This window comes from Amaranthus tricolor, chromosome 2 (assembly GCF_026212465.1).
Source record: "Amaranthus tricolor cultivar Red isolate AtriRed21 chromosome 2, ASM2621246v1, whole genome shotgun sequence".
In the NCBI taxonomy this organism is placed as follows: domain Eukaryota; kingdom Viridiplantae; phylum Streptophyta; class Magnoliopsida; order Caryophyllales; family Amaranthaceae; genus Amaranthus; species Amaranthus tricolor.
Window position 1 is genome coordinate 38,896,444 of NC_080048.1, and position 270,864 is coordinate 39,167,307.

The 270,864-nt window shown below is 31.9% G+C and overlaps 29 protein-coding genes, 1 long non-coding RNA gene and 1 other non-coding gene across 51 annotated transcripts; 16 read left to right on the plus strand and 15 right to left on the minus strand.

Annotated features, from left to right (window-relative positions):
• Nucleotides 1-534: 534 nt before the first annotated feature.
• Nucleotides 535-13,330, minus strand: LOC130806327 (CBL-interacting protein kinase 32-like). 5 transcript variants are annotated; one of them, XM_057671347.1, is made up of 16 exons: nt 13,092-13,330; nt 11,421-11,518; nt 11,017-11,224; nt 8,052-8,114; nt 6,743-6,814; nt 6,450-6,557; nt 5,702-5,782; nt 5,364-5,417; nt 5,148-5,273; nt 4,976-5,065; nt 3,368-3,490; nt 3,190-3,297; nt 1,828-1,941; nt 1,684-1,740; nt 1,504-1,578; nt 535-949 (listed from the first exon to the last, which is right to left on the minus strand). In XM_057671347.1, the coding sequence occupies exons 3-16, from the start codon at nt 11,185-11,187 to the stop codon at nt 872-874; spliced, it is 1,320 nt and encodes a 439-aa protein (XP_057527330.1). In that variant the 5' UTR covers nt 11,188-11,224; nt 11,421-11,518; nt 13,092-13,330; the 3' UTR covers nt 535-871. The 5 variants fall into 5 exon arrangements, 4 of the variants coding, with proteins under 4 accessions (XP_057527330.1, XP_057527329.1, XP_057527331.1 ...); XM_057671346.1 differs by lacking the exon at nt 11,421-11,518; XM_057671348.1 differs by lacking the exons at nt 8,052-8,114; nt 11,421-11,518.
• Nucleotides 13,331-17,108: 3,778 nt separating this feature from the next.
• Nucleotides 17,109-20,304, plus strand: LOC130806329 (uncharacterized). 4 transcript variants are annotated; one of them, XM_057671355.1, is made up of 2 exons: nt 17,109-17,874; nt 19,760-20,304. In XM_057671355.1, exon 2 carries the CDS (start codon nt 19,797-19,799, stop codon nt 20,121-20,123), a length of 327 nt encoding a protein of 108 aa, XP_057527338.1. In that variant the 5' UTR covers nt 17,109-17,874; nt 19,760-19,796; the 3' UTR covers nt 20,124-20,304. The 4 variants fall into 4 exon arrangements, with proteins under 4 accessions (XP_057527338.1, XP_057527335.1, XP_057527336.1 ...); XM_057671352.1 differs by having other exon boundaries at nt 19,774-20,304; XM_057671353.1 differs by having other exon boundaries at nt 17,109-17,870.
• A 1,071-nt stretch (nt 20,305-21,375) lies between these two features.
• LOC130806330 (uncharacterized) lies at nt 21,376-24,903 on the plus strand. Its single transcript, XM_057671356.1, has 3 exons — nt 21,376-21,719; nt 21,910-21,933; nt 24,198-24,903. The coding sequence occupies exons 1-3, from the start codon at nt 21,494-21,496 to the stop codon at nt 24,542-24,544; spliced, it is 597 nt and encodes a 198-aa protein (XP_057527339.1). The 5' UTR covers nt 21,376-21,493; the 3' UTR covers nt 24,545-24,903.
• Nucleotides 24,904-25,483: 580 nt separating this feature from the next.
• On the plus strand, nt 25,484-35,730 carry LOC130806536 (arogenate dehydratase/prephenate dehydratase 1, chloroplastic-like). 2 transcript variants are annotated; one of them, XM_057671662.1, is made up of 12 exons: nt 25,484-25,925; nt 27,755-27,822; nt 27,934-28,026; nt 28,995-29,195; nt 29,902-29,982; nt 30,070-30,165; nt 31,090-31,167; nt 31,256-31,345; nt 32,004-32,071; nt 33,357-33,438; nt 35,172-35,294; nt 35,405-35,730. In XM_057671662.1, the coding sequence occupies exons 1-11, from the start codon at nt 25,718-25,720 to the stop codon at nt 35,244-35,246; spliced, it is 1,140 nt and encodes a 379-aa protein (XP_057527645.1). In that variant the 5' UTR covers nt 25,484-25,717; the 3' UTR covers nt 35,247-35,294; nt 35,405-35,730. The 2 variants fall into 2 exon arrangements, with proteins under 2 accessions (XP_057527645.1, XP_057527644.1); XM_057671661.1 differs by having other exon boundaries at nt 35,172-35,730.
• An 11,094-nt stretch (nt 35,731-46,824) lies between these two features.
• On the plus strand, nt 46,825-53,032 carry LOC130806550 (L-ascorbate oxidase homolog). Its single transcript, XM_057671679.1, has 8 exons — nt 46,825-47,247; nt 48,672-48,781; nt 49,442-49,712; nt 49,808-49,910; nt 50,608-50,953; nt 51,197-51,562; nt 51,666-51,744; nt 52,318-53,032. Exons 1-8 carry the CDS (start codon nt 47,101-47,103, stop codon nt 52,546-52,548), a joined length of 1,653 nt encoding a protein of 550 aa, XP_057527662.1. The 5' UTR covers nt 46,825-47,100; the 3' UTR covers nt 52,549-53,032.
• Nucleotides 53,033-55,691: 2,659 nt separating this feature from the next.
• LOC130806247 (glucose-1-phosphate adenylyltransferase small subunit, chloroplastic/amyloplastic) lies at nt 55,692-60,743 on the minus strand. The gene is made up of 9 exons (XM_057671255.1): nt 60,346-60,743; nt 58,291-58,587; nt 57,929-58,198; nt 57,666-57,845; nt 57,231-57,334; nt 57,030-57,141; nt 56,806-56,904; nt 56,400-56,519; nt 55,692-56,053 (listed from the first exon to the last, which is right to left on the minus strand). Exons 1-9 carry the CDS (start codon nt 60,577-60,579, stop codon nt 55,937-55,939), a joined length of 1,533 nt encoding a protein of 510 aa, XP_057527238.1. The 5' UTR covers nt 60,580-60,743; the 3' UTR covers nt 55,692-55,936.
• A 4,630-nt stretch (nt 60,744-65,373) lies between these two features.
• LOC130806750 (uncharacterized) lies at nt 65,374-77,135 on the plus strand. Its single transcript, XM_057671949.1, has 21 exons — nt 65,374-65,642; nt 67,188-67,742; nt 67,841-68,103; nt 68,213-68,347; nt 68,432-68,553; nt 68,736-68,900; nt 69,561-69,666; nt 69,931-70,036; nt 70,134-70,244; nt 71,757-71,920; nt 72,193-72,310; nt 72,609-72,833; nt 73,426-73,616; nt 73,703-73,870; nt 73,996-74,101; nt 74,543-74,680; nt 74,804-74,962; nt 75,328-75,534; nt 76,389-76,583; nt 76,658-76,729; nt 76,809-77,135. The coding sequence occupies exons 1-21, from the start codon at nt 65,595-65,597 to the stop codon at nt 76,965-76,967; spliced, it is 3,513 nt and encodes a 1,170-aa protein (XP_057527932.1). The 5' UTR covers nt 65,374-65,594; the 3' UTR covers nt 76,968-77,135.
• A 3,224-nt stretch (nt 77,136-80,359) lies between these two features.
• Nucleotides 80,360-83,024, plus strand: LOC130806878 (uncharacterized). The gene is made up of 3 exons (XR_009040383.1): nt 80,360-80,480; nt 82,420-82,774; nt 82,862-83,024. It is a non-coding gene; the product is annotated as an uncharacterized LOC130806878 (long non-coding RNA).
• A 6,117-nt stretch (nt 83,025-89,141) lies between these two features.
• Nucleotides 89,142-97,579, plus strand: LOC130806874 (L-ascorbate oxidase-like). The gene is made up of 5 exons (XM_057672100.1): nt 89,142-89,495; nt 93,552-93,644; nt 94,361-94,573; nt 95,205-95,399; nt 96,136-97,579. Exons 1-5 carry the CDS (start codon nt 89,199-89,201, stop codon nt 97,096-97,098), a joined length of 1,761 nt encoding a protein of 586 aa, XP_057528083.1. The 5' UTR covers nt 89,142-89,198; the 3' UTR covers nt 97,099-97,579.
• A 1,713-nt stretch (nt 97,580-99,292) lies between these two features.
• LOC130806877 (calmodulin-7) lies at nt 99,293-101,699 on the minus strand. Its single transcript, XM_057672102.1, has 2 exons — nt 101,435-101,699; nt 99,293-99,988 (listed from the first exon to the last, which is right to left on the minus strand). The coding sequence occupies exons 1-2, from the start codon at nt 101,508-101,510 to the stop codon at nt 99,615-99,617; spliced, it is 450 nt and encodes a 149-aa protein (XP_057528085.1). The 5' UTR covers nt 101,511-101,699; the 3' UTR covers nt 99,293-99,614.
• An 803-nt stretch (nt 101,700-102,502) lies between these two features.
• On the minus strand, nt 102,503-106,176 carry LOC130806875 (uncharacterized). Its single transcript, XM_057672101.1, has 6 exons — nt 105,863-106,176; nt 105,742-105,782; nt 105,499-105,662; nt 103,880-103,979; nt 103,617-103,786; nt 102,503-103,335 (listed from the first exon to the last, which is right to left on the minus strand). Exons 1-6 carry the CDS (start codon nt 105,910-105,912, stop codon nt 102,826-102,828), a joined length of 1,035 nt encoding a protein of 344 aa, XP_057528084.1. The 5' UTR covers nt 105,913-106,176; the 3' UTR covers nt 102,503-102,825.
• Nucleotides 106,177-106,764: 588 nt separating this feature from the next.
• LOC130806873 (origin of replication complex subunit 1A-like) lies at nt 106,765-117,941 on the minus strand. 2 transcript variants are annotated; one of them, XM_057672099.1, is made up of 16 exons: nt 116,787-117,941; nt 116,148-116,283; nt 112,984-113,136; nt 112,613-112,759; nt 112,381-112,532; nt 111,854-111,953; nt 111,639-111,761; nt 111,401-111,562; nt 111,270-111,327; nt 110,971-111,149; nt 110,771-110,885; nt 110,587-110,657; nt 109,663-109,758; nt 108,348-108,424; nt 107,385-107,468; nt 106,765-107,030 (listed from the first exon to the last, which is right to left on the minus strand). In XM_057672099.1, exons 1-16 carry the CDS (start codon nt 117,578-117,580, stop codon nt 106,967-106,969), a joined length of 2,511 nt encoding a protein of 836 aa, XP_057528082.1. In that variant the 5' UTR covers nt 117,581-117,941; the 3' UTR covers nt 106,765-106,966. The 2 variants fall into 2 exon arrangements, 1 of the variants encoding a protein (XP_057528082.1); XR_009040382.1 differs by lacking the exons at nt 106,765-107,030; nt 107,385-107,468 and having other exon boundaries at nt 108,380-108,424; nt 110,771-110,881; nt 116,787-117,933.
• On the minus strand, nt 112,999-113,076 carry LOC130807117 (small nucleolar RNA snoR28). The gene has a single exon (XR_009040488.1). It is a non-coding gene; the product is annotated as a small nucleolar RNA snoR28 (small nucleolar RNA).
• Nucleotides 117,942-120,829: 2,888 nt separating the features above from the next.
• On the plus strand, nt 120,830-122,200 carry LOC130806233 (HVA22-like protein f). Of its 2 annotated transcripts, XM_057671236.1 has the most exons (5): nt 120,830-120,975; nt 121,082-121,108; nt 121,325-121,447; nt 121,554-121,800; nt 121,891-122,198. In XM_057671236.1, the coding sequence occupies exons 1-5, from the start codon at nt 120,929-120,931 to the stop codon at nt 121,918-121,920; spliced, it is 474 nt and encodes a 157-aa protein (XP_057527219.1). In that variant the 5' UTR covers nt 120,830-120,928; the 3' UTR covers nt 121,921-122,198. The 2 variants fall into 2 exon arrangements, with proteins under 2 accessions (XP_057527219.1, XP_057527220.1); XM_057671237.1 differs by lacking the exon at nt 121,082-121,108 and having other exon boundaries at nt 120,870-120,975; nt 121,891-122,200.
• Nucleotides 121,328-124,828, minus strand: LOC130806231 (uncharacterized). Of its 2 annotated transcripts, none has more exons than XM_057671234.1 (3): nt 124,688-124,828; nt 122,999-123,662; nt 121,328-121,771 (listed from the first exon to the last, which is right to left on the minus strand). In XM_057671234.1, coding segments are annotated over exons 1-3 (717 nt in total). In that variant the 5' UTR covers nt 124,740-124,828; the 3' UTR covers nt 121,328-121,770. The 2 variants fall into 2 exon arrangements, with proteins under 2 accessions (XP_057527217.1, XP_057527218.1); XM_057671235.1 differs by lacking the exon at nt 124,688-124,828 and adding an exon at nt 123,785-124,648.
• Nucleotides 124,829-124,865: 37 nt separating this feature from the next.
• LOC130806230 (pentatricopeptide repeat-containing protein At4g20770) lies at nt 124,866-127,829 on the minus strand. 3 transcript variants are annotated; one of them, XM_057671232.1, is made up of 2 exons: nt 127,589-127,829; nt 124,866-127,219 (listed from the first exon to the last, which is right to left on the minus strand). In XM_057671232.1, exon 2 carries the CDS (start codon nt 127,191-127,193, stop codon nt 124,866-124,868), a length of 2,328 nt encoding a protein of 775 aa, XP_057527215.1. In that variant the 5' UTR covers nt 127,194-127,219; nt 127,589-127,829. The 3 variants fall into 3 exon arrangements, with proteins under 3 accessions (XP_057527215.1, XP_057527216.1, XP_057527214.1); XM_057671233.1 differs by having other exon boundaries at nt 124,866-127,236; XM_057671231.1 differs by having other exon boundaries at nt 124,866-127,303.
• Nucleotides 127,830-128,583: 754 nt separating this feature from the next.
• On the plus strand, nt 128,584-140,640 carry LOC130805330 (uncharacterized). Of its 2 annotated transcripts, XM_057670071.1 has the most exons (5): nt 128,584-129,085; nt 131,263-134,187; nt 136,294-136,347; nt 137,648-138,002; nt 140,018-140,640. In XM_057670071.1, exons 1-4 carry the CDS (start codon nt 128,597-128,599, stop codon nt 137,888-137,890), a joined length of 3,711 nt encoding a protein of 1,236 aa, XP_057526054.1. In that variant the 5' UTR covers nt 128,584-128,596; the 3' UTR covers nt 137,891-138,002; nt 140,018-140,640. The 2 variants fall into 2 exon arrangements, with proteins under 2 accessions (XP_057526054.1, XP_057526055.1); XM_057670072.1 differs by lacking the exon at nt 136,294-136,347.
• Nucleotides 140,641-143,884: 3,244 nt separating this feature from the next.
• Nucleotides 143,885-147,757, minus strand: LOC130806187 (transcription factor FER-LIKE IRON DEFICIENCY-INDUCED TRANSCRIPTION FACTOR). The gene is made up of 4 exons (XM_057671167.1): nt 147,167-147,757; nt 145,606-145,800; nt 144,263-144,436; nt 143,885-144,169 (listed from the first exon to the last, which is right to left on the minus strand). The coding sequence occupies exons 1-4, from the start codon at nt 147,719-147,721 to the stop codon at nt 144,074-144,076; spliced, it is 1,020 nt and encodes a 339-aa protein (XP_057527150.1). The 5' UTR covers nt 147,722-147,757; the 3' UTR covers nt 143,885-144,073.
• A 5,556-nt stretch (nt 147,758-153,313) lies between these two features.
• Nucleotides 153,314-160,351, minus strand: LOC130805947 (succinate dehydrogenase subunit 6, mitochondrial-like). Its single transcript, XM_057670802.1, has 3 exons — nt 160,006-160,351; nt 158,391-158,493; nt 153,314-153,691 (listed from the first exon to the last, which is right to left on the minus strand). The coding sequence occupies exons 1-3, from the start codon at nt 160,153-160,155 to the stop codon at nt 153,537-153,539; spliced, it is 408 nt and encodes a 135-aa protein (XP_057526785.1). The 5' UTR covers nt 160,156-160,351; the 3' UTR covers nt 153,314-153,536.
• Nucleotides 160,352-161,256: 905 nt separating this feature from the next.
• LOC130805785 (uncharacterized) lies at nt 161,257-164,592 on the plus strand. Of its 2 annotated transcripts, none has more exons than XM_057670570.1 (4): nt 161,257-162,222; nt 162,315-162,497; nt 162,600-162,728; nt 164,256-164,592. In XM_057670570.1, the coding sequence occupies exons 1-4, from the start codon at nt 161,862-161,864 to the stop codon at nt 164,492-164,494; spliced, it is 912 nt and encodes a 303-aa protein (XP_057526553.1). In that variant the 5' UTR covers nt 161,257-161,861; the 3' UTR covers nt 164,495-164,592. The 2 variants fall into 2 exon arrangements, with proteins under 2 accessions (XP_057526553.1, XP_057526554.1); XM_057670571.1 differs by having other exon boundaries at nt 164,251-164,515.
• A 1,309-nt stretch (nt 164,593-165,901) lies between these two features.
• On the plus strand, nt 165,902-171,786 carry LOC130805786 (E3 ubiquitin-protein ligase RZFP34-like). Its single transcript, XM_057670572.1, has 12 exons — nt 165,902-166,200; nt 166,316-166,403; nt 167,106-167,165; nt 168,134-168,166; nt 168,264-168,341; nt 169,112-169,155; nt 169,443-169,483; nt 169,577-169,659; nt 170,036-170,127; nt 170,815-170,884; nt 171,104-171,142; nt 171,234-171,786. The coding sequence occupies exons 1-12, from the start codon at nt 166,103-166,105 to the stop codon at nt 171,336-171,338; spliced, it is 831 nt and encodes a 276-aa protein (XP_057526555.1). The 5' UTR covers nt 165,902-166,102; the 3' UTR covers nt 171,339-171,786.
• Nucleotides 171,787-174,868: 3,082 nt separating this feature from the next.
• LOC130805187 (benzyl alcohol O-benzoyltransferase-like) lies at nt 174,869-179,434 on the plus strand. Its single transcript, XM_057669852.1, has 2 exons — nt 174,869-175,481; nt 178,180-179,434. Exons 1-2 carry the CDS (start codon nt 175,032-175,034, stop codon nt 179,056-179,058), a joined length of 1,329 nt encoding a protein of 442 aa, XP_057525835.1. The 5' UTR covers nt 174,869-175,031; the 3' UTR covers nt 179,059-179,434.
• A 686-nt stretch (nt 179,435-180,120) lies between these two features.
• On the minus strand, nt 180,121-186,191 carry LOC130805186 (protein SOSEKI 3). The gene is made up of 6 exons (XM_057669851.1): nt 185,141-186,191; nt 184,963-185,032; nt 183,556-183,671; nt 181,921-182,800; nt 180,941-181,236; nt 180,121-180,850 (listed from the first exon to the last, which is right to left on the minus strand). Exons 1-6 carry the CDS (start codon nt 185,328-185,330, stop codon nt 180,846-180,848), a joined length of 1,557 nt encoding a protein of 518 aa, XP_057525834.1. The 5' UTR covers nt 185,331-186,191; the 3' UTR covers nt 180,121-180,845.
• Nucleotides 186,192-187,623: 1,432 nt separating this feature from the next.
• LOC130805803 (protein ALP1-like) lies at nt 187,624-188,501 on the plus strand. The gene is made up of 2 exons (XM_057670589.1): nt 187,624-187,945; nt 188,026-188,501. Exons 1-2 carry the CDS (start codon nt 187,624-187,626, stop codon nt 188,499-188,501), a joined length of 798 nt encoding a protein of 265 aa, XP_057526572.1.
• A 4,763-nt stretch (nt 188,502-193,264) lies between these two features.
• LOC130805877 (DNA ligase 1) lies at nt 193,265-207,040 on the plus strand. Of its 2 annotated transcripts, XM_057670695.1 has the most exons (18): nt 193,274-194,156; nt 194,827-194,943; nt 195,100-195,201; nt 195,285-195,401; nt 196,215-196,445; nt 196,579-196,673; nt 198,575-198,662; nt 199,686-199,817; nt 201,021-201,133; nt 201,671-201,772; nt 202,910-202,971; nt 203,299-203,370; nt 203,473-203,546; nt 203,637-203,693; nt 203,770-203,847; nt 204,150-204,227; nt 204,358-204,438; nt 206,541-207,040. In XM_057670695.1, the coding sequence occupies exons 1-17, from the start codon at nt 193,380-193,382 to the stop codon at nt 204,430-204,432; spliced, it is 2,370 nt and encodes a 789-aa protein (XP_057526678.1). In that variant the 5' UTR covers nt 193,274-193,379; the 3' UTR covers nt 204,433-204,438; nt 206,541-207,040. The 2 variants fall into 2 exon arrangements, with proteins under 2 accessions (XP_057526679.1, XP_057526678.1); XM_057670696.1 differs by lacking the exon at nt 206,541-207,040 and having other exon boundaries at nt 193,265-194,156; nt 204,358-204,820.
• A 3,856-nt stretch (nt 207,041-210,896) lies between these two features.
• LOC130806848 (uncharacterized) lies at nt 210,897-212,451 on the minus strand. Of its 2 annotated transcripts, none has more exons than XM_057672069.1 (2): nt 212,309-212,451; nt 210,897-211,912 (listed from the first exon to the last, which is right to left on the minus strand). In XM_057672069.1, exon 2 carries the CDS (start codon nt 211,907-211,909, stop codon nt 211,217-211,219), a length of 693 nt encoding a protein of 230 aa, XP_057528052.1. In that variant the 5' UTR covers nt 211,910-211,912; nt 212,309-212,451; the 3' UTR covers nt 210,897-211,216. The 2 variants fall into 2 exon arrangements, with proteins under 2 accessions (XP_057528052.1, XP_057528051.1); XM_057672068.1 differs by having other exon boundaries at nt 210,898-211,912; nt 212,304-212,451.
• Nucleotides 212,452-213,777: 1,326 nt separating this feature from the next.
• Nucleotides 213,778-219,112, minus strand: LOC130806860 (shugoshin-1-like). Of its 4 annotated transcripts, none has more exons than XM_057672084.1 (11): nt 218,753-219,015; nt 218,455-218,590; nt 218,321-218,358; nt 217,991-218,099; nt 217,868-217,891; nt 216,864-216,932; nt 215,791-215,829; nt 215,561-215,599; nt 215,353-215,467; nt 215,204-215,261; nt 213,778-214,680 (listed from the first exon to the last, which is right to left on the minus strand). In XM_057672084.1, the coding sequence occupies exons 2-11, from the start codon at nt 218,584-218,586 to the stop codon at nt 214,413-214,415; spliced, it is 891 nt and encodes a 296-aa protein (XP_057528067.1). In that variant the 5' UTR covers nt 218,587-218,590; nt 218,753-219,015; the 3' UTR covers nt 213,778-214,412. The 4 variants fall into 4 exon arrangements, with proteins under 4 accessions (XP_057528067.1, XP_057528064.1, XP_057528065.1 ...); XM_057672081.1 differs by having other exon boundaries at nt 218,455-218,625; XM_057672082.1 differs by having other exon boundaries at nt 213,796-214,680; nt 218,979-219,112.
• A 3,651-nt stretch (nt 219,113-222,763) lies between these two features.
• Nucleotides 222,764-225,188, minus strand: LOC130806712 (uncharacterized). Its single transcript, XM_057671900.1, has one exon. The coding sequence runs from the start codon at nt 225,023-225,025 to the stop codon at nt 223,256-223,258; it is 1,770 nt and encodes a 589-aa protein (XP_057527883.1). The 5' UTR covers nt 225,026-225,188; the 3' UTR covers nt 222,764-223,255.
• Nucleotides 225,189-231,786: 6,598 nt separating this feature from the next.
• LOC130805962 (40S ribosomal protein S14-2) lies at nt 231,787-234,234 on the plus strand. Its single transcript, XM_057670825.1, has 6 exons — nt 231,787-231,945; nt 232,032-232,151; nt 232,240-232,285; nt 233,165-233,250; nt 233,336-233,465; nt 233,982-234,234. The coding sequence occupies exons 1-6, from the start codon at nt 231,943-231,945 to the stop codon at nt 234,047-234,049; spliced, it is 453 nt and encodes a 150-aa protein (XP_057526808.1). The 5' UTR covers nt 231,787-231,942; the 3' UTR covers nt 234,050-234,234.
• An 8,676-nt stretch (nt 234,235-242,910) lies between these two features.
• LOC130806349 (probable glucuronoxylan glucuronosyltransferase F8H) lies at nt 242,911-247,418 on the plus strand. Its single transcript, XM_057671380.1, has 3 exons — nt 242,911-244,084; nt 244,182-244,432; nt 246,505-247,418. The coding sequence occupies exons 1-3, from the start codon at nt 243,449-243,451 to the stop codon at nt 246,968-246,970; spliced, it is 1,353 nt and encodes a 450-aa protein (XP_057527363.1). The 5' UTR covers nt 242,911-243,448; the 3' UTR covers nt 246,971-247,418.
• Nucleotides 247,419-253,034: 5,616 nt separating this feature from the next.
• LOC130806800 (probable xyloglucan endotransglucosylase/hydrolase protein 32) lies at nt 253,035-261,147 on the minus strand. Its single transcript, XM_057671997.1, has 4 exons — nt 260,813-261,147; nt 258,627-258,727; nt 257,383-257,600; nt 253,035-253,744 (listed from the first exon to the last, which is right to left on the minus strand). Exons 1-4 carry the CDS (start codon nt 261,015-261,017, stop codon nt 253,393-253,395), a joined length of 876 nt encoding a protein of 291 aa, XP_057527980.1. The 5' UTR covers nt 261,018-261,147; the 3' UTR covers nt 253,035-253,392.
• Nucleotides 261,148-270,864: the final 9,717 nt, after the last annotated feature.

Consider the following 270,864-nt stretch of genomic DNA (forward strand, 5'->3'; position numbering starts at 1 on the left):
TAGCTAACTTTTCTATATCATGCATTTTAAAATGTCAATTACTCAATTTATTAATGAATAAAATGATAATTAATTTCTAAGTTAAATCTAATTAAATTTTTTTGAGGTTTGTTTCGAATAGAAATATCTTGTATAATTTTTTTATTTTATCTCATTATTTAATTTCTTGTGGCCATTATAAAGAACACATATAATACGTGTATGAGATAAAGTCATACATATAATGTATGATCAATATTCCCCGAAAACCCCAATATCATTCTCAATAATTCTATTTTAAGAAGTAAAAACGTCAGTGATTTAAATTGATATATATAAACAAATGTCCGGCATATTGATGGCGTAGCAAACGTTTTAGCGATTAGTTTGAAAATGGAAGCGATAACCATTTTAACTAACAATTTTAATATGTCAAGCATATAAAACCCGACCTGATCTGACCCGATTCAAACAAAGCACAGTGTATAGTATAAAAAACAGCAGCCGAAACTCGTTCACTTCTTTTCCTTGGTTTCGAAGAGAAAAGAAAAGGGCTCCAACAAAGATCTAAGGTTAAAAAGAACTTCTCCGGTGTTTCACATTGTCACTACTCACTAATATGTTCATTGTTCTTATCTTTACAAGGGTAGCGTATATAGCTTCAAATCACTGTACACCTCAAATGCTTTCCGATACAATAAACAAATCCTCGCTAAACTCAACTCTGGTAAACTGCACGAACTCATAGACACAAAAGAAACATCGGGAAAACTTGAACATGAGGGGGTTTATTAATAACACAATAGGAACACCACGTGAAACAAGCCATGAGAACCGCCACCAGAGGCGACTGATTGCGACGTTGGACAAACTTAAGCGTGACAACGCTTCATTATTTGTCTGCTTTTTGCATGTCTTCCTCCGTTTTCCAAACAACATCCTCCAATGAACTCGAAAGCTTTTTATAGAACTAAAACAAAGTAACAATGAATAAGGAAACCAATACAAACACAATTTATGATATTTCCTATCAATGAATTAATACTCCCTATTATCAAAACTAACGGCCCGTTTAGTTACTGATATTAAATAGTAGAAATGGTACTGAAAATTAATGCAATTTAGCTAGAAAACCATTTAACAAAGTTTATAATCAAACTTGTCCCTACTCTTCATTTTTTTCTTCACAAAATTCATTTTCATCTAATTACCGCTTGAAAAAGACAAAAGGTGATATCAGATGGTAATGAAAAATTACGAAGAAAAACACTACCTTGGAAATGACATAACACATTTCATGAAAATTTAAACTAACTTTCTTTCTATTACTACCATTTAAAACTAATAACCGAACGCCCAATAAGTGTCACTTTAGCTACTCTTTTCGATTCAAAATATTAAGTTCCAAGTTACCAATTTTAATGCAAATTTGACAGAATCTGAAAATCTTGTTGAGGTAGTATAAAATGGTGTCATGCCGCTAGGACGCTAAAGGAAATAAAAGTACGCGTTTAAAGATCGTACCTTGTGGAATTCTAAAGTATCACCCTTGGCTTTCCTAACCTCGACCAGATGAAGCGATGGGGCGACTTGCAGTACCTAAAAGAGTGAATGATCATAATTCAGAAATACGGAAAATGATTCATGCAGAATTGCAGATAAGATTATGTTATGTCAATAGTACTCAAATTCCATTTTCACTACCTCCGTAGCCACATTGAGGTTTCCCTTCCGACCAGCTTTTGAATTTTCAAGCCTCATCTAAAACAAATTGCAAATTTTTTTATCAAATCCGCACATTCGTCTCCATGCTGCTAGAATCAAGAAATTCATATGCACATTTTTTACCTTGTAATTTTTCTTGTGCACATCAAATCCCAGCGGTTTTGCAGCTTCTTCGATCTTTTTTATGATTTCATTGGGAGGGCACTTAGACGTGAATCTTGTTTCCCTTTTAAAAGTCTGATTGAAAACGGTGAAATTAGAATAGTTCATTGAGAAAAACTTCAAAACGTGTGAACAAGCACCTCTAGGAGGACACAAAATGTGGAAGGCAGACGGATTCAAGCATACAAAACCAACAAAGCAACTTAACTGTCAAGGAACCAACTCAACCAAAAGCTTAAACAGATGATTGAGGCCCCAAGATATGTTTTATACTCTAACACGTTCCCTCACACGAGAGCTCTTTGGGCTAGAAGTGTGGATGCATCACAGACCCTCCTCATGCCTGGACACTTAATATTCCACTTTAAATGAGGGGTGATTGAGATTTGAACCTGTGACTTCATTTCATGTTAGCTTCTGATACCATGTAAAGGAACCAAGTCAACCAAAAGCTTAAGCTGATAGTTTGAGGCCCCAAGATATGTTATATACTCTAACATTGACGAGGGAAGTTTATTGGAAAAAATAAAAAGATACAAGAAATCAAAATGAAGTGTGATCGCTTCAAGCTCATGAAACCGACTTCTACAACAATATAATAGAAAGTCTTCAACGGACATCAGACTAGATTGTTTAACTCTCCTAAATACGACCATATACAAATTCATAGATTTGACTTGTAATATCTCCTTATCAGAAAAGCATTATTACAATTACCCGACTTCAAATGGTAAACATGGAAGGTTTGAGCATTTGCAACATATGCCTGGCCCTGAAATTAACAAGCCTCAAACGTTGAACGACACGTAACATACTCAAGTATTATAAGATGAGCAGATGGTAGAAGGTTATGATATGAAACAACTGGTCATTAAAAGGGCAAAAGGTCTTAAAATCATTTGTCAATATTTGATCCTCTTAGTGTCACATGATTCGCTAATTGCCTTGCAAATCGAAAAAAGTGAATTACGGTTCTTTTTGGCTATTTTGAGCGAATAGCGAATTTAAAAGGCGAACTAACTACCGAATTATGTTCATAGGCTTCGTTCATAAGTAAAAAACACTCAAAACATTATTCTCGTCTTATGTTTTACAGCAAGTTGTATCCGCAGGACCGCAATCAATGTGCAAAGATTTACATATGTTTCTTAAGTATTTAGGAGGTAAAAATGATTCGCCAATTTTCCCCCACAACCCCATCATACCTTAAGAAAATCGCTAAAAAAATTACTTCTAGAGGAATGAGACTCAGCATTTAAAAAGTACCATCGGCCACAGTAATGCGTATGAAGTAATAATAAAAGGCCAGATTAGGGGTTAAACCTGTTCTGTATCAAAAAGATTTCCTAGGTTTAGCCCTTTTGACATAGCAATCAAATCAAATGCATTCATGGCAGTCGGCTGTTCTCTCCTTTCAGTCACATGGTGTTCCTGTAGAGACGCCAGTAACATATCAAAACCCATCACGCCAACAACATGCACTACTAAATCAGGAACTTACTTCTGAGTCTTGGAAAACTGCATCTACATCATCCAAGCTAGTATCATCTTTATCATCGAATACAGAAGGTTTATAATCTACTTTGAACCACTCATCCTCTAGAATTTCAGGGATAGTTAAGCGCTGTAACAGAATATAAAAGATGAGGGTACTATTCGTTCAGTGAGCACATATAAACGAAAAGAAATAATATTATATATATATATATATATATATATATATATATATATTATATATATATATAGGTACAAGTTCCAGTGAGAACCAAGCTTATATGAGAACCAATCAACCTAATAAAAACGTGTTACTTTTTACGGAAAAATGTGTTACTTTTGGGCAAAAAAATGTTACTTTTTTTCTAAAAAAAAGTTGATACCTTTTAGCAAAATTGTGTTACTTTCAAAAAAAAATAATACAAAGTAACATGTTTTTTCCGAAAAGCAACACTTTTTTATGTAAAAAGTAATACCTTTTTGTAAGTTTTGTTCAAAAATTTTTTCTGAAAGTAACACTTTTTTGAGGAAAAATATCATCTGTTTTTTAAACAAAAGTAACACTTTTTTGCATAAAAATACATCTTTTGAACAGAAAAGTAACACTTTTTTGTCAGATAGATTGGTTCTTACGGTTCTTATGGATGGTTTTCACTTGAACTTCTTCCTATATATATATGTGTGTGTGCGCGCGCGAGCGCATGTGTGTATATATAGGATTTGGATCATACATAGTCCATCACCACTTGCAAGCAAGAAAATTAAAAATTTAGACCATAATAACTAGTAACAACAGAAAATTGAGCTCTACTATGGTTTTAAGTCCGGCCAATATAAATTTAACAAGTTTGCATTAAGGGATTATTCCCTCATTCCCTATAATTTGCGACATGGAATAATGGAATTAAGATCAAGAAATGGTAGGGACTATTAAATTGTATGGATAAGAATAGAGTGAGAGAAAATGAGAACAAATGTGTGGATAAGAATCAAAGAAAGTGGTGGGAACATTACCTAAACTAGAAATGATTCAAAGTAAAAGGGACAAACCAAAATAGAAATGTTGGCAAACTCACGGGGACAGAGGGAGTAATTTTGATCCTCAAGTAAACTTCAACTAGAGAGAGGAGAGAGCAAGTATCAAAAAGTTATCATTTTCTACACAAATGGCCCGTTAAAGCATATTAAGAAAAACTCAACTGCATAATATAAGTTAGGTATATAACTTATCTTAGGTTGTGACAATTCGTCACATAATCACCCCATTGGCCCACTCGTGTGGATACACCCACGGGGCATCCGTAGGCTTGGGCCCACAAACCCACGGGTAATGAGCGTTGACTTGGAATGGATACACACTTGATGAGGTTTACTCTTTCCCAAAACCATATGATTTAGGACATTCACCCATCAAATATTATATACAAGTCTACAACCCACTCTTTTAGCGATGTAGGATTTTCCTCACATGTGAAGTATTTTCAACAACTTAAAGAACTTCAAATACAGAAATAGAAAAACCTCAACAAACAATAAAATCTTAAGAAGATTGAATGATTCCATAAGACACACAGAGGATTAAGTTGATAGGAATAGCACACATTTAGAAGCTCACCGTCATAGGATTGGGATCTAAGATCCGAGTAATAAATTTCTTTGCGCTGAAGGACATCCAAGGTGGACAGGTAAACTCGGCCACTGAGATCTACAAATTTTAAGATATTATTAAGTTACAAGACTCTCACAAGTAGGAAACTGGGAAGATAAAAATAAATAAACTTGCTCACTTTTTTATATAGGTTCATAAGATTAGAGTCATCAAAAGGCAAGTAACCTGCGAGCAATACAAATAGGATGACGCCGCACGACCACAAGTCTGCTGTCGCCCCATCGTAGCCTCTGTCGTTCAGGACCTATAATTTATAGGAATGGAAAAAAGAAGTAAACAACTAGAAAAGAATAACGGTAAGCAGCACAAAAATTTGCCTAATTATGCTAGTTACCTCTGGAGCAACATAATTTGGCGTACCACAAGTTGTATGAAGAAGTCCGTCATCCTGCGAAAACAAAGAGAACATTTACTAAAAAAACTACGCCAATAACTCAACACCTTATGCGTATGACGTAGCCTTAAAGAAGTCTACATTATGGCAATAATTGTTTAGTCAATTGGAGTAAATCCCAGAGTTTTGCTAATATCAGTAATGTATATTTTTTCAAAAATAAATAAAAAAAAAGTGATGTATTTCTTTCAAACCTTCTCTTGGGATCCTGATAAGATGGTCACTTATAAGCCAATTCATAAAAATATAATTTAATGGGCTAAAATTAATTTGGGTACCTCGATTTGCTGAGAGATTGCACTCAAGCCAAAGTCAGAAACCTTGAGATTCCCACTGGCATCTAGCAACAAATTTTCTGGCTGTGAACAAAAATACGAAGATAACAAAATTTGACATATCAATAACCATCAAGGGAAGAGAATTGAAAAGAAAACTAGGAAAATGTCGTCAGTAAGTGAAGTTTGATCCAAAAAAGAAATTGCAACTTTAGACAGAAGTCAGAACTTCGGAATTACACTTAAGATGAATCTCAGGGGGCTACTATATTGACAGAACATCGCATAAATGAATTCTAAAACTTCAAAATAAAACACCAATTATTTTATAGATGGAAAGGGTGTGGAAAATAATAAATACCCCGGTCAGAGTTTCAGATGTAACCTTACCCTCCACCCTTCTTCCCTTCCCCTTCGGCCCCTTACTTTCTTAGCATAATTGCCCATTGTTCTACAATGCAAATAACTTATGTCTGAACCTATGTTACTTAGACTCTTCATTTTGCTTCACATACCCGTGTCCAATCCTTAAATGCTCGGGCATCGGTATGGCGCTTAGACACTTCATTTTAGGCGTAAAATTGATTATTTAGGTGTATCCGACACTTGGACACGTACCAGTATCCGACATCAGTAACCGAGTCCAAGTAACATAGGTCTGAACTAACAAGAGCAACATTTCGTTTCAATTGTCCAGATACTAGTTCACATTATCTCAAAGTTTCAAAAACTTTACATCATAGTATCACACCTTTAAGTCTCTATGGTACACACCCCTGCTGTGACAATAATCGACAGCATTTATTAGCTGCTGAAAATACTTCCTTGCTTCATCTTCCATCATTCGTCCATGGTGTACCTTCGGCAGTCAAAACAGAACTTAAATTTTAGTTATAATACAATACAAGCCTAATATGGTAAAATGTTCAAGACTTCGAGTAACTTCAAATGGTAATGTCAATATATGAAATCAACCAACTAGAAATTAACACAACACAGTTAGTTTCAGTCAAAAAACAGTCTTGAATATTCAGAAAGACTTACAATCTTGTCAAAAAGCTCCCCTCCTGTCACGTACTCCAGAACAATGTAGATTTTTGTCTTGCTTCCCATCACCTAGGGAATGAATATGTTAATGGAACAGAAATGTCTGAGAAATAAATACTAATGCCACATCATCTGTTGCTATTACAGGATAATAAAAGCAGAAACAAGACTGAAACTAGCATTCATCGTAGTACTTTTTTAGCTATTTATGTGACTATAATTCTTAAACTCCGCTTGTGAGAGCTTGTTGCTTATTTCCGGTCCCATGCTCGGTTTAAGGAGAAGAGTGAGTGGTAGGTTAGTGACAACCAGCTTAGTAAAACTTAGTCACATCCCATGATCATGAGCCAAAAATCAAATCCATGTGGACGACCATTGGAACTAATATATGGGATCATGTAGCCGACCCCAATCTTTTGGGATTAAGGCTCAAGCATTGGTGACGTTGATGTGATTATTTTTCTTTATTAGTACAAGGCTACAATTACACAAATACAATTCCCTCAAACCTGCTTGGGCAGAACTCGAGAGTCACTTATTGCATTGGAGAAATGAGATGTTGTGTGCAATAAATGTTCTTTATTTTGATTATGACAGAGTAGGACAAAATGGGTCATCAAAATTTCTACACTTGTAACTTAAGTGAGACTGGTGACGGTGTTTGGCAATTAAGGGTCAATGGAAGCAATCTCCTTGTTTTTACAAGGGTAAGGTTACACACATCTTATCCCACCTACATGGGAGCCACTTAAACAACTTTGAGGTATTGCATTGTTTTTGTCATTTATGTGATTAATGTTCACTTAAACGGTAAGTTTATGGACTAATTAATTATGGAATTGTTCCTATTTTCTTACTTTCATGGTTATTTGTTAAACCCCATCTAAAATTGAACTTCCAAATATTATTCATTCAAGATATGCAATATATCACGTACCACTCTACTCATGGCATCTTCAAAGACCACATTACCAAACCAATAGGAAATTTTAAGTATCCAAAACCATTAGAAAAGGGTACAACAAAAAAATTGACCTGCTCTTTCCCAAGGAACAAAAAGCTAATACTCACTACCGCTGAAAGTATTTTATTTTGTTAGACATACATTTTAAGTTCAAAGATGTTGTCCGACTGTAGTCTAGTAATTACCATTAGACATCTACCAAAGGCAAAGAGACTAATAAGATTTTTTAGGACTATAACAGAACAACGTTCCTTTATCAAAATTGAAATTCCTCTAAAACCATAGAAACATTACATGCATGAAGGAGTTTAACAATTTTAATAGAGAAAGACAGAGAAGGACCTCAAACAGACGAATTACATTTGGATGTTTTATTCGTTTCATTGTTGCTACTTCCCTCCTTATCTGCAATTTACAACACAATACTTGATCATGGGTTGGATGTAAAGCTCAAACATATGGATCTTTAAAAGCATCATTTCCTAGCCCGACTCCAACTACATTGTGAGATGTTCTACTTATCAAAGAAGACAGCATAAGCAACTTCCTCTATCTTGTGTGAAGAACAACTTTTAAGAGAAATTATACTTCCTATGATGTTGTCAACCAAATACATTCTGAATTTTCTACTCTCTTGTGTTTTTCTATCTCACTGAAAACATATTAAGACAATGAATGGAATTGAAAAGAGGCAAAAATATTCATGCCACAAGATGCCATTACCAATCATAATGTTATACTTCCTTTGTATCTTTTTACTTGTACCATGATACCATCTTACTTGTGAACATGCAAGCCTTTTGGGATAAATGATTTAAGTAAAAGGTGCGGAGGAAGTATTAAAACAAGTAGTCACCTTACATGAAAAATCCCAACAAAAGCAATTTAGATTAAAGAAACATGGAATGTGGAACGTTTCCACGTTTCGTGTCTCTAAAACACCCGTCCCAGATCACTAACGAAACCCACCCCTAATTATTCAAAGTGTCATCCCAATTTCCATTTATAGTTTCAAGGACGAAAAAGGAAGGAAATCAAATAGATAAATCTTAAAACCTGAAAAAATATGTTAAAAAACAAAATTTAAGCACAAAAATTAATTTCATTTTCTTTTGATACTAACTTCAAATTTATACATAACGTTCCCTTATATCTTGTCGTTCTTGAGTCACTCTAAGACGTTTTCGTTTCCATCCCACGTACCAAGACGAATTACATCACGGGTTATTTCAAAGGTGGAAGGAGGAGGTACATGTTGAAGATGAATTGGAATAGACATTTCATATGATTCAACGGCCCATTCAATTAAAAATAAAAGTAAAATAACAGAGAATAAAAGCCAAGTGGGCAAAACATTTTTGTGTCCATTCTTGAAGGTGTAATATTTCGAAATTTTAAAATAAAATTAATTTATTCATCTATTAAATAAAATGTAAAGGAAATCTGATTTTAAAACCACCCCATTTCACCAATCTTTACTTCGATAAATTGGTTTTAAATTCACCCTCTACACGATTCTTAACTTTAGTCAACTATAATATACCCTTCTTAACTTTCCTCAACTATTTCTTATTCAACTTTTGTTTTAACTTTCCTCGACTATTTCTTATTCAACTTTTGTTTTATTCATCTTATAAATAAATAAGTATTTTCACTATCATTCCTCATACCATTTTTATTTTCCTATCATTCTTATACTATCTGTTACTTTTTCTCCTTTTCTTCATCTAATTCTTTACAACCAAATTTAACCTACAAGATTACAAGAAATTCAAACTTTGAATTTATAGACCACATATTCTAAGAGCATACATTTAATATTTCTAGGTTCGCTTTCAAACGTAATTCTTAATGTCTATCTAATTAGGGTTATCTTGTTAGTATTACATGATTGTTATGTGCTAATATGCATAATTGTGATGTATGATTTTATTACTATAATATGATGTACTTAATTACCATTTAGGTTATGCTATATTTATTATCTAGTACTACTTGTTACTACAAATGATTTATAATTCCTATTTTTATTTATATCTAAAATGTGGTTTAATTTGGACGAGAAATATTTATATTCTTATTTACTATTGCGATTGAAAAATATGGATGTCAAGATGATAATTTGACAATTAAGACTAGAATTTAATATTTTGAGATATGTACTTAATGGAAAATTATAATTAAAAATATTAAATGAGCTTGATTACATGATTGTGTTTAACGGCTAAATATTAAAATATTAAAAACTTAAAGTGAAACACGAGGAAAAATAAAGCCAAAAGGTTTAGGTTAGTACAGCTAGTAATTTGTTGTGATCCAAGAAGGAGAGATGCGTACACTAGAGTTACCTGAGACTACTCTTTTGGCCATACTTTTATTTGAGAACAGGTAGGTATGCCCTAGCTTACTTGCGTTTTTGTTCCCTCAAATTAATAATTGAATAATGGTTAGTCAATATTAGATTTAAGACTAAATTAAGTTCTTTGTATGATATTACCTTGTGTGTACAAAATGATTTTCAACCCAATTATATAGTTTCCTTAAATTGTATTCGAACTTAAATATTTTACGAAATAGAGTTGAAATGACTCAATAATCTTATTTTGAGAGTTTTTCTCACTTGTTTTCTTGGATTCTTGTTTTACAAATTAATGATCGATTAGGACCACGAAATGAGGTTCACCTAGAAATCACTTACAATTACCATATTAAAATAATGGTCTAAACTATTTCAATTTAAGTTATTTTAAAGTTCATTTAATTTTATATTTATTTCAGATAACACTCCTATGATTGGGGCTTGATTCATGAGTTTTTTCTTCATAAATTGGTTTTGAAAAGTGGACAGAATTATGAGGGTGTCACCCAAGGAGTCAAAAATGTATAGTATTTTGGCTTCAAATTACAATGAACAACAATAAAATGACTTGTTAAGTCATATGCACTACTTATTCATGTGAAGTTGCACATATGTAGCCTATCAAAAGTTAACTGAAAATAATCTCCTTGTTTTAACAGGATAAGTTAGCGTGCATTCGACCCACAAAACATAGTTTTTTGGCTTCAAATTATAGAACTACAATAAAATGACTTGTTAAGTCATATGCACTACATATTTATTCAGGATATCAAGAGTTAGTTGAAATAAACTCCTTATTTTAACAAGATAAGGTAGCGTGCGTTCGGCCCCCAAAACCCACCTAGGTGGGATGGAAGTCACTTAATAGCATTGTAGGGTAGTGTGTTGCTGGATAGATTAAGAGATTGGGAAAAACTGAAAAGAGAAGATAAGCAAGCAAACTAAAACCTGTTCAGCCATCTTGTGCCTAAGAACTTTCTCTTTGTCAAGAATTTTGATAGCCACTGGATCCCCGGTTTGAGAATTTCGTGCAAATTTCACTTTGGCGAATGTTCCTTCACCAATTGTCCTCCCCAACTCATATTTCCCTACCACACGCTTAACCTTAGTAGCACTCATTATTTCGTGCAGCTGGACTTTGGTTGGTTTTGCTTTCCTGCAAAATAAAAAAACAGCCATAACTAAGAAAATACCACCAATATAACTAAAACTGTGCAGAATACAATTGACAGGAGACTTTTTCATATATTAAGAGAAACACAGTTTTGTATGTCACAAACTTCAATTTTTACACTACTCTTAAGTACTCTACTCTTGGGAACTACATAATGATTAAAATTTAGGTAACTCACTCTTTATGGAATGCTGTCAAGTATCAGAGCATTGAGCATGCAATAATACATCTGAATTTGTGTCTTCCTGCAATTTTGGAATGTCCGATCCAGATTCACTTCGTGTCGACAACAGACACAAAGGGTGAGTCAAGTGTCAGAGTAACAGTGTTTAGGATTACATACTATTCTGCCTATGTACATGTGAATGGGTGTGTTTCTCCCAGAATACCAATGCACCATAGAGTTCACGGTTGCGATTGCGGGAACGAAACGGTGATACAGTAAAGTGATGCATTTATCGTAATGTTTAAATATCGGCCGAAACTAAAAGATATCCCTTGATACAACCCAAAATGCGGTTTTTTATGCCTTTACAATGTAGAAATATTGATTCGTTGTTTTTAAAAACCTTTACAACACGGCCGACGCGATGTGATGCGGCCTTGTTTTTACAATGTGCAATGCACTTTGAGATCTCCCAAGAATATAACATGTGATTACCCTAATATGCAATGTTTGAAAAGTTGGATGTGTGCTACTTATCCTTATAATAACAAATGTTATTTTCGATAGGAAGGAAGGGTAGGAGAAGATAGGAGAAAGAAGAAAGGGAGGGAAGATTGGTGTATTTTCCTCGCATATCTTTCCGATGTTGGGATGCGTCGTTTTAAAATGTAAAGGAAATCCACCTTCCAATTCCCTTCCTTCCATTACCATCCCTTTCCCTATTGGTACCAAATGAGAAAAAATGCAATCCTAATTCCCAACATTTCCCTCCCCTTCCTTTCCTTTGATTTCCAAACATAGTGTTAAGGTGAAGTATGTGAGTCAATTCCTGGTCTATGTTACTCGGACTCTTCATTTTGCTTCACGTACCCGTGTCCAATTCTTGATGCTTGGACATTGTTGTGGCATTTAGACACTTCATTTTAGGCGTAAAATTGAATATTTAGACGTATCCGACACTTGGACCCATACCAGTATCCGACATTAGTACTCGAGTCCAAGTAACATAGCTCCTAGTATACAGTAGCAACGAAATCCTCCTCCGTTTATCCTAACGTTCCCAATCCATGTATACCATATATGGTTTAGCAATGTTGCCATCAAAAGAGAAAGGAACTCGGTACATGAATCTGGTTTAGCCTTGAAATGATAGTGTCTTCCCACTATATAAATCTGGTTTTAGACTTGAAATTAATTACAAAGAACTTCAAAAACAAGTACCATATTCCAATATCCCCAGAAGAACAAGTAAATTTGGGGAAAACAGCAGAGAAGACTGTATAAACAAACCAAAAGATGCAGCATAACCAACTACCAAATGAAAAACCTTGAACCATACAGATCCTGAAGACAATTTTAACCCAAAATCTGGATAATTCACCAAAAGAATGATAACCCATCAACAGTAAACAACAACCCAAAGAGGAAATCAGCTAAACAGTGGAAATTTACAAGTAAAATAAGTGTCAAACTACTAAAAATAGAAAAAATTCACCAAAAGATAGACAACCCATCAACAGTAACCAAAAACCCAATTAGAAAATCAGCTAAAGATTAAAACCCAACAAGTAAAACCCAGAAAACAAATAATACAAGATAAGATACTAAGTGCCAAACTGCCAAAAATAGAAATACCCAAATGAAAAATTGATCAAAAAACTGTAATTGAGGGTTTACACTTACAAGTAGGAGTAGCAGGTAAGAATTTGATGATGAGTGGGGACTGTGAGAGGAGGACAAGTATGAAGAATTGGCTTTTAGGAGAGTAATTGAGTCACTCTAAAACGCCACGACAGAAGGAAAGCTGTAAAACAAAGACAGACAAAGAGATGACACAAGGGAAGATGTAGATACTGAAAATATAGATAAAGATTACTCCTTTTTGGGGATTTCTTATCATTATTAAAGACAACCTTCAACGTTTCACATGTAAAGTTTTCTTGATTAGAATCAGTGATAATGATAATACTGGTATATTCCTACACACTTACACGAGGGTTTTGTCGTTTTATGTTTGTTTTTTTCCGTCTGCTGTAAATATTGATAAAGATAAGAAAATACTCCTTTTTCTAAAATTATAGTCTAATTTGTGTTTTGTTACGTTTTTTTAAGAATAGTGTTTTTTGGTTGTTTGTAATTATACAATAGTTTAGTTTATTAGAGAGAAAATAAGTAGAGTGAGTGGTTGAAGATGTGCTTTAATGGTAAATAGAAGGAGGAGTACATATTCAAAAAGAAAATAACTAAAATTTTGAGACATTCTAAATTAAAAAAAATTGTCTAGAATAATTTAATATTATTATGATTTTCCTACAATACTTTCACCTATTAATTAACCATAAATGATCCTAACTTAATAGTTATTTTCTTAGAATAAACTTGGATAACTCAATAAGCTACTATAGTAGGTAATTCTACCAGAAAAGAAAACTGAAAAATAATGTATAGTTAGAGAAAAAAGTTAAAAATTTACATAAAAAATTTTAAATAATTAAAAAAATTAGAAATTTTTTTTCAATATTTTTTTAACATTTCTTCGACATTTTATTTTTATTTATTTTTTTTAAAAAAATAAAACTTGCTATAACAAGTCATCAAGTTACCAGATTTACTCTAGGAAAATCAATGGGTGGGATTATTGTAGGAAAATCATGAAAAAATTGAATTATTCTAGGTAATTTTTCAATAAAAAATGTAGGTAAAAATATTGGATAGAGACTATTAGAATAGAAAATTAAAAGAATATTATTATTGTCAAAGTTAATAGAAATAGTTGTAAAGTAATGGAGATGGAGAATAAGAAATAGAAGAACTAGTCAAATGTGTTACCCTAGTGTGATGGAGGAAAAATATTTCCGCTATTCTCCCCAAATTAATGTTAATTATATCCCTTTTCCTTCATAAACCTCACACTATTATAATTTTTATCTTTCATTTTTCCTTTCAAATTCATCTTTACTTACTCTTATTCATATAATTTGATTTTTATTTTTCCTTGAATATTTATAGCTTCAATACAAACATGTACATTTTAAATTGCTCAAACAAATAATATTCTTCGATCTATGTTCCTTAAAATTTAATCGGTGATAAAAGAGAGTTAAAGGTCATTAACTCATTAAATAAAGTTAGCATGTTATTTTATTTGTTTATTTAGATATAAATAGAAAGTATGATTTGAATCAAAAGTGAACATAAATATAATATTATTTCTAAATAACTAGTTATACACAAATTTTTGTAAGAGACGGTCTCTTTAAGAGATTATCTATAATTGGCTTGGTTCATTAAGGAAAAAATATGGAGTAAGTTACTAGGTAGACATTAAGTATATTATAAGTAGACATTAAGATATTATAAGTATTACACGCTTACTTGGTGTGATTAAGAATATTGTAAGTAGGCATTAAGGATACGACAAATAAATATTATGGATGATGTAAGCAAGGATACTGTAAGTAGATATTTAAAAATGCTATAAGTAGACATTTAAGGATACTGTAAGTAGGTATTAAGGATATTATAAGTAGGTATTTAGAAAACAGTAAATATAAATTAAGGATTACGTAACTACGCATTAGACTTTAATGGGTTCAGCTTGAGAGATGTCTCTCAGGAGACCGACTATTAACTACTTCCTCTGTTCTATAATACTTGCTACTGATAGTGACATTTTGTCACACAACAAGTTACACTTAGTAGCAAGTACTCCTTCTGTTTCTTTGTTTTTCCCATTTACTTTCTACATGGTTTTCATTTCAAATTTTAAACCTCAATATCTCTAAATATATAAAAAATTTTAAGTTATTTATCATTTATTTATAAATTATAGCGGTATTAATTCTCCCGATTCTTATTTGTCGCCACTCTTTTCATTTTATCGCAACCCCCCTCTCCTAATGAAATTACGAATTTGCCCCTGAACTTTAAAAATTTACAAATATGCCATTGGAGTTAATAACTTTTCATTTTCATTTTTTTTAATTTTTTTTAATTATTTTTATTTATATTATTATTGTTATTATAATAATAATTATTTTTGTTATTATTATTATTATTATTATTATTATTAAACCACAATAATAATAATAACAATAATAATAAAAATTTTATAAAAAACAAAAATAAAATTAAAAAAAAAAAATTTTTTTTTATAATTTTGACTTATAAAATTTCTTTTGTTTAATTAATTCATTTTTTAAGTTATTATTATTATTATTATTATTATTATTATTATTATTATTATTTATTATTATTATTATTATTATTATTATTATTATTATTATTATTATTATTATTATTATTGTGGTTGTTATTATTATTATTATTAAATTATTATTTTTGTTTTAATTATTATATTTAATTTATATTTTTAAATGTTATTATTATTATTTTTGTTATTATTATTATTATTATTATTATTATTATTATTATTATTATTATTATTATTATTATTATTGTGGTTGTTATTATTATTATTATTATTAAATTATTATTTTTGTTTTAATTATTATATTTAATTTATATTTTTAAATGTTATTAACCCAAATGAATATGGCGGTAATATTGTTTACGGCCCCAGTAAGATTGATGACTTCAAGCCGACCACACCGTCCTACGTGGACAACTATTCCACCTCATTTAGAAATATACACCTCATTTAAATTTTTTTTTTTTAAATTTTTATTATTATTGTTATTATAATAATAATAATAATAATTATTATTATTATTATTAAACCACAATAATAATAATAATAATAATAATAATAATAATAATAATAATAATAATAATAATAACTTAAAAAATGAATTAATTAAACAAAAGAAATTTTATAAGTCGAAATTCAAAAAAAAAAAAAATTTTAAAAAAAGAAAAAAAAAACCAGTCGCACAAAACGTGCGACTCGACCTAGGTTGAGTCGCACGTTTTGTGCGACTGTTTTTTTTTTTTTAAATTTTGTTTTTGTTTTTTAAAATTTTTTTATTATTATTGTTATTATAATTATAATTATTTTTGTTATTATTATTATTATTATTATTGTGGTTTAATAATAATAATAATAACAAAAATAATAATAATTATAATAACAATAATAATATAAATAAAAATAATAAAAAAAATTAAAAAAAATGAAAATGAAAAGTTATTAACTCCAATGGCATATTTGTAAATTTTTAAAGTTCAGAGGCAAATTCGTAATTTCATTAGGAGGGGTGGCGATAAAATGAAAAGGGTGGCGACAAATAGTAATGCCCTTAATTCTACTAGAAGTGTACATTGGCATGATTGGACGTGTTTCATAAATAGATTTCAAATCAAGTCAACTTCAAATTTTATGCTTAGCAACTATTTATCAATATGATGATTTAGTTTTAAATTATTTATTATTTGTTATAAAATATAATAAATTTTAGGTTATTTATAAATTATTTATAAATTATAGCCGTAAAAATATAGTTATTATGCAGACTTGTGGAGTTAGCTTCGGCCTCACTCAATTCTATCAGTTGAAAAACTTTTCTTATTTCTTTCTCGAGTCGAGGACTCTTTTAGTTGGTAAAAATAATCATGTGAGTTTTAATTAAGTCACATGGCTAATTGTGTTTTTAAAAGCCATGTGCTAGACCTGTGCTCCTCTTGTTTTGTTCCTATATATAGAGGCATACACATATTGTAATTTTCAAATTTGATGATAAATAAACACATGTTTTAGAGAGAGACCTTCTTTGAAATGAAAGTGTGAGTGAAACACTTTTCCTACAATAAAATATTTTAGCAATTATTTTAGAAAGATTATTAGTATATAGTTTAGTAGAATGATTATCCTTGTCGTTGTTTATGTTTTGGGTTAGAACAAATTACTATAATTCGTCCCCGTCGGCGGATCAGTCGACATTTTTCACAAATTTAACGAACAGAAGCCCTTATTTTCATATTTGTTATTCTTTAGTTTTAATTTTGAATCTATTTTTTGGAAGAAAATAAGTTTCGAGATATTTTGAACCTTGAATTCTATTTTTTAGAAAGGAAAGTGTGAGTGAAGCAAATCGGGAAAGATAAGAACCTAAGCAAATCAAGGGAGTGAATCAAGATTTGATTAGGAGGATGTGAGTGAAGCCAACAATAATCTTGTTGGCTTCACTCACCAAAACAAGCTCCTATCCAAGATCAGAGAAATCTTATTATATCCATTGTTGTTTCTTGTAGTTTTTGAAAGGCCTTGTATATTCGGCAAACAATCAAGTTTGGCCTCCTCTTTGGGTCCATACTTAGGTGCAAGATCGCATGAAATGAGGAAGAGGACCTGTGATTATTACAACAATCTTTGGAACAATTTTAGTTTTACTGATTTCAAGTGTTACCAGTATTATTAGCATTCAGCAGCGTGAAATTGAGCCTGGTAACATGAATCCTACCGATCAGATTTTGTTTACTCGTGGTCTTCTCGATACTTCCCTTGTGGGTATTTTCCTCCTCTTCTTTATGCATTTCAATCCTTTTTCTGCTCATTTGTATGTTAAATGATCTTATGTTTGGGATAGTATTGCAGTTTAATTAACTAGTTTATTTTAAATGATCTATCAGCTTAATGCCATTTAGTTGATCTGGTTGTGGGTTGGGTGAGATTTGGGGTCGAATGTATGCAACTTGTTTTTGTTCAAACAGAGAGGTTATTTTCTCTTGTCCTATTGATCTTGTTTTTCGGAAAGTTAATTTCACTTAACTAAAAAAGCTTGAATCAATTGTTACTTGCACCAAGTTCCATTAGACTAATGCCATTAAGTGGTTCCTAGTTAGATGAGGTTTGGAGTTCGAATATACGCAACCTTATGTTTGTACCAACAAAGAGGCTATTTTTGATAGACACTTTTATATGTTTAGTGGAAAAAAAATGTGGATTTTATTTGCTATTTTGCTTCAAGCAATAGACTTTTGTTGTATTTAGCTGCTTTTTGGTTTTTCATGTTTACCTAGAGGGTGTTTGGCACAAGGAAATAATACTTGTAAGACTTTAATATGACTTTAACACGAGATTTTTAAGATAAAAAAGTTATATTTCATGTTTGTTATGTTAGGAACTTGGATGAAAGAGATAAAAATGAAAGTCTCAACTCAAATACCACCCTCTCCCAAGATATTTTTCTTGGGTTCTTAATTTTTAATCTCACTTCCTATTCCTGTTCCTTTTAAACAAACAAGGACTTGGACTTTTTTTAAGCCAAAGTCCCATTGCCTCCTTGAAATCCCATGTACCAAACATGATTTTATGTGGTACTATGTTTTTACTTTGGGTATATTGGTTTTTTGGAAATTCTAAATAGTTGCAATGAGATTTGGCGAAATGTTAGCGGTAGCACTTCTTTTTAAATTTTGCAGGCGGCAATAAGGTTTTGAATTTATAAAAATCGTGGTAAAAAACAGTAAAAAATGTTAAACATTAATGAAAGTGAACCAAGGTAGTACTTTTAGATTTGCGATCTCTTCGAGTTCTTTAAACCATCACTATGTTAAATTTGAAGGGAGGGCCAAGAAAATGAAGTGGCTTGCAAATGAAAGGATTCCTCAAATCATGCAAGTTGTATTAATTTGAGAGCTGCAGATTGGTAGTGATTGCACATATTGGTTAGGAGTCTCATTTTGTGAATCTTCTTTGAGCACATATTGGATACTCTCATTTAGTTGTTTCTAGGAAGGCTAATTGTCTCATAACCTTGACTTTTAGGCATAGTGCAAAAGTAAGGTCACATTTGTTGCCCGTGTTGCAAAGGTTTTAAAAAAATGCAAATCGATATTTTCCGCGTTCTAAACGTGTAAAAACCGTGCATTTTGAGCCCCTTTGAGGGGTGTCTCATGTTTTCGGCCAATATTTGGTTTTATGATAAGTCGATAACCGCATCACTCCCATTACTGCATCACTGTGATTGTTACCTTGATTGTGACCGTTATGGCATTTTGCACTACGTCGTCTAGGTTCATCTTTACAAGTTTCTTGTTGACTAGGCTTGCATTATTCCAAGTTCATCAAGGTTAGTGTCTGAGTACTTTATTGAATCTTTTAGGATATGAACAAGGAAAATGTCGAGAAGTATCTAGGGGTATAGGAATCAAACTATACTTCCTTTTATGCCAGTAGCGATTGTACGCCAAACAAACTCTAGGTGATAACTTTGAAATGGTCTCATGTTGAGACTATCTCTATTGGGCTGGCCCATATACATTCAGTGTGTTAAATGATCAGTTACAATTTTAGGGTGATCAATTACAAAAAAGAGTGACGGTCTCATACAAGACGAGCTGTTTTGTATTGTGCAAGGCTGTATTCAATCTCGTATTGACAGACTTGACAGAATATAATTTGCAGGATTTATCTTATTCCTTGGACTGATGAATGACAGATTGCATCACTACATAAGAGAACTCCGCTTACTCAGAAAAACAATGGAGGCTGTAAAGAAACAAAGCCGGAGTTTAGATGATGCCAAGAATGGAAGTTCTGAAGAGCTTGCTAGTCTGAAGGCTATGATCAAGACTCTTGAATCGGAATGTGCGGCAAAAACAGATGAGCTAAAGGTCGCTGAATCTAAATCCGAGGCTTTGGAAAAGCAATCGGAAGGCCTACTCCTTGAATATGATCGGTTACTCGAGGACAACCAGAGCCTTCGCAGCCAGTTGCAGGAAATCCGTCATTTCTATGGCAAGAAGAACATGTAATGTAAAACGTCTATGTAACCTCAAACATTTCACCCTCTTTTTCGGGCGTAAATTGTTGCCTCATCGGAAGATGCTTGTTGTGACTCGTGCCATATTCTTCGTTGCATAACTGGTGCTTTAGAGCTCTGTTCCTTCCGAACTATTTATAAATCAACCTTTATATTTAGTAGACCTGCCTGAATGCAATTGTAGATCTCTAGTCTTACCAAAGAAAATATGTTTGAAAGTTATATATTAGTGATAATTTTGAAGATTTAAATGTAAATGCTATCAATATTTTTGAACTAAGTTCTTTCGTTCGGATTATAATGGACTAAAATAAAATGACCCATTAAATCATATACATTTCTTATTTACGTGAGGTTGCATATGACGTTTGCTATTAAAGGGCAATTGAAAATAATTTATTTGTTAGTTTTATCATTAGCAGGGATAATCTTGTGTGCATTCAACCCTTCCAAATTCCACCTTACGTGAAACTCACTTATTGACATCGAGCTAATGGAGTGTTAATATAGAGCTATTTTGGTAATTAATGCATGTATAGAACTGAGAAACGTCGTTTGCTAATAATGGCGGGTGCCAAAGGTTGAGGTAACGACGGAGAGAATTAGGTGGTCGAGTGGTACAAAATCTTTGTTCAACAATATAGTATCTAATTACCCTAATGCTATTAATGACCTATGCAATTTTTAGAAGCTTAAATATACACAAACTTCTCCTTATTAATGATAACAAAAAGGTTATTTTGAATTCATTCATAGTATCACACAAAATCTATCATAATTGTGTAAATGCTACAAAGCGTTATGAGACACTTTCATCGTAATGAAATTTTTTTATATTACATTTCTTTGAAACTTATTTCAAAAATAAGTGCCATAAAGATTTTGATAAAAACATAGTTGATGGATTGAGTCGCACTTACTACAACAACTTGACCTCAAATAGTCACTTTGTTTGACTGATTAGGAACGGATCGCGCTTAGTAATGATGAGTCAACGACTCATTGCTCCTCAGTCAAACAAAGTTTGACCAACAACTAGTGGTTGTTACTAAGTGAGAACTATTTTAATAGTCTGATTTTATTGAACTTTATATAACTGTTTAAAATAATTTGTTATTAAGCAGAGCATTGCCTTTAGCACGATTATATTAAATTTTCATCATATTGATTTTTAAAATAAATTTCGAATGAAGTTTATTTAAAAAAAAATTATATAAAGGACTTAATAGAAATTAAAAGTTTGAAAATTAGATCGACGAATAGGGGATTTTATAATTACTATGAGATTGTAAATTAAATAGGTTTCTGAGTGGGCAGTGGCTACCGACAAACTCAAGCAAATCGAAAACAAGCTCTACATCAATGGCGGTAAGCCAGCACCAGCAGAGATTTTGTAATCCCAAAGTGGTGAAGATTTCTTTAGGGTTAATCGCTCTTTCTATTGCTGCTTACATTGTCGGACCTCCTCTTTATTGGCATTTCTTGGAGGGATCAGATTCTCTTTCTGATCAATCATCATCAACTTCCATTAATTGTCCACCTTGCTCTTGTAATTGCAATTCTTCGCCTCTTATCACTATTCCTGATGGTATGTTTTTCAGATCTTATTTTTTTTAACTGATCTGTACTTTAGGTTTTAATTGGATTCATTGTAATCTGTTTTAGATCATAATTATGGAAAATTTAAGATTTTCACTTTCATTTTTGTGTTGAAATTGGACACTATTTGTTGTGATACTTGCTTATTTAATTTGTTTTGTGTGCTTTCATTATTGCAGGTCTTAACAATATTTCCTTCACAGGTTAGTCTTTGTTCTTTGTTGTTACTTGAGATACTTCATTGTACTTCTATTAGGGTTTATAAATCATGAATGTTGGGCTCAACCATATTTAAGATCAATCTTGTAAGATGATGTTGTGATAGCAGCGTGATGCCATTTTCTCTCTTTATTTCTATTGTGCACATTAGAAATATATGTTGCTTGTGTCTAGACCTTACACTAAAATCATAATGATGATCCTAGCATATTGTGGGTGTTATAAGACTATTTTCATGATATATAGTTGCTTGAGTTGAATAAGTGAAATGATCTATGATCTACTTGTGAAATTTCAGTAGTTTCCTGATAAAAAAAAGTTCAGAAGTTTTGGCAAGAACAAATTGTTTTACATCGACCTTTGTTTATTTCATGTAAAAATGAGAAGTCCTGAACATTTAGGTTATATAAATCTTGAGGAATGTGGATAAGCTTTTATTTAAAATCCCTCTTATAGGTATTCTGTAAATGGTTTAAACTCCTAACAACACAAAATTACTGGCAATATGATCACAATGAAGGATGTTGAAAACATATCACATATGTCAATTGAATGTTGCAAAAAGTATAGTTATTTTTTACTTACCACTTGTTGGAACCTTCCACTATTATGATCTTGTGGTTGTGTGGTGCTAATTCTAATTTTGGCATATTTGTCTGTATTTTGAGGTTATAGTTGTGTGCTCTTGATGGTAGGAATCTTTCATTTTATTATGTCTTAAGTGGGTTACATAACTTATAGATTGGGCCTCCAACTCTGAATTTAAAGTGTGTTTGGTTAACATTAGAGGAAGGGGAAGGATGGGAGGTAAGTGTGATGACTTTTCATATCAAATCTTTCTGATATTGGATGGATTAGTCTCTTATAAAATTTGAAGAAATCCTTCTCTTCAATTCCCTCCCGTCCATTTCACTTGCCTCCATTTTCTATCCAAATGAAGGAATGCTCATCCTGCCATTTCCCTCATTTTTCTTCTATTCAAACAGCATCAAGAATCGTTGTGCTTGTATATACAAACTTTGAACTTCTGTATACCTGACACTTGTTGCAAGTGTTTTTACATCATAGTCATACTGAAGTTACTGGCTTGAAGATTTTTCCTTGTAAATATATTCTCCACAAGTCTACATATGCTTTATGCTTTAGCCACTTTGCTGGTACACAATCCTAAATATCTTGATCAACGATTGCATTGCAGACTATAGTGTAGTTAAAAACCTTTATTCATTTATTAATTCAAGAAAGAGAGCATGGCGCGAAAATACCTGTTTGTTGCTTTTGATGAAGTAATTGTTTTTAAACCTTCAAAGCTCTCTTTTTTTTTTTTTGAAGTTGTATACTTGTTGACGTCAATATAAAATCCACCCTGCACTCGCTAATCACTGAAGCTTTGTGGATTATGCTATTCTTGAATGTGTCAAGAACCAATTTGGTTTGTGAACACTCTAGTGCTTCGTGACATGCGTTCCCCATTCGACTTTGATGGTGCTAGGTATGCCTTTGGTTAGTCTCATGAGGTTCACAAAAAGTACTTTTCTTGTGCAAACCAAGGAAAGGGAAAGAAAGAAATAAAAATGTATATTTTATGGGGAAGTGGGAGAAGTTTGTGGATGAGAATTATAGAAAGCGTGTTGGTCATGGCCAAAAATAAAAATGTAGCATAACCCATGGGACAAACTAATAAGGAAAATGTTGTAAACCATATGGGACAGTGGGAGTACTAGTTTCTTGAAGTGGCTATTTGAGGAAGTCCTTAAGCGATGGTGGAGTGAAAGGGATTTGCCACGGAAAAAGTAGGAGAAAATGAGCGTGTGTATTCCCTATAGATTTTTGCTGTGGTAGGTCTGACATAATGAAAAGAGGGGATTTTAGATCCCTTTGTTTCCTCCCTCTCCTGTAGTCCTCCGTAATTATACACAAATTGTTGTGAGAGACGGTCTCTCTGAAAGACGCGTTAGATATATGGACCAAATAGCCCCATCAATACAAATTATAAATTACAGAAAAAATAATAATGTGGGCTTCTTATTTAGAGGTCGTCTCTTTAGAGACGGTCTTTCACAAGAGTAGCTGGTAAATATATTTGTCGCTCTTCCTCCCCTCTTTTCTTGGAAATCTTCTCATTGAAAAATGTTAATAGTCAATATCAATAAAAATGCTTTTGCTCAAACAAATATGTAAGCTTATCTCTTTGTTAGCTGCAACTTCCTTATATTGTCTCTGAAGCAGTTTATTTCACAATATATAGATTGTTCAAAGCACGACCCAGGACTCAGCGAAGACACTGAAAAGAATTTTGCAGATCTATTAGCTGAGGAACTGAAACTGCGGGAAGCTGAAGCTGCAGAAAACCAGAAACGCGCCGACATGGCTTTGCTTGAAGCTAAGAAGGTAACATCCCAATATCAAAAGGAGGCAGATAAGTGCAATTCAGGAATGGAAACTTGCGAGGAAGCCAGGGAGAAGGCTGAAGCGGCATTGGTGGCACAGAAGAAATTAACCGCAATGTGGGAACAACGGGCTCGCCAGAAAGGATGGAAGGATGGAGTTACCAAGACCAATGCTCAATTGCAGGGAAATGTTCAGTCTGTATAGGAGTCCTCATATACGTCTAATCCGAGAAATATACCGGAAGAATGACGTTTCTGTCGCAACTCGCAAATTTTGATGTTCAGCCAGAAATGTTCATTCGTGTCCTTGTTGCTTACAGTTCCCATCTATTCAGGAGTTGGCATGTTATGCTATTAGCCAAACCAAATGTCTATAGTATTAGTTGCCTCTTTAATTATTTTCTTGTTTAAGCATACTAGGAGCAGATTGACTTTAGTCTGGAAAAAAATGTTACTTTGTTATCGTTCAATGTTAAGCATTGAAGTGTAATGCTAATCAAGAAAACATAGTTATTATTTATTATTTTTGAATGAATAACTCATTAAGTTTATATTTTTAGAAAATATGGTTTTTTGGCTTGAATTATGTTTTGGTTTGATTAATGCTTGGTTTATCCTAGATTAGATTGACACTGCAATTTATGAGATAAAACTGACCAAAAGTGAACAATCATCAAACACCCATTTTTTATTGGGATTGTCTCACCGTAAAATAATCTAAATTGAATAAGCCTAAACTATTTTTTAAAAAATTATTTCCCGTATAAGTGTGATTTCAGACTTTATTTTTTTTATATTGTTTTTATTAATAGGCTGCTTATATGGACATATCTCACGGTGAAACGGTCTCATATGCTTGTAACTCAAAATTCTTATATGTGTCCGTTTCACTATGAGATGGACCCATACAATCGGCTCACTTTTCTAATCATCGCCTAAAGATTGTAATTAATCACTTTAAAAAATATAAGTAGTTATTTTATCGCTTTAAAATTATTCACTTTAAAAGTGATCACTAAAAACAATCCAATATAAATAGTCTCACTGAAAAACCGTTTTATTTGAAATTTTGCAAAAAAAATAAATAATAATTTCGTACTTATTTTTAAAAAACCTAAGTCTTGCCCGCCATTTGCAGGTGCAGTTTTTGTACTCTTTGCGTAAAAGTTGACTTAAAGTTATACCTGTGCCGGCTGTGTGTATGTATAACTCCATTGACGCCCATTTTTGACCCTACCAAAACCCGGAATCATAGACACTTTTTCACCAACTACCTTCAATTCACACCATCTTCATTCGTCAATCTTTCACAATCTTCATTGATCATAGAGTACTCCATATTGAATCTGTTCATGAATTTTATTTTCTGGGTTTGTCAATGGCTTCCAAAGTTGCTGCTACACAATCTGCTTTTGCAGTTTCTCATTTGATCAAAGATGATCTGCCCTCTAAATTCCGATTTCCATCTAATTGGAAAATTGATTTGAATAAAACCCACAAGTTGAATTTTGTGATTCGGTGTCAAGGTGATGATTCTGGGAATAATCTTCCTAAAGAACCTCTTAAAAATTCGAATTCTTTGCCCAGTAAGTTTCTGGACTTTTTTCCTTTTCTTTTTTACCTTTTGATTTTTGTTCTACATGTAGGTTTTGATTGGAATGCTTTTCAGCCCATAAATTTGCTTGAACTTCTGGTATCAATTTGATCTTGTTGACATTGTTTAGTATAATAGACAAACTATTACTATATGATCATTGGAATTGATTTTGCTAGTTGTAGATTAATGTTAAATAAGGCTTTAAACAGTAAGATCTTTGTTAGCGATGATCTATCATGTTGATTTGTTTTATTTTATGTAGTCGATCCTGGATTGTTGAGATCAAAGTTTTGGCATTGTAGTATTGCATACTTCCATTTTCTAATTTGATGTTTGATAGGTTAGATGGTCCTAAATTTGATCAAGCATTTATAAATTTAATCATCTAGAATCAACTTTTTTGGTGCATAACCTACCCCCAGATTATTTATAGCTAAAAATTATTGCTAACCAAAACTTTTTGATGTATGCAACAATGGTGATTAGGGATTCATTATTTTTTTTATAAAGAGGGATCTATTATTGTTATGAATGCAAATTGCTAGTTCTAATCATCTAAAGATTATTTTTTTTGTTTGGCAATTGGAGTTTTAAACACAGACGATAACGAAGCCAAAACACCAAACAAATCAACTGTTAAGATTATGGGTGACTTGGTTCACCAAATAATTAGGACAAGATTAAGACTTAAGAGTATCAGTTGAACGTGTTAGTGTAGGTAAGAAGAGTACCAAAGAACACCTTTGGGATTGGTTAAGGGAGAATCAAGCCAGTACGTGAGTACATTGTACTCAATGGTTGTGTAAAGGCTTGGCGCTCAAGGCAAAACCTTGGCAAACAAGGATCCTATCAGGCATAGGACAAGTGCAAAGAATGTGAGGGGAGCAAAGGGGGACCATAGGACACGTGGAAGAGTCAGAGAAGCAAACCAGCAGGGGCTGGCCTGCAACTGCTTGAACGAGCGGCATGTATGCTCAGTTGAGCGGGCCCTCCAGTGGCCATTCTGATCCCTGCTGCCCACTTGCAGTTTATGTAACATTGCTGCGCCCTTTTGTTCTAACCTCTCCTATATATACTCCTATCTTCTTATTGCTTAAGTTTACTCCCTTATTAGCTCCTATCTTCCTACACTAAACCTCTATTTGTAATTCCTTCAAGTTTTGTAATTATCCTTTAAACATATTAATATTATCTTAGGCTAGAATGGTGGATGTAGCCTAAAACTGGTGAACCACCTTAAATCTTGTCTCTTTATTTGATTGCACATTATTGTTATTCATCACTAGCTTGCACACTTAGTTCTTACGTTAACACACACCTTAAACACCCATCTAAACTCGAACTTTGTGATCTTTGGTGAGTGAGAGAGCCTCTCCTTTCACTAACTAAGCACCCAAAAGCCAAAAGAGCATTGGTGTCCACTTGCATTCAACTTCTAGGAAGGTTATTGCGAGTAACACTTTCTTTATAGGGCTAATCACAATAAAATCTGAGTTTGCTGAGCTGAATTAGCTCTACAAGCAAGTCTAAAAATGATTTCCTTCATCACATCAGACCAATTCTTCATCTTAGTATACTTTTTGCATTTCTTTGTAGCCAACCAAAGTGAACAAATTTTGTAAATATTAAGATCTATCATCCTTTATAGTTTCTTCTGTTTATTAAGATCTATCATCATCAAGAATGTCCCTCTAAAATTGTGTACAAGATGTATTGTCAAATCTTTTGAATTCTCCATTTTATCTTTTTTGGACATCTTTAGTGCATTCATTTTGTGTGTTTCTTGATTAGATCCAAAACTTTGTTGTCTTGATGCAGAACCATTGTCTGTGACTAAAATTTCTGGTAGCCCAATCAATTCATCAAAATTACGTGTAGCTTTTAAGGTAAGGTGCTATTTTGCTTATTTATTTCTGACTGAGGAAGAGCGTGCATTGCTAATGCAGCTGCCTCCCAAGAGCCAAAGGTATTATAGCATACCACTGAATATCCTATAGGGGCTACCTGGGGCATACAGTGAGGATGCTGCATTCAAGGCCTATCCTCAGTGTGAAACTGTTCCATGTGAAGAGTTTGAAGATGCATTCAAGGTATTCATTTTTCTTTTTTGTGTTATAAGTGTTGATTGTCTCTTATGTACTCTTATGTGTGTGCGTAGATGGATGTCACTAGAGTTTTCATTGCCATTTGATTTTTTTTTTTTTCATGTTTCCTTAACAGCCCATTTGGCTAACGGTACTATATAGTCGTAATGGGAATGAATTGCAGTGTACATTTTCATGATTTGTATCTTGTCATTCCCGTAGTAATAAAAATTTGATCATAAATTTTTTTGGGAAATTCCATGTGGTAACCCTGAGTTTTCGATTTTTCCATGTGGTAGACAAATATTTTTTTTATCCACGTGGTAACCTTGAGCTTTCAACTTTTCCATGTGGTAGACAAAAGGGAAGTTCTTTTGTTAACTTTACGCTTCTTTTAACCAACAAAATGACATTTTTTTCAATAAAACAAATATCGTGATCATCCTAATTGATCACATATTTTAAAATTCAGTCGAAATAAGTACTTAATTTAACCAAAAGCTTAACATTTTGTCTAGCACATGAAAAAGTTGGAAACTCAAGGTCACCATGCAGATTACAAAAAACATTTGTTGAAAAGCCAAAAACTCAGGGTCACCACGTGGAATTTTCCAATTTTTTTTGTTCACAAATTTCCATTAGCACCTAATACCACATGCTCAAATGGTAATGCATTGGAATGACTTTTGTGAAGAAAATGGGATTGTTAAAGGAGAATAAACATGACCATTAAATTTGTTAAGAGATATTTCTATAAAAGTTACACTAACTTTCCATTACTATTCCCAATATTTAGTAACGATTACCAAACGGGCTGTTAATGATTTGTCAACCTTTTTATAGGCTGGTTCCTCGATCACAACTAATAACATCTGCTGCTGAAATTTTAAGCATGTATGGAATGTGATTGTCTAAAAGTTACTCATATCCTTCATGTCTTTTTTTCCTGATTATGTTCCTGCTTTTCTCTTCAGGCTGTTGAGCTATGCTCTGCTGATAAAGCAGTTCTTCCTATTGAGAACTCTTTAGGCGGAAGTATCCATCGCAACTATGATTTACTTCTGCGACATAGGCTGCATATAGTGGGTGAAGTGCAGTTGCCCGTGAGCTTCTGTCTTCTTGCTATACCTGGTACAAGTGAAGAACAGTTGAATCGTGTCCTCAGCCATTCTCAGGTCATTACCATGATCACTGTTTCTCCTGGAATTGTGTATTTCAATCTTAATGATATGATGTCTCATGACAGGAATGGTCATGGGTCTAGGGTCCATAATGGGTCCCTAACGGGTCTTAATTTTAATTGTTTACACTTTACCTTTTTTTTTAAAAAACATTTTAAAAGTTTTGTGAAGCATGATCACACCTGCATCTTTTGGGCTAATTGAGCAACTTGTCTTGGGATTAGAGTATTATGTCTCTGATTTCATTGCCCAGGCATTGACGGCCCGTTTAGTATGTGGTAATAAACAGTGGTAATGGAAATGAAAAACTAGTGTATTTTTGGTTGAAAAATCTATTGGCTACCTTGATCGCCATGCTTGTCCAACTTCAATCATCTCATTTTCTTCATAACATTCATTCCAATGCATTACCATTGGGAGAGGTGGTATTAGGTGGTAATGGAAATTTGTAAACAAAAAGACTTTTTTGTGATCAAAGTGTCGTCACCATGGGAATGATATGGAACTTTTGATGAAATTTTACACTATAAATCATTCCTATTACTACCATTTAATACCACTAACCAAACAGGCCATAATTGATTTAATATTTTTTCTGCTGACCCTAGAAGAAACCCACCATTTGTTTCCTAGGTGGTTGGTATATTTCATAGGTCCTCATGAAAAGCTTTTAAAAACAGCTGTATATTTCTGTTAACAGGCTCTTTCACAGTGTGATACTTTCCTGACTAAACTAGGCATCATTAGAGAAAATGTTGATGATAGTGCTGCTGCAGCGCAGGTAACTCCTGAATCTGTACTCCTATTTCAATTGTGTCAATTATAGTAATTTCTGAATTGCTTTTGATCATGCGAACCTTGAAATTAGTTGGTAGCATCCCATCACCTCAGAGATGCTGGGGTTGTTGCAAGTGCTCGAGCAGCAGAAATTTATGGGCTTAATGTCCTTGCGCAGGGGATCCAGGTACTTTCTTTCTGGTTATATATGGTCAATGTGAGGTTTGAAAGGATGTTGTTAGAGTATACAACATATCATGGGGCCTCAATCATAAGCTTAAGCTTTTGGTTGAGTTGGTTCCTTGATATGGTATCAGAAGCCAGTGTGATAAGAGGTCACAGGTTCGAATCTCAACCTCCCCTCATTTAAAGTGGAATACTCAGTGTCTAATATGAGGAGGGCTTGTGTCGCATCCACACTTCTAGACTTCTAGTACAAAGGGCTTTCATGTGAGGGGACGTGTTAGAGTATATAAAATATCCATGGGCCTCAACCATAAGGTTGGTTGAGTAGGTTCCTTGATAGTTGTGAATAAAAATTACAGGGGTACATGTGTTTGTGCTGTCAGAAAAAAAGCAAAATTTTCAATATTTATGAAAATGCATCAATGAATATGGTATCCCCTATAACGTATATGTACCCTCGTTTTCAGTTTTCACCAGCAAACTTAAAAATGAGAAAATGGAGAAGGATCCCTTGTGCAATTTGCACTGAATTTGTATATATTATTGACAGAATGTGCATATATTATTGACTGAATGTGCAATTTTTTTTCAACAGATTCATGTGCAGATTTTTTGAATTCAATGTGCAACTTTTAAAATTTACCAAGAAAGCTGTTTCAAATAAAATTTTGTACTTCCCACTAAAATTTAGAAGTATATACATTTGAAAAATGCTGCAAATTTATCTTATACAAAAAGAATATGTATTTCTAGTAGAAGTATAGATCATATAATTAAGTAGAAAAAAAATGACTAAAAAAACAAGTGAATTATTTGTTTTCACCCTTATTGTTTTACATGACTACTCATGAGTTCGTATGAGTTAATTTCTCTACTTTCATTGTACTTGGCCTTGTTTAAACTGTCAAATTTTGAGTCTTTACAGGATGACCCTGATAGCATTACACGCTTTCTGATACTTGCTAGAGATCCTATCATCCCAAGAATTGATAGACCTTTTAAGGTGGGTTGTTATTAGATTTCTTTTTTTTTTTAGGCTGTTTCAAAGTTTTTGTCTCTCCTGTATTGAGAAATTTTCTCACTTTTGCAAGACAAGCATTGTTTTCACTTTGGAAGAGGGTCCTGGAGTTCTATTCAATGCTCTTGCCGTATTTGCTTTAAGGGACATTAACCTGACAAAGGTATTTGGTAAACCTTGTGTTAATATATTTCGTTATGATATGGCTGCTAGATGATCACATACAGTTGATTGAAGAGAATCAAATTTATGATTACTTGATGCTTTAGTTCGTTAAACAAAAACATTTCATTACCCTAATGCCATTAGTAGCTCTGACCTGAATGAGGTTTGGGAGTCGAATGTAGGCAGCCTTACCCTTGTAACTGATAACAAAAGGGTTGTTTTCGATTGATCATTGGCTGCAAACATCATGAGCAATTTCACATAAATAAAAAGCATGTATTTTGTTACTTGCTTTTAATTTGATAATATTCTATCTTGATCATGTTCAAGTGTAATTTGATCATTAATGGGCCATTTTCATAACTAATTTTGATTTCACATAATACTTTGCAGTTTCTTTTGCTCCTTTTGAGCAGTAAATGTTTTTGAAAAGAGTTTAATATGTACCATTTGTGTTTATATATTGTAAAGACTATAAGCTTAAGTCTGTATGACATATAATCAATTAGCTCAAGTGAAATTACATCAAACCTCAAATATAAGTCAAAAAATTTCCCTTCCTTGAATGTTTCTATAAATTTATGTGATCAATTGTACTTTCTGATATTGACTATTGGTGATGATAATGGATACAATTTTCTTTTATGTATGTCCAGATTGAAAGCCGACCACAAAGAAAGCAACCCCTGCGAATAGTCGATGACCTTAATATTGGGAGTGCCAAGTAAGTAATCAAGAGATATTGACCTTTTCTATAAGTTATGAGTGCAACAAAAATTTTATGCATTATATTGAGTTGGTTTAAGACCCCTGTTACATCCTTACATGCAATGCAGTGTGCTTGCTCTTCATTATGTAAAATAAGTTATTTAGGTTTCACAAAAATGATTGGCTAGGACTTGACAAGGGATAGTAAGTTCAAATCATAAGCTTCAACTAGGACTAAATTGGATTGAACGAGACTAATAAGCTACTAGAATTAAAAGAGCACTACAAGATCTCTTTTTCAATTGAAACATTTAACAAGTGTTTCAAATCGAATCTATTGCTCCAAATGATGGATGCAAACCAAGCCAAATTTGGTTTTGTTAAATGTAGTCAATCCCATTTTGTTGGGACTAAGGCTTTGGCATTGGCATTGCTGTATTGTGACCGTTTGCTCTTCACGGAAACTTGATATCGTGTATTCAGCATTCGGGAGGTATTAGATAATCTATTGGGGTTATTTGAAATGCCAAAAGTTGATAGTCTCCATTGCCTTATAATAATAACAGAAAACCGTCCTCTGAGGTCTAAAGTCTAAAGTCTGAAGTTCTAATAATAACAGAAAAGCTCCGTTCTCTATGACTTATTTCTCGGAAAATAAGCAAATGTAATGGCCAAATTCCGAGAAGCTCAAAGAATTTTAGAAAAGGTGCAGCAAATTTGGTTTAATAAGGTGAATCTGTTTCACATATTGAACTTGGGTTAATAAGTTTAGACAAAGGCTATAAGTACAAATAAAGTGTAATAAATTCAGAGGAGGGCTAATGAGTTCAAATACGTTGATGTATGTTGGGATAAGCCATACCTCATTCCTCTGGACTTCTCTTTGGAGGGGGTACGGGTATGGATTGTTTGTTACCTTCCCTCACCCGAACCCTGTTTTATAGCGGGAGATTGGGTTGTTGATGATGATGATGGGATACGCCATATAGAACGAAACCAAGTATTCTTAAATAATAAGTCCTTAACTCCTTGTACTGTGTCAAATACTCAAATTTACCAAACTCCTCGATACACTAACGTTGCCCTGACACATGGTATAATAGCCATCTGACCTTAAGGGCCTGAAAGTCCCAAAAATGAAAAGTGAGAAAACTTGAATCATGGCTTCAACATCTCATCCATCCACAATATTTTCCACGTTGTCACCAGTTACTTTCATAGAAGATATTATCTCTTTCTTTGCTTTGGTTCATGATCCTATGAGATGCTTTGCTGGTGATTAACAAAAATTATATATGCAGGTACTTTGACTATCTTTTCTATATTGATTTTGAAGCATCAATGGCAGATCCACGTGCACAAAATGCATTGGGTAATCTTCAGGTTAGTTCTGCATTTTTTCACATTAGATGCTTGTTTTAAACTAGAAATGATAGAATATATTCATATATGATTTTAGCTCATGGTGTAGAATATTTGGTATTGGCGCTTTACTTACTTTTTGATTGGTTCGTACATTTTTCATGTATTAGAACAGATGTATAATCATTGAGTAGTATGTGGTGAACTGATTGTTAATTGCATGAAGGCAACATGTTAGTTAAAAAGAGAAATCTTCTTGAAGTTGTTTTTCTCATTGATTTTTGTCTGTTTAAACTTTTTCTTGAGCATTGGTGTTTAGGCACATAAATAGCTAAGTAATAACTTATGTCTTTACTAAACATGCTTGTAAATAGAAAATACTAATATAATGCCTAAAATGAATGTTGATCAACTTGTTTCAAATCAGAACCTATACTTCTATATTTGGTGTATGGTATGTTTTTTTATAGTAAATGGAGCTTCAGTGTGCCTTTTTCATTTTTGTTCCTGCTAAATTTTATAAGAGGAGAGAGAAAGAGCATAAAGGAGGGAGGAAGGAGATAGTAGCATGGCGTAAAGAGGAAGATTGTAGCCGATTAGTGAATCACAAGATGTGAAGCAAAGTTGTCTGAAGCACGGTGTAAAATATCGATATCACCATGTCACAATCGTATTCTAAAAGTTTTGAGCTTACCCCGACCGAATAGAGGTCACAAGTTACCAGGGCGTATCTAGAACAAAAACATATGATGGTGATAATATATTAAAAAAAGTGTTTTAAGAGGTTTGAACTTATGTCAATGCTTTCGCATAGCAAAGCTTCTAATACCCGGTTACCAGCACATATTAGTATCTCTAGGTATATATAATTTTGCACATAAATTCTTTGGATTCCAAAAATGTATTTTTCCCAATTTTTGAATTTGCAAATCAAATCCAACTTTCACTGTGCAGAGATTTGTACCTAAGTGATACTACCTACATTATTAGGTGAAAAAATTGCACTTCAGGCAGATGAAGGGATATCCCATTTTCTAGTCTGATATTTGGCAGTGAGACAACCGCACCACCCTTGTTACCGCATCACTGCGTTTATAATGCAACCGCAACTGAAATCGCCTTTTGCACTATGACTCTTGGCCTCTTGGTATAGACTTGAAATGGCAGGCTCCTCCACAAAAGGTGGATGGTGCTCTCCCAGGACTCATCCTTCATTCTTGTAATATTATGGGAATATTATGGTTCCTCCATTGGAGGCTATGATGTGGACTTGCGCACGTATCTAAAGATTGTAAGCGCGTGGTTTTGGGTTGGCATGAAGAAGCAAATTAGCCAAATTGTGAGCTCTCTATGATTGACTACTTCTCTTGGTCTAATTCATCGATTTGGGATAAACATCCCAAAAAATACCCACCTAACTACCCTACCCATTTGTAGAAATTTAGGACATTCAACTATCGGTAAATACTCTATTTGTTTCACTGAGATTGCTACGCTACTCCTTATAAGCTCTCACCTTGAGACCTAATCTTTAATCAAGAAGAAGATAGTATGCTTGAGTCATAAGATGAATACCTTATAGCACAATTTGGTTTTGGTACCTCATCGCTATCCTAACTCCTAATTTAGTTGTCGTATTACGAGCTTAATATACATTTATCAGCATAACAATCAATTCAAGAAAGTACAGCATACATATCCATTTCTATGTTGTGTGGGAGTAATAAACATGAATTGAGTTTGCAACTTTGCAGGAATTCGCCACATTTCTACGCGTGCTCGGATGTTATCCCATTGATACTTCTCTACAGTGTATACAACAACAGTAACTTTGTTCTGCTAAATGCAACTCCTGTATATGATCCTCTTAACTCTAGGTTCACCCTACATTTACAGCTTTATACTTTGTTCTACATCTGCTCTGTTCCTGTATGATTTTGTAGGACAATAAATTATAAACTTAATCTCCTGATTTGTAATTCATCAGAAATTAAGTGCTGGTGAAAGCCTGTCTTTGCTATCTTGCTAAGTTATGCAGTACGATCGTTTGAGAAGATGGTTGTTTCTACAAAATGCAACTAGGGGTTAGTAGGGCTCAGAATGTTTCCAGGGACCCACTCTGACGCCCAAGTCAGTAACAGTCTGAGACAAATTGCCTAATAGGTCCTTCCAGGAGGCCTGTGGCTGCAAGGTGGATTACTACTTAGGACTTATTTTGACGTGAGGTCTTTTGTAATTATTATCTGGCAAAATGTACTTTTGAGGATTATTTATATCAATAGTAATTAATCTCAAAGATTTAAGATTGTGAAATTATTGTTCTTCTGAAAATCAACGTGGGTCCTTGAAGTTCAGATATAATAACTCCTTTGCAATAAATTACTTAGAATTCTTTATATATCTCTCAATAGTAAAATTCAATTGATTTCCATTACCTCATTTATGTGCTCCTTGATGTGTATTTGTAGCCTATCATTGTACATATAGAACATTCTTCTGTTATATCATCAATCCTCAAAATTTCCTTGCATGCCACTATGCTTGTCTTGGATATGTCAAGCTTCTCTTTATTTTGATGATTTTTCCTTTATTTCTTATGGCGCACTTCGCTTCTCCTATTAACACATATCCCACTAGCTTATAATGATCTTCTATAATTGACAAGTGTCTTCCAACCGCACGTGACCTTTCCATGCACTACTATTACTAATGTTCGTTCAATGTTTCTTCAATCCTCCCAGATGAATGTTGCTAGATTACCCTTTGAACTTAATAATTCCTCCCAGATTAGCATTAAATTATTCCTCCCAGATAATTTTCTGTTATAATTACCTCTGACTAATATTTTACATATACAATTTGCCCCCTTAGACCTATGAATTCGGTTTCTGAAATTCATGGGTCTGTCTTTAGAATCAGACATTGATTTTAACAGATGGCTTCTTCCTTGTGTTCATGTAAGAATTAAACAGATTTTTTCTCATTATTCCTTTGTCTTCAGTATCAGATATGGGTTTGAACAGGTGTCCAGCATCTCACCTATTTTTGTTGAGTTTAATTTTCTGGGACGTTCTTTAAATCTTCATTCTTCAAATTTGTGGCAATATGAAACATCTGGGTATTCTAGTCTTTTCCTTCTTCTGGGAACACCCGCGCAATTTCTTTCATCAATGTTTTTGATCATTTCCCATTTGGTGCAATTTTCTGGAAAATTGTTGAATACGCTACAACTGCTGCAGCATATTTCATCATTACTCCTATTTAATGTAACTAACATTAAATACACATCCAATCACTGTTCCCTACTCCTATAATTTTGAATTTTTGGAGGTTTCATCTTGACAGTTGATCTGTCTTTAGAATCAGACATTGATTTTAACATATGGCTTCTTCCTTGTGTTCATGTAAGAATTAAACAGATTTTTCCTCATTATTCCTTCGTCTTCAGTATCAGATATGGGTTTGAACAGGTGTCCAGCATCTCACCTATTTTTGTTGAGTTTAATTTTCTGGGACGTTTTTTAAATCTTCATTCTTCAAATTTCTGGCAATATGAAACATCTGGGTATTCTAGTCTTTTCCTTCTTCTGGGAACACCCGCGCAATTTCTTTCATCAATGTTTTTGATCATTTTCCATTTGGTGCAATTTTCTGGAAAATTGTTGAATACGCTACAACTGCTGCAGCATATTTCATCATTACTCCTATTTAATGTAACTAACATTAAATACACATCCAATCACTGTTCCCTACTCCTATAATTTTGAATTTTTGGAGGTTTCATCTTGACAGTTGATCTGTCTTTAGAATCAGACATTGATTTTAACAGATGGCTTCTTCCTTGTGTTCATGTAAGAATTAAACAGATTTTTCCTCATTATTCCTTCGTCTTCAGTATCAGATATGGGTTTGAACAGGTGTCCAGCATCTCACCTATTTTTGTTGAGTTTAATTTTCTGGGACGTTCTTTAAATCTTCATTCTTCAAATTTGTGGCAATATGAAACATCTGGGTATTCTAGTCTTTTCCTTCTTCTGGGAAACCCGCGCAATTTCTTTCATCAATGTTTTTGATCATTTCCCATTTGGTGCAATTTTCTGGGAAATTGTTGAACACGCTACAACTGCTGCAGCATATTTCATCATTACTCCTATTTAATGTAACTAACATTAAATGCACATCCAATCACTGTTCCCTACTCCTATAATTTTGAATTTTTGGAGGTTTCATCTTGACAGTTGATCTTCTTATTCAAATTACTATGTTTCTTAATGGTTGATCTTCTCTTTTTAAATTTTTCAATGATTATCTTGCCTATAAATATTCTTATACTTGCATTTATTCCGTTTTTTTTATGCTTTCTTTAAACCCTAATTACTTTCAAACATTCTCTAATTTACTTCTTTGCAAACTTGTTTCTGCAAACCTTTGTTTTCTTCGACTTATTCTCGCATTAATTTCAACCATGGTTTCTTCAAAGACCTCCCTTCGTGACTTGACTTTTGACTTCAACAAGAATTAACGGATGCACCAGTTTTTGAATTTTCTCTTTTTATGCAACCAGAGGCATTACCACACAAACCTCCAACTAATTGGAGCATAAAACCTAATGGTTGGCCTCATCTCCGATGGACTGACCCAATCATTCCTCCTTCCTTGGAGGGTCTTGAAGGTATTCATTTTTACACCCTTTGATCTAGAGGGTTCATCTGACACGATGAAGAGATTACTTACTACTGGGCTCACTTTTCAAACTCTCAACCAGTTGGTAAAGGGTAGGGCCTAGTTTGTGCTGGAAGACTACTGCCAGATCCCAAAAGAGAAGGGATATTGGTGCAAAATTGGTGAAGAAGGGATGATGGCCAATGAATACATCGTCTCTGAAACCAATGAGGAGGATACTTTCATTCCAGTTTGTATATACCATTTTGCTTTTGGTTTACGCTTTCCTCTTCACCCATTTTTCTCCCAGATTCTATGTCATTTTCATCTTTCTCTCAACCAACTTCTTCCTCAAGCTACCAGGAAGATTATGTCCTTTATATGGACTTGTGAATACATGAAGCTTTTCTTGACTCTTAACCTTTTTAAGAGTCTTTTTAAATTAGACGAAAATAAGAACAAGCCCTTCATTACTTTTTCTTCAATAAATGGAGCTATGGTCGTCTACCCAGAATTCAACGACCTCAAGGAATACAAGGACAAAATCATCTGGGTCAGAGTACGCAAGACCCCTGGCCACCCATTTAGATATATGCCTCCAGTCTTCTGGAGTAAATTCAAGGCCAGAGAAACTCTGGAACTGGACGAAATTCTCCACCTTTCTTGAAGAGAAAGACACACTTTTTTGTACTTTGTTAAACCAAAGGATAAGAATCTGTCTTCTGGGTGGATCCCACATGCTGCGATATTCCAGCAGGACATATGTTTGTCCCTGGTTAGAATATGTTCCTGTCTGACTTCTGGTATGATATCAATCTTTTCCTATTTGCCATATTTGATGATGATTTTTTTTACTCATGCTTCCTCTTGTTTATTCTTCTAGATCAGGCAGGTGACTTGTTTCCCTGGAAGACTCTGGGTATTTCTCCCCATGGGAAATATTACAGACCTCTTCCATGGTCCCCTTGGGCTAACAACACAGCTAACAAGCATCTTTACAGGATGTGCGTTAGTTACCTCCTGTCCCCAACAAAAATTACAAGCAGCGAAATTGTTTTATTTTACTATAACCCTCTGGGTCCGGTAGAGGCTCCCAGATGGAGGAGGAGTGACATCTGCCCAGATAACATTACTTATTATACCAGGGCAGGGCAGAGTCCTCTTCCTCCTGCTAAAAAAGAGTACAGGGATCCTGTGGCCTGGCTTGATCCTCATCCAAACGTCTTCCAGGTCTCAGAGTACTTTGTTGGAGGTGGTTTTAGAAAGGACAAATTGGGGCCCATACTGCTGCTGCCGATCAAACTGAGCCTTCAACTAAGGGTCCAGTTAAGAAGAAGAGAAGCGTGAAGAACAAGAAGAAAAAGGCTAATATTTCTTCTTTCCAGTCTTAGAATGGTGATGATCTCCCTCTTCTGGTTATTCCTTGTGCTTACCTGTCACTTGGGAGTTCACAAATTATTATGTTGCTCCCAGGTCAAGACTTAGGTGGTTGCTTTCTTGTTAAATGAAATTTCGTCAATTGCCTTATCATCTCCCAAATATCTAACTTGTCATTTGTTTTTACAGCAACTGCCACCACTGCTGCTGTTGAAGCTACTGAAGTTATTAAGGTTGCCCCACTTGAGCCCATCCAGGAGGAGATGGTAGAGGAATCTAAAACTACTCTCGAGTCTCCATCCGGGACTCAATCTGAGACTCGAGAGGTTGTTGAGGATGTGAACTCTCCATCTCCATCCGCTTCTCCAGGATACTAAAACTTATTTTCTTTCCCAGCTGATGATGATGTAGATAAGTTCCTTCAGGGAGCTGGTACAGGTTTTTTAATTGATCTTTATCTCTGGCTTTTATAGAATAATTTTTTATCTTCTAACATCTTTATTAACCAGATTTCATCATCATTATTTTTATTATATTTTTTTTAGCTATTGAGCAACCAGCTTCCCCTGCTGTATTCCCCACCGATGAAGTCACCCAGACGGAGGGTGAAGAAGCAACTGACACTGTTGTTGAAAGCCCTCATCCAGAGGAACCACCCTCTTCCAGACAACAACTGGATAAGGTGATTACTTCCCAACAATCTGGGTCAATGGACATTATGGCCGATGTTGGGAGGTTTCTGGAAGGCCCACACCATGTTTTTGATGAGGTAACCAGATCCATATTCAAACTTTACACCTCTGTTCCAGTGACTGAGGTAACCACAGTCCTAGCAGATGTTACTATGGATCCTTCTGACATCCCTGCCCCACAGGTTGAGGACGTAGTTGAGGAAACATCTGTCCCAGAAACTGATGTTGGAATTCAATCTGTACAATCCAATCTCACAGCCCCTGATGCTGTGGAAATTGTTGGTGTGAGCCCCTCTCATAAGTTATAGCAAGTCATGGAGGGTGAGACTGCAACTGGGGAAGTCCACCCTACTTCTCCTATCAGAAGTCTGGTAGGTAGGGACCCCAGTTCTGCTGAAGTTGTACCTGTTGAAGGTATTCTTCTTCTTTCCTTCTTTTCTATTCTTTTTTTTGTATATTATTATTTTTATTACAACATTCACTTACATTTTTACTGTCAAGAACACAAAACATAAATAAACAGGCTGCTGAAAGCCCTCATCCAGAGGAACCACCCTCTTCCAGACAACAACTGGATGAGGTGATTACTTCCCTGCAATTTGGGTCAATGGACATTATGGCCGGTGTTGGGAGGTTTCTAGAAGGCCCACACCATGATTTTGATGAGGTAACCAGATCCATATTCAAACTTTACACTTAACTATTTATGTCTTCAATCTGCTAACTGTTTCTGTCTTGTATGCAGCTAATTAACTCCAGATTCTCTGAGTTAGGCTCTGTGGTGAAGAAGACATATCATTTTGATCTTCAGAACCTTTGCCAGAAGAATCAAACTCAAGAAGCTGAGATTAATACTCTTCAGGCTGAGGTGGAGGGTCTCAAAGCTAGGAAGCTGGCACTGAAGTCTGACTATTCCTCTCTTGCAACTGAATTAGAGGGCTTAAATGAGAAAATTCAATTCTCACTAGAACGAAACAAATAACTGAAAAGGTAAAACTCAATTTTTGGAGACTTAACTCAGCACTCAACTTGAATTGATGACTGCCAAGGAAGCAAAGATCTTAACTCTAGACATTGGGCTTACAAAGGCTGAGAAAACCTAAGTGAACTTAATGCCAAACATAAGGAGCTGCAGGCTAAGCATATATCCCAGTCCAATTACATTTTAGAGCAACAAGCGACCATTGCCAAAGGTGTTGAAGAATCTAGCCGACTTTAGAGGGACTTGAAGAAGGTTCAAGATACTTTGGCTTCCGTTGAGCAAACATTTGCTAAAAAGGATGAGGAAATTTTGCATCTCAGATCTCAACTTTCAAAGTCCAAGTATCTGACAAGGACCCAAAGAGGCCTAATTGATGTTGCAGAGAGTGATAAGAATAAATTGAGGGAGCAGATATCAGCCTTGGAAGCAAATGTCGACAAACTGGAGATGGAGAAAAAACACCTTAAAGCCCAAAAGAGGAAGAAAGCAACTGAACACTTCCAATCCCATTTTGAAACTCATCTGACTGCTAATAGGGCAAGGACCAAGGAGGGTACCCTCTGGCACTCAATGAATGCAGTTTTTACTGCTTATCCTGACCTGGAATGGTCTAAGATTGCACCCTTCTTGGCTCCAGACACTCCAATAGCTAATTCCTTGAATGAGATATAGGAGTAGCTAATTCCTTGATTCGGGAATATCTGTTTAATATTTTGAAATTTAAGCACCCTCATAATTTGATTTTTGAGTGTTTCATTAATGGAATCAATTTAGTATTGGTAGTTTTGAAAATAACACTTTCTACTTCTAACAATAGATGTAATGTATTATCTTTTGGAGGATTTTATAGTTGTAATTATTTTCTCAATTGCTTAGAATTAGGTTATAAATGAGATTAGTTGATTCCAGTTTTGAGTTTTGACATGTTTGAGCTAAGCAATATATAAACTTTGGTGTTTGAGTTTGAATGAGCTTTCAATTTTGTTGTTTGAACTTGACATAGTGAAATTTGACATGTTTGTGCCTTGTTCATGAGCTTGCTCATTTGCTATTTGAGCTTCGAACGAACTTAAATCAAGCTTTATTACAGGGTCGTACATTTAACGGTTGAGTCACTTTTATAATGAAAAATTGGCATCGCATGTTATGCATGAGACATGACCCATATTTTATAAGCGAACAAAACATATGAGGTTGATTGCCATTATTTCCCAAATGCTATTTAGGATGGAACCATTGTCAAAAGTTGTGTGTCTAGTTGTTTGATATTTTCACCAATACTCTTAGTAAACAAACATTTTTTTTGTTAAGTCAGGCAAACGTTGTTTAAACTTTTGATTGAATTAGTTATTTAATATAGTATTAGAATACTCTTGATAAACTAACATTTTTATCTTTGAAGTTAAGCATTTATTATTTTCATGCTTCAATTGATATGATAGTCTAGAGCATATATTAAAGCTCCAATCATTAACTTAAGCTTTTAGTTGAGTTGATTTCTAAACAGTATTTTAGAGGCCACCGCAATAGAAAGGTCACGAGTCTAATCTCATGCACCCCTTATTTCAAGTGGAATACTAGCCTCATGTATGAGAAGAGCTTGTATTTTATCTATATTTCTGCCCAGTGACTCTAATGTGAAGAGGGGTGATAAAATTACAAGCATTAGCTCAAATGTTTGACTTAGTTCCTAGCAGATAGTTTATCTTTCACGTATATTATTTGTATTCGGATTGGAAGCTGTAATCAAACAATAAACATAGATATAATACAACTTGTTAATTCTGCAAATTTGTAGGATCGTCCGATCCTACGATCTGATCCCACCAGTTGATTTCGATCCTACGTAGAATCCTGATCCTGACAACCATATATATATATATATATATATATATATATATATATATATATATATATATATATATATATATATATATATATATATATATATATAATTTATACTATGGTTTATTATTATATCCTTATGTGTATGTGCTATAAATATATTATGTGTAATGTATATGTATATATATATATATATATATATATATATATATATATATATATATATATATATATATATATATATATATATATATATATATATATATATATATTATCATTTCATTAAGAATAGAGAAAAAACCGACATTAAAAAGGTAATATATGTATGTGTTTTAAAATTAAAGCAAAATCTTAAGAAAATGTATGAGTTCTTAATACTCTTTTAAATTGAAAATGATCAAACAATAAACATAGATATAATACAACTTGTTAATTCTGCAAATTTTTAGGATCGTCCGATCCTACAATCTGATCCCACCAGTTGATTTCGTTCCTACGTAGAATCCTGATCCTGACAACCATATATATATATATACATATATATATATATATATATATATATATATACATATATATATATATATATATACATATATATATATATATATATATATATATATATATATATATATATAATTTATTATGTTGGTTAATTTTCAAAGTTGATCACCATAGAATTATCCAAAATTTATGATTTTTTTAATAATTTTTGTTTATAACAAGGTTGCTCACAATATATATGTGGGTGGCAAGGTATGTCACAATGTTGCTATTTATCAACCTCTTTGGAAGAGACTTGAGATATATGATGTGTTATACTCATCATGTTTCGTTAGGCATATGTCATTTTCTTTCTTAAAGTAAAATAACATAAATATGTAAAAATGTATATATTGCTAATAATATATCCCCGTTTAATTGTCAGTATTAGGTGATGGTGTAAGAATACTTTGTATTTAAATTTTTATAAAGACATAATAAATGATGAAATTTTGATCATAAGACAATTTTTTACTCTAACTTTTTCGAGTCACTAGTACACATGGGTATGGCTTGGGTCGACATGCAGATGGCACAGGCACACCCCAACCACCGCAGTGAGCCACAAAAGGGGTATAGTTAGTTAGTTACACATGAACCTGTATGAATGACTCCTCAAACTTGTCATTTTATAAACATTTTTGTTAAAAAAATAAAAATTATATAAATTAGTGTCACAGACCATTGTTTGAGGCCGACGCGATTCATTACTATGCAAAGCCACTAATCTCTCTGTATGCGTTTCCTCTTATTCACATCAGCTTTTTGTTTGGAAATTTGATATTAAAAATTTATCCCATCAATGAGAAAAAAAGTTTTCTCGGCACTTCTTAAATACTACTGATATATGTAAATTAGAAATAAATTTTGAAGCGTGTTAAAATATAGCTAAATAAATGTCTAATTAGAGTATAAAATAAAATTTTATGACCATTAGTATATTTGTTTGGTGAACAAAGTTATTCCATTAATATTTTCAATTTATGAGTGTTAAAATTGTTTTTTTAAAATTTTCAATTTTTCCTACCAATAAAATCAATCAAAATTTAAGAAAAAAACTCAACATATGAAATATTTCCACCATTGCAATTTGCAAATGGTCTTATGACACGGATGGCAAAACACATAGCCGCTTCAACATGGCTCACCGCTCATGGGTTCAGACAGCTCATATCGAATGAGTTAGTACAGACAGCTCATAACATCTCCGCGTCTGCAAAAGCCCACTCTTTTCTCCACGCACATTGCAGATGAGAGAGACTGAGACAAACAACTCTCAAATGTCAATTATGTTTAGATCTATCACTTGACGAATAAAAATTAATAAATTCTTTAAATTTTATGTGCCATTTTAAAAATTATAATATTTTTTTAATAATTTTGTATCTTTTAACATTTAATATATCACGTAATTTAATATTGAGGCCTTTAATTTTTTGAGGCCCTATGCGGTTGAACATGTTGAACATATAAAAAGCTTATATACTCATAATATGTATGACTGAAACCTATATATGAGACGCGTCTCTCGATGAAACTGTCTCATACAATAATTTATGTTCTGTTTATTACTGCTTTCGGCTCCCTCTATCTTGTCAAAATTGTCTCACACACATTAATAAAAACACGATAAATTGTTTTGTAAAAAAATGAGTGAGTAAAATGAAAATATAAATTTAATATGCAAAAGAGAAGTAAAGAAAAAAATGAATTAAAGCAAAAAAAAATAAAATGAAGCAAATTTAATAGTAAAAATTAAAATTAAATTTTTAGAATAGAGGGAGAGAATAGTAAATTTAATGCCTCTATTCCCATTCAAATTGTTCTGAATCTATCTTTGAATATGATTATTTGATTCATTGAGCTGATTTCAAATGAGGTATTTTAGCTAGGTTTAGAAGTAAATTTTATATTTATATTAATTTTGTATAATTATATTTATAAATTTATTTTAATATCGTGTAAATATCTAATTGTTGGATCTTCTTAAACACTTATAACACCATTACTTTTATTTTTATATTTTCTCTAATATCTTTAAATATCATATTACTTTTAACCTATTATATACTTTCTCTATTCCACTGAAAACGAGACATTTACTTTTTGATACTATCCACCTATATTACTCATAATTTGTGTTTTATTTTTAATCTATAACTCAAAACATAGTCAAGTTAAATCTTGTTTGATTCATCTAAATATAAAGATTAATAATATACACTTTTATAATATTTCGTTACGTATAATAAAAAAATATTAAATAAATACATTAAAGAGCTTAAAAAAACATAAATATCCTCTTTTCAGTGGGAATGAAAGGGAAAGGAAATGAACAGACTCAATTCTTTTTATTGTTGTTTGTTTCCCACTTTTTATCATTCCATTTCTCTTTTTTAATTTTTGGGTATACCCAATTTTGGGCCACACTCATTTCCCACCCTCTCCAAGACTTTTCCATTCCCATTCCCCACTTCATTACCCATCACTTTCTCTTTCTCCTCTCAAACCCTAAAGAAAATAAAATAAATAAAAATAATAATAATAATAATAATAAATAATATAGTAATAATAATTATAAAAAAAAAATCAGAAATTTTAAAAAAAAAATAAAAATAAAAATAACTCCCCATTAACAAATAACTTCCCACTTCTCCCTCTAAATCTTATAACTAACCTCACTTACCTACTATAAATTAAACCAATTACCCTTAATTCATTCACATTAGTACTCACACTTTTTTTTTCTCCTACAAATTACTTCCTCCATCTTGCAATTGTTTAAAATTTAATCAAGAAAAGATAAGATTTTGATATTAAAGGTATGATTTTGAATTAGGTGTTGTTCACAAACTACTACTTTTGGCATGAATTTTATCTAGAAAGGACTATCGGCAAAGACTTGGGTTTTACTAGAACACTTTTGGTATGAATTTTGATCTAAAAGAAAGTGATTATTTGGATTTGTAATCAATGGAGCTAGAAAGATATTATTTAGAGTTATGTTTTTTTTCTTCATATAATAACTAGTTATTTTTGGAAAAAATATAAAAGAATTTAAATTTTTATAATTTGATTCCTTGACTTGAACCAAACAGTCACAGTTTGTTCTGTTTCCTGAACACAGTCAAACAATTAGGCTAAATTAGGGGAATCTATTCATTTCTCCTTCATTCCCTATCCTCATTTCATTCCGATTTCCTTGTGCGAACCAAATGGCGTGTGAAAAATTAATACGGTTAAACTCAATGAAAATGTTACTACCGACAATTACTTAAAACCCCAATTAATTTCATAATTCCGTATCCGCGCCTCTGCTTTCTTCATTGTTAAGCCATGATATACTCCATTAAATAACCAAACAAAATTCTAAAAAGCAAAAAAAAAAAAAAAAAAGAAAAAGAAAAGCAGAGCGTATAATTCATAATCATACCCATCTTTTCTTTAAACCATCATACAATAATGTAAGATCTGTATGTAATTTACTTAACATACAAGTTCTTTAATTCTTTTTCTACTTCCTTCTTCATTTTCCCACATTTTTGTATAATAATTTCAAGTTTGAATAGTGATTAATTGAACGAAATGAAGGATTTGAAGAAGAATAGTGTGTATTTTCTGGTATTTTTGTTGATTATAATGTTGGGTAGAAGTAATGGAGAAAGCCCATATAGATTTTTTAATTGGAATGTTACTTATGCTGATATTTATCCTCTGGGTGTCAAACAAAAGGTACTCTTTCTTCAACTTCTTCTTCCTATTCTGCCATTAAATTTATTCCCATGTTATTTACTGGAATAAAATGACAAATTACATTATTATATTTTGTGGGTTTTTTTTTCTTTTAATCCGTTTTTTTCTAATAGAGCCAAAATTCATTTTTATTGGTTTATGACGGTGAGTGTTTGGTAAAATAGTTTATTGAGTTATTTAGCCAACATATCTAATGCGTCTCTCGAAGTGAACGTCTCTCGCACCGATTTTTGTTAAACCATTTAGGTTATTTAGATACAAATAGATACTTTGATGGTCTTATTATTTAATATTAGTGTTTTAGTAAATTAGCTAATTACTTGTATTTGGTAAATTATTTGTTTGAAATAAATTTGTTTCATGAATTAACTAGTTTTGAATTTATTTTCACCGTTTTGTTTAAGAGGTGATTTTGGTAAATAACAGTGATTCGTAAAATTAATAAATTTCTTTATGTGTTAGAATTCAATACTTGAGTATTTTGTGATTTTAATTTACTATTTTATTTTATTTATTTATTTATTTATTATTATTATTATTATTATTATTATTATTATTATTGTCATTTATGGTGATTGATTAGAAATGTATGAGATGGTGAAATCTGTTGATGAAATCTACTAGTGTTATAAAATTGTAATAGTAAAATGACTTATGGATTGGCCTATTAGTCCAATGTGGGTTGGATTCTCACCGCCTCTAAAACTTACTTGTAGGGGATTATCTTTAAAAGAATACACCTTTCTATTTAATTTGTTTCTTATTCATTAGTTAAAATAGTATTTCTAAATTTAATATTAATAATCTTTGCATTGAAACGAATCATTGAGATTTCACTAGACTATGATTTAACTAATCACAGACTAAGAATAATGAATAAATAGTATAATATTCCTAACGTTGCGAGTAATTCGATATTCCTAACGTTGCGAGTAATTCGAAACGGTGGAAGTATAACAAAGTGAGATTTTGATACTTCTATATTTTATAATTTTATTGTTATTTGATCTATATATGATTAAATATATTCATTGACAAATTCAAAAAGTCGACAATAATAGCCTTATAGTGAGATGATCTCATACAAGACGCATTTTAATAGTAAATAAAAGAGAGTAAATTTTATATAATTACTTGTCATAACGACCATCTAACCCTCCAAACCATACCTTGAGAGAGCCGTAGCGGCCTAAATACACATTTAGACTTCATGCATTTGTGTGTGAGTAAAATGGTGGAATTTTATTCTTTAATCAGCTTGAAATAAGGAGGTGATGAAATCCCCTTTCTTTTAGGTTTTACTGTTTCTTAATATGAAGCATGGAGTCAAAGTTTTAATTAAATACTAATATTTTTGTTGGTAGTTATTGGGTATAATCTAATAAATGGGTATGTTGAAACAGGGGATTTTAATAAATGGGCAATTTCCAGGACCACCCATTGAAGCAGTCACTAACGACAATTTAATCATCAGTGTCTTTAATTCCTTGGATGAACCTTTTCTCCTCTCTTGGTACCTTTTTCTGCTTTCCATTCCTTTTTTTTCTTTTCTTTTGACTGAGATGAGACTTTTTCGTTACTATTTGAATTGGAAAACATTGTCTAAAATCAATCTGGATTCTTTAGACATTTTATGCATATATATTTTAAAAAATACTAATAAAATAACGATAAACAGTAAATATGTTTGTAATCCAAGAGTTGTTGTTTTGAACACAAAATGTTGTATGAGGCAGTCTTATTATGGGACGCACCCTATTTATGAGTTAAATATACAAATTAAAATAGTTTATGATGATACATGCTCCTTGTTAAGAGGTCGTCTCATCGATTTTAGGTGGGAGTCAATTAATGTCATTGGGGTGATAAATGAAAAATATATGAGTTGGTTACTTGGTTACGAGTTTGAATCTCATCCATTTGTTTATTCATTTCAAGTAAAATATATAGCGGTAGGTATGATGAGGGTGTGAGTTACATCTACACGAGAGCTCATGGTCCTATAACGTAAATAAACACTGATATTAAAACGAACCTTTGAACACAAAATCTCTTGTGCTAAAATGGTGCAATCTACATGAAGCGAATTTTATTTTTACATTTTTGCTATAGATTATAAGAGTAGATCAAAATCTAACATTTGTGGAGGATTTCTTCAATTATGAATAACTAGGAATGGCATACAACAAAGAAGAAATTCATGGCAGGATGGTGTATATGGAACCAACTGTCCCATTCCTCCTGGAAAGAACTTTACATATGTCCTCCAAGTTAAGGATCAAATTGGTAGCTACTTTTATTTCCCATCGCTTGCTTTCCACAAAGCTGCTGGAGGTTATGGTGGCATCAGGATCGATAGCAGACCTTTGATACCTGTTCCTTACGCTCCCCCGGCTGGTGACTTCACTGTTCTTGCCGGAGACTGGTATAAAATGAATCACACTGTAAGTGGGTTTGTTTGAGTTAATGGTTTACGGGTTTAAAGAACAGCCCTGACGTTTTCGTGTACTAAAATTGTTTATTCTGACCGAATGTGCAGGATTTACGAGCAACCTTGGACAGTGGACATGATTTGCCTTTCCCTGATGGACTTATCATCAATGGCCGCGGATCAAATGGATATACTTTCACTGTGGATCAAGGTACTCGGTTTAGAAGCAAAATCGATACATTTGTGAACTCATTTGTGTTAACTTGTCATTTGAGCCTTATTTTAGCTGATCTTGTCGGGGAAGAATCTTGGCTCACGCCTGCCTAGGCCTTGGCCCGAGTCATTTGATTAGAATTTTAATTAATATTATAGATACTCTCCTATGAGATGGCCTTAGCCGTGCAACTGACCTAGGCCCATTAATTTTTTAAAAATATTCTGACATACTATTTTTAAGAAATCCAATTTTAAGACTTAAAAGCTCAATTTCAAAGTTTTTAATATCAACTATAGTGTTTTAGTCATTCCACTTTAAAGTTGAAATGAGAATTCTAAGTCTTACAATTGGTCTTTTAAGTCTTAAAATTGGCTTTTTAAGTATTGAAATTGACTTTTTAAGTCATAGAACTGTCCAATTCCATGATTTAAAATGTCAATCTCAAATTCTTGAAATTGGTCTTTTAAGTCTTCGAATTGGTCTTTTAACTTTTGAAATTGATATTATAATTTGTGAAATTGGTAAAAAAATATACACAATTGGGCCGACCCAATAAGACAGTCTCACCCAAGTTTTTGTGTTAATATTAAATTGTTGAACAGTTGAATTGGTTCTATACATGTGTAGATAAGTGTTTATTAGTCCATCCTATGCTAGTTTGTTTAGATGATGGTTGATTGTTTGGTGACAGGAAAAACATACAGATTTAGGATATCGAATGTTGGGATATCGACATCAATCAATTTTAGGATTCAAGGACACGATTTGATACTCGTGGAGTCAGAGGGAGATCACACCCTTCAGAACACTTATTCATCCCTTGATGTTCATTTGGGACAATCATACACTATTCTTGTTACAATGGATCAACCTCCGCAGGACTACTACATCGTCGTTTCAACCCGTTTCACCTCTCAAGTACTTACTACCACCTCTACTCTTCATTATAGTAACTCAGCTACGGGTGTTTCTGGCGATCCTCCTGGTGGGCCCACGACTCAGATTGATTGGTCTCTTAACCAGGCCAGATCCGTCAGGTATACTCTGACTTTCTATTGTATTTGGTACCAAATGTCAATCGGAAATCACTATTTTGTTCATTAAGGGTAAGATTGTGTTATTGTGTACATCTACCCCCCAAACCCCAGTAGGTCGGGGCCATCTAATGGCACCGGGGTAATGGAATGAAGTTCTTGCTAATAAATTTTGAACCGTGAATCATAATGTCTATTGTGGAGAAGCTAACGCCTTCTTCGTTTTACTTTTCAAAACGAGAATAGGCAAAATCTGACAGCCAGTGGACCGAGGCCTAACCCTCAAGGTTCCTACCACTATGGGATGATCAACACAACGCGTACCATCCGATTAGCAAATTCTGCTCCAGTGATAAATGGGAAGCAGAGATATGCAGTAAATGGTGTATCTTTCATCCCAGCAGACACACCATTGAAGCTTGCTGACTACTTCAAGATTCCAGGTGTTTTCAGTCTCGGAAGCATCTCAGACAGTCCTAATTCCGGTGGTGCATATCTGCAGACGTCTGTGATGGCTGCTGATTACCGAGCATTTGTTGAAATCGTGTTTGAAAATCCCGAAGATACTGTCCAGTCTTGGCATATTGATGGCCATGTTCTCTTTGTTGTCGGGTACTAAATTTCATACAAGTTCTGTTTTGTTAGTACCACGAGCCTTATACATTACACAGTGTCACAGTTTAATCTAATCTCCGCTTTATTTGAATTGAAACAGAATGGATGGAGGACAATGGTCGCCTGATAGAAGATCGAGTTATAATCTAAGAGATGCAATTTCAAGATGCAGTGTGCAGGTACCAACCCGTTTAAAATCTTAAACTGATGGCCCAATATATGTTATATATGTCAAGGAACTAACTCAACTAAAAGCTTAAGCTGATAGTTGAGGTCCTAGGATATGATATATACTCTAACACGCCCCCTTACACGAGAGCCCTTTGGGTTAAAGTGTGGATGCAACACAAACCCTTTTCACGTTGAGGGGTGGTTGAGATTCGAAACCGTGATCTCTTGCCATGTTAGCTCTGATATCATGTCAAGGAACCAACTCAACCAAAGCTTAAGCTGATGGTTGAGGCCCTAGGAAAGTTATATACTCTAACAATATACTATATCACGCTTCCTTACACGAGAGCTCTTTGGGCTACAAGTGTAGATACAATATAAATCTCCACCGCGCTTACCACCTAGAATTCTACTTGAATGGAAGGGTGAATGAGATTCTAACCCATGAGGCCATGACATGGGCTCTGACACCATATCAAGGATTTCTGTCCAACCAAAAGCTTAAGCTGATGGTCGTACTTGTAGACCCGTGTAGACCTAAACCAAAATGGGTGATATTTGTTCTTTGTGCACAAAAACAGGTCTACCCGAATTCATGGACTGCAGTATATATGCCTCTAGACAATGTAGGAATGTGGAATATAAGATCCGAAAACTGGGCGCGACAGTACTTGGGTCAACAATTCTATCTTAGAGTGAATTCACCTGCCAATTCATGGAGAGACGAATATCCGATTCCTAGCAATGCGCTTCTCTGTGGTCAAGCCGCAGGGCGCTCAACAAGGCTCTACACTTCCAAAATGCTGCCATGAGCCTATAACTGTCACCAGCTGAAAGTAAAGTGACTACATATATGTATGGATCTTTATTGATTCATAGGCTTTTATACTACTTCCTTACTTTTGTTAGTCTTCAAGTCTATGGTATTATACTGCCTCTGCCCAGATTTAGCTGCCAGATTATTGACTAAATTATTCTATAGATGTTTCAATTATATTTGATTGAGGAAGAAAATCGGATGCAGGAGTGATTTTTCAATAGTTTATTTTGGAGAAATCCACATTAATAATCTAATATTTTGTTCGGTTTTGTCAATAATCCACCTTAAGATTATTTTCTAATAACTTAACATGTCTTTAGTTTGATGTGAATAATTCAAATTTTGTCTTAGTTTGCTAGCAGACTGACAGCATACCCTATTATTATCTATTATTAGTAATATGATATGTTGTGGAAAAATGTATGACAAAGGTTAGATTATTAGAAAATAATTCAAATATGAGATTATTCACTGCAGATGGATGAGAGGTTGGATTATTAATATTAATGTTAATTTATCCTAGTTTTTTTTACTATTTATAATCACAAAAACTTGTATGTGGCTGCCTCGTGTGTACGACCAAAAAATTTTATACTTGCCGAATCCAAGTCTTAAAACATTCATTTCAAGACTTAAAAAATCAAATTTGTAAATTTAACCATATTTTTGGTTTAGTTTATAATGTTAAATTTGACTTATTTCTATTGTTGGTTATGACTACCGTAATCTCTTCTATAATTTTCATTCAAACAAATAACTTACTTTTTTTTATCGTAGTCATATAATTCTTTTATTTTTCATAAAATATTCCTTTTATTAATTTCAACATTTTATTCACTGTGCTTGATAATAAAAAAATATCCATTAATGTGATTTCTTAGTTTATATCATAAAGTGCCTTGAAAAATCTTCATTAAAAGACGGACATTTTTAAATAAGATCAAAAGAGATACCATGTTTATATTATAATTTATAAGTGATAGCTATGTCTAAATATTCGCAATTAAGATCTTTAAGATAATTGAAATTATATTATGTTCTTTTGATTAAATGGTAGGTTGAGATTATTTAAGTTGCCTAATTTATATTAGAATAACCAAAAGTTCTTGTAATAATTCTTTGATGAATATTATAGGATTTGATGATATTGTAGTTTATATTGAGAAATCTAGATTGACCATATCCAAAATCCAATTATATATTATAGTAATTAATTTATTTAAATACAAGATTAGAATAATGATTTGATTTTGTACACCTTATGAACAAATTCTTGCTATACTAACAATAAACCACTATAAATAGACATAAATAAAAAAAATAGAAAAATACAAAATATAAAAACAGGAAGGTAGCTGTAAGAAAATTTATAAGTAATAATGGAAGGAAAGCATATTTGTACTTCTAAAATGGTTTTTGTTTTGTTTTTGATGTCCATCATCCTCAACTCTTCCCATGCAAGAAGTAAGTCTTCTCTTCTTCCTAAAGTGTGTGATCTCTCTAACTTTATATGTATATATTTTTTTTTATAATGAACCTTTAGTATAAAATGAAATAATTTATTTTGAGCATTTTAGTATTACTTAATAACATAATTATTTAAAAATGTTCTTAAAAAATGGGGAAATTTGCACTAAAATCAATGATGAATTGATTCAAATATTTAAAGTTAAATTGAAAAGTTTTAGTCACTTGTGAAATGTCAACAACCAAATTCTTAAATTAAATTGTTTCATCCTATGTTTCTAAGTTACCTCAGAGTTCCTAAAAATTAATTTTAAATAAAATTTCCCATTAATTTCTTAATATTTGAGATAATATTCATGTTAATTCGTTCTTAAACTACAATCAAATTACATATTCTTATATAAGATGGTCTCACCATAAGATAACTCTTATATAGGTTGAATAAATCAACTAACAAATTATTAACATATGGATTCCTTATTTTGAGATTGTTTCGCTAAAAAACGGTTTCTCACAAGAGTAGCTCCAATTAAATTGATTCAACATATAGTGAACTCATCACTTCTTCACACATTTAATACTTCTAAGAAACAAAGAAACCTTTTTAATTAGGGGTTAATTTCTATGTAAATTTATCATTTTATTTTTACTATTTTTATTTTTAGCAATAATTTCACTCCTTTTTTTATTCTCGTTCACATATTTATTCTCCCCTCATCTCATCAAGTCATTTCTTTCTTATAGTTTTATTTTATCTTAATTCTCAAACTATAGATTAATGACAATTAGAAAGTAGATAGCGTGATTTCATGAGGATAATAGAGGGAATATCTTGCATATAATATTTATATTATTGTTGCATAATTTTTATGAAAATAATTAAATATTGATGCAGGAGTCAGTGATCAATCAGATTGCAAATTTGTAGAAAGTGCATGCAAAATTAAAAGTGATGATTGTGTGAAGATATGTGGTTATGAAGGCCACGATCCCAATATGGCATTATGTGAACCTAATGGACTTGGTGGAACACATTGTTGTTGCATAATTAGTAATAATTTCCAAGAAAAATTACAAAAATTCAAAAATTATTTAGATAATTTTTGATATAACTTTACTCGAGTTACCCAAAATTATTGCCAGTTTATCAAAGTCGATATGCTTCTACTTATGTCGTTAGAAAAAGCCGAGTTAATTGAATAATCATTCGATTTCATTTATGTATATTTACTTTTTTGTACGAATGGTACAAAATTCTTGTGACCGTATCTTGTAAGGATATGATTTCTTCCATCCCTTTTAGCTAGCCTTGTTGATACACAAAAGTTTTTCTAAGGTTTGAACAGCCAATCTCCTAAGAGACCGTCTTTATGAGAAACGTCTTTTAAACCCAGTCCATTAAAGCTTAACGTCTACATACCGTATCCTTAATGCTTACTTGCAATTTCCTTAATCTTACTTCAGTGTCCATAGATGCTTACTTACAGTATCTTTAATGCCTACTTACATCATCCTTAAATGCTTAGATCTTTAATGTATACTTATAATATCTTAAATGCCTATTTGAGATCTCCTAAAACCTCACCGAGTAAGCGTACTGAAATTATTCTACATTTTCCTTTTTTACAAAGAAAAATATAATTAACCAATCCAATTAAAGACGGTGTCTTCTCTCACAAGAATTTGTGATATAATAATCTCAAAATTTTATTGGAAGATGTTATTATAAATTTCTACTAATCAAAACATCTTTACAATAACGTGGGCTCCAAATTATAGCACTACATGCAAAAGAATAAAGATCAAATTATTTACATACATAGATTGAAGTGGTAGAAACTAGAGACGCTCTTAGTTGATCCTTGAACAGCTACAAGAAAATTAAGCGCCTTTTATTTGGTTTACCTGCGGTTTTAGATGACTGTTCCGCTTGGAATCAAGGCATCCTTGATTATGGTTACGATTCCGCTCTTGATGAAGTATCCGTCGGTTTCTCTCGCGGCTTCTTGTACATTATCACTGTTAATAATCTGCAACAACACGAAGGCGGATGTTAAATCTGATATCGGAAACATATTTCGCATTAAGTATGACTAGCACAAAGTCGTAAAGTTTAACACGAGCTCCTTGAGCACATAAAATTCAACTAATGTGGCATCACTTTGTTCGATATTGAAAAAACAAGCATTGTGAAGCTTAAATCATATCATCATCATCATACCCAATGTATCCCGCTCATATACCTCTCATAGGGCTATGAGTAGGGTTTAAAGAGGGAAGGAAGACGGCAACCCATACCCATAAAAAAGGATGCGGCCAAAGAATCCCTGGCTCAAATACAAGCAAATCATAGTCATCTTGAATAGAGTTACAAACCTTGACATCGTCCCCAATACGAGCATTCTTGTCGATAATTGCACGTTTTATATGAGTGTTCTTCCCGATCCCAATAGGCACACTGCCCTTGGTGGCCAGGAGTTTCCTATCAGCATCAGTCTGCAAGGAAAAAGAACAATAACCCATTGGAAATGCTTACACAAACAAACAACTAAAATTGATTAGTTGCAGAGTCAAGTTGTTGCATTGCAATTATTCAAGCATGAAAATGCAAAATACTTTTGAAATTACCAGTGTCACATGATTCGTTAACCTCCTCACGAATCATAAATCCAAAAAAAACCAATTATAATCCGTTTTGGACTATTCTTGGGCAAATTTAAGCGAATACACTGCTTATACATAAGAATCCTTAAAACTTCTAGTTTTTAGTGATTGCACCTACCTCATAATAATCAGCTCCCATCAACAATGTATCCTCAATTATTGCACCTTCGGAGATACAAGATCTAAGACCGATAACTGAATGATGAATCTTGCAGTTCTGTACAGAGTATTCAACGTACGAAATATCATCACAAAATACAGCCAAGTATAGAACACAAAGTTTGTTTCAAAGTTCAAATTGGTGTAATATATCAGATGCATCACATTTTCCAGCAATCTTACCTTTATCACACAGCCTTCACCGATAACACTGTCGGTTATATCAGCATCAAGCATCTTTGAGGGGGGCAAATACCGAGGTTGCGTATAAATTGGAGATGAACGGTCATAGAAGCTTCAGAGAAGATCACAACATTACAGTTTTACTACAGAATCGATCAAAAATAATGATTCATTAATTATTTTCCCTGCATTAGAAGTTACCTGAAATCAGGCACCGGCTTTTTGGTTATACCCAAGTTGGCATTGTAAAACGCCTCAATTGTACCAATATCTTCCCAATAACCATCATACAAATAGGCTTGGACCTATACATAATTGAGCACAAAGTAAGCAGAGAAAAATTCACAGTGGGGGTGTTTGGCAAAATGGTTTATTAAGCAATATTAGCTTATTTCGGCACGAATAGAGGGTTGAATTGTCAAATCAACCATTGTTAATGTTTGGTAAACTAGTTTGTTGAAACAACTCATTAATATGAATAAATTGTTTTGAACAAGATACTCATAGCAGTGGGTTCAAAATCCAACTAATAAAATCAGCTGGTAAAATAAGCCATGGTTATCGGTTAACAGCTATTAGTTGTTTGCCAAAAACCCCCAATAAGCAAAGAGAAAGAGAGGCGAGGCACAAACATACTCTCATTCCAATAGAAGTAGCTCCCGGAATGACTTCACTTCCGAAATCATTAGCACCAGGAAATTGGTCCCGAAGCAAATTTAGCATTACATCTTTGCTGATAACATAAATGCCCATGCTAGCTATGTATGGCATTTCTTTCGCTCTCTCATCATCTAAACCTAGGATGGTGGTATCAACCTAAAAGAAATCATACAAAAATCGTAGTTAGACAATAACATTTTAGATACTTGTAGGTAAAACAGCATGTGAGAAAGAAAAACCTTCATCGCTTTCAGTTGTTCTCCTTTAGGTTTCTCCGCAAACTCTATGATTCGTCCTTCTTCATCAATTTTCATTAACCCAAATGCAGTAGCACGCTTTTCGTCCATAGGTAAAGCTGCAACAGTAATATCCGCATCAGTTTCTCTATGAGCTTGGATAAATCTTTCATAATCCATTCGGTACAAATGGTCGCCTGCTAGAACCAAGAACTCTAGAACATTGTGCTCTTCAAACAGCCACAAATACTGCCTGACAGCATCGGCTGTACCCTGCGGTCATCATTTCCGAGATTACTGACTTGCATACAAGAAATTTCTTAAACAATCAGTATCGGTAACACTACGACTAACGAGCAATGCACCTGAAACCAGTTAGGATTCTCTGGACTTTGCTGAGCAGCAAGAACTTCTACGAAACCCTCACTCTTGTAACCTCCCATGTTGCTAGCATATGCTCGAGAAAGATGGCGATTGAGAGAAGCGGAATTGAACTGAGTAAGAACATATATTTTGGAAATGTTGCTGTTCAAACAGTTGCTGACGGGTATGTCAATGAGTCGATAATTGGCACCGAGAGGCACTGCAGGCTTTGCCCTCTTCTTTGTCAATGGATACAGACGGGTACCAGCACCACCTCCAAGTATAATACCAAGAACACTCTGCATCACAAACACACATCGTTCATAATCCCAATAGAAAATCAAACTTTCTCAGACTGTTTCAAACCGTAAAGACGATAAATTCAGCAATTACACTCATCGATTGAATGAAAGCATAATCTTAGTTTTAAAAAGCGCGAGGCGCATCGAGGCACTAAAGTTCCTTAGAGCTAAGGCGCAAAGGGCAAGGCGAAGGCGCGAGCTTTTTGTGTGCTAGGCGCATTTTTTCACTAAAGCTTAAAAATCAATTTTGAAACATTTATAACATTCAAATAACATGATATTCATATTTTAGTATCAACGAACTTGAAAACATTTATTATTCTTATAGTAAACACTACTTTAGCACAAAACTATTATAATGAGAATACAAAGAATTCCCAAAGTTATTTTCTTCTTCGCATGCTTTTGTTTTTCTTAGAGAAGCAACCTTTTTTTAACTTCATATGCAAGTAAATTTAAGTTTCGAGTTATACTTCTTTTTCGAACAAAACAAGCATAATTAATTACCGAACCCAACAAGGAGGCGCACCGGACACACAAGGCGTGAAGCACATCGAGGCGCCCAAGGCGCACCTCTTGTAGTGGGCTTTGCCTCACCAAGCCGAGGCGTTTTGGCCGAGCCTGAGCTCAATGCACAAGCAAAGCGAGGCGTGGTTTTTAAAACTAAGAGCATAATCAGTTTGTAATTGTCACACTAGCTTATCATATTACATTTGGAGCAAGACAGCATTCATAGATGGTCCTTGTATCGTATAAACTTCCATATAGAATCTTTTAAGAAAGTTGTAAATTTGACACATTTGCAAATTACAAGTTCAATGAAAAACAACCTCTTTATTATAATTATTATTATGTTTCCTCCGATTTTTAATACTGCTTCCATAGTAGCCACAATTCATCACACAAAATTGTCTTAAATGTTCTTTGTGTATACTATGTTATTCAGACTTTTCATTTTGAGTAACATACCCGTGTCGGATCCTTGATGCTCGGACATTGGTATGACACTTTGCCACTTTATTTTATGCATTAAATTGAATATTTACACACGTCCGAAACTTGAACAAGGATCAGTATCCGACATCAGTGCCCAAGTCCAAGTAACTTAGTGTATATAAAAAAGATCTCAGCTCTTGTTTGATTCCTCAATATATCTTTTCATAGTAACAACTTATAGTTTTTAGTTATGCAGTAGGCTTCAAAATAGTGTATTGAAAGGCATGAAAGGAAAAAATGCAGCAAATATTAAAATCCGGCAATTTTAGGGTAATGGAATGTGTGTATACATACATAGGCACCTTTCCAGCACAGAACTTGATGCAGCGGAAAAGATGCATAGAGATTCAACAAGCATGAGCATAAAAAATGTTTCTTACCTTATGTGAGAATCAAGATAACACTTACCGTCACGAAAGGCTTATCTCTAATTTTCAGTTTTCAAATCACTAATAACAAATTAAATCAAATCAAATCACCAGTCATCAACATTTCATTGCATCAAAGTCACATCCATACTAATAAAGGAACTCTACAACAGTAGAACTGAATAAACTAGCAACAATAATAATAATATTTCTTTAAAAAAAACAAATCAAAAAATAGAAAAAAATCAAACACAAAATTCAGATTAATAAAATGCAATGGCAATTGAATTAATCAACAAGAAAATAAAAACAAAATTAGTATTTTAAAAATAGAAATGAAATAGGAGGTGAACAATTAAACAACGTAATGATAAGGAAAAAATGAGCTTACACGGCTGGCTTCGGGATCTAGACAAGTCTGCGAATTCTTCGAATCAGAAACCGCCTTAGGAGAAACAATATTAGGGGTTCTTCTAGCATTAGAAGAAATTCTAGAATTGCGGCGATTGAGAAACGAAATGGTTTGAAATTTGTCACCAGAAAGAGAAGAAGAGGAGAAAGCGAGATTAGGCATAGAATTAGAAGAAGGAACAATAATGCCACCGGTGACAGTCATACCCGCCATTGATAAATGCTCTGCTTTGCTTAGCGAAAATTGAACGATAATGAGACTGCGAAAGGGGAGTGGTGGGCAAAGGAGAGAGAAAAATCTGGAGGAGATTGATTTGGAAATGCGCGATATGAACCGTCCAACAATATCATAGATTCATAGTATATTAATATAGTCCATGAACTATTTTTTTTATCATTTCTAATTTCTTAAAATAATCATAATATAGTTTTAAATTAACCATATACCACTCCGTTCTTTAAATCTTGCGGCATTTGACTTCTTTTTCCTCCATGCACAATTTTATTCAATAGTTAACATCTCTAAATTACAAATTAATAATTCCTCCATTCTGACATAGTTGTTACCTAACTATTTAAGGTATTGTTCATTATTTAAGCTTATTATATGCATTGCTGTAAATGTTTTAAAAAAAATATAGTTAAGTTGGATCTTGTTTAAATCGTCTAATCGCATGTTTTTACAATATTGAATTTTTAATTTTTTTTAATTATGCATAACTCAAGATATAAATGATCAAAATAACACATTAGATTGCTTAATGAAGTGAAATATAGCAAGTATAATGAAACAGAGGAAATATATTTTAAATCGAGACAATTCAAACAAAATCTCATATGACTATGTTTTAACTTTTTGATTAACAACAATAGAATAATCAAATTTTGTTGATGAATAGTGCACGGTGGTCAAATGGAGCAAGATTTAAAGAATGAAGTACAATTTGGAAGTAAACAAAAAAAAAACTATTTTTTATATGGACCCGTGATGGTCTCATACGATATGATATGTTCTAATTTTGGACAATAGTTTTTCATTTTCTTTTTAACTTGATCCACGCATTTTAATTCTCTTTTAATTTTATTAATTATAAAGTATTTAATTTTTCTTTAAAAATACAAATTTTCTCTTTGCTATTTCCCCAAATAGAAAAGAGGAGCATTCTATGTTGTCTAATCCAAATAAAAAAGAATTTGAGTCAAAGAATAGAATGATCGATAAATCTGTGATAATCAACTCAATAAAATTTAGTCAATTAATAATCAAGGATTAATTTATTGGTTTTGATTTATGTAATCAATTCTAATTTTCTATTAAGAATTTGACATTGTTATTGTTAGAACGAAATATTCTTTAGTGTTTTTTGTTTGTATAGGCTACCCCAGTAATACTACAGGTAAAGAAGGAGAATTTAATTATTTTGTAAATGGTAAGAATTAAATTTTAATTTAAATATAAAAAGGGAAATCTCTCAATTACTTCATTCAATCTATTATATGTGTTATTGATAGTGCCTTTTTTCAATCTCCACTCACTATTAGTTGCAAGTATTTCAGAACGGGAAGAAGTATTAGATTAATTTAGACTAATTCAAGATTTTGGGACTTGTTTTGGGGTGATATTTGATATGTGAAATTATCAATGAGATCTCTGTGTTTTTGCATTTTATTGTTGGTATCCCTATATTTTGTCTATTATCAATGATATCCCCAACATATTCAAGTTTTTGTATGAAAATGCCTATTTTTAAACATTATCAATATTACGATTGTAATTAGCATAAAATATTAAAATAATATAAATAATTGAAAAAACACATAGAATCAAAGATAAAGTGCATACCATGAATGATTGGCCTGTTTGAATTACATATCTTACCAACTCATTTGTCTTGGTACTTGTGATTTTTGATAGAGGTGATATGGTATTGAAATGATATGGTGGATCACCGTTTATGTCAATTTTTGCACGAGGCCTTGTCTATTTGATGATATTCACTTTATTGCAACAATACAAAATAAATTATTAACTAGGAAATAGGAAATAGGAAAACTCCGTGGTGGTTCAAATATGCTAGTAACTAGTAATTCCTTTTGAATTATTTTCAAATCATATGTACAATTAGAAGTATTATAAGTAAAAAATGTAAAAAGTTCCTAATATAATTTTTATCAAAATTATGTTGAATATTTAGTATATATTAAATTCTAACATAACATTAAGTATTATAAATAGTAGTGGAATAAAATATATTAAAAAAAACAAATTCAAAAAGGTTCAAAGGGTAGGACAAAAGGCAAATTGAAAAACCAAGTTAGCAGAAAAAACCGACTCGACTTTCTTGATGATGGGCTTAAAGCCGACTCGGCTTTAGGTACTGGAAAATGATTTTGGCCAACAGAATAAGTTGAGTCCGTTGTGATTTTACGTTTTCTTTGAATTCAGTACATTGGATTCCTTCTTTTATTCCACTTTATTTCTAATGTTACAAAGGCTTAATAGTGTGGAATAATGCTCATGAATATCAGTCATAATGGTATTGATTGATGGTCATTATTCTTTATAATCAATAGGTGATTGAATGTGCCATGACCCTTTGGCATACTTGAACTAGTATAAATAGGGGCTTGGGGAAGAATGTTAACACACCAATTTTCTGAACACAATCCTTAAATATCGCCACCCTTTTCATTTTATCGTCACCCCTATTTTAATGAATTGACGATATTGCCCCTGGACTACAATAATAATAATAATAATAATAATAATAATAATAACAATAATAATAATAATAATAATAAAAATAATAATAATAAAAATAATATTTAAAAATAATAATAATAATTAATAATAATAATAATAATAATAATAATAATAATAATAATCACAATAATAATAATAATAATAATAATAATAATAATAATAATAATAATAAGAATAACAATAATAATAATAATAATAATAATAATAATAATAATAAAAATAATAATAAAAATAATATTTTAAAAAAATAAAAATTAAAGGGGTGAGTCGCACAAAACCCGCGACTCACTCCTTTATATTTTTTTAATAAATTTTTAAAATATAATAATAATAATAATAATAATAATAATAATAATAATAATAATAATAATAATAATAATAATAATAATAATAATAATTATTATTATTATTATTATTATTATTATTATTATTATTATTATTATTGTTGTTGTTATTATTATTATTATTATTATTATTATTATTGTTATTATTATTATCATTATAATTAATAATAACAATAATAATAATAATAATAATAATAATAATAATAATAATAATAATAATAATAATATTTTAAAAAAATTAAAGGGGTGAGTCCAGGGGCATTTTCGTCATTTCATTGATATAGGGGTGGCGATAAAATGAAAAGGGTGACGATGTTTAGCAATACCCTTTTCTGAATTCTCTTGTCCTTGCTTTCTCTCTAGCTTGTGTTCTTTTAAAAAGAGTTATAAACTTCTTGTTAGAATTTTCCGAAGTTTATAATTCATCAAACACTTTGTTATTAAGTGACATACTCTAAGTACTAAGGGTGTGTTGTGTTGTTTGTATCTTGTTGTGAATTTCCAAGTCTAAACTCAAGTACTTTTGTGGTGAAAATATCACAAAAGGAAAGTGAGTACACGCCTACAACAGGTATCAAGTTTTTCGTTACAAAGATTATCTTCAAGTTTGTTCTTTGTTCTTTTTGTTTAAGTTTATTTTAGCCATCAACAAAGGAACATATAATTTCCCATATTGTAATTTGTATTTGTATTATTATTTGTAATAAACTAGAGATATTAAAAGTTAGAAATATTAATTTGTATACATGTTCTAAAAAGTATATCTATTTTGTATTTTGTATTCCATTGTATGTATGACAATTTGCTTGATCCATCACTAAAATGGAAAGCACTATGAATATGTGTTTGCAACACTTAAATAGCTTAGAAATTTGATAACTAATTATAGGTGTATAAATACTTTTCTTTTGTGATATTTCTTCCATATAATGCTTGGAAAAATTAAGTGAAATTTATAATGAGATATAAACAACCACAATAAACACTAGTACAAAGTGCATAGAATTAATGATCATGTGTTCAAGAAAATGATAAAATCAAAAACTATATAATGCCATGTTTGGGAACCATGATTTCATTTGAAAACTTGAAATTGACTCAAACTTATTGTTTGGCAAATTAAAATTGTTAAATTTGATCTTAAATTAGTTAAAATTGAAAATTTGAGAATTACTATCAAAACCTTGTCATTCTCAAATTCATCATTTATGATTTCATAATTAAAATTCATAATTTAAAATAAAATACTTATTCCCAAGCACTACATAAAGAGTTTATAAAGTTCTTTATATGTTTAAATGAAGATGGAAAAGAATAAGAAGAATTCATGAATTCTTATTTATTAGAACTATACTTCTGCTTCATGTGATTTCCTCTATTTATATAATTATATGCACGATTTCTATTCCTTGATTTCATGTTTAATAATCTCTGAAAATATTTTTCAAGATTGAAAGAATACATATACGCAACAAACATATTCATCCACCAAATAGAGTTTTCATTCATGAAAAGCATCATTCATTTGAGCTTGGTTTGCTTTGTTCGTTAAGTTCTTGCTTCATATGCTTTAAACCACTAAGACATACAGATTTAATACTTATTTTATTTCACTATACTCACAACGGATATCCTAACATATTCTAAATCTTTCCAACACAATATAATGACACTTTGTGTATAACTATAGTCTCACCCTCAATCACCCTCAAGGAGACGAAAGATAATGAGTCTCCTGTCTCTAGGATTAATATCTTAAAAGGCGAAAATATCAACTCAGTTGCAATAAAATTACTTTCCCTACTTTTAAATTCAATTTTTTTAAACCTCACCTCTTTTCTGAGCCTATTTAAAAGTCGAGAATAATTCAAATTTGTTAAAATAAAAAAAAAAATATAGTTGAACCACCTTCCAATGAAGAAAAGAAAAAAAGAAAGGGAAATTTAGTTGGTCACATTAAATTCAAACTAGCCGTTAGGCAGAGCGCTCCTGATCATGTATGTATCCCTACATCCTCACTACTCGGCTCACTCTCATTTCTGCATACCTGATATCATCATTGATCATCAATCGGAATCAAAATCAGAATCAAGCATAGCTTGAATTTTCTTCCACGAAAAAATGTTTGCTCATGGTTTGGATCAATCTGCCATGGAATGGATTAATAAGGTATTTTCTTTTTTTTATTATGATTTTGGTACTTTCTTAAGTTAGTATAGTTATATATATAGTGTATTCATTCCATTTTAATAATGATTTGTTTGCGAGTATAATTTGTTTTTGATTAACTTTTAGGGTTTCATGCTTGAGTAATGTACTCATTTTAAGATCTTATCAATTGTTAGCTGTCGGATTTGTATTTAAATTTTCAACAAATGCGAAATTGTTAGTGTTTACTGTAAGCAGCATTCAGTAAAATGAACCTTTGTAAGATTAAAATGGCAGGGAATAGATACTAGGAACGACTGTAATAAGATTAAGAATGCAGTGCCGGACATGGGCAGGAATAGATACAATTACAACCTCAATTTTAGGAGCGGTGCATTAGGGTTTTAGAGACCCATTGAAGTTTAGTGTTCTTAGTTGAGATATTTCTTATCCTTTCACCGGGAAGTTATACTTCGAGATTTAAAAAAAAAAAAAACTTGTACTACTTAGGGTGTGTTTGAGGATTAGTTAGGGCTTATTAGAGAAATAATGGTCAAATGGCAAAAGCTAATGGAAAAGCTACTCATATCAACTTTTTTATTTTAGCTTAAAGTTAACTTCGTAACATTTTAGCTTAAAGCCAACTTTTCATCTAGAATAAAGCTATTTACCAAACGAGTTTTTTTGGCTATTGACCTACGAACAAGCCAAAACCCAAAATCCAAGTAGACCTTGAATCACCAAGAAATAGAACATGAATGAATAGAATTTCTAAAAATACTCTTGTTTAAATACTAGGGTGTAAAATCGATCAATTTGTGATGGGGTGGGGGAGTATTTCAATGTTATACTCCTGCTTTGTTACAATTTGTTTTGGTAAAAGCAATCGTAGTTTTGAATTTTAGTATTAGTATAAGCCTTGGTTCATGCGGAGACTTGATCACGAGGAGGAATTTCTAATAGTGCTTGTGTTAAAGTCTTTGCTTTACTTTTAGTATGCGATTTTTCTGATGAACTCTTTGATTTGAATTTGCCTTGGCATCAACTTGGTTAATTTGGTTTGCCGGAGAGCTATTTTGATCATGAGGAGGAATTGTTGGATCCTCATGAGGCCAAAAATTTATAGTTCTTTGGTTTCAGTTTAAATGGACTATAGCAAAATGGTTAATTGAACCATGCGCACTTTTATTATTGTAAAGTGCAATGGTGTTTGCTATCAAGATTCAATTAGAAAGTAGAAGCGATTTCGTTGTTGTCACAACAACAAGATTTCAACCCTCACAATGGGAGTGGTATTGGGGTGATGGAACGTGAGAGGACATTTCGAAAAAATTTGATCATCATTGCTGAATTAACTGAGCTGCTGAAACTTGCATCACGTAAATTATGTAGTGGGGGGAAACAATTTTCTTTTTTTGCGATTAATTATGATTGTAAATTAATACTAATATAGATGTTTTTCTTTTTTTTTTTTGTGTTTTTAGGATGGTAAAATGAAACAATTGATCAATCCAACATATTCTTGTAAATTTAAATATTCAACTGTTTAATTCTTTGAACATGTAGGGGAAAGATGAAGTGATGGAAGCTGAACCTTCTTCACGGGAAAACTTTGAATATGGATTAATTTCTAGATCATCCCCATATCTTTGGAATGGAAGAAATTATTTGTCACCTAAAACTCTGCCATCTCTGAAGTTCCATTCTGGTTTGCTTGGCAAACATAGTATGTCTACTCTAGACTTGAGTGAATCTGATGAGCAGACTGTCAGTAATGATAGTGATGATGATGGTGATGAAAGTGTGGCTTCAGCACCGTATGATTTGGATAGTTATTATCCTGAACATGACCAAGAATTTTCACCGTACAATGATGTCAGTAATTGTGGGAAGCCCATTCTTTTTGACAATGAAGATACCATTAGTGTGCAAGGTAAACATGTTAGATGTCGACCTGGACTGTTGATCAACAGAGGATCATCTATGCTTAATCTCAAAGTTGAACTGCCGAACGCGACCAAAAGATACAGTGATGTTGGACTAGAGAAACAGAGGGAGTACTTTATGACTCCAGATAGTGGTGGTCACTCTCTTGTTAATGCTAACCCATATAGTGCACAGGTCCGAGTGAAAGTTTTACTTATTAATAACGCCAACAAAGTTTTCAGGTTTATTTGTTTAACATAATTTGATTATTTTGTGAATTTTATTCTTCATAGGATACTCCCATCAATCATAGCAGATTCTATGATTGTGGAGACTTAGGTACTCCGAGCGCTCCTCCAGTCGCAGCCGATGCCGAGATTGAATGTGAGCCAGAAGATGATGAGAGACATGAAACTGTTATGGATGATGCTACAATGAATGAACTCACCAGAAATGGACTGTACACAACTGGAGTTGGAGACTGTAATGAAGAGATTAAGCAAGGTTTATTAGAACCAAAAGCAGACACTTCAGAGGATGTTGATTTCCATGAGAAGTATTATACATTATCAGTTCTTTAACTTGCTGTTTTGTACCTTATCACTTTGCAGTCACTTTTGGTTTTCTCTTGCTCACGATCTTCGCTGACATAAAAAACGTTGCAGTGGACAAAATGCTTTGCAAATCCTTGTAGCATATGATGCCTGCATTCGACTATGCCTGCATGCGTGGGCAAATGGTTGTCCAGATGCACCCGAGTTCCTTCGTGATGAATGCCTTATCCTTCGGAAAGCTTTTGGGTGTGTGACCTTGTAATTATATTAGTTATGAACTTTAGTTGGTGTCACTCTGATCTTTTCTATTGTTTTCATGGAATGTAATAGGCTGAACAAGTTGCTACTGCATCCACAAGGTATGCAAACAGAAAAGGATGGGGTCTCTAAGAGCAGAGAAGAAACATGCTGTAGGAAGCAGGATATAGTAGTCAGCAAGATTAGGGTGGAAGGTAGGCTTATGTCATATTTTCTAATGGTGCTCAGTTCAAATGTCTTTGATTCCTTCTTTTAACTTACTTTTTATTGGTAAATTAGCTCCACTTTTAATACTCTGCGGAAAATTACTATTTACAGAATATCCTATCTTGATTAAAAGACTTTGAATAGTCATTTTGATGTCTTGTCATGGCAGTGAAAAAGCTACGCATTATACCAAGAAGAAAACTTAAGAGTTCATACTCTAGCCGAGGTTCACTATACATTCAAACAGGGGCAAAGTATGTGCGCCATGTTTCATCACTTGTGAAAACCAGCATCAATTCGCTCATGAACTCATCCTTATCGCTTACAAGTGAAGGTACGTATTGTCCAACAGGGGCGAAGCCAAGATTTTGAATTAAGGGGGGCCAAATAGTTGATATATTATATAAGCAAATTATTTACTATATATAAAAATTAGTTTAACTACGAAAATTTAAAATCATGTAGACTAAAATGAACTTGAATCATAGCAAAAATTATATTCAACAAATGGAGTTGACGCTTACCTAAAATTATCCCTTTTGAAAAAATAACCTAGTGTTTTTGAATCTATATATTCGCCTAGTAAGTCTAAAAATAACACTTTTAAAATTAAGATAACAAAAATATAAACCCACACACTAAAAAGGATGAATGTAAAATTATGAAAGATAAAGAGTAATGGATTATAACATAAATTCATTAGTTTATTAAAAAATAATAGTTGAAATTTGAATTTGATTCCTTAACCTTAAGTTACAGATGTGTTACTCCAACCATTGAGTTATAGTAATTTTTGTTATATTTTTGCTTTCTTTAAACTATATATAGCATATATTAGTAAGGGGCCCTTATGTAGCTTCGCCCTTGCTCTCCAGTACATGTAGTAAAATTAACATCATATTATTTCCTGAAAATATTCAATGAAAGAAACAAATATAGTAAATTTATGTTGTTTCTATGGATGGAACTCAAAAATACTGGACCATAATTTCAGAACCTATGTCATGCTTATTCCTTCTAAAGAGCTCCATGGAAGATTCTCAAATGGATGATGGTTCTGCAATATGCTTGCATCCAGGAACTGGTGATTACCATGATTTGTAAGTTTGATTGACCTTTCGTTCTTTAGTTCTTGCAAATATGACTCTTGTCCAATTATTTGCCCAAACCCCGAATCGGTATCATGTCATCCTTTGCATCAAAGCGTATCACACCATCCTCAAGTATTTTCATGTCTCACTTGTTGATACATTTTTGTAAGTTTCATTAGTAGTACTTCGAAATTCGAATCGTCATTGCCAATATAGTACAAGTGCAAATATAATCAACACCACTTGCATGTAAACCTGCTTCTTTGTTTCCAGCTTTCCGGAAAGTCAAGGGGATGCACTTTTGATTGAAGTTAGAGATTCAAAACAAATGACTCAAGGTCAAGCTATAATTCCACTTTCATTGATAGCTGAGAGCCAAGTATGTAGTTTCATATCCCTTTCAAAATGCAAACAATTCATTTCATTTGGTGCTTCATTTCTCCAAATGCGACTTGATACATTATCTTATCATACAGAGTGACAAAGTTCGATGGTGGCCAATCTACCATAGTGAACATGAATGCATTGGGAAGATCCAACTTTTTATTGCTAGTTCAGTTCCGGATGAGGAGGGTAAACATATGAAGGTCTGATTCTTATTACCAATATTCTCATCTATTTTGGATGTAGTTGTTTGATTCCCTTGTTGGTGATTTCCACACAGAACTTGTTTATCCCCCCTCTCTGTTTGTACCATTTCTAGTCTTGCTTCAATAAATAACTACTCAGAACATTTATAGTTTATGTTTCAGAACGGTTCTGATTACTTTGGAACTGTCATAGGTGGTACTGTCCGCCTCCCCCCTCCTCCAGCAAGAAAAATGGAAAAACCTTTTCTCAATGGTTACAAGATGTAATGATGTATTGAACTTAATAATTGGATGAGAAATTGGCATCAACCACAAAAACTGAACTCAATGCAGTGATTGCCTTAATCCTCACTAGCAGGGGCGAAGCTAGGATTTTTAATCTAGGAGGGGCCTAGTATCTTTCAACCTAGTAGATGACATAAAACCATCGTTTCACTATATTGGATATTTGAATATTGATTGTCATCCTATAAATATACAAACTGAATTAGAAAACTACTTTTTTAAAAAATAAGATTAGAAAAATACTTACTACTACTTTTTGAGTACTACTACTACTCAGTATAAGGCTTTCTAATAAAAAAACTTCCACAGCTTGTTTTGTAAATTGAGTGACCGCAAGTATCAATTTCTCCCTTGCTCATATTACTTTATAAATACTTCCTATGGATTTTATTAGTTGCTACAGTTGCTATAGCAACTACTGTTCCTCAACTGATCTTATTTGGTATATATTTCTCCATGTATAAACATAGTCAAGTGGGATCTTAATTGATTCGTCTTGATGCGTATTTTCATAATATTAACTTTATAGAATTTTTATCATATGAAATTAAAGATATTAAAGATTTAAATCGTGCATTGGATAGCGTGAAAAATAGAAGTGTAGCAACTATTAAAAACTAGAGGAAGTAATAAATAATAAGATATATTTAAGGTGAAAAAGTTGATTCAAAATTAAAGAAGACCATTAACAAAAAGTATGCAAACCCACATTTTAGAGTATTGAATAGTACAGTTTTAAAAGTAATAACTTGCCAAAGATTCAAACCCACAACCTTTTGATTCAAATGTACTGCTTTAACCATTGAGCTATTGGTGTTTTTATGACAAACTCTTTATACTATATATCATATAATAATTAGGGGGGCCAAGCTAAAAATACAAAGGGCCGCGTTTTTGGCCGCCCCCTAGCTTCGCCCCATTGGTGGTCATTTATGTTACTTATGTCCATTTATGTGAATACTAATTAGTAGAACACATAAGTTTGGTAGTTTAATGTTGTGTTCTTTTATCCTATTGTGGCTATTGGTCATTAGTTTACGTCTTTTAGTATTTTCTCCTTTAGAGCTTTCTTCTGCTTTTAGCCCTTTAAAGGCTTTACTAGCCATCGGCACATCATAGTTTTTTTCAGTTCCATACCTTTTGAGTACTTATAGGTAGGAGATGCTGAAAGGCTTCAAATGCTTTGCTTCATACTTTAACTTCCCTCTTGTAACCATGTTACAGACTAGTCCTGTTGTTGAAACTCTAGCATATGATATGTTGCTGGGAGCTGCAATGCGCGCACAAAACTTCCATTCTAGCAATCTATGTTTGTATGGTCCTTGGAAATGGTTGCTGAGTGAATTTGCAGACTATTATGGGGTATCTGAGTCTTACACAAAGCTAAGGTATTAAAATAGGTGAAATCTGTCACCTAATTTTTTTTGCATTGCTTAAATCTTATTGCTAACATTTTCTTCAAAATGCTAGTCTTTTTTCAATTTATGAATATCATAAAAAGGCTCTGAGTTCTTATTTGAATTTATTCAAACATGTATATGTAGTAGAAGAAAATATGTACATTGTAAAGGTGAAACAAAATTGTTTCATGATAATCTGCTCGTGTATCCAGATCCTAATGCTCATTGTAGATGTTTGCACCAACTAATTTTTGCTGTAGGTATCTCTTGTACGTCATGAAAGTTGCTACTCCTACCAAAGATTGCTTAGAGCTTGTACTGGATTTGCTTGTGCCTGTTGTAAAAGCTAGGGGAGAAAAAACGTTAAATAGGCAAGAGGTAAATCCCTTCAATAATCTTTTTACTAATTGTTTGTATTCCATAAAGCGTTCAGTTATCCAAGGGTTTAATGTCAGACTTCAAGTTTGTGCCGATGGTTGGAATGTTCAAGTCTGAATTATTGTCAAGTACTAGAGTCACAAAGTCACAACTTGACATCTTTTTATGAATTTACCTGCTATATGATTTTATATCTTTCGCATTTCATCTAATGGCAAAACATCTACATGGTAGAAAAAGTTTTAAACTACAACTGTACTGAGGTATATGCTTTCATTGATTGTTGGCCATCATACAGAAAAGCCTTTTGATGGAATGCGAAGTGCAAGTTGAGAGTCTCTTGGCAAATGTTTTTGAAAACTATAAGTCATTGGATGAGCACTCTGCCACGCATTTGTCGGATTCACTTATTTTGGTACCGCAGACTGCACCACTAGCTCTAGCTCCTGCGGTGCAAATATATACTCTTCTTCATGATATTCTTTCCGAAGGCGCACAATCAATCTTACAAAAGTATTTACAGGTAATAGTAAAAGTTTTCTTAGCTTGTTTCCCCCCTTTTTCTCCTATAGTACGTTGAATGTTGAAACATTTTTTCACTAACATCTCAAGTGAAATTGAGAATAATGCTTTGACAAATGATAAAATTATTATGGAGATTTGCTTCTATGTCAAATGTAATTCATTAATGCAACATTGGAGTAGTTAAAAACTGTTTTGTCCATTCTCAACGGAGCCGAAGATTTATAAGATCTTTGGTTTGGATTATAACGGACCTACTTAAGTAAAATGCACTTTTTTTTTTGTGTGTGAAGTTGCAAATAATGTTTTGGGCACATAGCTTTAGAGTTGAATTAAAAACAACCTCTTTGTTATTACAAGGGTAAGGTTGCATACATCTAACCTCCAAAACCTTTCCTAGGTGGCATAGGTGGAAGTCACATAATGACATTGTGAATTTTCGAGTAATGGAATGTTGTAATTCTCCAAAGCACATGTGTTAATTTCCTTTAGGTATGTTTACCAAAAAATTATTTTGATCACCATAAATCAATCAAATGTTGCTTAAATGCTGCATTTTCTCAGTAAATTCTTACCCTTTGCAAATATGCCAGACTGCAGCTCAGAAAAGGTGTCGAAGGCACATGCTAGAAGCAGATGAGTTCATGTCAAGCAACCCTGAGAATATCCTGACAGATCCTATATCCATCTCCACTGCATATATGAAGATGAAAAATCTTTGCATAAACATAGGCAAAGAAATCCTTGCGGACATCAAAATCAACAATCAACATATATTACCCAGGTATTGAGAATTCCGGCTGTATGGTTGTTTCAGAAGAATGCTTCAGTTTCCTGATACCTCTTTGGCTTTTTCTCTCATGTCATCAGTTCAATTGACCTGTCAAAGATCACCGCTACCATTTATAGCTCTGAATTGTCCAAGAGGTTGAAAAGGTTCCTTGCAGCATGTCCTCCATCTGGCCCTTTGCCTCATGTGAATAAACTTCTGGTTGCAACCTCTGATTTTGAGAGGGATCTTGAAACATGGAAACTAAGGTACAGAGTGGAATCATCAAAATTGAAAATCTGTTTTATTGGATTATGATAAACCAAGCTTGTACTGTTGGCTGCTACTAATAACTCAGCTTTAATTTCTTGAGCTAACCAATATTTCTTGACAGTCCTATTCAAGGTGGTGTGGACTCCAAGGATCTATTCCACAATTACATAATGGTGTGGGTACAAGAGATGCAGCTGGAATTGCTAGATCTCTGCAAGGCAGAAAAGGTATGCTGGCCTGCTGGCGTGTTTTTGCACATTCCATAGAATAACAAAAGTAGGCTTACCCAAACTGCGAATGTAACACCCGAATTTCCTCCCGTCCTTTAAGGTTTTGGTTTCGTTAAGGTTTCGTTAAGGGGTCGGAAATTCTGGGGTGTTACAGCGAATGTCATCGCGATTGTGGTAATGGTCACAATGTCGCATAAGCGCTTTTTGTGTTACAGCACGTTTTGCTGACATTGCAATGTGAATTGTGAACTTGTAATATATCCGCTTTATCATTGTAATTCAAGCATACTACAACATTTATTTAAACTAAAGCTTATAGTAGACGTTTTGAAACCTAATGACGTTAAGATAAGGATTATAATAGCTAGTAAGCCTAGTCCCTACTATTTTAGAATATTACTTTGTTAATATGTTTTCTAATTGACTTCACTTTTGCAGACACCATTTGTTGGGTTATCGACCAACCTTTCTACCTCACCATTTGCGGAGGATATGTATTCAAAGATAAAGGACATGTTAACTCAGTACGAGATAGTTATCAGCCGGTGGCCACATTACTCGTTAGTTTTGGAAAATGTAAGCGCACAATAAGTAGTGATAATCGTGCAAACTAGATGTAAATTGAAATTTTCATCTTTTATGTATCTATGAGCAGTACTCTCCAAATTTTTGTAAGTTTAACAAGCTGCCATTTTGAAGGCTGTTGCTGTTATTGAGAGAGCAATCTTAAAAGCATTGGAACGGCAGTATTGTGACATTTTGGCTCCATTGAAAGATAGCATACCGAAGAAGCTTGGTATGCAGGTTCAGAAGTTGGCCCGAAGACAGTCAGCGACACTTTATGTAGTCCCTAATCAAGTAAGTACCTGCACATGAAGTGCATCCATTTAAAGAATTCTCAGTTCTCTTATCATTGTATGGCTTAGAATATTTGGTCATATAGCAAATTATGAGTTTTTTGATTCACTTTGAGTATCTGAGAGCTTACGACTTTTTTAAGATGGACAAAACATCACAGAATGAAATACGTATATCATCTTCTACCTATTTTCATTTCCTTTCCATCTTCAATGCTGGACTTCCTAAATTATGCTGTGCCATTACTGTGTTTGTAGTTCATGATATATATTATGTATAGACTGTTCCAGTTTTTGCCTATACATGATGCCATTGGTCCAATCAACTTCAGTACTTAAATGTTTGTTCATATCAAAATCCAACAGTTAGGTACATTTCTCAACACTGTCAAAAGAATAGTTGAAGTTCTACATTCTCAAGTGGAGGATCTTTTAAAATCTTGGGCATCTTGTTTGCCCACAATTGGTGGTAAAAAGTTGTCCTCTGGAGAGCAGATGAATGGGATAGCTGTTTTGCTTAAGACAAAGTACAAAAATTATATGCAGGCTTTAGTGGTAAAACTTCATAGCAATGTAAGTATTTCCCATTTCAACATTTATTCACAATCAGTCTCATTTACACTGTAAAAGGACATAACTTAGTAGACACATCCTCAAAATTAAGAGAAAATACACCAGATTTTGTTAGGTTCTAAAAATACTTTCCCATGCTAAGATTCACATAAGTAGGATTCTGCTGCACTGTTTTTTTCGGCTTTGTATAAAATCCTCTAAACAATCATCCCATGCTGTCATGGCCTACATCGGATGGTGTCATAGGTATTGAAGCTTGTATTGAACTTACAAAAGCCTAAGCTCTGGCATGTTGATGGCGTACTCTATTACTCTTTACATCATAAGTCTATAACTGAAAGTGTACTTCTTTGGTATGTCCTAGTTTAAGATCGCTCTAGCATTAATTCTCCCCCCTCTTTGTTTGTCCCAACAATAGATAATTGGTTCATTAGTGATTTTTTGGTTGCTAAAATTAGTTCTGTTAGGCTGTTTATGTCACTAGTAAGCACGTTAAAGCACGAACTGAATGAAATTGAAGTTCTATTGAAGTTATAATTCATAAAACTTTAATTTTCATCCAGATCCGTGCTAGAATAGACATGTCGATGTAAATGGAGATATGTGTAACATATGGCTTCTTTAGAAAGTGTACAGTTTTTCGTTGTGGTAAGTGATAACAGACACAAGCGCGTTATTTGTCATTTTGGGTGCGATTGTGCGCATTGTTGGGAAAATATTATTCTTGGACATGAGCATTCCATCCAAACAACACAAGGACACAACTTTAGAGATTTAGCTTGCTAGTTAGCCTAAAAGTTATCACAGCATATTGTAAGAAAACATTGAATAATACTTTTCGATTACTACGACAGATACAAGCTAACAGAAACACACAACTGAAGCGGGTTTTGGAAGAAACACAAGACTCAGACAGTGAAGCTGAGGTCCGCGAAAGAATGCTAATGCTAAAATCGCAACTGATTGATTCTATATCCAATTTGCACGAGGTTTTCCCAAGTCAAATCTTCGTGGCAATTTGTCGAGGATTTTGGGATAGAATGGGTCAGGTATGAACTTTGATCGAATTCTTCCATATTCACAAACAATCATATTGGTAATATTAATCACTAGTACTCTTCAGATTGTATTAAGGTTTCTGGAGGGACGAAAAGAAAACCGAGTCTGGTACAGAGGATCATCTTACGCGCTTGGGGTAAGTCTCGTTTTTTCTGATAATAAAGTCCTATGTCATTAATAGTTGTACGATGTCTGATTTTCCGTAACTGTGGTAGATATTGGATGATATATTCGCGTCCCAGATGCAGCGTTTGCAAGGCAATGCTCTCCACGAGAAAGATATCGAGCCACCAAGGTCGGTGATGGAGGCTCGATCCATTCTGTGCAGAGATTCTCCAAATGTAACAAATTCATCTAATTACTTCTATGTCTAGCCCTTTTTTTCTGTTCTTGTATAGCTATATAAAAACATACTAATCCAACATATTTCTATTTTTAGCGTAAATAATAATATAAAGCTCCCTTTCCTTATGTATACTAACATTTACAAAAACAAAAATTGTTTGAACATTAATGAGATTTTTTAAAAAATTGTTTACTAATAGATATAGATTATTTAGTTCATAATCATAAATCATAAATAACAAATGTTAGATCTTTAATTCAAAAAAATCATAAAACAAAGTAAAAATAAGACACGTGTTAAAATCACACAAATTTGATAAAAACAAGTGTTAAAATCTCTTGGTAGCTTCTTCAATAAATAGATTCTACTAATAGATTAAGATTATTCAGACCGTTCCGACTTGGATTTCGGATCTCGTTGTAGATTCTTCTTAGTCTTGCCCACCTTGTAATTCAAAAAAAGAAAATTATTCAGACCATAATCATAAATCATAAATAAGAATACAATGTTAGAATCGTAATCTCAAAAGATTATGGAAACAAATTAAACAAAACTCGTAATAGGTTAACGAATTAATGGTAAGTATACAACCCAAGACGTATTACCCTATTGAATCCAGCTATTAATGATATCGGAATCCAGCCTTGATTGTCCATATTATCTTTCATATGTTTATCTCGCTGCAAATTACCATCACTGCTGTCAAAAAATAAATTAAATATAAGAAAATACTTCATACTCAATTGTTAGTATCGAAAATAAAATAAATAAATTTTTTTTTACGTTTTATCCATTATCTACTTGAAAAGCGTACAGATATTAATGAAAAATTATATAAAAAAACATCTTTATCACTATTTATTCCTAATAATCCAACGTTTAGTAAATGCAATCTAACATTTTAAAAAAGACATAATTTCTAAAATAAAAAATTAAAAATAAGTATGCAAATTATATTTTTAACTTAAGAATCACAAGAAGGTTTGTACTGCCTTAAATTTTGATTTTATGGTACTACAAAATTTGATCATATAAAAAATGTGGCTTAATCTAATGCTTGGGGGTTTTTATTCTTTACTTTTATAAATTGTGCCGTGACTAAAGGTGTTTAATGGGTTATAAGGGCGAGGCGAGCTTAAGAGCTTAAGTAGATATGTGCGAGTTTAAGATGGGATTTAAAAGAATCGGACTTTGAAAGCCCGATATAACCCAACCCGACTCGTTTTTATTACTAAAAATAATTTTAATTTCCATTTATTGATTTATAACAATTAAATTATCATTTATAATAATTAAATTGAAAAAAATATTAATAATCTCTATTGGCATTGTCATTTATAATATTTAAATTATCTATTAATTATATTATTTACAAAGGCCCCTTTTCGACCCTTATTGAGCCTCTTATAGCTCACTTCATTTTAATTATAATATAGTCTATTTTTGACCCGACCCATTTTTCAACCCGAACTTTATAAAACCCTTCTAAAAATAAGTCCAATAAGAATTTATAAAGATTATATAAAGATTAATTTCGTTTCCTTCAGCCGTAGGAATTCACCAACCTACTAATACAAGTAGGTAAGTTGTGGAATCGAAGTGATTAAAAAAAAAATACTAACTTTACGTAGTTTTAGGGTTTATAAATAAGGTGATATATTTTTAAAACTAGCTTTTAATGTGAGAAATATTATTAGATAACCCAAATAATTTTTAAAACTTTAAAATAATACTTTTATAAATAATTTTTAGCTTTTTAATGGGAATGTTATAATTAGGTAAAACCCTAGAATATCGCAAATAATATATTTAATATTTTCAAATATGTTTTATATATTTAAAATTATATAATAAGTATTTACCCTATTTATTAGCAATAATTACCTAATTACCTAATAATCGGATAAAAAAAAGCCTACTCATCTATTTCATTTTTTTGGTTCATGTTGTCGTGACTTGTGTGATTCATGTCTATATTAGAGATGCACATGGTATGATTAGGTGTGATCTGACAATCAAATCAGACCCGGACTCTGCTGTGGTTCGACCGCTGGTATCAGTTGGTGGGTTTTTTGACTGCGCGTATTTCTTTTTACTCTCTCTTTGGGAGAATGAGTATGATTTGTCCGCATCTTTCAGGAAAAACAAAAACCCCCACCCGGACCCTGCCTTGTGCGAGATATTGAAAGTGTCCTTTACTCTTTTTTTGACAATTAAATTAGACCAAATCAAAAATCTCAGTCTGGATATTTTTTAAACTAGACAGGTATGTTTGAACCTACAGATCATACCAGATCTACAATAGTCTACGGTTTTTTTTATTTAAATTTTATTTCTAAATTAATATATTTGTTAAACAAACATTTCGCACCTACAATCACTAAGTATATAATTTGTAATTAGTTAATTGCATCAACATGAATCAAATATATATTATTATTAAAACCTACATCTTAAAAGTAACAACCTATTTTTAAAAAAATAAAAAAAATACGATTTTCAATTATAGTATGATTTCAAATCTATTCAAATAATAAAAAACCGGTAACCATAATTTTTTCTTCAAAAAAAAACCAGTTTTAAGGAGTAATCTTATAATATAATAATACATATTTTTATAAAAGTGTATTTATTAAAAATATACCAAACCAAACTCGATATATAGAATTATTATAATATATATTTTTTTATAAAGTGTACTTACACGCTATAGTCGTCATGACCAATTGAGCTACACACTTTCAATGTAATTTTTGTCTCTTACTATTCTTATTAATTTGTAATTTGGAAATTTAATGTCCCAATATGAAAACTCTTTGAAATAGATTATAAAATATTATTTTTAGGGTTGAATTCAAAAAATTAATTTTTAACATGTATATATCTATGATTTATTAAAATTTCTAATTGAATTTTTTTGTCATGATTGAACTATCACTGAGTTTGAGTCCTGAATCCACCACTGAATTCAAAGCTACATAATTCCATAACTTGGCTATAATGTTCACGTTTTTCTTTTTGTTATTATAATTTTTTTTTTAAAAAAAAAAACTTTATACTCCATAAATGGATTCTTTTCCCATAATATTGCTCCAAAAAAAAATAATTCTCATTTTGCATTAAATGGGAAAGTATTTCCCACATTACCGTCCACGTAGGATAGGTGTGAGAAATTTTTTTTTCTTTTTTTTTTTAATATAACCGCTAGATGAAATGACGGTTTTGTTTAGGAATCTGAAGTAAACCGCTAGATGTAATGGCGGTTTTCATGAATTTCAATTTTTAAAAAAAAAAAAATTATAATAGAGCAAACCGCCACTTGAAGTGGCGGTTTTGTAGCTGTACAAAACAGCTTCCTGTTTTTGGTCACTTCATCTCATTTCTTCTTCTTTCCTCCTTGCTTCCGGTTCTTATTTAAAAAAAAATAAATTTCTACACTCTTCATTTACTTCATATTCACAATTCCTCTCATTCAACTAAATTTATCAACTACATTCTCATCTTCTCCTTCTTTACTTGTTTACTTTCATCATCATTTAAGGTATTAATATAAACCCTAATTTTTTTCAATTTGCAAATTGAATTTTTTGTTCATTATTGTTGTCATTTGAAGTTATAAATACATTGATTGTTTGTTACATTCTCTTGATTTCATGATTTAAGCTTACATTTTACATATTTGTAGTTGAATTTTATGATTTGGTTTGTATGCATATAAAGTGTTTGATGAAATGCTTCAATGAAAGTTTATTACTTTATAGGGTTAGTTTAATGGTTTTAGTATATATTTATGGTATTTTTAGCTTTATATTTGAATTGAAAGTTCTAATAAGCGTTCTAATACCTTAATATCACAAATTCTTGTATTCATATTTACACTTCCCTTAATCATAATCAACAATAAAGTGTATGTGAAATCACATGAAAAACATGTTTGTGTTTGCAGAATATGGATCATTATCCCGTTATAGTGTATTGGGGTGGGAAAGTAAGTTATACTGTATAATGGAGGATTAAATACAGTGATGTTTATCCATCGTCAGAATACTAATTTTGAGGTGTTTCATAGCAAAATCTGTGATGTAATTGGTTGTGATCGCAACTCTTTTATGTTAAAAATGGAGATGAAATATCCGGTGACTGGGAAAAATGTTTTAGTCCCGATTAAGAATGATGAAAGCATAAGTGCTCTTGCTTATGCGGCATCACAAGCCCCAGGAACGGCAATGGAGGTTTATGTTGAATTGGTTGCAAATTTGAATAATGCGAGGGAAGTCATGACTAGCATGGAACTTCCAGAATCAGCTCCTAGTGTACGCCTTGATACATTCACAGAAATGTTAAGTAACCCAAATTACGTTAATGAGCACTTGGATGAGCTTACCTCTCCAACTCATTCACGTGGCATTGGTGGTGGTGTAATGAACACCTTTTCCACGAGTCACTTAGGTAGGCGTAATGCGAACGAGGTTGACTCTTTAGATCAGGAGGATGAGCATATTGATTCTGATTCAAAGGAGGATGATGAAAGAAGAGAAGCTCTAGATGCAACAATTAGAGATGGTGCTCCATCTCAAGGCTGGCTTAGAATTAATGAGGTTGATCAAAGATTGATTGATGCATGGATGACCTAGAACGATGACAACTCCATGAATGAAAATGGAGACTTTAGGATAGGGCAAGAGTTTAGCTCCTTAGACCACCTTAAGAAGAATGTTAAAGCATGGGCGATTTCTAACAATAGAAACTTTCGTGTAATTGAGTCGGAGCCTTCAAAGTACGTTATCCAATGCTAATGCGGAGGATATAGGTTGTGAATGGAGGATACGAGCTGTTATGACCGCCACAGGATCATTTAAGATTGTGCGATATAAGGGTCATAATCAAGATTGCTCGGCACATTACAGTGACGACCATCCTCTCCTTAGTTCTGAATTTGTTGCTGATTTTATCGTGGATATGATCAGAGTTGATCCAGCGTTCAAGGTGAAGTCAATCGTTAATTTTGTTAAAAATAAATACGGATTTGTTATAACATTACAGTGACGACCATCCTCTCCTTATTTCTATAGATGGTATACATTTGTACGGAAAGTACAGAGGCACACTTTTGATTGCTATAGCGATAGATGCAAATTCTCAGTTGTTCCCACTTGCCTTTGCCGTTGTGGAGGGAGAGAGCAACGACACATGGAGTTGGTTCTTAGATTGTATAAGAGTTGGAAAATGTTGGGAAGAGCCATTTGCATTCCATCGGTTTTGTAAACGTCATCTAGCATCGAATATGCATAAGAAGTTTAAAAACATAGCAGTTAAAAATTTATTTGGAAAAGCTTCTGAACAGACAAAGATTCGAAAATATAATTTCTACATGAATCGCCTTAAAGAGTTTAATGAGGATGTTTTTTTTAATATTTTGTAATATCATGTTGAGTCTGATAATATTCATGTGATTTTTATAACACTTATGTATGTAACAGCGATAATGGCGATGCCGGGTCCAGTTGATCCATCAGTACTTACGTTTCAGGCGACACACAAGAGCTTAGCTGCCTGGGAGGGCTCCACTGCCCAGTTGGTTACTCGTCAGCACTACCAGGCGAGTACGTTACATTGGGAGGTGGATGATAGAGTATTAGAGGTAGTGGAATTAGCTGGTTTTAGATACATTCACAGGTTATTACAGATATGGTCGTGGGAGCATATTCATATAGGGAGGCCTACAATTAGGACGATTCGACCCGCTGGGCAACATGATCAGGAAGATGACGCGGAGGATTTTGAACCGATGTTAGGTTCATAGCATCGTCGTGGGATGGATCCTTTAGCAGTAAGGTAGCAACACTCAATTCACTATTCAAATACAAAATTTCACTATTTTATGATACATGAAAATATTAAACAATGTTCATTTGTTTGAAGCTGGCTTCGCGTATATCTTTCGAGGTCCCACTTCCCACATACTCTCGTCTACTACAGAGACGCACTTGATCGTCAACGGGACAAGCAGGTTATTAATGTCATTGCGGAGTTTGACGAGTGTACTTCATCATCATCCACCGATGCGCAAAACAAAAGGGGCCGGGGATTGTAGTTTAACAAACTTCTTGTATCACTTTCCATGATTGTAATATATCTTCGCATTATTTTCATAATTAATGTTTTCAAATCAAACTGGTTCGTAGTTGATTATTATAGAATAGATGATATTGAATTAGTTTAATGCAGGTTGCACTAACTATTTATGGGAATTGAAAGAAAAAAATAAAACGTATCACAGAGCAAATCAGGACAAAACCGCCATGTAAGATGGCATTTTTCCCATTGTTGAGATAGCAAACAATTATAAAACTGATTTTAAATGGTCCATTGTTGATAACAAAGGGTGATTCCTGATTAAAGGTTTGAAAGCGAAAACGCTTATTTTAGGAAATAATTTTTTCCCACACTTATTTGCTAAATTTTTTATTTTAATTTTTTTTCTAATTGTCACAATTCAATGAGACGGTCTCATGGTGAGATCATCGATCTATTGGAGCCCAATGCATATTTATTATGCTAAGATAATCACTTACAATTTTTAAAGTAATCAATTATAAAAATAGATTAATAATATAGATTCGTCTCATAGTAAGACATCTTATTGAACACAAATTGTCACTAAAATTGTAGCAAGTTATTATAGAAGGGCTATGGCCTATGGCTAAAAGGCCCAAAGTAGCGCTCTACTTATTTTGAAAGAACTTGGTTCTTATTTTAAAATTTCTTTTGTGTATGTATGTCTTATTTAGTTTGACACATATATTAATGTATTTATTCAAGCACTAACATTTTTTTTAATTTAACATAATTAAAAACTATAAAACCAATATATTAATAGTTTTTGCATTGTGTTAACTTAGATTAAATGTATGAAATAGCATCAATACTATAAAATAAGATGAAAAATTAACTCTAATGGCGCTTAGTGATTAATCCAAAAACTAATAGTCAACATGTAAATCGTAAAGAAAATTAATTAAATCTTGTATGAGATTGTCTTATAGTGAAATAAGTTTATATATTAAGCTCAAATTCAAAAAAGAGCTGATTTAATGGAAACTCATTTGCTAATAATTAAATTAGTTGGATTATTCAACATATATACAGAGAACGTCTCATACAAAAAATTGTGTAGAAAAATTAGTATTTAATTTTTAAATTTATTTAATTGGACTATTTAATTCGATTTAAAATTGTGTTACGGTATAACCGTATAAAATAAGAATTGGTGAAATTTATATAAGCCACATAGTAGAACTATATTTGTTTTGGTTTTGATATTTGTACTTGTAATAGGTGCCTAACTTCCAAGGCGCACTTTCTTGTTGGGCTGTACCCTAAGCCGACACTTTTGCTATTTACATGCGGAATAAACTAAAAAACAAAAGCTTTTTAAACAAAATAATCTCCAAAATAAGCTTCGAAAAATTTAATAAAATAAGCATTTTTGTGTCTGAATCAAAGGTCAGAATTTGTTCGCTGTTATTAATAGCAAATAAAAGAACAATTACTTTGTTCGCTATTAATAACAGAGAACATAGAGAGATGATATTTTGACGTTTAAAAGGATTAAAATATAATAAACTGTAAGGTTTGATGTATGTTATGCTTTGGGTTGAGATGTTGTATCGAATATGGCTACAGCGCAATTTTCGCGTTTTTGTGGGCTTCCAACTCGTCAAGTGGCTCATAATATTGTTGTTTTTGGTTGCTACTAGGCTTGATGATAATTGTAAGAATTAGCTTACTACTTAGTATCTTTTGGTGTTGTAGTTAGTTTTTTTTTGATATTCTAATTGTTTTGTTTTTTTGGTGTTGTAGTTGGTTTGTTGTTGCTTTTGGTCTAGTGTTACTTTCTTATCGTGTTTGAAAAGTGTTCATTTTATAGTTTAGGTTGTAAAAGGTTTTTAGGAGTTTATATATTCTTTTTACTTACAAAAAAAATTGTTTTTATTTTTTATCCCTTCAAACATTATAACATTGTCTTTCAATAAAATGGTTTTCAAATAAGAAGCTCATATCCTCATAATTTTTATCGGCTGAAATATTTAACTCATATATGAGTAAATCTCACAGCAAAATCCTCTCATACAAGTTACTATCAACATATACATAATTATTCATCTTTATGTCCTAAGTGTTTGTGAGTCAACATAAACATTTTAGACTCTTTTATTTGGACAATTGGTCATGAGAAGTTCCTATACTTTGATGATGAAGAGTGCACTTCTTGTCCAAAAGTCATTTAGTTAATCTTCATGACTAGAGGTGTTCAACAGAACAGATCGAATTAATTTGTAATGGATTGGATCGAGCCGGGTCATGGAAAATAATTCATGTATCTCTCTTATTCTCTCCTATGCTTTTACTTGTGTTTCTTTCTCCATTAGTACTCATGTCACTCACACATACAAACGCTATAGATCTAATTACTTCATGTATTTGCTTGAACTCTTTGCTCACATATACCTCTTACTAAATCTGGTCATTCTAATTAGTCACATTCATTAATCACAAATTCTTACGAGAAATGGTCTTTTTTATAGGCCATCTCTAATTGGGGTCACCTAAAAAGGAAATATAGAGTATGTTTTTTGATAGACATTAAGAATATTGTAAGTAAACATTTAGAATATTTTAAATATTTAAGTACTTACTTGGTGGACATTAAGTATATTATAAGTAGACATTAAAAGATATTATAAGTAGGCATTAAGCATATGGTAAGTAGGCTAGTAGGCTAAGTTTCTTAGTAGGAATTAAGAATATTGTAAGTAGTCATTTTAAGTATTTTTTTGGTGGGTATTAAGTATATTGTAAGTAGGTATTAAAAAAATATAAGCGGACATTAAAGATACAGTAAGTGAACATTAAAATTTAATAGATTGGGTCTAAAAAACATTTTTCAAAGAAATAATCTCTCAAGAAACTGGTTGTTCATTAATACAACAATCAACTTCAATATTCAACGTTCTTACTTTTTAGGCCTTAATCGGTACATTAGTATGTTATGAATAGTGTGACTTGAGTGCACAAATTGATGTGTGCATTCATATGTGAATTTGATGGGATGGAATCCTATGGCATTGGTTAATAGGAGAATTAAGTGAGTAACTTAATGTTTATGGTGTTTAAGTGTGATTTATTTATTGAAGTAATCATGGGAGTTATTGTTTTTAATGGTGTTTAATGAAGAAGTGCAAAAGGGTATTAGAAGATGCTATGCTCGAGCAAAAACTGTCAAAAGAATACCGAAGGTCGCTCGACCAAGCGAGCTCTTGGGTGGGTCGAGCGAACAAACAGAATGTATCCAGAAGCTGCCTGTAGCCCGCTCGACTGAGTGAGCTCTCTGTTCTAGTAGAGCGGTTTCTCTGATGCGCCTAAGATGCTGTTCTTTGTCTTTTCAAGTCCTTGGAGTTATTTCAACTCATTCATTATTCAGCATTAAGCATGTATTAAGTGAGCAATTATAATTGAATGTACTTAGTACTATAAGTAGAGCTCTCATACTCATCCAAGATAATCATCAAACACAACCTCTAAGCCAAACACATAGCTTATTGTTTTTATCTCTTACTCAATTGTAATACTTCATTTGTAAGAGTGTTTTACTCCATTGAAATAATATAAACAAGAAACTACACACCACGGAGTACGTAGCCATCATTAGGTGAGCCTCCTTAAATCATTGTGTCAATTTTTGCAAATTTTATTTTATCAAACATTTATTAGTTCATTGAAATTATTATCTTTCATCAAAGTTCTTAACATCGTATCAATCTTAGCAAATTATTTCAGATTGACAACTATATCCTATATCATATTCAATATGTTTACTTGTAACAAAAAATATTTAGATTTGTCATACTTGAAAGATTAATAAGAGGGAATCAATATTTAATTTCTCATGCATTACCCAACAATTTTATTAATATATTAGTCAAAATAAAGACAATTACTTTTGCTTTTGTATATAATTAGCCAGCCTGCGTTGAATTATGGAGGAAAACGTGATATCCATTAACAAAAAAATCAATAGAAAAAAGTAAGCCATCAATCAGACAAGATCATTAGCTTTGCCGGACCAAAATTTCAAATCAATGAATTAAGTCATAGTTGATGATTATAAAATATTATTTTCACCAAATTAAATTTTGCACTATTCATCATTTTATGGTAATTTACATATTTCAGTTATTATACGAGAAAAAATATAGTCGTGTGGAATGTTATTTTATTCGTCTCGTCGCATATTTTCATAATATCAATTTTTTATGATTTTTAATTATGTATAATTCTAGATATAAACGATCCGACAAATCATTGAATTGTGTAAAAGTTTTTTTGATACAAGTAATATAAAACAGAGGAAGTAATATATTATAATATAATGAAACAAATGCAAGAAAGATACAAGCAGATTAATAATAGAAATCACGTAAATATTTAACGTGGACTGGAAGAATAGAAATTATTAATGTGAGATACATATTTAGAGGATTGACGAGTTATATACAATATCCAGGAATAACATAATATCCTAAAATAATTAAACATAACCTAATTATGTCTAGAAACAGTCTAATAGGAACGGAAACAATGAGGCCCCCACTCCCGACAACCGTAAAGCAAGAGAAAAGATTTAGGTCATACAATAATAATTACAAAACTTTAATCTCAAAAGATCGACTCAAAAGATTATAAAAAAACATCGAGGTCAAAATATAAATCTCAAAAGATTAGAATCGATTTTACAAATTATTATAAAAATATTAAAATGAAAAGTTATAAATTTAATTATCAATATTATGTTGAAAACACTTTAGAATCTCTTTTGTGCAAATTAAACATAATGCATAGGTTTAATTATAAGTTTATAAGGAGTAGTTGTAATAATAAAAATTAAAGCTATAGGCTGTAAAGCATGCATGATTATGTGTTTACAAAGTTATTATTAGGTGGAGAGAATAAATAAATGCAAAATGCTTTTACATAAACATATAGAATAAACAATAACTTAAATATTGAACATTACTCATACAAATTAATATATAAATGTTTTTTTAAAACGTTTATGTATAATATTCCTTTAGTTTTTATGATAGAATATAAAATCAATATTAAGTTCTCATCTATTAATTTTAAATTTTGCTCAAATAAATTTTCTGATATGATATTAGATTTCAATATTATGAGATTCAAAACTTATTTATATAGAGCACAAAATCAATACTATCAAATTAAATTTGCAAATTGCAATTTAGTTAGTATTTAATTAAAAAATTATAACCCTATAAAATGTACATTTTCTTTTTTAACTTTGGGGAAAAAACACTTCTACTCTTATTAGAGTTAGTAATTTTTAAAGAATACTTATCAGTTTACTTTTGGAGAGTTAGATTTTCTAACATAATATCAAAAATTAATTTTATGGTTCAAATCTCATCTACACCCTTCTTTAAAATCATATAAGAAATCATATTAAGTTAAAAAAAAATTAAATTTATTATTCAAACCTCATCCATACCCTAATAATCTATTATTATCTCTTCTCTATTTTCACCGGCAAGTCGTTTCCAATTCGAATGTTACAGACCACAACCTCCTTATCATTTTTGATAAAAACATAATATATCATCTTTTAACCCTCTTTAAACTTTAATCATAATTTAAGCGAGATATATCAAATACGATGGTAATAATCTTCTCTTTACTGTTATTAGAGTTGATAACTTTCTAGAGATACTTATCCGAATTTAACTTTTAAATAAGTTTCACTAATAATTTATTATTATATATTTTCTCCACTTTTACTTTATCTCACATCAATTTTAAGATTTTACAAATCATAACCTTCTTATCTTCTTTTATAAAATTACACTATATTATCTTTTAACTATCTTCAAATTATGATCATAGCTTTAACGAATATGATAATCTCTATTAACCCTTATTAGTTATTAGTGTTGGTAACTTTCTAGGATACTTATCCAAATATTGCACATGACACTTAAAAATTAAAAAAAAAATACAAAAGACCAACATTCCCACCAATAATATACCACCCACCATATGAATTTTCACAATAAATTAATCATTCAAAAATAAAAAATAAGCCCACCTAAAGGCTATATAAGCAAGCTATTTAATATGGATTCCCATATAATAACAATACTAATTAATCCTTCTATTTTCTTCCTCTAAAAACTTGGCCACCATGAACAAGTTTTCTTGTTCCATGGGCAACTCCATAGATGTGCTTAAGCTCATGGTTTGGTGCTTCATGGCATCATTAATGGTGGTTGGGTTGGCGGCAGCGAAAGTCCGGCATTTGGAATGGGAGGTGGAGTACATGTTTTGGGCACCCGATTGTGAAGAGCGGGTAGTAATGGGTATCAATGGTCAATTCCCTGGCCCGACAATTCGGGCTCAAGTTGGAGATACCATTCATGTTGATCTTACTAACAAACTTGGTACTGAAGGTGTTGTGATTCATTGGCATGGTATTAGACAGGTACATTCAGAAGTACATTCATTACTTATTTGACTATTTTCGATTTTTATTATCTTAACTTATAATAGACGGAGAGAGAATTAATCCTTTATAACTCAGCTTATAATCATTAGATTTAATATACTCCATTGTTCGGTATAAAACATGGTCTGAAAGTCTCAATCATTAATTTAACCGTTTGATTGTATTGATATCTTGATATGGTATTAGAGCCAATGTAACAAGAGGTTACAGATTCAAATTTCATCAATTTCTCATTATTTTAAGTGGAATATTTAGCATCATGTATGAGGAGAACATGTGCTATATTCACGTACACTTCTAGTCCAAAGGGCTTTCGTATAGAGCATGTTGAGTATAAAGATATCTTGAAGCCTTTAACTATTAGCTTAAACTTTTAGTTGATTGATTTAGTGAAATTCATAAAACTATTTATTCATATAACTTAGCTTGATTCTTATGTCTTGAATCATGTTAAATTTCAAATTTGTATTTACAAATAAGTATCTTTTAACACAATAAAATATATTAAATTTATGTAGATTAAAGTTGAATCACACGTTAATTATCTTTTAGACAATGAGCAGTATCTTTATGTAAAAAAACATGTTATTGTTTTTTGTTTTTTTTTTTTGCATAATACATTTTAAAGTTAAAAGTCTTACTAGTTGCAATATTATAATTTGTTTTGAGAACCATATGATTTGTAAACATTCAATTTTCTTTGCTTTAATCATACTTAATGTGAATGGGATGTACGGGGCATAATGATAATAATAACATATATGATGCCTTAAAAATTACCTCTTTGTTCTAGTTTTTTTACCGTCATTATGAGTTGAAAATCAATTAATATTTATAATTTTTGTCTTTTATTTTATGATACGAATTTGATTTTCGCCGTGTATAGAAAGATATAGGAAATGTTTGGTTCTTAGCTTTTAGCATAGCTTTGTAATTGGTTTTTGGTTTTGGTTTATTGGTTGGTCAAACAGCCAAAAAAAAGTATTTGGAAAATAGCTTTTAAAGCAACTGAAAAACTGATTTTTAAGCCAAAATGAAAAAGTTGCTCCTGCTAGCTTTTTTGGTCGGCTTCTTGGCTTCTTGGCCTACTTTTTCTCTAATAAACAACCAACATCCAATACTCAAATTTACCAAACATCTCCACAAACAGTTAGCTTTTTCAGCTAACTTAAAAACCAACAAAAATAGCCAATATTTTCAGTTGATTAAACAAGCTACCTAAAAAGACCAACAACTAATTGTCAAACACCCTTGTATATTTTGGTTTTGTTTATGGGAAATAGGACTACTTTGAAATTAGAAAATAGATTTCTGATCAACTCCTATGCGATCTGATCTTGCCACATTTTTAGATTCTTTTGGTTGTGAATTTGTAAAATATTGTATAATGTACATGCACGTGTGTAGCTAGTGAACAAAAATTGATGTGGAATCCCATCAACGAGGATTGCTCAATTATTACCTTAAGCAAAAAATTTAATCAATTTTTTAATGTGGATTGGATTTTGGTTTTTCCGTTATGAAGAATTACAAATATGGAAATAGTAAGGCCAATATATGAACACATTACAATAAATTTAACTTTTTGCGATATTAAATTAAGTGGCATTAAAAAAAGTTACTGATTTATATTTTTAGTGTAATAATTGTTGGTTTTATTTTAAGTTCCAACATAAAGTGATTAAGGACACTTTATTTGGCTTTTAGTGGTATATATAATTGTTACTATAGTCTATAGTGGTATTTATGAGAAATGTCACCAGATTTTATGTCTCAAAAAGCTTTAATATGATTATATTAATCTGCTAAAGAGTCTAATAAATATCACTAAATCCACTATATAGATTATAAAAAAAATTAAAATAGTGACATTTAAAGTAAATGTCACTGAACATATTTCACTAGAAACAAATTATGTTGTAGTGACATAAGATAATAATTTGTTAAATAATTTTTAAGTTATTATATAAAATAAATAATTTATATATACTCTATACGTAGCATGTATTACTTTCGAATATATTCAATTAAATCTAGCTACCTTATGATACAAAAACATTTTTTAATTCCTCTATTTTTCAATAGACTTATTAATTATTATTACCGGTTATCCCTACAGGCAAGAGGGACATGCAAGAGGGTGAGAGAATTAATTGTTTTTTAGGTGGTGAAAATTAAATTATATTATAAAGATGAGATCTTTTAATAAAAATACATGTATGTAGACTTTTAAGGCAAATACCGAAATCAAATTGGTAACTTCTTAAAATTTCATTTAAAATATTTTCTAAAATATTATACTCTTAATATTTAATTATTTTAGAAGATATATTTTATTAAATTTAAATTAATTACGAAATTTATTATCTAAATCTATGCTATAGTATTAGGTTAGAAAAATCGATTTTAATATAACAAATCTAGGAAAAATATATTATTTATTTATTTTGTAAAGGAAACATTTCTATCAACTTGCAAACATGTATTTTAGTATAGTATGTGCTCTAGATTCTATTAAATCATAGACTTTTGTACTTTATTTATTTTCTAAAAGTTGGTAAATTTGCTTTTCTTGTGTAAATGTTGTAAACATGTTTATGGTTTCGTTTGATTGTCGTTAAGTTTGTTCCAACAAACTTCGTATCAACTTTCTACAAGGGAATAGAGACTTTTACTAAGAATTTCACACTTGAAAAAGTACTAAAATATCAATTGGAGGTATTGTACTCCTCAATAAGAGTTCTCAATCAGCATTACTTTTTATTTTCGTGTTTTATTAATTTATTTTTTTAATTTATCGATAAAATTATGTTCTTTTTCCATTTTAATGATATAGATCATCTCTGATCTTATTTTTCCATTAATTTTCTATTCAAAAATTTTCAAAAAATAATGGGTAAATTTTGAAAGAGGGAATACTTCTCAATTTTTATATATTGTACACATTGCCTTTTGTATTTTCTAATTGTAAATGTTAATTTTTTAAAAAGTAGTTGCACTTGCTAATAAATAAGTTTAAAATACAAATTTTAATTTACTTCAAAATTAATCATAAACCTTTATTTTATGTAAGTATTCATAAACCATAAATAATAATGTGATCTAAAAAGCCATTTATTAAGAATAAAAGCATTTAGTGAAAGCATAATGAATTTTGGGGTTTTTTCAACAATTAATAACTAGTTTAGTTTATAAAGCAATAACCAAAGTTTTTTTTAGCAATTTTTAACCACTACTAAATAGCTAGGAGGTCGTTTTTTAATTGTAATACATTATAAATTGCATAGATATTTCATAAAATACATGCATGGTTTTCTTATAATTAAAACACATTTATACAAATAAAATAAATGACTTCTACACAAACAAAGTAACAAAATCAACTTGCTAAATGAGATTGCGTACCACCCTTGATGATAAAGGCCCGAGAACCGTCTTTTCAAGAGCTTATGAAAATCAAACTCTTGTTGTAAGGGTGAAAGGGAAAGACTTAAATCACTAGATCAAATCAGATGTGTTCATTCATATTATTGACTCGATTTTAGATTAGATGTTTCGGGTTGGTTAAAAACTAGGTCTTGTATCTGTTTATATTCTTACATAATTGTAAATACATTTTTACGTCAAGTCAAATCGAATTTGGTTATAAAGTCGAATAAATATCGAATTCTCAAATCTGTTTTAGGGACATATTACTCAAATCATAGTTATCTTAATCAATAAATTCTTGGAATAAAAATTTTGTTATTCCTTGCAAATTAAAGTTCATTATCATGAAATTGGTGCCAAGTGATACTCCTAATAATCTAAAGATAATTTAGTAATTTTACTATCAATTTAACCTTTTGATTGAAATAATGAATTACGGTGTATATATATTTTAAATAATATTCCATGTTAAAAGACCAATTTAATTAGAGTTTCAAACTGATGGTTAAAATTCCAAAATAACGTATCAACATTAATCAAAGCAATTTGTTAATCATCATAGTTAAATGGTTTTGTTCGTGTTTTGTGTTAATTGTTTTGCAGTTGGGAACACCATGGGCAGATGGAACTGCTTTAATTTCCCAATGTCCCATTAACCCTGGTGAGACTTTTACTTACAGATTCACTGTTGACAAGGTAATTATATTACACTTTTTTCATTTATTTAAATTATTAGCTTTTATTTCTAATGACCAAATTAATTAAGAATTAAATTGATAGTTTCAAATAATTTCTAGCAAATTTAATACTTTTATTAGTATTTTGTTGTTATAAAGTGATAAACCGAAATAATCCCATTCAATCATACACAAATTCTCAGATATCTCAATCTCACGTTGAGATAACTTTTATAAAGTTACTTATTACAATCTTAAAGTGATTATTTTTAATTAAAATGATCACTTACAATTTTAAAGTAACATAGTATAACACTCTTATTTTGAAATGATCACTTACAATTTATAAAATGATCACTTTTAGAATGATTATTTACAGTTTTAGAGTGATTATTTCTTAGTGTTAAAGTTTCACTTACAATCTTAAAATGATTACTTACAATCTTCAGATAATCAGATAGAAATATGGGTTGATTGTATGGATTCATCTCACAATGAAACAATCTCGTACAAGACTTGTAATTTAGCATAACACTCATTTTCTCAATGAGTCGGTTTATCACAAGTGTCACATTTTCTTATTTTGTCAAAAGCATTTTGTGAGTCACATTTATTTGAACCACATTTTTTTATTGCAAAATGTAGACAATTGTTTGGATTTGACAAAATGACCCAAAAATTTTCACTCGGATGTTTATAAATATAGTTAGCTAATCAAGCATGAAAATGATGCAGGCTGGAACATACTTTTACCATGGACATTATGGAATGCAAAGATCATCAGGATTATATGGATCATTGATAGTAGATGAAGCTGATAGACACAATGAACCTTTTCATTATGATGGTGAATTCAATTTGTTATTAAGTGATTGGTGGCATGAAAGTGCTCATCACCAAGAAGTTGGCCTCAATTCCAAGCCTTTTCGATGGATTGGTGAACCTCAAGTAAATTTTTATTCCTTTTGATTTGATTCGTGCATGTTTAGTGTTCATTGTAAATCATATGTGAGTTGTTCTACATCGGAGAAAAAGAAAAGGTGATATCATTTTATAAACTTGAAAAGTAACTCTTGTTACTACCAATTGATTTTAATAGTGAATCTCCTTTAGGTCTATATGTGGGTTATCTCTAATCCTTCTTGTTTAGGTTGCCTAGACCTATTTTCAAAATTCTAATATGGTATCAGAGCTCGATTTTGTTGTTGGACCTTTATGACTGAACATTTAATTTACCACTGGTTAAGGAGTTTACATTTGGTGAGGGGAGGGTTAAAGTGTTCATTATTACCCACATATGAGTTGTTGTACATCAGAGAAAGAAAAGAAAATTTGTCACTTTATAAATTTGAAGATTAATTTCTACTACTACAAATTGTTTTTTAGTAGTGAAACCTCCTTTGGGTTTATATGTGGATGGGATTACCCCTTCTCCTTCTTGTTTGGATTATTCAGATCTATTTTCTAAATTCAAACAGTTTGCATTTTGATTTTTATTAGAATGACTTTTACTATGCATAGATTCAATATTTAATTATTAATTTATATTTTGTTTTGCCCTATTTGAGCGAAACAACAGACTCTACTGATAAATGGGAGAGGACAGTACAATTGTTCCCTAAGGCCATATTTTGGCAACTCATCGGCAAATCAATGCAACTTCCAAGGAAGTGAGCAATGCGCTCCACAACTGCTTAATGTACTACCAAACAAGACTTATAGAATTAGACTTGCGAGTACTACCGCTCTCGCTTCCCTCAACTTTGCAATCGGGGTATGTTATATATACTCGCTCTGTACTCATGAGTTTGCTTTGTTGCATCTTTTTTTTGCGTTTTATTAATGCTTGGTAGAAAGTCGTGTGAAACTTGTTAGTAAATTTTAAATGAGAATAGGAGATAACAAATAATCCTATTTTCAAACTTAATTAAAATCAGACTTATAAATACGTTGGTTGTTCCTTCACTTAACTTTGAAATTCGCATCAAACTATTTATTTGAATTTTCTAAACTTGAAATTTTACATTTAATTTGCTTTAGATTTGTTTTTTAAAAATTTGTCTTTTTTGAAAAAAAAAAAATATACAATAAGAAATATTCCTATTTTTCTTTGACATAAGATATTAGATGCCTACCCTAATACCTGGCTACCTCTCATGAATAGCAAGATATGTCAACTTTTTTTCCTTGACATGAGAATGTTATATGCCTACCTCTCATAAATGCTCTAAGACTATGACAAAGAATCTAAAAGAACAAATAATGACTTTTGAAAGTATGGATGTCAAAAAGAAATTAATTTAGGATCAATTAGGTAAAAGATTGATCAACTAACAAATTGAAAATTTGAATCCTGTCAATAATCTCTAGAGTCTAGAGTTATCAATTCATTAGTTATAAATTTTGATATATTTAATTCAAATCATTATGTAAAAATTTATACTATTCATCAATAAATCTCGATATTAAACACTATTAGCCTCTTATAAATAAGTGTTTGTTATTTGCAGAATCATAAAATGTTAGTAGTCGAAGCCGATGGAAACTATGTACAACCATTCACGGTAGATGACTTAGACATTTATTCAGGAGAAAGCTACTCGGTTTTAATCAACACAAATCAAAACCCGAATCAAAACTATTGGATATCAATAGGAGTTCGAGGAAGACAACCAAGAACACCACCGGCTCTTACTTTAATTCATTACATAACAACGTTAGCTTCAAATCTTCCAACAATACCACCCCCAATTACTCCTACATGGAATAATTACACTCATAGTAAATTTTTTACTAACAAAATATTTGCCCTAATGGGATCTCCAATTCCACCAAAAACTTATAATCGTCGTATTATTCTCCTCAATACTCAAAATCGAATCGATGGATTCATGAAATGGGCTATAAACAATGTATCCTTTGTTTTTCCCCCCACTCCTTACTTGGGTTCGATTCGATTTGGGCTCAAAAACGCATTCGATCAGGCAAATCCACCCGAAACTTTCCCTTCAAATTATGATATAATGAATCAAGCACCAAACCCTAATGCTACATATGGGAATAGTGTTTATAAACTTGAGTACAACACAACCATAGACATAATTTTACAAAATGCAAATGCATTAGCACAAAATGTAAGTGAAATTCATCCATGGCATCTTCATGGTCATGATTTTTGGGTGTTGGGCTATGGAGAAGGTAAGTTTAGTAAAGAAGATGAAGATAAATTGAATCTAAAGAATCCACCATTGAGAAATACAGCAGTGATCTTTCCATATGGGTGGACAGCCTTAAGATTTGTGGCTGATAATCCTGGTGCATGGGCTTTTCATTGCCATATTGAGCCTCATTTGCATATGGGTATGGGTGTTGTTTTAGCTATTTCTATTGATAGAGTTAAGGGTATTCCTAGTAATGCTCTTGGTTGTGGTCTTACAAGTAAGATGTTTTTGAAGAAGAATATTCTACCTTGATTCATGATCATTCTATGAGTTACTATATACTTATTCCATTCTAAAATACTTGCACCCGATTGTGACATATTTTATGGAAAAATGTCACTATCAGTAGCAAGTATAATAGAACGGAGAAGTATAGATTTGTTGAAAATGATGCAAGATAAGGGTTTGAGATTAAGGGGGAGATCATCAGAGTCAAGACACAAAAAATGAGCTTACGAATAGATCTAATAATTAGAGATATGATGAATTTTCGATTTTGTTTTGGTTGATGGTACCATTGCTTGATCCTTGATCTTATGATCTAATGAGTCACTTTAGGGTTTGAAGTTGTGGACTTGAAACCCTAGTTTATTCTTATTTATTTATTTTGCTTATTTATGAGCTTGATTTTGTGGATGTATTGATCAATAATAATTTATCATTGTTCAAATTGTGTTTTAATTATGTTAATGCACTTTAATAAACTAAATAAATAAATTGGCTTCCTAGTACATATATCATAAAACTTTATTGTTATATATCTCCACAAAGTTAGTATATAGTACATAAGCATAGTTTTTTCTTTAATTTTTAGTTTTATATAGCTCAACTTTATAATTTTTTATAAAATTTATTAGTATTAGTTTAACATATTAGCCTTAATAAGAATAAGTTAAAGTCAATATATCCTTTGTTTGCTCATAATTACTCTCACATATAAGCTCTTGGAGTTTATTGTTAACTCTTTACTAACGTATCTAATTTCATTGTTCATCCTTGAACCCAAATTTTATTGGATAACAACCTATGTAATAGATTGATGTGTTTATTATTTGGATCTTCTATATATATTGTGTTTGGATAGAGAGAAATAAAGAAAAAGAGAAGAAAGAGATTTAAAATGTTGAAGAATTTCTTTCTTTTCCTTAAACAAACAAGGTTCATTTTCTCTCTCCTTCCTTTTCCTTCCATCCCAACCCTTTCTATTTCTTCCCTTCCTTTTTTCTCTTATAATTATATAGGACACACCGAATAACTTATATTGAAAAAATAATGCAAGAGAAATTTATATTATCTGCTTGTTTATCTTAAACGTATTACATTAATCTAATAATGTATTGAAATTTTAATTCAAGATATAGTATACATTGGAAAAATAATATAAGTGAGATTTTTCTTATAATAGTCGTGATGAAAGTTTCCTATACGACTATACGAGCAATTTTATAATCATGATGATAATTATTTGCATGTTTAACAAGTATACTATTACCAAATATATTCATTAAAGTAGTATCTCAAATAGATTTAAACTCTCATATATGTGTAATCCAAGCTTTTGTTTTATCTCACTTAGAAATTGATACTCTCATAAGTTCTACTGACGCTAAGATGTTAAATATATAAAGTTGAAAATTATTACGCTAGATTATATTGTATAAAACTTTTACTTATAAGCCCGAAAAAGCCCATTGAGCATTTCAGTTGTAAGATTTATTAAAATAAAAGTCTAAAATCAAACTGAGCTATTTTATAGATTTTTTATTGATTAAATTATTTAGAAAAATTATTTGAATAAAACTACTAAATGTCATCATCTCCGTAAACAAAAAATCTTATGAACCAAAAAATCTTCCACTACTTAAAACCTCTCACCCAATCAAATTTAAAAACCTAAAAAAAAAAGAAATATATAATATTAAAGTTATTATTTTTTTTCAATCTAAAAATTTGAAGAAACTCAAACCAAATAAACTCTAACTGCCCCATAATTCAAGAGAAAATCAATCAAACAGATCGATTGAATAGGAGTGTTTATTTAGATCAGGTCATTTTCAATTGTGAGTGTGTATAAAAATATTAATCAGTATGTTAATATAATCATAATTTTGTGGTCAAGTATTATTTTAAGTTGATTCAAGGCATTTTTAAATAGATTCAATTTTGATCTCTTAGGATCAATTTAAGAGGCAATTTGAAACAAGATCTATGTTAGGAGTAGAATTCAAATGTTTTAGAATTATGCAACAAAATTCAAATATGAAAAATCCAACCTTGGCAGAATGACAGGCACAATTCTTCTGGGTCAGTAACACACATGTGCCCATGTGGATTGTAGTCATTCAAGGTGGAAAAATAATTCCAGCTCCATCTACAATTTGATTGGTTAGATTGCCTTTGACAATCTGGAAAGTCAATATAAAAACATCTATATATAGAACTATAATAACCATGTAACTCAGGATTTTAACTAAAAATAAATTGTTGGTTTTCAAATATAAACAAAATTTAGTCACCCAAATACCATAAATTTGAATCCAATTGTTCTAGATTCATAATAACAATGTTGAAAAACTTAAAATAAAGTTGTAAAAGACAGGAGTAAACAAGGAGATAGCACAGAAGATTTACCTACACATCCAAGGAAAACAAACCACCATCAAAATAGATAATGACAGTGCAATGAATTTGAAATCTTATCAAAGCTTGTCTGCCCTGTCCTGTATTAAGTTCAAGGGTTTGAGTAAGATTTGGATGGTTGATAGTTCTCACTTGGCCATCATAACCTTAACGAATTCCTCGTAGTTGATCTGGCCATCACCGTCTACATCTGCCTCACGGATCATTTCATCAACTTCTTCATCAGTTAGCTTTTCACCAAGATTTGTCATCACGTGGCGAAGCTCTGCAGCAGAAATGAAACCATTTTGATCCTTGTCGAAAACTCTGAAGGCTTCCTTAAGCTCTTCCTCTGAGTCGGTGTCCTTCATTTTCCTGGCCATGAGATTGAGGAACTCGGGGAAGTCAATTGTACCATTTCCATCAGCATCTACTTCATTTATCATGTCCTGGAGCTCTGCCTCGGTAGGGTTTTGTCCAAGTGAACGCATCACAGTTCCAAGTTCTTTGGTGGTGATACAGCCTACAGGAGAACACACACAATTCACATCTCACTACACACATCAGACGCAAGGCTCAAATGGGTAAGCAATCAAAACGAGCTTCTGTATTCCAAAACAGTACATATCAATAATAAAGTCATCATCTCGAAAACATAAGTCCATTGAGGCTTAAGCTACACAGCTAGGAAAGGTAGAACAGGAGCTGTGAAATTAATGCAAGAGTCAACAAGTTGAGTAGGGGTTGAAAACAACATAGAAAGGTTTGTACAAGCAGATGATTGCAGACGATCCTCTATTCAAAACAAAATCAAATAACAGATATAACTACAACTCACAAAATGTGATCATAATTTATAACATACCAAACAAAATCTATCAAGTACAAGCTCTGAAATATTCCACATAACTATTGACTAAAAAATAATATTTCAACCATTCTCAATTTCTCATCATCAATTTTTCAGAGGACATTATATTACCAAGTTCAACTTACAGGGTAAATAGCAGGGGCCGTGAAATTCCATCAAAATGCAGTAACAAGCTCCTATTGAAGAAATAAGCCAGAAAAGGAAAAAATTGCCACCTTCTCTAACATCCCTTTTCCCGCCCAATCCCAAATACAGCAATAAATTAACCGCAAAGTAACCAAGATAGATCCTCGTGACATATTTGAAATGTAAGCTACAACTTTATACGGCATCGAAATGCATGACCTCAGGTTTCAAATTGCTAACAGGTAAGAAATTTTCCTCTTTTGGTTGTTACCTATAACGTCACACCGTCAGTTAAAAACAATTCTGTAGATTCAAGCGTCATCACAAAGCAACAGAGCCTAGCTAGATCCTCCTAACATAATTGAATAGTTAGCTATAAGCCTATAACATTATAAATGTACTAAAATGCATGACCTCGGGTTTCAAATTGTAAACAGGTGGAATTTATTCTCTTCTGTTTATTTCCTATAATATTCCACCATCACTTAATAGCTAGAAACAAACATTTATAATTCCCAGCGTCATCACAACGCAAAAAGTGGCAGTCAAAATCTATACGATCAATAAGCGATTAGATTCACTAAATTATTCAAATGTCACATTTGTTCCCTTTGTGTAAAACAGCCAATAAGAAGGCATCAGATCAAAAGACATCAGATTCCATATAAAATTCATCTCGTTAACCAAATTATCTTGCTTAATCTAACCGATAATTCCATTAGAATATCAAGCACAGAAGAATATTCCATTAAAAATAGTAAAGCACAACATTAAATTCCACCATAACATCAAGAACACGATCTAAATTAACTGAAATCACCAAACGGATCAATTTACAAAAAGACGATATCAAAAAAATAATACATCAGACGTTAATGAAGAAATAAATTCAAAACATAACATTAGAATATGAGATCTACATAACAATAGCAAAGAAACAAAAGCTTAAAAAGAAAACGTAAGGAATCAAACCATCGCCATCCTTATCGAAAAGGCTGAAGGCTTCCTTGAATTCAGAGATCTGGTCATCGCTGAGTTGATCGGCCATTGTTAGGAGACAGAGAGAGATCGTGCAGGAGAGAGAAAAAGAGAAGAAAGAAGATGAAGCTAATTTGAGCTGATTGGAAAAATCAAAGGAGAGAGTATATAATGGGAACCACTCACGAGTCACGAAATATGAAACGAGAGTTACGACAATTAAGAAATATAAGAGAGAGAAAGGAGGAAAACTCGGGCCCAATTGGTCTACTGTTGGAGTTTGGTGTCAAATATCTCAATTGTTTTATATTATTGGTTACACGTTTCAATATTGCAACGTCATTTATCAAAAAATTAAAATATTTAGCTAATTTTCATAAATTAACAAGTTTCACAATAAAGCTCAAATTATATTTAAAAAATGTTAAAAAAAATTAAATATAACCAAATTGTACAACAAAAAAGGTATTATTTTCATGTATCAAGTATATATGAACTCCAAACACAAACAAAAATAATATCTATTTAAGATGAAATTTTAATATATGAATATTGAACTATAAAAAGTTAATATTTTAAATACAAAATTTTTATTATAATTGATTTAATAAGGCTATTTAGCAGCTTATCTTACCATAAGACCATCTAAAATGGGAAATTATATTCCAAGCCTTTCAAATTTATTCATAATAATATCTAAAAATTTCATTTTAAATTACGTAAAATCAAAGAGACAAAATGAGCATCACATTTGCGTTTTTGTTTAAGTGTGGGTGGTATATGATTTATCAATAGCAATATAATTTATATTAGAGTTTGGCTTATAACAAGAATCAAAATAATTGCATGTCTAGAAACAATTTGAATTACCAATGGATGCTTGATTTATAAGTGTAATAAATAGATAGTATTTCTCTTTAAAAATGATCATAAAAAACATCAATAAACAAAAAAATATTGCCTTTTGCCTAATAGGCCTCTATAAAAGACAGCTAACAATCAATACCTAATTAGCATCTTCCTAAATAGCTAATTTATCCCGCTTGCTTAAAATCCAACAAAAACAGTTAACATTGTCTGTTGGTTAAATACTATATATTGAGAAAATTGTCGAGCATTGCAACAAACTACACCAAGTATTAATAGAATCAAAGCCAGCGCGCTAAGTTTGATCACAACGACAATCTGAACCAACTACGGAACCAAGAATACAAAACAATGCTAAATACTAATGCAATGTCCCACACTATCAGTAAAACAAAGAAGCGATGAACTAATGCAATGTCCCAATATTGATCTAGCAAGGCTGGATTGTATCTTGCTTTAAATCCTTAAAATGCTGAGAAACGACACTGCACCTATCATGGTAAGGCTCTTACTGATGTCTATCGTGAATACGGGTGGTAACGACTACTGTTATAGCCTGCCCTATGTCCGTACATGGCTCCAGCTCCACCATATGCACCAGGCCCTGAACCATACCCAGCACCAGGCCCTGAACCATACCCAGCACCAGGTCCTGAACCACTACCACCACCGTAAGCATCACCTCTACCAAACATCCCTCCTCCTAGACCACTACCTAAAGCTCCACCATAAGAGCCATAGCGGCTAGAGTAGCCATAGGATGAATCACCACGGTAACCAGCCATACTAGCAGCTCCACCATAACCACCACCATATTCTCCACCTCCATATCCATTGTAATCACCAAATCTAGAAAAGCCTCCATATGCCCTATAGGGTGCAGAACTATAACCACTTCCAAATCCACTATATGTATCAGGGTATCCTCGGAAACTATCTCCATATGCACGTGCCCTAGAGTCACTACCAAATGCAGAACCTGAAGCTGGGTTTGAGGCTTTCTTTGGTTCAGCCTTCTTGATCTCAACCTACAACAAAGAATTAAGTCAACCTATGGTCTTAAATAACTGTGAGCCTGGTGCATAACATATTAAACCTGTCATGACCTCCAAATAGTGTATAAACACAGAGATTCAGCCAATGTAGCTTGACATCAGAGTTTTTTTAGCTTAAAAACCAACATATGACAAAAGGCAAGATCAAGTTTATAGAATATACAAAAATTACACTGTTGTTTAGTAGTTGATCTTAAAAGACGTGATTTAATACACTGAGCCCTTGATGGAAAAAGATAAATTACTAAACTCACCCTTGAGCCATTCATTTCGATCATGTTTCCATTAGCCAAAATATCATCAACAACTTTTTCGTTGTCAAAAACAACAAACCCAAATCCTCGAGAACGTTTAGTAGCATGATCATGTATGATCTCATGTTCCAAAACCTTGCCAAACTTCGAGAAGAACTCCTTTAGTTCATCTATTCAAACAATAAATAGACAAAAATGAGAAATTATCATAAATAATTAATTACAAGCAACAAGACATGCAAACATATAAGTTAAAATCACACCTCCTGTCACGGTAGCTGGAATACCACCAACAAAGATCTTCCTAGTCTTAAAATCATTTGATTGCGCAGCACCTTTAGGTATTGTCCTTTTGATTTCCACCTAATTCAATAAATTATAAAAGAAAAACAGAATTTCTTATAGAAAGAAACAAAAGATCATAAATACACATTAGAACCATTTAAAACTAAAAAAGCAATGCAGGATAGCAGGGCAACACATTAGAATAGACTAGTACCCCAGAATCAAAAACTTATCCCTCCCAGACCTCAACAATTTACTTTTAATGCTTACTTTCAAACAAAGATCCACCCATCAACAAAACAAGCTAAGTGCCAAAGCATCTATTTAATAGCTGTTAGTAACAAAAGCTCATACATATATTCCAATGAAAGTTATAAGGCTCTTGCATGGTTACACAAACGCATAAAATATTGATAAGGCCAATCTAGTAGACATGTCACTATACTACAAACGCACAAAGCTTCCTATAAACATGCCTTATCCACTTCTGGTTAAATAATACCAAGGTTCATGAGAGTGATTGGTTCAAATTTTTCCAAGAGAGTAATAAATATCATAGAAAATATAACCCTAGTTTTGAGAGCATGCCTACAAGCGCCTAACTGATGCCTTACGCAACGAATGGGTTGAGCGCCAGAAAATGAATTATAGCGCCTCAAGACATTATTAACTTCTTAAGAAGGACGTGAATTTTAAACCACATACAAAGAGCAAAATGAAAATGTATCTTGCATAATTGGTGACACATCAAAAGTTAAAACAAAACTCACCTAATACTCTCTAGGAGGCTAAGACCTCTTCTACACCAAGAAGGTTGCAGATGACTATAGAAATGAGATATTGTTTAGAAAGAATGCAAGGAAATGAAATAAAACTTTACTTATTACATAGGACATTGATTTTGGTTATACAGGAACAGGAGTCCCAAGGATATGAACGAGCAATCAATTAAGGCCCCCTAATTTGTTTATAAAACCACTCCCAAGCTTTAATGAAATAAAACATTGTCAAAGCCTTAAGAGTTACTCCCAAAAAATAACGATTAGCTACGTGAACCAAAACTAAACATATAAACTCGCAAAAACTAAATACAACGCAATAGATAACAAAAACAAACAAAAGCAATTAGGCAATACAAACAATCAATACCTGAGAACCCATATTAACCAGCATAACAACTAGCTATTACAAAAATTCGATAAAGCAAAAAAACCAAAATCTGATACAACAGATAGCATTCACAAACACAAGCACAAGCAATTGGACAAAGTAAATAACAAAAAACTGAGAACCCAACCAATATAACATAGCTATTAGCAAGTCAACAGCCTAAGAGCCCAATCTAACATAAAATCAAAATCCAACACAACAAATCACAAACACAAGCGATTAGAACATAAAATCAAAATCCAACACAACAACTCACAAACACAAGCAATTAGACAATGTAAATAATGGAAAACTTGACAAACCACAATAACACAACAGAGCCATTAGCAAACAGCAATAACAGAAGTTCAACAAGCCAACAATCAAACAATAAATTCAACCTGCTCCAGTAGCAGCAGAACAAAACAAATGAATGACACGAAATTACCTGCTTATCATTAATAATATGGTCCTCTTTGATGACAGTATCAACAACGGAAGGATCAGCATAAGTAATGAAACCAAAACCCCTTGGTCGACCTGTTTGTCGATCTTTCATTATTACACTGTCAATCACCTCCCCATACTTTTCAAAGTACTTCGTGAACGTATCTGCTCATCCAAGAAAAGGAAAACTAAACCCTAATTCGAAAGAAGAATGATAATAACAATAAAAAGAACAGAAATATACCAAGAGATGTTTCTTTAGCTAAGCCCCCAATAAAAATTTTACTGAAAAGTTAGCAAAAATAGACAAATTAGCAACATAATAATATGAATCCAAAAACGAGAGAGAGGAAGAAGGTGAGTACCCAGGACTTGCGCCATCGATTTCGTTGACGGCGGCCCTTCTGGAAACCATAATTTAGGGATCCTATGTGAATAATCTCGCAAAATTGATTTGCAGATAGAGGAATAGAAGAACTAGGGTTTGCGAATTAGGGTTCTTGGAGTGAAAAATGAAAACCCGGAATATGAGGAGGGAGATAAACAAATAAATTATCTTCGAACTTTCTCGAATCTCGACCACGTAAATTTTTATTTTTATATCAAAAAAAGGTTCAACGGAAGTTATCTCTTATTTAAAGACTGTCCATCGTGCGATGGCTTGGGCCGACGACCCAATTCCAGTTTAATAAACCATTTAGCAGTAAATTACCACAATTATTTGCTATTTAAGCTTTAACTAATTTTTGGTACAAAAAAAAAAGTTTAACTAATTTTAATTTTTTTAATTATAAAGGATTTGTGCTGCTTATATGAGTCTGTCTCACGATAAAACGGTTTCATATAACGATTGGAAAGTACTATTAAGTTAAATCACATATCTCTGATTATTAACATTGTTCATTACAACTGTTTTCAAAGACTTTGTTTTGGGTTTATTCATATGCATTCTATCCCAATGAATTTGTCAGCAATTTTATTTTACAATTTCACTTTTACTTTGTAATATTTATATTTATATTTTTAAAATATTCTCATCACCCAATGTAATTCATTTTCTCTTATGAGTATGTTTATTTGCCCCACACCTCATTCACATTTTATTTGACCAAATGAATTTGTCACATTACTCTTATTTCTTAAATTATCTCGCAAAAGAAAAAAAAAAAAAAAAAAAAAAAAGGAGCTCGCCTAATCGAATTCCTTAAAAACCCATGTCGTCCCACCATCGTGCAAAACGAGGGGAAGGAGTATGAACGAATGAAGAAGCTTCAAGTGTACTAATAATGCCTCAAAAGGATACAATTGCTAACAAAAAATTGCCTTGTGGTTTACATTTCAATTACACATGACTCATTCAAAATGAACGATTTCAAGCTCAGATGAACCTTAAGGCGGAAACAACAAATGTAAATGGGTCGAGTCACAACGTCGACTCATGAGTGTATGAAGTTGATCGAATGGCGGAATCACAAGTATTTTGCTAGCCATGGAAGCTCCGGACAGTCCTTTAAAGCAAATGTCACGTCATCACTGACAAAATATAGCCACAATTAACCCAAATCAATCGTAAAGAAAATAATAACAAAATTCTCGAGTTTTGATAGAGCGCTAACGAGTACTTCTGTTTAATTTAGTTTAATACTTTATAAAACAAGCCGGAAGTTTGAAAACTTAACGGAATTTTGTAATGCATATATGTTCTGTAATGGAAAAGAAGAATTTATGTGGATAACCCTTGGAACTGATCGGTTGGTTTTAGATTGTTGTTGTCAACGTGTTTAGATAGGTCACGCAAATCAATCATGGATTACACAGTTCGAGAAGGCTACCCAGTAAACCGCCTTCACAAGCAATAGTACGAGACCATGAGTTCAATGGACTAACCTCGGAAAATTCAACTGCAGCTTCTGCAGTCTGTGTTTAGAACCAGGCTCACATACGATGATTCTGCACTCGCCAAGTTTACAACTGCGTGAAAAAGGTAGAGTTAGTCAAAATTTAAATCGCAGCAAACGAAAAGGATGTACGAGTAGATCTTTCACACCAATCTACCATCACATACAGATCATGTTTGTCAATCTTGTTATGGTACAATTTGCCACATTATTTCACGAGGCAATTCAAGATTGTTTGAGATTTTATCAATGATCATTTCAGCAGCGGTAGCCCAAGATAGAGAAGTATAAGATGCAGCCCATATCATGATTTATGAGTAGAGGTGTTTAACGGGGCTGGTCAAAATAACGGGTCAAGGGTTGGATCACATTTTAATCGGTCATTAGCAGGTCGGTTGGTCGGACCGGGTTGGATAATTATAGAATTGATTGCGAAAAAAATTTTACCACTTTTTTAAAAATATTTTTATATATTACATAGGTGACTCGACCCAGCGGGCCATAAAGTAGAAAAAAATTATTATACGAACTTTTAAAAACGGGTCAAAGTGGGTCAAGTTTAAATGGGCTTTGACCCGACCTGACCGTTTAAATTTAACATGACCCACCCTGACACGGTCCATTTAATTTTTGACCCAACCCAGCCTGTTGAACACCTCTATTTATGAGCAACTACTAAAATGCAGATAATATGAAGTATGAACTAAAGAGCACCAAAACTCAGTTCATGAGAAAAGTAAACAGCATAATGCAAAAGCAAGGTTGCATCACCGTGGTAAAGGCTTTGAATTTACCATGACCGAAATATAGGTTGTATTAGTCATGAAATCTTCCGCGTCGACCGAAAAAATCCATTTTGGGACCGTTACCATGACCATGACCAAATCCGTATTTTTGCAATATGATAAATGTTATATTTTGGAAGTGATGTGAAGCAAACAGTAGTACTTACCCCACTCTTAAAAGGGTATCCCACCCAGGAAACTGCTCATTGTTGCTTGTGCAAAAACAGGAAACGGTGAAAGCCAACTGCAAAAATGAAAGCATTTCAGAGAACGATATGTATATTGTGACTTGTTTCTATGTGGATCCGAGCAACCTGGATCACAAGTTACTCAAACAGACCAAGATTCATAATCTAATCAAAGCTAAACTTGAGACACTTGTGAACAGGGTGTTATAAATTTATTAAATTTTGACTTGTAACTCATGATAAAACTAGCCCAATGATTATTATCTCAAATGATATGGACAAAAACTTTGACTAAGAGAGTAGAAGTCAATGATTTCTGATCTCGAATTCAATTTGTACAACTTAAAAGCTGAGCTAAGCAACAACAAGTTGCTCAGCTTGTTACCACAACTAATTATTTCATCCCTTTCAATTTATTACATATTTTCTTGAATAATCACTGAAGTTTATGAGAAGAAAAAGACGGAAAAGGAGTCCAATGAGCCATGCCAAGCAAGAGTTTATTTGTCCATAAGGACTTAAGGAGACAAGGAGGCTTTCCATTTCTATTACAAAAAAAAAAGATTTATTATTGACTTAATACCTAGAATATTATGAAGAATTTAAGGTTACAAACTTGCACTAACGAACAGTGGTAAATCACAATGGTTTTAGGACCCGTAAAAACAGTATATGAGAAAGGTAGATGCCACCAAACTTAGCTGATAAAGTCCTGTGAAAATGATATCTACGACCTATGTTACTCGAACTCTTAACTTTGCTTCACGTACTCGTGTCCGATCCTTGATGCTCGGACATTGGTATGCCACTTAGACACTTCAATTTAGGCATGAAATTGAATATTTAGACGCATCCGACTATTGGACACGTATTAGTATCCAACATCAGTACCCGAATCCAAGTAACATAGGTCAAGACTTGGGATGAAATCCCATCTACATCACCGCCCTTTCTAGCTATCTAGTCCTGTGAAAATGATATCTACGACCTATGTTACTCGAACTCTTCACTTTGCTTCACGTACTCGTGTCCGATCCTTGATGCTCGGACATTGGTATGCCACTTAGACACTTCAATTTAGGCATGAAATTGAATATTTAGACGCATCCGACTATTGGACACGTATTAGTATCCAACATCAGTACCCGAATCCAAGTAACATAGGTCAAGACTTGGGATGAAATCCCATCTACATCACCGCCCTTTCTGGCTATCTAGTCTCTATACGCCCCACATATAAAAGGTACTAGAAATGAAGTATTGTAACTAAAGATATATAGAACCTGAAGCCAACCTTTTCAAAGGTAGTTTCTCCCATTCCTGTCTTGTAAAGCTCATGCACCAAAGCTGCCAAAAATATCTTTCCCATTTTACAGGAGCTTCGGATCACCTATTTTCAAAAAAGAAACCGAATGTTACAAATCCACATAAAATATTAACACAATTTAAGGTGATGCAAAAGTTCCTCAGATATTTAAGAAATCAGGAAAGAAGGGGGCTGGAAATTGGAATTTAGAAGTGCATAAATCAGGGAATGCCAAAGAGGATCAATATTCAAAATCATTTTATCTAGGAAAAATTACCGTGAATAATACAACCTTTTGTTAATTTCCCTACAATAATACCAACTTTTGGTTAATCATGAATAACACCAACTTAGAGAGGTTTTTTCCTAGAATAATACCAACTTTAGTTTATTAACTAATTTACCAAATTTTTTTGTCATATAATCTCCTATAGTTTGATTTTTAACATGTAAGAGATATTCTAGGGAAACACCCCCTAAGTTGGTATCATTCATGGTTGATCAAAAGTTGGTATTATTCATGGTTAATCAAAAGTTGGTATTATTGTAAGGAAATAAGCAAATAGTTTTACTATTCCTGGTTATTTTTCCTTTTATCTATTCAAGTAGTTGCAGAAGTTTGTCCATGATTCCATTCTCAATGGTGTCAAAAATGTTTGGTTCTTTGATTTAATATAATAGACTATAGTAAATGACTCAACAAAACACGTGGACTTACATAACTAAAGGTTTGGCGTTTGAAATCCATGGTCAATCGGAAACAATCTCTTTTTTATTACAAGTGTAAGGTTTCGTACATCCGACACCCTAAAACCATGACTAGGAGGGAGTTACTAATCGCATAAGGGTAATGAAGTCTTGTTTAAGTAGGTCAGGAAGTCCAAGTTCAAAGCCATGTGTTGTTTTGCTTACTCGAATATGAGGAGCCTGAAACATTTCCTGTATCGCTGCTTCAACTTCTGCCATTCCAACGTGTGTTTCCTCTGAGGATTTATGAACAAAACATCAATAAATAGGTCCATTACCATTAGGACTTTAGAAGGATCATATGGAAAGAGACAGGGGAGAATTTCTTAAATTTTGAAATAGTTTGTACCAGTAATAGCAGTATCAGCTTGAGAGAACTGATTCTTGATACGGTAATCTGTAATTTCTGCCGCACGTCGACATATCTCCAAGGCCCTACGAGCATCTCCAGAAATAGCAGCTACCTTAATATAAAGATTGATTTGACCGTCATGAAAATATATACGGGAACAACTCAGATATGTTTATGTTTAATAAGTTGATAATGACCTTTCTAGCAGCAAATTCCACAGCTTGCTTATCAAAAGCATCAATTCCTTTAAGTCGACTCAGAATAATTTCTTGAAGTTGCTGGTAGGTATAGGGGCCAAAACAGAGTCTGTGTATTCCCATCCGACTTGAAATACGAGGAAGCAACTTCTCTGGAAGATCCATTGTATTAGCTATCCCTGCAAGTAGGATATGGGGCGAGTCTTATTTGTTTTTATCCAAAATCATTTCATCCTCGTATGAAAAAGGCGATGCTGCAATTACAAGGCTAGCCTTGATAAGTAAAGAAAAAGTTCTACCTATTACAATCAGCTTAGAGTTTGGTCTAGTAGGCCAATCAAGGATGTTATAAAGTACCTGAATGAAAGGGCCCGTTAAGTATATCAAGTAAGAATTTGTTACTATAATAGATCAGGAAGGCATACGTTACCGATTGGTTTCGGGTTACAAGAAGGTCAAGTTCATCAATGAGAAGGATGCAAGGTTTATTCTCGAATTTTCCAACTTGTTTCCCTTCTGAAAAGCGCTCATTGAGGAAATGGAGCGCTTTTTTCCAACTGACCCTGTGTCCACTCAATGCTTCATAAATAACCTGTGAGAGATTCTGTGTTCAGATCCTAGACAACAAGTAAAGATTGTTGATCAAAGAACTGTTTTAAACAACTAACCCTATATATGTTTTCTGCTGTTGCTAGTTTTAAACCATTGATCTCTATGAAGGAGTAGGGTTTGATACTTCCTGATTCAAGTTCAGACTTAAGGCTCCTCATCACTGAAAGTACACTCATAGTCTGCAAAATGATATCGTTAAAGTTTCAGCTAAAAGGAAACTATTTGGTGCATCGTAGATTTGAAGGGAAATAAGGAAGATAAATTACTTCACCTTGCCAGTCCCTGGAACACCATGAATATACATGCAGCGTCCAAGACACTGATCATCACATATTGCACCTTTGATAAAAGCAGTTATCTCTTCCATTTCCCTGTGTAGACACATGTAGATAAGAAATACAAAAAAAATAACCATTCGCTCACCTATTCCTTCAATCCAAGACAGGAAACAACATTTACTTTAACAAACTGTATATTGTATAGTAGCGCTAACTATGTTACTCGGACTCTTCATTTTGCTTCACGTACCCGTGTCCGATCTTTAATGCTCGGACATTGGTGTGGCACTTAGACACTTCATTTTAGGCATAAAATTGAATATTTAGATGCATCCGACACTTGGACACGTACAAGTATCCAATATCAGTACCCGAGTCCAAGTAACATAGATCTCTAAGTTTATAATCCACATTCTACACATGCCCCAACAACATTGTCTCTCAAACCTTTTCTTCTCCTTAATCTCCACGCCAAAAGTATATAAATAACTTGTTTAGGAATCAAGAAAGTAATACATACTTGTTGCGACAAGGGAGTGATTTTGGTAAAGTGGCTAACAGCAGTGTCTGTTTAGCCCTTTCAAGCTCTGTTTGCTTACGGCATCTTATGTGCTGAGGAATACTTTTGGTCCCTATCTTCTGAAGTCCAAAGATGCGTCCCTTCTTTGAGTTCTGTTCAAAATAAGTGATGAGATTGATCAGATTCAAACTAATTAGCGCGAAAAATGAAGGTAAAAGAGTAATGATCGTACTGCTGCCAACTCATGAGAAGATGGTTTTGAAGATTTTCTCCTTTCAGTTTCCTCGTCGAAGTCCATATCCTCCTCTGACTCGGACTCTGAATCCTTGACAGATTTCCAATCTTTATCACTATCATCATCATGATCACTGTCATCATCCTAGGACAAACAAAATCTGGATTGTTAAGTTTTGCTATGTCTCTAGGCTCAAGGAACACGGCCAATGTAACATAATTCGCTAGTTAATTCTTTTTAAATTCGCAATTCGCACAAATTCTCCCAAGAATCGCCTAAAACCAGCCATAACTCGCTTTTTTCGATTTGCAATTCGCAAGGAGATTAGTGAATCTTGTGAGAATGAACACAGCTTATGGAAGGCTTACCTCTTCAGCATCATTGATCTCTGCAAGCCGCTTGAAAGAATACCAACGTACATCATACTCATACTCACAAAAGAAGACATCATCCCCTTCATTACTAGCCTTTGCAAACTCTTTCGGACTCATAACAAAGCAGTGCCTAATGACAGATTCCATCTGTAGTAGCAAAGTAAACAAAACAATGACTTATGTTACATAATATTAATCTGCAACTTATACTTCAAATATAAACAAGTCATTACATTGAAAACTGATACATTATATGGAATCTGTTACGCAAACAAAGAGCCAAACACCAAGATAAAGTGACTACAGGAATCAATCTGAAGTGAAAGAGACACAACAGTCTAGATATCCACAACAATCTCACATAAACAACCTTGATATCTTAGCTATAAGTAATTTGCTCAAACCTTAGTAAATTAAATTTTTTTTTCATACATACCATTTGCTTCAGATTGCAGCCATTGAAATAGAAAAAAAAAAGTTAAGTTTTAATGGAAATCAAAATCAACAAAATTTGCAATAGAGAAAGTCACCAAAATAAGAAATGTTAAATGAACTAAAAGAAATAACAATTCATACTTCTTTGTCATTTATTTCCCCTTCCTAAAACTCCATTTACACTATTTACCTTTTATTTCTTTTTCTCTAACTCCTCTATTCTTCTCCATGCCTATTCCCTGACAAATTTTGATGCAATTCACACTGATCCAAGCTAACACGCAGCACTCAGCAACAGTAACACCTCATTCAGAAAACTTCTGATAAAAACTGATATGGTGCCTTTCCGATCATTTTAAAAAACGTGCAATGTTTCGAAATTGATGAAGTTGGAAGATATTCTAAATTCATTATTACTTACAAATTGTACTTCTCTTAATTTCTTTGTATTGATTCTATGATTTTTTCAAAGGAATCAAGCCAACAACACCAAAAGTGTTCAGCGTTGGCTCAAATGCCCTCATCACACATCTTGTGATAAAACATCATCACAATATCCACATGAGCAGTTAAGTCTATTGAGTATAGACCTTTGGGGTCCCATGAAATATCCAAAACATACAAACAGGCCATAATCCATCCTCACTAGAAGGCTGCTTTGGATACTGAAATTCATGCCTTAGAGAAAACAACACTTGGGATGTTGTATCTTTACCTATAGGCAAGAAAGCTACAGGATGCAAGTGGGTCTTGAAAACAAAACTTAAGGCAGATGGGAGTACAGAAAGACATAAGGCCAGGTTGGTAGCAAAAGGCTACAACCAAAAGTATGGAGAAAAGGCTACAACCAAAAGTATGGAGAAGACTATAATGAAACTTTCTTCCTAGTGATTAAAATGTCAACCATTAGATGCATCATTGCTCTTACAGCTAGCAAAGATTGGTGTTTACATCAACTTGATGTAAATAATGCTTTCTTACATGGTGACTTAAAAGAAGAGGTAGGTCTACATGAAGCCACCTCAAGGCTATCTTACTACTAATGATAAGGTATGCAAATTAAACAAATCTTTGTTTGGCTTAAAACAAACTTCTAGGCAATGGTTTGCCAAGCTTTCACAAGAACTCATTCTCAAAAATTATGTTCAATCTAGGAATGACTATTCCTTGTTTATAAAGAACAAAAATGGTCACATCACCATTTTAGCCATATATGTTGATGATGTCTCCTAACTGGCAATGACAAAAAGGAGATTCAAAACATTAAAGAACACCTCAATACAATGTTCAGTATAAAGGAGAGCTTCATTTCTTTCTGGACATAGAGGTTAATAAGACTCCTAAAGGGATCATTCTCACACAACAAGTTTACTAAGGAAAATCTGAATGACTGTGGCTTTCCAGACCTCAAGAAGGTTGCAACACCTCTCCCCATGCATCTAAAACTATTCGCCCATGATGGTGTTTAATTAGCTGATCCAACTCCTTATAAGTGCCTTGTAGGGACGCTGAATTTTCTCACAAATACAAGGCCTGATTTGGCTCACTTAGCCATTCATGCAGACAGGAGGGCTCATTGGCTTGCCCTCAAACACCGTTTATCATATGTCAGCACAACTTATGGAAAGGGCATTTGACAAATTACCTTGCAAGCGCTTTCTAATAGTGATTGGGGGTCCTGCCCAGACACAAAGAAATCAGGTACATCATTATACTTGGTATATCACCTATCTCCTGGAAATCAATGAAGCAAAGCACTATCTACAGGCCCAGCTCAGAAGCTGAGTATAGGGCCATGGCATCAACAGCTGCTGAAGTCACATGGCTTGTCAGGTTATTAGCTGATTTAAGGGCTGACAACCTCAAACCAATTACCCTTCATTGTGATAACCAATTAGCTTTTTACATAGCTAAAAATCATGTGTTCCATGAAAGAACCAAACACATTGAGCTAGATTGTCATTTCACTAGGGAAAAAGTCATGGAAGGACTCCTTCAGCTTTCCTATCTTCCCACTAGACATCAATTTGCTGATGTTCTAACTAAGATTCTACCCTCCTCTCAGTTCAAAGAACTACTCAGCAAAACTTGGAATACATTATCCTACCTCCAAGTTTGACGGGGGATGTTGAGTATAGCTAAAGTTGTGTATAGCTAAAGCCTTTCATCTATCCAGGACACAACTGATGCCTACAGCTGTTGTTTGTATCAGAGGAATCAAGTCAATCAACAAGGCCCTGCAAAAGCTACTGAAGACTGCGGGTTATAGTTAGTTGTAGTTTGTTATAGTATTTACACACGTGTAACTCACTTATAGGGTCTTCTACATTCTGTTATGCTTAGGTGTTATTTGTAAAGAAGTTAGTTATAACTACCTCTTTGTTAAATTTTCTATATATACCTTGTACTACCTCATTTTGAGTAATCAATAATATTCAATCATTTTCCGTTTCTCTTGTTCTTGTCTTTCCTTTATCACAAATCAACAAAGTTAACAATCCCCGCATAGAACACGGTACTAAAGTATCAGATGTCCTACATTAACAATAAATGATATGGGTTGCTTATCACTTTCTTACCGCCACACTATGGAGTGGAATCTTAAATAACTTCATTAAGGAAATTGGGCATTCCTATCCTCAACATACTTGTGCACATTCAAAACAGATGCTAAATGGAAAAAATAAAACAAAAGATGGAGATGATTCTGACATCTAATTTACCTCTACATCAGTAAAATCATTGGTACGGTACAGCTCTCGCCTCAAGTTATGTGCTTGCCTTCCAGCTGCAGTCTCCTCGGGGATCATGTACCAATGTGCCCGAAACCAATAAGTTCCATCCACCTCTTTCCATATACTGCACAAAATCACAAAAGTTCAACTAAATTTCACCACCATCTGTTCCAAAAACAAACAAATCAACCTCCTTATTCCTACAATACATATACTCTACTAGTTATGAATCCAATTCAACGAGGTGACTGTACTCATTGCTAATAGCTTATTGGAGTGTTGATTTGACCAACTGATTTTTGACTAGTTGTGGGAACGATTCATAACAATTTCTTTTAACACTAGCATAGCAATCGATGTCTTGAACTCATAGCTAATAGCTTATTCGAGTGCTGATTTGACCAACTGATTTTTGACTAGGTGTGGGAGCAATTCATAAAAGTTGTCTTAACCAACTAATTTACTAAACACTAGCGATCGATGGTTCGACTACCCAACCATCTATCAAACGTGTATAACAATTTTAATAACTTGATTACACAAATGGGTAAAATATTGTAATTATTAATATAATACACCAAATAAAATCAATCAAACAATGCTATAAGAACATCCAACTGAATATACCTTTCAATCCTAGCAGCCCACAAATCGCTTGAAAGAAGCTTCTCCCTCAAAGTCCTAACCCTCTTCTTCCCCTTTGGTGGCAATGGAAGCTCAACCTTCTTGCCCAGTTTCTTACCCTCACAAAACCCACAAATCCAATCACCTTCAGGAACCTCCTTCAATGGTGGCTTCAAACACTTTAAGTGAAACCCATTGAGGCAATCATCACACTCAATCATCAACCCTCTACCACCTCGAAAACAAATCCTACATTCCTCCTCCTCAGGATCCTCATCATCTGAACTTGCATTCTCCCTTCTCTTTACGTACACATCATCCCCCACAGCAAATTCACCCCCATCATACACAGCTTTCTTATAATACACTCTCTTTTTTAGCCCACTTTTAGCTTGAATTCGAGCTCGAGCCCGAGTTTTTGATGTATTCCCCAATTCATCCCCTCTTTTTCTCTTTATTTTTTCAGATAAAGGAGGAGATTTTGGGTAAAATGTTTCGTCTATAGAAACTTTATCTACATGGACATTTGAAAGATGGGATTTATTGTGAGATTTAGGGGTTCTGGGAGTTTTTTTGGGGGTTTTATAAATGGATTTATCTGGGGTTTTAGAGGGAAAATTCAAAATGGGTTTCTCTGGAGTTGATTTTAAATCATTGTAATTAAGAGATAAACGACGAGAAGATCGACGAAGTGGGGTTGTCTCAATTGAAGATGGGGATTTCAAATTAGGGGTATTCGGAGAAAGAATCGAAGAAGAAAATGATTTTTTCTTGGTCTTTAATGGAGTTTCCGCCATTGAAGATCTTAATGTAAGCTTTTTGACAGAAATTAATTACAGATTACTTTAACAGAAAAGAAACAAATGAAGTAAATAGGAACTTAGGAAGAAAGAGGAATTAGACAATGCAGCAGCAGAGATTGGGCCCTAACCGCCCAAGGGTGGTCCTCTTCTATGGCTGCTTAACACTACTGACCAGAACAAGGAAACGAGGAAAGGAAAAGAAAAGAAAAGAAAATGCAGGAAAGGGAAGAAAAAGCAACCAGAAATAAGGAAGAGGAGTAAATTTTAGCCTATTTCGTGGAAAAATAGCCGTTGGTTTTGCTTGGGTTGTCGGCAGTCCGTCGGCAAGCACACCAGTCGCCACGGCACCAGACTCCCAATTTGATCCACAGCAGCAGAATGAACAACTTAGGTTAATAAGTATTATTTGTTAATTTGGCAAATCACATTCATGCCGTGATATTTGATAGGGTGACATTTTGGAAATTATAATTTATTTTTTTGTGTTTTGCTTATTTTATTAGTATATTTTTTTTTTATGGTGATTTGCAAATTACGTTGATTGAATAGAATTTTCTATGGTAGAATTTGTATTTCTCCTGTTCCACTATACTTATTACAATTGACTTTTTACGCAATTTAATTTATTATTTTGATCATTAATATATTGGACCATAGATATCTAAAAATTATAAAAACTTAATATTATAAAAGTATGCAATTAGACAATTTAAACAAGATTTTAATTGACTATATTTTTATTCAAACACATTAGCCGCAATATATAAAATAAGCTTGAACGATAAACAGTATCAAAAACGTTATGTAACGAGTATTTCAGAAGGAAAAAGTATATTCAAATTGGGTCTATTAGTTTTTGTATTTGTTGTTGAAAACTTGTGTGTTGGGTTATTAAATCTCATAAGTACTCAAGTAGTTGATTATTTGATTATAATCAGAGCTGTTTATTTTGGTTATCGTGTTGATTTAAGGTTAGTTGATATCGGGGTTTTGTGCCTGTATTGTTTTTACATAATTGTAAATTATTTTTGAAATCGGGTTTGTTTATAAATTCAAGTAAATTTCGGATTATTGACAGTGTTTTGAACACTAATAATAATATTAGTTGTGTTTTATAGAAATTACACCTCTTTATTTCTTCCACTCATATTCATTTGGAAAAATTGACCTTAATAATTTAATTTTTTGCAATTTTTTAACAAGAATTTCACATATTGGTTAACCACGAATAATTCAACCTAAGCCGATCTTTGTTTTTTTTTAAATAAAGGGGATTTTTGTTTTAGGTAAACTCAGTATTACTTGTTGTAGCAAATTATTTTGAATAGAAAAAAAGATAAATTATAATTTTTAACAGAAAATTATATACTTTTTAACAATTCAGCCCCACTGCCACCCATCCTTCTCACCGGAGACACCACCACCAACCCCTTTCCTTTAGTGGCACACAACCCCACCCACGAAATTGCAGAACCCCAAAACCCCTTTACAACCCAGCCCCAAACCCTAATCGCACCACATTCAACTCACCATCGAAGAACATGAGATATAATTAAAAAAAACTAGAATTTGATATTAACAATTGTGGCGAGAGGGAGGGAAGAAGTAGAGGAGGGGTGGGTGGCAGTGAAGGTGGGGAGGGAAAACGGTGGTTGTCGGAGTGAGGGAATGACTGAGGTGGGGTGTTTTGAGGTGGGGATGGATGAATGGTTACTATTTGATTTTTTTATTTTTGTTAATATTTTTGTAATTTTATTTTGTTTTGTCTTTTTTTTGGTAAGTTAACATGTGAAAATAAGTAATATTTTGATGAAGAACATTTTTGAGTAAGTAACTCAATAGTTGGAATTAATGAATATGGTTAATCAATGGATAGATTATAGTAGAAAAATCACAAAAAAAGTTGTTTTAAGAGTTGGATTTTACTTGTTGTGTCACTCGTGTGGCTTTTCTTGTAACGGGTAGCCTTCTATGGTAAACCCCTACCCATTTTTGGCTTCGGCTGTTTTGGATTGTATGCAAGTACTCTATCGACAAGACAACATTTGAAACCTCTTCATCATAGCATCAAACAAGATCCAACTAATCGGACACCAACAACTTCAATAGCACAGCACAAGCAGTGAAGCCATCCTCCTTGTAGAACTCGTTTTGCCCGGCTAAGACCGTCGTCTTATTTCCTTTTTCTTCATTTCATTTATCATTTATCTATTCTTTTATTTATTGTAGTATCTTACAGCTCTATATTTTGTGTGGTATCATTTTAAATTTGATAATTTAGTAATATTTCTACGAAGAAATATATTTTAACTATTTTATATTTTGTTATATATTTGTACATTTGATTTCGAAAGTCTAAATAAATTTTACATGTGTCTTGAAATATTTGTGTGCAATGTGATCATAAAAATTCCCTTCTACTTTAATGCATGATAATAATTATGTTTCATGATCTCAATGCCATTAAGAAGCTTCTACTTAAGATGATGTTTAGGAGATTAGTCATAATAATAACAAAAAAAGTTATTTTCGATTGATCCTTGGCAGATATCATTATAGTCATTTTACGATAATCCATTATAATTTAATGTAAAAAAAATACATTGGTAAATAACTCGATCAAATCTTTATTTCTCAAGTAAAAGAGAAAGCATATACAAAAAAATTAAACCCCAAATATATTCAAAAATTTCATAAATATCCATCTTAGAAAGAAAAGCAACTTTATGAGAGTATCAACCAACACTTTCTTTATTCATTTTTTTTAAGTTTACCATTAGTGTAAGTATAATCTCCTTAAAAATTAATCTTATTATAAGCAATGAGAATCAAACTCATTTAACAAAACGGGCAACTTTCTTTTCTCAACTATTTTCTTGTATTTTGTTTTTAACTTTTAAATTTTCAATAATTCTCTATTCAAGTCGTCTTACTGTGAAACAATTTCAATTGAATCAGTCTAAATTATTTTTGAAAAAAAGAACTTTCTTTACGAGTGAAAATTCAATTTTCATTATTTTTTTATGTTTTTTACCAATGGGCCTTTTGTATGGACCCGCCTCACGATGAGACGATCTCATACAAGACCGGATGATAAATTTTTAACATGAACTTCCTTTGAGAGTTGACACTTGACATATGATCATATTCCTTCCTTACTCAATAGTTTACCACTTTACCTTTCCTTGTTGGCTTGGCCTTGGCCAAAACCAGATTTTTGGTTTAACCAACCATTATCCTTTGCTTCATATAACCCATTCTTCATTAAAACTTTATATATCTCAATCCCTTTGTTTCATACTATTCCAAGAGGATTTCTGTAACAAGAGGAGCATAACAAACATGGGTTTTCTTGCAAAAATTGCAATGAGTTTTGATGCACTAATTGGGTTAGCCTCCCCTTTCAACTTTCGACTTTTGTCTTTTCATTCGATTAGCTGATTTATGTGTATCGTATAGATGACTAAACTGTTTGATTGTTTTGTGCCACATTAGGCCCGGGCTGATGCTTTTGTATCCGCTGTAAGTTGCACTTTCAAATCATTCTCCATCAATATAACATGATTCGCTAATCGCCTCGCGAATCACGAATCGGAAAAAGCAAATTATGACCGGTTTTGGGCCATTCACGGGCAAATTTAAGTGAATCGCGAATTCAAAAAGCGAATTAACAAAAAAACTTACCATACAACCATATAGTTCGAATTAAAACAATACGAATTGTTTGTTATTCAACAGGTATGCATCAATGCGAGCTATCGAAAGCCCTTCAACATTAGACGATCAACAATGGCTGACATACTGGGTTCTTTACTCATTGACAACTCTCTTTGAGCTCTCCTGTTGGAGAATCCTTCAATGGTATATCTATTTATATTTATACATATCAATACATAGTGCAAGCTTATAAGAAATAGTGAAATACCGAGTCAAGTATACATAAAATACATTCCCGAAAATGTTGCAGGCTTCCATTCTGGCCGTACGTGAAGCTCTTATTCTGTATGTGGTTGGTGCTACCCATCTTCAATGGCGCTGCGTACATCTACGAGAATTATGTTCGTAAGTATGTAAAGATGGGCTTGTCCGTTAACCACATTCACCCTGAGAGCCACCGAAAAGTGCTGCAAATGATGTCGCTTGATGCACGGAAATCTGTTGAGCGCTACATCGAGAGATATGGACCTGAGGCATTTGAGCGAGTTGTTAGAGCAGTAAGACGGATAATTCTATCAATTAATTTCTATCGATATCCTTGTTCTTCGGCTGTATTTTTACTCTAATATGTTTGTGTAATAATGCAGGCCGAAAAAGAGGCAAAGAAGCAAAACTAAGGATGAAAATTACGTAGCCCTTTTTTTTTTCTATAGATCAGTTTGTAAATTGATTTCATTTCACTAGCCTGATTGGCTACTACAGAAACGATGTGTATAATATATATGTATATACGTATAATGTAATATTTTTACAAAAAATCATGAACGATAAAGAATACAACAAAAATCTATGGAATGAGGTAATTGACACCAAATTACAGAACATTCTTGTTCCAGTTTACAAACATCAAATTATAGATCAGTTTGTAAATTGATTTCATTAGGTTGTATGATCCATCAGAGTCATATTTCTCACAAAAACAATGAAAAAAAAAAGGAATCAGTGTCTTTCATTGTCGATGTTGCGATAAGGAGATCCCTAGCATAACAATTGATCTACAAAAGTTCATATTATCCACAAAACTGTCATCTGAATATGTACACCTTTTATCAAATGTCTAATTATCTACAAAATTGCCACCGAAATATGTACACTATTTAAGCTGTTATGTACACCTGTTTTCAGTTCTCACTTTAATTGGTTTTCACATGATCAATCATATATATATATAAAGAAGTTCAAGTGATAACTATCCTTATATGAGAACCGTAAGAACCAATCTATCTGACAAAAAAGTGTTACTTTCAGAAAAAAAAATATGAACAAAACTCGCAAAAGGTGTTACTTTTTACATAAAAAAGTGTTACTTTTTGGAAAACGTGTTACATTGTATTATATTTTTTTGAAATTTTTTTGAAAGTAACACTTTTTGTTAAAAAGTACCAACTTTTTTTAAAACAAAAAAGTAACATTTTTTTCCTGTTAACACATTTTCTGTAAAAAAGTAACAGTTTTTTATCATGTAGATTGGTTCTTACAATTCTCATATAAGTTTGGTTCTCAGTGGAACTTGACCATATATATATATATATATATATATATATATATATATATATATATATGATATTCATGCTATATAAAACTTATATATGCTAAAAATCAAGGTGTATATCTGAAGTACAAGAAAATGGGAAACAAGTATTGCAAAGAAGTAGATGTGCACAATATACAAAAGGGGATATGAAGGTTACTTACTATTTACGTGGCCCTTTTCGATTCTTTTGAGGGCTCTCCGTATCCTCATCACTTGTCTCACTGTCATCGAAATTGTCATCTTTAGTATTGTCCTCATCATCTGAGCTCGGAGAAGGATCAAGACGTGCAGCATCCATGGCCCACTTTATGACCTTTTCAACTTCATCTTCATCTTCATCTTCATCATGACTTTCAGCTTTACTACCTGAAGAACCGTCAGCACGCATATCCCCAACAGAAGTACCTGAAATCTCCATGCCCACAAAGGAAGAGGAAATGGAGGAAGAAGGCTTCGGTAGTGAGGCCTTAAGGGCTGCAAACCTGGCTAATAAGTCATCTTCCTCGACTTCCTTCTCCACTTTGGCAGACTCTGAAGGTGCCATTTGTTTCGTCATACTTTCTTGCTTTGCCTTTGATTTTGAGCCAGACTTAAGATACCGGAATCGTTGCTCTAGTTCTGGGTGTAGATCAGAAGGGGAGGCATGAACTGTGTGCGAATTCAGGTTCAGTTTTAGAAGATTAGCATCCTCTGCTGCCCTAAGCAACTCTTCAACCTCATCGTTCACATCTCTAGCATTCCTTTTGTGAGGCTTCATTTCCCCCCTTCCTCGACAAAATATACACACACCCTTCTTTGTGCTCGTAAGTTTAAACTGCGAGGCAACTGAAAAAAAGTAAAATGATAGGTTAAAGAACTTCAAAAAAGCAATTGCCCAGAAAGCTATAATCACCAAAGTGAAGTCCAGTTTCCTACAAATTCACCAAAAAGACATGCAGAAATGTCACCTTTTCTTTTCAACTCAAGGAATTTAAGAGAAAACAGTTGATAATCCTGAAAATATTGACTGAAAATTGTTGGATTTAATACGCAAAAGCTCTGTTTCACTTAATTGTTTTCAACCCTTCAGCTGTAGACTGAACACAGATACATCCAACAAAATTATTTATTCCACAATAGAAAGCAACTATACATCAATGAGTTTACTGCATCTCAACTCATCGACTAAACAATGCCAAAACCTTTGAAGTAAATGTCATTTTGATGATAGATAAAGCCATGTTCAGTTAGGTCAAATTAGAGGGAATCTACTCGAAGCACGTTGCGCGTGGATATCGAAGGGGTATGAACTTCCGGTGACATAAATGAGTGGATGAAAAGTTAGGGAATAGAGAGTTTCTGCTGTGAATCGTAATGTAAGAAAGGATAGGAATTGTGATTTTATCACATTAGAATCATTAATCTTCAAAGTAGTTCGTTAACTAATCATTTCTCGAAATTTGAGCCTCTAACCCACATCTAAACTTTCTCTAACAACTATGAGGACAGCATCTCTGGTATAATCTTGAATCAGTATATTTAGATGTATCAAAAGCACAAGAGTTCAATACAAATAATGAGTTCCTTAACTCTTTGAAAGTACTTCTTCAATGAAAGTTTAAGTCATCATGACGACTGACGAGACATGGAGTGGGAAACACTTAAGAGATGCTTCTACTACTGTCACCTCCTATTCAACTAGACAAAAACCATATTACATGAAAGCCAAAAAGGATGGAGATGTAAATGTAAAAACTAGTATGAAATAATTATAGTTTTTGAACCAGAATCTTAAACGATATGCTGAATACCAGCACAACCAAAAAATTAAATTGTTGCATAAATTCTAACAAAATAAAGGAGCAGATTACCAGAGGTAACAGAAAATGAAGGCATGCAAATTCTCAATTCTTTCACATCCATATTATCAAACCTAATGAAGTGTTGTGATGATCCAAAGGCCTAGAAGACCTCTTCTGCACTAACGACTTCAGAAAAATGCAACACGAGACCTCTCATCATGACAATGCAACTGCTTTCAACCCATCATCATCGAGAGGGAAGAATACGTAGATCATCAAATTCCAAAGATCCATGATCATTTTTACTTTCTATCCAACTATAACCAGCATCCTTACCCACATTGTTATTGCTCATGAGCTCTCTAATCGCCCTAACTTCTTCCCACTTTCCCATAGAAGAATATACATTTGCTAGAAGAACATATGGAGTAGAACTTCTAGGATTTAGGGACAAAAGTTCGTTAGCAGCATTTTGTGCTACAATAATGTCACAGTACAATCTACATGAGCTAAGCAGCACTTCCCATATGACAGGGTCATCTTTACATGGCATCCTTCTTATGAGCATTTCTGCTTCACACAACCTCCCAGCTCTGCCCAGAGCATCAATAATACAGGTGTAGTGGTCCACAAGTGGTTCCACTTTATGCTCTATTTTCATAGATTCAAATATCTTGATCCCTTCATCAACCAATCCAGAATGGCTGCAAGCAGTGAGAACAGCTATAAAAGTTATATCATCAGGTTTACTACCTCCTCTAACCATACAGTTATATATATGCATTGCCTCATCCCCAAAACCATTTTGTGCATACCCATGTATCAATTCATTCCAAATAACAGTATTTTTTTCAGGCATTGCATCAAATACTTTTCGGCCTCGTTCTACATTACCACATTTACAATACATGTCTATAAGAGCACTTCCTACAAATACTTCACTTTCACATCCAACTTTTAATATTTGAGCATGGATTTGTCTACCTTGCGATGAAAAGGACTGTTTAGCACAGCAACTCAGCATTGTAGCATAGGAAAACTGAGTAGGGGTCATATTCCTCCTTCTCATGTTATTGTAAAATTCAAAAGCCTGCTTTTCTAGAGAATTAAGAGCAAATCCAGCAATCATAGAATTCCAGCACACGATGTCCACTGCAGGAAGTTCTAGAAAAATGGACTTGGCACTATCCACTTTACCGCTTCGAGAATACAAGGTAATAAGCCCACTACCAACATAAACGTCAACATTCAAATTTTCCTTTAGTGCGATAGCATGGACCTGTTTTCCACATTCCAGAAGAGCAATCTCTGCACAAGAGGCAAGAACAATAGCCAGAGTAGTGCAATCAGGTTTCACATTCTTAAAGTGCATTTCTTTAAAAAGAGATATTGCCTCATCATACTTTTTAACTTGTGAATATCCAGAAATCATTGCATTCCATGAGCTCAAGCTTGGGAATACGAGCTTGTCAAATACTTGACGCCCAACTTCAACATAACCCGTTTTTACACATGAAGCTATGACATTGATGAAAGTGACATCATCTGGTTGACAACCAAAAAATGTCATACTCTCCATTAGCTCTAAAGCCTTATCACACTTGTAAATTTCACCATAACCAGCAATCATGATATTCCATGAAACAGAACTTCGTTTGGACATGTTTTGAAAAATAATCTCAGCACTATCCATGTCACTGTTCTTGGCATACATGTCAAGCAGTGAATTAACCAAATAAAAATCATCTTGATATCCAAGCTTGATAGAAAGATTATGAATTAGCTTTCCATGCATATTATGCCTGAAACCATCACCCTCTCGTCCAGTACAGACACCGAGAATGCTGGACAGTGAGACAGCATCTAGGAAACCTTTAGTCTTGTGCATAAGCTTGAACACTCTTAATGCCTCTTCAACCCTTTGAGCCTCTTTCAACCCACCCATCAATGCCGTGAAAGACACTTCATTAGGTGCTGGCAATTCTTTGAAAGTGCAAAAAGCATCACCTATACTCCTACACTTGGCATACATAGAGAGCAAAGCATTGCCCACATACATATTCTGGTCCGCACCAACTTTGATAGCAAGACCATGACACAACCTACCAAAATCTAGCTTTAACAAAACACCACAAGCACTAAAAATGCTTGCCAAAGTAAAATGGGTTGGCACTAAACCTTCAGATATCATTAAAAGATACATTCCCAAAGCTTTATTATGATCACTATTTTTAACAAAAGCACTGATCATATTATTCCAAGAGACAACATTTCTTTCAGGCATTTCATCAAACACTAGCGCTGCATCACGCAATCTATTGACTGCACACAATGCACTTAGAACAGAATTCCAAGAAAAGATGTCTCTCTCAGGCATTAAGTCGAACACACGGAGAGCGTAACTGGGATTGTTACATTTGGAGTAAAAATCAACGAGACGGTTCGAAAAGAAGGTCTGACAAGAGAAGCCCGTGCGAAGAATTTGAGCATGAAGAAGCTTCCCAACTTTGTGGGCTTTATGTTTGATGCAAGATTCTAATAGATTTGCAAGGAATTCCCTGCTTTGCATCCACATGGTTTACTTTACAGCAATTATGAATCCTGGGCAAGTTTAATTGCTACAATAGTTTGAATTTTACCATCATTGAGTTGAATAACAATGCAACAAGCAACCAAATAAAAACCCTAAATCAAATAAAAACAAACAATTACCAGAAAATCAATGCAACAAAGATGAACCCTAATCTATACGAACCCAAGAAATCAATTGTCTACTTATTTTCCGTAACAATTGATCAATACATTACCCAAAAGTTATATTCGGGAAATCAATTGAATCAAACACTTTACAAGACAGAATTAGCAGCTTTAGACAACAAATTAACAAGCACATTCAACACTCTCAAGAAATAACTGAAAATTGCAATGTTTTGGCTTATAGAAAATCATACATAGACAAATTATCAGTACCTGATGTGATGCCTGATGGGTAGCAGACTAGCAAAGAGATCCGCTAATGCCCAAAATTGTCTTGAAATAAACCTGATTCGTTTTTTTTTTTTTGTTGTCTTTCTATGCAATTTTTTAAAAATTTATAATTTTGAATTCAGTTTTTAAAAAATTACTGGATGCATAAATCCAAGTTTATGCAAGTTGCAACGTCATTGATTATGACTTTCTAATTCATTCGTTCTTGTAGATTGTAATTGTAATTCTTGCATTATAGCAAGAGGTATTTAAAATATGTCCAATAACTAACATTTATCTAATTTTAGAATTGGATTTCACTTTAATATGATTTTAAAATGAATTTTAAATTATATAAAATTAATATGGACACAATACGAAAGAAAGAAAAAAAGCTTTCATAAATAAAAAATTTGAAAAAGTAAGCGTTGAAACAAAATAATTTCTAAAATAAGCGTCTTTTGCCTGCTATCAGGGCTCCATCTGTAATTGAAGGAAACTGGCTTGCTTGATTCAAGTGCTGGCTGTCTTCTTCGGTTATAGAATTTTGAAATATCTTACCTTACCTTCTCGCTTACGCAAATGAGGTTAATATTAAACTGAGTGAAAAGTCAGCTCAACAATCGTCTATTATTATTAATAGGGGCGATTATTGAGCTGACTTTGACTGAACTGAGTCAAAAGTCAGCTCAACAATCAATAATTGCCCCCTCTATTATTAAATTTGATTTATATACTTCCTTTAAATTTTAATAGTTGTTAGCAATTATTGTTTATCAACTGATCTTATTTAACATATATTTTTTTATATAAAACAGAATTAAATAAAATTTTATTTAATTCGTTTTAATATTTATTTTCATAATATTAAATTTTTATAATTTTTTTTACATATAATTAAAAATATTAAAAATTAAGATCGTACAAACATAACTTTACTGACGGTTAAAATCCAAATATATATGGAAAGAGTTTTTTTAACAAGGATTGAGGATTCACCGAAAAATAAGCATGGACGAAAAGCCAAACCCGAACCCGATTCCAATGAGAGTCCTAATTCGTCCTCCTCCATCTTCTCAAGCATCACCATCTCCTCCGCCGCCGCCACCTCCTCGTATTCGTCGTCCTCCTCCTCCGCCTACTTCTCCTTCTCCCTCTCCCTCTCCCTCTCCCTCTCCCTTACATTCGTCTGGCGTTGTCGTCGTCGGATTCATCGGCCGTCGCCATTCCGATGTATCTAATCTTATCAATCGAATTCTCGACTTTAATGTCTTCGGTTCTAGTCACAGGGATACGCCTCTTCTCATTGATGGTGATGTTGCTGAAGAGGTTAAACAATGGTTTAGCAGTCACAGGATTAGTTATTTTCATGATGAACATAATAATTTGCTTTTTCTTCAATTGCGTTCTACTCATTGTCCTGCTATGATTTCTCCTGTTTGTGAGTTTGATGATGATCAACAAACTATGGAACTTCAAGGATTGCTCTTCATGTTCACGGTATCTTTTGTTTTTCTCATCCCTTTTTGGTTTCTCATAATTGGTAGTATGAATTACAATCGTTCCTCAAATGGAAATCGAAACACTTGCATTGCAACAATTATTCATCACTGGCAAATATTTCTGATTTTATAAATGCATATTTTGGTAATATCAACTTTGTTAATTTTTAGTTATGTGCAATAAAATATATTTTTGATTAAGACTCATGCATTGGTATGTGAAAATAGAAAGCGTAATTAATATTAAAAAATTGTAGATTGATTCGTGTTTTATAGAGTAGCAATCTGCAGTTTGGGGAACAAATTTCCTAAACAAGATTCATTGGGATGTTTCTGGTTTCTTGTTATGAAAATTAATGACTATGCTTATGCTTCTATGTGTTAGTGTCACTCATTTCAATGATTGTTTTAAACTCTTTTTCACACCATTCCATTTGTTTCTAATGGAGGAATTTGGTAATTGGTATAAGATTGTTATCATTCTATTTGATTAGTTTATCATTAGAAAAAAAGGGTTTAATGTTAAAGCTAACAGCAAACAGCAACAAAAGAAGTTAATTTTAAGGGGCACATGATAATTGATATTATAATGGATCAATAAGTTGGATACAGATAATAGATTGAATCATTGTCTTCATTAAGTGATTGCAATAACACTTTCTGTTTTAAGATTATCTGATGGCTGATAGTTGTTTCTTTTTTTTTTTTTTTGAAGAAGTAAAATTACATGGCTGTAACTTATATATTTTTATTATTTCGTGTTAGTATTTGGAAATGGACATGTTAAAAGGGCTCATGAAATCCTATGCAATTTTTTTATTTATGTGAAGTTGGCGATGATATTTGCTACCAAAGACTCAATCGAAAACAACGTCTTTGTTATCACGAAAAAAGATAAGGTTGCGTTCAATCATTTCTCTCAAATCCCGTCTAAGTTGGAGTCACTTAATGGCATTGGGTAATGGAATGTTAGTAGTGTTTGGAAAATTTTCTTTTTGTAATCTAAGCAATATTAATTTTGCTTGAACTCTTTTCATTGTTTTGTTCGTCTACTTCAAGGATCTATAGCAAGTATCTATGACCAACAACAATTAGGTGTTTGTAATGGAATGGATGGATTTGAGGTCATTACAAGATTATGGGACTTTTCCTCACATCGGTTGTATGGACAACTAATGTGGGATTTTTATTGAGTAAACGGGTTCTCTTCCTTACTAGGCTAGTGTTTTTGGTGAGTTTTCTTGTTTATTCTACAATAATGGTTTTAGAGCCAACTCAGAGTAGCCTCGAAATGTTGGCCTCCAACGAGGATCCAACGAGAAGAGGTGGTTTTGGTTAAGCCAGTTATGATCAATGAGGACGTTGAAACTTATGGTGGTTCGAATGTAATGGATTGGATTTTAGGCCATTAAAAGGCTATGGAACTTTGTCCCACAACAGTTGTGTGGGCAACTAATGTGGAGTTTATAGAGTAAATGGGTGAGTTCTCTTATCAATTCTATAACAACAGCATAAATATCTTTTAAGCTTTTAGGGCTTAATCTTCTTAAATCTATTTGTATGTAGTGTATATAGAATAAGAGGGTTTATCCTAATCCTCTTTTGAAGAGAGTCACTTGTTAGTGGATTTGATTGGCAAAATCCTCCAATATGGATCTAGTACCCAAAATATGGATCAACGCTCTTTCTACCAAATAAGGCCTTTGTTTGAATAAATTGCAACCTATTTATGTCTTTTGGCCATAAAAGGAGTAGACTTGTTATGTCATTGTATAGATGTGGTCATGTAGACTAATAAGATGAGGTGGCTAGGACTACTTCTATCGTGACATAATAATTTTTGTTTTTGGAATCGGTAGGCTTAATTGACTGGTTAATTTGTCATGATTGACCATGAGATACTCAAATGCAAGAAAAAGACGATCAAATTCACTCCTTGGGTAGTTGCCTACCTGTGGTTATGTGTTTTTGTGATATATGGAAATGTTTCAAAGGATAAATGAAATGATTTAATTTTAGCAAATTAGCAATTGTTAAATTGACTTGTTTATGCAGATCAACATTCTAGAAAAATTTTAAATGTTCTGTAAAATGCTATATGCCTATGTTTCTTTGTTTCTGGGGAACTCATCTCCTAGACTTAAAACAGAATTTGGAATTTGCATGTCATTGCAGGTTTGTCATGTAATTGTTTACATTCAGGAGGGGTCACGATTTGATACCCAGGTGCTGAAAATATTACGAGTGCTACAATCTGCAAAACATGCTTTGTTGCCATTTTTGAGATCACATCAAATTTTGCCTTCTGTTACCAGGAGTTCGTCATCATCTTCTCGTCCTCCTACGCTGGCATCATCCTCCAAGAGTCCTTCTCCACGAAGAGGCAGAAGCACCTCAAGCCGAAACAATTCTATTTCTGTCATGCCAAGCTTAGGTTCTTATGCAGCACTCTTTCCTGGGCAGTGTACTCCTGTTACTATCTTTGCTTTTGTTGACGATTTCTCAGAAATGACGAATTACAGTCCTGCAAAAGAGGTTTTAAGTGAGCCTTCCTCTAGTCAGTCAGGTTTGAGCAGCGTAGCTAGATCAAATCTGCTCACAAAGGGTTCTAGTTCAGTAGTTGTGCTCTCTCGGCCAGTGAATAAATGTGAAGGTAGTTCACGTAAGAAACTACAATCCTCCATTGAAGCGCAGGTTCGTTTTTTGATGAAAAAATGTCGGACACTTACAGGTTCTGAAAGCATTAGTCATGTAGGATCAAGAAGTGGTGCTATATCTGGGTTGGCTCCTTTACTAACTGTTGATGCATCTAGAGCTGTTGTGCTTTTGGATAGCTCTAGCATCTCGAGTGGTGAGTCTCTTGATTTTGCCACGAGCCTTGTAGAAGATGTTTTGAGTGGCAAGGCAACACCTGATTCTTTGTTGCTTGAAAGTCACAGTCAGAGTGGAAATAAGGATGACATTATGACTCTAAAAGAGTTTGTCTTTAGGCAGGCAGACATTTTAAGAGGAAAAGGAGGAACGGTTACGAGTGCCAATGCAGCAGCAGGTGCTGTTATGGTTGCTGTTGCTGCAGCTGCAGCAGCTGCTGCATCAACAGCTTCTGGAAGGGCCACTAGTGTTCCAGAGCTACCAAGCTTAGAGATGTGGTTATCTTCTAGTCAGCTAATTCTTAAAGGGCTTTTGTCTGTAAAGCCCAGTTCCATTGATGAACCCGATCTAATACGGAGGAAATTGCGGCAACGGAATGGTGTCCCACCTCTTGTTGACGGGGTTACTCCTAAAGGTGCTGACCCACCTGGCATCGCGATGTCTCTGTTGGAGAGTGGGAAGGGAATCAACAGAAAATTTTCTGCTTTATGGTGCCAGAGGGCTTTACCAGCTGCTCTGGAAGTGTATTTGAAAGACTTACCTTCCTGTTATTCAACGTCACAGCATCAAGCTCAATTAGAAAAGGCTCTGTGCGCTTTCCACAGAATGGTAAAGGGCCCTTCTGTGCTAGAATTCAGGAAAAAATTGGAGGATGAATGCACATCAATCTGGAAGTCGGGCAGGCAGTTATGTGATGCTATTAGTTTGACGGGAAACCCATGCATGCACCAGAGACATGATGTTCAAAATGACAATCCTCCTTCAGATGCCATCGGAAAGGAACATAGCAGTGGATTTGTATTCCTTCATGCTTGTGCTTGTGGTCGCTCTCGAAAATTACGAGCTGACCCTTTTGATTTTGAATCTGCTAACATCAAATTTAACATCTTTCCAGATTGTGATAATCTTCTTCCTATGCTGCAACTTCCTAAAGTTAGTGATGATTGGCCAATTCAGCCTTCATCATGGTCTGTGATTCGTGTTGGAGGTGCAAAGTATTATGATCCTTCTAAAGGATTGCTTCAAACTGGATTTCCTCACAATCAAAAGTTCCTTATGAGATGGACAATTGTTCTGGAGAAAGATAAGCAATCAGTTGTTTCTTTCGCTAATGCTCTGAAGCAAGGTTCCTTCCGCAGTAAACTAGACTCAAAACTTGAGTCAATTGCTATCAGAGACACCAAGAAAAGCACTGCAATTTTAGAGGGGCAAGGTGAAGCACAAAGTGGAGTTGAAGGTGATGAGAAGGTTGTAAATGATTCTATATCTGATCCCAGAAAGATCAATTTTGGCAGAGGCCTTTCCATTGCAACAATGAAGAAAGCTTTTTCAGAGGTTGTTGCTGGGTCAACCACCTCCAATTCTGCTTTTCCCCCCTTACAGTCAAAAGCGCAAATGCAATTTACTCAAGGAAAAGGTGTTAAGAAAAATACCGTAAGAGTTGCAAATATAGAGGAAGCTAACATTTTTGCTAATGATGTGCAAAAATCTTTAAAATCTGAAGAAAATTCTTCTGCAGCGGTGGAAAATGCAACTGAAGTGAACAATGTTAGCCACACTGATGGTAATCCTTTCTTGCACATAGGTAGCAATGTAATTCTATTGAATGTTGATGGTGGTAAAAATGTTTCTGAGATGAATATTGCCAATGGGGTAAAGACTAGGTTTGATCCTTTTACTAAACACTTCGTAGTTTATGTTGGTTTTGAGCATGAATGCCCTTGTGGCCACCGTTTTATATTATCTACAGAGCTTTTGAACCAACTTGGGCAACCGTACTCATTACCTGAAGAATATCCTGTTACTCCTACTGTGGAACATGTTAATCGTAAGCATAGAGGTTCCCTGAAATTGGGAAAATGTGAGAGTCGCACTAAAGCACACCGATCTCCAAACAGTAATTCCACTATCTTGCACAAGGTTAGCACTATAGAGAGGTTAGATGAGGCTGTCGTTGTTAATGATGCCACTGTGAATGGAAGAATATCATTGTCTAGCCCACTGGAACAGACACCTCTTGATTCATCAAGATTACCTACTTCTGGCACAGATCTTCAACAAAGTCACCATTCTCTGAATATTGAGAACAATGGACCTGCCTTTTCTTTGCTAAACAGAAATTTACCACTTTATTTAAATTGCCCACATTGCAAGGCGTCAAAGAACAAGAAGGATGGACAACATTTGAAGTTTGCCAGCTCAATATCTCAGCTACAGAGGATTTTTGTGGTAAGAAAATTTATTCATCAGTTTTTACATAATTGTTGAGAGTTTTTTTCTGAACTTAATTTATGTTTGATGAAATTATTTGTTGTCTTGTGATTTGATGAATTGCAGCTAGAACAATTCTGAATTCTTCGTGAGTGCTTCAGTATTTCTCTACTAGCTGATATTTTACCTATTAAGTGTGTTCCAAATCACCAATGGGGTATCTGTTCTAGAGAGACAATTACCTTAATTTTAAGGATCATATAAATGAAAATTTTCCCGATGTGATTGTTCTTTGTTAACTGTTTGGACCTGCTGTCCCTGACTTTATTTTGATCTACTAAGTTCAGTTCTGTTATCCCAGTGCCACGAATTTAAGTTCAATTCAAATGGGAAAACATGTCCTTGGTGAATCAAGCTTCTAGGTAGTGGCTTCTTGTATTTGTGAAATGGTATGTTATAATCTTGAGTCTAGAGGTGAATGAGAAAAGCAAACTGATTGTTGCGTTTTTCCTTATTTTGGAAAAAATTGTACATTCTTTCTGTGACCAGGTATTGAGGCTCGTTCTTTTGGTTGATTAGTATAATGTTTAGATAGGCTTTTCATCTTGATTAACTTGAGGTATCTTTATATTTAGGGGCGCATCCAGGAAAAAATTAGGTGATGTCAACATTGGCAACCCATATTGAGTTTTTATATTGTGAAAGCGGTACATAATGTTATCATTTGACAAATTTTGAAACAAATCACATTAATTAAGTTACAATTGTATCATTCAAAACTCATCATATATCTTGTTCGCAAATACTATCAAACTTATCATAGGGCCAATCCTTGACTTTTTAGGGCCCTAGGGTGTAAATAATATCGCAATGCAAAGTGGGGCCTTTTTAAGATTACATAATACAAAATTACAAACTAAAAATATAAAAAAGTAATTATAAAAATATATAATGTATTGTTCAAAGAAAAAACATTTTTAATCATAAAATCACCAAAAATCACCAAATCATACGCAAGTGTACCCAAAAGCATTGGTGATTACAAGATTCTGATTTCTAAGATGAAAAGTTTTTGATGAATATTTATGCTCTTGTACCTAAAGAAATAAAAAGGTTGTCTCTGTCATTAGAGATACAAGTTGGCATAAAGAATTTTTTAGAAAAAAGAAATAAAAAGGGACATTGTTGTCACTGCCAATTCATCAATTTGCAACTATTAGAAAAGATGAATATTAATCCATTTTAAAGATTGCTAGATCAAATATTGCTCAAATTTTCATTCTTTTAGCAAAACCTGTCCAAGTCCGCTGCCAGGGTTGGCTTGATGGACAATCTGACCATGAACAACTCTAGTTGCTAATAACCTTGTCTTTGCTGGATGCTTGCTCAGACAAAAAAATCATGCGTCAACGACTGCAATTTTATTTCTTATAATGAAAACATTCAAGGAAACTAGTTAACTGTTTCATGTTGCCTTTCCTTTGGCACAATTATGCGTGAAATATCTCATTGTTAAAGTTAGCTGAAATTCTATAGATAAGATTGACTGACTTTTTATTATAAAAATTTAATCATTTATTTATTTTTCTTTGTTTTGTTAAACCTCTATATTTTTCTTGTCTTGTCTTGTTCTTTTCCTTTTGTAGCTCTTTCTTGTGCTAGGAGACTCTTTGACCGCAACCTCCTTTATGGGAATGATTTGTTGTCTTCTATTCCTCAGACCCTGATAATAGCTTTTATGACTGGGTATGATGAATAATTATAATGATGATTGACTTACTTTTGGAAGTGTTAGAATTTACATCTGTGTGTGTGCATTTGCGTTTTGAGAATGTAGTAAAATTTTTGATAAAGTCTCTTGCTTTTTGATTAAGTGATACTCTTTGTCTAATATAGTTTCTTATGTTTACTTTTCTCATTGTTATGCACTTGTTTTGTTTTGATTTTATGTATTATTTCACCCACCATTGTGACATATTGATACTGATTGGTGTACACCATCATTTTTTTGACAGTTAATGTTTTTACAGTTTATTCTAACTTTTTTCCTCAAAGTGATCAACATCATGTAAATGGGGCTTCTATGTGTGAGCTTTTAGTTATTTTTCCTATTCTTGGATGCAGGTTACTCCTTCGTTTCCAGTTGTATTAGCAACCAATCCTGTTGTACAATTTGAGGTTTGCACTTAAATTTCTGTAATATTCTTAGATATATGAAGTTTGGATTCTTATTTTGATATGAACATGGCATGTTTCTTATGCTTGATTGAGATCTCTGAGTGTGTAATTAATTCCTCACTATAACATTCTTGCACTAGGATTTCTTTGGGTATGTTTCTTATGTTTGGCTTGTAATATGTATAATTTTCTTGGATTATGGTGGCATGTATGTTTCTTATGTTTGGCTGTAAGCCTACAACTTGAAATTAATACGGATAGATCATTAGCAATTTCCAAAAAATATCCACGATATGAAGAAAAGCTATTTTGCTTCAAAATGGTCAATTAATCATTTGTGCTTCGTATTTATGTGAAGTTGCGGATGAATTCTTTGCACTTAAGGGTCAATTGGAAACAACTTGTTTGTTATTACAAGAGTAAGACACCTTTGCTTTCAAAACACCTCCTAGGCAAGAGCCACTTGACATTGGGGTAATAACATTGGGAGCCACTTACAATCAAAATAGAGATGAGCCGCTGATTCCAATTGAATGTTGTATAGATTACGTTTCTTTAGTTTTTCTTGCCTTATGCTGCAATATGTCTGCTGATAATCTTCTATGTGTTGGAAACTATAGTTATTTAGTTTTTCATGCTGTATAATAATGTGAAGGGAGTACATGAACATTTGGAATTAAGAAGTTTGCAAGAGAGCTAAAAATGTTGTGACATCACTTTTGTTCAATAATATATCACAATAAAGTACTTTTGGTGCAAATTTCAGGGTTTTTGAAGGTCTAGTATTTGGATTTAAGGAAGCTTTCTCACTTTTCCATTAATAAGCTGATTGAATCATGTATTCTGCAGCTTACATATATCTCTTCCTTAGCCTTGCTAATTTGCCTTCAGTGGTTGATTTTTCTAGCTAGAGCTCCATATCTATGGCTATAGGGGCCCAGATAACCCGTAGAGTTTAGAACTCTAGATTGGTAAAAGGAGAAATGAAGATGTGCTTATTTGTTTTTAATTTTTTTTTCCCTTGATTAATGAGGCTGCTGAGAAGGGGTGTTCTTTATTTCTCTCAAGAAAAAGGGACTAGGATGCTTATATATCATTATGAAATTATTGTATTATTGTTTTATCTCAGCCTTATAATTATTGAATGTCTTAGCTGTTGAAATTGTTGGTAGTGAATGGTCAAAGATTTTGTGAAGTGAATTCAGAAAAAAAAAAAAAAAAACTTGATTATCTAAAGGGGTTGATTTTGGGATGGTTACTTATGATCTTGAGTTTTAATTTCCGTTTTCCTTCCATGCAGGGGTCCCATCAACCTGTAGGTGCTTCAAACTGTGAACAGCAATTACAATTCTCCCTTGGATGCCAAATTATCTTGCCTCCAGAAAGTTTTGTTTCAATCAGGCTGCCCTTTATCTATGGCTTCAAGGACAGAGATAAGGGATTAATTCCTCTTAATCCAATAGATCATCAACCAGAGTTGACTGCCTATATCAAGCAAGGTACAGTGCTGCAGGCGATTTGCAAGGGAAGTACTCTAGATTAAGAGCTTTGAGGAGCATATAAATCTGTTTTGGGAAAGGTCATTGGCCGACTATATCACAACCTGGAATAGACTTGGTTGAAGCTGTCATTACACTTGTGTCCATCAAACTCAGGTAATTTCGTCAATCTTCCTTGTCAATCCTTCTTGTTGATTCAATTACTGAAGTGCTTTGATTTTAGAGTTTCTACTGTTTAAATTGTTTGTGAAGTGAAGATTTTCATTTTTCTGTTGGAAAATACATTGATAATGTTTCTTGCTGGTTGGCTTTTCGAGGAAATGACCCTTGATATGAACCTAATAATCTCGTGGTTTTGCATAGCTGGTCCTATATAGGCCCTTTCCTCGAATCTTAGTAGATGTGCAGACTTCGTGTCTCTAGTCTCTTAGTCTCTACTCTTACTTTTATATCATACTTCAATTGTTGTCTCCAACTTTGATTGTACCTTAAAAGTTTAGGGATGTAAATTAGATTACAAATGCAAAATGAAATGATTTGTACCTAGTTTGATTTAGTTTCCTGTTTCCAAGTCTTAATAGCTCATCAAAACAGAACCTGGGCCAAGTCTAAAACAAAAAATTGTTTATTAGCATGACGGTTTGGCCCCTTACTGAACTTTCATGGCCTACTTAATTTGTCACCGAAACTAGCCATTTGTGGCATGCTAATCGTTTGGAATTGCTGGAATTTTGTTTTAAATTTTGTTATTTGAATTCTGAACGCTTCTAATTTTTTTATCAACTTAAAAAACTCCAAAGGAAATATAAGTATTCATGAGAAACTGTTATGCTTCTCAGAAAATAAAATGTAAAAGTTGTGTGGAAAAACTGAAAAATTTAAACCTTCAACTTTTACTATTGTTATGGAAGAAAGTCTTGAAATTTATAAAGAAAAATAGAACTAGTAAACAGGTAGGATGACATAGTGTAAAAACAAGGCCGCATTGTTCGCATTGGACGCTCCAACGGTTTCAAAACAAACGTACATATATTTCTCGCATTGTAAAGGCATAAAAAAACTGTGTTTTGGGCTTTATCAAGGGATATCTTATGATTCGACCGATATTTAGGCGTTACGATAACCGCATCACTCCCGTTACCGCGATCGCGACCGTTACTGCATTTTTACGCTATGGGGAGGAGTTAGGATCCGTCCAGTTTTGTGTTGCTTCACAGACAAACCAGCCTTAACCTCCAACTCATAGTATAATTTGGAACAGCGAGTGCAATAATAGTATAAGTTGAACTCCTTATGATCCTTGGTTTGCGACCCATGTTTCATCACCTTGCTCTGCTCTTTGTTCTGCTAATGATCTATTCTTAAGGTGTGATTGACGTGCTTCAATTCTCTGTTGCTCATTCATGCTTCAGTTCTTGTTCAGTTTGTATATGCTTCAATTTTCTTTCCGGTTCATCCTTTTGTGTGCATCGGCTGTGAATTTCTTTGCACATACTAATTCTTTTATTTCGTCGATTTGTCGCCATGATTGAAGCTATTAATGATCATTTTGGAGAGCACTCTTCTGAACTGTTAGATGGGTGCCTAGGAATAACTTACGAAGGCTTTGTTTATGATTCTTTACTGTATGGCTGAAGTGGAGTTGATAGGGGATCCACAAATTTTTTTCGTGAATCCAAAACTTTTTGAGTGTACTAAACTTTGGGCCCGTCTAAGATGGGGTGTTAGCGAACTGGTAAGGAAGATAGAAAGTTAGAGCTCAGTAGACTTAAAAAGAGAGATAGAAAGACCGAAGATGACTTGAAGGATAGAAGTGGAAAAGGCTATGAAGGATCTAGACTTATAAATTGAGATGGATAGAAGTGGAATAGGCTATGAAGGATCTAGACTTACAAATTGAGATGATAGAAAATCAGAATAAATGGAGAAGGATCCATGTGGACTACCATTCAAACTGATATATTGATTCATGTAACCATCTTAATCTTTTGCGATTTAAGCTCTGATATTGGTGTTGTAGGTGGACAATGAGTCAAAAGATGATATTTTTTGCACAATTTCAATGCTGGCTCAATTGAACTGAACGAACATTGAAATAGTAATGGTGAAAGTTAAGAGTCAAAAGATATTTTCTGTTTCAATTTTGTGATTGGTATCTTTTTTGTCAACAGGAAAGAAAATATCATTCATCATCATATCAAACAGCGGAGCCGCATAGTAATTGCGAATTTGTTCAAACAATCATGGACTTTGATGAATTTTGGAAGAAGGTTCATAGCTCGCAAGTTATTTGATTTGGACACACTCATGAGTGGTTGCAGGTCTCGATGGGTTGATTTTGCAACCAGAGTGACAGAAGTCGGTTGCTAATAAGTTAGTAACGAAAAAAAACCAACTGTGATCCCGACTTGCAATTTGTAGCTGTAGAGGCTATCAGAGAGAGGATAAAAGAGCATGATCCATAAATCAAAATGTGAAGCTGAGGAAAAAATACAGTTTTTGTAGGCAGATTTGAAGAATAAGAAGAGGGTAGAGGAGAAACAGGATACATTGAAGCCCATTGTGGAGGGATTTTGTTTTGGTAAATTTGTGTGTTAATCATCCAATCTAAGCTTGAAGGCATGTGTTATAGGCTAGGTAAAAATTTAGTGAAGCATTTTGTATTAATATGTATCTAGCTACTATTAAGATGTAATGTTACTTATTTACTATGGAAATATGAATTGATGTAGACTTCTATGTTTATATCAACTATGTAGAGAATTTTTTTTTCAATAAATTTTTTTTTTTCATATTATTTGAACTTATTTTTTTTCAATAAACCCTTATCTTACTCGTGGAAACTTAGACGAGACGGTCTCATTATGAAACTGTCAATTAGGGCCGGCTAATTCGCACATGTAACAGCATCACACGCTTTTCCTCTTTTTTTTCATTTTCTGGGCAATTATCAATTTTGGCCTTAAAGGTATCAATTTTAACTTTAAAGGTATCAATTTCAACGTAAAGTAAAACTTAAATAGATTAGTTAAAATAAAAAATTTCAATTTGAACCTATAAGTGATCAATTTTAACTCTAAAATGATCAATTTCTACTTAAATATGATTCTGTTTTCACAATCTCAAAACGAAATTTAATTAAATAGTATTATTTTATCATTATATGAATGAATTTCAAACAACAAATGAATGTTCAATGAAACTATCAATAATAGTGTTAAAATATTGTACAATATAAGTACTCATTCAATGCATACATGATGGTTTTAATGGACCATAGAAGTACTTGTACTCTTTAATCATCGATCAATAGTAGTGATATTGCCTTTTTCTCAACAGTTACTGTTCATATGGACTTGGAAATAAAGTTGTAGGTGTAGTGTTTGCTTACTCTGCATGTGAAGGTAGAGGAAGTTTTAATTTAAAAGTATGTTTTCCAATTGATTTAATGAATGCTCTTAGAAATGACCAAAAGTTCAAGACTTCTTTGTTATAAAAAAATTTCAATTTTGATCTAAGAATTATGAATTCAGACTTTAGAGTGATTAATTATGATCAGTTATAATTTATAAAAAAAATAAATTTTAACTTTAAATGTATCAATTATGACCTTAAATAGATCAAGTATTGAGCGCATATTAAGTAAAATTATAATTGGGCTGATTAGACTATCCGTCTTATATTGAGATGGTCTCGTTCAAGACCAGTAACAATAACTACAAAAGGAGTAAATGGATGTGCCTTTGTTCTCAAACCTAATCCTATTTAGATTTGGTATTTATTTGACATAAACTCATTTGATTTGTCATCAATGTAACTGGTATCAACTTTAGGCTCAGGGAGTATGGGTTTAGAGAGTGTACGAGTAGGTGGTATGGAAAGTGAAAAATATAGACTAGTGAAGAAACAATTAAAGAGTAATGCACAATAACAGTATTGTGCATTATATTTATATTAGACTTATTCTTGAATAAGTCTGGTATCGATTTGGTGCGAAATAAAATATTTACACCACTTCTAAATTTTTTCTTTACTATACTACAATGTCCATTCTACTAATTCATACTTTGTAATTTTTGTGAAAATTAAAAATATATAATGTTAGTGAGACAAATATGTGAATAAGATGAAAAGATAAGTTAAAATGTGAATGAGAATTAATAGAGTGTGCGTCATGAATAAAAGTAGAAATAAAGCAAAAGCTTTAGGTGATAGGTCATAGTAAAAACAATAAATGGAGCAAATTTGATGGGATAGAGAGAGCATGACTTTCTTTACACAAGTTCAAACCATCGCAATCTACTTATACGCAACTTTGTTGTGGGTGCAATTCCTAACCTTTCTTTCATAACCTAATTCCTAATTGTCCATTCTAATATGCCCATACATTCACCTCTACTACATTCATCTTATGCTCATATATCTTCTTAACTGACTAATACTCTGTCCCATACAACAAGCAGGTTTAACTACAACCTAATAGAATTTACCTTTTAATCTAATCGGAAAACTCTTATCACATAGCACTCATTTAGCCATTCAACTTGAATTTGATGCATTATATCTTCATCAATCTCCCAATTACACTATAATAATAATCTAAATATTTAAACTTAATTATTTTCACAACAACATCTTCACCGACCACTATCTAGCGTTCTCCTTCTAACTTTTCCCACTAAAATCATGTATTTTTTTTAATCTAGAGATAATATTTATATTATATTTAGAGTGATTATCTACATTATTTGTCTTTTACTTCTGCTAACATACAAGAATAATCATACAAAATATACGATAATAAAGTAATTAAGGCATGCTGGTTGCTGCCTTATAAGCTTAAGGCAGATTCTGTTTCCACATATTTCCATGTATGATGTCCTAATCAGAGAATGGAATCTTACAATAGTGAGGCATACACTGACGCTTACAGGACATTGACTGTTTTCATATGGTTATTTGATAAATTTAATATGAGAGTTGACTACGGATTCATTCTAAAATTAGTTGATAATAAGGAAAAGTAGCTCATCAAGCTTATATGTGAGTTAACACCTCTTTAATTTTTCGATGTCGGATCATATGGGTTATTTTTCTAACATTATTACTCCTCCGTCACTCTGAGTTTGCATTTTACGTCTTAAAAAGATCTCACATATATGAGTCTTATAATACAAACTTAAAGAGACAGATAGAGTAATAATATATCTAATTATTTTAAAACATAAATACTCATTTATCCTTTTAATTTCGCACCATATTGGATGACATGGAGTTTAAGAAATTGGGTTGAGTGAATTAATTTTTTTTCGGTTTGTGAGTTAACGCCAACAGAAAATAACAAAGCAAATAAAGGGTAAAAATGCGTTAACTGGTAGGACCATGTCCCAAAATGGTAGTGTGGACAAATTTATTAAAACAAATTAAAATAGAAAGTGAGATAAATTACGTAATGAAAGGGTTATGTCTTACAAAGTCATAACAAATGAAAAGAAAGAATTATTGGTATAAAATAAATTCAGTAATTACATTATATTATTTACTTAATTTTTAAACATGTGTAGCTGAGATCACAGTCTGATTTTGTTAATTAAGTGGGTCTATATTCAATTAATTATAGCTTTATGTACAATTGTAATGATCAATGAACATGCCTAAAATCAAGGATATAATCTTGTAAGATCATAATAAATTCAGTAATATTCAAAGATATTGACGTGATATATACTTCCTCCTATTCACCTTAAGAGTCCCATTTGACTTTTCACGAATTTTAAAGAGAGTCAAAAGTGGGACCCTAAGGGTAGAAAAGAGAGTGGTATTATAGGTTTTTAATGTAAGGGAGGAAAATGGTAATGGAGGGTATAATTGAAAATAGAATAAAGCTACTAAGGGTATAAAAGTCAAAAACCCATACCAAAAATAGAAATGGGATTATTAAGGTGACTTAATCATAAAAGAAAGTGGAACACATAAGCTAAATAGGAGGGAGTAGTATTTTACGGAGTAATTTTTATTAAAAGCAAATATAAGTCCAATCAAGTTCAATTAGATTTTTAAGTCTCTTTAAAAAATAACAAAAATAATTATATCCCCATTTCTCCAACATAGAAATTAGAAATTCTACCAATTTGCATGCACCTAATTTCATTAAAATAAAATTACATAAAAGTTATAATATAAATTACAAGAAATGAAATTGGATTTAAAACATAAAAACCTATTAATTAAAAAGATTGAAATTCAAATCCTTGGTTTAGAAAAGCCCCACTTATCCACATTTTCATGTTAGGCAAGTTGAAATCCTCTCTATATTTTGCAACCTGTAAAACGCAAATTAAAAAGTTATAAAAATGAAAAATTAAGCTTTTAATTAATTTTAATTTTTTTAAAAAAGGTATAAAAAAGGGAATTACATTTAAGGTGAATGTGAACACAAATTGTTCATAAAGAGTACTTAAGTTGGAATTTTGTATTGTAAATGTAGTGAAAGAATCAAGGGCCTTGTAAAGGGATGCTGCTACACCATGACCTTTGTTACTCACAACTTTCACATACAATTCTCTTTCTTCAATTTGAACTACATCCATCTACATACAAAATTAAACATGGTCAAAATTAATTTTTCCATTTTACTCTAAATAAAAATACACAATAATATTTTAAAAACCGTGTTTATTATAAGTTAGTGCATTTTTCTTTTTTAACCTAAATAAGTACGTAAACTAAAAAAATGTGTTATGAATGGTAGTATACTAATGTGATTATAAATGATACTATACTAATGTGTGACTTGAGTGCACATTAAAGGGTTGAATTCATGTGTGTGACTCTTGAGTTGTGGAATCCAAAAGGGTGTAATAAGGTGAAGAGTATTCATGGGAATTATTGGTGTTAATGAAGATTAAGGTGAAGAGTCTCATGTGTGTGACTCTTGAGATAATGCCTTTTCAAGTTCTTAGAGTTATTTCATAGTATTCATTACTCTAAATTAACTATGTATTTATGTGAGCCATTCATCTTCAAGTACCTAGCACTATAAATAGGGCTCTCATACCCACACTTCAAGTATGTAAAAACACATCAAACACAACTCTTAAGCCAAACACATAGCCTATTGTTGTTATCTCTATCTCAATTGTAATTCTTCATATTGAAGTGTTGTTTGTATTCATTTGATATAATATAAACATAACTACACACCACGGAGGACGTAGCCATCATTGGGTGAACCTCCTTAAATTTTTGTGTCCTTGTTTGTTACTTTGTCAAACTTATTTTTGCTCATTGTTGTTTGTTCTTAACATCGTAAGTATTTGGCGATCGTTTTCAAAATGTTAGAAGGCTAAGTGAATGTTCGCGATATGCTCAACATTTTATCACAAATAATATGAGTAATGTTTACGAAGCCTAGGTTTTTCTCAACGGCCGCCCATTAGGTTTTAATTTGGTAGGTTGTCAACTCAACTTATTAGATAAGTCAAGACTCTAAATAGTCAAGCTGAATTAGAAATCTTTTATCAGGGTATGGTTTGGACAATTCTCTACAGGTGGGGAATGGAAAATCAATCTTGATCCGTAGATATTGAGAATCAAACCTTTATCACAAAGGTGGAAGGCAAAATCTTCAACCACTAAATCAACTCATAATTGTCCAAGATTAATTAGAGACTAATTGACATATGCTAATTGTGATTTTTGAAGAACAAAATGATTAAAATAGTTTAAAATAATATAAATTAATATAATTTAAAGGAACCTGCACAATGATCTTGCATGCTGGAATAAATTGATTAAGAGAATTATTGGTAGAATCAGAAAAAGCTCCTTGACATCTCTCAGCAGCATTTAAAGAAGATTCAAGCCCTTCTATTTGAGATTTTAGCTTTTTTGCTTGCATTTGCAAATCTTGCACATACAATACTGCATCTCCAACTATTGATGCCTTGTCCATCTATTATTTAATGACAAAAAATAATATTATATATAAACAAATAATATGTTGAATAATATACAAATAATTATTATTAACAAACTATTCAATAGAATGATTAGTACTATTATTATAATATATAGGTCACTAAAATATGTACAAATAAGTCAATTTAAATCATTTTTAATTAGCTTGCAATACCAATCTTTTTAAAAATATATCATTTGAGATTAAGATTTTAATACATTATTAATGGGAATTTAGGTCGGGATCTGTCTAGATAATAGCCTCGGTCATTTGATTAATAATCAGATTAATATTGAGTTGTGTAGTAAATAACACAAGATTACTAATAACCAAGTTAGTTTAGCGCACATATATATATATATAAATATTTGATTTACCCTATATTAATATTCTGAATTTTATGTTGATAGCAATCAAATATAGCTCTCCAAACTTAATGCAATCACATTACATTACTATTCTTGTATAATTATTCTCATTTTATTATTTTTATTTCTTTTTATTACTTCTATTGTTTATTTAATTAGGAAGTGCATTAAAAAAATACATTTAGGGAATGTTATATCTAATTGGGTAGTTCCAAAATGTTAGTAATGGTGTCTCAATATTAGCTATTTATTTAAGAATTTAATACATAACAAGTCACTTAGTTGTACTTATTGTGTGAAGGGTAATATTTCTAAAAAATATTATAAAAATTTAGAGGGAAGATGTATTTCTTAAAACTACATAATAAGTATTCATACTTTTCCTAAATAAGTAAATTGGATTTTGAGGTAGAAAAAAAACGAAGCAAATCAAAAGCATGTTTAGAAACATATGCAACCTAAAATTTAAAAGTTATTAAGTCAACCTCTCATTAACCACATCAAACACAATTTCATTTATCTATAAATTAAATTATAGGGAGATATGATAAATTATATATAATACTAATGTAAAATTATCCGCTCAAGTTTTTAGTTGAGTATATTTTTAATACGGTCTTAGAAGACAATATGAGTATAGGATGAAAGTTAATTTAGTGTTACGAGAAGAGTGTTTGTAGAAACCCTATTATATGTTATATACTCAAATATATATCCTTATACGAAAGCCATGTGGGTTGGAATTGTGAATGCATATATGTCATCTTCGTACATAGTGCTACCTATTCCACTTAAAATGTGGGATGGGTATGAAATTTGAACCCGTAACGGCGTGACCCTTTTATTACAATAATTTTAATATCATATCAAATAATCAATCAAACCAAATTTAAGTTAATATTACATAATGTATTAACAAGATATTTCTAATCAATTTTATAAAATATTTTTAATACGGGTGACGACATTCAAAAAGCGGAAAAACTACATACCTTGGTAATATTAGGAACCAAGGCACGAAGGGCATAGAGCTTTTCCTTCATCCTACCTCTTCTTTTTCTTTCAGAAATCAATGTCCTTGACCTATCCATTTTCCCTTTCTTTGTACATTTTTCATTTCCCTTTCTGGTGGTGGTCGTGGCCGAAGAATGTTCACCATCCATATAATCTTCGTCATCTTCATCTTCATCTTGATCTTCATCTTGATCTCCTCTTAGTGTTTCATCCTCGAAACCCGAGAGCGAATTCAAAATATTAGTGTTATTATTAGTACAAGACATTGTGGGGGAATTAAAATTGTTAAAAACATGATTTTCATGTGTAGGAATTGGTAAAAAATTCATGCTATAATTATCCGATACATCATTTCTAGTGAAAAGAAGGCTAGAAGGATCAAAGTTTTGATCATGATCATGATCATGATCAGATCCTCTTAACATGTTAATCACATGATTAAAGTTTAAATCTTGATCAATAAAATCAAGATTAAAGTCATTAATTAGTGGGATTGATGGGATTGTATTTGATGAAGAATTGCTATTATCCATGTTTTTTTTGTTTGGGAAAAGTCAAATACAAGAGGGTTGTTGACCTTGCTATAACTTTCATGCTTACATATTTATATCAAGTGTTAGAGGCTAATTATTTATTTTTTTAAAGCCGGCTAATTTTTAATCTATGGCCTAATGACTCTTTATTTTAATTAGTAATAGGTGAAAATTATGGGTTGATTTAATAATTGAATTTTTTTTTTACTAATATGACAGCCTAATAGGAATTGGATTATTATTAACTACTGAAAACTTAGTGCAAAAATAAAATCGTATACTCATATTACATCACAATTTATAATGCATTATTGACATTGTAAAACATGAATTTTTTTTTTTCGTGTTTTGAAAATATAAAAAACATTTTTATAATACTATCGACCGATATTTGACGTTATCATAACTCGTGGGATTTTTATTGTACTGCACTTTTGCATTAATTTCCCCTCCATTTCTACTTTCAAGTTGCTTTTAGGGGATTCTCCAAACCTTACTCCAATATCGATAAATATAAGTATTAAGTAAATTTTATCTTATTCAACTTAGTTTTACATGTCAATCCATTGTAAATATCTTTAATTAAAATATTAATAAAATTTACATTAAAATATGCTTATCAATTATAATTTCATTTGACTATATTTAAACTTATAAATTGAATAATCATTCTTACCTCAAAATTAAAAAATAATAATTCTTCCGTAATGAAAGAGTAACCAGAATTAGTATGTGTGTGAAAGGAATCATACTACAGTAATCTGTATATTTGTAGTCGTGTCTAACCTCAGCTCCACAAATTCACAGCCAATTAAATAGTATTTTATGATAAGATTTAAAAAAATTACACAAAATGCAACTGATTCATTTTTTAGTGTGATAATTAAGAGTTTTTATTTTAAGTTCCACTATAAAATAATTTAGTGACACTTTATTTGGTCTTTAGTGGAATATATAATTGTTACTATAGTCTATGGTGGCAAGAAATGTTACTAGATCCTATGTCGCAAAAAAACTTTAGTGTGATTTTTTATTATGCTGTTAAAGGGTCTAATAAATGTCACTAAATCCTCTATATATACTATTAGAAATTTAAAATAGTGACATCTAAATTAAATATCGTTAAATATATCTCACTAAAAGCAAATTATATTCTAGTGTTTGTTAATTAATACTCACTTACTCGCCCTATTTCATAATGTTAGTTACATATTCCGTTTTGAGTGTTATTTAGTTGGTCATATACTATGAAAAATTTTTCTAATCAGTTGAGAAAATGAACAAAAAAAATATCATATAGTCCATTAATTTAATTAGGGATAGCAAAAATGTTAAATACCCCTTAGTGTTTACCCAAATAACAAATTCAGAAACTAATAAACCTTATACCAAAGTTAATCTTTGACTTCTAATTCCAATATAAAATATATAAAGTAAAATAACTCATAATTATTTTTATTAATTATCATGCAAAATACGAAATAATCTCATTAAGTTATCATTAATAAGGGTAAGGCTGCATGTGACATACCCAACTCCTCCAAGTTTTATCCGCAGTGGGAGTCACTCAATGACATTGGGATAATAAAATAAACTGTCATAACTTAACCTAATAAGTAAGCGAAGGTACTTTATATGTGTGTCGATGTCCAACGGTCGTCATTATATGCCTCATAATTGCTAGATTCGATTCTTAGATGATTAATTAATTCAATGTTTAGACAAAGACATGTAAATTAATTGAAGTACAACCTGCCTCATATATTGGCTGCATGCCTTAATTTCTATTTATAATTATATTTTAACTTTAATCATTATTTATGTTTGCAACACTACAAGGCATTTACATGATATAATCACTCAAAATACTACTATAATATTATAATGATCACCGTTTTATATTATTGGTTACGTTTGAGATATTTCATACATAATCAAAAAAAGATATTTTAAACATAATATTTTATGGATATAAAGAAGTTAAAATGTATTTATTTACAATCTTGTTAGATTTGTTTCGACGTATAGACTTTTGATACATATTTTTTAAATTTCATAAAGTGTATTTATAAATATTAAGGTTCGAATCTACTTGAGGAATGTGCAAAAAAGTCGAATGCAATCAACATTGTGAAACAAAAAGAGTATATGATAACAATAATTTTTTTGATATTTTAAACAAGTGTATTTATAAATATTTCATACATAGTCGAATGCAATACAACACTACCAAAGTTTTAAACCCAAAAGAATGAGTTTAGCTACATGAAGCAATAGATTACTTTTAGTGATCTTAGTCTTAGTCTTCAATTCAGTTTTCCGAGCAAAGTTAGGATCTAGGATGTAGCGGACAGACCATGTCCATAGCCCTCAAAAGATAGGGTAAAGAGGCCAGTATCCATAGATAAAGAGTACCCTGCAAAGATAGGGATGAGTGACACCAAGACTACATGAGAAAAGCAACCTACAAAACACACAATTTAATTTAGGATAAAGCCATTAGATTAAACAAGAGGTATAATATTAGTTCTAGTGATCACCCACATGAATTCTCCTTTTTTATTTATTATGATTTGATTTTCTACCATCTCTACTCGAAAATCTAATTCTTCATATCATTTTTCATTAACGTCATTTTGTTCTTTAGATCATCTTCGGTCCTCCTTGCCGTCTTTTTAAATCCTCATGAGCAATTCTCTATCTTTCTTAATAGTATCCTTGCCGTCAATACATGATCAATGTGCAGTCTAATTTAATAAAATGCTAAATTTTAGTTCATTATGCTTTTAATTTCCCTTTGCCAAATAATAATATAGTAGTTTATTCAAATAAAAGTAATAAAATATGACATGTATTATTCCTCATTATATAACATCAAATTTTTATTGGTATTGAAAATGACAAATTAAATAAATTCAGATGCTGCGAATCGACCAAATGCTTTGTATGCTTCCGTTACTTATGGAGCATCTTCAAGGCTCCAACCATGCTGTCTTGTCCTTTGATTTTTTTTTTATTTTTTTCATTACATTTGCGTTTTTTTTTTCCTTTTCCTTTGATAAATTGTCATTTTAATTCCGGCAGAAGAAAACTAGGCTTGAATCTTACCTTCTTAAGTTTCAATCCGGGCCATTTGACTGAAAATTTTATTAATATTGAATTATTGCATATAGAAAAACATTAAAGAATAAAAACTAATTTAATTCAATATATATGTAGAGATGAATATTCAGGTTATTGTTATTTGTTACTACTACTATTCTAAATTCGACCATGATTTTTTAGATGTATCTCAATTCTCAAATGTGTGGTTCTTTTAAACTTATTTTTAACAAAAACTTCACTCATTTTATCTTTTTTAATATAAAATTATACCTACATTTTTAAAACTCTAAAATTAATGTTTCTCATTTTTATTTTTCGTATTGAATTGAATTTCGTTTCATGTAACAGTGGTTAAATTCATATGGGTAGAGAAAACTAGCTAGATCCAAGTCATTTTATCTAAAGTTCTATTAATATTGAATATATTGTGCCAAGATAAATATTTACTCTATTCCAATTATACTTGTTATATTTGAATTTTTATGTTATTTATTGTGTTATTTTTATTATTTATATATTGAAATATACACATTTAAAATTATAAAATATTAATATTATGAAAATATAGCCTTAATATTTCGTCTTAAACTATATCTCATTTGACTGAATTTTTTCTTACACATTAGCCTTAATATATAAAATAAATTTAAATAATAAATAATATTAATAACAGAAATCTAACAAGTATTTCAAAACAAATTAAATATAAATTTATGAAATAATAATCGAATTAATTCACAGTAACAAAACATTATATGAATACTTGGAAATTTCCGGGTATCCTTTCGTCAATGTTCCAACTTAAGTTTATCCAAAAATGATTGGAATCTAAAAAGTTTAATACAAATAGAAATACAAAAATGGATGATGATGATGGATGTCGGGTAGCTGATGATCAGATCCCAATCAGTGTACCCAAAACAATACAACCATTTGCTTTGCTATTTCCATGTAGGCGTAATTGGCATAACCCACGCTGCTTTTCATAAATTACCTCATACTTCTAAATTCTAATACTCAATTTGTAATAGAGGTGTTTATGGACGAGTTGTTTGTTGGATCGTTGTATCCGTCCTTTTAAGGGGTTGTAATAGACAATAATTTAATCAGTCGACTCTCATGCCAGTCTATTAAAGCTTAATGCATGTTTACTGTATCCTTAATGTCTATTTACATCATCTTTAAATACTTACAGTAGTCTTAAATGCCTACTTACAGCATCCTTAATGTCTATTTACATCCTCCGTAATGCCTACTTACATATTTTTAATGTCTACTTACAATATTTTTAATGTCTACCTAGTAAACGTGTGATACTACTTACAATATCTTAAATGTTTGCTAATAATATCTTTAATACCCATCAAGTTATTTACTTTACATTTTCCTTTATAAGCCGACGTAATTAGAGATAGTCTCTCAAAGAGACCGTCACTCAAAAGAATTTGCGCAATTTAATTATAATTTGAACTTATATAGCTCGTATATGATTATTAAGATTAACGTATGATTTACTAGATCGTTCGACCACCTATTAAATTATAATATATCTTTTCAAATAAATTTTAAATTTAAGATTGTGGATAATCCTGAACTAAAGTATTTACTGATGGGTCAAATTATTTTCATTATTATTCGGAAAATTAATTTTAAAAGTTCGTCCATCTTTAGATAGTTATCTTTTAAAGTCTAAACTTTAATGTCTTTTTGTTCTAAAGATCCTATTGGTTTCCTTCACCTGTTGTAACAAATTATTCCAAAAAAATTGTCACGCATTAAACAATATACGAACCCTAACTTCTCCTTTACCTTCAAATACAATCAAATGAACAAAATCTAACTCCAATTGATCAAATTTCACCGCAATTTTTTTAAAAAAAAATATTGATTATAATTTACACCAATTTAAATTTGATCAAATTTTGCCTTCAAACATTAAACAAACCCTAAATTCTCATTTATGCTTATATTATTCACTCAATTAAAGAAACTTTAACCCCCAATTGATCAAATTTCACCCTAAATCATTTTGATCAAATTCTTATATATTGAAAATTTGTACAATTGTTTTGACCCTATTATTATGGCACACACTACATCACTTTCCAAAGAAAAAAAAACACTTCCTTCGTTCTGAAATGTTCGCCGCATTAGAAATTTGCACAAGACATAAGAAAGGAAAATCTTTGTCATTATAACCTCAATGAGATGAGCTTGAGGAAAAAAGGTAGAAGAAAAAATTAAGGGGGCAAGGAGAAGGAAAAAACAAGGGCAAAGTATTTATTTACTTAATTATTGTTTTGCATATATATTAATATAGCAAGTAAATTAAAATAGTTAAATAAGAGGTGGGACAAAAGGCGTACAAAATTAACTGGTTTGACCCATATTAATGGACCGTGTCGGGCTCTTAGCAAGTGTCCGACCCAATTATGTCCACATTCTTGCTACTATCTAGTCTTAACTACAAAGTACAAACCAAGTAAATATCACATCAAAAATCACCAAATATCATAAACCAAATTTGACAAAGTAGAGCAATTTCATACTCATTTAACTTGAAGAGGTCTAAAAAGGGGCAAAGAAAAGGGAAAAATTCATTAGATCATGCAACCAACAAGAGAAAACCCCACTTACAATCAATTGGATGCCCATCAGTTTATTGTAAAACAGAGAATAGGTAGCATTGCAATCTAAAAAAGTTTCGATTCTATGAACTTCGCTCCGCTTTCTTTTCCCACCATTCCATGAACTTCGCTTGTGCAGCCAAAGTGTCCAATTTATAGAGTTGCAGAGCATGGTTTCCGACTTCATGCCCGAATGTCCATCCGAAAACAGCTCCGGCCCCAAGAGCAAGAACAGCACCTACGAAAGAAAACAGGTCTTCACTTCGAATTCACAAATTCAACACTTTTAAAGTTCTACAATTTCGGATAGCAAGAATATTATGTATTCGGCTACTGATTGATAGTATGAACACAAAAAATAGCTAAATTACAACCTTAGATCCAAGTATTACGAAAGGTACTATTGAAAGATCATGACTTCATTCTTAGTTATGAGAGGCGGGGAAATCTGACAAAAATGATTCAAACGAGGGAATCAGATATCAGCAGCTGGATTCTTTAGAGTTCGATTATTAAAGCCTTATTTCGTTGATCTCTTTCTTTTCAAAAGGGCGAGAGAATAGAGAGAGGATAGGATCATATTGCTTGATACAATACCCGTGAATAAAGTATAATATGCTAAGTACTATCCGAACACAAGGAAAACAACTTCACCAAGTAAAATGATTCAAATTCATATAAATATACAATGAATCTAGTCCATAAAAAAGGATACTTCTTTGACAATGACGGTAGAGTATCTGACCTCTAAAAAAAATAACATAGTTTCCTCAATTTATAAGTCACTAAATAAATTCTAGTAGACATCAATAAGACCTCACCTCAAATTCATTCCACAAATTCAAACATGACAAAGCCATCCATAAATGCTCATCTCAACAACCTTAGATCCGAGGAATCGGAAAACGAATAGCAGACCTCAAGCCTCAAACCAACCACGGTATGTATCATACACACTCACATCTATTATCGGAGAAGTTACATGAGAATGATGCTATTCAGTATACATCGACACGGTAATCTGTCAATTTAAGCTGATGATATAATTAACGGAGTTAAACAAGAAAATACAGAAAAATAAAGACAATGATCATGCATTAGAGATGCTTATATCTCTCCTTAAAAGATACAAAAAAAAAAAAAAAAAAAAAAAAAAAAACGCTTTAAAGTTTAATCCTCCTTTTCTGCCTCTCTATCCCTCTAAAATCTCCATATAGTAACTTCCTTGTATTGTCTCTTTCTAGTCACCTGTTGCAATAAAACTGGTGCTAACTATTATCTTTTTGTTCCCATTATGCCCCCAGCAAGCACGATGTGTATCAAAAGATTCGACAAAACTTAAATGAAAAAGCTCCCTCACCTTGCAACTAAATTGTGCGATAATCTAGCTTATGACATCAAGCACTAGCTAAAACATATATTTGCTATGCTAATGCTCACAAATATTATCCTTGAGATGTATCAATAATTAAAGTATTAAATTCTAGGGAAAATGCTTTGTTATTAAGCCAAAGTAAGTTCTTCAAAATCTTACACTCTGGATAAGAGCACTTAACAATAAGCCATATGCACAAAGCATGTGAGCTAAAATTGTAGTAGACCTTCAGACAAGATATAGAGTCCCGCAACACCACAGTTGTGGTGAAGTCATGAGGAGATTGGCGTAACATTAGATTAATTGATGGTCAAAAGCGTCCACAACAATAAGTTTGGGATGTGGTTAAATATAAAACACAAAGCATATTTGTAAAAATTTTACAAGGGTCCTAGAATGAGGGAAATTACAAAATGATGGAAACCATGTTCGGAGAAATCAAAGATACAATGGATGATAGCAAATAGAAGCATCAAGCATGAATCCCTGGTACCCCAAGATTCTGACAAGGTGGGTCAAGATGTCAATACCTTTACATTGTTTAGTATACTTGGATAATCGTACTTTTGAGAAGGATCTGGATTCTGATTGCAGTTCAAGATGAAATTTAATCTATGCCACAAGCTTAAATGGTTTGTCACCATAGTGACCTAGATTGGTCCTCCATATATGGTTGCAGGCTCCAATTCAGTAGAGCTCGCGAGCATAGTGCAAAATATCTCGGCATCACTGCATCACTAATTCACTATCATATTGTAAAAGTTACTGGGTTACCGCAACTAAAATATAAGCTGAACCGATTAGTTCTTGTTCAGCAAAGAGCTAAGAGCTAGCTGGTGAAGATTTATGGCTATGTATATGACTTGAAAATGTACAGAACTTAATATTCAAGGGCATATTAGCTGGTGTATATTCACTATGGATGTATATGAGTTGAAGGATATGCTATAGGCCAACTTGGACACTGAGGTTGATGAAAATGGACAGTATTGGAGCAAGAACACTTTCCAGATGGGCTTGTTTAAAGAAGAAAATGCAGATTGGGAAGGGAAGGATCATCAGTACTAGGCCTAGCTGCTATCATAAAGATTAAGATAAGATGCATTTATTTCCCCAAGATTTTTGTTTGAACTCAATTTAACTAGGTTGTTAGGGGCATCATTTCACCTAGTCTTTTTTCCAACTTTTGTTCTCTGCTTTGTCACTGCTCTTTGACCAAAATGTTGTGCACAAAAGGTCTTTTCTTCAGAGGTGCAAGGCGCAAGCTTTTTGTATGCGAGGCACACAATTTCACTAAAAGCTCCAAAATCAATTTTAGAACATCTTTGATACTTAAAGCTAAACAACATAAAATTCTATTTATAAACATATAGGTAAGCTAAACACTACTTTAGCACATATAGTCATACGATAACTCGGATAAGGCTTTTTTTTTTGAGATAATAACTCGATAAGTTAATGACACAGTCTTGAGTTAACAAAAGAAATAAAAACTAAAATAAAGACAAAGGTAAAAATAAAGAAAGAAAACGCTGATTCTTGATGCTTGAAATATTTTGTGACACACCTAAACAAACACTTGAAATCTAAATCAGAATCATACGTCAACAGGTGAAGATGATGGCACTTCAAGGTTATTTTTGGTCTTACGTTTCCCACTCCATATTTTTGCTTTAGGGCAAGAGGAGGGTATAATTTTGCTTTCCATTCAATAATCAACTAAAAATTGAGGGTTAACTCATTGATATTGGGCAAAGACATGTTATTTATCCAAAATCACATTTGCAATACACGAGGCACGCGAGCCATAAAAAGACTCACGACACACGCCTTTGAAGAACCTCATGTATCGCGTTGCGCGTAGACTCAAGAAACCATTTAAGTGGTCAGCTCTAAGCATCAGGATCACTTCTTAAACACATACGATGTCTACGAGGTTTACTTTCTTCAATGTATTCTATTACCTTCGTAGACATTTTATAAGAGGAAATTTGATTTTTTCTTTAAAACATACAAAAAATAAATAAGAGCTCATTATTTCAAAAGAAACTCATACATAAGGACTATAAAACACTCACATAACATGTTCAAAAGCTTGTACCAAAAACACCTAATGCAAAGAGTCAAACTAACCAATTGCAATCTCATACCCTTTCCATGAAACAAAGCAAACCACAAATTAGGCAACATTGTTTATAACTAGACTAATCTGACTCGAAGATGACCAAAACCCGACCAAAAATTTGTGGGTCATAACCCGGAAATTTTGCCACATGACCCAAAAAAGACTCGACCTGAAAATATCCTGACCGAAACTCAAACCTGACCGTTTTGACTTATTTTCAGTTTCACGTCATCATTTTGAGTCACTATATTTCTAATCATTTTTGGTATTTTGATTTAACATTTCTTCAATATAGCCTTAAAACCGATATATTGATCTTTTGGATAAGAAAATATTCTATTTAAAAATTTAGAAAAATCGTTTGTATAAATTTTTGGAAAAAAGTAATGACAATAATTTTAAAATTCGTTGACTCGTTAAGTCAACCCAAACCTAACTCAAACCAGGTACGACCTGGCCCAAAAATTGCCCCGAAAATCGACCGACCGTCTAAATAACCCACCCTAAGTTAATGAAAACAATTGATTGCATTTACATCTCTCAAACCCCACCTCCTTCCCAAAAAAGAAATTCACACCTCTCAAAACCTCTCATCGTCATTGGACAGGGAGCAAATAGCAAACGCTAAGGACACAAGGCAAGAAACGTAAGCCATCACTGTCGATCCGCCATCACATCGTATCATCTGCTTGACAAGAAGTATCCTCCATCTCCTCTCTTTCTACCAAAGTCCATCGAAATTATGACATTGTCCTTTTCCTAAGATCCCTTCCGCACCATACCCTTTCTCTATTCCAATTTCATTTCATAAGACAGTATAGTTTCTCCAATGGCATCATAATGGCAGTCAACTTCCATCCACACGAAATGCTGATGGATTGATCCTTTTCATAAATTCACTCCATACCAAGTGATTTTCATGAACCTAATCACCACACTCAACTAATCCAACAACCAAAGATCTAAAAAAGGGAATTACAGAAAACAAAGCCTCATTAGAATCATTTGTTCTGTCGTACTACTGAAATATCATACTTACATCCATCATCAGCAAGAGTTACAAAAGAAGAATTTAAAAATGAAATAACATAAAAATGTTTCCCATCATGCTGCAACTAACATACACAACAATCAATATAGCTTGTAGCTTTGACATCAAGAACTCAACTCTCATCTGCAACGCATATTTGCTATAGTGATACTTAGAAGTTAGAGCTAAGTACAAATTTATCACATCTTGCAGTGTTATCATGCCAAAGCCAATCATATCACAGGAATAAAGCCACATAATTTGGACAAAATTATCAACTTCTTTACAATCTTACACGAAAGGTCAAACAATATGCACCATGCATGTAAGCTGATAATGCAGCAGTACTATCAGGCCAGAAATAAGCAAACAAGCATTACGGGAGTATAAAAGTAGTCCAAAGATACCATGGAGACTCTTCGAGTATTTCCAGCAAAAGCCTGCAGTTGAAACTGCTCCAACAGCACTTCCAACTAGGCCATACTTCGCTGCTTCCCTAGCAGTTCTCAGCTGACAAGAAAGGATTACAGCGACACATTAGTTATTATCTACATCCCAGCATATAATACTCAATAGTTACCAACTCATACAAAATTGTAAAAACCTAGACTAATGACTCCATACTCAACTAAAGAGAGAAACATTAATTCTTTATTGAGGCCGTCTCATCGTGAGACGACTTCAATTGAGTCAGCCCAAACTATTTTTAAAAAACTGTTTCTGTGTGAATTCAGATTTTATTATTTTTTAATTTTTTTACTAATGGGCCGCTTATATGGGCTCATCTCACAGTGAGACAGTCTCATACAAGACTTGCTCCAATAAAGAGGGAAAAGCACAAGGATCAAAGGCCAAACTAGGGGGTCTTTGGTTTGGAGGAAAATGTTAACCTGGAAAACTATTTTCCTCTTTTCCGTTGTTTGGTTTCACAAGGAGTTTATAATTGAAAATAACGATGGAAAATAGCTTTTTCATACCATTGTAAACATTTTCCTCTAGAAGATGAAGGAAACCAATTTTCCTCTACTCTCTCATTACCAACATCTCTATTTCTCCCTTCATAGCATTACAGTTTTCCACTAAACTAAACAAAAGAAAAATAATCATCATTTATATTTTCCATTAAAACCTAACTTCATGGAAATTTATATTCTTCCAAAATGTTTTCCGCTAACCAAACACCCTCAAATCACTATAAACCTGTCAACCTCCACAAGACCACGACAGTGATGGAGAGAATAGTGATTCTAAAATCTGGATCCACTTAAATCACAGGAAATAAAGCTACAACCAAAACAAATATACACCTTTCTTATAAAAACTACTCAAAAAACGAAGAAATGTGAGAGCAATCCATAGACCCTTAATCAGATATAGTATGAGCATCCAAAAAATTTGTTCTATTTCATAATTCTTTCATTTTTCAGAGAATTTGATTGTTATCAAAACAATTACTTACAAGTTACAACTTATACTAATCATCAATTTCCAGCTTTTTTTTGACAAAAAGCATCCAAACAAGCCAAAAACCAAAAAGGAGCATAATGAACTTGGAATTTTACAGTCGACAATAGAAAATATTGCTAAACTTTCATAACTCAGATGATAATTTATAGAACAAAACAAATATAACATACCCACATGACAAAAAACTAATACTAGCAATGAATTTACAAATGAACCCAAAATCACAAAAGGGGATTAAAAACTTGAATCTAAACTCACACTAATCAATAATCAATTTCCAGATGATGATTATCACCAATTTCCAGCTTTTTTCAACAAAATATCATGCAAATAAGCCCAATAAACAGGATGAACTTAGAATTTTTCAGTCAATAAATCAAAATAATGCTAAATTTTCATAACCCAGAAGATCATTTATGAAACTAAAAAAAATTAAACATACCCACATGAAAACAAAACAAATACTAGTATTGAAAGTTAAAAATGAGCCCCAAATCACAAAAAGTCAATAAAAACAAAATCAGAGAAAAACCCAGAAAAGGAAAAGAAAATTACAGTGGGACCATGAACAGGATCAATGGCGATGAAGGAATTGATATCGTCATCAGACCAAGAAGGTAAAGGTTTATCCCGTTTAGTGAATCTAGTATAGTTTTCAAGAAACGCAAATCTGTTGCACCAAAACGTTTTCCAACTTTCTGCCATATCTCGCTACCTATCGCTATCTTTCGTTTGCTGAGAACGGTTGATCTTTATTTTCAATGTTCACCCAACAACGGAAAGGATTGAACGTTTCTGTTTCGATTGGAAAAGAGGGTTGTTTGGTTATTTGATTAGCTTGTGTGCTTTGGTTGGCAGAATAGGTAATCCGCATGAACGAGTTGTTTTTGAATAAGTTGTTTATAATAGTAAGTTATAGTAGTTGATAAAATTAATCAGTTAAATTAGTTGTTTTAATTTACTATTAGCTATTAATTATCTGTTATTTATCAAACACTCTTTAACTTGTTAGCTCATAAAAAGCATCTAAACATTATTTTGTAAAGTTGGTTTTTAACAAGAATGTTTAATACTTTCATCTTGTCAAACAATGCAATTAAAAAAGAAATCAACCAATAACTAAAAATTTTTTACCAAACACTTCGTAATAGTTACATTATATTTATTTCACTTATAAAAGAGTGCAAAATGAATGATTTGTTTGGTAAATGATTATTAGCTGAATTTGTTGGTTAGTTTGATCGGTTAGAAGTATCTGCTAATAAGACAAATAGCCAATTGTTATGAAAAAGTCAGCAAAAGCCAACAAAAAATGAGCAACTTTTTTTTTTATTATAGTGTGAGCTAAGGTAAAGGAGAGGGGAAGGGTGAGGTGAGAAGCGAATTCAAAATTTTTAAATGAAATAGTGATATTTGTTTCAACCGAGACAAAACTTGATTCTCTGAATAAAAAACTTTTAGTTTTGGGTTATGATCCAACTTTGCTATTGACTTGTAAGTTATTTATTACACTTTTTTGATATTTGTTAAATTAAAGAGTCAACATAAATCCAACCAAAAAGCAATTTGTGTAATACCCTTGGAACATTGTTAAAAAAAATAATTTGACAAGTGTAGCAATTAAACTCAAAACTAAAACTATCAAATACCGAGTATGTTTACTATCAAATGTAAATAAAAAACAATTACTATTAATAAAAATGAGGTGGTATATACCCTTAAATCCTACTTACATGAAAGCATATATAATTTGAGCGTATAAACTTGAAATGTTGAACATAATCTTGTTTCATGGCCCTAGGCATGGCCACGGGGCGGGTTACCCGGAACCGAACCGGTCCCGAACCGCTTGGAACCGGAACCGGAACCGGAACCGTTTGCGACAGGTTCCGAACCGCCCCGAACCGCGAAACCGTGAAACCGCCGGAAAAAAGTCGCCGGAACCGTGAAACCGCCGGAAAAAACCGTCGTGAACCGGGCCAAAAAACCCGCGGGTTGGAACCGGAACCGGTCCGGGAGAACCGGTCCAACGGTTCCATGGAACCGGTTCTGGAACCGGAACCGGGACCGGTCCGGTTGAACCGGCTCAACGGTTCCATGGAACCGGAACCGGGACCGGTCCGGTTGAACCGGCCCACCGGTTCCGTGGAACCGTTGAGCCAAACTAGCCGTTAGAGAGCCGTTGGAATCCATCCTATAAATACTCATCACTTTCAATCATTTTCATTCACAACTCATCTCTTCTCCTACTCTCTCTACTTACTCTCTCTACTTAATTCTTTAATTACGCAATTATTCTCTTAATTACATAATTAGTCTTCTAATTATTTCTTAATTTAGTTAGTTACATAATTAATCATTTATTTATTTCTTAATTCTATATTTCTATTTTTACTTCTATACTATCAATCATGTCTTCATTTTTGAAAAAAGCCACAAAAAAAGTTACTAAAGTGGCAAAATCATTAGGAGGTTCCAGTTCCTCCAAAAGAAAGGCCACTTCTACTCCGTCGGTATCAACAACACCCTCCATTAGTAATTATAATTATGAACCTAATTATCCGGAAGGGTACGACCCGGAGTTACATCAATATGCAGAAGAAGTGGAAAAAGATATACAAATTGAAGAAGAAGAAGAACAAGAAGAAGAACCAACGACCCCAATTGGGGTACATATATCTCGACAGTCATCAACAAGATCAGATGAAGAACAAGGAGAACAACAACAACAAAGACAAGCTCGTGGTAAACGAGTCAATTTCCAAACTATCGGTTAGTTTTATAATTTTATTCTTCAAATTAATTAAACTTTAAATTATTTATTTATTTAATTATAGTTTTATAATTTTAAATTATTTATTTAGATGAAGATGAACCAGTAAGACAACCTTTTCCGGCAATGCCACCTTCTAGTGGTAGAGCTGTTTCACATGTGTGGTCGTATTTCACAAAAGAACCAACCGAAAATCCAGATATGTTCCTATGCACTTGTCAAATTTGTGAAAGTCAAGGAGTAAAGCCCTTAGTTTCATACAATTTCGCCAGAGGTAAATACTTTTTAAGTTTTTTATACATACATAATACATTCATACATTATATATTCATATTTTATAAACATTTATTTATTGTGTTTTGTGAATACGTGTTAGGTGGTGGAACGGGATCTTTTAACAAACATTTGGCAAAGAAGCATGGAATCACAAAAGAAACTCATGCATCAAGCGGCAGCGGGACCACAAGTGGAAGCCGACAGACACAATGGGACATTCCCAACACAGGTATGCCTTTTAGATATAATCGTAATGACATGATTGATGAATTTTCTAGGTATGTAATTTGCGATGAATTGCCTTTTAACCACGGTGAAAGTAGGGCATATGAGCGTCTCACTAGACAACAATTGCAACCACAATTTAGAGCAATCCCTAGGAACACTCTTAAAAGACGAACAATTAAATTATACGAATCAATGCGCTATGACCTAGTTGAAATGTTTAAATCGTTTAATGGTAGGGTTAGCATAACAACTGACATATGGTCTGCTCCCCCACATTTAGAATCTTATATGTGTGTAACAGCACACTGGATAGATCGAAATTGGATTATTCAAAAAAGAATAATTGCTTTTGAGACTATGCCAGAAAGACACACCGGCGAAAACATAAAATATAGATTAATAGAGATATGTAGGGAATGGAACTTATTAGATAAAATATTTTGTTGTTCAACAGATAATGCAACCGCAAACATAAAATGTATAGAACTTTTATTTAACGAACCCGCCTTTAGTTTAATCCTTGGGGGTAGCTTATTACACATACGTTGTTGTGCGCACATAGTTAACTTATCTTGTCAAGTAGGTATAAAACAATTAAGTGAATTATTAGAACCAATTAGGGATATAGTAAAATGGCTTAGGATCGGAAAGATTAAAAGAAGATATAAACAATTATGTGACCAATACCAACTTAAAAAAGTGTATTGGTCATTAGATACTCCTACACGTTGGGGGTCAACGAACGATTTATTAAGAAAGGCGATTGCTTATCGCCCAGTAATAACACAACTATATAGTGAGTGTACAGATAGTTTCATAGCTGATGAAACTTGGGAATTAGCAATAGGTGTACATAACATATTAGAAGCGTATGACCACGCGACTAAGATTTTTTCTTATGTTTATGAACCGAACGTTCACTTAGTAATAAGTGAATGTATTACTATTTTTTATCACCTGCTTAAACATACACAAGAAGATACTAACCCACAATTAAGGCCGATTCTTGCTGAAATGATGGAAAAATGGAAATCATATTTTACCGATTTTCCTTACATTTATGGAATCGCAACCATTTTGGACCCACGTTTTAAAACCGAGGTCCTAACCAAAGTAATAGGATTTTATTATCAAGCGTTAGATCGCCCGTCTTCCGATGTAGCTTATTATGTCGGAACATGTAAAAAATATTTAGCTGAACTGTATGAATTTTACGCTAGTGTATATAACCCGAAACGCGATATGTCTAGGCGTGCTAGCGTTTCGGCTCGTCCCTCTTTCTATAATTCAGTAATTGCTAACATAATGACGCAAGATGATAGTTTTGTAGGATCTTCTTCTTCCTCGACCACATTTTTAGAACTAGATAGTTATCTAAAACACCACTTTGAAATAGACCCAAGTGTCTATAATATTTTGGAGTGGTGGAAAGAAAAATCTGTTAAATTTCCCATTTTATCGAGAATTGCAAAGGATGTCCTTGCAATTCCCGCGTCAACTATTGCGTCGGAGTCTACTTTTAGTGCAGGTAGAAGAGTTTTGGACGAAAAGCGATCTCGTCTTGCTCCACATAGTATTCAAATATGTGTTTGCAAGAAAGATTGGGACCAAGCGGAGATACGAACACAAGGACTAAGGAACGATGATGATCAAGACGACGATGATGATCCATGGATGATGATGGATACAACTTCATCATCGTCAGGAGGAGAGTCAGCGGAAGCATCTAATCAATATCAACCACATGATGATGACGAAGACGAATAGGATCAATCCGACAAGCGACAACGATGAATCAACACTCAACAACTATAAATAAAAGGTATGACAAAGAACTACGTGGGCTTTGATTCCTTCGGGATACGTAGGCAGCTTAGTATTCATTTGGGTACTAGGTTCAAGTCCATTTTCTCCCTCTTTTTTTATTAATCATCTTTATCGACATTATCATTGATTCGTTTCTTATTAATTAATTTTTTTCCATTCATTTTAGTAAATATTTCAATAACGATGACAACTTGACATGCAATGAATTTCGCTAATAATCAAGTAATCATCAAAGGTACGTCCGCGATATTATAGTATTTTTTTATTATACAAAAATTTAAAGAAAAAATTAAAATGGAACCGATGGTCCGACCCGCCCGTCCCGTGAGTTGGAACCGCCGGAACCGCCTCATGAACCGCTAAGGAACCGTTTGGAACCGCCCGGAACCGTTCGCGACAGGTTCCAAATGGAACCGGAACCGGGTGGAACCGGAACCGGGTGGAACCGGAACCGGATGGAACCGGAACGGAACCGGACCAACCCGGACCGTGGCCATGCCTACATGGCCCCAATGCCAATTCTAGATCTCTAGAGAAACGCGCCCCTACTTGTATAGTTCTTCAGGCTTCAACTATTACCATAAAAGGTTTTTGGCCTTCATTTATAACCAACTAAAAAAACTATTCATCAAAAATATTTTTTGATTTTTGATAAATCAATTTATAGGCAAAAAGTAAAAAAAAAATTAAATAACTAACACAAAAATCAACTATCAAACACCTCCTATATTTTTTGCTATAAAATAATATGCTACATGCTAATCATATCAATCAAGTGTAACGGTAACAATCCAATTATTATCAATCACGTTAGGGTGTTCAAAATAAATCCAACGATTCGATCTTCTAATCGAACTCGAGTTTAACTTGATTTCAAAATAATTTAAAAAATAGAAAATCAGTGTGGAAACAAAATCAATCTTAAGTAAACCCTACAAGTGTAATCCAAAATCAATTCGAAATCAACTCGAAGATTGGTATGAACATCTCTACGTCTAACAAATACTCCCTCCAATTCATATAAAAGAGATATTTGCGTTTTGACAGTATTCAATTATTACTCTTAATTGGTATTTTATTCTTAATCTATAAATTAAAACATAGTCAAGTAAGATCTTGTTTGATTCGTCTTAATGTAAAGATTACTAATATCCACTTTTATAATATATTGTTACGTATAATAAGAATTACAAAACATTGAATAAGTGCATTAAATAATGTGAAAAAACTTGTATATAAATAGGAGGGAGTATTAAAATAAAAAAGTTAGATACTTGAAAACGATGGATATTTACATCTGGAAGAAAAAATCTTACAAGACATTGAAAATCGAGCCTTAAAGAAAGAACAAAACAAGGAACCCAGCCAGCAGACTGATTAATAAACAATGATTAGAGTATTTGATTGGGTATGATGATTATCTTCTCCACATCAGCTCTTACGCTAATCCAAATCATTCACCCCCCCTTTCGCTCTTCTTCCTAAATCCTAACGTCCCACTTAATTCTCTTATAGAATTATTGTTCTATAATTCTTCTATTTTCTACAATGAGCAGTGAATGTGTGACGGAATTATCCATGGATTTCCCACAAAAATCATCATCTTCTTCACTCGATTTGATGGATTCTGCATCTGGGAATCATGGGTATTTTCTCTTTTTCGATTTTCTTAACTTTGATTTGTGTGTAATTGGTATTTTTTTCTGGATTTTTATTGTATTTTGTTTTGATTTTCTATGTGGGGTTTGTGAATCAAATCAGATGCAGGCATTATAGGAGAAGATGTAAAATTAGAGCACCTTGTTGTAATCAGATTTTTGATTGTAGGCATTGCCATAATGAAGCTAAGGTATGCACAATGCATGACGGAATTGTCTTGCGTTTTCTTGATGATTAGTTTGATAATACTGTTTTGAAAACGATCGCCAAATACTTACGATGTTAAGAACAAACAACAATGAGCAAAAATAAGTTTGACAAAGTAACAAACAAGGACACAAAAATTTAAGGAGGTTCACCCAATGATGGCTACGTCCTCCGTGGTGTGTAGTTATGTTTATATTATATCAAATGAATACAAACAACACTTCAATATGAAGAATTACAATTGAGATAGAGATAACAACAATAGGCTATGTGTTTGGCTTAAGGGTTGTGTTTGATGTGTTTTTACATACTTGAAGTGTGGGTATGAGAGCCCTATTTATAGTGCTAGGTACTTGAAGATGAATGGCTCACATAAATACATAGTTAATTTAGGGTAATGAATACTATGAAATAACTCTAAGAACTTGAAAAGACATTATCTCAAGAGTCACACACATGAGACTCTTCACCTTAATCTTCATTAACACCAATAATTCCCATGAATACTCTTCACCTTATTACACCCTTTTGGATTCCACAACTCAAGAGTCACACTCATGAATTCATCCCATTAAAGAGCACTCAAGTCATACAATAGTATACTCCCATAATCACATTAGTATACTACTATTCATAACATGTTTGATTTGATTTTAACCTATAATCTGTGTTTGATATTGAACAGAATTCTGTCGAAATTGATCTTCTGGATCGACATGATATTCCGCGCCATGAGATTAGAAAGGTTTTATTCTCATCCCTTTTCATGATTCTTGTTGTTATATATTCTGTCTCACAGAAATAACCCAATTACAAATGGGTTAAAAAATTTGGGTAAAAGCATTAAAAAGTATGTGTATGGAAAGACAGGAAGAATGTGTAGAGTTAATATTTTGTATGAGAATTAGAAAAAGAGTGTGCATCATCATCATATCTAGTCTATCCCGCCCATAAAAATACTATGACCACGGTCTGGGAGTGAAGAAAGGCGGCAACCATACCTACAAAAGAGGATGCGGCCAAAGAATCCTCAAAGGAACGGATTAAAAAGGAAAATAAGGTTAATTATAACGGTTCCTTGCATGATTTGAGAAGCTAGCGCATGTTACAAATTCGAATCTCATCCACCCTTAGTATATACTTTATTTCATTTGGTTTTGAATTATAATTGACTATATGTTTAGATTGAAACGGGAAATGAAATCACGTGCACTTTTTATTCATTATTTATGTTAAGCTGTATATGATGTTTTGGTGAAAACAACATTCTTCTGTTGTTATCTAACGAGGGTAAGATTGTCTACATTCAACTCCAAAAACCCACTTAGTTAGAAGCCATTTTAGAAAATTAGAAAAATGAAATGTTGGTTTTCTTTTACCAATGTAAACTTCATGTTCCTGGGCATAGTTTTTTTCGCAATGATTGCATAATTTGTTTCGGTTTATGTAGCGGACATCTTTGACATTATTGCAGTAAGATTACAAAAAAGTATGCTTAACAAACTCATTTCTAAGATTCATTGCCAGATTTGTAGTCTTTTTTGCTGCTCTTTGTTTAATTTCTTGATTCTTTTTCCAATGTAGTCCAAATTTCATATGTACTTTAGTAATAGATGGCGACATGGCGTTGTGATTTTCTATATATTTCCTGATTAGGGATCACTACTTCCATCAGTTCCGTCTTTTGTAATGTTCTTTGCTTGTGGTTTTCAGGTTGTATGCTCTCTATGTGGTGTGGAACAAGATGTAAGCTATAAAACTCTTAATCATGCTTATTGTTAGTTTAGGACTTGTGGTAAGAGAACGAAGTTGAGAATTCATGTAATTTATCCGTATGATGCAGGTTCGACATAATTGCATCAACTGCGGGGTTTTCATGGGGAAGTACTTCTGCTCAATATGCAATTTCTTTGATGATGATGTAAGTATCCAAGTACTATATAGTACCTAATATGCTTTCAATTTGGATTTGGATTTGGATTTGGACTTAGATTCCGATCACAGGGCATACTCTTGGTACGATTTTATGTCTATCCATTCATTCATCTTAATATATGTATCTTAATTACACCAATCCATTTACAACAATCTCTCGTGAAAGCCAAATATATAATGTCGTAGAATTTTCCCTATAGCCTTATAATTTTCTACAAACAGCTAGTCTCTTGAGAGGCCGTCTCTTTGAGAGACATATCTCAAGTCCAGCGCATTTAAGATTAATGCCTACTTATATTATCCTTAATGCTTACTTACCGTATCCGTAATGCCTACTTTCAATATCTTAAATGTCTACTTACATCATTCTTAATGCCTACTTATAATATTTTAAAAAATATATAATGGGTCGGCCCAATTAGAGATGGTCTCTCAAAGAGACCGTCTCTCACAAAAATTTGTGTTCTACAAATGGAGAAAATAGTAAAAACAACTTCTGCTGCTCTTTCTTCCTTAATTTTTTCAAAGATATGTGATAGATCGTTGAATTTTAAAGTTGGAATTCGCCCAAGCTTTCAGTTGTACACTTAAATTCGGGGGAATTTTTGAATCTGCTCAAAATGCGGCAATTTAAAAAAAAACGGCATACATCAGATGATCCGTTTGATCAGCTGAATATCCATAATATCTCAGGTGATATGCATCAATGCGGTCCATATCTTCACTATTAACAATACTTCTGTTGCTGTGCTGTAGGTCTCAAAGCAGCAGTACCATTGTGATCAATGTGGAATTTGCAGGTACATGTCCTAGCCTATATGACTCTTTGGTTGTTCTACGATTGCTTTTACAATTTCGGATTACTCTACTTTTAATCAGAAATACATTTTTCTGAGCATATCTTCCCTATTCATTAGCATCGCTGGCTAAATTAATTATTTCTATATAATCAAGTTTCCTCATTTAGCTATTATACGTTTACTTAGCAGAATTAAGCTTTAGTTACATTGATCAAATATAATAGGTAGTTAGTATTGTAAAGTGTTTGTGTATTCATTTGTAACCGTAAGTGGTTCTATTCATGCAGAACCGGTGGAAAAGATAACTTTTTTCATTGTTCGTCGTGTGGTAAGAGCAAAGAACTTTGGTTTGAGACGCCCATCTTGTCCTTTACATATCGACTTTGAATTGATCCAACTTTTGTCTATCCTACCTTATTAGGTTGTTGTTATCCAAAAACTATGGAGGGTACACATAGGTGCTTGGAGAAAGCAATGCATCATGATTGTCCTGTTTGTTGCGAGGTTCGTATTCGTTCTCAATATTTTTCATTTGTTCTTACATTGTCGGAGAGAAGACGTTATTGGCGAAGTAAATAATCCACAGAATAGTCCAAGAAGCCAATGATTTATAGCTCTTTAGTTTCAGTTTATAATGTATTAAAATGACTCATTAAATCACGTGCACTTATTTATGTGTAGTTGCAAATGATATTCGCTATCAGGGTTCATTTGAAAACGACATGTTTATTATTATTTTTTATTACAAAGATAAGATTTCGTATATCCGACTCTTCCAAACCCTGGTGGTAGCCATTTCATGGCTTTGGGATACGCTTGCATCTTTATCTTTGTTACCTCATCTACCATCGTCTGCTCATCACTTTCGAACTTTTTGCAGTTTCTATTTGATACAACGAAAGCTGTGAGTGTACTTGCTTGTGGGCATACAATGCACTTGGAATGTGCTAAACAGATGGAGCAGCATTATCGGTAAGAGATCGACCTTACTTGGATTGAACTTTCTGTTAGCTGTGTACATGGGGTTTTTGGTTATAATTTGTGAGCAATTTATCGGGAGAATGATGATAGTAGTAATTAGAAAGGTTAATAAAAAGGGTTATCAGCCTAGTCACCAAAGACCGGAAACTTCCTACCGAATCTCATTTTGGATACTTTGTTCGCGAAACTATAGATTACATTTTGAAACTTTGTTCCCAAACTCTAGATTAATGTTCTAATGAGAAAATGTTTCAATCTATTAGATAAAAAGGACTCCATCCTATGAAACCTACGTTTCGGAAGCTCTAATAGTGTAGCGGTAACGGAAGTTATATGGTCACCGTAACGCCTAAGATAACCCTTGATGCGGCCTAAAACAGGGTTTTTTACACCTTTACAACACGGGAAATATCAGTTCATATATTTTGAAAACCTTTACAACACAACCAATGCGATGCGATGTGGCCTTATTTTTACACTGTCTCTAAAATAACGTTTTGCGTTTTCGTTTTTGTTTCTTGTACCCTGTCATACTTCCGTTTTATGTAACTTTGCTCTATTCTTCTATACCAATTAGGCTAAAAATGTGCTATAACATGTTTTCTAACTCTTTTCTATTGTGGTAAATAACCTTATCTGGCAGTTTTTTTCAGACAGTTAATATTTAAAACTTTGCAGGTATGCGTGCCCAATTTGCTTGAAATCTATGTGTGATATGTCAATAGTTTGGAGGAAGCTAGACGAAGAGGTTTGTATCCTTGCACTATCTTCATATCCAGTGTCACATGATTCACTAATCGCCTCGCGAATCGCAAATCGAAAAAGGCTAATTATGATTGGTTTTAAACCATTTTTAGCGATTCCAATTCAAAAGGCGAACTAATAAACGAATTATGTTTCACTGTTCATATCTTTGTTCTCTTCTATTATAATTGTCGACTTGAAATCGTGCATTGCCAATTTTCAGGTAGCGTCTACACCACTGCCTGAGGAGTGTCAGAGGATGGTAAGCACAAGCGCACTACGGTTGCTTTAAACAAGCTCGGAAAATTTCCTATCCGTGCAATTCTAAATCATTTGCTTTGTTGTATTAATAGGTGTCGATTCTTTGCAACGATTGTGAGGCTAATTCTCAAGTTCAGTACCATGTATTGGCTCACAAATGCCCGAATTGCTTATCCTACAACACAAAATTGCGATGACGACTATTGAAGAGCTAATGGAAGTTCCAAGTTCAGTACGGACGGTTTAGAGGCGCGGGAAAATGATATTAGAATATGATCAAATGCTCGATTAGGCCTCCTTAACAGAAGATATACAGTTTCAGATCTCCAGTCGCTCGTTCTTGAAACGGTATTATTAGTAGAGAATACATAATTGCAGGTCTTTCTCGAGCCGAGAGTTACTGATTGGTTCATGAAACGATAGTATTAGAGGAGAATGCATAATTGCAGGACTTTCTCGAGTCGAGAGTCTTATTGGCTGCAACTCCCTTTTATCTCGTTTGTTCAGTTAAAAGTTAAGGGGATAAACATGATTGCTCTATATTGTTTAGAGGGTTGTGTACCCTTTTTAAAAGGGATAAACATCTTGACTGTAACTGCATATTTTGGCCTACAATTCATCAATTGAAAAGCTATCATTCTTTTATTCTTTAGCTTTTTATTAGGGTTTGGCATGTTGGACTAATTAGCTGAATCTACTTCATCATTGGATTCAGTATTTGGATGTTTGTCTAAAAGATTAAACCATGCATGTGCAAGCACTTCCTCTATTTAGTGTAAAAATTAATTTGTAGTTGGAAAACAAGAAAAAAAAATAGTAGATGATAGAAATAAATGATTAAGATAAAGAACGAGAATAACAATATAAATGATATCAAAAGAAATATAGTGAGAAGAGCATATGTTCTATCTATACTTCTAATCCAAAAGCGTGTGAGAGGCATGAAAGAGTATAACATAGGTAGCATATATCTCGAGAATTCAACTATCATTTTAAGTTTATAGTTAAGTTAATGTCTCGATAGTTTTGTTCTATACTGCTTGAATTGTCTAACATTTCATAAATTTTCATGCAAAACAAAACAAATTACAAAACATATAAAGTCAATTTTCCTTCAACAATATAAAATCAGGATTAGTCTAGTCATATCATTCAAGCCCAACCAATCTGAGAGCAAACAAAACTAGGAAAAATAAGAAACAAAAACTTTCACCATCAAATCAAATTTTATTTCAGTTGAAATATATATTACATTTTTCAAATAAGATTTTAGATTTAATTCTCACATTTTTTTTCCGCAACGTAACTTGGAGTAAAAGAACTCCCAACATATCCAAATGGAAAAAGATAAATGTAAAGAAAAAACCTTATCTACCAACCACACAATATTTTTGTGTCAAATTATTAATCCACGTTATATTTTGGAGGCAAACATATGATACCATCTCTAAGACTTTATAGTCAGAGTAGTATGCAAAGCCATAGTCAGCAAACAATGTTTGATTCCACCTACCACCATACTAAACCCAACAAGTAAAACCAACAAGTACTTTGTACACCGTGATCATAATTTTTATGAGTAAGATATACCGAATACGCGAGTATAATGACGATGTTTTTAGTACATCGTAATATTTATCAAAGCTCAAACCTGTTTGGGATCAAAAATCTATTAATATTGAATTGTATAACATGTAATGCATAAACAGAGATATACGTGTTGGACTCACGTTATACTAGCATTCTAGATTTGTCATTGATAGGGGTGAGCAACAGAGCTATTAATGGGTGAAATTCGGTCATATCTCAACCTCAAAAATCAGTGAATATGTAAAATCTGTAGGATATTTAATCCATAAATTATATAACTCTGCATTTAAATCACAATACTTGTTGGTATCGTGTCAACATATAAAACTACTTTATTACCTATACGGCTATACTCCCAACGAATTTTTATTCGTACACTGAAATTCTTTTTAATATCAATATAAAAAATTTCGACCCTTTAACCTAAAATTATAGTTTCTCCTTAATTTTTAACCTAAGATATTTAAATTCATGTATCCATCACATCCCAAGTGAAAAGTTTATGAAGGAAAAGTATCTCTAGTGAGTTATATGGCCAGCCGTATTCGTCAAATAAAAGTCTTTGATTCACCAACCACGATACTAAACACACTAACTAAAATTAAATCAATTTACATTTGGTCTGCAGACAAAATATATACGTAGACCTAAAAAAAATATTGACTCACCACGTTTTTTAAAAAAAGGAAAAAAAAAATTGTTTTCCAAAATAATTCCCCAAATAAACTCAAAATTATTAATGTAATATGTTTGACCATGTAATTCGGATAAGATGGGAGAATCTCTTACTGGTTAGGGAAGGGTGAATTAGCTGTTTATGAATGTGAGGAGAATTAAACTTTTGTTATAAGAATGAAATTTGAAAGGTTAAACTTTTAATTACTAAATTAATTCATGCCAATTAATATTAACTAGTGTAGAAACATGTGTAATGCACGATTTTTTTAGCATCAACATATATCAACATATGATATTAAGAAAATAAAGCCAGAGATATTATGTAATAAAAATACTCAATTTTGACAGTTATATGTATAAATTAATTCTGCAATTTTGAAAACCATCAACAATATATTATGCAGTATATTATATTTTCTAATTTACTCAATTTAATTATGAATAAATGTTAGTCAAAGATATTTTAATAGTAGAGATATTAATCAAGATCAGATGTCATGTCATTTTTCTTTAGCTAATAAATGAGTTTTATTTGGCAAACTCTCTTTTATTGTCATCCGAGTTGTGACAATGCTAATTAAAAATATTTTAGTGATGGAGATATTAGTCAATATCAAACACTCATTTTTCCTTAGCCAATAAATAAATTCCATTTGACAAATTCACTTTAGTCGTGACATTTAAAAATTTTTAAACTTTTTTAGTATAATGTATGATTATTGGGAGATGATAAATTAATATTTGTATTTCAGAAATCTTTCTCAGAAAAGGAAACATTACAAAAACAAATAAAAAAGAATTCAAAAAGAAAAGAAACAAAATAGTCTTGACCAAGGTAGCTCATATATATATATAAATATAAATATAAATATATATATATATATATATATATATATATATATATATATATATATATATATATATATATATATATATATATATATAACAATTTTGATTATGAAATTATCAAGTAGGAGTGGTAGTACCAACTTTCCCATCATTGTTTACTCTTCGTACCACTTCTAATTTACAAATTAATTATTTACTTAAAAAACTTTTAAACAAATAAACTATTTAACTAAATTAGAAAATGAGTCTAACAATCCGAATTATAAGAAAAAACGTAATTCAATACAACATATAAAAGAGATTCACTACTGAAATCAATTAATAAAAATAAAAATTAATCCCTAAATATATAAAGTGATATATTATATTCAACAATCTCTCATTTTACGAAAATGTTGGGTGCATCAGTCTTTCCTTTTATATTGAAAATAAATTGGAGGGCTAATTAGTCATCCGAAGCTTGATTGAGCACACACCAAAATTTGACGAAATAGCTGGACATCCACCAACTCCACCCCTTTACGTATACCTTTTAATCACTAGCATGCGGCCAATATGGTCCTAAAAATAACTCTTATAATCCACCTACCCCTTCCACTTAGAACATAATAAAAATCTAAAATGTTATCTAGCAAGTTGGTACACACTAGAAAAAAAAAACCGTGTACAACATTATAAATAGACCTAAACCCTTTGTACAAATTTCCAAACAAATTTAATTTACATAAATATTCATACATACCTTTCAATATACTCTAAATAAATCATCTATTATGGCCCTTGCACAAGACACTACTCCCCTCGCGTTAACGGTTACACGAGGGGAACCTGAGCTGGTGTATCCGGCACAACCCACCCCGAGAGAGTTAAAACCCCTCTCGGACATTGATGATCAAGAGGGGTTACGGTTTCAAATGCCGGCTATTATGTTCTACCGAGCTGACCCTTCTTTGCAAGAGAAAGATCCGATTAAGGTTGTGAAGGATGCTCTGGCTAAGGCTCTCGTGTTTTTTTACCCCTATGCAGGTCGACTAGTCGAAGGGCCAAAACGAAAGCTCGTTCTCGACTGCACCAGTGAAGGTGTGCCCTTCATTGAGGCTAAAACTGATGCTAGACTTGAGGATTTTGGTGATGAAATACACCCACCATTTCCTTTAGATGAGTTGTTGTATGATATTCCTGGTACTGATGGCATGATTGGTACTCCTGTGCTCATTGTGCAGGTAACTTATAAATTATAATTATTTTTTTTGTTCATCATATTTGTATATGCATCACTTTGTGAATGATTAGGCTCAGACTTGTCTAAGTCATAATCTGAGTCATTTGATTAAATACTTAATTGCTATTGAATTGTGTAACAAATATCACAGAATAACAGTGGCCCTGAGATTTCAGCGTTTCAGGGTTCGAGGGCGAAAGATAAATTATGGGCCCTAATTATAAAACATATATTTATAATTACAATATTTATAACATCAAAAAATGTTACACTAATAATAGAACTTTATCCACTTTTTGTTTGATAATCATGCATTTGTAATTCAATAATTAATAAATAAGGTAACAATTATCATTAATAGCACTTTGGCTTTGTGGTTAAATGCATAATATAATCACACAAGGTTTTAAGTTCGATGCATACGAAAGCAAAATTTGTCTATTTTTATCGTGGGCCCAAGGTATAGGCCTTCTTGCCCTTGCCTAGGGTCGGCCCAGCAGATAAATGACAGTCGATGTGATTCTATAAAAGATAGTTATTCGGCTTATTTGATACTAGTGTTTTAGATTCGACCTTAATAGCTTATGTTAAAATTTTGATGATTTTAGAAATTATAGTTCTTTAAACCTATATATAAATATAGGGCAGCACAAAAAATAAAAAAAATAAGGATAATTAATCATAATATAGCATCTAAGGAGGTAAATAATATAGAGAAAAAAAAAGTATATACAACTTTTAAAAATTAGAGAATTTGCAAAAGATGATTATAGTTAAAGTAGGTAAACTAGTTCCATCATGTAACAAAATATTTGGTTAATTAAGAGTAAGAAACTCAAAAGTTGGTCCAAGTACTCCACCAAATAATTGTTTGCTGTCTTGTCTGTAAAGTGAATAGTTGAGGTATTGATTCGGGTCGATTTATAATAAGGTGGTTTGTATCGGTTCAAATTCGGATATAGTCTTGTGTTCACGTGATTTTTACACGATTATAAATTTATTTTTAAAGTCAAATTAAAGTCATTTCAATTATAAAATCGAATAATTAAAAAATCGTCGAGTTTATATTAAAAAAACACAAATTCCTCATAAAAACAATAGTTAATGCTGACTAACTAGATTTGCACCGAGCCTAACCAAATTCACTTTTTCCTCTAATATTTTTTTAAAAAAATCTCACTAATGGAACGTCATATCTCCTTTGTATCCTCTTAACATACAGATTATTGATTTTATTTTATGAGCGAAATATATCAAATATAAAATGAGTGTATTTTGTTTTAAAAATAATTTATTACTATATTTCCTTTTAAAAGAAAAAATTAAAATAAACAAAGTGTAATATTATGGGTTTGTGGCCTATGGAAAAAAAGATTTTTTGTTTTTTTTTAAGATCTTAGAAAAAAGGAGCTAGGTCTAAGAAGCTTCTGAAAACTTTTCAATAAATATGATTAAATTACAATCATGATGAGAATGGGTGATGTAAATGAGTAAGTAAATGAATAAAAAAGAAATAAAAAAGAAAGCCCTGCATTTTTTTTTAAAAAATTATTTATTATTATAAAAATAAAGTAATAGAAGTATGAAATAAGAGATATTTCTTTCTCTTTTTTCTTTCCCATTTTTTTTATATCTAACATAGTGAAAATAAAGGTAAAACAAAGTTTAGATTAAAAGAAAATTAATATTTTGTTTATCATGTTCCTTATAAAAGAAAATCAAAAGAAATTAATTTTTGAAAGGATGTTTGCTTATAACTTAATGTCAAATTTTTAATCATATGTCTTAAATTATTTCAGTTTAATTTTTGTCAATTATTCACTTTTTGTCTTAAATTTTCATCTATATATTTAATTTACATTTCTATCATATTCGCACATTTCTTTCACTATCCTACAATATTTCTTTTATTTTTTTTTTCTTGGTCTCTCCACTTAATACCTATGACACAAATTTAACACGTTATTTTGTGTTTCATTTGATATATAAAATGTGTTGTTGTAAAGTTCAAAAAAGGGTCCACTTGACCACTTTGATGAGTCTAACAAGTCCAACTCACAAAGGAATATTAGAGTAGTCTTCAATTTAATTGATAGAAAAGCCAATGGTCATGAGCTAACACACACCAACAACAACCTTTTAGTCAACAAAAATATTAGATTTTTGGTAGTTGTTGATAGTTTGAAAATATTCTCTACTTTCTCCATCATGTAGTTGCTTACATGTAAAATTTCTCATAAAAAAATATTACTTCAATCAAGTTTAAGTGGATGACCATAAAAGAGGTAGACAAATAAAACTCAATTGAACTAAATTAATTATAATTAACATACAGCGTAAAAATACATAAATTTTAAAAATGACTTTAAACACGTTACTCACAATTCTATATGATGATCTGAGTACTCACCTTTAGGTGCCAAGAAACCAATTTATTAGACCAAAAGCTTAAAACTTACACAAGACTTGTTTGATTAGAAATGTGAATCTACTTATGCTGCATAGAATCTCCACATACCTAATGTACGTTAAACATTATTCCATTAGAAATGAGTAGTGAGTGTGATTTGACTCCGTGACTTTCATCACATTAGTAATTGATACCAAGTTAATTTTAAAGAACCAACTTAACCGAAAGTTATAGTTGTAGTCTCGGAATATTTTATGTGCTTATAGGATGTATTGTGCATTTGTGACAGGTAACACGTCTAGGATGTGGTGGATTCATCGTAACCCTACGAGCGAATCATGCAATCTGCGACGGTACGGGAGTAATGCAACTCATGAATGCTGTTGGAGAAATGGCTAGAGGCTTCTCAGCACCGTCCGTCTTGCCTGTTTGGGATCGCGAGCGTTTACTCGCAAGAGAATCGCCAAAAGTGACGTTCCCACATCCCGAGTACGAGCAACACGAAGGCGACAGTCATGCCCATGGTGATCCCAATCTTGTTCAAAAAACATTTTTATTCGGTCCAAGCGAGCTCGCTGCTCTACGTCGACATGTTCCTACACATATCAAACAATTTTCTACGTTCGACATACTTAGTGCTTCGTTGTGGCGTTGTCGTACCATCGCACTTGGATTAGACCCTAATGAGAAAATTGCATTATGTTTTGCCGTCAATGCGAGGAATAAATTTGATCCACCACTTCCAAAGGGTTATTATGGAAATGCATGTGCATTTCCCGCGGTTTGTGCAAAAGCCGGGGATATTTGCAAAAATGATATTGCGTATATTTTGGAATTGATAAGAAAAGCGAAAAGTGAAGTTAACGAAGAATATATGAGATCAATAATGAATCTTATGGTGATTAAAGATAGACCACATTTTATTACACACCAAACCTATGTGGTGTCGGATCTAAGACATTTAGGGTTTGCGGACGTGGATTTTGGGTGGGGAAAACCCGTTTTTGGAGGACCCGCAAGTAACGGGTCCATCCCGGATGCAAGTTTCTTCATTTCATTTAAGAATAGGAAAGGTGAGACTATGATCATGGTGCCTATTTCATTGACTCCTTCGGTTATGGACGTATTCATGAAGGAATTGCAGGAGATGCTTCAAGCACATTCTTAAATATACATATTATCCTTCGTTTTTTTTAAAACTATACTTCTCGCTTTTAGGTAAAAGCTAATCTGAAAAGAAGTATGGCAATAAAAAATAAACGGGATATAATGTGAGCTCCTTATCTTGAGGCTTGGACTTTATTGAACTTTCTTATTTCAAATTAAGGTTTTAGTTTATTTTGTTGATTACTTAAAAAAAGTATTATTGTGGAGACAAATAGTATCATTCAAATGGTTTCTTAATGCTTTAAATATGAGTACATATAGTTCCACGTTGGAAGTAAGTTTGGAAAAAGTGAAAATGTAAAAAGAAAAATGTTGCATTTTGATGTGTATTATTGATTTTTTTTTTTAGTGAACGTATTATAGGTCACTTAATGGAATGCTAGAGTTTTAGAGTTTTATTGTTAAGTGTATATCTTAAGTCTCACATTGAAAACTAAAAAGCATTGATAAACATAGAAGTGATTCAACTTTAAATAATTAGATTGAGGTCATTTGAAAAGATACTGAAAAAATCCGTACAGGTTCGATCAAAAACAGACAATGTTATACTAATGAGAATCATTATTTACTATTGATGGGCCCAACAATTAGTATCAGAGCTGGAGGTTTAACCGGGAAATACGTATACAATGGATTATACAACATAGTGAGTAGTATGTGTGGTCCTTGGTCTGGGAGAACTATTGTTGAGTATATATCTTAAGTCCTATATCAAAAAAGTAAAAAAATGTTGACAAACATATGAGTGATCCAACTTTACATTAGTATGAAGCCTTAAGAAAAAGTGCCCAAAAACAAATCCTACGTGTGTTGTAGCCTAAAAGTAGTTTCTTGTGAGATCCATAATTTTTTTAATACGAGTAACTTTTAAATTTTAGTAAATTTTTTATTTCACTTATATTTAAGATTCACACAAGATAAGTGTTGACTACATACAAATTCGATAATATTTCATCTTAAAACCTATTGGTAATTGGAGGAGTAGTCCATCAAACTTATAAGTTGATAAATTTCTCTCTAATTTTACGATGTAAAATCACAAATCGATTATTTTCCAAAACTTTCACCCATGTTAGCAAATACTAATCCAACTTCAAAGTAGAGGTGTTCTTTCCGGTCATCAGGTTGATTTCGAGTTATATGTTTCCGGTCGGTTCCAAATTGGTTTGTGTGCACATTACTTTTATATAATTTAAGTCGAGGCAAATCGAATTCAATTCTAAAATCGAATGAATATCAGCAGATTGTTTTGAACACATCTACTTCAAAGCAACATACCAACCGACAAGTTCCAAAAATAAAGTTTGAGAAAGTAAAAACAAAACTTACTTTTCTTTGACAAATAAATTTAACAAATGAACAAAAAAGCTGGAAATAGGAGTACAAGATAAACTGTTTGTGCAGCAGAATCCAGAGAAATTGGAATAACACTTTCACTGCTTAACTACAGTGCTTTTACATCTTTAAGGTACCCTAACATTTGAAAACCAGCACTAGATTCCAAAGCAGTTGGACCACCCCAACTGTATCCTTAACCCAAAAACCGGACACCCGGTCAGAATTATCCGGTTTTCAAAAACCGGATAATTTAACAAGTTTTTAAACCCGGATTTCAGATCAGATAAATTTGAACACCCCTAATAATGATCTCTACTCCTACCATTAATTTGATCACCGCCATTCAATACTAGAGCGAAAATTCTTGATTATCTAAACAAGCGAAAACTTACAGCGCGTAACACTAGCTATGGCACTCTTTCGAATGAATTATAATCCTGGCTCCTGAAGTTAGCCTGTTAGGATAATACAAGGCGGAATGTTAGTCGACATAAAAGATGATGTGATCGAGAACTATGTGAATATCGTAAGAGTTGAAACTTAACTTTCTTCGATTTTAACGACCTTTTCCTCTTCTCTGAAGGAATTTACTCGTGTTGATGGATTTTTCCCTGATGAAGGCTCTGATATCCGTTTACTGCCACCATTTGATGAACCATAAGATATGATACGTGATTCTCGACCTCCATCAGAGGAAACTCGAGGTTTATCTGAAACAGGAGATCTTAATGATTCACTTCTTGGCTTGCTAAGAGAGGTTTTGATCGACTTTGGAATGCATTTCGTCTTTGTGGAGGGTGCATCCTCGTTGTTTGTTGTTGAATCCGGTTGCTTTGAAGATCTGTGAATGAAACAACTACCGAAGTTAGTTCACTCTTATACATTTACATATCATTTTCAAAATGTAGATAAATGTTATCATCCAAAAAGTAGACGAATAATAGGTTCATAAGGTATCATCCCATAAAATCGCAAATTTGATATTTCAGTTTGCTACACTTCTTGTTTTCACGCTATCCAATGTAAGAATCAAACAAGATATCACTTGATTATATTTTTTGTAATAGATAAAGAACAAGTAAGGTAAAATTGGTTGATGAATACTCATTAGTGATTACTATGCAAGTGTAGCAACTAATAAGAACCCGAGATTGTACGTGTTTTCATGAGAGGGTTTATTGCCCAATAACAATGACTAAGCAAGATTAAGTCATGAACCAAAGAACACATTTTTAATCGATCAGCTCAAAATCACCACATTAAACAGGTTTTTTATGCTGAGAAATCGAACCTGTGTCACTTGGACTCGAATACTGATATCAGATATTGGTACGTGTCCAAGTGTCGAATACGTCTAAATATTCAAATTTGCGCCTAAAATAAAGTGTCTAAATGCAGTATCAAGGATCGGACATGGGTTCGTGAAGCAAAATGAAGAGCCTGAGTAACATATCGAAACTATCCAAAGTAAACAACATCTAGTTACACAAGGCAAGATTAAAAGAAGTGCAAAAGAAGTAATAACCTGTCGGCATTGTACGAGGAAGACCGCTTGAGAGTACGCCCTTCGCTTTGTTGTTTTGGAATTTTAGTCTCAACCAAACTTCCACTAAAGTACTCTTTCTCTTCCAGTCTGAGACCCATTAATCTTGAGTTGTCTGACAAACAATCAAGCTCTCCTAACATAACCGAAGTAGAGTATAACGGGGAGGGAAATTTTGAATCAGAAAACCTCGGCCTGTAGATAGGTATCAGCCCAAAACTATGATCTTTTACTGATATTGAGCCACAAGAAATCAGCTGCATCAACATGCTTGTTGCTTTCATTTTACTACCGGATGGCATACGCATATCTTCCTCTTCTAGTCTTCTAAAGCTGTTAATCTTACTCAAATCAGACCTAATTAAAGATTCCAATGTTTCCGCCTTCCCTCCAGATGACGATGCACTTGAGGAAGACGGTGGGGACACAGATTCCCCAGGTACCTCTACATTCGGTTTTATACTATCAGTATGAGCTTGGGAATTCTCATGGTTTTCACCATCTAATGTTGCTTCTTCGGTTGAAACACCTCGAATACACGTTTCTTTGTTTTTGACTTGTCTTACATTATCCTCGGTTTGAGTTGATGCATCAGTTGCACCGTCACTCTTGGGTAACTTGTATTCGGTCAGACTCAAGGAAGCACCCCACGGAGAGTGGCTTCCTGCTCTCGACTCAGGGGAGACGGCTGAGGAACCTGAACGTTGGGATGGAGGGGATATCTCCTCTTCACGGGGATGTTTTGCTTCTTTGTCGTCAGTACTCGTTGAAGGAGATGTATCATCCTGGCTTCTAGAACTAGGTGGTTCAGGCAATTGTTTTAAGTTGTGCATCCTGTAAACACCAACAGGGCTGAAACGACCTGAAAAAAAATTGTTCGTCATCTTGTATGACCATCAGTTAAGAGATGCCAGGTTTTATCACTTCATCATGGAATGATGCTTTATAACAGGTTTAACACCTGCTTTATAACCGTTCAAATTTTCTGTTTTCTGTTGGATAGTTGTTTGTTCTAGTGACTTAGAGAGGGAGGCTAGACAATTTTTGGGCCCTCGGCGAAAAATAAAAAAGGGCCCTTATATAAGTAAAATTTCGGTTATTTTTTCTCCAACTATGTAGTTCAATATTTATGCGCATAACTGAGAAACCTAATGTTGCAAGTTCGATCCATGCTAGAAACTACTTATGCAAATACTAATTTAATTATAAGGATTAACTCAATTTGGGCCCACTCATGAGTTGGGCCCAAGGCGGTTGTACCTCAAAACTACCCTCAGAAACGGCCCTGGAGGCAAGTAAAGTAAGCAAAGTAGTAGAGGTAGATAACTAGTGGGTGGAAGATGAGAAGGAAGAAAAGTTCGATAAAATATCTGACTATACATAATATAGTGTAATTATAATCGATATGGACATACTATGGGATAAGTTTACTAGAACTTCAGAAAAAATTAAAACCATAAATTCCCACTCATGTGAATTGTTTTGAAGAATTTGAGCCGCGATGGCAGCAAACTTTGTTATCAAGCCGTCATGGCTGGTTTGTGATCGTTTATGCAACATGCTCTCTAATTCTATAGCATCACATGTTTCTAAAAGCTATTGTAAGTGAAAGACTACCTGAGTTAGAATCATCAATGATCTCTGAACCCTTGAGAATATACTCATCTCCGTGAGCAGGACGAATGAGATCATCTTCGCAGAGATCATGCCACACAAACCCACTCTTGTAGCTTCTGTGTTGGTTTAAACAAAACACAATGAGCACCATATTCCAATATTTAACTATTCAAAAACAATTATACTTCAGATGAACTAGGCAGATACTATGCAGTATTCCTGGCAGATACTATACAGAATCCAATATTTAACAATTCAGGAATATACTGATCCATTCAAATTCGCACTCATCGAGATTAATACTTCCATATGTCACGTTTTCAGAGTATGCCCCCGATGTAAAGCAGAGCCATTATCAGCCAGATACTATACTATACAGTATTCCAGGCTGGCAGTTTATGTGGTGAAGTTCCTGCTATGTTTGATATCATCTCTAATCAGGCAGTTTTTTTATATATCCTCCTTAAACCCCTGAATACTTATTAGAAAAATTTTAAAAAGTGATCTAGATTTTTGTTAGTGAATTGAATGACATGTAAAGGGAGTTTTCTAGCTGGTTATTTTCCTTGACCATAAATGTGATCATTTGGGAGGTTTATTAGTGTACACCACATAAAGAGCTCTTAAAGAGAGCAAAATGAGGCCTAAAGAGTCAAATAAGAGGAATGAGAATCTAAGAATGTGTTGCGTATTCTCCTTGACTTTTAAGGTCCATGAAGTCTGATTCACTTCAGTTCAATTCAATTCAATTCTGATCAATTGAGTTAGTTCAACCTTACCTAATCTAGTAGGAAATCTAAGTGCACTAAGCTTACAAAGAATTCATTATCACAAAAAGTATCTAAGTATGATTATTTGTGAATAGGGATATTTGGCCTAATCTCAAAAATAATAAAAATGTGGTATATATGGAATATTTGGCGCAAAATGATTCAACTCTACAAGTCTACATTTAAGTCACAATACTCACTGGTCTCGCTATCAACATAATAAACTCCTCAAACACCATAAACTCCTAGAAACTTTCGACCATCTCACCTAAAATTCTTTTTGTAATGTTGATATAGATATTTTAACTCATGGCTTTACCTTGTTTGATAGAAAATTACCATATGATTTAATCATTTGATGTGATGAAAAAAAAAAGGCAAGTAATACTAACTCTAAAAAGTTGGTGTCAATGTGTGATAATTTGTTATCATTTCTCCTCTAAAATTTTTCAACAAATCATGACTTTCTACTTTGATTTCTACAGAAGAAAGGTATCAGCATCATTCCAAAGTAATTATGACATCAACTATACATCAAAAGTAAAACCAAACCCTCAATTAAATTATTTTAGTAATTTTCATAAAAGCAACAACCAACAAAAACCTGCAAAAAGTAAGACAAATTCAGCACTTTTACCTTTTACAAGACCATGAATACATTGAAGCCATACCCCTTCCTCTCAAAATGTTCAACCTCTCAATCACATCTGCAAACAAACACCCACAAAAAATTCAATTTCAATTTCAATTTCAAATTTCCATTGACAATTAAACAAAACCCTAATTTAATTTTCAAATAACTAACATTAAATTACCTCTCAGGTAAAGACCCTCAGAAGAAGAAATAGGAACTTCAATAAAATGAGGATGTTCAAGTTGTCGATTTCGACATAGATAGTAAACAACTGGAACTTTACGATTCTGCACATATTTTGGGGACCTTTCTTTCCATACTTTCGCTCTTTCTGGACTCACTTGTCCGTACTTCTTCATCCTTCCTTCCATTTCTCAAATACCCACCTTAAAATGAATTATACCCAGAAAAATTTTAACCTATACGCAAATCTTGCTACTGAGGAGCTTAAAATCAAAATAAAACCCAGATGAATTCCAAATTGACCCAGATTTTGAACTCAAATCTACATATTTAGCTCAATAAATTTGATTCAAAACGGTACAATCTAAGCAAAAATGGCGGATTAGTCATATCCAGATAAATTCAAACCTCAAGTACGCCAATCTTGCTCACCACTGAGCTTAAAAATCAAAATCAAACCCAAATGAACCCTATGTAGTAAATAAACCCAAATAAATTCAAACCTTAAGAACGCCAATGGGGCTCACTACAAAGTTCAAAAATCAAAATCAAACCCAGATAAATTCAAACCTCAGGTACGAAAACGTTGCTCAACATTGCGCTTAAAAATCAAAATCTAACCCAAATGAAGGGCTCCAAAATGACCCAGATTTTGAGCACAAACCTACAACTTCAGCTCAACTAACTAAATTCGAATTAAATGCAAAAATGAAAAGGATAAGGAGATAATTGATGAATGGTGGGGAAGAAAGAAGAAGAGGGGAGTTTAAAAATGGGTAGAGTAAATGCGGGAAGGATGTAGAGGGAACTGAACACTGAATAGTAGTACACCAGTACTGATCAATTGGGACCAAGCAGAGAATGAGGATGTTAGCAATGGCTTTAAATTCAAGGGAATTTGTGTTTACTTTTTTTGTTGTTGATTGCAATTGATTTCCATTTTCCCCCCCTTTTTGGTTATTGTGAATTGTGATTTTTAATTTGTGATCAATTTTGACTGGAGACTGAATGTCTGTTCTGATAGGAGTAAGTATTTATTTGACAGAATGACTTTCTCACTATATCTTGTACTCAAATTCTTTATTAACCGGTGATATGCTAAGTGACCTTTTTGACAAATGACAAGCGGCTTAAAATAATTTAATGAATAATTTTAGGGTATGTTTGTATTGGGTCATTTTATTTGAATTGATGGAATTGGCCTAATTTTATTGTTTGGCTAAACTGAAAAATTAAAATTGGAATTAGCCTAATTCTAACACAATTTTCAATCCAAGTAAAAAATAAACTCTTCATTTTCAATCCATACCTTCCCTAATTTCAATTCCTATTCAGTCCAAATATTTTCTCTCTCCTCCCTTCTCTTCGACATTCATTTGCTGCTCTCTTCTTCGACATTATTGTTGCTCCCATCTTCGACATCATTGCTGCTGCTCCCATCTTCGTGTAAGTTTGAACTGCTTCATTCGCTAATTCTTCATTCTGATTCGTTGTGATTATACTTGCAATTTGTAAAATATTGTGGATTTAGGTATTGTTAGCTAGTTTATTTTTGTGACGTCTGATTTTCTAATGCAATTATTTTTGTGAGACCTGATATTCTGCCCTAGAAATCATCTCACAAATACCAAAAAGTCTATATAAGCTATTAAAATCGCTTCTTGCAGAAACAATCAGATGTTGAGCATAAACTTTATAATTTATTAATGGTTTCAATAAAATAGTATTTGAATAATGGAGTTAGGAACTTGAAGTTTTTGATAGTGGTTGAGCATGTTGTAGTTCTTTGGTTGTATGAGCATATCAGTGTCGCAACTTGCTATACTTCTATCCAAGCAAGGATTTAAAATTTGATTTCTTAATTGTTTTACTCTGTCTTGGTCCTCTTATCTGCCTTGGTCTGTCAGTTGCACTTCACTCTGTTTTTTGGGCTCTAGAATATACTTGTGTTTTAGTTATTAATTTGCATCTACAAGCTTTTATTTATTAATGTTACGATATTATAAATTAATTAAACATTGGTTATATTATGTCTCAGTATACCATGTCTTATGATCGACAAGTTTTTATTGTTAGAAACCAAATTAGAGATGACAATAGTGATAGCGATGAAGATGAAATGGAACTAATTGCAATAGTTAGTGGCTTTATTATGGTTGTAGTGGGAGCATGGTTTGATAGATTTCAGCATAAAGAAGTACCTTGGAACGAACACGAACGTGTAATTAAAAGAGCATATTGGTTAGATTCCCTCATGAATGATAGGATTTGTAAAGAGCAATTACGTATGGATCGGAGATGTTTTGATAAGTTATGCGAGGTTTTAGTTACTAGATGAGACCTAGTTACTACTAGGAATGTGACCGTAATAGAAACTGTTGCTTTTTTTTCTACATACTCTTGCCCATGATCTGAAGAATAAAACTATTGGTGCCGTGTTCAACTCGTTCAGGAGAAACGGTAAGCCGTCAATTCCATACCATGCTCAAAGTTGTGATGAAAATAGGCAAGTATTATATCAAGCAAGTAGATTTCAATGTGACTTATGATGGAGACGACAAGTGGGAGTGGTTTGAGGGGGCACTTAGGGCACTTGATGGGACACTTATTAAGATGACAGTTCCCGTCGAAGATCGACCTAGATATAGAGAGAGGAAAGGAGATATTACTACCAATGTACTAGCTACATGTGATCCAAGTCTTCGATTCAATTATGTTTTGCCTGGCTGGGAGGGATCGGCTTTTGATCCTCGCATTTTAGGGGACGCCCTCCGAAGACCTAATGGTCTCAAAGTTCCTAGGAGTAAGCAAAACCTCAAGTAGCTTGAAATTATAATTCTTTATAATTTTACTTTCTTATATAATTTTTTTTTAATGTCACAGATAAATATTTTCTTGTTGATTTGGGATATTCTAATGCACAAGGCTTCTTGGCTCCATATAAAGGTACACGTTACCATTTAAACTTGTGGAGAGGAAGTGCTCTTACAAACTACAAAGAATTGTTCAACTTGCGTCATTCATCCGCACGTAATACTATTGAAAGAGCCTTTGGGTTATTGAAAAAGAGGTGGGCTATATTGAGGAAAAGTAGCTTTTATGATAAGCAAACACAATTAAGAATAATAGGTGCATGCTTTGTTCTCCACAATTTTGTTAGAGAAGAAAATTTGGATGAGGAGAATTTGTTAAATGAGGTGGACGATGATTTATCAAATGTAGAAGCTTTTGATACAATGGAGGATGAAGGGGAGGATTTCATTTCAACGGCACATGTCTCACCTCAATGGAACAACTTAAGAGATGAAATGTCACAAAAAATGTTCCGAGAATACCAAGCTCGAAGGGGGGCTACTTGATTGTGGTTATTTTTATTCTCTAGTAGTGTAGGTGTGTGAATGTGAATTTAGTACAATGTTTTGTATTCATATGCCAACACTTGTGATTGATTTTAGATAATGAAAACTTCTAAATGTGTTGTTTTGTTTTTGTTATGTAATGAGCAATAAAAAAAACTATGTGTCTTGGAATAAGCAGATGGATGACATTCTTACCCGAGTTTTGTTAGAACAAATCAACAACAAGGAAAAAGGAGATGGAGACTTTAAGCCTCAAGCTTACCAAGCTGTTATTGATGAGTTAAAGAGAGAGTTAGGCATTGCACTTAATGTGGATCATGTGAGAAACCGAACTAAGTCTTGGAAGAAACACTATGGCTGCATCACAGACATCAAGACTTATACAAAATTTAAGTGGGATGATGAAAAAAAAATGATCGTAATCACAATGGAAGATCTACCTCAATGGACAGAATATATTAAGGTATGTATGAGTTTCTACTTGTATATTTCATTGATTAACTAGAGTATATAATTTATAGATGGCTTCCTTTTGTTATGAGTTGTTTCAATTCTAATGATATATAGATGGCTTTCTCCAAATAACAGTTGTACTCTGAGTTGTTTCCAGTTGCATATTCTTGGTTCTTTAAGAATGTGATCTGCTCAAATGTGCTTTATGTACCAATATTATTGTTTCCTAAATTGTGTTACTATTGCTTATTTGCTTCTTCGTTTGCTAAATTGGGATTGTGATCGAGTAGGTAAACAAAAATGCTGCCCCTTCTCGCAACAAGTGCATAAAAATTGGGAAGATATTTGCACTTTATTTGGTGCGGATAGAGTTGTCGGGGATGGTGCAGAATAACACGAGGAGGCAGCGGATGCCATGGAGGGGGAGACGATCTGTGAACGAACAAGCTCTTCTAAGGATCCAACTAATTCAAGCTCTCGCAAGCGGAAAAAGGATAGTGTAGCTGATGCGGTAAATAGTTTTGCCGAGTCATTTAGAGAGCACATGCAAAGCAAGATTAAAGACGCTCCGAAACTCACTTGTCAAGAGATTCACGTTGTTGTTTATCAAGTGCTTGACATTTCTAGGATTCAGACTATGCGGGCAGTAAAGAAGTTTTTGAATGGTAATCCTGACAAGTTTCTGATGTTGAAAGAACTATCGGAGGATGAGAAACTCGACTGGATACTCTTATGCCTTGACGAGTAGTTTGTACGTTACACTTTTTATATTCTATGTTAAGATAACTTTTAATGTGACAATTTCGGATTATTGTAATATCATAATACATTTATTTGCTAATATTTAATAATTTTGGTTGAATGTAATTACATGGTTATCCAAACAATGCAATAGAATTTAAATTTGGGAATTCAATTCCAATATTTTCCAAACAACTATGTGGATTTGAAATATAGGAATTCAATTCTTTGATTTACAAACGAGATTGAGGAATTGGAATTGGAATTTAAATCCATAATTTCAATTTCTTGAATTGAATTACAAAAATTCAAATGAAATTCGTGTTTTCAAACGCTACTTTAGTTTATTTTGATGTAATTAGAGGGGTGGAAGGTTAAATCAGTTAATACTAATGTTTAGTAAATTAGCTCATTGAAACAGCTTATTGTTATAAATAAGTTATTTTTAAACAAATTGCTCATAGCAGCGAGTTCAAAATCAGTTGGTCTAACCAATTAATAAAATCAGCTGGTCAAATAAATCATTGTAGTCAGCTATTAGCCGCTTGCCAAAACTCTCTATTAATTGAAGTTGTTGGTTGATTTGATTAGTTAAAAGTATTGAATAATTATAAAACAATTGTTATATAGATGTTTGGTAAAAATTACTAATATTTGTTTGTTATTGATTGTTAGAAAAGTATGCTAAAATTCATAAGCAATGAGTAAAGCTACAAAGAGTAGTTTTTTGTTATGGCATAGCTTTTCAGTCGGATTAAAAAATATTTACCAAATTACTTTATTGGCTATTTGACCAATCAAAAAACTAAAAGACAAAAATCAATCAAAAAGTCAATTGTCAAACAGTCAATATATTTTAATCCGTTTTTTAAAGAAGTTTCCAACTTTTGATTTGCCAATTTGGGTTGTTTTATTTATTGTTTTTATAAATAATTTTTCTATTTATATCACAAATATTAGACAAAATTAACCTAATTTATTCTCATTTTAATATTTTAATAATATTTATTATTTCACATATTTACCACTAATTTTATAATAATATTTTTCAAATAATTATGGTATTTATATTTTTCCACTACCTTTTTTGAAATAGTTTTTAATATTTATAATCTTTACTTTTCTTAATTTTCTTAACTCTTATAAATATTTTGTATGAAAACTTTTTAAGGAATGGGTGTCAAATGGAGTAGAGAATTTGCTTCAACGTGAACACACACTTCCACCTTATTCTTTAAATGCTTTTTTAAACATCATTCTCTAACTATGCTAGACTTTGAATAAAAGTTCCCTTTAAAAAATTTATTTTGGGGAAGTGTGAGGTTCTCATTGTGTCATTTGTGTGTTGCGTTTTTGCTTATTTGTTCATTTTCATTTATTTGTATCATTTTAAAGTATACTGTTCCCTCTTATTTATTTTACTTGTTCCATTTACTTTTTTACACTTATTGAAGTAATATTTTGCTTCTTAATATCTCTAATTATACTTATTAAAAATTATGAAAAATTGCTATTAATAATCCTTACATTTAGACGAATAAAAAAATACCCTACTTGACTATATTTTAAATTATAGATTAAGAATAAAATACAAATTAAAAGAGATTAGTAAATAGTGACAATAAGTAAATGAGACAAATAAAATGAATTAGAAGAAGTATCATATTTTTTCTTTTAAACGATAAAAATTGTGAAAAAAATTTCATCAAGATAATACAAAAATAAATATAATGATAGATTTTTTCATCTAAACTATGTAAAATAAATAATATAAAAAAGGTGTCATAAATGAGTAATATTAATATGGAAGGAAGTATGATATTAGATTTTTTTTCATATAAATAATATACAAAATAAGTACTTCTAATAAATGGGTAATAGTAATAATATACATAGTGTATTAGTGTACTATCTATTCAACGTGTACAAATAATGATATAAATATAATTTTGTCAAGTCTAAGACTTACATACATTTTCCATTTACCTTGTTACATCCCCTAATAATTGATTAATAAAAACATTGTTAAGATTTATTATTTTTAATTTTTAATTAATTTTTTATTTATAAGTTAAAATACAATCAACTGTGATTTTATTTGATTCGTTTCAATGCAAACATATTAATATTAAATTTTATAATTATATATTATTTATAATTGCATATATTAAGAATTTAATTAATATATTGAAACGCGTAAAAAGTCAAATATTGCAAGTATTTAAAACGGAAAAAGTACAAATTCTCTGCTAATTTTATAAAAAGAGTAATTTTATAGGAATTGACTTTTAAAGACAACTATTGTAATTTAATTTTATTATTTAATTAAAAGCCATTTTACTTATAAAGATATTTCACATGCTTGGGAAAACTTGCACTTAACCCTTAAAACAACTAAGAAAGCTTACAATTATTTTCTTAAACACTATGTAGTAGCACAACACGCTATCGAGATTACACTCAAAATTTTGTTTTTTGGACAACAATACTGATGTGTTTTGATTTTTGATGACATAGGCTTTATATATTAGACCTTATAAGATTTGGACCCGAACTCTAATATTATAAACCCAAATTCGATCTTATTTTTTAGGGTCTAAAAAAAATTAAATTCATACCTTTAAATTAAAGTTGAGTAGGGTAGAATTTAAATCCTTAGATTTCAGAACCTATGTCTATCCCTATTAATGACACAAGTCATTATAGATCATCCACGAGAAAAGACACCTAAATCAACACATACATTAAACTACTTGATAAAACTATGCACTATCAAACAAAGATAATGAGAATGAATTAATTATAAACATTAATTATATTTTCTTTTCACAATTTCCAATTATCACCTAATGCGACCTTTTATAATGACAATACATTAAATTGTAATTCATTAAATTCATTCACTGAAATAAATCACTTTGAGAGACCATCTCTAATTAGGTTGGCTTAAAAGGAAAATATAAAGTAAGTTTATCAGTAAGCGTTAAGAATATTGTAAGCAGATATTTAGAATATTGTAAGTACTTAAGTACTTACTCGATAGACATTAAATACATTGTAACTAGGCATTAAGAATATGGTAATTAGGCTAGTAGGCTAAGTTTTTCGGTAGACATTAAGAATATTATAAGTAGGCATTTTAAGTACTTTTTCGGTAGGCACTAAGTATATTGTAAGTAGTCATTAAGGATAATATAAGTATACATTAAGGATATTGTAAGTGAACATTTAAATAATGGCCTGGAGTTGAGAGACGTCTCTCAAATAAATAATCTCTTGATCTTTAAATCACAAATTAGAATTATCAAAGTAGAACAACTATGATTTTTAAATTACAAATTATTATAAGAGACAATCTCTTCAAGAGAAACATTAAATATATGAGCTATATAGACTAATTAATTTAAATTAAAGAGAAAATAAAAATATAAATTTTTTGGTTTAAGCGTCTTTTTAAATAACGGTCTCTCAAAAGATTAACTATTTTTAAATTTTGTTGAAAGTTGTTTTTGCAATAAGTATAGAATTTTTATTTATTTATTTATTTTTGGTCATTTTCAGCATTTAGTATACCTACTATTAAACTTGCAATGTAAGACACTAGACTCTTGGGGCTCTACGGCATGTTCCCGCCATTTTTTCCCTCTCCAACCTCCATTACTAAAACTTGAGCTTACTTTGGGTATGTTCAGACATTCTTCCTCCATTCTCATTCTTCGCCCACTCAGTTTCAAACCCAATTATTCTTCCTTAATATCTTTCAATTTCTCTGTAAATTTCAAGGTTCGAGCGATGTCGTCTCAATCAAAACCACCTTCAGCTTTCGATAAACTCATGTCTAACGCTCGTAAACGTAGTAAAGCTGCTGCCGATGCTAAGAAGAATTCCAATTCTTCAATCACTAATTCTTCTCCGAAAAAAAGCAAAACCCAAGACCCAATTTGCCCTACTTCAGAAAACCCTAATTCAAACAAAACCCTAGAATCGAATTTGAATAAACCCATTAAATCTTCTCCAGAAAAACATCAAACCCAAGACCCAATTTCCCCTATTTTAGATAACTCTAATGGGAAGAAACCTATAAAATCTAACTCCAAAAAAGTGGAGGTTAATGTAGATGAATTTGTTATCAATTTGAAGAAAAAACCCGCTAATTTCGACCCAAAATCAGCAGCTTGGTGGGAGGATGGTGAAAAAGTTCCGTTTCTTTTTCTTGCAAAGGCATTTGAATTGATTAAAGGCGAATCTGGTCGGATCGTGATTACTGATATTACTTGTAATCTTTTGAGGACCGTGATTTCCAAGACTTCTGATGATCTTTTGGCGGTTGTTTATCTTTTGGCCAATAAGATTGCTCCTGCTCATCAAGGTTTGGAGCTTGGGATTGGAGAGGCTTCGCTTATTAAGGCACTTGCCGAGGCGTGTGGAACTAGTGAAGCTGTGGTTAAGAAGAAGTATCAGGTATAATTCTGTTAATTGTAATGTAGTGGGTTCTTTTTGCTTAGCAATGCATGTATATCAACTATATAGTCTCTTATGAATCCAATTTGAATATCTGTTAATTGTTATGACTAAAATGTACCTTCTCATGGCATACAATTCATTGAAGAGAGTAGAGAAACAGACGTACTATCTGAAGAAAACTTAATCACAAATTAGAGTAAGAAGGTGCTTTCTCATGGTTTATTATATTTGGATCAATCTGTCCATTTACCATTTATACGTGGTGTTTGGCAATTGACCGTTGGCTGTTGGCTTTTTTAGTTGCTTGTTTGATCAGCCGGAAATGTTGGCCGTTTTTGTTGGCTTTTAAGCTAGCTGAAAAAGGCAGTTGTTTATGAAGATATTTGGTAAATTTAGGTATTGGCTGTTAGCCCTTTATTAGAAAAAGGGGGTCAATAAGGCAAAAACCAACAAAAAAAGCTAGCTGGTGTAACTTTTTTATTTTGGCTTATAAGCCATTTATTGCGGTTTGACCAACCAATAAGCCAAAGGTCAAAAGCCAACAAAAAACTAAGCAAAAAGCCATGAACAAAACATCTCCATAATCCTTTTTTGCATACTGTGTGGCTAAACGATCACTTAAGTTCTATCTATCTTTGTTTTTATTCGTTGATTGTTGCATTAACAGGATTTAGGTGATTTGGGGGATGTTGCTAAAGAAATTCGTTCTAAGCAAAGCATGATGATGAAACCTCCTCCTTTGACTATTGCTAAAGTTTTCAATACATTCCATCTTATCGCTCAGGTAGATTGTTCATTGCTAATATTTTAGCTAAACTTTGGCCATTTTTTTTCTTGTGCCCTTGTCCATTAGAATTTGGTTGAACAATGTCAAAGAAGATAATTAGAAGTCAAGTAAGATTTTTCCTACGTCTTATACTGCTCTTGTTTATTTTTTTAGACATCTAATCAGGGTAGTGCAGAAAAGAAAAAGAACTATATCAAATCACTTATTGTGGCTGCCAAAGATTGTGAGCCTGTATATTTGATACGGCTGCTTCAGGTGTTTATTTGGCTTTCGTCTGCTATTTTTCTTCTTTGTTTTATTTTCTCCCGTCTGTTTACATCTTTAGGGTTGTTTTGCAGGCAAAATTGCGGATCAGTCTGGCAGAGAAGACTCTTCTTACTGCCCTGGGACAGGCTGCAGTATATTCTGAAGAACACTCGAAGCCCCCTTCTGATATTCAATCACCACAAGAAGAGGTAATAGTGTTGGGTCATTCATATTTCATATCAGTGCCTTATATCACCAGAGTATCGTCAAAAGTTTTTGATTATCTTCTCGTGTGCTGGAGAATCAGCTGTTATATGCTGCGTCTTAGCTCTTAATATATCAGATTTATACTTATTTGGTGACAACATATGATGTTTGAGTGCCAATAATCCACGAAGTCCACATTACTGTAATTCACCCTATCCGTGCTCTTTTTTACTGATTCTATTTTCACTTGGATCATATGGTCAAGTCACAATTCAAAAGTGTGATCCTGTGAGGGACAAATATAATATATAAAGAGATAAGGCTTATTGAACAGAACTTGGAAATTTAAGTACTTTCATGCTCATGTTTTGGTGGATATCTTTGTATTTCATGTTTGCACTTATGTGTACCTAGTAATTAATGTGGAAGTTAAAGGAGGCGACACATTATTATCTATTTCTATATTAAGAATTTGGTTTTTATGATAAATCATAATGAAAAACATTTAGAACAACCGTAAGCCAACTACTCAACTTCTTGATCTAAATTGATTGAGAATTTTTAAATTTAGATTTCTAAACTTTGCATTGTCAGCCAACCCTAAAGTTCTTATTAGCAACAATGATTTTGCTTTTGTGATCAACTCAGTTGCTAGATTACGTTTTTTTTGACAAAGCTTGGCGGTTCCTTCTTTAGAACAAGTCATGTTCACTTTGTTTTTTGTAGACTATTTAATGCGATTGCTTACTGTATGTTTCTAATGCTTTTAATCTATACTCATAATTTCCTTTTTTTTTCTATTATGTTTGTCTCAGGCTGGAAACATAGTGAAACAAGTATACTCTGTGGTTCCGGTGTATGATAAAATAATTCCTGCTCTTCTCACTGATGGTGTATGGAAGCTATCAAAGACTTGTACCTTTACACCTGGTATTCCTATAGGACCTATGCTAGCAAAACCAACAAATGGAATATCAGAAATAATAGATAAATTTCAAGATATGGTCTTTACGTGCGAGTACAAGTATGATGGAGAACGTGCTCAAGTAATTTTCATCTATCTGTTTTCTTTACTCTGATTACTTTAGGTATAGTATGTTGCTTTGATTTCCTTTGGTAGTGCTAGGGGTTTGAAAGTATGAGCCCTCTTATTGTGCTTATTTTACCTGCTAAGTGCAGATTCATTTCATGGAAGATGGTTCTGTCGAGATATACAGCCGAAATGCCGAGCGGAACACGGAAAAGTATATTGATGTTGTTGAAGAACTTCCAAGGTACTTTTCTGCCGAGTATCCCTTTTTAAATGATATTGGTTTTCCTAAGGTGGTTTCAAGAGATTTCAAGGGATATCTGCTGCAATGCTTTATGATTATTATCCTATTGGGATACTTGTTTTGAAGTTATTACTTGATTTATCGAGTGAGGGATTTTTGATATTGCAAACAGTGGATTCTTTTTTGGTTATTTGCACAGTCAAGAGAGTGGAATGGCATTGGACGACAAATGCATTAGAAGCATTTAACTGTAGCCTGTTAGAATTATAGGGAACAATAGAGGGCAAAATAGCATTCTTTAGTCAACTTTGTTATAGAAAATCAGGCTCTACATTTCATGGCACTTTACCCAAATGCTACAGTCATTGCCCGGTTTGTGTCACTCAATGCCTCCAATATTCTTTTCCCTTAATATTCTAATATTGAATTATAAGGTTGTAGCATCGTGGTGCTTGAAAATCTTGTGCCTCTTTACATCTTCTGTTTTATGGTCTATTACAGCCTAGGGCGGAGCAAGTATTCTGAGGGCCCAATTTTTTTTCATGAATTTTTAAAATTGGGGCCCTTTAAATTCAACACAATTTTAATTTTTAGTACTGTAATTAAATAAAATCTCAATACAAGTTCTAACTACATTAAAAAGGATTTTATAAAAATAAATTAAGTTAATAAAAATTAAATTTTCATCTCTAATGTTAAGAAGGGAGAGAAAAAAAGTAATCGATTGATAGCAATAATAGAAAAGTATAAAGTTTGAAGGATTGGAAAATTAAGAAATAAGATGTTGATTATTTTTATGAATTAAGTTGTTGATTATTGATGTTTAATGAATTTGTAAAAATTAAATGATTTAAGAGAAGATATTTGGGAGTTAAAGGGTTGCTTTGGAAACAGATAAAAAAATATCATCAATAGGATTTGATTCTATGACCATTGATATGCTAATAAAAACTCTAACCACTTAGTACAATATTATTTTAATTTGATTTTTTTGTATATGAGGGTATTTAATTTTGGGAGTCCTATGCGGTTGGGCACCTTAATCACCCCAAAACTGCTCCTGATTAGAGCTAGGATGTAGGAGTTACCTTGTGTAGATGCTTCCACTTTAGATTTAGTCTTCTGCTAATACTTTCTTTACTTGGAAATACGAGTTGTATATAAATATTCCAACTTCCACAGCTGAACTTCCTGTGTGTTGTATGATTGTAAGCTGGGTTTTCAGTTTCCTTGTGGCTTCATGGCAACATGTGAAAATTGTTGACATATATGATTTTATAAGGACATGATTCGATAGTGGGTAATGAATTGCAGATTTGTACTAGTTGAGTACAACGAGCATCGTGCTTTGCAAATACATATATAGATAATGAAAAGCACATCAACTATTCGGAAAAGTACATATACTATACAAAAAAGGAACATGCAATGTAATGAGATTCCCACCATTTATAACTAATCATGAAAAGTACATTAACTTCTTAGAAAAACACATTTATACAGAGCACAATCCTTGTTGTGTTATGTGGTTTGCAGAGAATGCGTTAATAATGTATTAAAGGTGTAAAGGAAGGTAAAAATGGTGATGAAGGGAAAGAGATGGTAATGAGGAGATAAAATATTGAGAATATAAAAAAGGAGAGATAAGGGGGGGCCTTAAGATTTAGCCACTCATCAACCCCTAGGGTAATGAGACTAATAGTTCCAACTTCTCTTTTCATAACATCACCACTACACTTTCCCTTTTGCATATTATCTTTTGTCACCTTAATTTTTTATACCACCTCTAGCCACCTTCATTTTGTTTGTTGGAATGGTATCCCTCTTATGCCTTACCTTTCAATATACTCCCTTCATCGCTTTAGTTATTCCTCACTATTTTTCCTTCACTCATGTCACAGGTTTAAGAAGCCTTCTGTGAAATCTTTTGTTTTGGATTGTGAAATTGTTGCTTATGATCGTGAGAAGCAAAAGATTCTTCCTTTTCAGGTACACTGCATATTCAAATGAATTTATGCATTTAATGTATTACGATACTTTTTCCTCATAAGGTGAATTAGTAAATTGTTTACAAAGAATACTGCTGTATCACAGGTTATGGAGACTATATATGCCAAACTTTTATCTTGAATTTGATTGATGCATGCTTAAATTAACTTTTATTTTAGTGTTCTTTATTTCCTAGTGAAATAGAAACTTGTGTTTTATCTTTAATTTTTTAGCTGACTCGGTAAAAACGATGAAACGATTTTCAGAAAGATAATTTTGTTCTTATGTTCAGTTTTCCAACAAAAGAGAAATTCTATTGCAATTTTGAAAACAAGTGAGGGTGCATGTTAGGAGCGGATCAGAAGCTAGTTATGTGAAAATTGATGGAAAACTTATGCACCATATGCTATAGATACGTGCATTATCAATTAAGGATTAGCTTATAACATCTTTAGTTAAGGATATCACTTCATACTTCTATTTATGTGAATAGAAAAAAAATTCTTACTTATGTGTTTCGTTCATATTAATTATGGATTACTTACAGGTAAGAGTAGTAGGCCAGAATTTTTGGACTTTTTTCTATACTTGTCATGAATATCGTTGATTATCTTGTTTATGTCTGCACTCAGATATAGTGTATAACATTCTTGTTCTCTATACATTTTATTGCCAGTCTATCATTGTTAATGTTTCTTTCTTTTCCATGCAGTCTAACATAGAAGCAGATTGTGAAACAATTTATATATATTTTTATTTTAGCATTCTTGTAATCATTACTTTGACATCTTTTTTCTTAATTAGACAAAAGCAAGCTTCTTTGGTCAATTCATCATGTTGTAAAGTGACTGTAGATACATTGTGGACTTTTTACTATGTACCCCTAATACTATATACTCAGCCCCAATTTTATATTAATTAGAAATGATGTTTATGTTTGACTTCATCATTCTTTTCTTTGTTCTCTTCTATCTATCAAGTTGTTGTATGTATTATTCTAACGCTAAATTGTGATGGTTTTAGATACTTAGCACCCGTCCTAGGAAAAATGTCGTAAAGAGTGAGATAAAGGTAAATGTTTGTGTCTACGCTTTCGACATATTGCATTTGAACGGAAAACCTCTTCTCCAAGAACAATTGAATGTTCGCAGACAGGTGATTTCATGTTCTATGCTTGCCTTCTATACATCAATTTCTTCTTTAGGTTATTTATTGCTATATGGAATAGGATGCTTCATGCTTTGTTAATGTGAATTATAAGGATTGTGATTCAAAATATGTTCAAAATTTTAGAAAAATTCCGTAAATTAGACCAACTTTCTAAAAAAAAAGATAAAGAAAAAAGTTGGTGACCACAGAGAATTACCCTGAATTGAAGAGCTCATATTAGCGTGATGGAAAAGGAACAATATGTTAGTTGGTTTTTAAAAGAATAATAATGTATAATAGAGTAGCATTCACCTTATCCTTTCCAGCCTTTAGTTCAAAAAATTTCAACCTGCTCCACCAAAAAGAATGGCAATAAGTCAAAGACCAAGTTTTCGATGACTACAAGTAGAATTCAGGCTCTAAATGCATCAAAAATCTGTGACTGTGTTATAAGACTGGAAATGTCATGACTGTTGTTTAGTAAGGCTTTGTAGTAGTTATAGTGCAAAACTGGTTGAATGTGATGATAGCAGTAAAATATCAAATCTAAACTGTAATGTAATATCCAATTTGTATCAATGATAATGTAGCCTAAATGATTACAGTAGTGTTTACAAGCTTTGAGAAGCTTGCACTCTCCAAAATCAGTTAGTAACTCAATACAAATATTTTCTGATATGTTTTCTCTATGTACACTACTTTCTCTTATGAACTTATTTCCAAGGTAGCCAATTCATTAGATAATCCCTTTTCCTCTGGTCATAAAATATGAAAGCTACCTTTGGTAAAATTAACATGTCGCTAATAGCTCTTAGCTTGAAATTGATCCTGGCCTTGGAAAAACACCTTTTGTTGTCCAAGCAAGGAGCAGTTCAAGAGGCGCATGAGGCAAAATGGGAGGTGCACTTGGCCAAGGAGAGACCTTTTGAAAAGATTATGTATTTTTTTTTGTGTATTAGTGTGCATTAGCTCATGTCAAAAGATGGACGGTGTTTAAAATCTGTTCTCTTTGATTAATAAAACTCAGATATAGTTATAGGTATCATTTGTATGTATAATTTACAAAAGACCCTATGACTATTGGGAATATTTATTGTGATTATTTCTTCTTTTCTGCGTTAAGTGCGATGAGTTCTTAATAGCATGTTATTCTGTGATCATATCTCGTGATCTGATTTTTCCTTGGTCTGTTTTTTTGGCATATTGCAGCATCTTTATGATTCATTTGTGGAAGAACCCGGGTATTTTCAGCTTGCCACAGCACTTGCATCTAATGATCTTGAGGAAATTCAGAAGTTTCTTGACGCTGCTATTGATGCCAGGTAATCTCCTTCCTACTACTGTTGTAATGATGATTTGTAGAGAAGAAGCAGGAATTTTGGCTCTTGGTCATGAGAAAGTAATTAAGAGATGCATCTTCTCATCTAGCAGAAGAGTAGGTATTGTAATTTATATGATCACAGGATCTGACGTACTTGTACTCTTGTGAGTTATGGCCTTGACCAGTGCTCCTTTACTAGTGGAAGTTTTATATTGCAGTTTGTTCACATTTGATACTTAAGGTTTTATTTAGGTTCATGTTAGTATAATTGTTTCTGCTTCTATGTCAACTATGAGTTGTTAGAGGTGTAATTTTATTGCTGTTTCTGTGCTTCCAATCAACAAAGTTATGCTAATGGTATATTAGACTTGTACTTGATTTCATTTCATGATGCTGCATTTTGCATCTCTAGTTGTGTTTGATGTACTACAAATTTACAATAAAAGTATTTGTAGTTCTTGTATCCATTGGTATTTTTCCGATTTACTGCTACATTTGTATATTCTTTTTGCTCCAACCTTTTTTTTTTCTCTGTCAGTTGCGAGGGGTTGATTATCAAAACATTGGAAAAAGAGGCCACCTATGAGCCTTCAAAGCGATCTAATAACTGGCTTAAATTGAAAAAGGATTACATGGACAGGTAAGAAAGTGGTTTTTGCCTGATGATTACGTCAATAACATTATATCTATTTACAAGACATGCCCTTACATCATGTACTCAGTTTAGCTGTTTATTCAAAAAAAACTTCCAACGTAATCGGGTAGCTTGGCCACTTAAGGTTTTAGACTTGTTAATATGTTTTCTGCTAGCTATTCTGACTATTTTGTTCAATGCATTTTTGGTTTGGTGGAACCTTAATGAAATAGAAGCCTCAAAGAGGTTCAACAATGAAAAACAAATGCAAAATGAACACAAGTGTTTATGAGGTAATACCCCCTCAAACAAAGATTTATTTATAATTGATTCAACAATATAATGTATAAATGTACTCTCCCTTATCTTGAGAACAAGCTCTCAAGATCACAATACTAGAACAAAGTAAGAACACTCTCAAGTTTCTAACAATTGTACCAGCCCTCTTACAATTTGTGTGTTTGTGGTGAATTGTGTTCTATGAATGAGTATCCTATTTATAGTGAGGGATACTACATTCTAGAACCCCCTCTTAATTCAACTATAAACTCACATGTAACACCCACAATTAACATGCCAATTAACATTACAATAAGTATGACCTTTAAGCATAGCATTAAACAATAATAAACCACACTTGAATGCCATTTACACGAAACAGAAACTGCCAAAGGGATCCAATGCACTGTGCTCAAATGAGCATGGACCCTGCTCGAACGAGCTGTCTTCACAGCAGCCTTCTGTCAGCTTCAGCCCATGCTGCTCGAACGAGCAGCTCCTTCTACTGCTCACTGACTTGTTCTTCTCACTTGCTTTGATCGAGCAACCACATTCCCATGCCTTGACTCGTTCAAGGCATGGTTCCTCACATCACTGGAACCTCATACGTTCCATGTTAAACACCTCGTGTATCGCTCCATACCTTAATCCACTCACACTAGACAGATCTTCACCATCCTCTTCCAATGTACATGATAAAGCATATTCGATAATATGATTAAACTTAACGTCATTGTTATGAATATTGGCACTTGCTTTAACACTTAGTTCGTGAACTTGTAAGAAAATGAATCTTAGACGTTTTTTTTCCCTCAACCCCTTTTCTCCTTCTCTAATTTTCTTATGCTTTATTTACTTTCCCAGTGTCGGGGACTCTCTGGATCTAGTGCCTATTGGAGCATTCCATGGTCGCGGGAAACGAACAGGTTGAAACAAAGTTTTCCCTGCTTTAACTATTACCATAATTAGTTATACATGTGATAACCCTTTTATATCATTCAGCTGGCCGCTGGGTACTCAGTTTATTGTTGAGTATTTCTCTGAACATCTGTTCCTTTGTGGGACTGGGGTGTGTACATGCTATTTTTATGTTTCTTGATTTGTTTTCTATGTTCTCATGGAGGAATTCTTATCGTAATGAGTAGAAGGAAATTATGCTTGTTGGTATTTACTTACCAAGTGGATTCCTATTAATTTCTGCCATAGGACAATATCCCGGGTCATCTAAATTCTAATGCTACCAAAATTTGCAGGGGTTTACGGTGCTTTCCTCCTTGCTTGTTATGACAGTAACAATGAAGAGTTCCAGAGCATTTGCAAAATAGGTAATTGGTTTATGCTCATTGGTAGCTACTCAATAGTCAATATCGATGCTGTGTATTGTGTTGTGCTCATGTTTGTTTTTGCTGGATATTCTTCGGTGACAGGGACCGGTTTTTCTGAGGCAGTGCTTGAAGCACGTTCGTCCAGTCTTCGTTCTCAAGTGATAAATGAACCAAAGGTCTCGATTTTATTAGTTTGTTTTCTTCTGTTCATATTTTAATACTAATTTAAACTTCTCACGTCAACTTTGTAAATCTGATGGGTTCAGCCATACTACTGTTTTGGAGACACCCTTAAACCAGATGTCTGGTTTGAGCCTGTCGAGGTAAATTCTTAAACATTTTATCGTACCATTATTAATTGATCCCCTGTCAAATATAATCAGTGTCTGTTTCCTGTAGGTATGGGAGGTCAAAGCAGCTGATTTGACTATTAGTCCAGTTTACTGCGCTGCAGTTGGTGAAGTAGATCCTGGCAAGGTTTGTTTTTGTTCCGTACTACCTTACTCTTCTGTTACATGCTCCGAAATGTAAGGTGCTTGCCGAATCTTCGTTTTTGTTCATATTATGCTGGTCGGTCTTTAAGTTTTGACTACAACCGAATCCAATCATCCTGATCAGCTCCTCTTGTTTAAAATATCATCATTTGGAGAATCATGGGCTGACCTAGTGATTAAAGGCATTCCTTTCACCCATGTAATAGGAGTTCGATTCTCACTATTTACTCGTAAGGATTCTCTAGACCTCCGAATTGAAAAATTATCATCAATTGTGTTTTGTAGGGGATTTCACTCCGGTTTCCACGTCTGGTTCGTATCCGAGAGGATAAATCTCCAGAGGACGCCACATCATCTGAGCAGGTGACTTAGTTGATCTTAATAACAAGTTTGTATAGATCACTTGATGTACGATATGTCATTTGGTTTCGAGAAAAAAAAAAAAAAAAACCTTTGTGCTTGCATCGATGGTTACTTTTTTGGTTTCCTTCAGGTGGCGGATATGTACAGATCTCAAGCAAACAATCCACACCGAAAAAAGAAGGATGATGTGGAAGAAGACGACTGATATAAGGTATCCCCTTTCCATTTTCGCACTGGAACAAGTTTTTCATGAACATCTTGCACACTTTCATGTTTTTCCTATTGCATCAAGATGTGTCGCGGAGTGTGGTTCCTAGAAAAATTATCAATTAGATTGAACAACCATTCGATTCGATATTGATGTCGGGTATTCATTGCCAAAGCATCATGAATCTCGAGATATAATGGAATTCTCCGGTTCATTTGGCTATAGCACCTTTGGTAGCACCGATCCTTTCTGCTTCGGCGTGTGTATGACATGTACATCTGTATTTAGATAATTTTATAACTGATATAAATTTTGAAATAACTTAGCGCAAATTTTTTGGTTTTAATTCATTTTGCCACATTTTATTTAAAACTTTTTTCGTGAATGTTTCGAGTGATGAGTTGCTATTTTTAGAAATTAACTAATCTAAATTTTATTTTTTTGTAAGAAGAATAATGTCATGGACGATTAAAAGCCTTACTCACCCTTAAATGGTGATGTTTTCTCTTATTTTTTAAAACTCTTTCTGTCGTTATGCGATAACACCATTTGACTTAAATAAGAAAAAGTCTTTTGAGTCAAATGATCCTATTCAGAGGAGAAAGGGAGTAATAATAAAAACATTTTTTCATTAAGAAATAAAAAATGGAATAATTAAAACATGAATTAGGCCTAATCTTGAGAAAAAAAATGATATTGAAGGCTTATTTCTTGTGATTTGCGACACCTTGCTGTATTCTAATGATGGAATCTCTTTGAAGTGGTGCCTTGAATAATATTTAGAAAATAAGATTTCATCATAAGTTGAAGTATTTAATTCTCCTACTATAACTCATAAGGGTCATACCAAATGGTATTTTCATCTTTAGTTGATTTATATTTACCATTTAATACTATTATCAAATGGACTATTAAGTTATGAGCAAAGTGAATAATCACATATGATTTTGAAATTCAAGAGATATTAACATTTTTATTAATATTTTATTATTATATTTATAGAGTTCATGTTAAAAAGTAAATTAATATTGAAACTTTTTAATGTTTTTAATAATTAACATTTATTTAAACTTAAGTTAGTTATTGAAATATGAGATCATAACTTTATAATTCTATGATGGTCATACTAGACTCTAATCGTAGTCATACAAATATTCAATAAAATATAATTTAGTACTAATATGATTGCCACTTATATGCTTCCAAAAAGATAACAATTAACAAATATTCGTTTTATCCTTTTAAGTTTGCTACCAATACATAAAAAGCTATTATTTTTAATTCTTACTATATAATAAAATTAAAAAGACGGAAGAATATTAAACTTTAGTTCCCCACTAAGGAGAGTAAGGAAATTGTACTTGAAATATTGGTATTATTTTTAGTTAATGGGAAAATGTAAGTGGACACTTATATCAAAGAGACTTCTATAAATAATTAACAAAAAAAGAAAGAGCAATGGGAAAGCTTTCAACTCCTTTGACTATTGGGATGCATTTTCCACTCTTACAAGACTTCTAATCTCAACTTTCAAATTTCACAAACTTACCACTATACTAACAAGTAACAACTTTTTGGATTGGTGGAAAATGAGAAAAAATAAAAATAAAAATAAAAATGTATAATATTTTATTTGTTTAGATGTATAACGATTAAGATAAAAATAATGAAATGAAGGGAAAACAAAACAATTAAAGAGATCAAATCTTGCATAATTAGTAAGAAAATCTTCTTTATCATTTTAAAGATTGAGAAATTAAATCTTGCATAATTGATAAGAAAATCTTCTTTATCACTCTAAAGATCGAGAGATTTAAAAGAAAAATTCATTGCTAAATTATTAAAATTTTCTTTTAAGACATGTCTTCATTGTTTGTTATAAGTTGTAACCAAGAGCTTAGAAACCAAACTTGTCCCGCTTTTCTTGCTCTATAATGGATTCATAGTTAATGATTGAATATTTGAGTATTTTATATTTTTAAATTTGTTATATATAATCTTGAAAATTATAGATGTTTAAACAGACTCAACAATATGATATTTACTCGATTTTTTAATTAAATCTGACTTCAAAATGAATTTTAATTATGTAAAAATTAATGCAGACACAAAACCGAATTAAAAACTGATCTAAATCACCTAACTTGAAACGGATCCATTTATCCGAATGAACACGTCTATTTGCAAAGAGTAGAGCAGCTGTGCTATGCCTGTAGAGCAAGGTAAGAAGTTTCTACACGTTTAAGACTTGGAAGTTGGAAGGAAATAAGATTGTTAGGCAACACCTACGTTACTGTACGGCTATTAATATTATCATTGAATTTTTTAGTGCTCACATACTTATCCCTTTTATCATTAGTATTATACTTAGTTTTGGTTGTACAATCACATAATAGTATAATACCACTTTCCATTTCTAATAGTTTCTACTGTCTTTTTAATAATTATTGTTCATTAATTGATCTTATTTTTAACTTAATATATATTTTCATAGTATTAAGGGAACCAATAGAAACAATTAACAAAGCTCTCTATACGGTGGAAAAGGGTGGACTAAATAATTGGAAAAAGATGAAAAAGACCAATAAAAAGGAGCTGTGAAAATAATCGACATGCTCTTATTTTTTTTTTCTTTTGTTCTGTCTTTATTTTTAATTCATTCTATTAAATTTTTTTTTTGTCATTATACATTTGTTTTTAATTATATTTTTATATTTAAGTTATATTTTTATCAGTAATTATATATTCTTTATTTCATTTTTTTCAAAAATACTACTGTCACTCACTTTTTTGTTTGTTTATTGATTATCTATAGAACGAATTTAGTGAGATACATAGAGTACTTAAGTTTGACGCTAACATCTATTTTTGACGTGCTCCTCTCAAATCTAAGATTTGTTAGAGATTATCTTTTGCTATTTATTGGTTTATAGTAGGCTGATGAAAGAAAATAATCGTGTAAGAATTGAACTCAAAATCTACGACTGAGATAAAATCAAAATTTTCAACTATTAATTATTATACTCCATATGCTAATTGCTAAGAAGATGTCGATTTTGTTCCTATCTTGTCTTGCTTTAGTTTTCTTTGCAAGTCATTCTTGAGCTGAGTGACACTTTAATAATATCGTTTTTACAGTCGTATGAATAATTTGTCTTTTTCATATCTTTTAAGACTCTAATTATAATTTCTAAGTGAATATATTGGATAATGATATGATGGTAATGAAGATGTTGAACAATTCCTTAAGCAATGGCTTTGGCTTTAACCCCCTAAGTGGGAGCAGATAGAATCAACCGTGCAAACTTTTCCAACATTTATCTAATGATAACTCTATGAAAAGTAACATAAAGCAAATATCATTTTGACTAAATTAGTTAATAAATTAATATTTAGGCTTTGATTAAACATTTGAGTGAAATAATTCTATGCTATTGCCCTATTGCAAGTGACTAAATGTTATTTGAATTATATTACCTCCGTTTTAAAGTAACTGTCTTATTAAAGAATTTTATGGTTTAAAAAAATATGAATTAAAAGTAGTTTTATAAATTATTGGATAATTCAGTATTTTGTAGAATTTAATAAATAGTTAAAAGATACATCATCATCATGTTCATGTTGAAATTTAATAAATAGTTAAAAGATACATCATCATCATTTTCATGTTGAGTTTATCCCACTCAATTAACTTTATAAATAGATAAATAATACACTTGTAGTAAAATTTTTCAATACAAAAATAAAATATTTGCTCTGAGATAGAGAGATTAAGAAATATTAAATTTAAAACATTATGCAGTCGTGTTATAACAATTGTATGAAAAAAATGACTTTTTTCATGCAGTTTGAGATTTGGGAATATGTGATTTTATCAAAAATGTTTTTGCTAAAAAATATTTTTTCTTTTTTTGTGTTGTTTGGTTTAACAATGAGTTTTAAAATTAAAAAATAAGATGAAAACATTTTCATACAAATTTACAAGGAAAATATAATTTTCTTCACTATTTAGTCCCCCAACATAGTTATTTTACTTAGAATTTACTGCTGAATAAAATAAAAAGCCTATTTATCGTTTATATTTCTATTATAAAATAGTTTTTGGCCAAACCAAACACCAATAAGTATTCATAATTAAAAGATTTTTTTAAAAAAAAATTGAATGAAATATTTGCGTGATAGTGATGAGATGGGCTCTAGATATGGGTGATGATCCGTGGAACCCACCCACCCGACAAGTTCACCCGTAGCCTCTCTAGTTGGTAGCCAACATCCAACCCAAACAAATCTTTCCATTCTCACATTTCTATTCCACACCTAAAATATACCATCAAATTTCAATCATATGAGTAGATTTCTTTTCTCATTTCAAAAATATATAAAAAAATACAATACTTCAAAAGTATTGATATGACTGAGGATGACAATAGATCTTGGACTCATTCTGAATTCGCGCACTCAAATCCATTTTGACAAGTCTTATATACTCCTATTATATAACACATATTAGTGCCTCAATGATACTTCACATATATAATTGTTGGTTCCAACATAAAAAAAAAAAAAAAACTTTGTAACTAAATTATTCGAAATTCTTTGCTTTTTATTATTAATCTTTTATTTCATAAAATTGTTATTGATAATAACATTTAACATATTATCATAGGAAAAATTAAGAATAATTCAAGTAAGGATGGGCAAAATATTATTATATGAACATTAATTGCTAATAAGTAAAGGGTCAAAATAGTTACGATATAAGAATATTTGAGTCTAAATACAGAGACAAGTGAGTATTATGACTTAAATATAGAGTTAACATAATTTATAGGACAAAAATACTCTGTATAATATATTTTCATTTGATTTTTAAGGATGAATTGTAATCAACTTTTATCCTAGTAGTTGTTTCGGCTTTACATTTTATAAAAACATTTTATTATTAATAGCAAATTCCAGAGAAGTATTAAAATAAGCATAGAATAAAATTTAGCTATCAAATTAATTTTACGCTAAAAAATTAGCCATTTATGATATCTTTGACTCTACCTCCCTCCAAGACTTGTCTTTGCACATATTGCATTTTGTTTTCCTTTTTAATTCAAAAGTCTTCCTTTTTGTATATAAATGTTGAAAATAATACAGCAAAATAGGAGTGACATGTAAAGCATTTCTTCCATCATCAATAATTGGCAATAAAAAATTAATAGAAAGCACATTATAACTACTTTAGCTTCTTTAAATATTACAATTTGACTTTCTTAATTTATATAAATTTGTAAGCTACTAATAATAAATTAAATTAGAAGGGTTAAAAATAGAATCGATGATTTGACTTTTACCCAACTTCGTAATCTAATCTGATTTGATACATCAAAAATGTATTTATAATTATGTAATTAAAATCAACGCGAAATGGACACAAGATCCGTTTTAAATAAATCGACCCGAAATACTTGATCAAAAATCGATCCGATAACCCAAATAAAGACCTCTAGCTACTAATGCCTACTATATTTGAACGGTCTAGAGTTTGCAACCCTAAACCACTTGCAATTGGTTCGGACTTTGATCTAAAATATAATTATTCGTAAAATAATATAATGGGTCGGAGTTATAATCAGTAAAAAGTTAAAGTAGCATAAAGTATGTAAAGAGAAAAGATCTAAACGAGAGTTATAATTGATAAAAAGTTAAAGTCATATTTGAGTACGATAAGAGTTGAAACCATTAAAATATTATAAGAATATTTGTAAAGTACAAATTTAAAGTTTAGTTCTTTTATAAATTACAACTTTTTTTTTAAAATTACAAATATTAATATCAGCGTCTACATCATTAAAGCCTTTTTTATTGGGTACTTGCTTCTTCCAATAAGAATTCCCTCCTAAAGAACATAGATCTTGGCAGCATCATATTCTACATTTCTACTCATTGAGTTCTTAAATACTCCTCCCTCCTATTTACAATTATTATCCCATTTAGTTTTTTACACATTTGTTATTGTATATAGGAAAATTTGCAAAGACATATCTTTTAAAACCCTTTTTTTTGTAAAGAAACACCTTTTATATTTATTTTGTAAAAAAACACCTTTTAAGAGACTTTTTATTAAAAAAAACACCTTAAATCAGTTTCAGGTGACTTTTGTCAACTTTCCGGCGTTGACTATGCCATTTGAGCTCAAAAGTCAACGCTAGAAAGTTGACAAATGGCATAGTCAACGCCGGAAAGTTGACAAGAGTCACCGGAAACTGATTTAAGGTGTTTTTTTAATAAAAAGTCTCTTAAAAGGTGTTTTTTTACAAAAAAAATTATAAAAGGTGTTTCTTTACAAAAAAGGGATTTTAAAAGGTGTTTCTTTGCAAATTTCCCTTGTATATATTCAATCATAAATATCTCAAATTGTATTTAATTAAAAATTATAAAATGTTAATTTTAATAAATTTTACTAGAAACGAATCAAACAAAATTCTACTTGGTTATATTTTAACTTATATATTAAAAATAAAATACAAATTAAAAGTGAATAGCATAAAAAAATTAAATGGAACAATAAAAATGAATAAAAGGGAGCATAATTGGACTAGTTATAAACTACTAGGAAATTATAATAAAATTATAAATTTGCCTAATGGTTAAAAGTTTTCCGCTTTACCCTCGTAAAAGATTCAATTTTCACCTTCGATTCACCTTTCCTCTCGTATATAGAAGATTCTCCGATCTTACCCGATTAAAAAAACACTATCTTAGAGTAAATTACAATTAGGAAAAATTATGATCAATGAAGAAGTACCCTTTGGTACTTATTACCCTCATTATAACACCCATCAGAAACATCACAAGAAAACCCTCTTTTCCTATTCAAAATCCCACAAAAATTAGACCCATTAATCACCATCTCATCCTGATCAATCCCAACTGGAGGAATCTCAAAGCTCTCCAATGGGGGAGGAGGATGTCTCCATTCTGGAAGGGGCCCAGCTAAGAGCAAAGTTTGTAAAAGTGGGCCCGCTTTTATCACAGCTTGTAAGAAATTACCCTTTTCCGGTAATGGCTTCTTGCCGGAAAGTAGCTTAATAGCCCTTTCAGACAAGGCTATTGATGGTTGCGGTTGCGGTTGCGGTTGTGGCCGGGATGTTGGGGATGAAATCATGCTTTCTTCAGTATCTGATGATGATAAATTACTTGTATGAAGTAATTGTGTAATGGGTTGTTGTTCATCTTCAATGGATGAAGATGATCCTGAATTTAAATTAGGGTTTTGTTTGATTTGTTGTTGAAGAATAAGTTTTTCTAAAAATAGGGTTTTGTAGTTTTGTTCTGCTAAATCTCTTTCTGAAATTGCTTTATTTAGTAATTCTTGAAGATGATTTAGTTGTTCTTCCCTCTTTCTGATCTCTTCTTGGGCTGTTAATCTTGTTGTTTCTAGCTCTAATGTTGTGCATACTAATGAATGCTTCAATTCTTCCATGTTCTGCATAAATTAATAATTACCTAATTAATTTTTTAATCAAATCGTTAAGAAATCAACTCAATAAAAAGGTTAAATTAGTAATTAATGGCCGTTCTATCCCACATTTTCATATGAGAAGTAATTAAGTATTAATAGAACAATATATTATTACTCTAATGTCATTAAATGATTAAAGATTTAAAAGATTAGATAAATGCAATTCTTAGTGATAAAATAAAAGTTTTACTCACTAATTTTAGATTAAGTTAACTACTTTGGTTTTTAAGGATTGTGAAAAAAAATAGTAGAATGGATCAAATTTAGTGAGACAGAATTCATAGAAAATATTTTAAAAAATTAGTACATGTTTAGCTGAAACGGTTGAACAACAATAAAAATAAGTAGTTGTTACCTTGCCTTGGTAGTAGTAAGGCCAGCCAAGAAGAGGGCTTCTATGAGTCTCCATAAAAGCACACATGTTAAGAGAGGTTGGTTTAATAGAAGAGAATGAAGTGGGGATAATATTAATAAGTGGGTATTTATTTGTAAAACTAAAACCCAATTCTTATAAGGGTGACTTTTATGTACTATTTAGAGTAGAAAATGGGTGCATATTGTTATTAAATTTTCCGGAATCTTGTTTTGTATGAGACCGTCTAATCATAAAACGGGCTTATATAATTAGTTTATTTTCTCTAATTGATCACTTTAAGATTGTAAGTGATCAATTTAAGGTTATAAGTAAGTACTTTAATTCTATAAAAAGTGATTATTTTAAGGTTATAATTTGTCAATTTAAAATTATAAGTGATCAATTTAAGACTAAAAGTGTATTAGATCAACCTTACAGAGATAATCACTGTGAGACGATTTGATTTGAGAAATTGAATATTTTGTACAGTATAAAGTGGGGAAGAAAAATGAATTTGAATACAAAGGAGTTGGTTTAGACAAAAGCAAAAGAAGCCAAAAGTGGCTTGGAAAAAGGAAGGGTTTAAGTCATTAAGTCGTATGTTTAGGGAAATAAAGACTCAAGCTGTACGCATTAACCATTACGCGTTTGTGTCAATCAAACACTCAGCGCTACAAGCGGCCTGGTTTATGCATCATTCTAGTGTGTCTTGCACTATAGCTTCGGCTTGTAGGGATGACGAAATAGACAGATAGATATAGCAAACTTTAGTTACATATTTATATTTACCTAAAAAAATTATATTAATCTTTTATTAATCATATATAGCGATTATAAAATTTATATAAATGTCTGTTTATGTGGATATTATTGTATTTAGTATCCAATATGGTATATCTATCATGGTGATAATGTTGATCCTTTCATTTTGATATAGATTTAATCAGAGAACAGATACGTAGCTTGGCGGTAAATTGATAATATAGTTGTTTCATTTTTAATCCCACAATTTATAAGTTTGAACTCCGTAAAACAAATTTTTTTTGATAGGGTTACATATCTCTTATATTTACCTTTCACTGAAAAGTTTACGTATAAAAAAAATTTTGATTTATAGTTGTAATCATTAATTCATTATAAACAACTACTCTAATAGTATTTTCTCCTTAACAAATTGTAAACTTTATCGGCAAATTCATCAATAATATCAAGATACACTAGAAGGGAGTTCTTTCACTTCTAGCGTCCTAGTGTAGGCTCTTACATGTCAATACTATCTATTACTAGATAATATCTCTAATTATACATAATTAAAAATAATACAAAGTTAATTTATTGAAACTATATATTAGTACGAATCCAACCACAATTACTAAAGCAGATAATTTACTAATTTTGGATAGATAATTTACCACAAGTGATCAAACCAAAATTTGTATAGTGTTAAAAGTAAAGTGTTTCAAGTAAAAGAAAACGAACATACTATTAGCATAGATAAGCTTACATACAATAGGAGTAGAGAACCAACACATTATATAAACAACAAAACTAACGAGAAGGAATTTCAGCATTTATACTTTATGACCACCCAAGCACAACATGGTTAATTCTAGTATCTTTCTTCAAAACTTTGTTGTGTAACTCTAGCTTAGCAACATAACCCACAAACCGAAAGTCAGAACAACAATCTGTGTCGACTACTAGAAAAACGAAACTCTTGTTCCTCTATTCATGTCTATAAAGCCAAAAACCAAATCATCGAAAAAAGACCGGCCTCTTGGTGCGTTACGTTTAGGATGATGAAAAATCTAAAAATCATAACTCCTTTACAACAATAAACATAGTAGTTGATGCTGATATAAGCGTGAAACCATAAATCCTGCATGGGGAAGTAAGATACTGGAAGTGCATGACCCAGAGACCTAAATGTACCTAGTTGATACAATATCATCTTATAAAGATATCCTTAACTACAATTTTCAGTCACTAACTATTTTACTTAACAGAGGTACAAGAAAGATGTACCGTGAATCGACAAAATGGCGTAATTGCAAATCAAGGGCATCGGATTGATTTTCCTCGAGGGCAGAGATGCAGGACTGCTGCTGTTTATGCGGGCCTCCTCATTTTGCTGTTCAATGGAGGATCCTTGTAAGATTGAACTTTCACTGCAGCCCTACGTTGTGGCCTTCCAATCGATAATCTTTGAGAGTCTCCGGATTTTGATGCCTCTGAAAGAAGATCCTGGGAACCTGTTGACTTACGGTGTGAAATATTTGAGGCCTGGTTGACATGGTTGTCTGACACATCAAGCTCAAAGAAGTCTTCTCCTTCCTTCGGTGACGCTAGCCTACCTGATTGCCTTCTCAAACAGCGCCTAAAGACATGGTATATACATTATAAAAATCTTCAGATCTCGGGATCAGATTCAGATTGCTACATACATTTCATTTCATAACATGATACATATTAACATAACAAGGGTGCAAGTAAAATGAACACAGTTTTTGATTGAAACATATATATAACTTCCTATATATCATCAAGAACTAATGTTTCAAAAGTATTGGGTCCTGAATAACCATGACATGTTCAGAACATGAGAAGGCGGCTTAAAGCGATGCAATATTGTGAAAGAAACTAAGGTCTCTCTGCAGCATATTCGATTGAAACATATAAACTACTTCCTCTAGAGATGTTTCAAAGGTATTGAATCCTGAATAACCATGACATGTTAAGAATATGAGAAGGCATCTTAGACTGGTGCAATATTTCTCTGTGCAGCATACATAACCCCCCAATAAAAAAACATTCATTCTTTACATACTCGTGTTTCGTATGAAATGGAATCTAAACAATGAAGAAGCACTGCTATACACTTGTACAAGCATCTGACTGACCTTTTGTTCTCCGCTGTCTCCTTGTCAACAATTTGCTGAGATCTAGTGGGTCCCATAGCTGCAAATATAAGATACGAGTTCTTTAACAAACAGGAAATGATGTACCTTCCCAGTTCATAAGACTATAAAATTTAATGAAGTGAAATTACATCGACTTCTTGTAGGAAGTCTTCTTTTTGGTTTGGATACTCTGTTCTTGTTGTTGTCATTGTCGTCTCCCATGGGTTGTTCCACAGCTGCTACTTTTGATGTAGTCTCTCCTTCCTTCAAAAAGAATCAGTATCAATGGATAAACAAACAAACACAGCAAGATGTGGCAACAATTGCACACAAGTATATTGCCAATTTGCGAATTACCTGTAAGCTATTTATTTCACCATGCATCTTTGCTTTCTCCTGAAATTATAAATTAATCAGGAAAAAATAACACACAAGCCATTTTTATGTTTAAAAAACATGTCGAACTTCATCTTAATCAACCATATATTCTAACTTCAGACATTTATCTTCTCACTGCATTTTAATGGATAACGAACAAACACAGCAAAATGTGGCAACAATTGCACACAAGTATATTGCCAATTTACCTGTAAGGTATTTGTTTCACTATGCAGCTTTGCTTTCTCCTGAAATTATAAATTAATCAGGAAAAAATAAGACACAAGCCATTTATATGTTTAAGAAGCATTTCAAAGTTAATCATCATCAACTATATATTCTAATCAAAAACCTCAGTCATTTATCTTATCACTGCATTTTAATCACAACAGTGGAACCAAATCCTTAAAATCCCAACTGTGCGTTTTCAACAATTATTACTAAAATGAAGGATTTCACTTCTATGAAGAGAGTAGTTGTGCCTTTTGTTATTCAAGGTGCGAAGATTATCCAAAGCCAAGGGGTTTTGCAAAAGATGTAACGGGGAGGTGCATGGGAGCACATTTGGGCAAACAAAGCCATGAGAAGAGGCTGTGAAGGTTTATTCGGCCGGGTAAATTAATGTCCTGGCGAGCATTTGAAGAGGTCCAAGGCAATCGCTAAGAGGGAGCACATGCGTGGGAGAGCAACTAGTGCAGTGACAAAATTTAGGGTGTTCCATATGTCGTTGGAACGAGGAAGAGGAGCTTCCATTGGTGTCTTGCTTGGCCTTGCTCAAACAAGTTAACAAGGTTCTCGGACAAGGTTAGCTAGCTCGGAGAAGTTTGTTGAAGCTTCTCCATTTTTTTGGGTGACGTTAGCTCATGTAGTCATGTTGAGAGCTTGTTGAAGCTATCATTGACTGCCCAAACACATGTGAAGCAGTGCAAACACAAGAGAGCTAGAGAGTGCTTGTACTCCATGTATGTGAGCAAACTCCATTGAAAGCGTTTAAGATTGAGTGACAAAACACATCATGAGTTTCTTTGTGTTATATTTGTTTGTTATTCTGAATATTATTTAGAAATGCTACTGATGGTTGAAGTGGTATCCTAAGATACCAAAAATTACTCGTCTTCCTTCCTACTTCTCCATTGTGATGTATGTTCAAGACACCATGGCCATTGCTTTTGTTCATTAAGTTCACCAATCATTGCTCTTGCTTGTGTGCCCTCCAATTCACAACATTTATATTAAAAACATATAAAGCAAACCATAGAGTTAAAACAACAATATGACACACCTTTAGCTTAAGTGTAGTTGCTTTAATCACGGCATCCTTGCAAACAAGTTCGTGTTCGTAGAGTCTCAACTGCAATACCAATCAGCATGATTAAGTCGTACAAAACATTATCTCCATCAAAAAAACAAGATTTAATTATTCGATTTTAGAAATGATTATATTTTGGTGAAATAGCAAATGATGTTTCTATCATAGATCAATTGAAGACAATCTCTTTATTATTAGAAAAGTAAAGGAGCTTTGAAGTTAGGTGTGAATTTTCAACTTTATGAGATTTTGCTTTAAGAGTAGTAGTAGAAGAAAGTTGAGAACAAAGAGGAAAATAGGTTGAAAAAAGGTTTTGGAGTTGGGTTTGGGAGAGTTTTGTGATTTTTTGTTTTAATAAGTTTTTTCGTTTGAGAAGAAATTATGTTTTGAGTCAGACAATCACAGTGATTAGGAGTTCTTCACTGCCATAATTAAGAGAAAATGATAAGTTGAGAATTTATGCAGATGAACTACAAAAGGAAAATGAGTAGAATCCAAGTTTTGGAGATTGAAGTTATCCTTGAAAACAATGATTTGAGTATAAAGGGTTCCATTGATTAGAATGAAGAAGAAAAATGGGGTTGAAAAATTTATGGATACCATCATTTGTCGAGATTGACAAAGTTTTGATGGTGTACCCATGGAGAGCGGAAGCAAGGAATAAAATAGATCACAGCTCATGTTACCATTTTAGAGTTAAGAGAGTAGAACGGTTGGAAAGCTTAATTGTATTACTTATATACATCATATCTATAGTACAAAGGTATAAATATAAAAATACATCAAAATAACAAGAGAATTAATATTATCCTATCTATAATAATAAGAGACACTAAATATTTACATAATCAATAATTATGGAATATATCAATGTTAATAATAGAAAATTATCTCTAATGATATTTTAGTGGAGATCATTATCCTCAAAGTGAGTATTGTTGAACAAGAAAACAAGACAGTAAAATGTTCTTACTTACCCTATCTTTGGCTCTGTTAAGCTCCTGCACATATTACCAAAATAAAAATCAATACTTGAGCAGAACCTTGAGCTAAAAACACATATTTCTACAACAAATATATGACCAAAAGGTGGTACGAACCGCTGACATATGGGAATTACTTTGAGCAAGGTGCCAATTCTGCAGCTGTGTTTTCTGAAGATTCACTGTCAGTTCTTGCATTTTTACTCCATTGGATTCAATTATTTTGCTTTACACCATTTATCAAGGAAAAAATTCTTAACAAGTATCGTATTAATTCAGACGGAACCAATTTGACATAATTTACAAACTAATTGAATTTGTGTATTTGTGATTACTTAAACTGGTCCAAATTAACCCTAAAATCAACCATAAATTCGCTTTTTATATTTACGATCGGATTAACGAATTGTAACACCGAACAAACCTCAAAATTACATCAAAGGATACTCTTTCTCTTCAATAAGTTTCATCATTACAGCATTTTCCTGAACCACAAATCCGAAAACATAAAATTATAAACTTATATTCAAAAATAAGGTAACAGATTCGCAAAATTAGCCGACGAAAAACATAATAATTACCTGAACAAGATTATCAATGTAAGATTTGGATGCAACATCTTCAACAGCAGGTAGTAAATTCTCGCGCTTCTTGAACGGAGATTTGTGTTGCGAAGAATGCAAATTAGTAATGTCAGACAATCTCTTCCTCATCTTACTGCCAAATGATGAACCCTTAATCATTTTCTCACACTTCATCATAAACAATTTGAAATTAAACCCAAAAAAACAATCGAATTAGTTTTAAATTTAAAACAACAAATAAAATTAGGGTTTTGAAAAAAAGGGGATAATGTAAGAAATTTATAAAAAAAAATACCCGATTAAAGTGTAAAGAGTACAGATTAAATGAAATACTAAGAATCTGGAATTCAAATTAAAGAAACGCGAATTAGGAGTTGATTGATTTAGTGAGAATGGACAAAATTAAACACAAGAAAGGGAATTTTTATTGTCTGGAAAAATGAGTATAATCAGGGAAGGATAAGAATAAAGTTTGAGATTCAAAGGAGAAGCTAATGAAGAATTATAACGGCGATCCGAACCTAAAAGGTATCCGAACCTCAATTTTCAAATTTCTGCGCTCTGGAATCTTTTTTGAATTTGTATAGTCGTATTTGTATAGGGAGATAAAAAAAAGTATACTTTATTTAATATAACACGGTTGATCGTGAGGAGGGAATGGGATCACTTCATCACAATCGAACTCGGGATCACTGATGGTTATGGGTCTAAGATTTTATTGTATTTGCTCTGAAGCCATCTTAAATTTGAAGATATGAGCATGATGTTTTGAGATTAAGACGTTTTGAGTTTGAGTTTGAATAATGTAAAAGATGTTTGGCTCGTCTTGTATGAGACCATCTCATTATAAAACGGACTCATATAATTAATGTATCTGTCTAATTGATTATTTTAAAACTATAAAAGATCACTTTAACACACTAAATATATATAGATCAATTCAATAAGATAATCTTATAATGATGCCGTCTAAAGCAATAAAAGATCTGCACACGTTCATCATATTATGTATCTATCTATTTATCTATCTATCACTATCTATTACCTATACAATACACTCTCCTTTCATGTCGACTTCACGATAAAAAAATTTCCCTCTTTTCATGTTCTATTAGACAAATAGTTTTAGCATTCATGTAATATCTTTTTGATTAATTTGTTTAATTGATTGGTTATAAAAGATTTTAAAACTACACCTTATTACTAATATTTTATAGAGGTGTTCAATGGGACGGGTTGACCCAATGGGTCAAGGGCCGGGTTCCATTTTAACGGGTCATTAACGGACCATTGTGGAAGGGGCGGGTCGGGGCGGGCCAGATAATTATAGAAATTGGTTGTAGAAAATATTTTACTACTTTTTTTTATATTTTTATATGATATTGTTATATTCATAGTTGAATTGACCCAACAGGTCATAAAGTATAATAAAAAAAACTATTTTATGAACTTTTAAAAAACGGGTCAAAGTGGGTCGTATTTAAACGGACTTTGACTCTCCCCGGCCCATTGAACGCCTCTGATATTTTACCTTATACAATCAATTAAAATATATAATGTCTTTTAATTACAATGGATAATTATTGGATAACATGTTAATTATTCATGTAAAAAATTTAATTTCATAAAAATAATTTTGTAATAAATTAAAAAAATAAAATAATTTTGAAATAGTTTTTCATAGATAATTGTATATATTAATTACATTGCTATATTCAAAAAAACTACACAAATTAAATAGGTTACACATTAATTATTTAAGTAAATAATTAGGATAAGATATCAACCAAATAAATTTCAAATGATAATTCTATCACCTATGTTTGACAAGTTTATAGTACATAAATAAATAAACTAGGTTATATGTTTATTATTATAGCAAAAAAATTGTTCTTAGGCTCCACTTATTTCAAGGTTTTACAAAGACATTGAACATTTAAATTATTTGTATACTCCCTCCGTTTCCAAATGTTCTTCCCATTTACTTTTTGCGCAGTTTTTAAAATAAATTTTGAGCCTTAATATCTCTAAAAACGCATCATTAAAATTTATAAAAAATATATAATAAAAAATTATACATTAAGACGAATCTAACGAGATCTCACATGGATATATTTTATCATCGATATATGTGTTAAAAATCTTAATCAAATTTCTCTCTCTAAATAGAATATTCTAAACGGAAATAACATTAGAAAATGGAGGGAGTATTATTTTAATGTGCTGAAATTTTCTATTGTTTTTATGCAATTACTTATGATATATATTGTTTAGTGCATAATTATATAATTATATTTTATACTTTTACGGTTTTTAAAACAAATAAATTTTTTATATTAACTTAAAGGGGCTTAGCATAAATTTGAAATATTTAATCCGTCATTTTTTCTTTAGCATCTCTCAATTTGCATTGGTTTCTATTTTGTTGTTGTTTTCATTTTGCATTATTTTCTTATTGTAATAAAACCGTATCAAAATTTTTATTCTCATATATATATATATATATATATATATATATATATATGCATATATATATATATATATATATATATATATATATATATATATATATATGCATATATATATATATATATATATATATATATATATATATGCATATATATATATATATATATATATATATATATATATATATATATGCATATATATATATATATACATATATATATATATATACATATATATATATATATACATATATATATATATATACACATATATATATATACATATATACATATATATATATATACATATATATATATATATATATATATATATATATATATATATATATATATATATATATGCATATATATATATATATATATATTGCTTGTGGCTCAACGGATAGTGCATCTATATATGGAGTAGAAAGTTTGGTGTTCAAACCCTATCGGGTGCAGGTATTCTTTTTTCTTTCAGGAAAAAGAAAAACCCCCATTTTGACCCTGACTTCCGCGGGATAGTAGAAGTGTTTATATTTATATTTAATCAATTAGACAATTAAATTTATGTTTTCATTACAATTCTGTCCTAATACTCTTCTTACTCATGTTCACTTTGATGCAAGTCTAGAGGATGAGGATCACATTGATGGAGTATATACAGTACAATAAAAAAAAAAAAAAAAAGAAAAGAAAACATGCTATAAAACTTGAAAAAGAAAAAAGTAAAAAAGGTCGTCAATCAATGATACAAATCCAGTCAAACTGTGCAGCCGTGAGTCCGTGACATTCGGCACCGTAATGGGAGACCATTTAATACCTCATCCGTTTATTATTAAAAATTATATTTTAAATGTAGATATATTATTTTATTGAATTATAAATTTGATGAAGGAAAAAATGAAATTAATTAATATTTTTGTATAGATATATTAAACAAAATTAGGAGAAATAATAAAGAGACAACAACTAATAAATTTTTTGTTATAAAGTTAGTGAAAAATATTTGAAGACAGATATATGAAGATTTATTAAAATGAGAATGGACGAGATTATTTTTGACCAAAATTTATATACAAATAGAAAGATTATTTATAAGAACAATAAAGGAAACACCTAAAATGACAAATGAAAATTTTTGACGGAACAAAGAGAGCAGCATATTATTTTCGATGACTTATGAAATTAATCTTTTTATTGTATCTCTTTTTTTTTTTTTAAGACTTAGAATTTTCAATAATTCTCATAATTTTTTTCAACCACACAAATTTCTTACTACCATTAATAAGGATATCTTTGACTTAAACACACTCTCAAGTCAACAAATTATGGACATATTATATCTGTTCTACCATAGTTATTATTTAGTGTGAAAATTAAGAAAAATGACACTAAAATATTTAATATTGTGCATTGTGGGAAAAAAATATGAATAAGATGAAAAAATAAGTTAGTATGAATAAAAATTAAAAAATAAATATAAGTTATAATCAAGAATAGAAATGAGCGAAATTTAATAAAATTGACTTAAAAATTAGATAAATTTTAAACGGAAAAGTACAATCTCAAATAAATATCCTTTCCCACTTGTAGGCTTGTAGCCCTTGCGCCATAAAAAATGAGGCCAAAAATAATGGTTATGTGAAGGTTCAATAATTATAAGAAAAAATAATATCCTTTAGCACTAAACAAGGTCTCTATTTTAGATCTATTTTAATTTATTTTCAAACAAATTCAAAAAAGTTGCTTTTGAATTGAGACGCTATTATGCAACCTTGTGTATTCTCATCAACTAAGAGTCAAATATTACATTCATTTGGGATACTTTTAGACACAAAAGCTTATACACCCAAAAAATAGGCTTGAAAGCATAACACATCTTGTTGTATAATTGAGCAATAAATTAGATGACGACATACTATACCTTTATAAAAAATTTATAAAAAATATGTAAGATTACTAAAGATATATAGTATTTAAAAAGAAAATGAGACAATAATAGTGAATAGAAGGAAATATTACATTCATTTGGATATATAATGACTCGAAAGCTCATAAATCAATAAAATAAAAGTAGCAAAATCAATAAGACAAAGATGTATATCCCTCCGGTCACCACCTTTTGATGGGCTTGAAAGCAGTACACACCTTGTTATATAAATTAGACACAATCAACTACTATATAATGTAGTTGAACTATTACATCATCATCATTCATAATCGGTGTATCCCGCTCATAAAAACTGTGATCATGATCTGAAGAAGATTAGACGACGGCAGACCATACCTTTATAACTTCAATATGTTGTGTTAGGCATGAGAAGAAAAGGCTAGACAGGCACAGGAGCTTTCTCTTTATAATCAGCTTTCTCTGCAGCTTCTGCTTGTTCTCTAAACTTCTTATATATATCTCCTCTATAAAATTCCCTAGTTCTAACAACCAAAACCAAACTAACAATTGCACCAAAAAATGTTGCACAAGCCAAAACTATAAAAGACAGTCTATAACAGCTTGATCCAATACAAGTTAGTTCCTTAACATCAGATCTATTTAGTCCCTTTTTACCCAATTCCTTAAGGGCTTCTTTGTCATATAACATTCCAGTGACCTTAACATTAAGGATATATGACCCAAGTGGGCTAGCCAACTGCCCACAATTGAACAATGTGGAGTAGTATTTGAGCCCAAACAACTCTGATATTATGGCAAATAGTAAGGGTAATTGTGCTCCAAACGAAAACCCGATGATCACCGATGCCACGTAGACTGATCCCGGTAATGGGAAAGCGATGATGAGGTGTCCGACACACGCGAGTAGTAGGACAAGTGTCATCATTAAGGGTCTAGGGATCTTATATTTTGCTAAGAGTGCTTCTGATACAAACCCTGAAAAAACTCTCCCAAAATAGTTCCATATACTCACTAAGGACACAAATGAACTAATTGTTTTTGTAGGGTACCCTAATGATTCCCCAATTTGACCTAAATTGTCCACAGCTGCTAAACTTGATCCTAATCCACATAATGTAGCTAAGAATAAGATTCCCATATCAATACTCAAAAGGGCTTGTAATATAGTATAATCTTCCCCTCTAGATGGCTTGTTACATATGGTAAGAAAACATGATCTTTCCTTTTTAGTCATATCCATCGAATCGGATGCCTTTTGATATGTATGTTCTATTGATTTTGCTACATCACCAGTAGAATGGGCGTGATCATGATCATGACCCTGATCATGATCATGATCGTGAACAAATGTTTTGATTTCGGATCGAGATTTAAGAATCAAATACTCTTCCTTAATAGCAATCAACAAGGGCAAGAACAGCATAACACAAACAATGGTAGCACTAACAGCATAAGCAAATCTACTGAAAGTTAGAAGAGTCTGCAAAATAGTCATACCCATAAGAAATAAGGCTAACCCAATTGAGACATACAAGAAATGGTAAAAGACCTTAATTTCATTAGGGTTCCTATAAACTTTTAGGGTCCTAATAGTATACACAAAAACAACAGAAATGGCAGCAGGTAACCATCCAATTAACAGAATTAAAGATTTAGAATCATCACCATAAACAGCTAAATATATCTGGGTCATTATTGCACCACTTAAACCCACAAATCCCTTCAATAAACCCAGCATAATCCCCCTACTTTCTGGGAAATTTTTAACACAAGTAACTAAAGCACCAGTATTAGCAAAATTCTGGGAATTTGCGCCTATCATAATGTATAAACACATTTGCCAAACTTTAGGTTTAGGGATTTTATTAGTAACAGCAAGCCAAATCATGAAATACCCAGAAAAATTCATGGCAGAACCGATCAATAAAACAGCCCAAGTGGGTATAATTTCTGCAATTAACCCAGAAAAGACACCGACATTTGCACCCAAATCTTTAAAGAAACCCAAAAGATTAAGAGTTGATTGATCATACCCTAAAGAAGATTTGATATCTTTTGAATATCTACCAAAGAGGTAAGTAGCACCTGCACCTGCCATAATTAGAAAGGATGCAAAAACTGTGAACCATCTTCCTGTGACTACTTGAACAGCAAAATTCATTGATTTTCCAGTTTTAAATTTGGTCATTTTTGAAGATTTGTGGGATTGTTGATCCAAAAAATGGGTAGTTTGTTTATAGTAATAAGTTTGTTGGAGTAAGGGAGTTTTAAGAAATGAGAAAAATAGAATATATAAGAGATGCCAACTTCAAAGACTGAATTATGAATGGATAAAGATAGACAATAATAATAAGACAAAAAGGAAACCTGAAAAGTGTGGTATTTATAGATCTATGTACTATGTATCATTGCTATTGATTGATGTACTTATACCTAAGAGGGATGATCATTGATTAAATTTGGCTAGAATTGGGAAATATGTAACTGTGTTTGATTTATGGTTTTTTATTTTTGTTATTTTTGACTTTTGGCTTGTTGGTTGGTTAAACAGTTAAAAAAGTATTTAGAAATACCTTTTAAGTCAATTGAAAAGCTGGCTTTTAAGTCATAATAGAAATATAGCTACAAAGACCGTCTTTCAAAGAGACCACATCAAAACAAGATGTCCACATTAGCATCACATTTAGTGCAAAAAATTAATATGGATTCATGAATGTTATGATAAAATTATTTAACATGTAATATACTCTTTTTGCCCCTTAAATTTATTTTATTTTTTCATTTAGAATTTATGCTTCTTAAATAATTAAATAATTTTCAAATTAGTAAATTCGGTATGAAAAAGAAGTGTATTTGGTTAATATGTCTCATTAAGTTTGTGTCATTATCACAAGTCCATGTATTGTAAAACAAGATCACATTATAAGATCACATTATCAAATTACATCAAGCACAAAAATTAATGATTTACTCTCTTTTGTCTTTTTCAATTTGCATTATTTCTATTTTTCATTACCCCACTTTAGAATTTCTATTTTTTATTACCCCAATTTGGAATTGGACCACATCACCTTTTTTTTTATTCCATCTACACATATAAATCTTTTTATACTATTTGTTAAAGTATATAATATGTTATGAGACCTCAATCAAAAGTTATACTCATATCTAGTGTTAAATATTCAACTTAAATGAGCGGTGATTAAGATTTAAACCTGTAACTTCTTGTCACGCTGGCTCAGATACATACTGAGGAACAATTCAATGAAAAACTTAAATTTATGATTAAGACCTAAAAAATATGTTATATTCTCTTCTTTCATTAAAATATATAATTCTTCATAAAAACTAAACAAGATAAAGGATTAATTATGAATGCAAGGTATGTTGCAACTTGCAACTTATACTACTCACGGGCGGCCTTACCTCGTCAAACTTGTGCTTGACCTACGGGCTAAGGTTCACACTTCACATCCTTCCCATTTTATTTCTATATAATTTTTTTTTATCATGCAAAAGTTGGACAAATAAAATTTTAATACTCCCTCATATTCATTTATTTAGGAATATTTTTCTTACAGGGTCAATTTATTGATTATGTTTCACTTCTATATTTGTTTTTCTCTTTTACCTTTTTATCCTTACCACAACAACACATTAATATCAATGCCCTTTATAAAAAAAGTAAGTTTCCTACTCACTTTCAAGTAGTTTTCAACCCCTCCTAATTTTTAGTGTAAAAGGGAAATGCCCCTAAATCAATGAATATGAGAGTATATTTTAGGAATCATTCGACAAAAGCAGCCATAAAATTTAAGACTTAAAAATTATAAACACATAATTTTTTAAAAAAAAAATATAAAAGCAAAAAATCAAAAAGCGAAGTTATCAAATTATGGTGAAAATGAAATAAGTGATCAGCTAACTTATTAATTTACCTTTGATCCAATCAAATGATCTTGGATTGAATTTGGGGAGGAATCAATGTGATATAAAGATGTAAACCAACATTCAAATCGACGCAATGTATTAGCCAAACAATCCTCAAATACAATCAAACAGTGACTTGTCTTCACACAAACAGAACAAAAGTAACCGGATAGTTCTTGAATTGAAAGATTAGGAGTTTTAATCCTCCAAGGCCAACAATTCCCTAATTACAACAAAGGACTACTCTTAGTTGCAAAAGGTGATGATCTTGCACTACTCAAGATCTTTGAATGTTCATACACACTCAAGAAGAAACAAAGAAATAAAATCCAATGAATTTGATTTTTCTGAAATTTCAAAGTTGTTTATTACAAGGCTAAGACCCTTTATTTATAGACGTGAGGGGTGGGGAAATACATAAGGATGCTAATGACTCAAACAATTAATAATAATGGTCATTTAAAAGCCACGTGCAAAACATGTGCACATTAAAAAGAATGAAAAATAAACTATTCTAAGTACTCTGATATTGTGGCAGAGAGATGCTCAACAAGCGACATTAAAACAATAGTAATTCATGAATACTATTTACAATGCAAATGTAACAAATAATTTGTATTAGCAATAATAAATGAATGAAACGTGTGGATCTAATCAATACGCATATTGAATTCGTAGATTTTCGTAGTACGAAAATAATAAGTAATAAACTAGCTTGGACACACTAAAATGATGACTATAAAAATTTGAAAATAATTGGGGGACTCTTTAGTCGTATCCTCCTTTATAAGTATAGGTCGCCGCCTTACTTTCCTTTCAGACTCTAATCCTAATTCTTATGAGCGGTTTACATTGGTTATGGTGATGATGATGATATTAATCTATATAACAACCACACGAAACATGAACGATAAAAATGTACAAAGAGATAGACCCATATAATTAGATTTGTATCACTTTAAAATTTTAAATAATTACCTTAGCACAATAAATGTATATGCCTCAACTTAATTGAGATAACATCATTTAAAGATGTGTGAATAATTTTTTATAATTTAAAATGATTGATTAGAGAAATGAGCTAAATATATGGGTCTATCTTATGGTCAGGTTGTAATACCCCGTAATTTATTACATTAATATGTAAATTTTTAAAAATAATTTAGAAAAAAGATTTAATATATTTATCATCGACTAATTGAATTAGCCTTTAGATACATACATTTCTTTTATTTCTTTTATTTAAGTAGTCAATGATTATTATTATTATTATTATTATTATTATTTTAATTATTAATATTATTATTAAAATAAATCAAAGTTACTATGGGCTAGAATTATTTTTGGGTCTTACAGATAACATACATAAGTGGTTTGAGTGGGGTTTTTAAATTTAAAAGTAAACACTAACTTTTTTTTTTCTTTCTCATCTTCCATAACCTTCCTTTGCTCTTCTCCTTCTTCCATCTCCCTCCCTCACAACACCAAACCACCACCACCACAACTAGTGGCTACCGCCACCAGAAACCGGCGCCACCAGAAGCAGGTCGCCGCCAGAAGCCATCACCAGGTATATTCATCCCTATTTTTGTGAGCTTTTTCATCCTTATTTTAAATTAGTGCTTTTAATCTTTAAAGTTTTAGGTAATATTCATGAATCTTAGTTTAAAATTAGTTTATATCTTGATAGAATTTATAATGGGTAAGTGTTAAAAGTGAGATTTGAAAATAAATAAGTCAGAGTTTGTGTCGGGGATGAAATTAAAGGAAGCATATATACTATTTTTATGTATTTTGGTGATTTTGTAATGTTGGGACAAATAAATAGAAGCTTTGATAAGTATTGTTATTGATTAATAATGATGGTCTTGATGATTAAAAATAGTTAAAGTTGTTGGTCACTTTTTTTAGTTAAAAATATAAATTAATTATGCTAATCGTGGTGAATGTGATTATTATTGTTGGTTTGGTAGTGATAAAATTACTAATAAAGAATTAGTGATAAAATTACTAATAAAGAATTAGCGATGAAATTACTTATAAAGAATTATTGTCTAAAATTAATAATAAAGAATTATTATATCATGTGTCGCTAGCGGTGATTAAGTGTCGTAATTGTAATTGTGGAAACATAGTTGAGCTTTAATTGATGTGGTTAGTATTCAATCGTCGCCAAACTAATTTCTTTTTATGGTTATAAGATGCCTAAGCTACTAAATGCTTTGTTCTCTTGCTTTGTCACTTCAAACCTTGAAGAATGTAACAAACATGCTTGAAAATCATTATCACCTTGAGTTAAATTATTGAAGTCATGTGTAATACATTACGTTATACAATTTAAGCGAACATAGTCTTGTTTTATTGCAAAAGTGTGTGAATTAAATCTTTTCCCCTTGAATATGCCTTGTTTTAGAATTTAATAGAAACTAATATTATAATTAGATTGATTGATGGCAACGTTTGGGACTAAACATGTTGTGTGTATGATTAGATTGCATATTCATATGCGTTGTGGCTTGTAAGGATAGAAGTAGGGTACTTAGTAGAGCAAGTAGCTCCTAAAGGAAGTCAAGTAGACATACTAGTCTTACTTTAAACGTGTAGGTGTCCGGTTCATAAGAGGGCCGTAAGAACCTCTTTCGAAGTGATTGTTGCGACTTGTTATCCTGCAATTGCAGGTAAGTACACGCAGTAGCTAACTCTTACATGCATTTTGAATATGTTTTCTTTGCGTAACAATATTATATGAGTTATGTTAACTATGATTTGCTATTAAACATTATTATGTTAGTGTTTCAAGTGTGGATCGGTTTGAAGAGATGGTAGAGAATGGGTTTTAATGTTGCGAGAGTGGAATGTTGGATTATATGAGATGAAATGGGAATGATTCCTTATTGATAAGCTTTGAATTATGTTTTATGAATGGGAATGAGTCCCTTATTGATGAGATATTAAGTTGGTTGTTTATTGTGACTCCACTGGATTGGTACCATAGTTGTTTAGTTTCTGGAGGTATGGATCATCTGTATATGGTCGCTGTATGGGGGTATGATCATACCTTGACATTGGGCGCCGGCATGGCCGTCATCGTCCTTGGCTAAGGTGTTACCATGCGGGTCTTGCAAACTCCAATATGGTGGTCTCTTGTCACATAAGAGAATATATGAAACCAAATAAGAGATAGAAAATTGTGAAGGCATTGAGAAGTACATAGAAATAAGTAGTAGTTGGAGTTGAAACTTACACATTGGAATGTCTCCCTCACCATGTTTTGTTGAAGTTGATTGTTGGTTATATATATAACATGTTAGTTACTAACGTGTACTATTTGTTTCTTTGTTGATGGCTTGTCTTTGATGGCCCTTCTATGGCACGTTGGTCTATTACCCTACGTTGAGCAGCAGGGGTATCATAGATAGATCTTGCAAGTTTTGGAGATTCCTTGCATTGCATACCGGGGGAATGAGTGAGAACCTTGAAGCTTGCAACGTTATATTTGTTTTTGACGCTACATGTGGTTTCTTTGTATTTAAATTTTTTATGTTTTTTGGCTTGAGGCACATGCCCTCTTTTTGATGTACTTCGTTCCGCTGTAAAGGTTTATTTCGTACGACCTTTCATATTTTGTTATTTTAGCTTGAATGGCTTGTAAAGTTTGGTTATGTTTTTTGAAAATCCAAGTGGTTACATGGGAACCACAATCCATGCTTAGCATGTCGACAGAGAATTTGGCGATGATCATTCCATTGTGATTTTTTTGTTACAAGGTTGTTGATGCGTCTTCTTTATTATGTTTTATTGCTTGTTTAATTCTTTTGATGTGTCCAATTTCAGGGCAGATGCTGTCGAAATTTCTGCACAATTTTGTTTGGAAGTTTTTCTATAATCTCTTTAATTAAATCAATCAAACTTTACCTTTTTTTACTTTTCCTTTTCTTTATTTTATTTTCTATATTTTATTTTTAATGTGACACCCGAATTCCTCCGTTCCCTTGCGGTTTTGGTTTCGTTTAGAGGGTCGGAAATTCAGGGGTGTTACATAGGCGGTGTAATACAAGATGAGCTGAAAAGAAAATGTGATACATATGATGAATAAGAGAGGTTATATTATTATTATTTTCATTTTTATTTTCGAATGACTTACTTAATGATCATATATACAATATTCACAAAATCTTGGATGAGATTGACTCATTTGTAAGAAGCATTTCATTAGGCTGACCCAATTTTTTTCAACTCGTCTTATATGAGATCATTTCACCATTATAAATAATTATTTTAATAGACTATTTATACATAATCTATCCCAATAGAAATAATAAGATCGTCTCATTAAAAATTTGTGTATTATTTTACAGCTAGTCTCTTGAGAGACTATCTCTTTGAAACACATATCTCAAGTCCAGTCCATTAAAGATTAATACTTGAGTACCATATTCTTAATGTCTATTTATATTATCCTTAATGCTTACTTACCTTATTCTTAATGCTTACTTTTAATATTTTAAATATCTACTTACATCATTCTTAATGAATGCTTACAAATTTTAAAAAATATATAATGGGCTGGTCCAATTAGAAATTATCTCTCAAATAGACCGTTTCTCACAAAAATTTGTGATTATTTTATCATGATATCTTGTATTCTACACTAATTCTTAAATGAGACGATCTCACGGTGAGACCATCTCTATTGGGCTGGCCCAATATACACTTTATGTCTTAAAGTAATCACTTTTAACGTTAAAATAATCACTTATATTTTAACATAATCACTTTTTATAGTCTTAAAGTGAATACTTATAACCTTAAAACGTTTACTTACAATTTTAAAGTAATTATTAAAAAAATAGGCTAATTATATGAGCCCGTCTTATGATAAGACGATCTCATACAAGATGAGCTCTGTATTCTATGTGGATTTATTTTTTGGGCTATTTAGGTTTTTCGGACTGGGCTGGGCTGAGCTGAGCTGAAAATTATCATAAAACTAACTTATGTGAACCCACTTATACCTTTTATGGCCCTATCTAATACCCAACTTAATAAAACCCTAGCTATTTAAATGAAGCAGACAACAAGAAGTTCTTCCCTATTTCAATGTTCTACGGTTCTCAGCTCTTTGCATAAACCCTAATTTTGATTTTACTTCCGATCTATCGCCTGCAATAAGAAATGGTAAATTCTCTATCTTTGTTCAATGTTAATTTGTTTGATTGTAGATCTGGATATGGTGAAACCCTTATTATTGTGCTTTATTGAAGTCGAGGAGAAAGACCAGAGAGCCGAAGGAAGAAACCGTCACTCTAGGCCCTGCTGTTAGGGAGGGTGAACACGTTTTTGGTGTTGCACACATTTTCGCTTCTTTCAATGATACTTTCATTGTAAGTCTTTTTGATTATTTTTTTTTGTAATTGTGATTGGATTTTGCATGACTTGTAATTTGATCCGGTTTATTTTATTTGTTTGCAGCATGTTACTGATTTGTCTGGAAGGGAAACACTTGTTCGTATTACTGGTAATGATTTGTTGCTATTTTGATATTTTCAACTTTTGTTTCTTTTTTTTTTTTAATTATTTTTTGTATATGTTGTTTGTTATTGTGGTATGTGATATTTACAATTGAATTGAGTATTTTGATGTAATGATGCGTTATAATGACAAGCTAATTTAAGGCAGTTTGATCGTATTGGGATACGTAATTTATACTTCTATTGTGAAGATGAAAACTTTTATGTGTAACGCTTTAACCTGGCCTTGTTGATCAATGGTTGTTTGTGGATGGAACAAATATGTCCATGACATGAAAAGAGAGAAAGAATGTGATATGGCAAAATTAGGAAATGTTGGGAGGTTGAAGGGATACAAACCCATAAGAAAAAAGAGTAAAAATTAAAAGGATGAAAAGAGTGTCAAACTTTTTAGGGAAGCTACGAAGTAATATTTTCTGTCTTAGAGTTTGATTTTCGCCCCTTTCTACTTAATTTTATGTAACCAAGTTACAAATTGTTAAGTTTCTAATATTCTTTTGAGATTGTAAATTATGGAATTTGTCTATGATCATTGTTTAGTTTTTTGCCTTACATGCATTGTTAAGTTTCTACCTGTAAAGAATGTTGTAAAATGTGCGTTTTGTTTGGGCAGATATCAATATTTGAGAAGTAGTTTTCAGTGGCTGTTTTATATTAAGATGAAATGCACTAGTGATTTATTGCTTTGCTCAACTGAACGTCCGAATTGTTTCCTGCATCTTCTTTTCCTATGCCCTATATCAATTTTGACTGTTGATTATGTTTTATTTCTGATTTGTTATCAACTGTAATGTGTTTTCTTTTAATGCCCTTTTTAGTTTATCGTGCTGATTTATTCATTTAATTTCATATATTGGTGTGCTCAGGTGGGATGAAGGTGAAAGCTGACAGGGATGAGTCTTCTCCTTATGCTGCTATGCTTGCAGCTCAAGATGTTTCACAACGATGCAAGGTATCCTACTTTTCATTCAAGATTATCTATCGTGTTGCAAAAAATTTCCTTCATGTTAATTACGTGAATTTTTTTTAATGTACAGGAACTTGGTATTACTGCTCTCCACATTAAGCTCCGTGCTACTGGTGGAAACAAAACCAAGACCCCTGGTCCAGGCGCGCAATCTGCACTTAGAGCCCTTGCTCGTTCTGGGATGAAAATTGGTCGCATTGGTATGCTCTTTTACTTGTTTTTCTTTCTGTTAAATACCTATATTTTCAAATCTTCTGCATGGAAGGCACTAGACATATAGTTCTTTGTTCAACTATTGAATATCTTGTAACAAGAACAGTACCTTTTTTTTTACCTTTGTTTGCAGAAATTGGTTATTGATCTCTCCATTAGAATATTTCTTTTGATAAACTAAACCTGGAATTCCTCAATTGTGTGATGTTTTCATTAATTTGTTTGATTTCCATTTGTTTCATAAGTTTCTGGGAAGATTAACCTTCTTTGGATCAACTATACCTTGCTTATGTGTTATTCTTGCTCGTGTCTCTTCATGTTTAGCTCCTCATTCCTAACATTAGACTGAAACTACTGTGACACTTCATGCTATCATGAAAATGCATGCTGTTTCCAATCATAATTTCTTTGATATGCAATGCTCTTTTCATGTTTGAGGAAACATTGGTGTCTCACTCTAAAGGCTATAGTGAAGTACTTATGTAGTTTCTGTTGGCTTGCAGAGGATGTTACCCCAATCCCAACTGACAGTACTCGCAGAAAGGGAGGACGAAGAGGAAGGAGGCTGTGAATCATCCTATTCGAAAATAGCCTACATTGTTGCATTTCAATGTGTTGGGTAGTGTAGCTGTTTAAGCCTTTCCCTATTTTGAACTTTTAGTTTTGAATTGTCCTTATGAATTATGAAGGTTTGTTTGAAAGATGCAATTTTGATGTTATTTGAGATGAAATACAAATATTTAAGTCTTCTGATCACTTTTGTTGTAGGTTTCACGTCTTCAGTTATAATCACGTGTGTCAATATTATTTTGTTTGCATTTGCATTTTTAATTCTCTTTTCATTTGGTGTTCTGTTTCTGCACTAAATCCTAAGGATTGTTTCTAATTGAAGGTAGTAATTTTGATGTTTATATAGAGCTGTTTCATTATGTGAAGTACAAATTTTAGCAAAACATGTGTGAAATTGTGAAATGATGAATAGAAGACATCGTCCAAGAAGCCCAAAGTTGGTTGGATAGAGGATGTGATTGACAATAGTATAGATGAATGGTGAAAAGATTTGGAGGAAATCGTCTTGAACCTATCGATGCAACCAGAATCCTCAATCCCCCAGTGCTGAACTGATGGCAATGTTGAAAGATGTTGGGTGGAAAGCTCATACGGCTCCTTTTATAGTTGGAGATATGCTCCCATTGTACTGAGCATATCATTCATATTATTCATTTAGGCCCAATTATTTCAAATTTTTCCATATTTGGTATTTTTTCAAAAATAAATTCTTCCTATCAAACATATTTTCCATATATAGGATATCAACATATCGTAAACTAAACTCTTCCTCTTCTACGCTTCTACAAATTTTGACCTTCGATTTTTTTATTCATGCAATTTCTTATCTTCCTCATACATGAGAACCCTTAGTAAATAATTTTTTTACTAAAGAATTGTATAACGGAATACTAGCCGGTGATACCCTCAATTCAATTTTTTTACTATACTTCCTTTGTTCTAAAATACTTACAACATTTATTTTTTCACATGGTCTAATACACTAATTCAATCTTTAATATCTATAATTATGTATAATAAAAAATTATAAAATATTGATATTAATAATCTTTGCATCGAGACGAATCAAATAAGATCTCATTTGACTATGTTTTAACTTATACATTACAAATTAATCACAAATCAAGAAACATAAATAAATAGTGTAAATATTTCCAATATTGCAAGTAAATCGGAGGAAATAGTTACATAAACTAAATTTGAGATGAAATCCCAATAATAATGATAATAGTTATGCTGTCACATAGTAGTATACATTAACACATCACATGTATAATGTCTCCAATAGCATGTGGAATGATAGGCCACAACTCAGCTCAGTACAATTAGACGTTTGGTTCCTATCCAAAGGTACATGAAAATATTTATATTCTCAATTTCAAGAACTTTTTCAATTTCATGGGACCAAAATGTTTTCTTTTGTGATAATCATGCATTCCTACTGCTCTCTAGGTTTGCTCTATAGATATTTATTGCAGAAATTTAAGAAAAGGACAAAAATAAATATTGTAGTGTAGTAAAAAAATATATAAATAAGATGATGTAGTAAATTAAATTTGTTGATAAGAATTAAAGAAGAATGTAATCATGTTTAAAAATATAAATGAAACAAATTTAATAGACAAGAAGTAATAAAAAAGCAAGTGGGGCAAATTTCTTGGGACGAAAGAAATACATATTTTCAATTTCATTTTGTTGATTCAGTTGAATTGTTTAACAGACTGATAATATCAATTCTTTTGTTAGCTATTAAGATAATTGTATAAGCTATGGTCAAGAGAAGTTTAGTAAAGATAAGTTATTTGTTGATTATAGAGAAAAAGGGGCAATAAGGTTAGAAATCATTGTAAAACCAAAACACCATTTTGGTTTTGGTTTATAAATCAGTTTTCGACTTGCATAAAATCGGTTATCAAAAACGGCAAATCAATAAGCCAGATCCAACAACCATAAAAAAAAAAAAAAAAAAAAAAAAAAAAAAAAAAAAAAACTAAAACAGTCACTTATCAAACATATTGAAATTTCAATAAAGTTTTTTTTAATGAAAAATTTATTGGTATATAAAGTCAACTTATATTTAGGGTTTGTGGTAGTGACTTGTGAGAAGTACTCTAGTGACATTGGTAAGAACCTATATACAATCTTACAAATATACTCACTTTGTTTGTTTTTGTTTGTCAAGGTTTTCATCAAATTGTGAGAGATTTTTACTCAAAGCATAACAAATAAAAAACGATAAAAGCGACTTTATATACAAAATGAAAAACACATGCGTTGTTTTGATGCAAGAAAATAAGAGAGAAGAAATTACATGAAATTATTAAATTTACTGATAACAGTTGGAATCTTTCCTTTATTTTGAACATTTTTATTTATTTATTCTTTGTTTATAATATTTTTAACCAACCATTTAATTTTTCCCATACAAGCAGTTTAAAGTTAAACTTATAAAGTAGCTATCTAAATAAAAATAGTTTTTTTTATTAAATTTTAAAAGATTATAATTAGGACAATTCATATTAAGTCGTCTTATGAGACAATTTGAATAAAGAATTTGTCTAGTATCAAAATTTCTTGGAATTGGATGTTGTATAAATAATTGGGTGTGGGCCGAGACAACTAGGCCATAATAGACTTCTTTTAATGCTTCAATGCCCTTTTATTTAAGGCCAAACTATGACCCCATCATGTGCTAGGGAATGTTTATGCATGGCCTTCCATTTAGGGTGAGGCATGTTGGACTTTTCGTTACAGGAGCTTTTCTTTTTGAGAATCTTGTTCAAGTCGAGAGAGTTTTTTGATTACATTTTTTTTTATGAATATGGGTTGTCATCTCTCTTTCCTACCCAAACTCTAATCATTGTTTTCTTAGGCGGAATACACTAGCTACGAAGATGATGAAGATTATGTTATGTGCACCTTTTGATGGAGTTGTTAAATTTTAGAGAGTAAACATTCGGTAAATTATTGATTGTTGGTAGTTGTTAAATGTTCGGTAAATGATGGAGTTGTTAAATTTTAAAGAGGAAATGTGTTACGGTAGGCTAAGTGAAAATCAACATTGGAATATTGTCTGGAAAAGATTAGTACTTGCTATACAACTGAGACAATTCCGAATTACGAACATACTTTTATATTAACGATTTATACATTTATTTATTTATAGTTAATTTTGATTATTCTTGGTTTGGACCTTGACTTCTTTGTTTGGGTAAGATCATGCCACATTAGTAATAAAAATCAACAATTGAATGTTGGAAATATCATGATTTTAAACGTTATTTATGAAAATTCTAAGATATTAATAACAATACTTGATTAATCAAAATGATTATGATAGCCAAATTAGTAATCAAAATGATGATGATAACCCATTTTGTTAAAACCACACACGTATATGCTACTCTAAGTACCGAGGTTAATAATATCGTTATATGAGGTTAAAAGTCTTTTAGTAATAATTTTACTTTATATATTTTCGATTTTTTTTTAATTACTAGTAGCTTTGTAGTTGCCTTTTTGCCCTAATGTCTAGTTGCTCTTAAACTGCTCCGTGTTTTGTTTATCTATCGTCTCTTTAGTTAGTTATTCATTTGTTCTCTTAAATTTGTTCTTTTTTATTTTTTTATTTTTTTAGTTATATTTTTATTTAAGCCTTGTTTTTGCTGGTGTAAATCTTTTTCTGCAAGCAGTGATTTCTTGTGAAAACATTGTCATTTGTATCCTTTTTATGCGGGGCTTCTACATGTTTGGGGTTAAACTAATTGCTTTCCTCTAGTACGACGAATATGTATTGTCTGTCACTTTTTCTCGCTCAAACCCTGCTTTCGAACGAGACATTGAGTATGATGATGATATTTTTCACTTTTTAATTTAACCTTTTTAGTATGAACGTAGATATAAATTGAGGACGAAGAAAACGTACAAGTAACGCAGGCGTATAAATGATGGTGATAACCTTGCCACCTAATTATAATGCTAATCACCAAACTATTATTGGAAAGTAAAGTTTAAGAAAATAATTGAAATATAGACCTATATAATTTCTATTTTTATTATTTTTAAATAATTTAATATTTGTATTTTTTTTTTCTAATGACACTTTTTGTCACATTTTAATTGTTTACAGTAGAACCACATAAGAAGAGTAGGGGTAGACCAAGAAAAAAGCATAAGGAGAAAGAAAAAGTGGGTGTAACAACTAGTATATACTATGGTAACCGGTAAAAATGTGAAACAACAAGTATACAAAGATTATATTATATGTAAATAATCAATAGTAAGGATCATTTATCGCATATGGACAATAAAAAAAATTATTTAAGACAATTTTCCTGAGCTTTAATACTTCTATATCATCCATCAAAGAGAGATATTGATTTGTGTAAATATAATTAAGGAGAATTAGAATTTATAACAAGATTAAAAAAATTGTTGGGTTTGTTTCTAAATAAGAAAATGACACATAATAAACGGAATAATGAAAATGAAAATAAAAATAAAATTAAAGATGTTGATTGAACATTAGAGTTGAGTACGATTTGTGTTAGAAATGACATTATTGATTAACTTATTGTCTATCTACTTGATGAAATGAATGATGTTATGTTCAATAGTGTGATGATAATGTTAGTGATTGTGATTTGGATAATATTAGTGATTATGAGCCATAATTATTCTAACAACGGGAAGGGTTATTTTCGATATTTCTAGGTAAAATAAAATAGATGGGTCCGTGGTTGATTTTGGTTTTTTATGGGTAGTTAGCAAAATAACAGAAAACACAATCATATATATTATAATTATCATTGTATACGTGACATATACTTCTTAATTGAACAAAAACTAATATAATAGAAAACGCATGCTAAAGTTGAGGTATTAATTTTCAGCCCTTCTTGCATAAGACCGTATCACGGTGATACGACCTCAAACAAGAAGCACATATGCTAAAAGTTTCTATTATTGGGCTATTTAAATCAGGTATGAGACATATCTCACGGTGAGATTGTCTCATACACGAATCTGTGATTAGTTTTTGAATTTTTTTAACTTTTCCTTTAATAAATAACATATATCCAACTGTCAAATTATATTAAGCACTTTTGTAACAACTAAGTTAAATAATTGACTTATAACAACTAACTGCTCAAACCAGCAACAACATCTAACAGATATTGGTCAAACATACCCTGTTAAGACACAAGAGCCTAAGGTAAAGCTTAACACCAAAGAAAGTCTCACATTAAATTTCTTTATTGTATCAACATTTTTAATTTGGTCTCAAATTATTTTTAGGGCATGCTTGGATTGGGTGTAAATATTTAAGGGGAAAATAAAATCAAACTAAAGAAATGAAAGCAAATAAAAATGCATTTGGAGTGGTTGAGATAGTTATGAAGAAGGTAAAATGAGTCTGAAAAAAAAATAATAAAGGAAAAAGAAGATGATGTTCTCTATTATGGAGGTAATATATTCTCTCATCCTCTCATAGGATAAATATTTACCTCATAAAATTGAGAGTTCTATTCATTTTTCATTACTTTGCAACTATTCTTCTACCTCTACAACAATTAAATTTCACTAATTACTCATTTATCAACTTTATTTTCTTACTTTAACTTTTTTACCCCTTAAATATTTATACCAAATTCAAACATACCCTTAGATTCAACTATTTATCTCTGCATATTTCAATTATTTGCTAACCCTATTGGCCTTCTTTTTTAGGGTTCTAACTTCTAACCCTACTACGAGAAATTTATATTTATATTTTTGAGTTGTGTCAATTTTTTTTATGACTTCATAGAAATATTAAACTAATCTAAAAAAAGTTCCAATCATAATAGAAATCTTGGCTAAATACTATTTAATCCACGAATGAGAGATCATGAAATGGGTTATTTTTTATTTCCTATGTTAAATACTCGTTTTATTAGATTTATCAAAATTATGTATCTTTTAAATTTATTAAATATATTATGGCTAATTTTAAAAAAAATACAGTGGAATGAATCATATTTGAATTGTGTAATCATATATTTTCATAGACCAACTTTTTATAATTTTTAACTATACATACATTAAGATATTATTGATCAAAATTACGAATTAAATTTCGCCAAAAATAAATTGCAACAAATATAATAAAAGGAACAAATTAAATATTATCTGTGCCCTATAAATTTATTACATCACATTTTAAAATATCAATACATGTGGTGTGATATGTTATAAGTAAAACAACTTCTTTCATTTCAAAATATTTATAACGTTTGTCTTTTCACGCAGTCTAATATATTAATTCAATTATTTATATCTCCAATTATATACAATAAAAAACTTTGAAAATTTAATGGTAATAATCATTACATTGAGACAAATCGTATAAAATTCCATTTAATTAGCTTATAAATTAAAAATTAATTATAAATTATGAATAATATATAAATAATGCGATATTTCTAATATTGTAAGTAATTTATATAAAAAAAATATAATATTTGATATGTCAATTTTTTCATAGTCCTCACATGACCAATGATCATCCCAAACGAAGAAAGAAACAGACCCATTGACACTTACCTTAGCTGTAATACCGTATGGGGTAATGCAATCTGACAATCTCATTGTTATTACAATAAAGTAAGTAAATTATTATAAAAATATCATCGTGTATTACGCTCATATAAAACTATGAACAGGATCTAAAAAGGGAAGGACAACGACAATTTATACCCATAAAGGAGAGCGCGGTCTAAGGAGTCCCCCGACCGAGAAAGGTAAAGAGATGTATCTGCACGGGAAAGATAAATTAAATGCATATAGATAAAAACACTTGACTAAAAATAATTAAAAAAATAAAAATGAAAACAATAATACTAATAATAAACATAGAAATCAGAAAAACAAGAGGAGAACACCAATAAGTAATCTAAGAGGAAATCAGTGGTCTAAAACATGAATATGACGCCTCCAACTACCCTTATTTCTAATCAGGTCCTCAAAGAGGTTTAAATTATTATAAAAATCATTTGAAATTTTAGTTTATCTATTTAAGATATTGTTATATTTTTCTTTTTAATCAACCATTTTTTTCTTTTTTATTATTTTTTTAATGTAAATGTTTTTAACATTTTCTCTTATTCACATCAACACGATTGAACTCTTTATGAATACCTTTCACACGATTTAAATTGTATATTTTTCTATTAATTATATGCAATGTACAACTATGTCGATTTCTTAGAAAGTAATAATATACTGCTTCCGTTATATAATACTCGCTCTTGATTATGACATATTGTTTATGAAAATATTATTATTTATCCGTACAAGTATAATGGAACGCTAGAGAAGAGAAAGTATACATTTGAATTTTGGAATGGCTAACTTGGCCAAAGACAAAGCCGCCAAAAATGGTCCAAAACGTAAACAAAAACATTTCTTAATACAAGACATGGAAGGGTATTCTAGTAAAATTAACTGAAACATTAAACACAATTACCCATGAACTCTTTCAATGTTCTTAAATTTAAATTATTCTTATTAATTATCGCTTTCAAACCTCTTTCTATCCATGGCCAAAACCAACATTAATTATTCTAATCTTCCCACTTTAAACAAAAGTAAGTATTCTATTGAAAAAACCTAGTTCACACAATTCGTAGTTTGTCCATTACTAATAAATGAATAAATTTTTAATTTGTATTATTTTCTTTTTCTTATGATTTTATTCCTTATTATACTTTCTCTTGATTTCATTTATTTATTCCTTTTATTTGGTTCTATTCTTAAACTATAGATAAATAATATTTTTCCTGTTGCAACGTTGTTTTTTCACGCAGTTTAATACACTAATTTAATTCTTATATCTCTAATTATATATAATAAAAAATTATAAAAATTTGATATTAATAATCTTTGTAATGAGACGAATCAAACAAGATTTCACTTGATTATATTTTAACCTATGAATTAAAAACTAATTACAAATTAAAAGTAATGAATAAATAGTATCAATTTTGTTAATATTGCAACTAATTTGGACAGGGAAGTATTAGTTCTTTTAGACAAACAAATAGCGTACTTCATGCTTTTACATGACTTAGTACATATTGCATGAACCATTTAATTTTTTATGGTTGAAAAACAAATAATTAATTGGAGATAAAAAAATAATATTGAAGAGTGAATAATAGCAAAACGGGTTTTAGAGCAAATAATTAGTAATTGATATTAACCAACCTTACGCAATGCTATTAAGTATAATACATAAGGTTCTAAACTAAATTAGATATAATATTTTTTGGTCAATTTATTTCTAACCAAAATTCAATTCCATTGGATGGTATATGAGATTTAAATTAGTGATGTTTGTCATATTAATCCAAATATTATGTCAATTAATCATTTTAGCCAAAATTAATGATGGTTAAGAGTTAATTTATCAAGATATGTTAAAAAAGTACTATATTTTCGAGTTGAGGGTTTAATTGTTAGTAACTTTTTAATCTCTCATTACAAAGTAACTTGTGTTTTCATCTAACTCTTCTTTAACCCTTATAATACTTTTTTTGAACTCAACTATCAACTAACTTGTCCACTAACGCTTCTTAGACCGTTAGTCCTTTAGAATAATTTTATAAACGTGATATACCGAATATAGCGATAATTATAGTGCATCAATTTCAAAATGTTTATACTCCACTTATTTCTAAAAATTTGTTATACTTTGCATTTTAACCTGACTCAATAAATATACTATAATTTATTTTTATGATAATTTCGCTATCACTTACTATTTTCATTCTTATTTAATATCATTTACATAATTTACCTAATTATACAATATCACCATGACAATTTTCAAATATCAAAGAAAGTAGCTAGAATTTATTATCCTCATACCAATACCATGTTCTGCTACTCCTATGTCCTTTAGTACACCAATATTATTATTCATACAAATAAAGTAGTCTTTGGTTACTACCAAAAACTAATTAAATCCATAACAGAAATCAACCAAAACCAATACAATAGTAGTAGAACAACTCTCCCATGTCCATCCCCAATTACATCATCTTCTAGAATTTCATCATCAACCTAAAACGAACCTTCAACAAACTTTCTCTCACCTTCATCTCTTTCTGATCCTTAACAGCAAACCAAACATGGAATAACCCATTTCAACCACCATTACAGAATCTTCTCAACAATGGCGGATTTCAACAGACCCTCAATGTTAGAAGTGGGTTTTCTTCATTCTAAGCTAAAACGAACCTTCAACAAACTTTCTAAGTCATTTTCTCTCACCTTATTCTGTTTTTGATAACCAAACAAGGAAAAACCCATTTCAACCACTATTATAGAATCTTCTCCTAGATAATCGCGCCCAACTATGGCGGATTTGATTAAACCCGTTATTGGTAGAAGAGGGTTCTATGTAAAGATGAGGTTTCTTCATTCTAATCATCATAGACATGGCAAACGTTTCAGTTCTTCCCATTATAATCATTTCTTCTTTAAATGTTTTAAATGGTTTTTATGGTTTTTCATCTCTGTTTATTTCTTCATCTCTTTTCCTCCATTCAAAACCTTCTCATCTTCATCATCTGTAGTTAAATCTCGTTCTCTGGTTGAATCTTCATCTTCATCATCTCCTTCTTCGATAGATTTGTTAAAGGGATTGAAGATTTATATCTATGAATTACCAGCAAAATACAATGGAGATTGGTTAAAAAATGAAAGATGCAAAAAACATTTATTCGCATCTGAAGTTGCTATTCATAAAGCTTTATTAGAAAGCGATGTAAGAACATTTGACCCAAATGAAGCTGATTTCTTCTTCGTCCCTGTTTATGTTTCCTGCAATTTTAGCACCATTAATGGCTTCCCAGCAATCGGTCATGCTCGTACCCTTATTTCCTCCGCCATTAATCTCATCTCCTCTTCCTTCCCTTTCTGGAATCGTACCAACGGTGCTGACCATATTTTCGTCGCTTCCCATGATTTTGGCGCTTGTTTTCATACCATGGTAAAACATAACTGCCATTTTTTAAATCTAATGACACATTTATCCGTCAAAAATAATAAAATGCTAACCCATTTCATATTTTGTTTGATTTTTGAAGGAAAACGTCGCAATTGAAGATGGAATAATGGACGGTTTGAAAGCGTCGATAATAATACAAACTTTTGGAGTTCAATATAATCACCCATGTCAAAAAGCGGAGAGTGTGGTGGTTCCACCGTATGTGTCGCCGGAAAGTGTACGGTCAACTTTATCAAGGTGGCCATTAAATGGTCGTCGTGAAATATTTGCATTCTTCAGGGGTAAAATGGAGGTCAATCCTAAAAATGTCAGCGGTCGCTTTTACAGCAAGTACTTTTTCTTTCTCTTATTTTTATTTTTCCATTCTTGCCCTTTTCATGTGGTTATTATTAACAAATTTTCAAATGTTGATGTTGAGAATTAAATATACACTTATTTTCTTAAATTAATAAATTATAATTTTAAAATCGTTCTGAATAAATATAAAGTGATCACTGTTAAATTTTGAAATAATCAAATCGGGATATAAACTAATTATATTATGTTATCGTTTCATAGTTAAAACGACTTTATATAAGACTTAACTAATTTTTTAAATGAAACGTAAGACCATTTTTATTGAATTAATAAAAATGTACTATTTATATGAATATTAATATGTCTAAGGGCGAGACAATCTCACACAAGATGAGTACTAATAAAAACCGTAAAAAAGGTGATATAATAAATGAATTAATATATTTGGAAAAACTGTAAAATATTTCTTAAATTTTTAAACCAATATTAGTATTTGGTTGTTGGTGTTATTTATTTTTCACAACTAATTATTGTACAATCAAGTTGTATTTCGCCTCTTTTACAAGTGAAGTGTTTCCAAAAATAACCATATATTCTTTTTTACGTTTTCAAGCCCAATAAACTAATATATTTTTTAAAAATTCATTTGAAATTTTGTATATATGGGAAAAATTTAGTCATGGATGTGCAATAAATACACCAATTATTTTGAACCGCAATTATTTATCTTTGTATTAATAGAAATAAGCTCTATTAAATTTCAAATACTTTTTTTTTTTTGAAAGGATTTGATTTCAAATACTTATTGCTTTTAATTTTATCTATTTAATTGAAATTTAGTAGTAAAATTGAGTAGTGAAATTATTGTGTCATTTTATCTAATCATATTATAGAAGTTAATAAGCGTTTGAGGGAAAATTAAATTGCGAGGCATAATTTTGTTATAGGAAATTTGTAGGTAGCGGCTAATAAGAACTAATTTCGAATAATTATAAAATATAGGCATTTACAATATAGCATATTTAGAGGGAACTACCTTAAATCAAAGAGTTATTATGATTTTATGTTGAAATTAGTATTATATTATTGCATAAACTCTAAATTATTTTTACTTTAAATTTTAATTACTCTTTATTATGTGTTAAATCCAAGTGAACATTTATTTTACACGTTAAAATAATTAAATTCAATCTTTATAGATTAGTGTAAATTGTTGTTACTATATAGAGTACACTATAACTTAATCTATAAGAAATGACATACTAAAATAGAGTATACTTTAAACAAATACTTTGTGGTATTCATCCTAAACAAAGTTGCACCATGTTATTTGTTATTAGTGCGTATGATCATGACCTAAAAAAATTCCCTTTACAACAATGACTCCACTCACACATTCATAATCTTATTTTTACAGTAGTACTTCTATTATTATTCCTTTGATTGTACACATTGGCAAAATCACATGGGGTTGCTAGGTCCGGCTCATAGTTATATGTAACGAGAAACATAGAAACGTTTCATCATCGGAACCCGTCACCATAAAACGCGATTCAAATCGCTTAACATGACGTTCCGGTGTAGAAAATCATTTTTAAAAGGTATTTTAACCTTTATTTACAAATTAAAGAAAAAAAAAAGGAAAAACGAGATAAAAACTAAAAATTCCATTTAAAACACTTTCTTAAGGCAAAAAAAAAATTCCGTTTAATTAATTTTGTTTTCAAATATATTATTTTATACATGATGTTCTTGTAATCTATGTTACTTGTACTCTTCTTTTTGCTTCACGTATCCGTGTGCTATCCTTTGTACACGGACATTGGTATGACATTTAGACACTTCAATTTAGGCGTAAAATAGAATATTTAGACTTATTCGACACTTAGACACATACCAGTATCTAACATCAATACCCGAGTCCAAGTAACATAACTCATAACCAATCGTTCCTAGTCAATCTAGGTTGTATTTTTGACTTGTATTTTCGTTTTCCGTTCCAAATTGAATATCGTTTCATTTTTACAATTCTTGTGTCTATTATCTAATCTGGCATGTCGTTCTATGCTATGTTTTTTTTTCTGACTTTGCCCCTGATTGAACAGAGCGATCCGAACCCACATTTGGAGGAAATACAACAATGATCGGAGATTTTACCTAAAGCGTCATAGATTTCCCGGTTACCAGTCAGAAATTGCACGCTCTGTCTTCTGTTTATGCCCATTAGGGTGGGCCCCATGGAGTCCACGCTTAGTTGAATCCGTTGCACTTGGTTGTGTTCCTGTTATTATAGCTGACGGTATTCAGTTGCCTTTCCACGACGTCGTTCCATGGTCTGATATTTCTCTCACAGTCCCGGAAAACGACATCGGAAAACTCGGTCAGATACTCGATCACGTGGCGAAAACGAATCTTACGGAGATACAAAGGAATTTGTGGGACCCAGCTGTAAGTAGGGCCCTACTTTTTAACGATCAGATCGAAAAAGGTGATGCCACGTGGCAAATACTTCGTTCTCTTGCTGGGAAATTACATATGGCCCACAATAAGTCAAGGGTTTCAACCCAATAAGGAGAGTACACGTGGAACTTTATAATTGGTTGTGTCAGAGTCTGAAAAATGCCAGCTAAGATAAGATGTTGTACTTTTGAAATGGATGACAGCTGGATTTAATTTTTTTATTTTTGAAAATATTTTTTCACGGGTTTGAATATTTAACCATTTTTCTGACACAATACAGATAAGATTGGGGAAACATTGATGAGGGTGACGTGGCAAGTGTTGGTTGGGTGTATAGGACGGTTCATGTATGTGAAGAGAGAGGAAGTCATGGGAGTACGAGTGATATTTAATTTGGATTTATACGGTGAGAGTATTATGATTATTCAAGCTTTGTAATTAATTGGGTGAGAAAATTAAAATTAGAATAGCTCAGGTCAGGTCAGGTCATAAAAGACCCTGTAAAACAAAGGGTCATCATTATCACTTTTATAAATATTGTATATTGTACACTTTTGAATATATATATATATATTAATATATTTATATATATATATATATATATATATATATATATATATATATATATATGAAAATGATGGATACTCGTTTATTAATGTTTAGGTGCATTTGCTATTACAAGTTGATGAAAATTAAGAAAAATATAATTTTTAAATATATAAATTTTTTTTATTATTTTTAAAATTGATGGAAAAAAGGATCATTAGCATTAATTAACATTAAAAAGACTCAAAGAAAATGGAAAAATTTAAGAATTAATCATTAAAAAATATTTTTACTAAGTTAATAGGAAAAATGTGATGATCATAAATAATATAAATATGTTATAATGAAGTTAATTGAAAATATGTGGAGACCATAAACGTTATTAAAAAGATTATAAATAAGGTTAATTTTGTTTAAAATTAGTGATCTAAATTGAAACATTCTTTATGAAAATAATAAATATTACTCACTTCTATTCAGCTTATGTGTCCTATTTTCTTTTATGGTCAAGTCACTTTAATTGTCCCATTTTTATTTTTGGTATGAGTTTTTGACTTTTATGCCCTTAGTAGCTTTATTATATTTTCAATTATACCCTCCATTACCCATATTAATTTTCCTCCCTTACATTAAAAACCCATAACTCCACTCTCTTTTCTACCCTTAGGGTCTCACTTTTGACTCTCCTTAAAATCCATGAAAAGTCAAATGAGACTCCTAAGGTGAATAGGAGGGAGTATAATTCAAATTGGCAAATGAGTAAAAGTTTAAGGAACAAACAGAGTAATAGTAATTGTAAATGTGCATAACACATTTTGGAGAATCATAAATTTAAGTGTTTAGTTGAGTTGGTTTCTTAGTAAGGTATTAGAAGCTAACGTAACAGATGTCACGACTCACGGGTTCGAATCTCCAAAGGGCTCTTGTGCAAAGGGCGTATTAGAGTATACAGAATTGTGACACCGCAATAATAAGTTTAGATTTTTGATTCACTTTGTTCTTCAATAACACTTATGTACGTATTTGTTTCTTCCACTAGTTTTTGGTCATTTGACAAATTTTTTTCTCAAATAAATACTCCCTTCAATTCACTACTAATATCCAATTTACTTTATACACTCTATCTAATACATTTATTTAATTATTAATATCTCTAATTATGTATAATTAAAAATTATATTTTTTGAGTTGAATAATTTGAATGTTTGTATATTCTTTTGATAGAAATTTTTGAGCACATGTTATCAATAAATGTATGTTTACAAACTACTCTTCAAAGCTATTGAATTTACAATATATAAATTTACAAATTCAATGAAAGAGAGTAGTAATAGTTTATGCCAATGAGAAGCAAAGACAGATCACGGCGTATGTTTGAATGGAAAGTTGTTATTTATTTGAACAAGTAGATGGCCGGTCGTGACCCGTGAATGGAGTTTTCGACTTATCTTTGAATGTGTCTAACAATAAGACATCTTCTTTTAATGTCAAAAATCTTTACCTACTTATTGCTCCGTCGGCTGTATTCTTTAATTTCATCACATATGTATCATCATCAAGATCATGTGTTTATTTCGATTATCGAATTAATTTTAAATCAGTTGTTTTGAATCATTTAAAAATCAGTTTTTTTTTTGTCCATATTGATTTTAGTATAACTTTAAATTCATTATAAAGTCATGAAGTGGGGTTCAGTTACAAGGTCAGGTTAATATCGGGTCGTCGAGTCTGTTTTGAACACCTCTCATGCCTCGTAAATTGTTATTATGTTTCGTTTCTTTAGGTTTGCCCCTTTTAACTGTTTTTTTTTATAGTTTGTTTTTGCCAAATGGAGAAAGTTTTAAAACACATATAGGACTAACAAGTAACAACAATTGAAATATATATGGTGATGCTTTTCTTATGATTCATCCACTTGTTTTAAAGTTAAAATTATTGATAATGTAGAACCGAGAATTATTTCAGTTTAAGAGTATATGTTAGAAGTTTGATTTTTACCGAGTTCTCTTCCCCTCAACCTAGCATGTGATATGAAAATATAGTAATTTATAAATGATGAAACTATTTATTAATATGAGACATAACCATATGCAATTGTTATATGCATTTTTGGATGGATTTGTGTAGGAACATACCTTGATGATGAAAGAGTTGGGCTGATAGTGAAAACAACCTATTGTTGTGGCCTTAGCCCAAGTATATTATTTATGCTGATTAAAGGAAAACAAAAATTTTCAAATGAACGATTTCATGGTGAAACCATTTTTAATGGGTTGACCTAATATACACTTACAGTCTTAACGTGATTACGTATCACCTTAAACTGATTAATTTTTATAGGTTAAAGTGATCATTTATGATGTTAAAGTGATCACTTGCAGTTTTAAAGTGATTATTTTTTAACTTTCAAACTATTTAAAATGATCACTTACGATTTTAAAGTGATCATTAAAAACTTAGTTAATTGTATGAACAAATACTTTTGTGAGAGACAGTCTCTCAGAAAGACGACCTCAAAACATGAAATTCAAATGATTATTTCCTCTTTAAATTGTATTAATTGGGCTATATATCGCATACCTATAATGCATCTCTTGAAGACATCGTCTTTCACGATAATTTGTGTTGCATGAATCCATTTCTTGGTGATCATTTAAGAGGTCTATACCACATAGAGGTGATAGAAGTATACATTTGTATGATGAGGGCCTAATGTGATAGCCCAAACTTTAGGTTTCTATGATCCAGTCCACTGACGATATCGAATATGGGCCGGTGACCATTTTTTGAATTGAATTTGAACGTCACAAATTGTTATATGAAAAAAATTGTTATATGTGACGAAATCACCAAAAGAAATTTTTTATATTTGGGTTAAATAGTATATTTAACATATATTATGAGAATTTTGACTTTTTGTTTAAGGTCATTTCATCGAAAGACAGTCTATCACAAGAATAGCTCTTTGAACGTACTGATCATAATTCCAAGAGCTTTTCAAATTTTTTTAGGTACTTTTGACAAAAAAAAAGCTTTTATTGAAATTGATTATTAAAATAAGCGTTTGGGAAATGTCATTGCTAAATACAACCATCTTAAACCCAAAATGAACAGAGAGATTTTGTTTCTAGAGCATTCAGAATCGATATTAAGGACAATGACTTCACTTAAGTTTCTATTATTAAGCTATTTAATCTAAGTATAAGACATGTCCAAAATTTTATTAGAATTGGTAGAATATGACTTTTTATCTGTGTATGGGTCCCGGTTTGATGGGTCATGGGGCGGGTACGGGTATAAAATTCATACCCACCGCGGGGATGGTGATGGGATGGGTTTTAGGTGATACCCGCCCCATCCCCGCCTCACGAAATGTACAAATTTTGAGAATTGGAATACCCTAAATTATTTTTCAAATTTCTGAAAACCTTGAATTATTTTCAAATTTTTTTAAAAACTTTAAAAACCCTGTTTTTATATTTCTTTTAAGGTCTAAGATCATGTTTTTTAGAGTAAGGTTTATAATCATGTTTTTTCTATTTTTTATCCTTTTTTCTCAATAAAATTTGTTTATATTCATTACGAGTTGTGTAGAGGTAGGCGATATTAAGTGATGATTAGATGGGAATTTGAAAATAAATATGTGACACAGATGGGTATTAAGCGGGGATTTGACGGGTGGTGGGGCGGGTAAAATGGGTATTAGACGGGGATGGATACCCAGATGGGGATGGGGATGGGGATGGGGATGGTATTAGGTACAAACCCATTGGGGCGGGGACGGGGAAAAAAATTATACCCGCCGCGGGGATGGGGATGGGGATGGGGATTGATTTACCAGATGGGGATGGTAACGCCAATACCCGCCCCGCCCCGCCCCGTTTGCATCCCTAGTTGTTCCCACTTAGTAACTGGGAACAACTATTTTGTCTGTTTTTGTGCAGCATGCTGTTCGCAGTTACTGTTCAAATAAAACAGGTCAAATATCTGTTCGCAGTTAGTAAATGCGAACAACTGTTTTGTCTTTTTAGACCTGTTCGCAGTTAGTAATTGCTAACAGCCCTAAACCTCAGGTTTGACAATTTCACGCTTACTTTTGGAATAAGTTTAAAACTTAGTTTATTTAATTAATTTTTTTTTTTGCTTAAGTATTTCAAATAGCTAGTCTTTTGAGAGACCGTCTCTTTGAGAGAGGTATCTTAAGCCCGACCTACTAAAGATTAATGCCCACTTACCATATTCTTAATGCCTACTTACATTATCTTTAACGTTTACTTACCGTATTCTTAACGTCTACTTTTAATATCTTAAATGTCAACTTATATTATTCTTAATGTTTATATACAAATTTTTATATAAGTCGGTCTCACTGTCAGACATTTCCTATAAATAAACTATATAGCTCAATTAATAAAAATCTAAAATGTAAGAAAATAATTTAAAATTGTCTCATTCAAAGACGATGGCTTACAAAATAGTTATTATTTAATTGGATGGACTGAGATAATCTTAGGCTGGATTAGATAACACCCATTTTCGTACTTTAAAAGACTTTAGTTAGTTGATGATTAACGTTTTTTAAATGTTCAATTCCAAAAATTGTTGTATGATGAGACAATATTAACGCAAGACACGCTCCATACAAATTTTCCAATTAATATAAATTAAAATTATTTATTCTGTAATTATGAGTTGTGATACTGAGAGACAGTGTGTCACAAGAATATTGCTCAATTTAATTGTTGTAAAATAACAATTCAAATATGAATTGAGCTTTTTATATAAATCTGTCACACAAAAAAACAATCTGAATTAATATTACACTACATATAACGTGTTTGTGACATTAGTCATTAAAGTACTCTTAAGAAATAGATCAGTTACCATCACTTTAGGATTAGTAGCAGTTTAATGGAGTTCTCTTTATTTTGAGAATAAACTTTTATTTCAGTTTGAAAGTAAATACTATTTATAGAAAAGATTATGAGTTGAATTTTCATGTAGTCTTGTTCTTTTCAGACTCTAGCCTATCCCATAATTAAAAAAATTATAGTATTTTGTGTATTATTTCACCCTTTATGTTCATTATTAAATGTCTAAACATGGAAATTAAAGTTTCAGAATTATATATATATATATATATATATATATATATATATATATATATATATATATATATATATATATATAAGTTACTTGATGTTACAGTCTTAGAATATTTTCTTCCTTGATGTAGAAGTGCTTTTGTTATTTGCATAATAAAATGTACAATAACCTTATTTGTCACGTTACACAAAAATGTAAATAATAATTATCTAATTTTAGAGTATAACGATGAGTTTTTAAATTGAAGTTGATGTCATGAAGCAAAGAGTTAACTTCATAACATGCACTGATGCACATGCCAAATAGAAATTATGTGTTCTTTTCTTTTTGATAATATGCATTTATAGATATGTTATTAACAATGATAAATATTAAAAAAATATTAATTCTGTAAAAAATATTTTCTGTATAATTTATTTATTTAAAAGAAACAAAAATTCTTTAATAAGTCAATTCAAGGTAATAAGGGCGAGAAATTTTCAATCGCCTTCAAATCATATATATATATATATATATATATATATATATTTGTATTGTAAAGTATTGCACACTTCCATACTTCAAAACATAGTAGGAAGATTTACATGTTATATAATATGCTTACAGTTGTAAGCAAAGGCCTTTTGCCTAAAAAACACACCCCAAATATAACCTTTGTAAACAACAATATCAAAAATACACTTCAAACAAACAATGGAAAAATGGCAACACCAACCCTTTTTTGTAGTCGATATTAACAACGAAATAATGCTGAACTTGAACGTAATTTGTAAAGAAAGTTCGAACCGATATCAAATTTTCAAAAGCTACTTTCTTTACAAATTACATATCAATTCATTATTGGTACCGTTATTTAACACCACCTATCAAATAGGCCGTAATCAACACTCAGGTGTTTGAGTATGATCCCTCCTTGAATCCTTACAATAGTTGTAAACCAAAGAGTTACGTTGGGCCCACGCCATAGCAGAAAGTTGTTGTGGGCTGAGATTGGGCCCAGATGGGGATACCTTAGGAAGGTGACATGACCCACCAATAGGGCACCCACTAATCATGAAGTTTCTATATTGGCCCACAAATGGTTGATAATTGTAATTGGCCTTATATTTTCCATCTTCAGTGGCCCAAGATGAAGCATCCCATATTGATCCATAAAGGTACATTGGCCTTTGTGGGAATGTTGCATCACTTTTCTTAAGGTACCTTCTTATGGGCACATCATCCACAAAGAATCTGAAACGTGGACCATAATCAATCATTAAATTGTCACATTATTAATTAATCATTGATTTTCAAGTATCATTTAGAGTTTGATGAGATGTTTGATATAGAAACTTTTGTTTATATGCGGAATTAAAATACTAATACTCCCTCCAATTCACTACTAATGTTCTATTTGCTTTTTAGATAATATTTATTTCTTACTCTTAATTTGTATTTTATTATTAATCTATAAGTTGAAATATAGTCAAGTGAGATCTTGTTTGATATGTCTCAATATATGATCTCAATATCCATACATAATTTAATTTTAAAAGAGTTTTTAAATTTAATGATCCGGGTCACTAAGTTTACTATCTTCGTTATAAATATTTTTCTTTCTCTAAACTATCACGTGCATTTTAATTCCAATAATCTTAATTTCTTTCTTTTTATGTAATATTTGCATCTAGCTAAATAAGAAATATAATTTATATTATTCATTAGAAATATTTTCAATGTAATTCTCATATAAATATTCTTTTAAATTAAACAATTATAATTTCTAAATAGTTTTTTATGAACTACTGAGGGTTTTTTTTTAGGATTTTTATTTTCGAGCCAAAAGACTATTTAACCGTACTATCCTTTATGGGTATGAGTTGCCGCCTTTCTTTATTTCCCAAACCCTGATCATAGTTTTTATGAACGAGATTCAATGGGTAAGATGGTGATGATGCACCCATCATAAAGTAGTCCTTGAGGTTTAAATTATTACATTTGTAATTAGGGGTGTAAGTCATTTGGTGAAAAACTGAACACCGAACCAAACCAAATTGAATAAGTAATTTGGTTTGACTATATTTTAAATTTGGTTTGGTTTGGACTGAATTTTAATTATAATTTAGTGTTTGGTTTGGACTCGGTCTAGAGTCCAACAAAACCGAAAAACGAAAAAAGCCAAAATGTTAAAGACATATTATATCTTTCATTTGATTTGTTTGAATTTTTGCCCTTATTTTTAGATTTTTGTTAAAAGTTTTTTACTTGTTTAAATTGAAAATCCTAAAATTATTAATATCTATTTAGGAGCTTTAGAAAAAATAAGTTTAAAACAGTACACGCAAATTTGATTTTCGGTGCAAAATATACAAATCGGTGCAATTTGATCTATTCGGTTCAATTTGAATTGGTATTTTAAAATTCGGATCGGTTCAATTTGGATTATAAATATTATGATTTGGATTTGGATTGAAAATATCAAAATTAAATTTAATTTGATTTAATTTGAATTTGTATCGAATCTAAATCAAAAGCCAAAAACCAAACTTTCGCCAAATTGATTTGTACATTCTTAATTTTTTGTGGGTGAGATGGCCTACTTAGCACTAGATTTTATAGAACATGACATGTACTTGCTATATGTCATCAGTCAATAATCTCTTAAAATTTCTTAGATATCCTTCCTTTCATTTCAATGGTTATATTTCATTCAAAAAACTTAACATAAAATTTAAAAGAAAAAGGTATTGAATAAAAAAAATAGAAGATATTAATATTTAAATATATTAAGTACGATAATGATAATAATAATGATGGAAATCACTTAATAAAATTAGACTGTTAAAATTAATATATCTAACCTAATATATTATCTCAATATTAATTCGAAATAAAAATAAATTTATAATAATGTAAAAACAATTTGTGCTGAAAATCCGATTTCAATCTATTCGAAATATTTGTACTTCTAGCTTAATTGTATACAATAATTGAATCTAAAAAGTGTACTTCAGAATTAGGTTGTCAACTTCCTTTTGTAATGACCCGACAAAGGTTATATACCAAAAACACTGTATTAATGGAGTATCCATTAAGATATGGCCCATGTCCGATTGCCCGTATCCGTGGATTACGGACTTTGCAATTTGCATATTCAATTTTCAAATGTTTTGGTGAATTGTTGGTTATTCTTTTTCTTCAAATGCATACTTCCTGTCTCCTCTCGTTTACAATATTAAAAGTAATACGAGATCGTTTTATGGTATGACAGTTTAAATTGAAATTTTCTTAGAATGTTTAAGTATGTCTTATCCTAAGATCCTCTTAAAGCGTATTGTATATAAATAAAATTATATATGTGAATTTACATAAATATATTGACTTTTAGGTAGACTTGTATAAATTAATTAATATTCAAACAAGTAAAATACTTGAGAAAATTTCACTTTATTTGTCTTTATTAATCTAATGAAATTTTTTTTAATACTTAAATATATATTTTTATACTTGACCTCTATAAAAGCAAAGTTATATCAACCACCCCTATAAATTATACTCCATTTATCAATATCTTTTACTTCGTCCGACAACATTTGCTATAAGTACATATTGTAAAAATATATTAAAAAAAAAATTAATGTTGAATGAAAAATGAGAGAAATATATATATATATATATATATATATATATATAGAAAAAAAACACTATGAGTCATAAGTAAAAATAGAAAATATAGTAATACCCTAAAATATGGAGACAATAATATCAAAGAATAAATCTAAAAAGATACACCTACACCTACTATTAACTAATGAAAAGGACATAATAATTTAAAGTAATTGAACCCAAAAAGAGAGAAAAAAAAAACCATTTTATCATCTAGACCCTCCTTCCATGATCCATACTCTATAGTACAAACAAAGACCTTAAGTTATTAGAAAGAAACAATTCAAAATAAAAGAAAAAAAAGGGGAAATTATAATAACTCACGGGTGGAATTGGAAACATTCCTTTTCCTAAAGAAGATCATACAACAAAATGGAGTACTCCTAACATCCAAGGAAACTTTTTGGAGTTTAATTTAGTTTTGCATGTGGATTGTCTTTGCTTCCACTATAAATCTACTTAGGGGACCAAATTTCATGGGAATTATTGTTCTATCTTTTATAGTTATGAATATGATATATTTACTCTGTTTTTTATTAGATTTTGATTTATTTATAGTAACTAATAAAAACCAGATTTTATGGCATAAAAATTAAAGTATTATTAATTTTTTATTTTATTTTAATAGCTATACTTTTTTTATAAGTGCTTTTTGAGGGTAGTGTTATGTTATATACCTTAGCTTATAGTTTTATCATTTATCTATTTTTTTTTGTTTAGCATACAATATTAGTAGTGAAACCGACTTAAAAATTGATGATTGAAGCTTTAAGATTGATTTTAAGGTCTATAGTTGTTGACCCAACCCAACTAGCTAGAATCGTTGGATTGTTTAACCGGTTGGTATTATCAGTTGTTTAAGCCAATTATTATATAGAATAGATGTTTGGTAAACAATAGTCACTGGTTGTTGCTTGTATGTTTAATAGAGAAAAAGTGAGGCGAAATTCAAAACTAAAATTTTGGTAAACAGGTAAAAAATAAATGTGTTTAAAAAAATCCGACGATTCGACATTTACTTGACCTTATAACCAAACTCGATTTTAACCCGACTTTAAAATGAATATAAATTTTGTAAACACCAATATGGAGTTGTGGACAAAGACTTAATTTTAAATTGATTCAAAAAACCTGACCGAAAATATAAAGCCGACTCAAAATCAACCCTATGACCTGGATTATGAGCATATTAAAATAGAGGAAGTAATATAATGAGTACTTACATAATTTGGTTAGGTGACCAAAAAATAGCGTAGTTGTGAAAGTCTTTGGTAGGATCAAACCACAAGTGAAATTTCATTTCTCTTCCAATAAGTCTTCCATCACCACTTCCTCTAACATAAACATTTGTTTGCAAAGTGTATGGTTTTCCGGGTGTTGTCCCAAGGAATTCTATGTCTATTTCATCATGGTACCCTGGGTAATCTTCGTTGTTTGAAAGCTGCCAAAATTTATCATTAATTATCAGAAAATTAATCGAAAATAACTTTTTTATTAGTTTTGTCGGAAACAATCCAATCGATTAATAACATTGAGATAACGATGAAATGTTGTATTTGAAAACACTTGATTAATTAGTATTTTAAAAATTATTTCTACTCCTTGCGTCTTAAATTAGTTGCTATGTTGTATTTTATTATGTTCTTTTTCGAATTATTACAAACAAATTTCATCGTATAAGGGATTTAAGTGAGACTGAAAGCATTAGAAAAGGGACCTCTTGGGTCTTGAAAAAAATATTACATACTTCATCGTACTATAATAAGACCCGATTCTCAAACATAACGATTTAATATGTAAAGTTCACTACTTTCTATGTGTCATATCATTAGTTACATTTAGAATATTCCAAAAAGAACTTAGGAATTTAACCATGGTTTTTCATGAAAATATAAAAGTTAAAATATCACAAATTTTTGTGAGAGACGGTCTCTTTGACCCGACCTATTTTATATATTTTTTAAAATATTATAAGTAGGCATTAAGAATGATGTAAGTAGTCATTTACGATAATTGCAAGTAGACATTAAGGATACGTAAGTAACCATTAAGGATAATGTAAGTAGGCATTATAAATACGATAAATATGCATTAATCTTTAATGGATGGAACTTGAAATACGTCTCTAAAAAAGACAGTCTCTCAAAAAACTAGCTCTTAAAATGTATCTCATATGTGAAATCTTGTTAGAACCATATAGAATTTGAGTATATTTTTCAAATAATTTTTTATGAAATGTATTTATAAATATTAAAACTCAAATGATCCTTGAAAATAGTACATAACAGATGTAACAATTAGAAAATGAAACAAAGAGAGTATATTAAACAATGATGCAACTAATTTAAGATACCTAAAACGAAACATGTAACAATTAATTTAAAACGGAGAAAATATTATTAATAGTATCGTTAATGACAATGTATGTTATATATTAAATAAATAGAATTTTTTTGAAATTTCTCACATATAAGGATGTGATCACTCCAGCAGTGTAACCAGGTTGAAGTTTCATAGCTGCACTGAAGTAGCCTGATTGATATCGTTTCAATGATTTGAATCCACTACCTATCAAAAATACAATAATTTATAATCAATAATGATAATTTGTAAATCACTACAAAAAGTAAAAAAAAATAAATAAACAAAATTAAAAAAAATAAATTAAAATCACAAAATTCTTACCCTATGAAATCCTACCACATAGGGGTGATTTGTTAACTTTATAAATCACCATTATTTATTAAGACTTTCTCATCAAAAATATATCAAATTTAGAATCGATTTTAAAAGAAAGTCAGAAGTACGATGTATAATGATCCATGAAAACAAAGACTTAAATCACGAGATTAGAGTCCTTTTCACCATAAATATATTTTTTTCGTATGATTATGTAATTCATGATTTTACACAGATTTTCGATTTTTTAATTTTTATGATTCAAAATAAGATGCGTGTTTCTTAATTTATATTCAAGAGATTCTTTATCTGTTACTACTATTTTATATATAGCGCCGAATAAATCAAGACCTATAATGCTTTGGCAATAACAATAACGATATAGATCACTAAAAAGAAACGTGTATATAGCGACGATAAAATTGCAATGGCAATCTATCGATCCTGGGTTATGGAAAATAGCGACGAAAAGTTCGTCGTATAATTTTCAAAAATGGTGATGGGTCGCAAGTCCGTCGCTATTTGCTCTTAGAGGAAAAACACTATCGATATATTAGCTTTTGTAGTGACATCGTTTTAGTTCAATTTGATTGCATATCGACTATTATTGTATACTTTTCTGTTTCTTTAAACTTATTACAGTATATTTTCTATAACAAACACAAAAAGACGGAGAAGTATATCATTGAAGTAAAAATTGTGAAAGAAAATTCAATTGGGGAATTAAAGAAAGATTTTTTTTTATTTAAAAAATCTAGTAAATTTGAAAGCATGAGTCACTATCTACGTAAGGCATCAATTGGCTTTATAGAAAAATTGATGGAAACATTACTAAAATATTTTAGAGAAAAGTACATGAAGAATTGGTTGCTTTTGGAAAATGTTAATTTCAATCAATTCATACTTACTAATAGTAGTTTCTCCTTAATTAATTATATTTATTATCCCCTAATCTTGAAAAATCATGTCAATTGAAATGACACAAGTATTAAATATCGGAAAAATACAGCAGTTATTCAGTTTTTAGTTTATTTATTTATTTATTTATTTATTTATTTTTATTATACTAATTTAAAAATTCTCAACTTGTTTTGTATAGTTGGTATAACAAATTTAAATGAAGGAAGGAATATATTGCCAAAGTTGGTCATACTTGTGTTAGGAACTTAGGATCATGTATCATTGAGTAGTAATGCTCGTAAGTTACCTTTCACCAATTCAATGTAATACCATAATATTTTATTATCTTAATATACGATAATAATTTTTTATTATCTCAATATTATTAATTAGATGGTTGTCATTCAAAATTGAATTTAATTTTTATTTAACCATTTATAACAAACGTTTAATAATTCCTTTTTTTCATATATATTACTTTTTTTAATTATGAAATAGAAAATGTAAAATAAATAGTAGCAACATTACCGTAACAAATTATGTAATAGACAAGTAATAGTCTAATTGAAATTTTACAAGTGTCTTTTAAAGTTATGTACACAAAATGACAAATTTTTGTTATTATATTTGTGTCCAAAATTAGAAAGTATACTCTTTGTCCATTTCAATTTGCTACGCAATTTATAAAGTTCTCATTTGAATTCGTATTATATAACAAATTTGAAAGGATGAAGTGGTAAAAATCATGTATGTACTATTTAGTCAATTGAAACAAACAATTACTCGTCGGTCTCTTTAAGTTTTACACCACCCAAACCAAAGTAAGAGCTTTACGATATAGTGTAGCAAATTCAAAGAAATAAGCAATTATCCATCTGTCTCTTTGAGTTCTACACCACCCAAACCAAAGTAAGATTTTATGATATAGCATAGCAAATTCAAAGAAACAAATTATTACTCATCTGTCTCTTTGAGTTCTACCCTACTCAAACCAAAGTAATAGCTTAACGAAAGTAAAGTAGCAAACTCAATGAGACAAAAGCAAGAAAAAAACAAATTGTTGGAGAACCTTACCAGAAGTACGATCAAGCCAAACATTAAGAGTACCCTGTTTTACATTTTGGTGTTGAGGGCCCCACAAGGTTCTAAAACCTTGATAGAAACCTATAGGAGTAACTTGAGAGCTAGGATAGTAGCCAGGCGAAGGTTGGGCATTGCTTAGAATAGTCATGATTGTGAGTAGGAGAGTAACAAGACACAAATAAGGGGCCATGCCCATGAATTCAATTGTAGGAGAAAAGAATAGTATGTTTTGTAGGGAAGGAAAGAAGAAAAGAGAGAAGTTAAAGAGTAGTGATGCTTAGTGTTTAGGGATCACTAAATGGTATGCATGGAAGAGTGTGCTTAATCAAGTAGGTATAAATAAGGGCATTTAGGACCCTGTTGGGAGTATAATGAGAGTTGATAAGGAACTTGATGATGACTTGAGAAGTGAGATCAACTTAGTATTGTGTCTCTGTATGTGTCATAATATTTGCTACATGTGCATATTAAGAGAAAATTTGAAAAAAAAAGAAAGAAAATAATATTTTGTGGGAAAGTTAGAGAAATATGTAAATAAGATGAAAAGATAAATTAAATGTGAATAAGAATTAAAGTGACAGTGTAAATTATAACTAAAAATTCTATGTCTGTATGTGTCATAATATTTGTTACAAGTACATATTAAGAGAAAATTAGAAAAAATTAGAGAAATATGTAAATTAGATGAAAAGGTAAATTAAATATGTGGATGAGAATTTAAGTAATAGTGTAAAATATAACTAAAAGTAGAAATATTGCAAATTTCATACAACAACGCAAAATGAAAACTATTGGAAAAAAAAAAATACGTAGTGTTTTTCATACAATTTACAGTGATAAGATTAATGAGAAAGTCTTGTGTACTTAAATTAAATTCAACTAACTCAAACCCGGCTCAACAAATTGTCAAAATAAGTTACAAGTGAAGACAAAAAGGGCAATATTTTGTTAATTAATAAATAATGTAATGTAAATTGATTCTCCACATATCTTTCGCTTGCACTCAATACCAACTTATAATTTTGGGGCCTTACCCATATTTTTTTTTATTATATTACAATGTGAGCATTACAAGAAAATGACGACTAAGTGAGAGTCCAAAAATTTTTCGTAAGGGTTAAACGAGCTATCACCCAGAGCCCTAAACTTTTTAGGATATAAAAATTTAATTTTTATGTATAAGGCTACTATCAATTTGAATTAATTTTATTTATAATTTATAATTTTTGGATATGTAATATAAGTTATTAATGTTTTTCTTGATAGAGTAGTTTAAATATCAAAAATAAAAAACAAATAGAGTATTATATTATCCATTATGTCTAAATATTTAGAGATTTTTTTTATTTTTCGATTTGACGCTAAAAATAAATAAAATAGACCTGTTATTTATGACATTATTGTTATGGGTGTTAAAAGTTAGAGAGATAAGGAGGAAATAGAATGAGTAAAAGTTAAAAGATGGAGATGTTTTTACTCATTGGTATGTTTTTTTACATTGGTGAACTTCCATATTTATAGGCAAGTTCATCTACAATTACATTGAATGCATTCACATTATGGTAAATTTATTAATTACCTTTCACACTATATTTCAACACTCCTCATTGAATGCATTCTAATTATATAAAAAAGAGTAAAATATTATTACAATATTTCTATTTAATAGTGCCTCGTTAAAAACCTTGTCAAGAAAAACCCAATGGGATAAAAACCTGAACGAAGAGAAAAAGAGTGCAGTGAGTATGATTCTCCCACTGAGTTCAACAAATATCTCGTAGATGACACATTCTAATTTTATATACAAGTTGCTCAAATCTCTTTGACGGAAGGGATTTTATGAACAAATCTGCAAGATTTTCACTTGATTGAATTTGTTTGACTTTTACTATTTTATACTTCTTGGAGGTCATGTGCAAAGAAATGTTTTGGTCCGATGTGTTTGGTTCTATCCCCTTTTATGAAGCCTTCACTAACTTGTTCAATACAATAGGTATTATCTTCAAAAGTTATAGTTGGAGAATTTATTATCGAGTTTATCCCACATTCTTCTTGAATGTGACCAATTACTGACCTTAACCAAACGCATTCTCTACTTGTTTCATAAAGGACGATCAATTCTGCATGGTTAGATGATGTAGCTGTCAGTGTCTGTTTCGTGGATCTCCAAGATATTGCGGTACCTCCATATGTGAATACATATCCATTTTGTGATCTAGCCTTATAAGGATCTGATAAGTATCCAACATCTGCATATCCAACAAGAGTAGCATCTTGCTTTGATCGATAAAATAGTCCAAGATCTTTAGTTCCTCGAAGGTAGCGCAACAAATGTTTTATCCCACTCCAATGTCTCTTTGTTGGTGAATTGCTATATATAGCTAATAAATTAACAGTGAAAGCAATATCAGGTCTTGTATTATTAGCTAGATACATCAGAGCTCCAATCGCGCTTAAATATGGCACTTCAGGGCCAAGAATCTCCTTGTCTTCTTCACAAGGTCGAAATGTATCATCTTTTGGTTTTAATGATCGCACTATCGTTGGAGAGCTCAGCGGTTGAGCTTTGTCATATGAAATCTTTTTAGAACCTTTTCTGTATAGTTGGATTGGTGCACAAAAATTCCACCCCTTAAGTGCTCTATTTGTAATCAAAGGCAAAATTTTGTTTTCCCAAGATCTTTCATTTTAAATTCTTTCATCAAATATTTTGCAGTTTGTTCAAGCTCTTTGGGAGTTCCAATAATATTTAAATCATCAATATAAACTGCAATTATAGAAAATCCTGATTGAGTTCTTCAACTTAAGTCCTTCAAGGACTTTCATATAAAAGTCTGTATCAAGTGAATCATATAAATATGCGGTCACAACATTCACAAGTCGCATTTGCAAACCGTTTGAGACAGTTAGACTTATCAAGAATCTTAGTGTAGTCGCATCTACCGCTGGAGAATACGTTTCTTCATAATCAATCCCTGTTCTTTGGGAAAAACCTTGTGCTATAAGTCGTGCCTTATATCTAACCACTTCATCTTTCTCATTTCCTTTTCTTACAAACACCCATTTATAGCTGACCGGTTTTATACCATTTGGTGTTTGGGTAATTTTTCCAAAAACTTCTCGTTTCTCAAGTGACTTTAATTCCGCTTGAATAGCATCTTTCCATTTAGGCCAATCATTTCTACGCCGACATTCTTGTATCGTTCTTGGTTCTATATCATTTTCATCAAGTGTTATTTCGGTGGCGATTGAATGAGCAAGTGCGTCATTAACAATACATTCTTTCGATTTATTTGCCTTTTAGTTGAAATGTAATTAATCGAAATTTCATTGTTATCTTTGATATCATTATTTTCTTCTTCTCTGAGATTTTCATCCTCGTCTCCAAAATTTGTTTCTTTACAATTCATTGAAGAAGTAATATTCATAACATTTGCCATTTCATTCAACTTTTTGGATTTTCTTTGTTTCAAATCCCTTGAACCAAGTGGTCTTCCACGCTTCCGGCGTGTAATAGATTCATTTTCAGTGGCATTGTTATTAATGGGAATTTCAATTCGTGCCAGAACATTTGTCGTAGGAATATATGATTTTGTCACTTGCTTTGTCTACAAATGCATCAGGTAATCTGTTTACAATATATTGATTATAGACAATTTTTCTAACTTCTTGTTCAGAAGCATTCGTTTTTGGATCATATATTTTAAAATGCATTGCAGTCCATGTAAAATCTATTTCCTTCTTATTTGGGTCCACTTTCTCTCCCCCTAAGGATAGAAATATTGTCTCATTAAAATGACAATTTGCAAATCTAGCATTAAATAAATCACCAGTCATTGGTTCTAAATATTTGATAATTGATGGGTATTCAAATCCAACATAAATTCCCATCCTTCTTTGTTGAACCATTTTTGTACGTTGGGGTGGTGCAATAGGGACATATACTGCACATCCAAATATTTTCAAGTGTGATATATTTGGTTCTCGACCATGCACGAATTGCTGTGGTGAATATTTATGATAAGCACTTGGTATCAATCTTATCAATGACGATGCATGTATTATTGCATGACCCCACGCAGATGATGGCAATTTCGACCTCATTAATAATGGTCTTGCTATTAATTGGAGTCTTTTAATCAATGATTCAGCCAGACCATTCTGAGTATGAACATGAGCTACTGGATGTTCTACGTCAATTCCAATTGACGTACAATAATCATTAAAAGTTTGAGATGTAAATTCTTCGGCATTGTCAAGCCTTATTCGCTTAATTATATAATCTGGAAAATTAATTTCTCAATCGAATGATTTGAGCAAGTAATTTCGCAAATGCCACATTGCTAGTTTGTAGGAGACTTACATGTGACCATCGTGTTGAGACATCAATCAATACCATAAAATATCTAAATGGCCCAGAAGCAAGATTAATTGGCCTACATATATCTCCATGAATTCTTTCTAGAAATTTAGGAATTTCAGTAGCAATTTTATTTAAAGATGGTCTAATTATCAATTTGCCTTGTGAGTATGCAGAATATGATAATTCATTTGGTTGGGGAATTCTCATTTTCTTCATTGGATGCCCAATTGAATTCTCAATAACTTTTTGCATCATTCCCACATCAGGATGACCCAATCGGTCATGTCATAATTTCATCATTTCTTTAGTATCTAACTTCTAGTTTGACACTATGTTTATCTCAACTGGTTTTATATTAATGCGATATAATCCCGATGAGTATGCTGGTAGTTTTTCATGAATGCTTTTCTTGCCGCATTTTTCAGATGTGATGCATAAATATTCAATATGATTTTCAGTCATTGTTTCTAAATGATAACCATTTTGGCGTACATCTTTGAAACTTATGAGATTTCGTCGAGATTTACTCGAATATAAAGCATCATTAATTACTAGTTTTGTCCCATTAGGAAGTATTATTTGAGCTTTTCCATATCTTTCTATTAGTGTAGTAGTTCTAGAGATTGTGGGTTCACCATCTTAGGATAGTGTGAGTTGTTCCACTATCTAGGAGGCATTGATATTTGAATCCATTTTCAAACTGATCCATATCTTCATATTAAATAAATAGATAGTTAAAATAAAATTTCATTAACTTTAGATGATATCAATACATAAAAAGGATATTGCATATAAAAAGGAAATACAACTAAATAAGCACGACAACATTGTTAAGAAAAATTCAAATATCTTCGTCATATTCTTTATCATTTTCATTGCCATCTACATAAAAGTTTGAAAGGTCAAGATTAGGCATTGATGTGCTTGCTTTATTATAAGGATCGACATTAGGCATTGAGGTGCTTGCTTCATTAAAGTTTGCTTCCACACCTTTTCCCTTTTTCTTTTGGGAAGCTAGATACAACTTCACGAAATGTTTGGCAGTACGACATGTACGTGCCCAATGCCCTGTCATGCCACATTTGTAACAAATACTTTCTTTTTCTTCTTGATGGCTATTTTTATTGTGATATCCAACTTGTTTTCCCCTTCGAGAATTATTATTGTAATGACCATTTTGACAATTTTGGGGAAAGTGGCCTCTACCGAATCCTTGAAACTTTCTACCATGTCCACTAAAATTTCCACGACCTTGTCCTCGTCCTTTTCGTCGGAAATTTCCGCGACCTCTACCACGGTTATTATAATTTCCGCGGCCTTTATTTTCAACAGCATGTGTTCCAGGCATATGTGTTTTAATAGAGTGTGTCTCACGGATAGTTTGAGATCTAATAGGTCTCATATTATGATTTTTTCAGACAAGATCATTATGTTGTTCAGCTAGTGAGAGTACTACAATTAGATCTGAATATCTTTTGAAATTTCTTTCCCTATATTGTTGTTGCAGAATAATGTTTGATGGATGAAAAGTAGATAATGTGAGTTCAATCATTTCTGCATCAGTCACCGAGTGCTCACAATATTTCAACATTGATGCAATTCGGTATAATGTTGAATTGTACTCACCGAGAGTCTTAAAATCAGAAAATCTTAAATTCTTCCACTCATGGCTAGCTTGTGGAAGAAGCACTCTTTTGTGGTGATCAAATCTTTCAACAAGAGAGTCCCATAATGTTTTGAGATCTTTTATGAATAAATATTCAGATTTAAGGCTATCATGAATATGATGCCTCAAGAGGACTAATGCTTTGGCCTTTTCTTGATTTGTAGCTACCTTTATTTTCGTAGCTTGAGTTCCATCTATTGGATCCTTTTCTTTTACTTCCAATACAATATGTTCAAATCCTTGAGCTTTTAAGTTCATGATGGCATCTTCTTTCCATTCTAAGAATTTTTGTCCAGTTAAGTCTAATATGTTGAATAGTCTTTTGGTAATTTCTACCATACTTGCTACATAATATATAATTGTTTTGTAAGTATATGACAATGCAATAATTCTTATTTTTCATAATAATAAACCATTAGAAAAATTATGATGTTTTAATTTCATGATCTTTTCCCCCTTGATTATTATTATGAATTTGTTGTAGATAATAAATTTAGGAATAAATCACGAAAAAGAGAAATAATAATAATAATAATAATAATAATAATAATAATAATAATAATAATAATAATAATAATAATAATAATAATAATAATAAGGAGAAGAACGAGAAAAAAAATTAAAGACAATAAATGCTAAAGAGGGTAAAAAAGTAGCATATACATAATATATTAGTATAATTTATCATACAAAATGCACTAACAAACAAAAGAAAATATGACAAAGAAAATCATGTGCATTTTGTTTCTTATTCTTCAAAATAAATTACTTCTTCATAATTATTATAATTCCTAATGCTACAAGAAGGACCACCAATCCAAACCCATAATTTAGGAGATATATAATTTGAGTTTGGCAAAATTTTCTTTAAATCTAAAAGAATGGGAAGAGGAAGAAGATAGATTGTTTTTGTGATGGTGTTACATTGTCGATGGAAGGAAGAAGGAGAAGGAGGGTTTTTGATGTAAAGAGTAAAGTTGAAAGGATAAGGGGTATGTGGTAAAAAAAATTATGGGGTAATCCGATTTTATAGAGTTATCCCAAATTGTACAATATACCGTATTATTTATGTATTCTTAAAAGAAATACGTAAAGTAAAAGGTAAATAAAAAAATGCACATGGATATAAATGTAAATACTGCAAATAAAAAAAATGCACATATAAATATACGAGAATGAAAAAAAAAATTGCTAACCGTCCATTTAGGCAGTAAAAGAAAAACAATTAGCCAGCCATATAGCCGGTTTAAAGAGCAACAAAAGAAATAAATAATACTAAATGGATGGTAAAAAAAAATTAACCAGCCATATAGGCGGTATAAAATAAAATAATAACAAAAGCAATAAAGTGTCCTTGTCATCCGTAAAGATGACGTATTGTCCAATAAATTATTTTATGGGTTATTTATCTTGCAACGTTTAGTAGTTGTTTCTCCCTCATCATCTTTGGTTCTTTTATTACTTTGTGAGGATTTATTTTCAGTTGATGTTGTTGGGGCATTATTAGTTGGTTGTGTTGATGAATTATTTGTTGGTTGTACTGGTGGAATATTAGTCGGTGGAACTAGTGGATTATTAGTTGGTCGTACATGTGAATTACGAGTTGGTGGTACTGGTGAACCATTAGTATTATTGGGATTATTATGTCGGAGCTGATTTAAATCAGTCTTTGCTGGGTTTGTAGTGAAGAGTATGGAATTATGCTCAATTATAAAATATAAAAATGTATTAGAAACACCTTGGATGATGATGTTGATACCATTTGATTGTTGGTCTATTTTTGGGTACCGATGAAGAAAAAAAATGCTTAATTAGGTTTTAAAAATATTACCTTCTTGATTATTAAGGGTAGAGCTAGTGCTGATAACGTGTTAAAACTTAGAGAGATAAGGAGGAAATAGAACGAGTAAAAGTTAGAAGATGGAGATGTTTTTACTCATTGGTGTGTTTTTTTTATATTGGTGAACTTCCATATTTATAGGCAAGTTCATCTACAATTACATTAAATACATTCACATTATGATAAATTTATTAATTATCTTTCACACTATATTTCGACAATGTGAAATTTGTTATTTGAGATTTTCTAAGATCATGTGAATCAAAGTGTCCATTTACTACTTTTGCACTTATTTGGGGTCTTGTGAATGTATTAGGTAATTTGGTTGGTAATCGATTTCGAGGAGTGTGCAACTGCAATTAATTAGAGTACAAACTAATTTGTATGAAAACCAAATTTGGGTCCCAAATGACTATTCTTTTATGCAAATTTTGTCAAATATAGGCTATTTTGAGGGCTTGTATACTTTTATTGTTATATTGTTTGTATTGTTAAGGAAAGTCATATTTTGGATAATATGTTTTGTTTTTTAATTAATTGACTTTTGAAAATTAAATTTTGTTTCAGTTAGAATAAATATTTCTTTTTTCAACTATTTTCCAAATACATACGATCATGGTTGCATCTGTCATCCACCACTACTTTAAATCGTTAAACTATAGTTTATACGTGGTTAATATTTTTTTCTTATAGTTAAAAATAATTTTTGATATTGTATATAGTTTATCTGTACATCTAGGATTTCAATTAAAAAGTAACGGTGATGATTTAAACCCCAAAGATACGTCATATATACTCTCAGTTTTTACTCGTTTCAATGAAAGCAAAGTTATTTATGAACTTAGAAGTCACTATTTGTATGTTGACTTAATTTTATAGTTTATTTTCACTTGAACTAAATATATATATGTTTTTATTTTCTTGCTATTATTTGGAAATATTATTTTTCTTACTATTTTTTATTGAAGCAAATTTAGTTTTGATAAAATAGTACTCCTATTATTTTAATGTGAACAAAATAAAAATCTAACATTTAAAAGTGCATATTTATGAATTATGGTTTGGTATGATTTTGAGATATCTAACTCTAACAAAGTCAAAATTGTAAAATATTGAGTTCTAGACCACTTTATTATAGACTTTTTTTAGTGTGTTAGTTAGGGAAAATAAAATTAAGCAAAAATTAAATAAAAATTTTTACTTTAAAAAGTAATATTTGTTTTTTTAAATGTGACAATAAAATTCTTCTCCATTTCACCAATGGATCCGATTATATTTAGTAGTACGTAGCAACTACTCATCATTCGTTCATATTTTTAGTATTACTAATTTAATTGTGAATTGACCCTACAAATGCTCAATTAAATTGAAATAATGTTATGAAAACAAAAGATTACGAAAAATTCTTTGAGATTAGGACTAATTATTTTTTTATTTCTTGTTTGCTTTTCTAATTTTGTCTTATATATGCTTTTATAATTAATGAACTTACTAGAATTAATATTTGTTGAATTATAGAGAATCAATCTTATCTTGAAGTAAATATATTTTTCATTGAAAGCACTGGAGTTTAATTCTCACAATCCTATCGTCAACCTTCTTTGTCTCGCAATTTATTATATATGGAAAAAAAATATTTGCTACCAAAAAATATAAACTATCAACTAATAATAATTAGTTAAGAAATAATATATAAAATGGAGCTTAATTAATTTGAGCTTTAATCCATTTATGAGCTTCTTAGTCCTATATGTAATTTGGCTACCAATAGATTTCATACAATAGTCCAAAGAATTTAAGTTCGAGCCTGTTTAATTTTGGCTTAATTTGAATAAGAATCATATTAATATTAAATTGTTACTCAAATTAGAACAAAATAAAGGTTGTCGTTTAATCGAATTTATTCAACGCACATAAAAATAAGTGTTATATTTTTATTATAACTAATCTACTTTTCTGAATTCGCTCACAAATAATGAATAATAACACCTACTATTTATTCATTTAATTTGCTATATTTACTTTTTATTTATTTATAATATTTTATAACAAATTAATATAACAAATTTAATAAGACGAAAATAACATACCATTGGATGTGGAAATTCTGGAATTAGGTGCATATATTGAAATGGGGGCCACATTCATCTGCCGACAGAAGTTGGAGCCATAGT

What these genes read in the sequence shown, in the direction of transcription:
- LOC130806327 (XM_057671346.1), bottom strand. Translation starts at nt 11,187, where the DNA reads ATGAGTGCTACTAAGGTTAAGCGTGTGGTAGGGAAATATGAGTTGGGG. An exon ending in CAGTTTTCCAAGACTCAGAA is followed by an intron (nt 3,298 to 3,367) that starts GTAAGTTCCTGA and finishes GCGTCTCTACAG; the next exon opens with GAACACCATGTGACTGAAAG. An exon ending in ACCTCAATGTGGCTACGGAG is followed by an intron (nt 1,579 to 1,683) that starts GTAGTGAAAATG and finishes TCACTCTTTTAG; the next exon opens with GTACTGCAAGTCGCCCCATC.
- LOC130806329 (XM_057671352.1), top strand. Translation starts at nt 17,817, where the DNA reads ATGAATCCTACCGATCAGATTTTGTTTACTCGTGGTCTTCTCGATACT. An exon ending in TCTCGATACTTCCCTTGTGG is followed by an intron (nt 17,875 to 19,773) that starts GTATTTTCCTCC and finishes TATAATTTGCAG; the next exon opens with GATTTATCTTATTCCTTGGA.
- LOC130806330 (XM_057671356.1), top strand. Translation starts at nt 21,494, where the DNA reads ATGGCGGTAAGCCAGCACCAGCAGAGATTTTGTAATCCCAAAGTGGTG. An exon ending in TCTTATCACTATTCCTGATG is followed by an intron (nt 21,720 to 21,909) that starts GTATGTTTTTCA and finishes TCATTATTGCAG; the next exon opens with GTCTTAACAATATTTCCTTC. An exon ending in TAACAATATTTCCTTCACAG is followed by an intron (nt 21,934 to 24,197) that starts GTTAGTCTTTGT and finishes CACAATATATAG; the next exon opens with ATTGTTCAAAGCACGACCCA.
- LOC130806536 (XM_057671661.1), top strand. Translation starts at nt 25,718, where the DNA reads ATGGCTTCCAAAGTTGCTGCTACACAATCTGCTTTTGCAGTTTCTCAT. An exon ending in AAATTCGAATTCTTTGCCCA is followed by an intron (nt 25,926 to 27,754) that starts GTAAGTTTCTGG and finishes GTCTTGATGCAG; the next exon opens with AACCATTGTCTGTGACTAAA. An exon ending in AGTTTGAAGATGCATTCAAG is followed by an intron (nt 28,027 to 28,994) that starts GTATTCATTTTT and finishes TTTTCTCTTCAG; the next exon opens with GCTGTTGAGCTATGCTCTGC.
- LOC130806550 (XM_057671679.1), top strand. Translation starts at nt 47,101, where the DNA reads ATGAAGGATTTGAAGAAGAATAGTGTGTATTTTCTGGTATTTTTGTTG. An exon ending in GAACCTTTTCTCCTCTCTTG is followed by an intron (nt 48,782 to 49,441) that starts GTACCTTTTTCT and finishes ATGAATAACTAG; the next exon opens with GAATGGCATACAACAAAGAA. An exon ending in AACCAGGCCAGATCCGTCAG is followed by an intron (nt 50,954 to 51,196) that starts GTATACTCTGAC and finishes AAACGAGAATAG; the next exon opens with GCAAAATCTGACAGCCAGTG.
- LOC130806247 (XM_057671255.1), bottom strand. Translation starts at nt 60,579, where the DNA reads ATGGCGGGTATGACTGTCACCGGTGGCATTATTGTTCCTTCTTCTAAT. An exon ending in AACAACTGAAAGCGATGAAG is followed by an intron (nt 57,846 to 57,928) that starts GTTTTTCTTTCT and finishes GATTTCTTTTAG; the next exon opens with GTTGATACCACCATCCTAGG. An exon ending in GTGAAGGCTGTGTGATAAAG is followed by an intron (nt 56,905 to 57,029) that starts GTAAGATTGCTG and finishes TACTCTGTACAG; the next exon opens with AACTGCAAGATTCATCATTC.
- LOC130806750 (XM_057671949.1), top strand. Translation starts at nt 65,595, where the DNA reads ATGTTTGCTCATGGTTTGGATCAATCTGCCATGGAATGGATTAATAAG. An exon ending in CTAACCCATATAGTGCACAG is followed by an intron (nt 67,743 to 67,840) that starts GTCCGAGTGAAA and finishes TATTCTTCATAG; the next exon opens with GATACTCCCATCAATCATAG. An exon ending in ATCTCTGCAAGGCAGAAAAG is followed by an intron (nt 74,102 to 74,542) that starts GTATGCTGGCCT and finishes TCACTTTTGCAG; the next exon opens with ACACCATTTGTTGGGTTATC.
- LOC130806874 (XM_057672100.1), top strand. Translation starts at nt 89,199, where the DNA reads ATGAACAAGTTTTCTTGTTCCATGGGCAACTCCATAGATGTGCTTAAG. An exon ending in ATTGGCATGGTATTAGACAG is followed by an intron (nt 89,496 to 93,551) that starts GTACATTCAGAA and finishes ATTGTTTTGCAG; the next exon opens with TTGGGAACACCATGGGCAGA. An exon ending in GATGGATTGGTGAACCTCAA is followed by an intron (nt 94,574 to 95,204) that starts GTAAATTTTTAT and finishes GCGAAACAACAG; the next exon opens with ACTCTACTGATAAATGGGAG.
- LOC130806877 (XM_057672102.1), bottom strand. Translation starts at nt 101,510, where the DNA reads ATGGCCGATCAACTCAGCGATGACCAGATCTCTGAATTCAAGGAAGCC. An exon ending in TTTCGATAAGGATGGCGATG is followed by an intron (nt 99,989 to 101,434) that starts GTTTGATTCCTT and finishes GTTCTCCTGTAG; the next exon opens with GCTGTATCACCACCAAAGAA.
- LOC130806875 (XM_057672101.1), bottom strand. Translation starts at nt 105,912, where the DNA reads ATGGTTTCCAGAAGGGCCGCCGTCAACGAAATCGATGGCGCAAGTCCT. An exon ending in ATATTATTAATGATAAGCAG is followed by an intron (nt 103,980 to 105,498) that starts GTAATTTCGTGT and finishes TTATTGAATTAG; the next exon opens with GTGGAAATCAAAAGGACAAT. An exon ending in TCCAGCTACCGTGACAGGAG is followed by an intron (nt 103,787 to 103,879) that starts GTGTGATTTTAA and finishes TTGTTTGAATAG; the next exon opens with ATGAACTAAAGGAGTTCTTC.
- LOC130806873 (XM_057672099.1), bottom strand. Translation starts at nt 117,580, where the DNA reads ATGGCGGAAACTCCATTAAAGACCAAGAAAAAATCATTTTCTTCTTCG. An exon ending in CAGCAGAAAACATATATAGG is followed by an intron (nt 111,563 to 111,638) that starts GTTAGTTGTTTA and finishes AATCTCTCACAG; the next exon opens with GTTATTTATGAAGCATTGAG. An exon ending in CTGCAGTTGAATTTTCCGAG is followed by an intron (nt 107,031 to 107,384) that starts GTTAGTCCATTG and finishes ATATTTTGTCAG; the next exon opens with TGATGACGTGACATTTGCTT.
- LOC130806233 (XM_057671236.1), top strand. Translation starts at nt 120,929, where the DNA reads ATGGGTTTTCTTGCAAAAATTGCAATGAGTTTTGATGCACTAATTGG. An exon ending in CTGATGCTTTTGTATCCGCT is followed by an intron (nt 121,109 to 121,324) that starts GTAAGTTGCACT and finishes GTTATTCAACAG; the next exon opens with GTATGCATCAATGCGAGCTA. An exon ending in TGTTGGAGAATCCTTCAATG is followed by an intron (nt 121,448 to 121,553) that starts GTATATCTATTT and finishes AAAATGTTGCAG; the next exon opens with GCTTCCATTCTGGCCGTACG.
- LOC130806231 (XM_057671234.1), bottom strand. Translation starts at nt 124,739, where the DNA reads ATGGATGTGAAAGAATTGAGAATTTGCATGCCTTCATTTTCTGTTACC. An exon ending in TTCATTTTCTGTTACCTCTG is followed by an intron (nt 123,663 to 124,687) that starts GTAATCTGCTCC and finishes ACTTTTTTTCAG; the next exon opens with TTGCCTCGCAGTTTAAACTT.
- LOC130806230 (XM_057671232.1), bottom strand. Translation starts at nt 127,193, where the DNA reads ATGTGGATGCAAAGCAGGGAATTCCTTGCAAATCTATTAGAATCTTGC.
- LOC130805330 (XM_057670071.1), top strand. Translation starts at nt 128,597, where the DNA reads ATGGACGAAAAGCCAAACCCGAACCCGATTCCAATGAGAGTCCTAATT. An exon ending in AGCTACAGAGGATTTTTGTG is followed by an intron (nt 134,188 to 136,293) that starts GTAAGAAAATTT and finishes TCTTGGATGCAG; the next exon opens with GTTACTCCTTCGTTTCCAGT. An exon ending in ATCCTGTTGTACAATTTGAG is followed by an intron (nt 136,348 to 137,647) that starts GTTTGCACTTAA and finishes CCTTCCATGCAG; the next exon opens with GGGTCCCATCAACCTGTAGG.
- LOC130806187 (XM_057671167.1), bottom strand. Translation starts at nt 147,721, where the DNA reads ATGGATAATAGCAATTCTTCATCAAATACAATCCCATCAATCCCACTA. An exon ending in TGGTTCCTAATATTACCAAG is followed by an intron (nt 145,801 to 147,166) that starts GTATGTAGTTTT and finishes ATTAAATAATAG; the next exon opens with ATGGACAAGGCATCAATAGT. An exon ending in CATGCAAGATCATTGTGCAG is followed by an intron (nt 144,437 to 145,605) that starts GTTCCTTTAAAT and finishes TTTTGTATGTAG; the next exon opens with ATGGATGTAGTTCAAATTGA.
- LOC130805947 (XM_057670802.1), bottom strand. Translation starts at nt 160,155, where the DNA reads ATGGCAGAAAGTTGGAAAACGTTTTGGTGCAACAGATTTGCGTTTCTT. An exon ending in ATCCTGTTCATGGTCCCACT is followed by an intron (nt 158,494 to 160,005) that starts GTAATTTTCTTT and finishes CTTTCTTGTCAG; the next exon opens with CTGAGAACTGCTAGGGAAGC. An exon ending in ATACTCGAAGAGTCTCCATG is followed by an intron (nt 153,692 to 158,390) that starts GTATCTTTGGAC and finishes TTTCTTTCGTAG; the next exon opens with GTGCTGTTCTTGCTCTTGGG.
- LOC130805785 (XM_057670570.1), top strand. Translation starts at nt 161,862, where the DNA reads ATGTCTTCATTTTTGAAAAAAGCCACAAAAAAAGTTACTAAAGTGGCA. An exon ending in AGTCAATTTCCAAACTATCG is followed by an intron (nt 162,223 to 162,314) that starts GTTAGTTTTATA and finishes TTATTTATTTAG; the next exon opens with ATGAAGATGAACCAGTAAGA. An exon ending in ATGGGACATTCCCAACACAG is followed by an intron (nt 162,729 to 164,255) that starts GTATGCCTTTTA and finishes CTTTTAGTGCAG; the next exon opens with GTAGAAGAGTTTTGGACGAA.
- LOC130805786 (XM_057670572.1), top strand. Translation starts at nt 166,103, where the DNA reads ATGAGCAGTGAATGTGTGACGGAATTATCCATGGATTTCCCACAAAAA. An exon ending in GGAGGAAGCTAGACGAAGAG is followed by an intron (nt 170,885 to 171,103) that starts GTTTGTATCCTT and finishes GCCAATTTTCAG; the next exon opens with GTAGCGTCTACACCACTGCC. An exon ending in CTGAGGAGTGTCAGAGGATG is followed by an intron (nt 171,143 to 171,233) that starts GTAAGCACAAGC and finishes TTGTATTAATAG; the next exon opens with GTGTCGATTCTTTGCAACGA.
- LOC130805187 (XM_057669852.1), top strand. Translation starts at nt 175,032, where the DNA reads ATGGCCCTTGCACAAGACACTACTCCCCTCGCGTTAACGGTTACACGA. An exon ending in CTCCTGTGCTCATTGTGCAG is followed by an intron (nt 175,482 to 178,179) that starts GTAACTTATAAA and finishes CATTTGTGACAG; the next exon opens with GTAACACGTCTAGGATGTGG.
- LOC130805186 (XM_057669851.1), bottom strand. Translation starts at nt 185,330, where the DNA reads ATGGAAGGAAGGATGAAGAAGTACGGACAAGTGAGTCCAGAAAGAGCG. An exon ending in TGAGGGTCTTTACCTGAGAG is followed by an intron (nt 185,033 to 185,140) that starts GTAATTTAATGT and finishes GTTTGTTTGCAG; the next exon opens with ATGTGATTGAGAGGTTGAAC. An exon ending in CATTGATGATTCTAACTCAG is followed by an intron (nt 182,801 to 183,555) that starts GTAGTCTTTCAC and finishes ATTTTTTTTCAG; the next exon opens with GTCGTTTCAGCCCTGTTGGT.
- LOC130805803 (XM_057670589.1), top strand. Translation starts at nt 187,624, where the DNA reads ATGCTCAAAGTTGTGATGAAAATAGGCAAGTATTATATCAAGCAAGTA. An exon ending in TGGTCTCAAAGTTCCTAGGA is followed by an intron (nt 187,946 to 188,025) that starts GTAAGCAAAACC and finishes TTAATGTCACAG; the next exon opens with ATAAATATTTTCTTGTTGAT.
- LOC130805877 (XM_057670696.1), top strand. Translation starts at nt 193,380, where the DNA reads ATGTTCAGACATTCTTCCTCCATTCTCATTCTTCGCCCACTCAGTTTC. An exon ending in TGGTTAAGAAGAAGTATCAG is followed by an intron (nt 194,157 to 194,826) that starts GTATAATTCTGT and finishes TTGCATTAACAG; the next exon opens with GATTTAGGTGATTTGGGGGA. An exon ending in ATTTGATACGGCTGCTTCAG is followed by an intron (nt 195,202 to 195,284) that starts GTGTTTATTTGG and finishes GTTGTTTTGCAG; the next exon opens with GCAAAATTGCGGATCAGTCT.
- LOC130806848 (XM_057672068.1), bottom strand. Translation starts at nt 212,369, where the DNA reads ATGTGTGCTTTTATGGAGACTCATAGAAGCCCTCTTCTTGGCTGGCCT. An exon ending in CTTACTACTACCAAGGCAAG is followed by an intron (nt 211,913 to 212,303) that starts GTAACAACTACT and finishes TAATTTATGCAG; the next exon opens with AACATGGAAGAATTGAAGCA.
- LOC130806860 (XM_057672081.1), bottom strand. Translation starts at nt 218,616, where the DNA reads ATGATTAAGGGTTCATCATTTGGCAGTAAGATGAGGAAGAGATTGTCT. An exon ending in GTAATTCCCATATGTCAGCG is followed by an intron (nt 217,892 to 217,990) that starts GTTCGTACCACC and finishes TAATATGTGCAG; the next exon opens with GAGCTTAACAGAGCCAAAGA. An exon ending in GTGAAATAAATAGCTTACAG is followed by an intron (nt 215,468 to 215,560) that starts GTAATTCGCAAA and finishes TTCTTTTTGAAG; the next exon opens with GAAGGAGAGACTACATCAAA.
- LOC130806712 (XM_057671900.1), bottom strand. Translation starts at nt 225,025, where the DNA reads ATGACCAAATTTAAAACTGGAAAATCAATGAATTTTGCTGTTCAAGTA.
- LOC130805962 (XM_057670825.1), top strand. An exon ending in AACACTTGTTCGTATTACTG is followed by an intron (nt 232,286 to 233,164) that starts GTAATGATTTGT and finishes TGGTGTGCTCAG; the next exon opens with GTGGGATGAAGGTGAAAGCT. An exon ending in GATGAAAATTGGTCGCATTG is followed by an intron (nt 233,466 to 233,981) that starts GTATGCTCTTTT and finishes GTTGGCTTGCAG; the next exon opens with AGGATGTTACCCCAATCCCA.
- LOC130806349 (XM_057671380.1), top strand. Translation starts at nt 243,449, where the DNA reads ATGGCGGATTTGATTAAACCCGTTATTGGTAGAAGAGGGTTCTATGTA. An exon ending in GCGCTTGTTTTCATACCATG is followed by an intron (nt 244,085 to 244,181) that starts GTAAAACATAAC and finishes TGATTTTTGAAG; the next exon opens with GAAAACGTCGCAATTGAAGA. An exon ending in AGCGGTCGCTTTTACAGCAA is followed by an intron (nt 244,433 to 246,504) that starts GTACTTTTTCTT and finishes CTGATTGAACAG; the next exon opens with AGCGATCCGAACCCACATTT.
- LOC130806800 (XM_057671997.1), bottom strand. Translation starts at nt 261,017, where the DNA reads ATGGGCATGGCCCCTTATTTGTGTCTTGTTACTCTCCTACTCACAATC. An exon ending in TTGGCTTGATCGTACTTCTG is followed by an intron (nt 258,728 to 260,812) that starts GTAAGGTTCTCC and finishes TATTTTTGATAG; the next exon opens with GTAGTGGATTCAAATCATTG. An exon ending in GAGTGATCACATCCTTATAT is followed by an intron (nt 257,601 to 258,626) that starts GTGAGAAATTTC and finishes AAATTTTGGCAG; the next exon opens with CTTTCAAACAACGAAGATTA.